Source organism: Saccopteryx leptura, chromosome 3 (genome assembly GCF_036850995.1).
Source record: "Saccopteryx leptura isolate mSacLep1 chromosome 3, mSacLep1_pri_phased_curated, whole genome shotgun sequence".
Lineage (NCBI taxonomy): Eukaryota > Metazoa > Chordata > Mammalia > Chiroptera > Emballonuridae > Saccopteryx > Saccopteryx leptura.
In genome coordinates this window covers 300,850,623-301,138,980 of record NC_089505.1, presented here as the reverse complement: position 1 = coordinate 301,138,980, position 288,358 = coordinate 300,850,623, and the positions used below count along the sequence as shown (strand labels likewise).

Below are 288,358 nucleotides of genomic sequence, written 5' to 3'. Positions count from 1 at the left end.
CCCTGGCAAACAACAGAAGCTAGGGGTGCTTGTTCAAACCTGAGCTCTCATTGATAACCTGTAGTTAGAGCTCCTGTCCGGGGAGGGGCAACAGGCCCGAACCTGGCTGCGGGAATGGTGACAGGGGAGCGATACGCTCCTGGGTCCTTCTGTGTCTCAGTTTCTCACTCTGAATGATGGCAATAACTAGCTTGTTCTTCATGATTCCATCACTTCAAATTGGCTACAATGTTATTTTTAAAACTGCCAAGACAAATGAGCAATGGTAAAAGTGGATGTGCTGAAAGATGGTGCTCCAAAGCAGAGCTAAGGCACGTTCTAGTTGTATAACAGCTATAACAACAGCTAGTTTTATTAAGGGCTCACTTTGCATCAGATAGCATGTTAACCATTTTGTGTATTCACTCTATTCTTTTTTTTTTAATATTTATTTATTTATTTTTTTTACAGAGACAAAGAGTAAGTCAGAGAGAGGGATAGACAGGGACAGACAGACAGGAACAGAGAGAGATGAGAAGCATCAATCATTAGTTTTTCATTGCGCTTTGCAACACCTTAGTTGTTCATTGATTGCTTTTTCATATGTGCCTTGACCGCAGGCCTTCAGCAGACCAAGTAACCCCTTGCTCGAGCCAGGGATCTTGGGTTCAAGCTGATGGGCTTTTGCTCAAACCAGATGAGCCTGCACTCAAGCTGGCGACCTCAGGGTCTCGAATCTGGGTCCTCTGCATCCCAGTCCGATGCTCTATCCACTGCGCCACTGCCTGGTCAGGCTCACTCTATTCTTAAAATAACCCTGTGAAGTTGTCTTCATTTTACAGAGGAGGAAACTGAGGCACAGAGAAGTTAAGCCAAAAAACTAAACAGCGAATAAGTGGAAGAGCATGGAATAGTACTCCCACAGATGAATACCACTGGTACCCTATTCATTATGACCTAGACTGTCTTCCTGTGGACATCTTTAATTTGGAGCCTAGCATAATGCTTTACATGTAATATGTGCTAAATAAATATTTGTTGAATTGGAGTAAACTAATAAAACTCAAACATAGTTGGGAAGTCTTCTCCCCCTCCTTCCAATTTTATCCTCCACTCCTCTATTAAATGTTCTATTTTTAATGTTGTTTCTCCAGTTGGGAGCTACAGACTCTTGAAGATTTATATACATAATTTAATTTTTTCCAATATGTGATTAAAATAATGAATAGAAAAAAAAACACAAAACTCCACCCTGGCATAGTTTCTGGAATATAGTAGGCTATCAACATTTTTGAAAGATTATGGGACTCTCTACCATGCTTTTGTTTCTTTGCCCTCCCTAAGACTGGCTCTGTCCCCTCGTAAATTAAGGTCTGAGTTCCTTATGTATAGGATGTATCATTTAAATGACAACCATCCATCTGTCTGACAACTGTTTCTGAATCCCCTAACGTTGTGCTCCAGATTCCAAATGGAAATATCTGGAGCTAACCATTCCCATCATCCTGATGTAGACATTCAGGTCATTTGGACACCTAGGCCCAATCACTGGAAACTTTTAAGTAAAATATTAAAGCCAGATCAAGTTCCCCATCCCTATTTCATTTTGATTTCTGACTCTCCTAGAAAGCAGAAACTCCTCCCAGGCATTCAGAAGCATGCATTGGTCATCTAGGGGTTGTCAATCATAGTGTCAGGAAAGAATTACAATGAGTTAGCATTTATTTAATATTTGCTAAATATTAGTCATTGTTCTCAGTATTCCTTTTACTTTCACAACATCTCTTAAGTAGGTAGTATTCCAATTTTCTATTACAGATAAGAGAATAAAGGCACAGAGGGGTTAAATTATCTGCCCAAGGTTACATAGCTAGTAAGTGGTAGGACTAGGATCTGACCAGGGCAGGCTGACTCTGGAACCCATGCTCTTAAGTTCAGTGTTATACTGAGACCAGGAAAAGATGAGATACTGTTTCCTGGAAGAGGTGATGTTTGAGATGGGATTATAAGAATAAGTAGACACGACCCAGGCAATACACTAGGGGAAAGGGAAGTTCAAAAAGACAAAACCATGTTGAGAGTTATGGAAACATGACAGCAAGAAGAGTCTTGTCTAATATCTTAGCTTTTTGGATTTCATATGATGTCAGTGAAGAAAAGTTAAAGTAGTTTAAGTAGAGGAATAACATGGACACCATCACCCTTATACATGGGCAAGAGGAATCCTTGACCTAGAGCCATACAGATCACAAATTTATACACAAATTTTATTAAAAGACATATAGCCCTCTGGTAAGGTGATCAGCTTATCCTGGTTTGCCTTGGACTTTCTCCGTTTTAGCACTGAAAATCCTGCCTCCTAGAAAAACCCAAGTCCCAGGCAAACCAGAAAGTTGAATCACCCTAACCTGTGTTATCTGTAATCTGGCTTTTAGGGCTGGGACCACATGATCCATAGCCCTGAACATCTACCCTTCTAACTAATCCCATTCAGGCTCCAGAGAAATGTTTCTCTACATAATTTCCCCACATATTCTCAAAAAAAAAATGCCATGCCTGATCATGGGTTGTACCCCTGTTGACATTGTAGACAGACACTCCTTTGAAGAATGGGCAGAATTTGAGCTACAGATATACTTAGAAAAGAAAAAAGGCAAATTCCCATCAACTTGCCAAATCCTTCTCTTCAGATATCATAAATACAATGGTCTCTTGAAACTATTTTATTGCTTTCTGGTTGAGCCAATCATCCATTCTGTTGCTTCATATTGTATTTCAGTTCAAAGGATAGATAGAGGTGCTCACACAATGGAGTGGAAGATGCAGTAATTACACATGGCCACTGAGTAATATTTTGTGTTTCAAATGATTTATAACTCTTAAAATTATGTTAGATAGGGCATACCGTAAAAAGATGCATAAGTGTGACACCAGGTCTTTAAATTATGTGTGGATTTAGATGCTTCTTTAAGAGAAGTCATAAAAGGTTATATGATTAGTGTTGCTTTATATAAAAAAATAAAATAGTTTATAATATTTGCTGCAATAATAATAATTTATCATGTATATAGCTTCACCTTAGAGTGTGACTATTGCCTGTAAAATTTGTTCCTCTCTGATTTAAGTATTTCTTTAAGAATTTTATTGATAGTTCCAGTTGCCATTGTCTCAGCAGAGAAAAGTTTCTCCAAATTCCCATTAATAAGAAGCTATTTAGGAGTTACTACAGTTCAAAAAGGACTTTTAATTTAGCATTGCTCTAAATAGAGACAAACTATTGAGAAAATATTGATAATAAAAGTGTAATTTGTGATTTTGCTAAAAGCAAGTCAAAGAACATAAAATTTATTGAAAAAATAAACATTGATTATTATATATTATATATACCTCTAGTTTATATATATACCTTATATATTATATATACTTCTAATTTACATACCTCTAATTATATATACCTCTAATTTATAACATATGCAATTATTATTGCCCTGACCTCAGAAAATAAAGACATGAGCAATAACAATTATTTAGTTATCTGATCATTTGTCAAACAGTTGCATAAAGCAGAGACAAACAGTTGCCTATCATTATTAACTACATAGACGTGCTACGGCAGCCCTCATCTGTACTCTTGTTCCAACCCCACCACCATTAGCATCAGGCCTGGCACAAGTGATTACTTACAATTTTGTGAAGACCATTCTGTCAGCAGTTTAAGTACTGAATTAGAGAAGATTAACAATAAAGACAGACCAATTCAGAAGAATTTATTTCAATTTGGAATTGGGGCTTGGGCTCAAGGTGACATTGAGATTTCTTTCTTGTATGCAGAAATATGTACACATATACGTGTTAGCAGAAGGCCTGGCCCATCTCTGCAGGTAGATATCTGACACTTCTGTTTTCACTAAGTCATTTGTTACAATGTGGGTGAGTTTGTTAATAAGGGAGGAAAAAGAATTGAAGGACTTCTTGTCAGATAGCCTCTATTTTGTCCTAGAATTAAGAGACAAGGGCCTGACCTGTGGTGGCGCAGTGGATAAAGCGTCAACCTGGAAATGCTGAGGTCGCCTGTTTGAAACCCTGGGCCTGCCTGGTCAAGGCACATATGGGAGTTGATGCTTCCAGCTCCTCCTCTCTTCTCTCTCTCTGTCTCTCCTCTTTCTCTCTCTCTGTCTCTCCCTCTCCTCTCTAAAATGAATATATATATATATATATATATATATATATATATATATATATATATATATATATATATACAAGGTTTTCTGCTGAGTGTGATTGTGGAAATGTTATCTAAAATAATTTTAATGAGAGTAAAGAAAGTTAAAAATGACTATTTTGAAACATGGAAGTTTTTATCTTTATGGAGGCCTGAGAAATTTCGGTAAGACAGCATTGGGTTTCCAGTGGAGACTACGGATCAGGAAATCTATCGTGGTCACAACTCAAATTGTTGTTTATATATATAAATATATTAAAAAAACTTTTGGCAGCTAAGCTGTAAGAGAGTGGCTGAATAAATTGATTAATCCAGGATTAGAATGTTTTCAGGAATTGGAGATTTTTTTCAAGTTTATATAAAAGGACTAATAAACAAGGCAATGAGATATTAGCAATCCTAGTGGTTTAAGTAATGAGGATTTAAGAGAGAAAGAAAGATCTAGAGAGAGACAGCTACAGAATGAGAGAGAGAGAGAAACAGAGAGACAGAGAGGGAGAAGGAGAGTGAAGAGAGAAAAATCATGAATTAATATCTCTAAGACATCAAAGTAAAAAATGTTAGTACAAAGATGTGAGGAAGCTGATGGAAGTGAAGTTGGTTAGAGAGTGGAACACTGAAGTTTATATTTTAGAATGTTGAGTGATTCTTAGTAATAACCACTTCTAACTTATGACCATGAGTCTGGTTGGCTGCAGTAAAATTGAGGTGCAGTTCATTTATATTAGGAAGGGCAACAGATTTCTATACAAGGTTATTGGGTAGGTCAACACAGACACTGAAGTCATCTAGAATGGCAGTGGGATTTGTGGGTGCAAAAAGACTGTGAGGCAGATGCAGTAAACAAACCATCTGACCACAGAGACATTGCATACCAGCATTGAGGTGGAAGGTGGAGCAGCATAATAGGATAAGCTTAAAAGAGAAATATTTATCTGAATGGGATGGAATGAATGCCTCTGGAGGCAAAGAAATAGAAGCCTGACACTTTCTAGCCTGTCAAGTGTAGAATTTTTGACAATAAGCAATCAACATTTAAAGATAGTACAGGGAAAGCAGAATTCTTTAGAGGGTCAAGTTTGAACCATAAGAAAAGACTGAAGGTTTTGACCAGTTGGAGGTTTTTTTAGCATGGAATTGAATTATATCTGGCTCAGGTATAATTGCATCCTATCAGGAAATTGTTGGGATATGGAAAAAGTATCAGTAATAATAAAAATTTATATTTTGTTTTCTGTCTATGATCCAGATACTTCCAAGCATCTTACCTGTGACATGATCTCATTTTAAATCATTAGAAGAACTCATGGGTTATACACTATTCTGCCTATTTATAGACAAGGAAACAGAGTCATCAAAGGGTTAAGCAACTTGTCCAAACTTATGCAAGTGAAAGGTAAAACCAATGTTTCAAGCCAGACAGTTTGACACCGTGAATACCCTTAGCCACTATGCTGTAATGATGAAAGTTGTAGATTAGGAGAGAGAAGACAGTAAATCTCAGACCTCAGTTATGGAAGTGGCAGGAAGGCGGGAAGTATTACATTCTGTCTGGTAGGTTATGACAATATCAGGACCAGAAGATTGGTTTGGTCATAACATTCCCCAAAAGATCTAAGTACCATAGAGGAGGTGCAGCAAAGGTACTTTGAAGCCTGCAGTCTACAGACTTTTCTCAAAGTTTCCCAGAAACTTTCAGGGAGCAAGTGTTACATGCCTCAGAATGGGGAAAATTAATTTGAATCCACGTCTGTAGGTGAAAGAATTAGTCATTTGAGAAATCTTTATCCTCTATTAAATAGAGGCTATAATTCCTTCTTCAAAGATGACCTTAAATAGACACCTTTGAAAGCATTCTAGAATAGTTGTGCATCTCACCAAATTGGCTGACTTACATTTCCCACTCTTCTTTTTCTTAAGTTGTTGCTGGTGATTTTTACATCTTGAGATGTGGCCCCAGGCAGGTTAAATCACATAAGCTCTGTAACTGTGAGCACCCTCACTTAGAAAATATAAATAAATAATGTAAATGGGAATCATAAGGGAAAATATCAAACCATGCATATGAAAACTATTGGAAAACTTAAAAGCACTAATGAATAAAAGTTACTCCCATGAATAAATAATAATAACTTTCATATTTGGAACCCTTATACTATATCCAGCATTTTTTTATTTAAAGTCATTATCTCATTAAAACCTCATAACAACCTTTAGACATACATATTATAGTATCTCTATTTTTCCACATGGAAAAAACTAAGCTTAACTGCCAGACATTAAATCATAGAGGTAGGATTCAAATCCAGTATGTCTGACCTCCAAGCAATGTTCTTAATATATAGTATTCTCTTAATATCAATGAAGAATACTTTTGGTAAACATCAGTGTCATATAACAGTGAGCAGAATTATTACAGCCTATTGATATAGTCAGGTTTCAAAATATAGTGCCTATCTTTCTGGTTTAAATATAAACCATTTAATGCAAAACTAAAAAAAATGTTGTTGAAGTTAGGACAATCATTGCTTCCTATGTTATCTTTTAAGCATATCTGTCTCAGCCCCAAATAACTAAGCCTTCATGCAGCAGACTTATATGAGTCACAAATTGTGTGATTATCGGCCCCAGGTGGCCTCAAACAGTTTTGATTTGTGCTATTGCCATGGCATACTCTATTACCTTTTACTCTCCTGGTTTGGACCATTAATTACATGAACATCCTAATTTAACATTTCTCACTAAACCCAGAGGGGCTAGATTTCATTATTGTTCCTGGCAGAGACAGACTGTACCTGCATTCAGGCACAGGGCAGTCTCAGTCAGTGGAATATTTATTTTCTACGTACAATGAAACATTTACCAAAAGCTTCATGTATTTTATTTTTTTGTTTTAATTTTTTATTAATTTTAATTTATTGTATTAACATAAATTCAAGGATCTCAATAAATATAAATTCCTCACCCCACCCTCTTGTCCCCCCTGTCCCCTTCCTTTGAGATTTGCTGTCCTGTTATCTCTATCTATGTGTTATGCATATATTATTTGCCTAATTCCTTCACCTTCTCTGATCCCATCTCCTTATCCCCCTTCCCTCTGACAGCTGTCCCTCTGCTCCCTGTGACTCCATCTTTTACTCCATCTTGTTCCTCAGTTCACTTTATTCATTAGACACCACATATAAGTGAGATCATATGATATTTGTCATTCTCTACCTGGCTTATTTCACTTAGCATAATAATCTCCAAGTCCATCCATGCCATAGCAAAAGGTAAGATTTTCTTCTTTTTCACAGCTACATAGCATTTCATTATGTATATGTACCACTGCTTTTAATCCACTCATCCACTGATGGACACTTGGACTGTTTCCAGAGCTTTACTATTGTAAACAAACAAGCTTCATGTATTTTAAAACTCCAGTAGGTACTTGGGTTAATTTTAATGAAGGGGGAAAAAAAAAAGCATGAATGATAAGAAATATCAATTCCCATCTTTATATTTTTATATGGATATGATTTAACTATAACATTTTTATTTATCATATTAAATGTCACTACAGTTAATGTTGAGTACATACGTAGTTAATATGGAATAAACTGTAATAACTTATCCTTAATGATACATTTTCTCTAATATTGTCCTTCTAAGCTTTTCATACTCAGGAAATTACATACTTTGACTTTATCTTTACACTAAAGTTTGAACTTTTCCTTGGCTCCGTTCCTTTGATGGTAGATATTGTAATTTCTTCTGCCTAAAGCAATACAGTTCTGATCTTGTAATACCTAAAGTTTCATCCTGCCATCTTAAAATACTATTGTCCTTTCTTCTTATTGTATTTTTCATATTTTTAAAATATGATATTGATAAAAGGTTTTTCAAAGTGTAACTCAGAATGATTAACAATAATGAGAAACATAAAAATTTGAATTTTGCTTGTTTTTGAAGGTTTCCCAGCTTAAAAGAATTACTAAATTAGAATAACGGTTTATGTCAAACACAGAGGAATTTAGATCAAGTATCTGTAACAGCTATTTTCTCCAAACAGGACACAACAGCCCACCAGTGAAGAGAAACTCTTTGAAGTAACTTGACACTGTTGAAATACAGATAAATTCATAAGAAAGGGTTAAAAAATATCTACCAACCTAATTCACACATTGGTGGATTTTGAAAGACAAAATACTTTCTTTGATACAAAGAGCTTTCCAGTAGAGGGCTCCACCAGACTGAAGGATTAGAGCCCACGGAATTGAGGAAGTTCCTCTTGTGAAGCCATTTTATGATTACACACAGCATAATAAAATAGTATTTTGAAACTCCACTCATAACATTTTCCACAACTCCCTACAGTAGATTGAGACTTTTTTAAAAAATGGTGATCTAGTACTGATTTTAGTGGGACCACTAATTTGATTTTAACACTTTCAGTACCTGTAAACTCATTGGTTTCTCTACACTCTTGTCTGATGATAAAAGCAATCTACTGTCTGAACTGCAGGACTCATATGGACAAAAGAAGCTGTTTCCTTGGAAACAAGTCTGTGAAAGCTCTTGTAACATCTCCTCCCTATGAGTTAATTTGGTTCAGATGGGGAAAGGTGATTACTTATGAGCCATGGACAGAGAAAGAAAGGGAGAAAGAGAGAAAGACAGAGAGAACAAGACAGGAAAAGAGAGTGAGAGAGGCTGAGTTTTTCCTATCATCACTGTTATTTTTTTTTTCAAAAATGTAGATATCCGCAGAAAGAATAAACATTAATGATGTTGTCACTATCTCAGATTATAACTGTGCAGCAATTCCTACCTATATGTAGAAGAAACAGAGTAGCTATGGGAAATAATGTCCTAATTGCACCAAAGTACTCAAAAGTGTGCTGCCTATTCTTCCCAGTTTCCCAATTTGCTGGAAGTTTTCCAATGCTCTGCTTCATTTAATGCTGATTATTATAAAGTGCAGATGTTTACCACTTGGGTAGAATTACTTATAAAAGATAATGACCTGTCATTGAAGAAAGATGGAATTTCTGACTCATTGATTTGAACATTTTTCCAGTTGTAGTGAAGTATTAATCCTGCTAAATCTATGCTCTTGCTTGACTCCTTGCCTTCTTTGTCCCTTCGAGCATGTTCTCATTAAGAAGTGTATTATGGTCAAGCCTAAGGATGCTTCCTCAGTTCTGGACACATGGTAGTACATCTTCAGTACAAATTTGTTGGTTGATTGGTTCATTGTTGGCATTATTGACAAAGGTTGAGTTTGGAGCTATAGAGTTGAATAAAGCAAAGTAATCCATATGTGAAAGAAACGTAGGACCTATACTTTTCTATTAACTTTCTAATGTACTAAGTTAGCCAGACAGCAGAGATCAAATCACAAATTAACTGTGATATCAAGTCTCCTAGAAAATTGGACACAACTATGACCTACATATTTACTCATTTATACTACTTATTGAGTGTTTACTTGTGCTACATATTGTTTTAACTGCTTGGATATGTCACTAAACAGATAACTGTCCAAGATTTTGTCTTAACAGATGGGAGATTACAACTGGAATTAGATTTGGGGTGCTATCATCTTACCTCAAGTGTTTGCATGTACTAAGAGTATCAATAACAAACCTAGACATGTCTTAACTTGGAGTGCCAAAGACTACTCTGGTTTGGCCTTCTCATAGCAGTCTTCTATCTCTGACCAGTCTGTCCTCACTATGACTACCAGAGTTATGGTGCTATTTTTGACTTAGTAAGGCATATGTGTAGAAACGTACTGCCGAATATTCCTGTGTCCTATGAACTGCCTGGTAGGAAAGTGGGGAGAAGAGAGTTAAATCAGGGTTGAGGCCAGATCCTATGAGTGGGATGTGATATCTTTATAGTATTAAGGGGAACATGAACTCCAGGCCAAAACTGCCATAATCAGCAATGGGAGAAGTGAGCTGTGGAATAGGAAATGCTAGACAGATGCTAACCATTCACAGGGGCAGCCAAAGTGGATTTAAAACATTCCCCAGTTCTTTTTTCCCCCACACAAATACACTACATTAAAGTGATTCTTATATGGTAGTAAGACCTGACACTGTATTTGCTATAGTTAGTTTCATGACCTTCCTCACAGGTGAATATACAGGTAAGCATTCCCTTTTATGGAAGCATCATAAGTCTATCAGAAATTTCCAGTGACCTGTCAAAATATAAGCTCCTTGTGAGTGAGAATTGTATTTATCTTATTTACTGTGATGTCCACAATGCCTTGAATTTCTTTTGTCTATATAAGGTAGGAGATAGAGATTTGTTAAGAAAATAAATAAATCTACAGCTGACATTTTTTAAAAAGATTTATTTACCACAAAGAAGCACTTTAAAATCTATGGAATTGTCTTACAAAGATACTTTCGTTTTAAAAAGTAGTATGTGGAAAGTAAATTAATTCAATTACTTAGGTTTATTATAATTTTTTTGGAAGACATAATAACAATTAACTATAACACTTATGCAAATTCTTTCTCAAAATAGAGGGATTATATGGCAGCTTTCTCAAATCTTTTTGAATGGCTGAGAATTATTTTTATATATTTTCTATGCCATACTTTACATCCCCATGACTATCTGTAACAACCAATTTGTACTTCTTAATCCCTTCACTTTTTTCACTCATCCTCCCCAACTCTCTCCCATCTGGCAACTGTCAAAATGTTCTCTGTATCTGTGAGTCTGGTTCTGTTCTGCTTGTTCATTCATTTTGGGGTGTTTTGGGTTTTTTTTGGTATTTTTTTAGATTCAATTGTTGAGGCTTATGTATTTATTGCCATTGTATTGTTCATAATTTTTATTTTTCTTCATCTTCTTAAAGAAGACCCTTTCATGTTTTATGTAATATGGATTGGGTTAAGATGAACTCTTTTTTTGTGTGTGTGTGTGTAGAAGCTCTTTATATGTCCTGCAATTCTAAATGATAGCTTTGGCCCTGGCCGGTTGGCTCAGCGGTAGAGCGTCGGCCTGGTGTGCAGAAGTCCCGGGTTCGATTCCCGGCCATGGCACACAGGAGAAGCGCCCATTTGCTTCTCCACCCCTCCCCCTCTCCTTCCTCTCTGTCTCTCTCTTCCCCTCCTGCAGCCGAGGCTCCATTGGAGCAAAGATGGCCCGGGCGCTGGGGATGGCTCCTTGGCCTCTGCCCCAGGTGCTAGAGTGGCTCTGGTCGCAACAGAGCGACGCCCCGGAGGGGCAGAGCATCGCCCCCTGGTGGGCGTGCCGGGTGGATCCCGGTCGGGCGCATGCGGGAGTCTGTCTGACTGTCTCTCCCGGTTTCTAGCTTCAGAAAAATACAAAAAAAATAAAAATAAAATAAAATAAATAAATAAATGATAGCTTTGCTGGTAATCTTATTTGGGCCTAAAACACTGGGTTTTGATTTTTTATTTGTATAAGAACTTATCTGCATCTATGTTTATACCAAGCACTTTCTTCTACTAATTCCTTGTTTTCTCTGGCTCTTTTATCTATTTTCATTTAGGTTAAAAATAGATCTTTTCCAAGGTTCTCCCTGGGCTCTGACTTTGGTCTTTTCACACATCTTTAACTATAACCTACATACAAATTCTATCCTAAAATTGGTCAACAGTTCCTCTGGCTTTGTCACCACAGTGTTTTATTGCTAACTTGCCTTGAAAGATCAAAAGACAAGACTTGCCTTTTTCATCTTTAATTATGCTTCCTCTTGAATTCATATTGTACTTCTCACATTACTTCACTCTTTTCCCAGTATTGCACAATTAAATCTTTACAGATGCTTTCCCACCAACAGTGTATGAGGGTTCCTTTTTCTCCACAGCCTCTCCAACATTTGCTATTACCTGTCTTGTTAATAATAGCTAATCTAACAGGTGTGAGGTGGTATCTCATTGCAGTTTTGATTTGCATTTCTCTAATAGCTAAAGAAAATGAGCATCTTTTCATATATCTGTTGGCCATTTGTATTTCTTCCTGGGAGAAGTGGTTACAGGGGGAGGGGGAAAGGGAGAGGGAAAGGGGGAGGGGGAGGGGCACAAAGAAAACTAGATAGAAGGTGACAGAGGACAATCTGACTTTGGGTGATGGGTATGCAACATAATTGAACGACAAGATAACCTGGACTTGTTATCTTTGAATATATGTATCCTGATTTATTGATGTCGCCCCATTAAAAAAAATAAAATTATTTAAAAAAAAATCTTTACAGATGCTTATTGCTTTCCTTAAGACTCCCAAACAGACAGTAGATAAAGAACAAAAGATCTGATCATTTCTTCTATTACTGTAATCTCTCCCATCTTTATTTCATTACTCTTACTTTTTTCATTACTTTTTTCCTGTCTTATTACATAGTCTTCTAATAGTATATTTTGTCTTTCCCTTTTAATTCGTCTTACACATTACTCTCAGTACAACTTCCTAGAGTACTACTCTGCTCCCCTTATGTATCTAATTCAATTAAGTACAATATAAATTCTAAATTTGATTTTCCAGACTATCTATATTGAGATTTCAGTGTGCTTTAATATTTTAACCTGTACATAATCTTCTGCACATTATACTAAAGAAAATTTAAATAACTGCTCTTTTCAAACACATCATGCCATTTCCCAAGTTTGTGCATCTCTTATGCTATTCTTTGCATTAGGAACATATTTTCATCTCCCTTCTACTTGAATCCATTGACCTGAAGCTTTCCTCTCTTTCCTGGCTCTCCTTATAGTAGTCCATATGATTATATGACATATTACTCTGAAACTTAGCAGCTTAAAATGACTAACATTTATTATTTCATGATTTTTCTGCACAGGGAGTCTGGGCATAATTTAGCTGGATGCCTATGTCTCGATAAAACTCACTAAGCTGCAATCAGGGAGTCAACCAGGGCTGCAGGTACCTCAGAGCTCAGCTGGGATGGAATTCTCTTCCAAACTCATCTGTGTGGTTGTAGGCAGGATTCGGCCCCCTATAGTCTACTGATGGAGGGTTTGAGGTTCTCACTGGCTTTTGATTGGAGGCTGCCTCCAGCTTTGGCACCACACTGGGAAGTGCCCAGCATGGCAGCTTACATCATCAGAGCAATGAGAGAGCAAGAGAAATCATATGAAATGGAAGCCAGTGCCATTTTTTAGCAAACACAGAAGTGACATACAATCATCTTTGTATTCTATCTATTAGTAGAGAGTCACTCAAGGGGACAAAATGACATAATGATATGAATATTATGAGGCAGAGATCACATAGATGTTTTCTACCAACCACATTCTTCATTGTCATTCCTTTCTTATTTCTCCAGAAAATAAAAACTTTTGTTCATCTCTGAATTCGTGTGTGTGTGTATGTGTATGTGTGTATGTGTGTGACAGAGACAGAGAGAGGGACAGATAGGACAGACAGACAGGAAAGGAGAGATGAGAAGCATCAATTCTTTGTTGCAACTCCTTAGTTGTTCATTGATTGCTTTCTCATATGTACCTTGACCAGGAGGCTACAGCAAAGCAAGTGACCCGTTGTTCAAGCTGGCAACCTTGGACTCAAGCCAGCAACCTCTGGTTTCAAGCCAGAAATCTTTGAGCTCAAACCAGCAACCATGGTGTCATGTCTATGATCCCGCACTAAAGCCAGTGACCCCATGCTCAAGCTGGTAAACCTGAGCTCAAGCTGGATAATTCCATGATCAAGCCATTGACCTCAGGGTTTTGAACCTGGGTCCTCTGCATCCCAGTCCGATGCTCTATCTACTGTGCCACTGCCCAGTCAGGCTATCTCTGCATTTTTTTTTTTTTTGGTATTTTTCTGAAGCAGGAAACGGGGAGAGACAGTCAGACAGACTCCCGCATGCGCCCGACCGGGATCCACCTGGCACACCCACCAGGGGGCGACGCTCTGCCCACCAGGGGGCGATGCTCTGTCCCTCTGGGGCATCGCTCTGTTGCGACCAGAGCCACTCTAGCGCCTGGGGCAGAGGCCAAGGAGCCATCCCCAGCGCCTGGGCCATCTTTGCTCCAATGGAGCCTCGCTGTGGGAGGGGAAGAGAGAGACAGAGAGGAAGGAGAGGGGGAGGGGCGGAGAAGCAGATGAGCGCTTCTCCTGTGTGCCCTGGCCGGGAATCGAACCCGGGACTTCTGCACGCCAGGCCGACGCTCTACCACTGAGCCAACCAGCCAGGGCCCATCTCTGAATTCTTATACTAGTTAATTGGCTTTCTTTTTGTGGACTCATCACTTTTCTTATTAGAGTACTTTTTATACACTACTCTTGGCTATAATTTATTGAATTCTCAATTTTACTTTACAGCACTTTACATATAGTATTTTTGGCTAAATATTGCTGAATGGTTTGTATCTCTGTCATAGTCTCTCCTAATAGTAAAGACAGTTTCTTAGACCCTTTCTGTTGAAACTCTGACCTCAAACATTGTGAGTAATCTAACCTGAAAAACCAACATAAACTTCCAGAATACCCAGTGGAAGAAAACATGTAAAATGATCCAACATTTATTTTCCCTTGCTGGACTCAAGGTATGCCATTGTGGTTTTTAACAGTGTAATTTTCTAAAATAAAATTCTACTACAACAAAATACTCATGAGATCAAGAAACAGTTCTATTCCATCAGCATTTGCATTACTTTCCATACAAGCACTTAGAAAATGTTGATTAGCACATGGCTTTGAGGTAAGTGCACTACAAGGCGTCTGCCATATGGATGAAAACTTATACTAAAGAAGATTGGTTTATAAGCTAACACCCACTCTTTCTTATTAAACCCTAGATCTCAATAATTTCATAAAACATAGTATAACAATTTTATAAGAAGATAGTCTAACAATAGACTGATATTAGCTTCTCAACTTTATAAAATGTAGGGAAAAGGAGGAATGATTATTTTTCACATATTAGTCAAACAACACTCTACATTATTTGTTTTTATGAATTCTACTATAAATTTTTTTAAAGATTTTATTTGTTCATTTTAGAGAGGTTAGAAAGAGAGACAAAGAAAGAAAGGGGGGAGGAGCAGGAAGCACCAACTCCCATCTATGCTTTGACCAGGCAAGCCCAGGGTTTTGAATTGGGGACCTCAGTGTTCCAGGTCATATAAATTTTTAATGTATTTTAAAATACTTAGCTTCTATTCCCTTTTCAGAAATGCTTTACTTGTTTCAAGAGATTCCAATGCTAGCCAATCACAAATGAAAGTCTATTATAAATAAGTGTCAAAGGACAGTGATTAAATTGTTCTTTGAACATAAATGCATTTTTTCCTTTATTAATTTTATTTAAAGTCATAAAAATAGCTTGAAATAGTTATGCATTCAATTGATGAATATATCATTTTTTCCCCGTAATTTTTACTGCTAGCGTCTATGAATAGCACCATTGTGCTTGATTTCAATTATTGATAATTTTTCCCCTAGGACACTGTTGACTTGTAAGTCAATGCAATTGTTCATGATGCTACAGAAAGGTTCAAGCAACAACTTTGTCCCCCCAGCCTTATACACAGTACTGTCATATATTAAATGCACCATCTGCTGCTGTTTAAATAATATAATGATTTAAAAGCTCCACAAAACATATACAAACTTCAGAAAGCATTATTTTATTTTTTTACTACAAACATAAGAGCTATAAATTTTGATTAAAAAAGAAAAAAGAAAAGAAAAGGAAACCACAAAGTTCTTGATTTCCCGCTGAGATTTAGTTAGAATCCAGATCTTCCTGAATTCAACTCCTTTTAATATTTTGCATCCGATCTTTAGTTGATCTGGTTTTCCAAAAGATATAAGTTTCGCTTTCATAATTCATTCTCAGTTTGGCCTGGAATAAGATAGCTTACCTCCACATTCCTGGCAAGCAACATTTCTTTGCTGGAAGAAAAGTTCACCTCTTAACTGAATGTTTGGCTAGAGATCAGGAAAAAATAAGATCTGATTTCTTTTACAGTTGACTTCCTTTTTCATGTGACCCTTATACAGAATTGGTTTTTTTCTTCACTATGTCAGCTGGAATATAATAAATTATGCCAGTTCCTGTTGATCTAGCACCCTTAGGAATTCTTAAGTATATTCCACAAATAATGTACCTTTCAGTTCATTGAAATCTAGCAGCTTGAGAATTCATTCATCTCAAACAAAGGATGTGAAATGTGTCTTCCCTACTTCCTGAGAGGCCCAGAGTACCAACTGCCTTTAAACTGGCATTTGATTTTCCAAGCTTCTAACTAGTGCCAATGTTCCTTCTTTATAATGTTGCTGATTTCTCAGTTTTAACCTCTTCCCTTTTTGCCTTCTGGGCCTGCAAACTTTTCTTGTCCAATTTTTAAACTACCGTTGCTTTGTTTACACTAGTTGACAATTCCCTACCAACTCTCCAACTCCTCTCCCAAGTCAGGAAGGAGAGGCACTGGCGAAGGAGGAAGGAGGTGTAGGCTGCGAATTCTACAGCATGCCGGTGTGATGAGAATGGTAGTAATGGCGCCAGTGTTTGCTATGCCAGTGTGGGTATGAGAAAATTGAGCTATCCATGTAACAGGAAAAGATGACATGATTTCAATCACATGAGAAAATAAAACCAATATACCAAGAAGAACGGTGCTTACTAAAATCTTCTGTGGTTGAAATGATATTAGCATGGTTGACAAAGTAGAACACAAGAGCTCATGTTCTATAGGAGATCTATTATTGCTTAGCTCAGATTATTTCTGTATCTCTACATTAGTACCTATAACTATATTTATAGCTGTGTCAATATCTATGTCTATATCTATCTACAGAGAGAGAACGCCACAGCTCCGCTACTAATAGTATGGTGTCTAACACACTGCCTTGAATATTGCAAGGTCTTAGATCCTTGTTTAGCTGGGTTTTTTTTTAATTTTTTTAAAAAAATTTTAGTGCTCATGAGAAAGAGAAAGAGAGAGCTAGACAGACAGGAAGGGAGAGAGATGAGAAGCATCAAATCATAGTTGTGGAACCTTAGTTGTTCGTTGATTGCTTTATCATATGTGCTGTGATATGGGGCTTCAGCTGAGCCAGTGAACCCTTGCTTAAGCCAGAGACCTTGGGCTCAAGCCAGTAACGATGGGGCCATGTCTATCATTCCATGCTCAAGCCGGCGACCCCATTCTCAAGCTGGTGAGCCTATGCTCAAGCTGGTAACCTCGGGGTTTTGAACCTGAGTCCTCAGCATCCCAGGCTAACACTCTATCCACTGTGCAACCCACTGATCAGGCTAGTTAGCTGGTTTGAAGTGAGCTTTTATTTAAGTCCAAAAAATATAAAACAGAAGAATGTCTTAAAGATTCAATAGAGCCTGACCTGTTGTGGTGCAGTGGGTAAAGCGTCGACCTGGAAATGCTGAGGTCCCCAGTTCGAAACCCTGAGCTTGCCTGGTCAAGGCACATATGGGAGTTGATGCTTCCAGCTCCACCCCTCTTCTCTCTCTCTGGTTGTCTCTCCTCTCTCTCTCTCTCTCTCTCTCTCTCTCTCTCTGTCTCTCCCTCTCCTCTCTAAAATGAATAAATAAAAAATAAAAAAATTAAAAAAAAAGATTCAATAGAAACAAAGGTCCATGAAATACTTTCAGTTGAATGTTCAAAATAAGAAAGAAAATAAAGAAATGTATCTAGTCAGGGTATAGTCAAGAAAACAGGGATTATACCAGCTATTCTAATGTAGAGAATCAGTATAGAAAGTTGGTTACATTAGTACTGGAGGACTACAGAGGCAAGACACACACAAGATGAAAATAACACAGAGGTAGTGATTTCCAGGGTCAGCCTTCATCCATAGGGCTAATGCAATCAAGGGGAGCAACTGGCCATTACACCCTGGAAGCTTGAAGCAGGGTTCCAGTGGGGTGAGACTCATGACCCCTAAAGGAAGCTGCTCTCCAGGAGATGCTGGTACCTCAGAAACTCTGGAAAGGAACCCGTGGAGCTAAACCCATATTCCTGAGGACCTGAGCACCATGTGGCCATGCTAGTGTCTCTGACCTAGCTATTTAGGGTGGAAAACAAATTAAAAGAGAGGAAATTGAAACTAATTACCTCTGGAATCAATGGCTGCTGCCCAGGAGGGCTGAAGAGCCATCCACAAGGTCCATGGGAAGGAACAGCAGCAGAAGGATGGAGCGTTTCTCTTGTCTTCCCTCAGCCTTCCTCTCTCGTTGTCAGGGCCTAATAGGAAACAGCTGGCAAATCACAGTGTCACTTGCTGAGTTCCAGCTCCAGGATCACAAAACAGAATGTCGAAGGCCATGAGACACACAAGCTTGATCACCAGCACAAAGGAATAGAGGGGAAACACGGAAAAGCAAGATAGGCTAAGTGACAGCAGCAAGCCCTCTGCTGTGTGTGGGGGTTGAAGAGGCTGAGGAAGGGTGCTTGGGAAGCCCAAGAGCTCAAGAAACTCCTGGCCCTTTGTAGAGCCTTGGCATCTGGTTCAGACTTCTTTCTCTGTGTCACGGACGCCACTCTCCTTGTCTAAGGCCTTTGGTGACTCCTTGCTGGCCATGGACTGAAGTTCAGCCGTCTTAACCCTGAGGCTTCTGTTTCCTTCCTTCTTCTCCTTTTCTTCTTCACCAGGGCCCTACTTCAGTTACCTGAAACCACTCACCTGTTACCCTGAAGGTGACATGTTGACATACCACACATGGTATTCTCCCTTTCCAGAGCACTCCTATTTATCATTCATGGCAGAATTAAAGTGTTCCCCCAGGTGAGCCCCATCTGGGGAGCCAGCACCTCTAATGAACGACCTGCCCAGCTCTTTCCTCTTCTGTCCTGTCATGCTTCTCTCTCCCTGCCTCATTCCGCATCTGCCACACGTGCCTCTTTGTTCCCGTCTCAGGTGTGGCACAGGCTTCTGCCCGCCTTGATCTTTCCCACATGCCCATGTGGCTCACCCCTCACTTCCTTTAAATCTTTGCTCAAATAAATGGCACCTTCCCGAAGAGGATTCTCTTCATCATCTAGTAGAGAGAATTGTAGACTCCAAACCTATGTATTTGCCCTCACTCTCTCTTTCCTGGATTTATTTCTCTTCATAGACCTGATCACTTTCTAATATACTATGTAACTAACTTGCTTATGCCCTAACATCTGCTTCACAAAGGCAAGTTTTGGGTCTGTTTTGTTTGCAGTGTGTCCACAGTTGCTGGACAGGGTCAGCCACATGCTGGGTCTGAGAACATACTGTGAATGAAGGCATCAGGGCTGCGCATGGGCACCGGAAATATTAGCTGCTAAAGGAAGGCCATGGGGAGTGGCAGCTAAAACAAAAGGCAGTGGGCCTGGCGGTCATGTGGTCGCTGGTGTCCACTCAGAGGCAGTCGTAGCATCATATAGGAACTGTATTTTAGGAGAATGTGGGTGTTACCGCAATAAATTTAAATCTTTTTTTGGGGGGGAGGGGGTCCAAGATAGTGTTTCTTGAATGTATAGAAAGAAAAAGTAAATAATTTTTTAAGAAGAAATTTTGAGACTCTTTTTTGAACTAACACAAAACAAGAATTTGATAGTTTCTGGAACACATTCTTGCAGGAAAAGGAGGCAATCGATCGTGGGCATAAGAAGCAAGTTAAGATTAAAAAAATAAATACACCTTCTCCTCTGGGGCTGGAGGAAAAGCAGAAGAGTGAAGTTAAAAGGTTTGTGTTGATGGAAGAAGGGAGTTGTGGAATGCCTATGCCTGAAGTGGGGAATTGTGGCGTCGGCCATCTGGTGAGATGGGAAGGGCCAAGGAAGAGTACCGCAGCGGGAGGACCCCGGAGACAGGCTCTCGCGTGCCTGGAGGAGCTGTCCTGCTCCCTGACACTGGGCTAGGGGGCGCTCAAAGGGTCGGTCCTTGACTCCCCCGCAGCCATGTTTCAACGGCCAGCATGGAATTCGAGGCAGGAGATCCACATCAGCCAGCCAGCACCGTTTCCATTTCTGAGTGGAAGAAATGGCAATGCTCTCATACACGTGGCCCTGGTAAGGCCAGTGTGCAGATGGGCGCTTTGCTGGAGGCCTTGGCAGGCCGGCGGAGGAGAGGAAGGAAGGAAAGTGTCATTGGCTTGGGTTTTGGAGGAAGACAGGATATGTGTTGGGAAAGATCTAGTTTTAACTTTACATAAAAGGTGGAATATTTGCAGCAAAGTTTACTATGTAAGAGCTGGCCCTTGGACTGGAGCCAGCTCACACCATCAGTGTGCACAGTGGTGAGGGACAGATGGCTGGCCAGCCACAGGAGCTAGACACAGGGCTCCTAAGGGAGCACAAGTCCAGCAGAGTGAGGATGACTTCTGGAGTGGTGACCAGGGTCGCAGTGATGAAAAAGGCAAGTTTGTTGTGAGTAGTCTTGAGAGAGTTTTGAAAAAAAATTACCCCCAAGAAATGCATTCAGATGGTATGTGTGTGTTCAGTGTACTGATTCTCAAGTTTATTCTTGTGTATTCTGAGCTCTTAGTGTTCCCTCCACTCACTCTTCAATAGGCCTTGCAGGCAAACTAGTGATTCTGTAAAACTCAAGGGACAATGCCAGGACATCAGCCTGTCACAATCACTTCTTTTTGAGAGTAAGAAATTCATTAATTAAAGTGTGCAATTTATGTTATAAGTCGATGGGTTGTTTTCAAACAAAGGGTTTAAATTATTTACAAACATTATTGAAGTGTTTGAGATCCTGAGATCTGGGTAGATACATAGCACAGAAGTAGATTAATGTCTTCGGGTTCTTTATCAAGTGTCCTTTCATTCCCATTTATATTTAATTCAGAGTATTTTGGGACACTAAATTCTGAGATCTCTGGCATTTTAAATGTGCTACTAATATATTTAATTTTCTCATATCATTTCAACTTTTTCAAAATGAAGTCTATGAAATAAAATGTAATTTGTTATTTTACAGACTATGATTACAATTTTCGAGAGGAATAAAATAAAAAAATATTTTTTTTAAATTATTTTTATTTATTTATTCATTTTAGAGAAGAGAGAGAGAGAGAGGAGGCGGGGGAGGAGCAGAAAGCATCAACTCCCATACGTGCCTTGACCAGGCAAGCCCAGGGTTTTGAACCCGTGACCTCAGCATTCCAGGTCAATGCTTGATCCACTGCGCCACCACAGGTCAGGCATAAAAAAATATTGATAGGAAATGGTACTAAATAAATAACACATTTTACAAAAACTAAATTTTTTAAATGGCTATACTCTCACCTGTGAATTATTCTGGGTTCAACCATTTCCAGAATAGTATTATCATTATTTTTATTTTAATTCTTATTAAGTGAGAGTCAGGGAGGCAGAGACAGACTCCTGCACGCGCCCTGATGGGTTTCTACCTGGTAAGCTCCCTACCCAGCGATACTCTGCCTGTCTGGGCCACTGCTTGATTGCTCAGCAATAGAGCCATTTTTTTTAGCATCTGAGGTGAGACCATGGAGCCATCCTCAGTGCCTGGGGCCAACTTTGCTTGAACCATTCAAACCAAGGATGTGGGACCAGAAGGGGGGGGTGAAGAAGCAGACATTCACTTCTGTGTGCCCTGATCAGGAATCAAACCCAGGACTTCCATATGTGGGGCAATGCTCTGCTGCTGAGCCAATCAGCCAAGGTCCAGAATAGTATTTTTATATTATTAAGCCATCATCTACGTTTTTCCATTAACAGAATTTTAGACATGGAAAAAATACTCTTCAAAAATGTACTCAATTTATAATCCAGCTTCACAATGCTTTTTAAATCACTTTCTTCATCAGTAAAGAACTCTAAATAGCAAATGTACATAGCCAGCAGAGATATGCAAGGTTTGGTGAAATATGCAAGATTTGGCTTGATTTGATTATGACTGTTGAACATGTCTAATTATTTATTTATCTGCTGTCTGACCTGTCATGTCACCTCATGTTACCTCGCTGTATTTTGAAATTTAGAAAGACATGCTATCAGGATATAATACTGGTCTGTAGAGTAAACACTGACTTGCTCATTAAGCTTCCCTATACTGTAACTATGAAGCATCAAGAAGGGCAACCATGCCTCCGAAGTTCTGATATTTAAAGACTCCCTCTTGCTTCTTGAGGTCAGATACTCTGTTCACTCACTGTGTTCTTTTTTTTTTTAAAGCATTTGATGTATTTTTTTTATTTTTATTTATTCATTTTAGAGAGGAGGGAAGGAGGGGGAGAGAGAGGGAGAGAGAGAGAGAGAAAGGGGAGAGAAGCAGGAAGCATCAACTCCCATATATGCCTTGATCAGACAAGTGCAGGGTTTTGAACCGGCAACCTCAGTGTTCCCAGGTCGACGCTTTATCCACTGCACCACCAGAGGTCAGGCACTCATTGTGTTCTTAAAGTTTAGTGAAGTAGCCAGCCAATATTGTGAACTCAATATATATTTGAATGAATGAATGAGTGAATGAATAAGTGAATGAATGAATGAATGAATAGATCTTATGTTACACTCAACATTTTAAAACCCATGCCTGTTGGATGGGTATTAATACTTTCTGTTGGATTTCAAAATATACTATTAGAATCAAAGTTAGTCCAATATCTGAAGTCTGTTGAAACAAAAGTCTGTGGAAATTTATTATTTTTTATTTTTTAATGTTCTATTACCTTGAACATCCATCCACAGGGAACTGTTTTTCTAGGCCCTGGCTATATGACCACAGGAGAATTGGATTAGTGCTGAAAAACTAATTGAATAATTCAGCCAATCTGTTTTGCTGAGGGCTGTTTATTATATCACAAGTGTCAGGACTAGTTCACCATGCTGAATGCAAGCACATAGATGAGTCATGTATCACTGTAGATTCTTGTGATTCTTAGTATTAGTACTCAGACCATCATATTTGATACTCATGAGCATCTTACACTATTCATCAAACATCTGAGAGCAACAGAAGTTACACTCATACTGAAGAGATCTTTCTAAAACACTTGAGCAGCTACAAAAGGAAAGAAAGAGCAGCTTCCGAGGTCAATGGAAGTGGTCTTTGTGGTGTATTTCTGACTTAGTTGTTCAAGTTCAATAGCTTTAAGTATATCCTAACACCTTTATAGAAGTTGTTGCCTTCTAGGAAAATTAGTTAAAATCTAAATGCAATGGATTTTTAGCCTGATCATAAAGCCAGAGAATCACAAAGATTCAGTTGTCATGTCTTAGTACAATCCACATAAACCCAGACTGGTTTGCTCATATCTGGAAGTTAAGCTCAGTATAGTGTTTTATTATAAGATCTAAGAACCTAGCATTAGCAACGTATTAATGAGTTTTTTATTTATTTTGTAATTGAATTCATTGGGAATGACATTAGTTTAAAAATATATGTTTCAAGTGTACAATTCTATAATACATCATCTTTACGTTGCACTGTATGTTTATCACCTCAAGTTGCCTTCTTCCACCATCTGTCCCCTCTTTACCCTCTTCTACCTCTCCCATATCCTTTCCCTCCTATAATCACCACACTGTTCTCGTGTGTCTATAAGTTTTTTTCTTTTGCTTAATCCCTCTACTTTTTTTACCCAGCCCCAAACCCCATTCCCCTCTAACAGCTATCAATCTGTTCTCTATATTTATGAATCTGTTTCTATATTTTTGGTTAGTTTATTTTGTTTACAGCTAGTGCTCGACTTACGACCACAATTGGTTCTGACAAACCGGTTGTAACACGATTCAGTCGTAAGTTGAGTAGGCTATATGTACAGTACTGTGAAATGATGTTATAAAAATCTTTAAGTCATATTTTATCATAATTTTTTTTCATTATTGTTATATATCATAGTTTTCTTTGTTCATTTTATGCCATTTGTATCATCTCTACACCATTTTGTTTCTTATTTTTACATTCGTCAGGTTTAAGTAAAACACTGCATTACCAGTACAACTGGTTTAATATTTACAAAACATACAAAATACAGGTGCATACAAAAATACAAAATACAGATGTAAAAAATACCATAGGAAACATTTTCCCAATTGCAAAACATATCAAAATATATAAACATGTACAAAACATTTTATTGGCCGCTGGTGCTTGGCTGCAGATCATTGATGTCGTCATCTGAGGCAGCAGTTGGGGTTACCGGAGTTGGTTTTTTCATAAACATGTGCTATCACATTCACTTTCTTTCCTCCTTTGTACTTGTTCATTGATTGCTTTCTCATATTTGCCTTGACCAGGGGGTTATAGCGGAATAAGTGGTCCCTTGTTCAAGCCAGTGACCTTGGGCTCAAACCAGCGACCATGGGGTCATGTCTATGATCCCATGCTCAAGCCAGCACCCCTGCACTCAAGCTGGTGAACCCATGCTCAAGTCAGATGAGCCCGCGCTCATTTTCGTGTCAAGATCAATCGCCTTTCTTTCCTTCTTGGCAGGCTGAGGCGTAGACAAAGACAATTTTCTCTTGGTAGACATCTTGGGAGGGGTTTGATGAAAAATATCCAAAACACAAATTGCTGTACCGAGTCTGGGATAACAGTTGAAATGGTACACACGGAGATGGTAGTGCTGCCGGAAGCTGGTCTGCACTGTCGTACACCCAGCTGGGCAATGCTTGCGCTGCCAGACAAGTCGTGGCTAGTGATTGTTGTCATAAAGTTGAATGGTTGTAAGTTGCATAGGTTGTAAGTTGATCAATATCTGTATTAGATTCTGCCTATAAGTAAGATCATATGGTACTTGTCTTTCTTTGACTGGCTTATGTCAGTTAACATAATAATCTCCAGGTCCATCCATGCTATCACAAAAGGTAAGAATTCCTTCTTTTTTATACTAAGTAGTATTCCATTGTGTAAATGTACCAAAGTTTTTTCCACTCGTCTACTGATGGGCACTTGGGCTGCTTTCCTATCTTAGCTGTTGTAAATAACATAGCATAGAACATAGGGGTGCATACGTTCTTTCAAATTAGTTTTTTTGGCTTCTTTGAATATATTACCAGAGGAGGAATTGCTGGGTCATAAGGCAATTTCATTTTTACTTTTTTGAGGTAATGCCATACTGCTTTCTTTCTACAGTAGCTGCACCAATATTCATTTCCATCAACAGTGCACTAGGGTTCTCTTATCTCCACATCCTAGCCAACACTTGTTTATAAATTTATTGATGATAGCCAGTATGATAGGTGTGAGGTGATATATCATAGTGGTTTGAATTTTCATTTCTCTGATGATTAGTGATGTTGAACATCTTTTCATGTGTCTCTTGGCCATTTGTATGTCCTCTTTGGAGAAGTGTCTATTTAAGTCCTTAGCCCATTTCTTTATTGGGTTGTTTGTGTTTCTGTTGTTGAGTTTCAAGTTTGTATATTAATCCCTTATGTATCGGCAAATATGATCTTCCATTTAGCGGGTTGTCTTTTCATTTTGTTGTTTTCTTTGCCGTGCAAAAAAGTTTTAGTTTGATGTGGTCCTATTTGTTTATTTTTTTTGTTTCCCCTGCCATTGGTGATATATCAGGAAAAAAAATTGCTATGAGAAATATCCAAGATTTTACTCCCTATATTTTCCTTTTTTTTTTTTTTTTTTTTTTTTTTTTTTTTGTATTTTTCTGAAGCTGGAAATGGGGAGAGACAGTCAGACAGACTCCCGCATGCGCCCGACCGGGATCCACCCAGCACGCCCACCAGGGGCGACGCTCTGCCCACCAGGGGGTGATACTCTGCCCCTCCGGGGCGTCGCTCTGCCCCGACCAGAGCCACTCTAGCGCCTGGGGCAGAGGCCAAGGAGCCATCCCCAGTGCCCGGGCCATCTTTGCTCCAATGGAGCCTCGCTGCGGGAGGGGAAGAGAGAGACAAAGAGGAAGGAGGGGGGGTGTGGAGAAGCAAATGGGCACTTCTCCTATGTGCCCTGGCTGGGAATCGAACCCGGGTCCCCCGCACGCCAGGCCGACGCTCTACCGCTGAGCCAACTAGCCAGGGCTACTCCCTATATTTTCTTCTAGGATTTTATATTTTCAAGTCTAACATTTAAGTCTTTAATCCATTTTGAGTTTATTCTTGTGTATGGGTATAAGTCTGTAGTCTAGTTTCATTTTTTTTGCATTTATCTGTCCAATTGTTTTAAAAACCATTTATTGAATAGACAGACTATCTTTACCCCCATTATATGGTTTGCCTCTTTTGTGAAATACTTGACTAAAGGTGTTGACTTATTTCTGAGCTCTCTATTCTATTCCATTGATCTATATGTCTGTTTTTATGCCAGTACTATGATGTTTTGGTTACTATGGCCTTGTAGTATAGTTTGATGTAAGGTAGCGTGATTTTTTCAACTTTGTTCTTCTTTCTCAAAATTGCTGGGGCTATTTGGGTTTTTCTGTGGTTCCATATAATTTTGGAGTATTTGTTCTAGTTTTGTGAAATACATGATTGGTATCTTGACAGAAATTGCATTGAATAGATTGCTTTCAAATGGACATTTTAATGATGTTAATACTTCCTATACATGTAAACTGTATATGCCTCCACTTATTTGTATCGTCTTCAATTTCTTTCTTCAATGTTTTATAATTTTCCAAGCAAGTCTTTTATAGCTTTGGTTAAACTTATTCCTAGATACTTTTTTCTTTTGAAAGTAATTGTTAGTGAGACTGTATTGTTAGTTTCCCTTTCTGATAGTTCATTATTGGTGTATAAAAATGCAATTGATATCTGATAATTTATTTCATATCCTACTACTTTACTGAATTCATTTATCAGTCCTAATAAATTTTTTGGTGGAATCTTTAGAGTTCTCTGTATGTAGTATCACATCATCTCTAAATAATGACAGTTTAACTTTTTTCTTTTCAATTTGGATGCCTTTTATTTCTTCTTCTTGTCTGATTGCTGTGGCTAGGACTTCCAGTACTACTAGATTGAGGAAGAGTGGTGATAGCAAACATTCCTATCTTGTTCCTCTTAGGGCAAATACTTATCATTTTTTTCCCATTGAGTGTGATGTTGGCTGAGGGTCTGTCATTTATGGTCTTTATTACATTGAGGTATGTTCCTTTGATGCCCACATTGCTGAGAGTTTTTTAACATGAATGGGTATTGGATTTTATCAAATGTTTTTTCTGCATCTATTGACATGATCATGTGATTTCCCGCCTTCATTTTGTTGATGTAGTTCAGGGGTAGTCAACCTTTTTATACCTACCTCCCACTTTTGTATCTCCATTAGTAGTAAAATTTCCTAACTGCCCACCGGTTCCACAGTAATGGTGATTTATAAAGTAGGGAAGTAAATTTACTTTATAAAATTCATAAAGCAGAGTTACAGCAAGTTAAAGCATATAATAATAATTACTTACTGAGTACTTTATGTCAGATTTTCACTAAGTTTGGAAGAATAAATCTTTATAAAACAACTTACTATAGTTAAATCTATCTTTTTATTTATACTTTGGTTGCTCTGCTACCGCTCACCATGAAAGCTGGAACACCCACTAGTGGGCGGTAGAGACCAGGTTGACTACCACTGATGTAGTATATCATGTATATTGATTTGTGGGTATTGTACCATGCTTGCATCCCTGGAATCAATCTCATTAGATCATGGTGTATGTATGACTTTTTTAATATATTGCTGCATCTGGTTTGCTAATATTTTGTTGGACATTTTAGCATCTATGTTCATCAGAGATATTGGCCTGTAATTTTCTTTCTTTGTAGTTTATCTGGTTTTGAAATTAGAATAATGCTGGTCTCATAAAAAGAGCTTGGGATTTTTTCCTCCTCTTGAAGTTTTGGAAATAGTTTAAGAAGGATAGGTGTTAATTCTTCTTCCAATGTTTGTTAAAATTCACTGTCAAAGCCGTCTAGTCCAGGGGTTTTGTTTTGGAGGGAATTTTTTATTACTGTTTTAATTTCACTAGTTATCGTCTGTCTAGTCATATTTTCTGCTTTTTCCTGATTCAGTTTTGAAAGATTGTATGTTTCTAGGAATTTACCCATTTTGTCCACATTGTCCATACTGTTTGCATATAGTTGTTGGTAATATATTCTTAATATTCTTTGTATTTCTTTGGAGTCAGTGGTTACTTCTTCTTATTCATTTCTGATTTTATTTAATTTAGGACCCAAGCAACAGATTAATTTAAAATAAATTTTCTAGTATTCCTAATAGGATTCTGGAACAGAAAAAGGCATTAGCAATAAACAAAAAAAATCTGAATTTGTTTTTTCCATAATACCTTATTGGTTGCATATGACCTTATTATATATGAGAGGAACTACACAAGGATGTGAATATCTGCAAAAGGAAATGTATTTCACAGAACTAGAACAAATACTCCAAAATTATATGGAACCACAGAAAAACCCAAATAGCCACCGCAATTTTGAGAAAGAACTAAGTTGAAGAAACCACACTACCTTACATCAAACTATACTACAAGGCCATAGTAACCAAGGAATAACTGCATAAGGAAGTAAGGGTCATTGAGGGACATTTTGGAAGTTGACTATCATATATAGTTTTTAAAAAAATGTATATTTTACAATTATTGAAAATAATGTTATAAATATACATTAGATCAAGCTGTTTATCTGTATTAATTTTTTAAAATTCTTTTTAGATTTTAAAATAATGTGTAACATATACATAGAGAAGCATACAGATCTTGATTTTTAGAAATGCATACATCTCTGTAGCTATCACCATATCAAGAAATAGGACATTAATAACATAACTAAGAGAAAGTTAAGGCTAGTGAAGGAATCCTTATAAGACCAGAGTCTCGGTTTGGGGAAATTATCACAGGGGATGTGGGGAAGAAAGAGTTTGCAGTTACTGGGCAAAGAGGATACACCTGAGAAAGCAAATGAAAATGAAAAATGAATCTAATACAGCATTCTTCCCAGGATGACAGAAGTTTAAATATCTTCTTATTTGTAGGTGGTGAGTACTATTTGTGATTAGACAGAAAAGGAACCAGAGGCTCTGAGGGTGTGAGTTCCTCCCAGTTACAATGGCTAATTAGTGTAAGAAGACCCTGACATACCAGCTACAGTAAAATTCCATTTTAAATGTTTTACTGCCCAAAGAAACCTTATTCCAAACAGCTTCATTCACCTTAGAGCCGCTACTATTTCTTTCAGAAGCGAAGTTAGTTTTTGCAGGGTTGTTTTTAACAAAAAAATGACTGTCAGAGTCTTTTCAAGAAAGCCATTAGGCCATCACATGCACAGAGCTATGCTTTTAGCACGGACCTTTATTTCACAAAACCATTTCTCCCGAACATGAAAGGACTTTTATACTAAGCTGCATTTCATCTTGATTATTTCGGACATTATATAAATATACATTTACACACAGGAAAGTAAGGAATGGCGTTTTATTTCAAAATTATCATGGCATAAAATGGAATAGATACATGAATAAGGAGAAAATGACATTCTAATACGCAAGGAGCAGCTGAAGCCGGGCACTTATTCAGTAGACTTGCCTTGGCAGTATAATGATGAAATTGTGCAGGCGCACAATGCAGCAAATTAAATAATGTATCAACTAAGTACTGTTAAATCACATTTAAATATACTACCTTTGATTGCTGGAGGAAAGTTCAAAGTGGACACCAAACGAATCAGGTGGTTTTGAACTTCGTTATATGGTCCTTAAATAAATTATGCTTTGCTAATGCATTTGCTTTTTTCCACTTTTTTTTTTTCTCAAGACAAAAGAAAGTTCTACTATAGATCTCCAGTATAAAATAAGGTTACCAAAATTTGCTCTTATCACAATAAGATATATAATCATCCTCCAGGTCTGAAATATGATCTCAGTAGCACTCATAATAAAGGTGGTATTGTTTTAGAGTGGAAAGGACATTAGATTTTGTTAGGAGAAGCGGAATATACAATACTCTTTGTCATTAAGTAATCATATAAGTTTGGGGATAGTTGTTAGCTTTGCCTGATTTCAGTTTACCAATTGAAAAAAAAGGAGAGAATTGCATATCCTGACACTAAGATTTCTGGTTCTGATATTAAGTAGCATGCAGAGGGAGCTTACTTCTATGCTAAGCAATTTATAAATCTTTTAATTTTTTGTTTTCAATAATCTATAAGGGAGTTATTACTGTCTCTTACAGGTGACAGTCCAGAAATTTGGGGAGGTCAAGCAGTGTTCTCACAGTCAGCTAGTTAGTCATAGAACCAGAATTTGCATCTATCTCTTGGTGTCTAAAACTTATTTTATTTCCCTTCTATCACAATACTTATTATCTTTAACTAGTATTATCTCCTTCCCATCTTTGAGCAGACACTTTGTTAATCACTGTAAAATGAAGGAGAAAAGAAATACACCAATTCTTCTTGACTTTTGTATGGGAACAACAACAAATTCCCCCAAAACACAACAGAAGGGAGTCACCCCAAAGGGCTCCGGATCGACGTGGCCACCGACACAGGTGTCATCTGTCTCAGTCTCAGAAGGGCCATGCTGTGAAGCGGCATAGACTTTCAGTCAGCAGTGTGCTCCCCACGCCCCTGGAACACTGGGCTCAGTACCCAGAGCAGGACGTGCCCACGGCTGTTTTCAGAGTCTCTACCATGCCCACAGATCATCATTTTCTGCTCGTAGTAATGGTGGGAGACAAGGGAACCCGAACTTGCAGTCTGGGCCTTTTTGGGAACTATGGAGATGACACGGGACCATCCCACCGAAGGCAAGAGTGAAGGTAGGGAAGATGGGCAAGCTTCCTCGCCCTTCGGATGCAACTGCTGCCGACAATTTTGAACCCATGACCTTGGGTGTCTCCTGAATTTTGTATCTAATTTAAAATTAGAGAAAATTTCTTTAAGTAGAATGCTCACAGAATAAATTTTGATTGAGTATTCCCTTTGGTTCATACGTACTTTCTTGGATACCTGCTGGGCCTCCCTGGGATCAAGCAGTTTTTGCTTTCAGGGTACTGGACACTCTCCATCCAGGTCACCTGTCATCCAGTGTTGTCCACCACTTCTAGACGAGAAGGAAACACTATACCAACAGAGGTCACGAGATCTGGCTTTTAAAAGGAATCCAAAGAAGCTAAATACTGTAGCCCTAAGTGAGGCCAGGGTGCTAAGCCCTTGTGGGTTGAACTTTGACGAGCGGGCTAGCAGGGGTTAGCGGTTGTAGCAGGAGGATTCCCTCCTCCCCCCACCTCCCATGCCTCATTCAGAGGGAGTGTGTCTGCACAGCCCACCCAGAAACGCCCTGCATGCCATGTAGCCCGTCATGAAACAGTGGCCAGTACAGTAATTTGTCACTTCTCATGCCTTCAAATTTTCCTATCTCCTGCTGTTGTGTTGGCACTCGCTCTTCTGGTTTGGGACCTCCCGCCTCCTCCCACGACAGCGTCAGCCTTGCGTCCTTGCCTTGGGTTGTGATCACTGGGGAACTTGGCGGGCTGAATGGTAAGATAATGGAGTCGTGTGTGAGGACTGAGCTGTGCGAACTGCTAACTAAAGGGGACAGCAGAGAGCACCCTGGCTCAGTTGGAAGCAAGAAATTGAAGGAGAGAAGGAAACCAGCTTTGTCACAGACATCGCAAGTAGGCTGGACACAACACCTTGTTCATTGTACCGTTCTTATTGTAAAGAGGAAGAAACAAAAACTTGAAGTGATCTGGTGACTTGCCCAAGCCACAGCTTTTATAGAAGAGTGTGGGAATTCAGAATGAGTTTTCTTCACCCCACAACTGTAGACTGTCTTCAATCAGTAAACAGAGGAGCTGAGGGAAGACATAGCTCGGCATGCTGACACCCTACAGTGTCCTTGCAAGAATTCACACCTAACTATATTAGAATCTCTTCCTGAGGAACAACCGAAGCCAAAATTAAACCAAGTAAAAATATGTAGCCATCTTATTCCTGACTTCTTTCTAAGGTTCATCAAATGAAATAATTTCATTTAGGATGCATTTTTGAAAACAGTGCTAACTCTCTTTTAAAAAATGTGACAAGTGTATGAAAAAAATATCACTGCAATAAAAAGAAAAGAAAAATTCGAAGTCCCATCATGCTGCCGGTGTATTGTTGGCAGGAAATTTTAAAATCCAAACCCCAGAACTGAATGTTCAAGCTCCGTGAGGGCAGTGCCTGTGGGCAGGGGTCAGCCTGGACAGGCCGAGGGGCAGTTGGTGCTGAGACTGTCAGCATGGTTAAAGGCATTGGTGGGAAGGCCAGGATTGGAGGGGAAGGGAAATGAGCCACAGGAAATGAAATGGCTGGATTATTCGAGTGTGCTGAGCACAAACCTTCGGCTCTGGAAAAATGCGCTCTGCATTCCAGGTAAATGGATTAGGTTAACTGGTTGCAGATGTCGGGAAGAATCACTGATTCACTAGGCAAACAATTCTGTTAGGTACCTACTATGTGAAAAGCATAAAAGAATGTGTGAGCCGCCTTCGCTCAGTCCTGCACTTGTCCTAGATTCCAAATCATTAGTCTTTAATATTTCCATACATTGGCAAAATCAGAATTCTCTCCAGTATCTGGGAGGTGATTGTGCAGTCTTTCTTTTAAAAATCTCTTATGTCCCCTTTCTCCCAGTATTTTGAACTAAATTTACTCTGGTATTTTTTTTGTAAAAAATCCCACCTGCTTAAAGTGTTTGGTTTAATTGTTTTCTACAGATAATTTTTCTGGTTTTACCTAGAGACTTGTAAGGTAAAGCACATCACAAGTACTAAGAGAAAATTACATTTTACTGCATTTTTTCCTGAAGTTGAAGATCACACAATCTGGAGAAAGTAAAACCATAGAATAAAGTATTATTCTTTGCTCTCAATTCATGACTACTGAAAGTTCATTATTACAGCTGAAATAGAATAAGTTTAAAATTGAAACAAGTAAGGATGTTTTGTAATTGACTTACTTGCTGCTTAAGTGAGTAAAGGAAAAGTCATCCCACAGAAGGCACTGATCTTTGGGAACTACAGTTTCATTTCAGTGTGCTGTGAGGATAATATAGTGTAGTAACTGCATAATTGCAATATATGTAAGGATGGGTTCTCACAAAGGCTCTTAGCTTGACCAGACTTTAGTCAGAACCCTGAACTCTCTCCCTGGCGCATCTGTGCACTTGCTATAAAATTCAGCTTTAGCAAGAACCCTGCTAAGGCATTTTAGCAGTAACTCCACCTCACTTTCTGATCATCCTTGGTATCTGATATCTGATGCTTTCTTTTAGTAATTTTCCATCCACTGACCCCCCACCACCCCACCTCCTTGGCTGTAAATTCTCATTTGCCAGTCAGTGAAGACTCAAGAGTTGAGCCCAATCTCACTCTCCCACTGCAAACCCCATTGCAGTGGTCCCTATACCTATCATGATAGCAGCCACCTTTTAAATAAAGTCTTCCTTACACTGCTTAGCTAGTGTCGTTAAACATTTTTTTTCTTAGACAATTCTCAACTTCACCTTTTAAATTAAACATATAATAATTGAATGCTAAGTATAACTCACATCAATAATGAAACTTGCAGAAAATTAATATAACAGCTTTTATGTAGTCTCCAAGTAATTGAGCTCTCTTCCTACTCTACCTACTTGCTAGCAGGAGGAGGGAAAAGCCATCTAATCCAAGTCCTTCTCTGATCACTAAAACAGTCCGAGAAGGAGTTCGCTGTCATGCAGGAAATGACCGCCTCTCAGTCCATTGATGTGTTCTGGAAGAAGCTTGAAGTATGGCCCCTCCTTAGGGACCCAAACAAGAAACCCGACAAAATCTCTACTCTCGCTGTATCCTTCGTCTAATCCAGCACACACAAGAGAAACAGGAACAGTACCTCTGTCCTCCCCCACTTCTCCTTCTTACCACCCCTAAGGCCGGAACTGCACACAGGATTTCTTATTTCTTCTGTCTTTTCTTCCTCTTTCTGTCCTCTCCTCTTTACTCCCTTGGAAGTAGTCCGGGTGTCATAGACCAAAATTCTGCTACCTAATGGTGTGCTAAATGGGTTGGGGGAGAAAAGGCACTTCAGAAATTCTCCGCTGGAAAATTTTATTTTGCGTATCAAAAGCTGAGTGGAAGCTCATTCTTTCTGCAGCAATAGAATCATCCTTCTTTTCCACTTACCTGTGCCAGGTGGATGGACAAACACTTCTGGCTTGCCAACATAAAGGTCATCTTCAAGGGAAGAGAGAAACAGAAAGTAATGTTTTTCTCTTTTCTTTCTTTTTTTAATTTTTAAATTTTATTTAGAAAATTAACTTTAACAGGGTGACATTGATCAATAAGAGTACATAGGTTTCAGGTAAACATTTCTATAGCATTTGAACTGTTGACTACCATATTTCTCATGTATAAGACGCACCTTAAGTTTGGGGCCTGCAATTTGAAAAAAAAAAGTATTATATAAAGTTATTGAACTCAAGTTTTATTCATCATAAAATTTATACAACACCTCATCACTGTCAAAACGTCCATCCATTAGCTTGTCCTCATCTGTGTCTGATGACGAATCTCTGTCTTCATATATTGCCTCATCCTCAGTTCCATCTATGGCATTTGAAAGGCCACACTTCTTAAATGACTTGACAATGATCTCAATCTTGATACTATCCACCCAGATAAAAACTTCTCCTATAGTTGGTTTCTTCACTCTTCCTGCTGGTGTCAAATTGTCCCCAGAAGACTTTATCCATTGTTTACATTCATCTTTCGTGGCAGATTTGAAGGGTTTCTTAATGCTGACATCAAGTGGTTGGAGCTGGGATGTCAAGCCTCCTGGTATGATAGCAAGTTTTGTTTTTTGCTCTGCAGCAATCTTCTTTGTGTTTTTTGTTATGTGTGCTCTGAAATGATCAAACACCAATAAGGCAGGTTTGTGAAAGAGCCCACCTGATCTTCTTCTCCAAACTTTCTCAAGCCTGATCTTCATCCCAGCCTGATCCATCCAGCCCTTGTCATGAACATGGGCAGTCACTCCTCAATGAATGTCTACTTTTGGCATTGTTTTGCATTTGAAAATTAGCACAGGAGGAAGCTTGATTCCATCAGCACAAAAAGCTAGAACAACTATATAATTTCATGTCCACTTGTCTTCACAGTACAGTTTTCACCCCCTTCTTATCAACAGTTCTCTTACTTGGGACATCAAATGGAAGGGGGACTTCATCCATATTTGCAATCTGTCCCAACTCAAACTGATCTGTCTTCTGACATTGAATGACACAACGATGAAATTCAAGGACCTTTTGCTCATAGCTTTCAGGCATCTTTTGGGCAAGTCTAGTGCATGTACACATGCTTAGTTCATTTTGTTTCATGAACATGAAACACCAATTGTGTCTTCCTTTGAAATCAGTAAATTCTTCTTTATCAACAATTCTTCTTGCCTCATGTTGAACCACTTTGTGGATGCAGGAATTCCAATTGCTCTTTGCTCTTCAATCCATATTTTCAATTCCCTCTCTATATCAGGCCATTTTGCTGACTTGCCTCTCCTGGTCTTCTTCTGCCGTGACATTTTTGGTAGGGTTTCTTCTTCCCATAGCCAGTCTTGGATTGATTTCTCAGCTGAAGGAGAAACACATGTTCAGCAGCACAATTTCCATTCACTTTTGGAAACTAGACCACTTTTAACTTGAATTCAGCACTGTATGAAAATCTTTTCTGAGCCATTTCTGGGCAGAACGTGGCAAAACATAACCAACCTACCATAATATACTGGTACCAAGTGTGAAACAATGAGTGCAAAAACAACAAGTGTGAAAAAGTGGAAAATGCAAGTAAAAAAAATCTATAACCACCATATAAGACACACACAGTTTTTAGACCCCATATTTTTTGAAAATGGGTGCGTCTTATACATGGGGAAATACAGTATGTTGTATACCATTACCCAAAGTCAAATCATTTTTCATCACCTTATATTTGTCCCTTTTAACACCTTTTTTCTTCCCCTCCCCCCTTTCTCATGTCCCTTTCCTCCTGATAACCACTTCATTTTTATCTATGTCCATGAGTCTTATTTTTATAATGTTTTTTCAAAATATTACCTCATGACAATAAAATGCATGGGAAGGTAATGCATTGCATTGACACTAGAGTCTATCCATGGCTTTCCTGCTTCTTTACTATTTACACAATAGTTGCACCTTTATGGCCAAATCATTTTTCTGGTTTTGATCTTTTATTGTTTATTTTTAACACACCATTCCTTTTTTGGTGTAATGTCATCATTTTTAGCAAAGTTTTCCATGCGTTCATGGATGCCGCTTTGGAAATACCGTTTTTCTTTTACCATTTACCTTTAGCTCAACCAGTCTGAGCCTAAGTATCCTGTTTCCCATTGTTGCACTTTGAATGACTTGTGCAAAATAAAAATAAAAATAAATATAGGACAGGGAGGTGTGCTATAGAGACATAGATCCTCTGACTTACCCAGTTGTACTTTCTTAGCATGGTGTCAAAAGCCCTTCACCATTTGGGGATATCTCACTTCTTCTCCTGGCTCCCCTGGCTTCCATTAACAGAGGCTTCTGCTTTTAAATGCACATTAGTGACTCATGCGACACAATTTTCCTGTCTCTGAAAGTGTATTCGAAGTTTTTGAAACACTTGGCTATCCCCTCTGTCAACCAGAAATTGTCCCAAGATCTAGCTTAAATTCGACATTCTCAAAAAGTAAGGTTTACCAAAGATTCAGCTGACCTTTCCCTTCAGCCTACCTACAGCATCTTACAGCCATCATTATAAGAGCACACACATGAATACATTAATACTTTGAACCAAAAACTGTATTTGGTACTTAACATGTATTAATACATTTAACCCTTACAACAATTTCAAAAGATCAAAACTAAAATTTTCCAGAGCATTTGGATGAGAAAACTGAGGCACATGAATTATATTAACTTCCCTCTAATTGTATAGCTAGTTCAACACTTCAGTAGGATTTTATTCCTAGGACATGTCTTCATTTTAGCAGATCTATGAACTCCAGGAAATTCCATGAAAAAATTTGGTTAGAGGTTTAAATGTGGATCTTTCTAGGGAGGACTTCTCTATCCTTACATCAGATTTTGAGAGTACTGTAGTCTGTGTTCCCCCCCCAAAAGATTACAAGTTATATGAAAGAATATCAAATATTGTCTTCTAGTTATCTAAAAGTGCACTTTTCTTGGAATTTTTTGCAGTATACATTAAGAAATTATATACACACACATATATAGTATTATGATATATATATACAGAGAGAGATATATATATATCATATATATATAGTATTTTTCTGAAGTGACAGCAGGGAGGCAGAAAGACTCCCGCATGCGCCTGACCAGGATCCACCCATCATGCTCACTAGGGCATCATTGCTCCATTGCAACCAGAGCCATTCTAGCGCCAAAGGTGGAGGCCACGGAACCATCCTCAGATCCCAGGCCAACTTGCTCCAATGGAGTTTTGGCTGCAGGAGGGGAAGAGAGAGATAGAGAGAAAGGAGAGGGGGGGGGGGAAAGATGGAGAAGCAGATGGGCACTTCTCTTGTGTGCCCTGGCCAAGAATCAAACTCAGGGCTTCCACATGCCAGGCCAACGCTATTCCACTGAGCCAACTGGCCAGCACCCTATAAATATTTTTTATTTATAGAACATCTGTTTTAACTGAGGAGAAGCATTAGAGTTGGTAATAAGATAGCAGACAAGTTAATTAACCAAGCAGGAATGAATGAAATCAAAGTTCATTCATAAATTGTTCCTAGTAAATTATAACAATAAATGGAGTCTAGAAATATATAGGCCTATAGTAGTATTTATCTCAATATAATATTAAAGTTATGCTTCTCAAAGGACATAGCACAACAAAAATATAAATTATTAGATCAAGGACAATATTTTTAGCCAGTACATTTACTGAAATCTGAGATCACCCCTTTACCTGTTAAGATTGAAAAGTTTTCTATAATTCCTATAGAATGCATATAATAAATATATGACTTTTGAATTATAAACTGTATTTAGATTTTTGATATAAAGTTATCTGAGCTCCTTTTTAAAAAATTTTAACACATATTTGGCCTGATGTTATTATGTTAGCAAATAAAATTTAGGCATTTGAGGTTATAAGAGCTTTAATGAAGACACTGGATTCTCTCCCCCCCCCCCCAAACACACACATTCCTATATAAATATCAATACACAAACATCTTTAATGTCCAATTAATTTTTTAAAAGAATTTTTAATAACATCTTCTTTAGAATTTATTTATTTACATACAAAGCAAAATGTGAACTCAAAAACTATACTTTAAACTAACGCACTTTAATTCTTTGCAAGTTGAGTAAACAGTTCATAAATATTTAAGCCTAGCATTCTATGTTGGCACAATTTTCTTCAATAGAGTAGACAAGAATAATATTCATTTATTTTAGAAATGGTTGTATCTGATAACTAGACTGGTCAAGAATATCAAGAAATATGAAATGAATCATTTAACACAACTGAGCCCAGGTGTGACATCTTTGGAGGACAAGATTATAGTCTTGAGATGGCAGTGAGAATGGTTTATTTTCACAATTCTTCATGATATTGCAGGGTTGTCATGAAAATAAATTGCCTGTAGTCCTCTGCCATTTTCTATTCTTGTCTCATCATGATAATAAGGCATCAGGATTTTAGCATTCAATATATTCTGAAATGCAATTTTATAAAAAGATGCGTTGGGTACTAAAACACTTGCTACCTATGTTTACTCATAGATTTTACTTACACTAATTTTTCTGAAGGTATTGGCTATTCTGTCTAGCAATATGTGAAAATTAAATCATAGTTCTGAAATATGGAAAGCCCATTGAAAATACGGGAGTAACCCCCAAACTCACTTTTATCTTTTAGAAGTAATCTTTTTATTCCAAATTTAGGAATGCCCCAGGATTTATCCTGTGACCACAGACAATTCATGAAGTAGATGGGAAGGGGCAGTATATTGTCACGTTTTCAAAGGAACATCGATGTTTTTGCTTTGTTAGGTCACTTGCTGTCTTACTATTATTTCCTAAAGTTCTCCCACATACTAAGCTCATGGTTAACAGGACCCAGTCCTGATAGGTAAGATAATTTTTTAGTCAGTTGAACCAGATGATATAAGTGCTGGAATTATCACCCTATTAAGAGAACACAATGGGAATAGAGCACTCTAATAAATTTTTTTACACAAGAATAAGGATTTGTTGTGTTTCAAGTTTTAAAAATGATCATAAAGATTTAAAAAATGGATTTTCCCTTTCACTATAAGATACAGTTATATATTTTGGGACTAGAGAAAAGTCAAAATGAGTTAAAGATCATGTAAAGGGTGATGATACAGTATGTAGATGGTGTTTTATTGAATTTTACACTTGAAACCTGTATCCCAATAAACTCATTTAAGAAATTAGGAAAATCATAAGGCCTTTGAAAGCTTTTTGGAAGCATAATAACTAAATAAATAAATAAATAAATAAATAAATAAATAAAAATGTCAAGATAAAACAATCTTATGAAGTTTGGCTATGAGCAAAATACCTTGTACTTTCTCTGTTATAAATCATTTTGGAATTTAAGTATTTAGCAATTCTGTTCTATGCTGTACGATTAGTTTCATGAGCACAGAACCCTATGTGTACTGCATGACTGGACCTTTAGTCTCTGGCACTCAACAAATGTTTAAAAAATTAATGAATATAGAAAACTGAGTGAAAGACTACAGAAATATTAATAGGGTCTAAAAATGATAATAATGCCAGTATTATTGTATTAAATGTTGAGGTAATTAAAGAAAAGTAAGAGAATATGTGATAAAAGTCTGAGTAGAAAATCTTGGTGTGCCATCTGGGACCCCTACATTATCTTCTCACTCCTAGCCCCTTACTTTTCCCTCTGTTTTAACTAAGAGGCTCTATTTTAATTCCAAGTTTCCTTTCTTTCTACTTTACCTTTGCACATATTCTCTTAAAAGTAGCAAACCGGGGCCTTGGCCTGTTGGCCCAGTGGTAGAGCACTGGCCTGGCGTGTGGATGTCCCGGGTTTGATTCCTCGCCAAGGCACACAGGAGAAGCATCCATTTGCTTCTCTACCCTTGCCCCTTCTCCTTCCTCTCTATCTCTCTCTTCCCCTCCTGCAACCAAGGCTCCATTGGAGCAAAGTTAGCCCGAGCTCTGAGGATGGCTCCATGGCCTCCACCTCAGGCACTAGAATGGCTCCAATTGGAATGGAGCAACACCCCAGATGGGCAGAGCTTGTCCCCTAGTGGGCTTGCTGCGTGAATCCTGGTCGGGTGCATGTAGGAGTCTGTCTCTCTGCCTCTCTACTTTTCACTTCAAAAAAATACCCCCCCAAAAAAGTATCAAACTGGCTTCCGCCTGTACAGACCATTATGCTTGAAATTGGCTGTGCTGAGAAAGGCAGGTATACTATCTCAGCTGAGGAGACAAGCATGCTGGGCTTTATTAGAAATGTCTGCAATGGGTGGAGTTTTTAGATGGGCAACCCTAACACAATGTATTTGCCAATGTCCTAAGGTCTTCTTTGTCTTCAGTCCCTTTACCCTTCTTTGTTCCTATTCAAATGCCAGCAAATCCTCAAGCTCAAGGTCACCTGCTACTTCTATAACAGCTTTCATAACCATTAGTCCTAAATGACCGTACTTTTATATAAAGTTCTAGGGTGTATATTTGCTTAATTTTGTTGTTGATGTTATCTGTGTTTACCTGAATGTCTTTTCTGAACAACTGTAAACTCTTTAAAAGCAAACACAGCATTTTTGTTTTTTCCCCTATATTACTTACAATACTACATATGAAAATTTCACTGTATTTTAATTGAAAAATAGATTTTTGTAATGCGTAGACTTAAAGCACCTTCCCCTATCAGTACAATGATTGTTACCTTTTGAACTTAATTATCACTAGAGAATTGTGTGTGTGTGTGTGTGTGTGTGTGTGTGTGACAGAGTCAGAGAGAGAGAGACAGAGAAAGGGACAGATAGGGACAGACAGGCAGGAAGGGAGAGAGATGAGAAGTATTAATTCTTCAATTTAGCACCTTAGTTGTTCATTGATTGCTTTCTCATATGTGCCTTGACCAGGGGGCTACAGCTGAGTGAGTGACCCCTTGCTTAAGCCAGTGACCTTGGGCTCAAGCCAGCAACATTGGGCTTCAAGCCAGAGACCTTGGGCTTCAAGCCATCAACCTTTGGGCTCAAGCCAGAGACCATGGTGTCATGTCTATGCTTTCACGCTCAAGTCCGCAACTTCAAGGTTTCGAACCTGGGTCCTCTGCCTTCCATTCCGATGCTCTACCCACTGTGCAACAGCCTGGTCAAGCATCAAAAGTGGTTTTTTTAAATGAGTATGTAAACGCATATAATTTTATGTATTATTACAGTTGTCTACTATAATTGTGCTGTATTTTATAAAATAGTTTCAAGCTGAAACTGATTTTAAAATTAACATTTTTCATAAAAATCTCATCTGCATTTTAATTCTTTTTAACATTTTTATTGACATCATGCTGAAGACTTTTTTCCAATTCTTATTTCGTAAATATGATATATTTAAATTCACTATAGAACAGAATTTCATTACTTGGAAACTCTGGTGTATTTAGAATAACCCTTCACATTGTGAAGATGAAATTGAGAAACACACAAAAATCAGTAGGCACACAGTATGCCAAGCAAAAATATGATGTAAACAGTTAATTTCGTTTGGGTTTCCTTCACTATGCAGACTTCACAGATGTTCTCCTTTTTTACTTCCAGGGGTCTTTTCCTTTTATGGGTTTCTTATTATTTGGTGTCCAGGCAGTTGAGCTTGTCTGATAAATTTCATGCCTAAAAGTAACATATATACAATTAAAGTATATGATTAAGTGCAACACTCTTTGGTACAAATTCCACAATTCATATAATTCCAAAATGAGAACATCTATGAACTCTGCATAGTGTCTGTTCTCTTTGCTTTTCAGTTTTGGGGGGTTCCTACTGAGATATCTTCAAACTCTGAGATTCTTCCTCAGCCCTGTTGAGCCTACCAGAAAGCTGACTGAGGCATTCTCCATTTCTGTTGTGTTTGGTCTCTAGCACTTCCTTTGGGTACTTCTGTAAGATTTTCATCTCTCTCCTTCCATAGCTCATCTCTTCTTGCCTGCTTTCTGCTTTATCTGTTAGAGCCCTTAGCATACACACCGTAATTGTTTTATATTCCTCCCTGATAATTTCTACATTCTTGTCACATTTAGTTCTGATGTTTGTTTTCTTTAATTTGTGTTTTCTGCCTTGTTTTTGCTTTTAGTATGTCTTACAATTTTTTCTTGATAGACACTCATGATGTTCTAGGTAAAAAAAAAAAAGAAAGAAAGTGATAAATTGGCTTTTAGTAATGTGGTGGTGAGATGTGGAAGGAGGGAAACAGTTTATAGTCCCATGATTCCATCTTAATCTTTCAGAGTCTATGTCTCTCTAGACTATAAACGTCACAGTGTGGCTCTGCTTTTTCTTCCCCTGTTAGCCAAAACAGGATGGCTAGCTAGAGTGGGCTGGAGTTGGGACTATCCCTTCCCCCATGTTAGTTAGGTTCTGCTAGTACCTCACCAGGTTAGGCTTAGGCTAACTAGCTTCCCTGGAGGGCAGGTATTGATGAGAATCAAGCCTCTGGCATATATCAGAATGATGCCTTTTCTTCTCCTCCTGCCTGAAACATGAGGGGAATTTCTCTGATAATTACTGTGAGAACCTGGCCGGGCTCCTGAATTTAAACTCACAAAAGTGTGGGGGATCCCATGGTGGGTCCCCTAGACATTTGTAGCTATCAGACTGTTGTCGCATTGAGCCTCCTGCAATTTGTCTGTTCCACTCTGAGTTTTCTTACCCCAGCACTGGTTCAAGCAGCAAACTCTCGGGAGAGTCCCTCCCCGGGTGAACTGTGACTCCCTGTGTTCCCTTGTCCGTCCTCCATTCTGGGGCAGCAGTTTCCACAGTGTCCTTCACTCTCTTATGGATCAGGAAGAGTAATTAACTTCTCAGTCTATTCAAGTTTAACTTATTTCTTGAATGGAGTAGTGACTTCTAAGCTCCTTACATACAGAACAGAAACCAGAAGTCTTCTAGCTACATTGTCTACTTTCTAGAGTTCCCTTTCCTTAGCTAGAGATGCCATTCAGAGGAGAGACTGACTGGAGATGAATGTAGTACTTAAGGGCTAAGTAGGGGTGCATTACACAGAACCTGCTTAATCAAAGCAATGCAGCATTTTGGTGTTGTAAATATTGAGTGAGAAGAAAGAATCTGTAAATAAGAGTGGTTATTTATAAATACCAAAGGTGTAAATATACTTATTTATACTAAAAGGAACATTAAATATTTGCCCAAAACATTTGAACTCAGAAATCCTGCAGCTGAAGGTGTCTTGGTTCTTCCACTGTTTAGTTATATAACATTCTTAACGGTACTTTAATTCTCATGCTCTACTTAAAGGGCCAGGTAGCCTACAACATCATGAGATGACCAAGTAAGGTAAAATGCATGAAATGATTTTGTAAATTATAAAAGGCATGGGATATTATATGACATTATTAAACAAAGTACCATATGGAAAACTACTTAAGGTGTCTTAAGTTTATTAATTGGTAAATACTCACCGGTGATGTTCTTGAAGTGTTTATTGTGGCAAGAAGCACAGCTATAAATTGTCCAATTTTGGGCCTTTAATTATCACAATAAAATTATCAATGGTTAAAACATTAGAGTCTGTAATTTTAGAACTGATTTTGTTTGGTAACTTTTGAAATTCTTTCTATCAATTAACTTGTCATGGTTCGATTTCTGAAACTACCAAGTTTGATATTTCTATCCAAACAAACCTACCATTAATATAGTCACAGATTTATGTTATGCATTAAGTTATGGAGATAAACTCAGGTTTCCAAAAAAATCTTCCTTAACTAAAACATAAATACTTTGGCTTTCCAACTTTTATAAACTGGGTCAAAATTCAATTTCAGGAGTAAGATGTTTCCTTAAATGAACTGTTGACAACTCTTTGAAACATTTCAATATTAAATTTGGCTTCCCTCACAACAAGACTTCTTCTGTACAGATTGTTAAAATCTAGTCACCACACAACCATAGATCCAGAATTTTCATTTTTATTCCAAAATGTCACTGGATAGGATTTTGTCCTTGCAACCTGCATACAATTTACAGTAGAACATTTGTAAAAGCAGAATGCTGAAATAGATCTGCTTTGATTCCTCGTTAAAGAGAAAGGAAGGGCAAGGAGCTTCGTCTTCTCTTTCACCTGGCAGGAGCTCAAAATAAGCCTTTCAATTACTTCTGGTGCACAAACAGTGTGGTTTCTCCATCAGAAAGTTATTAGTTATAAAAAGGACTTTATTCTGTAAGGTATTGGGTACATTCTTTTTTTTTTTAAATTACAGGTGCCAAACTCTAGGCCAAGGTGAGTTCAAATCATGCTCTCCTTCCCTCCCTCCCTCCCTCCCTCCCTCCCTCCCTCTCTCTCTTTTCCAATTATAAGAGTATTAACTAGTACAACAAAACCAATTTCTTCCCCAGAGGATTCTCCCAAGCTCACTGCACTGTGAAAAATTCACCATAAACTATTGCTTTGATTTTACCCTTTTAACATTGTGAAGCCTTCTTTAAACACCACACTGTGATACTAAAAGTGAGGTTGAGTTGTTATTTTTTTCTTATTCATATTTATCTTGAAGCTGATGAATAAATGAATGGATGCACATATGAATGAATAAGTGAACGAGCTTTTACATGAGCCAGAATTTTATTTCTCCTGGCCTGCCAGATGGAAGGACAATAAAGTAATACAGTAGCACCCAAATACAAATGTTATAGCCCTTCAGCACTAATGCTGAGAATTATGGAGAAATATCAGGAATTCATTGACTAAGCATGAGAGTTTTTACCACTAAGTCTTAATAATGAAATAGTAACAGTATATTTGAGATAGCAAATTAGCCCTGGCCAGTTAGCTCAGTGGTAGAGCATTAGCCCAGCATGTGGATGTCCCGGGTTTGCTTCCCAGTCAAGGCACACAGTTTCTTCAGCTATCTGCTTCTTCAACTTTTGCTTCTCTCATTTCTCTCTCTCTCTCTCTCTCTCTCCCACCCTCCTGCAGCCATGGCCCGATTGAAGTGAGTTGGCCCCAGACACTAAGGATGGCTCCATGGCCTCCACCTCAGGTGCTAAGAAGAGCTCAATTGCTGAGCAATGCTCCAGATGGGCAGAACATTGCCCCTTAGTGGACTTGCCAGGTGGATTCTGGTCAGGGTGTGTTGGTCAAATAAGTTTGTAAAATGTGATTATTTTTTTGTTTGCTCACTTATAGTTTGCATTGGGGGCTGGGAAGTGCCAGGTGTGTGAGCTGTGAAATTGCAAATTACCTTCCTGCTTGGGAAGGGCCATTGTCTTGCTAATGTTTGCTGGAGGAGAGGTTTTTACACCAGAAAGTATTGAAAAGAGAAGGAAGGAAGCCATGTTTTTGCAGAGTTGTGCAGAAAGTTTGAAGAAGGAGAAGGAGTGAGAAAAGCCAAGATGGAGGGAAAGAGAGACAAGCCAGTTTTGCAGGGAGAGAAGCCATTTTTGGAAAGTAAGAGCAAAGAGGATGCAAAATGCTGAAGGAGAAGCTGGGGAACCAGAGGTGAGGAGCTTTGGGACTGATGAGGCTTTTGATTCTAGGAGGAACCGGAGAAGATTCTCCTGGTTGTGGAACCGAATAATGTGTCAATAGCTTTGTGAGCTCTGGCTGAATGAAGAGAGAAGTGTTTTCCCTGCCTGTTTGCTCATCTGCCGATGCAAGACTTTAATAAAGGATTGACCCACCATTCTTTGGCTCCACTGTGTCTTTACTGTCTGCCTGAATCCAATGGGAACCTGCATGTGCATGGCAGCAATGGCGGCAGCCACTGGCCTTAAGGGTGCATGCGGGAGTCTGTCACCACCTCCCCTCCTTTCACTGAATTAAAAAAAAAGAGAGAAAGAAATAGCAAATGAATCTTTTTAAAACAATTTTTTTTACTATAGATTCTGGTTTTCCCTGTGTTGGGCAGATAAAATATATTATACTCACTTTGTTAAAGATGACGTTGCCCACGTGAGGCCATCGCCCAGGTGATATTAATGTGTGTTGAGAATCCTTGTAGCCTGGGGCTTGGTTTTGGGATTAAGCCTTTCCCACCCTTTTTGATGTAGGATGGTACAATCCTATCATGCCTCAGAAAGTGACTTTGTATTAGAGACTTCCTTATTTTGTATATTGGATTAAAGGTTGTGAAGCTACATTATAAAATAGGGGCAGAACGGGAGCTTGGGCGCTCTTGGTTCCTGAGATTAGCAAGAGAGAGCAAAGGAGAACAGAAGGAGGCCACGTGGAGTAGGCCAGGAGAAGCAGCCAAGATGGCAGAGTGCTGAGTGAGATGCCAGTTTGTGCAGTTTGATGCTGGAAAAGGAAGGAGATGGGGAACTGAGGAGAATAAGGCTGGTGAGCTAGAAACCTTTGATTCTAGGAAACTCGGATAAGTCAGTACCTTTGTGAGCACTGAATGTGAATGGGTTTTTGAGCCCAGTGTATGTTTTTACTTGCCCGCCAAGTGCAAGCTAGGATTAAAGACTATGGCCCATCAGCTTTTGGCTCCGTTGTTTCTTTGCCGACTGTTCAATTCCAATGCAAACCTGCATGGGCCGGGCTGCTTTGATGGTGTCCGTGGCTTCTGGCTTTACACTCTGTATCCATATTCATTTAATTGTGTGTGTGTGTGTGTGTGTGTGTGTGTGTGTGTGTGTGTGACAGAGAGAGAGAGGGACAGAGAGGGCAGACAGACAGGAAGGGAGAGAGACAAGGAGCATCAATTCTTTGTTAGGGCTCCTTATTTGCTCATAGATTGCTTTCTCACATGTGCCCTGACCTGGGAGCCACAGAAGACCCAGTAACCCCTTGCTCAAGCCAGCAACATTGGGCTCAAGCTGGTAAGCCTTGCTCAAACCAAATGACCCTGTCTCAAGCTGGCGATCTCAGGGTTTTGAGCCTGGGTCCTTCATGTCCCGGTCCAATGCTCTATCCACTGCGCCACTGCCTGGTCAGGCTCATTTAATTCTTAAATTCTTTTTTTCACAAAAGAAGTGAGCAGAGACTAAAGGTGCTTATTCCTTAACTTTGAGTTTAAAACTTTTTAAAATATACTCTCAAAAAGAAGTAAAAGTTTTGAGCATTAGGCTTTGTTGAAAGAGAAGATCTTTTATCAAAAGGAGAAAAGTAAAAGAAAGAAAAAGGGAAGGAAGGAAGAAAGGGAGGGAGGAAGGGAGGAAGGGAGGGAGGGAGGGAGGGAGGGTGAGAGGGAGGGAGGAAGGAAGTTCACAAACATTGAGCAAAGCTTGAGCATAAGGTTTTTATATAAAAGTCATAGAAGAAACATGGAATTATGTGAGGATAGTCTCTGCAATTCAAAGGAACAAGGACAGTTCAAGGGCTGGGTGGGAAGTTTTGGAGGAGAAGCCTTCAGGATGCATAAACAACTTTCTCTTCATTCAGTGCTCAACTCAACCCTGCAAGGGAAGATAGATGTTCTGATGAGAGGGGATAAAACACTGGAAGGTGATGGAGAGACTGAAAGCAAAGGTTTTTTTGAGCTTGACTCTGTTCAGAAAAAAATACATCAAAATGAAGGTTATTGTTAGAAAATAAAGATGTGCTAAATTAATGTACAATCTACAGTGTCTTCTCAGAATTGATTATGCTGAATACTAATACTTCACAGACTTGCAGTACCCTTATTTTAGTTATTTCTATGTTAGCAGAAAGCTACTACTTTTTAAGAAAATTGTGTCCAGAGTAAAATATGCTGATAAAACATAATCATTAACAAAATGCCTTAGACTTTCTTCTACAATATTTTGCCATTCTTCCCTGTAAGTGCACTGACAGATGAAAGCGAAGTGAAAATTTTAGCATTTGATTCATATAGGTTCATGAATAATTTAAAGGAATAAATCTCTTATTTTTTTGTAGTATTACAGTATTTTTTATGTCCTTTCCCCAATCCTGCATTTGAATTTGACTCTACTTTGCAAGTGGAAATGAAGCCCCCAAAATGGAGAAATGCATATTGTTTAGATCTCAAGTTCTTACCCTGTAAAGTTAAGAGTTTGGACAAAAGATAGGTAAGTATTTAAAATTTTAAAGTTCTTTGATTTAGGGATTCTTTAAAATACATCACATTAGTCTTCAAATTTTATACTAAATTCAAAAGAAGCAAATCACACACATTGATTTCATATCCATTATATCATCACACTTCAGTTACTTCAAAGCTCCATAAAGGTTATGTAAAGAATTGCTTAAATCTTTTAGTTTTGCAGGGGGAAAATAATTCCAAAAACCAAAATTCAAAATCAAGAAAGAGCCCATGTAGCCATCTGGTGGCTACTGAGGGAAATACACCTGAATCTGTCCAATATTATTTGAAGATTGGTATACTAGAGGAAATTAATTATTATACTAAGTTAATATTTGTATTATTTTAAATATTATCTAACACCTTTAATTTATTATGAGATTGATATTTGCTTTTATGTTTTTCTTGAAGGCATAAAGCATTTTCTATTTTAATGCTAGTAAATATGTCATTGTCCTTGACTATTCATTGTAAATAAAGCCATCATTAAATTTTCAAGGTACTGTAATAGTTTTTCTAAAATATTATCCCCACATAGACTATGCACATAAAGTTAGAGAATTATGGATAATATTTTTATAACTATCCATATATATTACTCATATTTATATATACAACCCTTCAACTAATATCTAATATTCATATATATGATATATATTTATATATATATCATATGTATACACACACACACACATATATACTATCAAGTGCCAGGTTTTGTAATTATATGAAAAGCGTAGCCCAAGTTTTGTAAATAACATTAAAAATATATGAGTAATAATATACAGGGTGGGGCAAAAGTAGGTTTACAGTGGTTCATATGGAAAATAATACAGTAATTAATAAATAATAATACAAGAATAAAGTCTGTGTTTCACATACAACTGTAAGCCTCTGATTGGCCCAGTCTGTGTGAGCATATGCTAACATTGTTAACTTCACTAAAGTATTAAAACCCCCGAGAAAGTTCATGTAGTCTTAAAAGATGCTAATTGCAGATAAAATCTGCATATATATTGCTTTCAAATACTAGATCTCATTTCATAATTTTACAAATAGTCCAAATATGTCTTTGAGAAAAAGTTTCTTTTCAACATAGCTGTTTTAAGCAGTGAAATAAAACCACACTTATAATTTAATATGATCATGATGAAATAAAAAATTACAGATATTCTTAGTGAAGTTTTATAAGCAGGGAAAAATAAATACATAAATATACTAGAGGAGTGTTTTTGCTATATGTTTATCTGGAAAAGAAAAGAAGGAGAGAAAGATAAATTAAAAGCTATGAAAAATAATCCATGTAGTATGTTTTTCCCAAAAGGCAACAATATTCTCAATGTATTCAAACTAAGAGTTGTTCAAAAAACAAGTACATCAGGTTAGCAGTGCATTCACATAACAAAAAATTTTATTGGTAACAAAATGTTTTGCTAGGCTTCTGTGGCATCATTGTTTATGAGATTTAATATAATGTTCACTTAAATATGGAGGTTTGTTTATACATATTACCCCAGTTAAAACCCTGCTTAGAATTGATTTTTATATATGTAATATTTTTTATCCTGTATGACTTCATTGCCAATTTTACGAGCAGTGAATTTTTCAGTCAATAAAGCTGATAGGAGCAATATACCAAGTTTGACTCAAGCGTGGATGCAAATTTAGAAGACAATTTGATAACCAAGAAAACATTAAAACACCCAACAACGCTTGTTTTTCATCTCCAACACTTCAATCTAGACCTGTGGATAAATTCTCATTAAAACTTGTGACATTGTGACATTTTACCCCATTTCCTCAATTCCTTACTTCTTTTTTATTTTATTTTATTTTATTTATTTATTTTTTTACAGAGATAGAGAGTGAGTCAGAGAGAGGGATAGACAGGGACAGACAGACAGGAATGAAGAGAGATGAGGAGCATCAATCATTAGTTTTTCATTGCGCGTTGGAACACTCAGTTGTTCATTGCTTTCTCATATGTGCCTTGACCGTGGGCCTTCAGCAGACCAAGTAACCCCTTACTGGAGCCAGCGACCTTGGGTTCAAGCTGGTAGACTTTTTGCTCAAACCAGATGAGCCCGCGCTCAAGCCGGCAACTTTGGGGTCTCGAACCTGGGTCCTCTGCATCCCAGTCCGACACTCTATCCACTGCACCACCGCCTGGTCAGGCATTTCCCTTACTTCTAAGTGCAAGTTTTGTCTTCCTCCTCAAGTCAAGAAAAGAAAATGGTATATCGTTTTTTAAAAATGATTTTTATATTTTTAGAGCAGTTTTAGGTTCATAGAAAACTTGAGAGGAAGGTACAAAGATTTCCTATATATCCTCTGTCCCCAAATGTGCACAGCCTCCCCCATTACCAACATCCCTCACCAGAGAGGAACATTGCTAAAACTGGTGAACCTACATTGACACATCCTAATCCCCCCAGAGTCCTTAGTTTACATCAGGGTTCATCTTGATGTTGTACATTCTGTGCATTCCAACAAATGTTTTGAGGACACATACCCATCACTGTAGTATCATACTGAGTATTTTCACTGCCCCAGAAATCCTCCATGCTCCACCTGCTCATCCCCTAGCTCCCCGCCCTCAACCCTGTAGCTACTGATCTTTTGCTGTCACCACAGTTTTGTCTTTTACAGAATAGTTAGGATCAAATAGTATGTAGCCTTTGCAGATTGGCTTCTTTCACTTAATCATTCATGGCTTGATAGTTTATTGCTTTTTAAAGCTGAATAGTATTGGGTTATCTGAATACGTTACAGTTTATTAATTAATTCACCTGCTGAAGGGTATCTTGGTTGCTTCCAAGTTTAAACAATAATGAATAAACATTTGTATGGATATTTTTTTTGTATGGATAGGTATTTGTGTGGATATAAGTTTTCAACTTCTTTGAGTAGATACCAAGATATGACTCCTGGATTATATGTCAAGAGTGTGGTTAGTTTTGTAAGAAATCACCAACTGTCTTCTGAATTGGCTTTAACATTTCGTATTCTCACCAGCAATGAATAAGTCCCTGGTGCTCCGCATTTATGCCGACATTTTGTGCTGTCATTGTCTTTATTTGGAGTATTCTACTAAGTGTGTACTGTAGTGGTATCTCGATGCTTTAATTGGCATTTCCCCAATGACATCTGATGTGGAGCATGTTTTCACGTGCTATGTGCCATCTGAAAACATTCCTTGGCAATGTGTTTCTTAAGACCTTTGGCCTATTTTTAAATTGGATTGTTTGTTTTTTTTACAATTGAGTTTTAAGAATTCTTTGTATATTTTTTATAATACTGTTTATCAGATATGTCTTTTGCAAAAAAATTCTCATATCTGTGGTTTATCTTCTTATTCTTTTGACAGTGTCTTTTACAATGCAGAAGTTTTTAATTTCAATGAAGTCCAGCTACTGTGGGTGTTTGGGAGGTTAAAATTCAAGTTTGCATTGAGAGGAGGCAGGGGAGAATTGCCAGGTAGAACAACCTGTCTTGTGTTTGAGTTTCCTTCAGATTCTATGTCATGTCTTCAGTCTACCTTTTTCTCTAAGACCTAGGTGATTCCTTCTATTCTTATTCTCCTTCTGTAGAAGGCTTCTTCTCTGTCCACTTCTATCTAAACTGGATGTAAGGTACCAGGGATGAGAGCCAACACCATCGCTCTCTGCTCATGTATGAGGGCTTATTCTGTTTGGAATTCAGTTCACTGAGCTTCCTTGTATCGGCTGTGCTTCGCTTGCTCCATGGAAAATTGCGATTTTTATTTTGTTTGTATTTTTCTTGTTGTTGCTATGGAAGCAGAGGTTTCTCACATTAGCTCAACATCCTAAGAGGAATGCCATTTATCTGTGTCCATATTAGATACAACATAATGTTGATTCAAGTAAGTGAGGTGCAATAAAGATTTAGAGAATGCAATTTATCAAAAGTTGAAAAAATAAATATGCTCAACTCAGTGGGAAATTAAAAATGTGCCTACATTTCTATTGCTGTACAGATAACTTCACCTTGGGATAAATATTGATCATGGGTTAGGGCAAGTTTTCCCTTCTTTTCCTTCTTCAAGTTTGTTGTGGTTTTTCTTCGCTTCTATGCTCTTTATCAAAACATCTATTCCTTCAATTTGATTAATGATATTAATTGTATCCTAAGAGGAATTGAAATAACCACATTAATTTATGCTGTAATACAATGACTAATAACATTTTAAAAGCCTTAATATTTTTTAAAAAGGACTTATTACCTGAAATTAGCTTCAAAATAATACATATTCAGGCAATTTGACAAAATCAAACACATTTCTTAAAGATTATGTGTATGGTTGAAATTTGAATATATTCTTCAGATAGTCTTTCTGCCTCCACATCTTTGCTTTGGCACTTAAATATGTAAGGAAGGAGTTCTTTCTTTTCTCTTTACCAATAAGAACTTACCTCTCTTTTTTTTATTTGACTTATTTATTTCTCTTAGCATTATGTTCTCAAGATCCAATTGATGCTGTCTCAAGTGACAATATTTCATCTTTTCTTATCACTAAGTAAAAAGGAAAATGTCAAGAACCATATGATATCACTCATATGTGGGATATGAAATGAAAGCAACAAATGAACAAACAAACAAACAAAGACTCATAGACACAGACAACAGGATAGTGGTTACCATAGGGAAAGGGGTAGGAGAAGGTAATAAAGAGTAAAGGGGATCAAATATATGGTGACAGTAGGAGATTTGACTTTGGATGGTAAATACACAATGCAATATACAGATGATCTATCATAGAATTGTATACTTGAAGCCTATATTCTTTTATTAACCAATGTCACCCCAATAATTTAACTTAACAAATATTTTAAAATCTCCCATTCAGTCTTGATTAAGATTTAGTACTCTATGATTCCTTTTTTATGATTCTGTCCATCACATATCTCTCATTTCCATGAATGTTTATTGACTTTAGTTACATAGTAGTGTTATGGATGTCATCTTGTTCTGTAACTCTTTCACTAATCTTGAATCCTATATTATAAAATTTTTCAATGCAAGTAAGATATCCAGCTCAAAATAGCTGAAGTACAGAAGGAAATGTACTGGCTTACAGACCCAAACCAGAGGAGCAGGGTGTGTTTATGTAACACAAGCTGGAGTCTCGGATTCGAACAGCATCAGTGTTCTCTCTTAATTTTTCTCTCCAGCTATCTTTCTTCACCCACCAACACCACCACCAGTCTAGACTTCTACTTTTTTATTTCTGACTCTAGTACCTCTGTGTCATGGTGAACTTGTCTGGGTTTATATCTTAACAGCTTATAATCCTAGAGAAAAGAATTATATCACTCAAATACAGTATATAAATTCAAGGAAGAACTCTGAGCATCTAAGTTTGAGTCACACATTCACCGCTTGGACACTATGACCAAAAGAATGTAAAGCTATCATTAGCCCAGCCTGAGATGTATTCTCCATTTTGGCAGGAGAATGACACAGCCCAGTGCAGAGAGTAGTTTGATTGACAAAACATCATAACCTATCAGAACCCCGAGGGCTCTATGGAGTAGACCCAAATGTTGTGTGTGCATGGAAGTGTGAAGTGAGAATGTTCTGGTATTACCAAAAAAGAGGAAGGCATGTAGGCAGATGAAAACAACAGACTCTCAGAAAGCAGGAACTATATAGCGTGTCCTTCAATGTCTTCCTTTTCCCCTATTTCTCCTCTGAACAGATAATGTGGTTTCAGAGGTCTTCTGATGGTAGCAAACAGCCATGGGCTACATTGGTTAGTTAAAACTAGAGAGTTTAAAAAAATATATTCACAAGAAATGTTGTGGGATTTGTTTGTTTGTTTATTTTTGCAATTATGTTTGGGTTGAATTAAAATTATGTTATTTTTCTATGTTTTTTAACATTGGTGAGATGAATACCAGTGTTAAAAAAAAATCAGTGAATGATATGCCCTGGCCGGTTGGCTCAGCGGTAGAGCGTCGGCCTGGCGTGCGGGGAACCCAGGTTCGATTCCCGGCCAGGGCACATAGGAGAAGCGCCCCCCATTTGCTTCTCCACCCCCTACTTCCTCTCTGTCTCTCTCTTCCCCTCCCACAGCCAAGGCTCCATTGGAGCAAAGATGGCCTGGGCGCTGGGGATGGCTCCTTGGCCTCTGCCCCAGGCGCTAGAGTGGCTCTGGTTGCGGCAGAGCGATGCCCCGAGGGGCAGAGCATCGCCCACTGGTGGGTAGAGCGTAGCCCCTGGTGGGCGTGCCGGGTGGATCCCGGTCGGGCGCATGCGGGAGTCTGTCTGACTGTCTCTCCCCGTTTCCAGCTTCAGAAAAATACAAAAAACAAACAAACAAACAAAACAGTGAATGATAGATAGGATGTTTAGAGGATGATGTAAAAATATTGAATTAGCCTGACCAGGTGGTGGTGGTGCAGTGGATAGAGCGTTGGACTGGGATGCAGAAGGACCCAGGTTCGAGACCCCGAGGTCGCCAGCTTGAGCGCGGGCTCATCTGGCTTGAGCAAAAAGCTCACCAGCTTGGACCCAAGGTCGCTGGCTCCAGCAAGGAGTTGCTCGGTCTGCTGAAGACCCAGGGTCAAGGCACATATGAGAAAGCAATCAATGAACAACTAAGAAGTCGCAACGAAAAACTAATGATTGATGCTTCTCATCTCTCTCCATTCCTGTCTGTCTGTCCCTGTCTATCTCTGCCTCTGTAAAAATAAATAATAAAAAAAAAATATTGAATTAAAATAGGAAGATTTATATCAAATAGCAACAGAGAAAAGGAGAATAATTGGTGTTATTGACTTCTCTTTTGTCTGTCTCCCCAAACCTTATGCATAATTCCAGGCATAAATCATTCCCCTCCCTTCATCCTGGTGACATGTGGATTCCCAGCCCTCACTAACCTCTCCATTGTGATCCTACTCTGCTCACTTGTTTTTGCACCCCCATCATGTCCAAATTGGAAAATTCCTTTGAAATCACAGAATAAATGGGATTTCATTTCCTTAATCATTTCTTATAACTATGTCTAGGCTATCTCAATTAAGTTCTACATATTTTCTACTGAAAGTGACCATGGCTCCTGCTTCTCTAATGTTTGTGGGCAGCGAAGAATCAGAATGGAAGGATTAAGAACTTCCAGCAGAACACGTGTTGGTACAGCTTGGAAGATAGTTCATGATGAAAGCCCAGTGTCTGCTACATGTGCATTTTTGAATTGACTGTTATAGAGTCAGGTCTTTAGGTCTGGAAATGAAGAGGATTAATGTCAGAGCCCTGAACCCTCAACAAACAGGTGAGTTTATGACACAAAGTGTATAATCAGGGAGAGGCGGGAATGAGGTGATGGGCTCACTTCCGCAGAGATGTCTTCAACACACTGAGTGGCCAGATAGCTCTCTTCTTACACCTCTCAGATCCTCTAAGAGATGAACTTAAATCCTTTGAAAAAAATGGCCAGATATATGTATAATCAGCCCTCCATATCAGCTGGGTCTGCTGCACCCATGGGTTCAACCAGCCACAGACTGAAATATTTGAAAAGAAAAAAAAATTCTTCATGCTGTTTGTAGAATCAATATAGAGCTGTAAAAAAAATTTTTTTTCTGCAGTAAAACATCTGATGTGGCCCTGGCCAGTTGGCTCAGCAGTATAACTTGGCCTTGTGTGTGGAAGTCCCAGGTTGGATTGCTGGTTCAGGCACACAGGAGAAGTGACCATCTGCTTCTCTACCCCTCCACCCCCCCTTCTCCTCCTGCAGCCATGGCTCTATTGGAGCAAGTTGGCCCTGGACACTGAGGATAGTGCCATGGCCTCTGCCGCAGGTGCTAAGAAGAGCTTGGTTGCTGAGCAATGGAGCAGTGCCCCAGACAGGCAGAGCACTACCCCCTAGTAGCCTTGCCAGGTGAATCCCAGACAGGATGCATGTGGGAGTCTGTCTTAGCCTCCCTGCCTCTCACTTGATGAAAGAAAGAAAGAAAGAAAGAAAGAAAGAAAGAAAGAAAGAAAGAAAGAAAGAAAGAAAGAAAGAAAAGAAACATCTCATGTGATGAATGCTACTGTGAATTCAATTAAGATCAGAACTGACTATTACTTTTTTTTTTTTTTTTTTTTTTTTACAGAGGCAGAGATAGACAGAGACAGACAGGAACGGAGAGAGATGAGAAGCATCAATCAATCGTCAGTTTCTCGTTGCGCGTTGCGACTTCTTAGTTGTTCATTGATTGCTTTCTCACATGTGCCTTGACCGTGAGCCTTCAGCAGACCGAGTAACCCCCTGCTGGAGCCAGCGACCTTGGGTCCAAGCTGGTGAGCTCTTTGCTCAAGCCAGATGAGCCCGCGCTCAAGCTGGCGACCTTGGGGTCTCGAACCTGGGTCCTTCCGCATCCCAGTCCGACGCTCTATCCACTGCGCCACCACCTGGTTAGGCTTACTTTTTATATTGATAATTCAAAATGCCGTATTTTCATAAGACTCAGGTCCATGGTAAAACAATGTAACCCCTAAATTGGAAACCTATGGACCAGAAATACACTTGAAATTAATTGTTATACAAATATAATTCATAATTGCATCTGTATTTGTTTTCTATTCTTCCCATATATCACGACAGACTCTGGCTTCAAGCCACACACATTTATTGAGTCTGGTAGACAGTCTCACTGAGATGAGGTCACGGTGAGCAGGGCTGCATTCCTTTCCTGAGACTCTGGGGGAGAATCCGTAGTCTTGCCTCTTCCAGCTCCCAGAGGCTGCCTCCATTCTTGGCCTGTGTCCCTTTTCCTCCATCAGCAGTGTAGCTTCTCTTTGATCCTGCTTCTGTCACCACATCTCTTTCTCTGACCATGGCTGGAATAAGTCATCCACTTTTAGGATTTACAAATTTTGATGGTGTCACTCAAGTAATCCAGGAATCCAGGATAATCTCTCCCCCCCTCCCCATTTTATGGTCCATAAATTAATCAAATCTACAAAGCCCCTTTTTCCATGCAAAGTAACATAGTCAGTTCCAGGTTAGGACATGAAAAATCTTCAGGACAGCAAAATTCTGCCTCTCACAGCAACCAAATAAACTATGATTGCCCACCACCCAAATAGAAACTTCCAGAAAGACTTGGAAGTTTAATAGTCTCACTGCTGCACATTTACCAATGATAATAAGTGTTATAAAATAAAATTAAAGGATTGGGAGAATGTATAACAGAAAAGACTTCCTTGAAGAAGTTTGAGTTGTTAACTGAAGAATGGGTAGAAGATAATGAAGCCAAGCCAAGATTGTTGAGCATGTGGGCTGAAGACCACGATGCTTTCAAGAAGGTAAAAAAAAGACCAATATAAAAGGGATGTATAATAAGCAAGAAGAAGAGTGATATAATCTAATACCATCAGAAGAAGTAGGGACCTGACTAGACAGGTTTTTAAGATTAACTTTTTTTTTAAACTTATTGATGTTTAGAGTGGATAAGAAAAAAGAAAGAGAAAGAGAAAGAGAAACATTGATTTGTTGTTCTAGTTATTTAAGCATTTGTTGGTTAATTCTTGTATGTGTCCAGACCAGGGATCAAACCTACAACCTTGGCATAATAGGGATGGCACTCTAACCAAGTGAGCTACCCAGCCAAGAATAGATTAACTTTTTAAATAAATCTTAAGTGCAATGACAAGTCATTTAAGCTTTCAAGCAAGAGACAAAGTGTTGTAATCAAATTTGGGTTTCTGTAAGATGATTCTGGCTTTAATGTGGAAAAGGAGTGGGGAGGGACAAAGTGGATACAAGGTGGTGTGGACTCATGGTCTACTTGTAAGAGATCTACAGTCACCCTGGTGGATCTCATGTCTTCTCACACAAATCTGTTTGCTCTCATGTAAATAAATAACCACCTAGTTCTAGAAGCCAAAACCTGGACGTCGTCCATGATCTTCCCCTCTCCTCACTTCCCAATAGCCAAATTCCATCAGTTTGGCCTCTAAATAGCCCTTGAATCTGTACCCTCTTTTCATCTCCACTGCCAGCACCCTAATAAAGACACTCATTTCTTGTCTGAAATCTTACAGTAGCCTTTAAACTGACCCATTGATAGATTTTTTTTTTATTTAAAAAATTTTTTTAAGATTTATTCATTTTAGAGAGGAGAGAGAGAGAAATAAGAGGGAGGAGCAGGAACCATCAACTTCCATATGTGCTTTGACCAGGCAAGCCCAGGGTTTCAAACCAGTGACTTCAGTGTTCCAGGTTGACACTTTATCCACTGCACCACCACCGGTTAGGCCTAATTATTATCTTCTCTATAAACTACACTGCAACCAGAGTAATTTGTCAAAAGCACCAATTTTATTAAAGTTTTTCTACTGTACCTTGCATTCCCACCTCCCTCATTTCACATCGATACACACACACATACACTCACACACACACACACACACACACGCACACACACATTTAGAACCCATAAATGTGCTGAACTGTATCTCATGATAGGCCTTTTTACATGCCTGCTTCTTAGTCTTTGTCTAAACGTTTTTGGGGTTTTTTTGTGCCTAGATAACTCTTATTCTCTCTGATGTCACAGATAGAGAGAGTATTTCCCCAGGGAAGCATTTTCTAATACTTTGGTCTTTCTTATATGCTCTCATTGAAGAGTAATGTGGGTACCTGGACCCAAATCCAGGTGAACCTGACTTTCAAGCCCATGCTTTCAATCAGTAAGATGCCCACTACTCTTTAGCTTTGGTTGCCTTCTCTGATGTTTCATAGTTCAAGGAAGGCTACACGACTGAATGTATAGTCTATTTTTAATTTTGTTTTCAGAGAGAATATGAACCTAAAGAGTGAATACCTGACCAACGTTGAATAGAATAGTTGTTCTGTAAAAGTAATATAATGCATAATAGTTTTTTGCTTATACCCCAAGTAGCCACTTAATAACTAAGGACTCATAGGATCCCCAAAGCTGTGCTTTAAGAGCACATATACCAAGTGTATTCATTTGCATGAGTACTGTCCAGAGCAGGGCAAATCACATAAAGCAGGGACATTGGAAGGGCTCTTACAGCCATTAGCCTTCATGGAAAAAGTTTGAGAACACAATAGGTAACTTTGCAAGTCATCTTAGCAAGTAAAAGAATAAGTAAAAAGGCCTTGGCCAGTGGGCTTAGTGGTAGAGCATCAGCCTGGCATGTGGAAGTCCTGGGTTCAATTCCTGGTCAGGGCACACAGGAGAAGTGACCATCTGCTTCTCTACCCCTCCCCCTTCTCTCTCTCTCTCTTCTCTTTCTGCAACCCATGGCTTGATTGGAACAAGTTGGCCCCAGGCGCTGAGGATAGTTCTATGGCCTCACCTCAGGTGCTAAAATAGCTTGGTTGTCAAGCAATGGAGCAGCAGCTCCAGATGAGCAGAGCATTGCTCTGTAGGGATTTGCTGGGTGGATCCCTATCAGGGCACATGTGGGAGTTTGTCTCTCTGCCTCCTTGCCTCTGAAAAAAAGAAAAGAATAAGTAAGAAATCTGCTCTTGGAGAAAAGAGGTGAGCTGTGCTAATGAGGTGGCAGAGAAGCTTCCGTTGTCACTGATTGTGCCACGTGTTAGATTAAAAGGACTCTTGTCTCCAAGGCTGTCACTCTATCACCCTTCACAATACTAAATTCACTCAATTTTTTTTTCACTTTAACTGCTAAAGATGTTATCAATTATGCTGAGGTCACTGAGAGGGTAATACTACTCTTAGTGATGCTAATGAAAAGGTACAGTGGTGACATGAGTTAATTGCATAGTTACCACACAATTACCACGTTTGGCTCTTTCGATATTAACAGAGACTAGAAGGGAGCTAGTGTTATGTGCACAAAATACGGCCCGATATGTCAGAACAGTGCTTGATAGGACGTGACGTTTTAATGAACAGGTTTATTCACCTAAATAAAGAGGATTCAGGGTAAGTATGCTTTTTCATATTTACTGGGCTAGGGCTGTTAAAAATGGACCTAATCACAATGTTCTTTCATCTTTTTTTAAATTTATATATTACATTTAACGGGCTGACATTGATCAGTAAGAGTACATTGGTTCCAGGTGAACATCTCCATGGCATTTGAACTGTTGATTGTGTTGTGCGCCCGTCACCCAAAGTCAGCTCATTTTCCATCACCACATATTGTTCCCCTTTATTTCCCTCCCCCGGCACCCTTGCCGGTAATGATTTCACTTTCATCTATGTCCATGAGTCTCAGTCTTATATCCTACCTGTGTGTGAAATTTTACAGTTCTTAACTTTTTCTGACTTAACTTGATTCACTTGGTAGAATGTTCTCAAGGTTTCATTCTTTTTTGAAAATGTATTTTTTGATTGTAGGAAGAGAGAGAAAGGAAGAAAGAGAGAGAGTGAAACATCTTGTGGTTGTTCCACTTATTTATGCATTCATTGCTGGATGCTTGTGTGTGCCCTGCAGGGATCGAGCCCACAATGTTGTTGTATCAAAACAATGCTCTAACCAACTGAGCTACTTAGCCAGGGTTTTCTTATAACTTTTTTCCTCTAAATCATTCAGGTTTCAAATACCAGGTTGCTAGAATATTTAAAAAATATATATGTCCAGCTATAAAAATAGCTCTTTTGTTCCTAAACACTAGCTTAAATTTGACTTTGTTTTCTACAAGTGAAGTAGCATATAACACATAAGAACTGCAAAAAGTAGAAATTAATTAAGCTACATGGACTCATATCCTATAACAGAAAGAAATTCATTAAGCAAATTTGTTGGATGAAAGTTTATCTCTTTTACTAGTACTTGATTAGTTCCTTACTTCCACTTAATTTTCAGGATTTTTGTATGTGTTTCATATTAATATTTTCAAAAGTCACTAGAAAAACAAAATCTTTTGTATTTTTTAAATCAACATCATAGTGGTATAATTGATATGTAATAGAATTAATTTATTTGAAGTGTAGAGTTTAACAAAAGTACACCAGTTTGGGGTTTGTTTGTTTTTTAATTTTTCTGAAGTGAGAAGCAGGGAGACAGAAAGACAGACTCCCACATGCACCTGACCAGGATCTATCTGGCAAGCCCACTAGGGAGTGATGCTCTACCCATCTGGGGCGTTGCTCTGTTGCAACTGGGGTCATTCTAGTCCCTGAGACGGAGGTCATGCAGCCATCCCTCAGCACCCGGGCCAACTTTGCTCCAATGGAGCCTTGCCTACAGGAGGGGAAGAGAGGGATAGAAAGGAGAGGGGAGGTGGAGAAGCAGATGGGTGCTTCTTCTGTGTGCCCTGGCCAGAAATCAAACCCAGGACTTACACACACCAGGCCAATGCTCTACTATTGAGCCAATCAGCCAGGGCCAAAAGTACACCAGTTTTAAAGCAAGGTTTCTTTGGTGGCTCTCTGAAGGATGGCTTCAGTTAAAACCAGAAATTGATTGCTTCTATAAAGTCACCCATAGCATCTCTAAACTCAGCTTCTGAGAAACTCAATTCTTAGAACATCCAGTAGAGCCCTACCTTACTGATTATCTACACAGATGTAAAGTGAGCATCAGGGAAAATCAGTCAAGTAATTTCATGCTAAGCAGTTTTTGGTCATACCCAAGTATAACCTATGCTTCTTTGCTGATAATGAGGCACAATAAGTAGAATGATAAGAATCAAAATCATGAATTCTTAGCATTATTTAATCAAAAAATATATATATTAATTATAAGTTACTTGTAGAGAGAAGAGACAATAAATAATAAACTGAATGGCACTTTTACAAATATTTGCTTCTTCCCCTTTCTTAACATTTTATAAGCTATTTAATATTGTATACTAACTCAATTCTTGCTTTAACAAACTAGAGTAGCTCTGTTCTCTAAATGCTAACCAATACAGTTGCTAATGCTTGCTTTTCTACTTGCATGGTCCCAAAGTATTCTGTTTTTCACTGAACATGCATTGACTGCTGACTCAGTACATTGTTTACTTTGTAGAGTACAGATGGGATTATTTCCCCTTCCCATTGATGGGAAAAGCAATTTTCTAATTATTTAGGATCTGGATAGAATACTTACTGTGTAGAAAAGTGACCTTCATTATGCTTGTCCTTAAACTGTTTTATGCTCATAGTTATACAGGCTGCAAAAGAATATTAGAGTTAATACTGGTAGATGTCAGGATTTGTTAGATCAGGTTCTCAAAGGGTGGTCAATGGACCAGCAGTGTTAGCATTAGCTGGGAACTTTCTAGAAATGCAGATTCTTGGGAACCACCCAGACCTACTGAAATCAGAAACTCAAAAGGTGAGCCCTCCCTCCACCCTCAAATCTGTTTTAACAAATCTTCCAGGTAATTCTGATGCACACTTGGCTGGAGAAACTCTGAGCTGAATTATGCTCAGATAATGAACTTCTTATGACTTAAAACACCCCAGGTTAATTTCTTGCCCATGCAAGATACTTTTTGTGTGTTACTTTGCTGCTGTTCAGAGATGTTCTCGTCAGAAGCCAGGCTGAAGGAACACGGCTGCCACCATTTGAGAGGGAAAATGTATCTGAAAGTGAAATGTCTTAGCCTGGAAATAAACATGTTGCTTCCAGAGATTATCTGTACTTCTACCAACCAGGTTGTGTCCTTCTCACCTGCCGGGACTCAGTGAGCTGGGTTTATCTTTTCTCTCGTAATTAAATATATTTAAATTTACTGACTCTACAAGTCTCCTAAATTTTCCTATTTCCTTTTCATGTAAAATCAGCCAAATCACTTTTATAATCATGCTTTTTTTCCCTTGTGTTATTTTTCAAATATAGTCAACAGCAAAAAAAAAAAAAAAAAAAAAAAGGTTTTTCTTTTCTTTGTTTGTTTCTAACATCAACTTTCTGAATGTGTTTTCTGACACTCAGGGGAACTAAATATATAATTTGTCTTCCAAGTTAATATAAACAATGGTTTACCAAATACTTCACTGAAGCATTTTATTGAGGAGTATGTTCCAGTCTGTCTGTGTCATGCCCTGGGGGGTGGTCTCCTGCCAAGAATTGTCTCTCGGATTGTTCCAGTCCTGTGGGGCCCCAAAACACAAGCCCCTCTGGCTACCAGCACCAGGCGCTTTTAGAGGGTGTCTCCTGTGCGGATGGCAGGTGCCCACTGGCTTCAGTGGGGCTGTGGGGGAGCTTGGGGCAGGGCTGCACCTGCCAGCTCTAGCAAGGGAGGTAAGGAGCATAAAGATGTGCCCACCAGCACTTCCTGCCCAGAGAGGGTTCCTGCAGGGCCCTGTTACAGCCTAAAAGACCCAGAAAAAGAAGGAAGGAAACAGAAAAGATCAGAGGGGAAATAAACAAAATAGAGACTAAAAAGACAATAGAAAAGATCAATGAAACTAAGGACTAGGCTTATTTTCTTCTTAAAGATAAACCAATTGACAAACCTTTAGCTAAAGTCACTAAGAAAAATGGGGGAAGAAACAAATAAATAAAATCAGAAATGAAAGAAGACAAGTTATAATTAATACCTAAGAATTTAAAAGATCATAAGAGACTATTATGAAGAATTATATGCCAACAAAATGGACAATCTAGAGAAATGGATATACTTCTGTAAACATATATCCTCCCAAGACTGAATCATGAAGAAATAGATGATCTGAATTCACCAGTTACTAGTAAGGAGATTGAATCAGTAATCAAAAACCTCTTGAAGAACAAAAGTCCAAGATCAAACATTTAAAAAAGATTTAAAATTTATCCTTCTCAAACTGTTCCAAAAAATTGAAGAGGAGAGAATGCTTCAAATTTATTTTAGGATGCCAGCATTACCCTTGTACTAACCAGACCAAGACACTACAGAAACAAAAAGTTACAGGCGAATATTTCTGACAAATATAATGGCAGAAATCCTTAACAACATATTAGCAAACCAAACTCAATAGTACATTAAAAGAATATACACCATGATCAAGTGGGATTTATTCCAGGGATGCAAGGATGGTTTAACACCCACAAATTCATCAACATGATATATCATATTAACATAATGAAAAATAAAAATCATATGATCATGTCAGTGGATGCAGAAAAGGCATTTGACAAGATACAACATCCATTTATGATAAAAATGCTCAATAAAATAAATCAGAAGGAAAGTACCTTCATATAATGGCCATGTATGACAAACCCATAGCTAACATCATACACAATGGTAAAAACAAAAACAAAAACAAAAAACAAAACTTGAACTTTTCCTCTTCTAAGATCAAGAACAAAACAAGCATGCCCACTCTTGCCACTTTTATTCTACATAGAATTGGCAGTCCTAGTGATAGCAATTATTAAGCAAACAGAAGTAAAAGGCATACATATTGAAAAGAAGTAAAACTATCTCTATTTGTGGACAACATGATTTTATACTTGAAAAATTCTAAAAGTTCCACTCAAAGAACTATTAGAAATATGTATGGCCAGGGGCCACCATCATGGCCATTCACATGCAGGTTCTCATTGAATTCGGGCAGACAATAGAGAAATGGCGGAATCAGAGGATGGTGGATCACTCTGTTTATTGGTGTTTCACCAAGACAGGCAAGCCAAGAAAAGCCAAGGGAAAAACAGAAAACATGCTTTTCTCATGGAGGGCAAGGGATCAGGGAGGCCTCTGCAATGCTGATAGCAGGAACCGAGAGAGAGTGAGAGCCCCCAGTCTGCTTCATTTTATAGTGTAGAAAATTAAAGCCTTTATGCCAAATACAAATAAGAAAGTCTCTGATACAAAGCTACTTATCTGAGGCATAAATGGGATTCCTCATAAGAGTGCACCACCTCATATCATGCAACAGTCAAGGGTGTGGGGAAACCCTTAGTTTTGAGAAGACCTTAGTATTAGAAGGGAGGGAAAGGCTTTGTCTTAAAACTAGGCCTTAGGCTATAATGACTTCGTCAGCTTACAGCCTGTTCCCCACACCCAAAGCGAGCAAACATATACATCATATTTACAAACTTATTTGACCAACAAAATAATAAATGAATACATTAAAGTTGCAAGACACAAAATCAATATACAAAAGTCTGTTGCATTTAAATGTACAAACAACAAACTAGCAGAAAAAAAAAATTTTTTAATCCACATTTACAATTGAACCAAAAAGAATCAAATACCTGGGAGTAAATTTAACCAAGGAGGTTAAATACCTGAACACTGAAAACTGTAAGACATTGTTGAAAGGAATTGAAGAAGATACAAATAAGTGGAAAGATAATATATGCTCTCGTGTTGCAAGAATTAATATTGCTAACCTGACCTGTGGTAGCACAGTGGATAAAATAATGTCGACCTGGAAATGCTGAGGTCACTGGTTCAAAACCCTGGGCTTAAAAAAAAAAAAAAAAAAAGAAAGAAACCCTGGGCTTGCCTGGTCAAGACACATATGGGAGTTGATGCTTCCAGCTCCTCCCCCTTCTCTCTCTCTGTCTCTCTCTCCTCTCTCTAAAAATGAATAAATTAAAAAAAATTTGAAAAGAATTAATATTGCTAAAATGTTTACACAACATAAAAAAATTTACAGATTTAACATAATTTCTACCAAGATTGCAATGGCATTTTTTCAGAGAAACAGAATAAAAAATCCTAAAATTTGTATGAAACTACAAAAGAACTGAAATAGCCTGAGCAATCTTGAGAGAGAAGAATAAAATTGGAGGGATCATGTGCCCTGATATCAAACTATATTATAAAGCTGTAGTGGTCAAAACAGTGTGATATTGGCATAAAAACCAACATATAGATCAAGGGAACAGAATAAAGAACCTAGAATTAAAACCATGCATGTATGGTCAAGTAATTTACAATTTTGTAGGCACAGATGGAATACACAACGGGGAGTGGACTGTCTTTTCAATAAATGGTATTGGGAAAACTGGACGGCCACATGTAAAATAATTACTATGTGAAATTAGATTACTATCTTACATAAATTAACTCAAAATAAATTAAAAACTTGAACATAAGACCTTCCATTCTAAAACACCTAGAAGAAAACATAGGTGGTAAGCTTCTTGACATTGATCTTGGCAATAAATGTTTGGCACTGACTCCAAAGACAAGAGCTAGAAAAGGAAAAATAAACAAGTGAGACTATATCAAACTAATGAGCTTCTGCACAGAAAAGAAACCATCAACAAAATAAAAGTGTCACCTGCTGAATAAGAGAAGATATTGCAGTGCTTCCCCTTCTTCACCTGTTTGGTTTAATTACCTGTGCTTTCTCCCTACCCCACCCTTTCCCAGCCGTTGCATTCACCAAAGATTCTCCTCTTAAATGCAAAGTTACTTCTTCATCCAGGAACACAACACCATGCTGAAAAATTCACTTCAGACCATGAAAGAAAAGCCACAGCTTATTTGTAAGAAAAGGGTCACTGGAGTGTTCAGTGTTGAGCACCTGTGTCAGGAACAGAGCAAAACCTCTCACTTCAGAAGTAGAACTGGGATGCAGGATGGATAAATATGAGCAGATCCTGCAGATGTGGGCAGGAAGGCTGTAACAAGCGCTTGGATCTGAATATCTACAGGTTAATAGCTGCAAACGGGAAGGAAGTGGTTGCTTTGCTGCCTTATCCCCAAGACTTGGAAAAACTGGCTATTTCCTGGAGTTAATTTCATGGTTGGAAACCTCCATTCACTCTCCCAGCAAACACATCTTGTCAGCTAGTTAAAAATCCTGAGGCTGGTTAGCTGCAGACTTACTCCTTGTGATATTGCTGGCGCCCTGGGAGAGGCACTTAACACCATGCCAGAACTTGAAGAGCTGACTTTGTCCTGGAATGGTAAAATGGGGGAAACTTGCTTCTGATCCTCTGGAAGTTTCCAGAAGCAAGCAAGATACAAACCTTGAGGTGATGGAATGTGCCTTCACATCCGAAGATGGGATGTTTGTGGGTCAGTTGCTACCTGTGCTCCAAAATCTTCAAATACTTGATCTTTCCATTAACAGAAACATAGGTGAGAGTCTACACAGTATATTGTTCAGAGACTAAAAAGAGTGTCACATTACCAGATGCCGCTTTTAGATACCTGTCAGACACAAGGAAACTAGACTTTTGCAGCAAGAAGTGGGTGGAGGTTTGGAAGACTCACCAGTTCAGCCAGCCCCACTGAAACACCAGGCAGTCCTGGACCTTAACTAGTGCTCAGTAACAGCAGACAAGGTGGGAGCACTGACCCAGGTCATACCTTTATTCAAGTCATCAAGAATTGGATTTATCCTCCAACAATAAGAAGGACAACTCTCCTGAAACTTACAAAGCAGTAACATCATTACTAATCAACAACTGTGCTCTATTTTGGAAAGTGAGACTTACTGGCCTCACTGAATCCGTTCACCACTCAGCTCTGAAAATAGCCTTTCTTAAGTGTGTTAGTGGCAACTGGAAGCTGCTTTTGAAAACACTAAAGCTTCCAATGTCCCTTCAAGTGCTGAGAGCAGCTGGGCTGCTGTTTCCCAGTGACGGAGGATATTGGTTCCCTGGCATTGGTAGTATAGACAGATCCCCTGGCCGAGCTGCAGAAGCTCAACCTGAGCTGCAGTGACAGCATTAATGATGAAGGATGGGTGTTGGTCAAATAAGTTTGTAAATATAATATATATGTGAATGGCCAGGAGCCACCATCATGGGCATTCACATGCAGGTTCTCATTAGATTCAGACAGACGGTAATGAAACAATGGAGCTGTAAAGCGAGTAGCCGTGGCCACCATCACAGCCATCTTGCCCATGCAGGTTCACATTAGATTCAGACAGACGGTAATGAAAAAATGGAGCCAGCAGGCAAGTAGAAACACACACTGGGCTCCAAAACCCACTCATTCAATGCTCACAAAGCTACTGACTTATCCAAGTTTCCTAGAGTCAAAAATTTCTAGCTTACCAGCCTTATTCACCTCTGTTCCCCATCTCTTTCTCTCTGCACAAACTCTGCACAAACTGGCTTCTTCTTCAACACTCCACCATCTTGGCTGCTTCTTCTGGCCTCCTCCACGTGGCCTCTCTCTGCTCTCCTCTCTGCTCTTTCCTCTAATGCTAATCTCAGGAACCAAGAGAGCAAGCTCCCGGTCTGCCCCACTTTATAGTGCAGAAATCAAAACCTTTAATCCAATATACAAAATAGGGAAGTCTCTGATACAAACTCCACCCCACATCAAAAAGGGTGGGAAAGGCTTAGTCCTAAAACCAAGCCCCAGGCTACAAGGATCCTGCCTGCCCACAGCCCACCTCAACACACATTAATATAATTACACCCATTCCAAGCATAAGGGCAACTAATATCATCACCTGGGAGATGGTCTTCCATGTAGGCAACACCATCTTTAACAAAGTGAGCATAATATATTTTATCTGCTCAACAATCCACCCCTATGCTCACTTTACTACCCACAATCTATACCACCAGCATCTCTGTGCAAGGAATTAGGCACATTACACAAATTACAACAACATGACAAATTATACAATTTCAACAATTACAAAGGTACATTTCACTAGTCTCTGAGCACTTTGCCAAAAGCACAAAATGTCCTCGGCCTTCTTTCTAGCCATGGGAAAAGCTTCCCAGGGCAGGGGTGTGCTTCCAGCAAAGCCACTCCCCACCCCCATCAGGGTATTTCACATTGTCCAAAATCCGTAAGTCCATCCAGCAAAGGAGCCGGTGCCCACTCCAGTCGTAGTTCAGAAAATTAGTCCATGCACATGGGGCCTTAGCCACCTCCCCATTCCTGCCATCCTGGCAGGTCTTACACTGTCCCAAAGAGGAGTATGTGACAATGGCAGTCAGCATTTCCTTCTCTGCTCCGGAGAGCATGATGGCATTCACCCCTATGTCCCAAAATCGCAGACCTACCAGGGGCATAGCAGGTACTCCTTCCAGCTGGGCTCTCATTTTCTGGAAACTACAGATTGCAACACCAGCCCGATTCTCCTCATCCTCCAAAGAGGAACTGGAAACACCAGCTCCCGCTGCCGGACTCAAGACCTGGGCCTCTGCTGCCTTCTGGTCTACAGGCCTTGCAGCTTCAGCTCCAGCTTCAGCCCCTGCCTCCTACTGCTGTTGGCTCTCCACAATGCCCAGGGCAATTGGCAACTCACGAACCTGTGATTCCTTCTCCAGTTCTCACACCAATTCCAGCCTTTTCTGCTGTTCTATTTGCAAATCATACTGAAGCTTTCAACCTTGGGCAGCTTCTCACACAGAACTCCTGGTTTCCTCTTGAGTAAAAAACACCCAGCCCACAGTCCCTAAAAGGACAGGCATGGGGAGCCAGAATACCCCACCCCTCAAGGGTGGTGGCCCCATACCTATCTATCGAATCCTGCCAACTACGCCAAATGTAAAGCCAGTAGCTGCGGCCACCATCACAGCTACCTGGCACATGCAGGTTCTCATTAGATTCGGACAAACGGTAATGAAACAATGGAGCCAAGGAACTGGTGGGCCATTAGCTTTAATCCTAGCTTGCACCCAGCGGGCAAGAAATACACACAGTGAGAAAACACTTCCCTTTCCATTCAGGGCTCCCAAAGCTACCGACTTATCTGAGTTTCCTAGAATGGAAGGTTTCTACCTCATCAACCTTATTCACCTCTGTTCCCCATCTCCTTCCCTCTGCACAAACTCTGCACTAACTGGCTTCTTCAGCATTCCTCCATCTTGGCTGCCTCTCTTCTCCTTCACATGGCCTTACTCTGCTCTCCTCCCTGCTCTCTCCTGTAATGCTAATCTCAGGAACCAAGAGAGAGAGCAAGCTCCAGGTCTGCCCCACTTTATAGTGCAGAAATCAAAACCTTTAATCCAATATACAAACAAGGAAGTCTCTGATACAAAGTCACTTATCTGAGGCATAATGGGATTCCTCATGAGAGTGCACTACCCCACATCAAAAAGGGTGAAAAAGGCTTAGTCTTAGAACTAAGCCTCAGGCCACAATGTCTCAGCCTGCTTACAGCTTGTCCCCCTGTTGGGCAGATAAAATGTATTATGCTCACTTTGTTAAAGATAACACAAGGAGGCCGTCGCCCAGGTGATATTAATGTGTGTTGGGGTGGGCTAAAGGCAGGCAGAATCCTTGTAGCCTGGGGCTTGGTTTTGGGATTAAGCCTTTCCTACCCTTTTTGATGTGGGGTGGTACAATCCAATCATGCCTCAGAAAGTTACTTTGTATTAGAGACTTCCCTATTTTGTATATTGGATTAAGGGTTTTGAATCTACACTATAAAATAGGGGTAGAACAGGAGCTTGCTCTCTTGTTTCCTGAGATCATCATTAGAGGAGAGAGCAGAAAGGAGAGCAGAAAGAGGCCATGTGGCCAGGAGAAGCAGCCAAGATGGCGGAGTGCTGAGTGAGATGCCAGTTTGTGTAGAGTTTGTATCTGGGATAAGGAAGGAGATGGGGAACTGAAGAGAATAAGGCTGGTGAGCTAGAAACCTTTGATTCTAGGAAACTTGGATAAGTCAGTAGCTTTGTGAGCACTGAATGTGACTGGGTTTTGGAGCCCAGTGTGTATTTTTACTTGCCCGCCGGGTGCAAGCTAGAATTAAAGACTATGGCCCATCAGCTTTTGGCTCCGCTGTTTCTTTGCCGACTGTCCGAATCCAATGCGAACCTGCATGGGCCAGGCTGCTCTGATGGTGGCCCTGACCCTGCCTCCTGGCTTTACACCCCCACACCCAATGCAAACTATAAGCAAGCAAACATATACATCATATTTACAAACTTATTTGACCAACACTGAGCAACGAGTTTCTATGTGGGCAGCACAAAGTGAGCATAACATATTTTATCTGTCAAACAGGAGCCAAGAACTGGTGGGCCATTACCTTTAATCCTAGCTTGCACCCTGTGGGCAAGTAAAAACACACACTGGGCTCTAAAACCCACTCATTCAGTGCTCACAAAGCTACTGACTTATCTGAGTTTTCTAGAATCAAAAGTTTCTAACCTCACCAGTCTCATTCACCTCTGTTCCCCATCTCCTCTCTGCACAAACTGGCTTCTTCTTCAACACTCAGCCATCTTGGCTGCTTCTCCTGGCCTCCTCCATGTGGCCTTACTCTGCTCTCCTCTCTAATACTAATCTCAGGAACTGAGAGTGAGCAAACTCCTGGTCTGCCCCTCATTATAGTGTAGAAACCAAAACTTTAATCCAATATACAAACAAGGAAGTCTCTGATAAAAAGTCACTTATCTGAGGCATAATGGGATTCCTCATGAGAGTGCCCCACCCTACATCAAAAAGGGTGGGAAAGGCTTAGTCCCAAAACCAAGCCCCAGGCTACAAGGATCCTGCCTGCCCACAGCCCGCCCCCAACACACATTAATATAATCACGCCCATTCCAAGCAAGAAGGGCAACTAATATCACCTGGGAGATGGGCTTCCACGTGGGCAGTGCCATCTTTAACAAAGTGAGCATAATATAATTTATCTGGCCAACAATATGTTTGCTCACTTATAGTTTGCATTGGGTGTGGGGGACAGGCTGTAAACTGGCAGGGTCATTATAGCCTAAGGTTTAGTCTTAAAACTAAGCCTTTACCACCCTTTTAATACTAAGATCTTTTCAAAACTAGGCTTTTCCCCACACCCTTGGGGTGGTGCGCTCTCATGAGGAATCCAATTATGCCTCAGATAAATGACTTTGTATCAGAAACTTCCTTGTTTGTATATTGGATTAAAGGTTTTGATTTCTGCATTATAAAATGGGGCAGAGGAGCCCATGCTGGAGGAGAGCAGAGAAAGGCCACGTGGAGGAGAGGAGAAGCAGCCAAGATGGGGGAGTGCAGAAGGAGAAGCCAGTTTGTGCAGAGAGAAGGAGATGGGGAACAGAGGTGAATAAGGCTGGTGAGGTAGAAACCTTTGATTCTAGGAAACTAGAATAAGTCAGTAGCTTTGGGAGCCCTGAATGGAAAGGAAAGTGTTTTCCCAGTGTGTGTATTTCTTGCCCGCTGGGTGCAAGCTAGGATTAAAGCTAATGGCCCACCAGTTCTTGGCTCCGTTGTTCCATTACTGTCTGTTCGAATCAAATGCGAACCTGCACAGTTCAGGCGGTTGTGACGGTGGCCGTGGTTACTGGCCATACAATGGGTCATCTTCATCATGTGTGGCTCCTCAAAGAGTTAACTGTGCTGGATCATGAGCTTTACAGAATTGTGGACATGGTGTAGACACTTGTTATATGCCATGACCAGACTTCCCAAGGTCACTGAGACAGGAGTGAAATGTGGATCCTTAGAGCTTCATAGGAGGGAAAAGTAGAATGCTCTGACCTGGACTACAGAAGCAGTGTTTACTTTGAACATGGTGGGTTTCCGTAAGCTGTGTTACCAAGCCCTAACTGTGAGATCAGTTGGCAATGGGGTAGGTCACATGAGGAACCAGGTCCAGGGACTTTGGCCAAAACCGCCCACATCCATGACGGTCAAAAGAAACAGCACAGGAGCATTTTGAGAAATCTGTCAGCCAATGAAATTTTGCCACGTCATATCAACCCACCACCACCTTACTGATGCTAAAATCACCCCATTCCATGGGAGAAACTGTGCGACTTCCCTGGCCCCTGTCTTGTGGACCAGTGAACCTGGCCCGGGATGCGCTCTAAATAAAGCTTTTGTTCATCCACACTTAGTGGCTACGTTTTTCTTTCTTCCAAGGCAGAAAATACCCTTACATTAACTAACCTATAAACCATTCTCCAAGGGAGAAATAGAACATGAATGAATCCCAGTGTAGTCAAAGGGATGTATGCTGCAAGATCTTTGTAAATATACATATATAATACACAGGTGACATTTTTGGATGAATTTTTATTTGTTTTGGACATATAATTAGTCCTTTTACTGTTCAGAAGGCCTGCCACAATATTTAAGTTCTGGTAATGCATCTGCTTTTTCCTTGGCATGGGATTTTCTGTCTCTTCTTTTCCGACATTCTAAATGTTCCAAATATAGGGTGTATGTAAGAGAGAGAGAGAGAGAGAGAGAGAGAGAGATACTTTCATATGAAGGCACTAGCTGTGTAATAGTTTCATGTTACCTTTAGTATATGTTATATATATTATATATATATGTATGTGTATATAACATATTTTCATCAGAAAGTACACCCTTTAGTGGTTTATTATTTTATGTTCTGGTGCCTTTTATCTCAGGTATAAACCATGAACGCTAATAATGGTCACTGACATATAAATCTTAGTAAAAATGTCAAAATTTCATAACCCACTATCAAACACACATCTTGTTAGAGTAAAATCTTTTATTGTTAAAATAAATTAACATAGTTTTGAAAATAGAGGTAGCAGAGAGGGAAGAGCTGACTGATTCTGTTGGCATAGGCTTGGGGGGAAAGCTACCAGGAAAGACTCATTAAGACATGTAAGTAAATCTTGTTTTTGGAAGCTACCTTGGTTGTTGCTGGGGAACACGGATTTGTAACCTGGGATTCATGAATGCCTTTAAGTTCGTAGGTGGCATTCTAGGTGTGCAAAGTCACTCTGACATTACATATACAGTTCTGTGTGTTGTGCAAATGCTTACTTCTTCTGTGAGCGAAAGACTGTGTCCTAGTCAGCTAGGGCTGCTATAACAAAATCCACAGACTGTGTGGCTTAAAGAACAGGATATTATTTTTTCACAGTTCTGGAGGTTAGATGTCTATGATCAAGGTCTTGACAAACTGTTTCTGGTGAGAGCTCCCTTCCTTGCCTGTTAGATAGCTGCCTTCTTGCTGTATCCTCACATGGCATTTTCTTAGTGAGTGCACATGGAGAGAGAGGAAAAAAAAATCCTTTTGTGCCTCTTCTCATAAGGACACTAATCCTATTGGATCAGAGATCCACCCTCATGACCTCTTTTACTCTTAGTTACATCCCTAGAGGTTCCATCTCCAAGTGTAGCCATGCGGGGGGTTAGGGATTCAACATATAAATTTGGAGGGGACACAGTCCATAACAGACCACAATTTCTATGAGATTGTCAAAGTGACCCAAATCCAAGAAAGTTTAACAATCATCATTGTGAAAGTTAATTAAGAACTGGAACCAGGGAGCTAGAAAGTTAAGGGAATGTATGGAGTGTACAAAGTTTTTTAAAAAGTGTTATTAAATAAGACACTGACAGGTTAAATGGGGTTAAAATATAAGAGGTGAGGGTGTCACTACTATTGCCAACCCAATACCTATTCTCTTGTACTTTCTTACTCTAGTAAATTGGAAAAACATGGCCATAAGTACTTCCAATCCCTGTAAGCATTGTAACTGTTCCATCCTCCCATCAGGAAGTATAATTTCTCTCTGCCCCCTCCCCTCCTTTGAATCTTGGCTTGGCCATGTGAATTTTGACTGTGATGGAACATTAACAAACATATAAACAAATACTTAAAAATTGTTAACGCATTGGGACTTGCCTTCTCTTACATCCGGGGATCCTGAAACCACCGTGAGAAGAACTTCTCATCTCCCGAAGGGTAAGAAGCCACATGGTGAGAGCCAGATGCCTAGCCATCTCAGCTGAGTTCCTAGATATGAACAGGTAACCCCAACAGATCATCCAGCCTCAGCCGACCCTTCTCAGAACTGCCTACCTGCAAGAAACCATGAGACATAATGATTGTTGTTCTACACTACAAAGTTCTGAGGCAGCTCGTTATATAGTGCAATCCAATTTATGAATACATACTTATTAACAAAATCCCAACTATATGTTGCTTGGCCATCTGGCTACCAAAGATACCTTCTTGGAGTGTGTAGATGGAAACGATATCTTGGTGATCCAGTTCTGGCCAACGAGGCATAAGCACGAGTAGTTGGTAGATGTTAGGAAGTGAAGCAGTCTGGGAGGCCGCTCCGATTGTTGGCACAATCCTTTGGCCCTTTGCTCTTCCTTCTCCCCCCTGCCTGGAATGCAGATAAAATGAAGGGAGCACACTGTAAACCAAGAGGACGGAGATCCCACACTGGGGATGGAGGGACAGGAAGAGAGAAAGAGTTTGAGCCCAGATTGCATTGTTTAGCTGCCATGCCAGCTGAGAACTACTTACCTGCAGATTTTTGTTTATGATAGAGAAAAATAAAGTGTTTACTTGAATCCATGGGACAAAGTGAACTGAGATACTAGCTCAGGCTAACAGAAATTGGGAACTGCTAATGGTGCCTGTGTTGCTGGCTTAGGCAACTGGGTGAATGATGGTGCCATTAATCCAGAAAGAAGGGGAAGTTTGGGAGGAAGGTAACCTAGGATACTTGGAAATGCCGAGTTTAAAGTGCACATGAAAAGAGACAATGTTTAGAAGGCGGCTGGCCCTCCAAAGCTCCTATAGTTTCATTACTTAGGAGAAAGTTCTGGGTTTGAATATGATTTAAGGAAGCAACAGCCTAAGTTGTGATAGGAAAAATTGTTAGAATGCCTGAAATCACCCAGGCAGACTGTTTGCAGGCATCCCCAAACTACAGCCCGCGGGCTGCATGCAGCCCCCTGAGGCCATTTATCCGGCCCCCCGCCACACTTCTGGAAGGGGCACCTCTTTTATTGGTGGTCAGTGAGAGGAGCACTGTATGTGGCGGCCCTCCAACAGTCTGAGGGACAGTGAACTGGCTCCCTGTGTAAAAAGTTTGGGGACCCCTGGAGGGAGGAGAAAAAAGTCTAAGAGAAAAATCTTAGTAAATATTTATTGTTCTAGAACAGGGGTAGTCAACCTTTTTATACCTACCGCCCACTTTTGTATCTCTTTAGTAGTAAAATTTCCTAACCGCCCACCAGTTCCACAGTAATGGTGATTTATAAAGTAGGGAAGTAACTTTACTTTATAAAATTTATAAAGCAGAGTTACAGCAAGTTAAAGCATATAATAATTATTTACCAAGTACTTTATGTCGGATTTTCGCTAAGTTTGGCAGAATAAATCTTTATAAAACAACTTACTATAGTTACATTTATCTTTTTATTTATACTTTGGTTGCTCCGCTACTGCCCACCATGAAAGCTGGAATGCCCACTAGTGGGTGGTAGGAACCAGGTTGACTACCACTCTTCTAGAAGGTTGCTGCAAAGGACTTCAGATGAAGTGATGTTGAAGATGGTTAGACATAGACTCTGGTGAACTTGATAAAATGACTGGACATATACTGGTTGGATTAGCAAGCAGGAGGCCACTGGCCTTTCCAAAGAGCAGAGTCTGCAGAGTGGAGTCAAGGAAAGCCTGGTTTCAGTGTGTGAGGGCGGAGCAGTGAATAGAAGGGGTTGCTAAAAAAAAATAGTATCACCCTGGCTAGTGATTTTTGGTTACAAAGGACATAAATGAATGAATTAATGAACAAACAAATAAATGGGTGAATAAATAAAAATAAGGTAATACTAAAAGAAGATGGAGTAGAGAGAGATAATTCTGTTTCTTTGAAAACAAATTTTTCTCTTTCTTTTTTAGTTTATTGGTAGGACTTGAACCTGCTCATAGCCTACAGCAAAGGGGCCATTGGAGAGGGAGAGTTTGAAGATACAAGAAAAAGAAATAATTGATAGAACAAGGCCAGGCCTAAGCAGGAAGGGTAGGATCAAGAACACAGGTGGAGGGATTAACCTTAAATGGGAGTTGAATCTCCTCTTCCTGTGAGAGCAGCAGTATTTCTTCCTGAGAGGGAGGTGCACTTAGATCTGCACGGATACACCAGGGAGATACAAAGGGCCTGGCTCTGTAGTCCAGAGCTTTTCTCTGACGTCTGATCTTGATTGCAGGTATGTGCGAGATCAGGAAGACGGGACGAGAGGCATCACTTGTGAGGAATAAACCATGGCAGGAATCCTGAACCAGCTGCTGTCAGCTTTTGAAAGCATTCACTGCTCTTAAATTCATATGTACATAATACAGTGCTACTTAATAATTAATATTTCAAGTGTTATGGATTCAAAACAAAACAAAACACATATTATCTTGGGTCAAAGACCGATCATTTCCCTATAGTTTCTAAAATTATCAAGATATTTCTAACAGGGAAAGCTGGTACTCATGTTATAGCAGTATGGAGAAAATTTGAATATGCTTAATTATGATGATTTCAGATTCTGGACTCTTACACCAGCTCATATTTTTAAAGTAGCTATCTTGAAAACAGGAGAATACTTTGCATAATTAGAGAAGAGAAAACTACATTCAGAATGTATATACGTTTTGTATAGGGACAGTTCAATTCAGGGATAAAAGTTTGAGAGTATGTTAGAGTGCTTTTCAAGGACTGACTTAGCATTGGTAACTCCATAACTTGAAATTAAAGTAAAAATGGGCATAGACTCTAGGACAAATCTCTGTTAAAGGTTTACATGATATCTGTCCAAAACTGCACTGAACAGATAAGGTCAATGAATGTCATTTACTTATGATCATATACTTTTCTTGGTACTTGATTTTTTACAGTGAGTGGTAATTACTGATTTTTATTCTTTTCATATGGATGTCTGATGTTTTCCAGACCAAATTCAAATATTAGAACAAATGTTTCTTGTGGATGTATCCCATATTTGTTTTAGCCCATGATGATGGCCTCTTTTTCCCTCTTTGCCCTTACTAGCTTCATAATTTTGATCGTCGGCTTCCTCACTTATAAAGTGGTATTTTTTTTATTAAAGATTTTATTTATTCATTATAGGGGGGGGGAGGAGCAGGAAGCATCAACTCCCATATGTGCCTTGACCAGGCAAGCCCAGGGTTTTGAACCAGCAACCTCAGCGTTTCCAGGTTGACGCTTTATCCACTGCGCCACCACAGGTCAGGCCTAAAGTGGTATTAATAATACAAATCTTTTAGGGATGTTGTAATTACTCAATATGTTAACTGATTAAAAGCCCATGAAACAGTGTCTGGTGCATTGTAATCACTTCCTCCCAAAAAGTCAGATATCATTAAAATATGGTCATGACCTTTTAATGACTGTTTCATTCAGCAAACCTTGTATATATGCTGACTATTTTATAATGTAAACCTCAAGGGAATACAGTTTATGTTGCCATAACCAAATAGATTTTAACCTACTTCTGTTTTGATAATTGATGAAGTCAGTTTTTGAAGGAATATTATATTTATAATATTTGTAACAAGGCATCAGAAACAAGTGTATAATCAACTCCATTTTTCTCTTTCTTTCTTTCTTTCCTTCTCCTTCTTTCCTTCCTTCCTTCCATTCTTTCTTTTGTTCTTTCTTTTATTCATTCTTTCTTCTCTCTCTTTCTCTCTGTCTTGCAAAGTGGATTAGCTTTTGTGGATACTTTAAGAGTCCAATAAAGAAGGGGATACTTAATAGCTTCCTTTTGAATTTTTAAAATATGAATATTGACTGGATCTAAAAAGGATAGTAATCCCTGAAAAAAACAAACACCATAAAATTTATGTGAAGAAGATACGCAGAAGATAAATGAGTATGATAATATACTGATTATCTCAGCAAAGCTCAATAACCTTAATTATTACTAAAAACAAAGGGAATTGGGGTGCAATTGAATGATTATGTTATGAAATTCCTGAAACGATTGTTTATTTTATTTCCTTTAGCTTTAAAGATAGTTTTTTTTTTTTCATCTCTTAGACTTGTCCTGATTTATAAATATGAAAACAGCTAGAGATGGAGTCTTTCCAGGATGTCCAAAACCAGCATTTTCTCTTACGACCACTAGATGGCAGGTGTAGGATTCTGAATACCTTTCGAAGCTACGCGTCAGCTGTTCTTATTTGCAGCACTAGATGAGAAAACCGATTTGGTTCAAAGTAAGAAATTTTGGAAATGAGTCTCTTTCTCTTTCTCACCCCTCAATCTCCTACACATAGCCTTAAAAGGAACTGGTAAAACTGGTAAAGAAGTATAGGGTTTCTAATAAGGCTTTTCGGTTCTGTCTACAATTACAGAATAAAACAACAGCCCTCTTGCGTATTTATTTTCCTTATTGAGAAATTGTAAAACTAAAATCTAGCAACAAATCTGTACTTATCTAGCCAAGTGTTTTTATATAAAACATTCAGTTTTTTCCCCCTGTGGGCCCACTAACTCTAACATGGTATGCTGTCCCTGTATAATCTCAATACTTTTATTTTCTCACAGTGGGAAGGTGCTGCAGTGTTATGTAAGGGGCAGTTAGAGATTACACTATAACCTAGAAATCGATTTCCTATTTTTTTCCCCTTTATGACAGGCAATAGTAGAGAAGTAGGAAAATTTAAAACAAAAGGAAATTTTTTTTTTTTGCTTCACAGTTTTGATTAGTATTTTTTTTTTTTCCTCCTGGTTTGAAATGACGTTGAAATAACCAAATTTTCTGGTTTGGACACGTGTGCCTCCCCCTTGAGGGGCCAAAGCCCTGGAAGTGTAAAGGGTCAATCTTTGTTACTGAGGGGTTCATTGCAGAGAAGGGCGTGTTCTGCAAAGACAAACAGGTCCCACTGATAGTTGCCAAGGGCACCGAATACATCTTTGCATTACACCTTGAACTAGCATGCTCGTATCGCCTCTTTTTTTATTGCATACACCATAAATGACTGTAAAAGTTTGCAAATCTTGCAGAGACCTTGGCAATCAATACTTCAGCAGGAAATCTACAAAGAGAGGGGGTTGGGGAAAAGAGAGCCAGCCCAGCAGCTTGCTTTTTTGGCACAGGAACCTCACGTTGACATTGAGAATTATTGAATGTTCGATTTTCACAGTCTCAGCCAGATGCATAACATATGCAAAGCAGTTTCAATTTAGACGCTCAATATGAAGTCTTGGCTTTACATTTATATTATGAGATTATGTAGTCTGGGGACATTCCTGTGGCCTTATTCATATGGGCTTACTCAGGGTGCTCCTGATCTGACTTGAGCATAAAATACTCATGTTTGCTGGTGTCAGTGTGTGGCTAAGCAGGGTGCCCCGTCCTGGAGGCCGTGTGCCTGCGGCTTCTCACAAGTGTTTAAGGGCCGGACTCCCTGGAGAGGCCAGGCAACGGTCTGGACTTTGCTTTTTGGGGGATGTCCCGGTGTGGGTGCTGGAGGGACACTAGTCAGTCCACCCTCCGTATTCAGTCTGTCTGTTCTACTGATTTTACCATGTAAAATTCGGTGTATTAAAGAGGGATGTCCCGTGACAAGTTCTATATATCAAATAGCGGACGGGGTACCGAGGATGGGGGCCAGACCTCGCCGGAGGCCCTGCGCGGGGTCGCACGGTCGGAGAAGGTGCAGCGACCCGGTGCCCCCTCTCCCAGGGCCGGAGCCTGCTCCATAGTCTGGCAGTCTGTGTCCCCGCTTTGGGGTGGGCTAAGGATCCAAAGGACTGCTACATCTGAAAGAGACGGGGGCGTCGCGGGAGAGAAAGGCCCCTGACCCGGGGTCTGGGTGGCTTCTGGCTGTTGTCGCCCCCGCCCCCGCCCTACCCTGCCTTTCCGCCAGCCCAGTCCCCGCGGCTGCAATCCCGGGCCTTCCTTTCTGAGGCTTAAAACATTCAGTGGCCTCCAGGGAGTTGCTGAAATTCTGGCGGAGGCTGCTTTACCCTCGGCTCTGCCCCCAGGGCCACACACAGGACCAGCGGTGGAGTTGAGGACGCACTTAGTGCGTCTCCAGACTCTTCATTCCACCTGCGTGGCCGAGGCCGCTTCCTGCCTGAGGTCATTTACAAGCGAGTGGCTCGGAAGGGGTCACTGGGCTTTACCCAAATACAGAAAGTACCGGCAGGTGGAGAACTGTATGAGTCTCTTCCCGTTCCCCCTGCATCTTCTCCTGCGTGTAAAGGTGCGTGAGGGTGGGCGGCAGTCCCCAGGAATTGTGCCGGGACCCAGCGGTGGCTGGACCCCCTGGGTGCGACCGCGACGCCGAGGGTCTCGGGCTTAACCGGGTCGGCAGAGGTGGCGCGTCGCAGCAGGAGGAGGGCACTGCCCGCTCGCGTCTTGGGACGGTTTTATGTACAGGGCGACCTGGGAATTAGGATCTTTGGGCGCTAGTATCTGGAAGACCTTTTCCCTCCCGGGGGAGTTTGGGGCGCTTCCCTACCCGAGAGCTCTGCCTGGAGCCCCTGCTTTTAATGAGTGGTATCAGAACCCCTGGTGGGAAAACCCAGAGCCCTCATCTAGACGATGTGGTGGCGCTAAGACGGAGAAAATACGGTGTCAAAAAAGATAAAGGCGCAGAAAAATCTAGGCTAAATAAGACATTTAACAGGAAAGTGAAGTAGAGCGTTTTTTGACGCCGAATTTTGTTTAGGTTAAAAGATCAGATGTGACAATAGGCTTATAATTTTTTCCTAAGCATTGACCATTGAAACAAAACTTCACACCTGAGAACCTTTTCCTAAAAAAAAAAAAAAAAAAAAAAAATTATCCTTATCTGTTTCTTTCTGGTAGTGCTCCGACCCCCACTCCACCCCCCCCCCCCCCAGGCATCAGCGACAACTCTCCATAGAGCACATTTTTCATTTTCAGCATCATAAACCCATGCCATGAAGAATCATCATAAACTAGTTTCAGGAAGAATATGTGATGTTCTAAAGCTTGGTCAATTGGCATTGCTTGATTCAGTAAGAACTGCCTAGCGGGGAGCCCAGCCATTTCCTCGTAATGTCGCTTATTTGTTTATTTATCCGGTCATCTGAAACCACTCCCTTTGGACTGAGGACGCGGGAGGATTGGCACTGTTCCATAAACTCTTAGAGAGTTTTCTAAATTAGACAAAGGCAGTGCTTCCCGCAGATAATAAGGAGGGATATACTTCTTTGAAAGTACTGCTGTCATTAATTAGTGAAGTCCTTATGGTGATAAAATTCTCTGGCAAAACTTCCACATATGGTGTCAAAATAATTTTGAACACAGAACATGTGATGATCATTTACTTGTAGATCAGCGAATCCACCACACATCGATATTGAGTTTGATTGCCAAACCCACAGACAGCGCGAATTCACACACTGAACCAAACTCTTGAACTAAAATATGGCTTCTCTGGTGGAAACGACAAATGTCCGGTGGCATTAAAGCTTCCGTGAATGGGGGACAGAGAATTTCTGTCTTCAGACTTTCAGCGTTTTGTGGAACTTAGACACTTAACATTTTGGCATACAATAAGACAGCCTTCACTATCCCCATCTCCGGAAATATTTTTAAAGAGACTGTCCACAGGTGATCTATACACAACACACCTGTGAAAGATTTGCATAATAAACATGACCCGTTAATTGTTACTTTCTCCCCTCAGCTTCCTCTGGACGGTTTCCAACGGGGACGGAGGCCGCTTTGAGTGACATGGTTTGCAGAGCACGTGGGCAACGGGGACTCAAAGACTGTGTTTTGTTCAAGAAAATCGATTTAAAGAAAATGGTATATGATTTCTCCCTTTTGTTTTGATTTCTAAAACAACCTACTACTTACTTTTTTTTTTTTTTTTTTTTTAAAGCCTTTCAGCAAGAGATTCAGAACGAGGAAACAAAGTTTAGTAAACTCAATCTAAAAGGAAAAGCGGGGGAAAAAAAATACCTAGCCCTTTGATGTCCTTGGCGTTGTCATTACAGTCTTAGAATAACCGCCAACCCCCTGGTCGGAAAAGAAAAACCTCACGGATTAAGTAACTATTTATCTCATGAGGATAATTACTTGTTTGACCTTAAGTCATTCATTCCTGAAACCACGAAGTTAAATTTTTGAGATGTTTTTAAGCGCCACAGCTTCTGGCTGTATTGCTTGGTTAACAAAAGCCTGAGCCTGGTGGCCAGCGCATCTCGAAGAGTCTGAGCATCATTTCTGGAAGGGGAAAGAGCTCGGGCAGGTGCCTCCGGTAGGGGAGGGAGGGAGGAAGCTTCTCGGCCGTGCATATTTAAAGAGGTGCTTAATGACCGCAGCCACAGGTGGCTGCGTTGGCCGGGGAAGTCCAACTCCTCGTCCTCTTCTTCCGGAACTCGGGCCGGGCCGGGTGGTCCCAAGCGTCAGGGCAGAGGTGAACCCCAGCGGCTCAGGTGCAGCTTAATGAAACCTTGACGGCCTCCCCTGCTGTGGCCGCAGAGCTGTCCCTAGGAACCTGTTTAATTCCCTCTCATAACACTTCCGGCTCTTTCCTAAATCTCATTGGCTCGGAATTTTTCGTGCTTTCTGGGGTCTGCAGGCTTCCCCGGGCCGGCACGCGCTGCCCCAGGGTTGACACCGAAACCGGGCGGGGGAGGGGACGGGGCCGGCGCTCCGGGGGCCGCTCTGGGCCTCGGATCGCGGGCGGCACCTGCCGGGGCTCTCCGCGTGCGGAAGCGGTAACTTCCGCCCCCAATGGTCGAGCCGCCGCGCGCCTCGTCCCGGCCGTGGACACTGGGCACGTGGCGCGTGGCACCTGTGGCCCGAGCGCCGCGCGGTGGCGGAGGCCTGGGCTGGGGCTTGCCTGCCCGCCCGCCGGCCGCCGGGCCCTGGGAACAGTTCTCACCAAGCCTCCTGGTTACTGTTTAACGTCCCCACCCACGTTTCAGTTTGTTCAGTAAATCGATCGGACTGTGAGAGTCAGGCCGCTGTCTTGTCGCCATCGAGCAAAGCTAATATCCTCCCAGCATATGGCCTCAGGTCTCCGCTAGAGATCGGGAGCCACAAACACACAAACAACAACAATCGCCGCGTCGCGCGCCCTCTCCTCCTCCCCCAGCCCCTCCCCGCCCCCGCTTCGGCGCCTGCGGCCAACTTCCCGGGCTGGGAGTAGCGCGGCCCCGGACGCGGCTGCGGGGTGGGTGGGGGACCTGTGGCGGGAGATGCGGCGGCCGCGGCGCCGCTGACTGCGACGCGGGAGCTCCCCGAGCCGCTCCGCGCAGGTGAGTTCAGCCCGCGCCCGGCTCTGGGCTGAGGCCGCGTCTCCTCCCTCCGCGAGCCCCCGAGCCCCTCGGGCGGCGGGAGGAGGGGCGCAGCCCGGGAGGGGCCGAGCCCGGGGCCCCCTAGGCCAGGCGGGTTGAAAGCAGATACCCCGAGGCCTCCCAGTGCCCACGGAGCGGGGAGAAGAAAAGGCTGGAGGCGTGGCAGCGGGGGGCACGCGCGGGGCGAGTGAAAGAAAAGTTGGATTCGTCTGGGAGAGAGAGAGCTTTAGTGTCTGTCACGGGGCCATGTGGCTGCGAGGTCTCTGGGGGCTTCAGTGGAGTTCTTGTGGCCTGGGGCAAGGCTAGGGAGTCTGGATTCCTGTGGACAGTGGACGTTTGTGGGGAGGGGCTTGGTCTTGGAGCACCACCCCGAGGCTTTGGCTCGGATCTCAGCTTCTGTCGGTTCTCTGGAGATATCTTGGGAGTGAGAACGGTATCTTCCAGAGCCCCTGCTGGGGAGATTATAGGAAAAACTATGTATGTGTGTATATGTATATATTTTACCTACATGTACATAAATACATATGTTTACCTACATATGCATAAATGTATATTTACCTACAGGTTTGGACTTGTGTATATATATTTAACTATTTAAACTGTTTAGCCTCCTTTGGGAAGAAATGTCCTTTGCAAGCTTGTTTAAACAATGTGCTCGTTAAGCAATCATCATTCCATGTCTAACGGGATAAGCTAGCACGTGATAAAACCTTTGCTTTGAGTGTCATAGGCGCTTCGTACCTAATGCCTTGTGCTTCTGAGGTTTGCTCAAAGCCATCAGAGGCCCCTCTCCCGCTGTCCCGCGTGCAGCCTCCAGCCAGCTTTCAGATGCGGGCGGGGACCGCAGCTTCTTGGAAGACCCTGCAAACTAAGCATCTCACTGATAGCAACAGCCCTGCTTTGGTTTTGTTATTTCTTCCCGATTTTCCATTCCTTTCATATGATCCTTAGCTCTCTGCACAAGCATTTCCTCATCAATAAAATGTTCTTCCCCTCCAGCTGTCACCATTTTTCAATAATAATCCCACTGACCCCACCTTTTCACCACACTTCTGTTTTCCTCTTCTGTGCACCGCCATCAGTCTTTATATTGTGTCTTTGAAGTCGGAGGCCATGTGTAGGGTTGGGCTTCTTGCTGGTAGCATTGATTGGGGTGGGGGGGGAGTAGAGGGGAGTGCCCCTTAGGAGTAACTACTCATTTTTTACTTTTCCAAATGGAGTGGAAATTGAGAGCCTTTGATTCTCTTCTCCCATTCCTCCTAACCTCCATTTCTAGGTCTACAAACACGAAATTTTCGCAACATGCTTTATGAAGGTAGTGGAACCCTTTTACTAAAGTGTGTCTGCTCACATCTCCTAAACATTTCATTCTGCAATTCTGATTATAAGATAGCACAAATAGACTTTGGGGGTTGCTAAGGTTTTTCTTAATGCCTGCGTATAAATAATACCTTTATGTTTGAGTTCCCCGTTTTTTGTTTGTTTGTTTTTTAATTCTTGTGGTTTCTATGAATTCTGGAAGTACTACTTGCTCATAAAACAACGTGAAAAGTTTAATAAAATATAAAAGTGAATCCATTCCCAGTTCCTCTCCATGTGTCACCACTATTGCTGGTTGGGTTTGTGTCACTTTATTTGTTTAACCACAGAAATTTTTCTTTTCTTTTACAAAAGTGAGCAATGCTTCATATCAGACTAGTGTTCTGAAATTTATTTGTCTTTAATAGTTTTCAAATATTTATCTCAATATATGAAGAATCTTTTTTTAGTGTATCTACTCAATGTAGCCAGCCTATCTTTCCAGAATACTCATTTGGATTTTCCAGTTTCTTACTATTACAAACAGTGATGCCCTGGATATGTGTGTCCATTATCTTTGCAAGGGATCTGCAGAATATTTATTCTGAGAGGATTGCTGGCTCCAAGGGAGATTCAATTTAAATTTGATAAATATTGAAACGAGCCTTACTCAGTACGCACCGCACCGTGTATTGGCCACGCTCTCGCCAACACTGGATAGTAATGATGTAAGATGTTGCCCATCTGATTGTTGAAGAATTGACTTCTTATTCTTGTAGTGTAATTATTAGGAATTATGTAAACCAATCCCGAACATCTGATTTGAACAATGAGAATTTTGCCTTAAAAATATAAAGTATAGGGAGAATGAACTGTATTTCAAAATGCCATCTTATTTTTGAGCTTCTAAAGGATACCACTGGATAGATCAGTTATGATCTATCCATTTACTGAATGGGTGGAGATACTGGTACCTGGTAGGTGAGAATCTATGTTGCAAACATGACTATGGTGTGCCTTCTGGTTGGTATTGTGATTTTGTGGTTCTTGACTTACATGTTTGCCACCTTCATAAAAAGAATTCAGTTCCCTGGAAGTGCAAGCATAATTTTAAGTGATATATCATACTTTGGGGTCATTAAGCAGTGTCTGCAAACAAAACAAATGAGTATACAATGATGCATTCTTGTAGAATCACTTCTTTTCCTCTCCCCATGGGAACTTGTACCTCTTGGTATTAATCACCTCATGTACAGACACAGAAATGCTTCGGGTATGGTTTACTCTTAAAGGTGAATAAACTATTTAGGAATATTTATAATATATATATGGTAATATTTATGAAATCCTTAATATGGACTACATAGTATTCTAAGACATTTATAACCATTGTTTTCTTTTAGATTCTTTAAACAACCCTGTGCAAGTCATACTGATATTCTCCCCATTTTCAGATGGAAAAATGAAGCAGAAATTTTAAAAAGTTGATTAAGGTCACACAGCTACAAGGGATAAAACTGGAGATGCAAATCCAGGCACTGTGTCTCTAGGCTCTGACAGTAACCAGGCTGCTCCCTATGGTCATTGGTTGCTCACTGCCCAGGGTGCCCAACTAAGGGGGAAGTAAAGACCTGAACCTTAACTGGAGGCCACTGGCCAAGCTATATCCCCTTGCTGTTGGCTGGGTATTGCCTGGGGAGGGCACTTTTCTAGGTCACAATATGTCTGTAAGAGCCAGCAGCACCTGGCTCCTGCTGTATCAGGAGCTACAGTTATACACATTCAGATGCTGTGTAAGCACCTTTGGAACTCAACACTGTCTTGCCCATTCATTATGGGTACACCTTAAAGAATAGAGCTGCCTTACTTACTGCCTGTCCTTCCTACCTTATATGTAATATGGGGTGGCCTAGTATGTTCTCCACATGGGAGACTTAGCTCAGAGCCTCTGATGTTGTATTGCTGTGAAAACGTTTGGTTTTATCAAGACGGTTTTCTGGAAAATGCATAAAGAGTTCATATTTGTGTGTGTGTGTGTGTGTGTGTGTGTGTCTTAACATTTGGGGAGACATGAAGGTCTTTGAGGATGACCAACTCATGGCATATAAGCCAGAGAGAAGGTTTTATTGTCACATAGGGAGGTTTGTGATCCTGCTAAGCTATGCACAAAAAGAAGGGCAGAGGATGAGGAATTTGGGCAAGTTAAGCTTTTGGCCCAATGTGCTCCTATTTGAAGTGTATGTGATTATAATAACTATCTCATAGACTTGTTATGACATTTAAATGTGTTAATACCGCCTGACCAGGCGGTTGCACAATGGATAGAGCATTGCACTAGAATGCAGAGGACCCAGGTTCAAAACTCCGAGGTCACCGGCTTGAGCATGGGCTCATCTGGCTTGAGTGTGGGCTCACCAGCTTAAACACAAGGTCGCTGGCTTGAAGCCCAAGGTCGCTGGCATGAGCAAGGGGTCACTTGCTCTGTTGTAGGCCCCCCACCCCCCATCAAGGCACATATGAGAAAGTAGTTAATGAACAATTAAGGTGCCACAACAAAGAATTGATACTTTTCATTTCTCTCCCTTCCTGTCTGTCTGTCTGTCCCTATCTGTCCCTCTCTGTCTTTCTCTCTCTGTATCTGTCAAAAAATAATAAATAAATAAATATGTGAATACCTGCAGACCTTTAGGACAATGCCTAGCATTTATTGAGTACCCAATATGTATTCTGTGTTGAGGTTGTAGTTGTGATACAATGAGATCAAACATCTAAAACAGTGCTTGATTTTCAGTAAGTTCTTACTGTGTCATCTGTTTTTTATTGACTCTATTTCTAGAGAAATTATATTTACACACACAAATTGTATATGACTTCAAGTATTTATGGATCCCTAGAAACCTGTCCAAACTCTCTAATAGGCCTTAAAGACACAAGGATGAATAAGATAGACACAGTCCCTGATTTCATGGAGCTTATAGCTAGGCAGTGTATCACCCTGGATCACCCTGCATATGGTCCAATGGTTAAACTTCGGGCTTTGCAATCATCAAACTTCTATACAAATCTCAGCGCTGCCCTCTGCCAGCTGTGTGTCCTAAGCAAGTTACTTAATATCTGTGCCTCACTTTAAAAAGTTGTAAAATAAGAATAATAGTCGTTACTTTCAAAGAATATGTGGATTAATTCTTGTATTATTTGAACCAAGCGTGTTATTGGTTGCATGTTTGGTACTCTCTCTATACTCTCTTTCAATATGGAAAAATCACACCTATTAATCAATGCTTAGCTATGATAGCAAAGCGTTGACATGAACAGCTAGGCATTGTGTCTCCAGCACTTAAAAGTATCAGCTGCTGACATCCTCTGGACCTGATAATTTAGTTATTTTTTAATATTTTGAATCTTTGAGTGTTGCTCTTCTATGCTTGCATACTGAGTTTGCTTTGCTTGTGCTCTTGACTTTGTTGGGTCATGGCCACAGGTTGCAAATAGTGGATATGTACAGTGCTGGTTTAGCAGGAATGAATTTACCTGCACTGTACTAGGTGCCTGGAATACAAATAGAAATAAGCAGTGGTCCCACCCTCAAACACAAATAATTTGCTTGGAAGAAAAACACATCACCTTCTACATCAGCAGGTGATAACTATTGCATTAGGACACTAGATAGACATACCCTGGACATGGGAGCAGGGAGGATAGTTTGAATAGCCTGAAGAGATCTCATGATGGAGTTAATGAGTTTCTGATTAAAACTTGCTGAGTAGAAAAAGACGAGAAAGGTGTTTGGGGCAGAGTATCACATGTGAACCGGGGGAATAACAAAGCTGAAGTGGGGAAGGAATGCTGGGCCAGTTTCTGACTATTGTGAACATGGATGACAAAGATTTTGCTTTTGTCATCGGGTCAATGGGGAGCCCTTAAATGTCTGTAAGTAGATTGGGTTATGGAAGCTCTCTGCCTTTTTCACTTCAGAGTAATTGGCAGCATTTTGGAGGATGGACTAAAGAGGCAGACAAGAAACATGGCAGCAGCAGGGAGCTCCCACAGTGGTGGCAGTGAAGATGTGCAGAGGATAGGAGAGAATATAGAGCTGCTCTGAGGGTCTTTAAACAGAACTGAAGAACTGGAGAGTGTGGAAGACGAGAGAAAGCGAGGGACTGAAGCTGACCTTAAGTCCATATTCTTTAGGATTGAACAAGAGCTTTGATTTGATCATGGTCATTGCAGATTTATAGTTTTCTTAACTATTATATTCCTACACGTTGTTTCATGTTTTAAAACTTAGTCTGTGTGGCAAAGCTAAACTTTATTTGGTCATTTAAGCGCGATTGTTAGGTACCTGGAAAAACCATTGTTTGTTTGCCTGTTTTGGGCTAAGTTTCAGTGAAGTAATTATTATTTCTAACCTGAATTTTTGCAACAACCAACTGCTTCCCCTTTCTTGTCTTCCTGGCTGCCAGTCAGTTCTCCAGACAGAAGTTAGAGTGATGGAGAGAAAGCCAAATTGATCATTTTCTTTTTTCCTCCATTTAAAACACTTTATGAACTTCTAAATGTCCTTAGCCTGCAGTCCAAGTGTCTTCCCATTGCTAGACCCCATGTAACTTCCACTCCAAGCTTCATCTCTCTCTACTTGAGATCCCTCACTGAAATCTTCAGCTGGAATAAATTTTTAGCCCCTCAAATGCACCGTGCTCTGTGCTTTCAAAAGCACTGTTTCTATCATTTGAAACACGTGGCTATCGTCCCCATCATTTCCCCCTTGTCATTCAGCTGACTTCCACTTACCTTGCAGGTAGGTCTCTGCTCAGATACCACATTCCAAGTCTTTTCTAATCTGACCCTGTGTAACAATTTAATGTAACTTGTTCTTTCCCTGCCCTACTTATAAACTTCATCGCAAGCTGGGGTTGTGTGTTTGATGATCATGTATATTCTCTCAGGCTTGACTGTTACACCTCTGAGGGTAGGAACTCTGTTATTCTGGACCACTTTTTAATTGGGTCTTTAATTCAAGCTTAATAAGGATGTATTTACTGAATGAATGAGTAATTGCAATGGAGAAGGAAAGTGAAATACCAATAGGATAAAAACTTGTGTTGAGAACCTCATTTTCAAGCACTACATTCTATAATGAGATTAAGCAATGTCTAGAAACAGTTCTTTCCTAAGGTTCTCGTGTCTGGTTGGGGAAATGAATGGAGGTATTATTAATCAGTGTGATCAGTGCCAATGTTGAGTACCGGAGAGAGACTATAGAAACCAAGCAAAAGCCCCACTAACTTTCCCTGGAGTAGGTTACACCGGAGATGACAAGTGAATTCTTTACTTTTAATTTAAGTTGGATATGATTTATTGATATTGAGATATAATTACATTGAGATAATTATATTAAGATATAATTTACATTGAGTAAAATCCATTCTTTTTAAGGGTACACTTCAGTGAGTTTGACAAATGCATGCCTTTGTGTAACCTGCTGCAATGAAGATGCGGGACATTTCTGCATCCCTGCCCCTCAAATTCCCTATGCCCTTTAGCAGTCACCCCCTCCTCCTCTCCCCAGGCAACTACGGATGGGACCTCTGTCCCCAGTGTTGCCTTGTCTAGAAAAATATATACATAGTATCATATGGAGTGTAGCCTTTTGTATCTTGCTATTTTCACTTTAGTATAAGAATTTTGAGACTTAGCCATCTTGTTGTATGTATCAGTAGCCTATATTCTTTATTAACAAAACAGATTTGGGAGGTACAAGCTGACCTACAATAAACTGCACATATTTAAAGTGCACAATTTAAGAAGCTTTGATGTACATATGTACTCATGAAACAGTCACCACAATAAAGGCGGTGAGATAGCCAGTGTTATAGCTTTCCTCATGCTCCTTTGTAAACCTTGCCTCTGGCTCCTGAGACAACTGCTGATCTCCTTTCTGTCCTCGTAAATTAGTTCATATTTTCTAGATTTTTATCCATGGGATCATACAGTATTCTATTGTGAATTATTTTGAGATCCATTTTTTTTGTTGTTCTTGTTGGATCAATCGATTCCGTTTTTCCCCCTGAATACCATGACATTGTATGGATGTGCCATGAATTATATATTAATTCATTGACCTGTTGATGAACATTTGGCTTGTTTCCAGTGTTTGGCTTTTATGAATAACGTTGCTATGAGCATTCTTTCACAAAGTCTTTGTGTGGACACATGTTTTTATGTATTTTCTCTAAATACCTAGCAGTATAATAGCTGGTAATAGAGAAGAATCTGTTAAACTGATTTTTATAATAATTGTGCCATTTGTGTTCCCCCCCAGTAGTGTTTGAGAGTTCTAGTTATTCACATCCTCCCCAACACATGGCATGACCAGTATTTTCATTTTAGACAGTATAAAAGATAGGAGTTCTCATTGTGGTTTTAATTTCCTTTTCCCTAATGACTAATAAGTCTGAGCATCTTTTCATTAGCTGGGTACTATGCATGTATTTTCATTGGTTCAAAGTTTTATTGAAAACTTTGATTGGAAGTTTTGTTCAAAACCTATGCATCTTCCTCCACCTTTTAAAAATTTAGTTGTTTGTCTTATTATTATTAAATTGTAAAAGTTCTATATATATTATAGATACAAGTCCTTTATCACATGTAGGTTTAAAAATACTCTTTCCACATATGAATTTATTCTGGTACAAGGGATAGAATTTGACCAAGAGAAGAAGAGAGTAATGGAAATATCAGTCATAAGTAGGAAGAGCATGTGCAAAGGAAAATAATTAAGTTGGCTTTGTGATATTATGAGGACCCAACATGTGGTAAAGTAGGAAAAGGTAGTGGACAGTGAGTTTACAAACTAGGAAAAAGCCTAAAAATAGACCTTTTTTTTTGCCATGGTATGGAATTTAAACTCTTTTTGGTGGGAACTAGCATTAATAAAATCAATACAGTAACAATATTGAAGCTAATAATTTGAGTTTATAGAATTCTCTTCTATGCACAATTTATAATGTTTCTCCCTACATTATTTTATATAAGCCCTGTGGCAACCATGGGTAGACACTCAGGTTGAGGATGTGTGCAGTCAATATGAAATATAGATTTTTGGGTTTTGGGCCAATGTCTTTTTGCCAGTGTGTGTGTATGTGTGTGTGTGTGTGTGTGTGTGTGTGTGTGTGTGTGTGTGTGTGTGTGAGTTTAATGTTTGAGGGAAGAGTATCAGCTGGGTTGGTCTGAATGGAGTCAGGAGAGCAGAGGACATTGTTCTGCTGAGCTCTGGTAGTTGGCACAACAGACCCTGGTAAAGCTTGGGAAGTGTAGCTGTCCTTTGAAGATGACAATTTGCAGTTAGCATAGAACATTTCATAAAAATTCCAAAATCTCAGAGTATTTTCCAAGATAATTTTTTTTAGTTGCCCTTTATTTGTAAACCGATTCTAGATGAATAAAGTAAAATTACATGTATTTGTTAATTAATTTGCTAAGGGAAAAATAGTTTGACCAAGTTCTTAATTTTTTAAATGTTAACTTTTTATGTTTCTTATGAGATGTTCAAAGATAACGGAAAGTTTTCAGACCTGATCCTTTGGTTCAATATATTGTTTTCTTTTCGTTTTTCTGTTCAGGGTCCTGACCTCTTTTCCCAGACCACTGCCATGGACCGCTTGTCCACTTCAGAAAGACGAACAAGATTTCTTTTTTTAATCATCTTACCTAGAAGTTTTCAAAATTCTACATTTTCCTCTTTTTTTGCAAATTTCATTTCTTTTTATTTATGGTAAAAAAAAATGAGGGGATAGTAATCCAGAGAAATTGAAATACTCATACTCTCAAGTGAGAGATTAATTCAAGTCAAAACACCCTCTTACCAAAAATGTGGAAATGAATTAATATTAATTACACTACTCACAAATAAAAAAATAGGGGATATTTTATTGCTCCATATTCATTTGGAAATATCCCCTAATTTTTGTGAGCAGTATATGTTTAATGTATCTGCACACATTTTTTGTGTATACCCTTTGTGTAATCATCTCAAATCACTTTAAGAACTGCTTGAGTATTGCGTAGTAGGTTGATGCAAACTTAGGATGGAATCTGCCATTTTCTCATAGATTTACCCGAATATCAAGGTGTCTTTGCAAAACCATTCTCAACAAGTTTGTATTACTTAATTTCTTTGAGGCAATAGAAAGAACACACAGGCTTTGGAGTCAAACAGACTTGTTTCAAACCTGTATGCAGGGCTTTAGACATGCTAACCAGCTGGCCTGGGCCTGCCTGGCTCATGGGCACAGTGTGTTGTGAGACTTCAGCAAGATGGCATTTGAAGTGTTCAGCACAGAAGCTGAAACAAGGCAGATGCTTTTAATACATACTGAGATTGCTTGCTGTCTTGACTCTTCCTTGTTAACATTCTTATGTACTTAGCCCTATTGCTATAGGTTTTATACACATATATACACACAAATGTATATAACACATACTATAAACATATATACACACACACTACTTCTATTACTAATCATTGACTGCTATGACTAGTTAAGTTATTGAACACTTTCTATGTGCTAGGCACTAAGCTCTTCACATAAATCATTTAATTCTTCTACTTTTTAAGGTGTAAGCTATTATCTCCTTAGCGCAAATGAAAAACTGAGGCACAGAGGTTAGATACCCAGTTGAGACTGCACAGTTAGTAGATGCAAGTGTCAGGTATGAGTCAAGGACATTCACCTTCAGACCGCACATGGTTTCCTCTTCTGTTGACTTTATTTATTTAACTCTTCTTCTTTTCCAAGTGAGAGGAAGGGGGATAGACAGACTGCCACATGTACCCCAACCAGAATCCACCTGGCAACCACCATCTGGGTCCGATGCTTTGCCCACCTGGGGCCTCACTCGAAATGGAGCTATTTTTAGTGCCTGAGGAAGAGGCTCCATGTGCAGGGAGGGCACAAGTCAGCACAATTTATCCACGGGGCCATCCTCAGTGCATGCAGTTAATGCGCTCCAACCAATCAAACCATGGCTGTGGAGGGGAAAGAGAGAGAGAGAGAGAAAAAGAGAGAGAGAGAGAGAGAGAGAAAGGGAAAGGATTGGAGAAGCAGATGGTCACCTCTCCTGTGTACCCTGACCAGGAATCGAACCTGGGACATCCACATGCTGGGCAGATGCCCGACCACTGAGCCAAAGGACCAGGGCTCATCTATTGACTTTAACACCTAAGCTGTTCTGCAGTTAATCTTATCTTACTTTTCACAGTATCTTTTAAACATAAATATGAAATAAAAAATTTTTATTTTTCTCATTTTTTTATGTGTTCCATTATTTATATGAAGCATGTGGATGATTTTACTGGACTCATTTGAACATATATTGAGATAATATGACTTCTGTAGAAACAATGTGGTTGATTGACTTCTGAGACAGGTTAGAATAGACTGTAAAACACTGAACTGGAGATTTTGATTGGAACTAATTTATTAAATATGCAATAAAAATTGTAATAGTCACCTGATGCATATGGTACCAATTTTAATAAATTTTACTACTTTTGCTAAATGAATTGAAACGTTTTGAATATTTAGTTAATTTTAAATGTATATATCTTACTATCTTCTCTTTAGGAGTCATGAATAAATATTAGTTGAAAAAGTTTCTTAATTAGTGATTAATAATGAAACTTCTTGGGGGGCAAGGCTTACAATTTAAAAGGCCTTCACTGTTTGAAAAGATGATGGTCCTTTCTTAGTTTTTAGTTCATCAACTTCTTTGTGGACAATGAATCCTGCTGACTGAAGTCATCCTCATTGGGGACACATTAAACAGCATATGTAGTGTGTATTCATAAGCCATTACCACCTGGCTTATAAATTTTAATGGTAATACTTTTCTTCTATTTATGCATGTATCTCTGAAAGTAAAAACTTTTCCAACTTGCAAACTAACCTTAACCACTTACTGTAATGAAGAGCAAACAGTATGTGGGTATAACATCTAGGTCTTTTATTTAAAGCCTAAAACAATTTTGAAAAATACTGTGGTTTTCTGTGTATATAAAATCACATATTTTTCCTATGAGTTCAAAACCTGACATTTATTTTGTGAAATTGAACTAACTTTCATATTGAAATAGGAGCTATGATGACAATGTTTCCTTTGTTAAAAAGAATTATAATTCAATTAGGCAAGAGGTTTTTTTTGTTGTTGTTTCTTTTTTTCAGACACAGAGAGAGAGTCAGAGAGAGGGATAGATATAGGGACAGACAGACAGGAATGGAGAGAGATGAGAAGCATCAATCATCAGTTTTTCGTCATGACACCTTAGTTGTTCATTGATTGCTTTCTCATATGTGCTTTGACCGTGGGCCTTTAGCAGACCGAGTAACCCCTTGCTCAAGCTGGTGACCTCAGAGTCTTGAACCTGGGTTCTCCGCATCCCTGTATGATGCTCTATCTGCTGCTAGGCAAGAGTTTTTAAGTAAATATTATATTGTAAAACAAGGGATTAAAAACTTAATGGAATCCCTAGAGTTTAGGAACTAGCAAACTAGGTGGAAAAATATATACAAAAATAATTATAATTCTCGTTGCTTTATGTTATAATATACAAATTACTTATTCCAGGATACTGAAACACATATTTATACACATACACACATATATATATATATATTCATGTATATATATATTTTACACACAAATAATATACATGTATAATATATGCTAGTATATATACTCATAATACACACTTGTATTTATTTATGTATTTATTTATTTGTGACAGAGACAAAGAGAGAGACAGAGAGAGGGACAGATAGAGACAGACAGACAGGAAGGGAGAGACATGAGAAGCATCAATTCTTCATTGTAGCTCCTTAGTTATTCATTGATTGCTTTCTTATATGTACCTTGACCAGGGGGCTACAGCAGAGTGAGTGACCCCTTGCTCAAGCCAGTGACCCTGGGCTCAAGCCAGTGACCTTGGGCTTCAAGCCAGCGACCTTTAGGCTTAAGCCAATGACCTGGTATCATGTCTGTGATCCCACATTCAAGCCAGCGACCTCGTGCTCAAGCTATGAGCCTGCGCTCAAGCCAGCAACCTTGGGATTTTGAGCCTCTGTGTCCCAGTCCGACACTCTATCTACTGAGCTACCACCTGGTCAGGCACATTTGTATTTAGATTGTAAATGTTAGATGCTTCACACCAAGTTTAATTGAACTAAATAAAAGAGCTAAAGCAGTCTTAATCATTTGCTATATTTTCCATTATCTATCTGATAAGTGTTTTTCTTATAGTTAAGTAGTATTCCTCAGTTTGTCAATTTGAAATGAAATAAAGAAAAAAGGGAGTAACTATCAAAATGAGTGAAATGAATTTTGAAAACAGAAGAAAATGGTAGCAAACTGGTAAATTAATTCAATCTAAAATACAATAGTATAAATCCATTTGTATAAAGATTTATACACCAAAGAGATTATGCACCTTCTCTTTTTGGTGTATCATATTGGGAAGGTATTGGGAAGATACACAGAACTTATCTCAAACAGACTTTGTTTTCTACTTGAAGGAAAAGAATGAATAATATATCTATGTTTATGTAGGTGTTTTGCAAGAGCAGCCATAACAAAATGCCACAGATTGCATATCTTAAACAACAGAAACGTGTCTTCTCACAGTTCTAGAGATTAGAAGTCCAAGGTCACGGTGTCTGCAGGGTTGGTTTTTTCTGAGGCCTCTCCTTGGCTCCTAAATGACTGTCTTCCCGTGTCTTCACGTGGTCCTCCCTTTGTGAGTATCTGTGTGCTGATCTTTTCATTTAAGGACACCAGTCATAAGAAACTGGGGCCCATCCACATGACCTCATTTTATCATAATTACTCTTTAAAGGCCCTGTCTTCAGCTACAGCCACATTCCAGGGTAGCGAAGGTTAGGACTGCAACAGAGGAGGTGTGCGGGTGAGGGAGCAGAGAGGGCCCAAGTCAGCTCCCAATGGCAGGGCAATCATAAAGTGAGCCAGCCTTAGTACAGTCTTCTACGTTCAAACCTCCCTCAGGATTCGTGCATATATTTGTTTTAGACCATGGACTCCAAATCCTGAGTCATTTATGTTGACCTCTAAAAACCTCCATCTCTCTTTACACTCACCGTTATCACTAACGGCTCAATCCATCCTTTTTCTTGACCAATCTCTTTTAGGCAAAAACTGATGTGGCTTGAAGGTGCCATCTGGTGTCACTGAATAATACACAGAAAGAAGGATCTTTCATGAATAATCTGGACATAGTCTGTTATTGTTTAAGAAGAATTATTTCTACTGTCTACCTATGTACATACTACTGTTCCCCCATGTTGACCTTTGAGTGAAGGCACAGTGTTTTGATGAGGTAGCCATGTAGGGAAGTTGTGAAGGTATGGACATTTGTGTCATTGAGACCATCGAAAGTGACAGTTAGGCTGTCTAACATACGAAGATACTGTGTTTACATTTTGCGGAGACATTTTAAATCTGTCTTTCAGGTTTTTACTGTTGACTTGGTTCAGGGCCTCATATAGACATATATGCATCACCTTAATTTATAAGCATTGAGTTTAAATAAGAACTGCTTGGCCCTGGCCAGTTTGCTCAGTCGGTTAGAGCATTGTCCGGACATGGACATGACAAGGTTGCAGGTTTGATCACACGGGAAGCAGGCAATGAATGAACAATGAAAGTGGAACAACAAATGATCTTCCCTTCTCCCTCTCCTCTCTCTTCATTTCTCTCTCCGTCTCTCTAAAAGTTAATCAATAAATAAAAAATTAAGCTCTGGCTGGAGAGCTCAGTTGGTTGGAGCACTGATCTGAGGGGCAGAGTTTGCAGGTTTGATCCCTGGTCAGGGCACAGACAGGAGCAGCTCAATGTTCCCGTCTCTTTCTCTCTCTCCCTGCCTTGCTCTACAAGAAAAGAAGGAAAGACAGGAAGAAAGAAAAGAAACACTGGATTCACACAGGAATGTATACAGTAATTTAGGGACCACTAAACTGTGTAGTTCTTGAATTAATGGGAGAGAGACATCTGGTAAACACCATTCATGCTGATAGCAAGAGTGCCACCACATCAGATCAGTCCCAGGGACGTGTCTTATCCCCTGGTGGAGAGAGAGAAACCAACGCACAGGGCCTTTCAGGTACAAAGGGCACTTTCTGCAGTTGAAGTTATGCATTAAACAGATTGTTCCCGAGACTCTCAGGGAGAATCCTAACCACTTAGCTTGCGGTAAAAGCTCCCCTGATTCACTCCGGCAAACACTTTAATTAAACTAACAACATGATTGCACATCTTGGGCCTTTGGATCGGTTCACTCACTCTAGTGTGTCTTTTAAAATTGTGAAAGATTTAGTAGCATTGTGTCTTTTGTCATCTTGCAATAAATATCTTAGGAACAGTGGTTCATTGATTGAGAGAAAATTATCAGTCTTGGTATGGCATGCTGTGTGTTAAGTATTTACGACAGTAGACTGGGCTCCTGAGTGACCCTTGACAAGTTCTTTAACTTTTTTGCGCTTTACTTTGCCCTCTTATCTAGGAGACTATGACCTACTTTCACAAAGTTCTTGAGAACTGTAATTTAGACAACATACATGACACCACCTACTGCCGTTTTCTGGTACCTGACAGTTGCTTAATAAATGAAAATAGCGTTTCTTTTCTTCTCCATGATTTTTAATTTCCTCTTATAATATTGGAAATAGATATTTTTAAAAAGCCTCATAATTTTTTGCTTAAACCCAAAGCCAGGAGTTGTCCTTCATTTCTGTCTCCTCCTTACACACCCTGTCTACTTTGTCAGTGAAGTGGAGGCTTGCCACTATTACCTCCACATGAGCCTTGCGTTTCACTCAGCCTCCCCTCTCTGGCCCCGTGTCAGCACACAAGCCCTGATAATTCCATACCTGACATCGGTCCCAATCTATTAACTGCTCCCTCAGTTTTCATATCACTTCCTTCAAGGATGAACTTCTAAAAGATAAATGAGAACATGTCATCCCCCTGCTTAAGTCCTCCCAATCAGTTTCCCATGGTACCAGAAATAAAGTCCAGACTCTGTTGTGGCCACTGAGGCATTTGGTGCTCTGGCCTCCCTCCCCCCACCCCATCTCTGGGCTCTTACCTCTTACAACGCACTCTCCTCACTCCCTCGATTTTCTAGCCACGTCGCAGTTTTCATAAATTTCCCCTCAAAAGCCAAGTAGTTTCTATCTGAAGGCCTTTCTCTTTTGCTTTGGATTCTCCTCCCTCACATAAACATCTTGAAATGTCACTTCCACAGAGAGGGTTTCAGGGAGCTTCCTCTGATTTGTGAATGAGCCTTCTTTCATGTGTAGTGTTGATTGAAGAGAATCCCATCCGCCCAGCTGGCTGGGAGGGCTCAGCACCAGACGCTCTGGTGGACATTGTAAATGGGATAGAACAGAAGGCCAGGAAAACAAGAGAAGAAAGGTAGTCAGGATATTAAAGTGGTAAAAAATGACATATTCCTTCTTCCATATATATCCTGAAAACAAATTTCTGGACATAATGTTTTGTTTGGATTAAGATATAACTTTCCCAGTCACTACTGCTATTTCAGGAGGATAAAGCACACTGTGCAGTAGGAATAGAAGGCAACCCCGCATTCCCTGTGCAGCTTTCTCCCAGCCACCTTGCAAGGGGGCAAACATGAGGGAAGGTAATTTTCATAATCATATATTTAACCCATTATATCCAAAATATAATCATTGCAGTGTATCATCAACATAAAAATTAGTTTGCATTGTTTTTCACAGTAAGCTTTTGAAATTGGGTGCATTTTTGCCGCTTGTAGCACGTCTCAGTTCCCACCCATCACAGTTCACATGCTCAGTAGCCACATGTGGCCAGTGGCTGCTTGTTGGTCAGATCTAAAGTGATTCAAATGACGCCTGACCAGGTGGTTGCACAGTGGATAGCGCGTCAGCCTGGGACACAGAGGACCCAGGTTCAAAATCCCGAGGTCACTGGCTTGAACTAGGGCTCATCCAGCTAGAGTACATTCTCACAGACATGACCCTATGATCCCATGATCGCTGGCCTGTGCACAATGTCACTGGCTTGGACAAGGGGTCACTGGCTTGCCTGGATCCCCCCAGTCAAGGCACATATGAGAAAGCAATCAATGAACAACTAAGGTGCCACAAAAAAGAATTGATGTTTCTCATCTTTCTTGCTCCTATGTCTCTCTCTCCTCTCTCTTACTCTCTCACTCCCTCTCTCTCTAAAAGAAAAATAAATAAATAAAGTGACTCATAGGAGAGTCTATACCTGGGGTAGTCAACCTTTTTATACCTACTGCCCACTTTGTATCTCTGTTAGTAGTAAAATTTTCTTACTGCCCACCAGTTCCACAGTAATGGTGATTTATAAAGTAGGGAAGTAACTTTACTTTATAAGATTTATAAAGCAGAGTTACAGCAAGTTAAAACATATAATACTTACTTACCAAGTATTTTATGTCGGATATTTGCTAAGTTTGTCAGAATAAATCTTTATAAAACAACTTACTATAGTTAAATCTATCTTTTTATTTATACTTTGGTTGCTCTGCTACCACCCACCATGAAAGCTGGAATGCCCACTAGTGGGCGGTAGGGACCAGGTTGACTACCGCTGGTCTATACCATTATTATGGTCTTTTTATTTAATTTTCCAACAACTGAACTTGGAATTCACTTTTTAATTTAGATATGTCAACTTTTTGTTTTCAAGGACTTTTAAATAAATTCATGGGAAAACATATTTTCTCACATCCGAGAAAGAGAAACCTGTTCCATCTTTCCTAATTAGGTTTAAAGTTAAATAAGGTTGACAAGGGTTAGTTTATACAGACAAAGTGGATGTAATTGCTAGACTTTCTGCTACATAGTTGCAAGATTTAGTTGTGAGGCAGTTCAGATGGCAGTGACATGCTACAAGTGACTTCCAGAGTTGAATGGGTAACAGACTCACCTGAGAGCTAGTACTCATGCAGGTTACTGGGCTGCACCCCAGAGACTGGGATTCAGTAGGTCAGGCTGGGGCTCATGTCAGGTGTGCTGCTGTTACTGGGACAGGTCGCCTGTCCGCCCTCGACACAGTGTACCTGTCCTGCCTTTCATTCCCTAGGAACCACTGTTTGAGTTTGTTTGTTTGTTTGTTTGTTTTTGGTGAGGGTGGGTGAAGGTGGAAGGAGGATATTACCTATGCATTGATCTTGGCATTGCACTCCCTTTGGAGGAAGGAGGAGCAAAACACCCTTAGAGGGGGAGGAAGAGAGAACCAAATAACACATTTCAGGACAGGAGATTGTTTAAAAAGTGCTACTGAGATCAGGGCCGATCCAGATACAATTACTTATGTTTGGTGTGTGGGGAGTGGGGTCTAGGTCCATGCTGGTCAAATAAGTTTGTAAATATGATGTATAGGTTTGCTCGCTTATATTTTGCATTGGGTGTGGGAGACAGGCTGTAAGCTGGCAAAGTCCTCATAGCCTAACGCTTAGTTTTAAGACTAAGCCTTTTCCACCCTTTTAATACTAAGATCTTTTCAACATTCTTCTAATACTAAGATTTTCTCAAAGCTAAGCTTTTCCCCACACCCTTGACTGTTGCATGATGGGGGGGTGGTGCACTCTTATGAGGAATCCAATTTATGCCTCAGGTAAGTGGCTTTGTATCAGAGACTTCCTTATTTGTATATTGGCTTAAAGGCTTTAATTTTCTACACTATAAAATAAAGCAGACTGGGGGCTCTCTCTCTGGGTTCCTGCCATCAGCATTGCAGAGGCCTCCCTGATCCCCTTTTTTTTTTCCTGCTTTTCCCTTTGCTTTCCTTGTGAGACACCAATAAACAGAATGGCCTACCATCCGCCGACTCCACAGTTTCTTTACCATCTGCCCGAATTCAATGAGAACCTGCATGTGAATGGCCACGATGGTGGCCCCTGGCCATACAGTCCAGATGGAGACTTTAGCTGAAGCAATAGTAGCTCTGTCCAATACTCAACCAAGTCTAATATTTCCCCGCTATGATGTATCCATTTTGTAGCCAAGATTAACTGGTTTTCACATTCTAAAATTAGCTTTGAGGCTCACCTGGTAATAAGTATGCTAGTTAGATCAAATGGTGGTCACACAGCCATGAATTCTGTTGAATTTCTGCAAAGCTTCAGTTGTGTGAATCAGGCCAATGTGAATACTGAGGTGAAATTAATGTTAAATTTCCAAGTGATTCAAAAATCATGACTAAACTAAGTATAGTTTTGATAAAGCCATGAGTTTGATTTTTTTTTTAAAAGGATAACTTCAGAAAAAAATATTAAGTGAAATTAATCTTTTTATTTTCTCTGCAGGTTTTAATTTTCCTGTAGCATTATCTAATATTGACTGAGCACTTACTATTATTGGCAGGCACATTGCTTTAAATGCTTTACATGCGTTAACTCATTCAGTCCTCCTGACAGCCCAGGGCCTCCGTTGTTTTTTATCTTATTTACAGGAACACGTTACATAGCCCGTGAGTAGTAGGAGGCTGTTCTAGAACTCTTAATATTTTATTCTCCTCTCTGGATTCAGTTGCCTTAAATTGTTCTTTTAGGGCAGGTTCTACTCTTCCTCCTTCTGCTTCTGTTCTACAGATGTGTACTCAACGACATATCCATTGGAGTTTTTTTGCCTAGAATTGTTCCATTTTGTGTAATTCAGAACTGTTGCTTCCCTCCAGGCCTCTCCTAAACCACTCAATGTACCTGAAAGTATAATCTCTTTTCCTTTTCCTTAGATCTGCCCTTTAGTAACATTTTACATTCATTAGTTCTTGAAACTCCGAATACATTTAATCTGTTCTTAATTATCAGAGCTGAATTATAACAGCATTGGAGAACTTTTCTGTTTTCTTTTTTGAAAGATTTTATTTATTGATTTTAGAGAGAGAGGAGAGAGAGAGAAGGTGGGGAGGGAGGGGGAAGAGAAACAGATGGTTGATTCTCATGTGTGCCCTGACCGGGGATCAAACCTGGGACATCTGAACGCTGGGCTGATGCTCTATTTACTGAGCCAACCAGCCAGGGCCCAGAGGAGTTTTCTTAAATAGAAATGAATTTGCCCCACTATTCACACCCACACGTTTCCTTTTCTGCACATCTTTGCCCAGCCCTATGTGTGTGCGTTTGTGGACATGCCTTTGTTATACTCACTGTGAGAATTTGGATTTAGATTTTTTTCATTGATGATTGAATTAAAACCTTTTTTTCTTTTTATTGAATTGTAGCTAATACTAACCATACACTCAAATTTTTACATATGTAAAATATAATCATTGCCACCTAAAATAGAGTGTTTCCTATTCCCTAAAAATACCATTGGGCTTCTACTTAGACATTGTTGCAGTAGCTTGTTCCTTTTCATTGGGCTGTGGTATGATATTGGATGAATGTATAACAATTTACTGAGTTACTGCTGATGGACAATTGAGTTGCTTCCAGTTTAGGGTTATTACAAAGCAAGCTGCCTTGAACATTTTTTAGTCTTGTTGATAGTCCCTGATTTGTGATGGGACATTCCCAGGAGTGCAATTACTGGGTCACAGAGAATACCAATGTTTAGGGAGTATTTTCTTTTTTAAGGTTTAACATCTATATTGTACAAGGATATTATACTCATCATAAAAAATGGGAGAGGACGAATGATTAGGAAAATGGTAAACTAGTTAAATCTACAAACTCTTTCATTTATGGCAAAACCTAAGAAGTTCCTCCTGCCTTAGATAATTCCCTTTCTTTCTGTATGATTTTATTGGAAATGAAACTGTATAACTATTAGTTCAGCTAAATATATTCCTAAACTGTTAGACTTTTTTAATAGTATCTTTTTTTTTTAATTGAGATATAGTTGACATTCAGCTATTATTACCATTTTGGCTATAAACACTTTTGCTTTTATTCTTCATGGATTTTGCTCATTTCATTTTGTCTGCCCAGAATCACATCTTTACCAGTCTGTGTTCTCCATTGCCCTTTGTGATAACTTCATGTTTCTTAAGTACTGAATACACACTCTTAACTGACAGGTAGGCGTTTATGTTAATGAACCCAGTGAAACTATACCCTGGCATTATGTTTAATGTAGAGTTCACATACCTAGTTCAGGTAAGCACAGTACACGTGAGTACCGCTTTCATCACCCCCCACCCCAAATCTTGCGCATGACTGTGTATCAGTGAGCATGATTTTGAAAACATACGTTTTATTTAAGTAAGGTTATGAGAAAATATGTTTTAAAGAACTTAATCTATTCTTGTAAATTATATCTCTGCTCATCTATGGCCAAATATTCTTTCTCTAAAGGATTCAGATGATTCTTTTATATCCTGTCTTATACAGCTGAACCAGGAAGTGAGCACAAAAAAATTCCTTCCACAGGCGTTCATGCATTAAGCAGCTTTTATTTGTTAGGGTGTGTCAGCAATAAATATGTTCTCTCCGGGACACCCAAATTATAGCCACGGTTTGAGGCTTAATAATATTGTTGAGATGCAGACCAGACAGTGTTTCCATGGTTGCAATTCTCCTTTATTGGAAGATAAAAGGGTGTAAAGTGAAAAGAGTAGATGGTAGATGGGAAGTGATCATGACTGGCTGAGTCCGTGCAGCTCCTTGGCACCGATCGAACCATGTTAATGTTTATTTCAGTGCCCGGGAGTGTTACGGTCACTTGTTAAAACTCCATCATGTAAAGACATTTCCATGCCTGGGGGTCATGATGGGTGGGAGAGAAATGTAATAATTTATTTTTAGAGCAAGATAAAAATCAGATTTAAGCATTTTAGATCAGTGTGCTCTTGATTTTACTTTTGAAAAAAAAAGTTTTAGAGTTAATACTTAAAGGGATTTACTATTACGTGAGAATTGACACAATAATAATGTGATTATTTTAGAACCCTTTAATCAACAATTTACAACACTCCTTGTGGTATTTTTTTTATTTTTTATTGATGCTCGTACTCTGGTTCTTAGTATCAGCAGGAAAGCTGCCTTCCTAGGACCAGCAGTGAGTGGGCTGTGGCCTTGAGCATCTAAGAATCAGGATATAAGACATTAAAAATATGTTAGTCTCTAGCATAGTCCCTGGCACATCATGGGTGCTTCAATAAGTATTTGAATAAATGAATATATTAATAAAATAGGTAAAATTTCTTTAATGTTTGAGTGAGATAATAGCATTATTTTGAGAAAAATGTAGAAAATAAATTTATATAGTACTCTTATACAGTGTGTCCGTAAAGTCATGGTGCACTTTTGACCGGTCACAGGAAAGCAACAAAAGACGATAGAAATGTGAAATCTGCACCAAATAAAAGGAAAACTCTCCCAGTTTCATTCCCATTTAGTGCAGTTCGATGTGGCTCACGCACAGATTTTTTAGGGCTCCTTAGGTAGCTATCCCGTATAGCCTCTATAGACTCGCCACTGACTGATGGCCTACCAGAACGGGGTTTCTCCACCAAACTGCCGGTTTCCTTCAACTGCTTATCCCACCGAGTAATGTTATTCCTATGTGGTGCCGCTTTGTTATAAACGTGCCGATATTCATGCTGCACTTTGTTCACAGATTCAAATTTAGTGAGCCACAGAACACACTGAACTTTCCTCTGTACCAAATCTCGACTAGCATGGCCATGGGCTGCTCCGCTGTATACACGGTGTTACATCATCATCTGCACATGTGCACATGCTGCCACATCATCCTACAGAAACTGGGAGAGTTTTCCTTTTATTTGGTGTAGATTTCACATTTCTATCATCTTTTGTTGCTTTCCTGTGACCGGTCAAAAGTGCACCATGACTTTACGGACACATTGTACATGCATTCGTACAGCATATAAAATAACTTACCCTGTACTAATTTTGGTGAACCCTGAAAGTTTGAGTAGCAGTTGAAGCCAGCTGTTCTTTTCTTCTACGTACTCTACGAGCTCTTGAGCAAGTGTGGTTCTTACACAGCAACACTGACAACAGAAATCAACAAACAATGCTATGTCATTTACAGTACAACAAATAAAACATTGCTTTATATTCAGACAGTCAAATACTATGCCGTAGCAGTAATGAATGAACTGGAGGGACCTCAACATGGTTGAATCTTAGAAACACAAAATAGTGTAAGAAGCAAATCATTAAGGCTATGTTAAGAATGATTCCTTTTATATAATTTCAAGAACTAGAAAACTTAAGCACTTTTACATAATACATGAATATTTTTTTTATTAGAACTAAAATAGTCATTTATTTTAAATATATCACAGTGTGATGAGAACTGTGTATTAGCAACTGGTTTTTTGTTTGTTTTTTCCAATCAATCACAGTTTACATTTAATATTATTCTGTATTAGTTTTAGGTTTATAGCATAGTGGTTAGACAGTTATATACTTTACAATTGATCGTGAATATTAATTTTATTAATTACATTCTGCAACAGGTGGTATGATATAATCAATGATAATGTACAATTATTTAAACACTATGTATATACTCATGTTTTCTCCAATATTTATTCACTTTTGGATTACAGTTACCAATCTAATTTTAAAATTATCACGTGGTCCTATCATAGGACCCCTTTGTGGTTTTTGTTATGTTGTGACTCACCACCTGAGTTTAACATCTGAGTTAACTAGTAAAACCCTGTTCAATGAGATGAGTTCACTGATGGTGAGCTTGGGAAGTGCAGCAAAGTCCAATTACTGTTACAGCTTCTAAAAGATTTCCTTCCATTTTTGTAACAAATAATTCATGAACTGGCTTGGGTCCACAAACCACGTGTTTATCTGTTCACCTGGAAACATATATCGCAATATTTTTAGCAGCACTGTTTATAAAAGCAAAAATTGGAAACACCCCAAAATGTCTATCAATAGTAGAATGGATAAATGTATTGTGGTGTGTTCACCTGATGATTTACTATAAAGCAGAGAAAATAAATAAATCACTATGTGGTACATCAACACATGTAAATCTCCTAAACACAATGTGTAGTAAAAAAAAAAGAAACTCAAGTCAAAGAATACGTTATGGTAATAATTTCATTTGAATAAAGACTCAAACAGAAACAACTATATAGTACTTTCTTGTTATCACTTCATAGATTGGTGGTAAAACTCAAAAGAAATGTAAGAAATTATTAGTACAGGGTAGTAGCTTACTCCCAGAGTGTGGGTTCAATCAAGGAAAGGTACCCAAGCCCTTCATTTCATTATTATTATTAAACTGAACAGATATTAAGTTTTATTAAGTATACATATATTTATAAATAGCTATATATAAATAAATCAGTGGTTTTATAATAAAATTACTAAAATTATAAATATGCAAGCCTTTAAAAAATAAAATTTTTCTGAGAGACCTATAAAAATATATAAATAGGAAGACCTTCCTGTATGGGAAGACCGAGAATAAAAAGCTTTCAGTCTATATGAATATATATATGTATGTGGTTCAATTCCAATAAGAAAAATGATAAAATAAAATTCAAAAATTAATATCCATTAATATTCTAAGGCCTATGAGGGACAGAAGGTTTTTATTTTATACTGACTTTCAATGTAGGGGTTTGATTATGACAATAAAAAATCCTTATTCTTAAGATATTTGGGAATTAAAGAAAATGCAATAATGTATGCACACTTATCGAGTTGGCCAGACCCACTGTAGAGCAAATGCTTGCACCTCAGAGATGGAAAATTATGGCTGAGGATGGGGCTGGCAGACCTCAGGCCCTCCTATTTAGTGACCTCACGATTTTAATCAAGTCACTTACTTAATTGTTTATCCAGTTTTCTAGTAACTAACATGAAAATAACAATAGTATTAAAAACTGTGTGGAATTATTGCAGAAACTATATGAGGAAACATATTAAAAGTCTAATGTTATATATACGTTAGTAGACAAAAAATATTTATCTTCACCTCAATCTCATGAAGAAGTCTGCAAAATTAGATATTTGGCTGGTTCACTTTTCAAGATGAGAGAGTATGGTGTAAGTTATGTGCTGTGACTTTTTTTCACCTATATTGTGAGGCATCCATTACTCTTTTCTGTAGTTGTGATAAATATATTATTATTGATTTTATATTTACCACATGACAAAACAAATTTTTTAAAAGCACCTCCCTTTCCACCCCTTCCAAAGTTAGAAACTGTAAGTATAAATAAATAAATAAGGGTGAAGGCCCTGGTTGGGTATTTCAGTTGGTTAGAACATTGTCGTGATTTGCAAAGGTTGTGGGTTCGATTCCTGGTCAGGGAACATAGAAAAATCAGCCAATGAATGCGTAAATAAGTAGAACAATGAACTGATATCTCTCTCTCAAATCAATAATAAAAAAACTAACAAGTACACAAAATAAATAAATAGATAGATAGATAAATAAATAAGGGTGATTTTTCACACTGAACATAATTGAATTTCTACAACTATCATAGTCAAAATGCTACGATACTGATTTAAGAAAAGAAGAATATTGTAATGGAACAATATAAAAGCTCTGAAACAGATCTAAGTGTTTATAAACTTATAGTGTATGATTATATGATATAAATTGAATATTTAGTTATGATATATGTTATAATACATTTATGGAAAAACTATTCAAAAAGTTCTGCTGGCTAGATGCCATTGGGAATGGAAATTATGAGTGAAACAAACAATAAAAGACAAAATAAGGACAAATATCTATCTGATCTTGGGATAAGGAAAACTTTATAAATATAAAGAAGTGTAAGAAGCTATAAGAGAAAGTAATAATAGATTTGACAGAAGATAAATATGGTGAAAACAACACAGAAACATAACATAAAAATTAAGCAATACCTATGGACATTGTTTTCCATAAGTACTACAGACCTCGGTTTAAATCTCTAACTTACAAAGAACTCCATAAATCACCGTATTTCCCCATGTATAAGACGCACAATTTTTGGGAAAAATTTGGAGTCTAAAAACTGGGTGCATCTTATACAATGGTTTTAGAATGAGATTGTTGTCAAGTCATTTATGAAGGGTGGCATTTCAAATGCCACAGGTAGAACTGAGGATGAGGCAATATATGAAGACAGTGATTCATCATCAGACACAGATGAGGACAAACTAACAGATGAGACTTTTGTGTGTGCGTGTGTGACAGAGACAGAGAGAACAGATAGGGATGGACTGGAAGGGAGAGAGGTGAGAAGCATCAATTCTTCATTGTGGCTCCTTAGTCTCCTTAGTTGTTCATTGATTGCTTTCTCATATGTGCCTTGACTGTGGGTGGGGGGGCCACAGCAGAGTGAGTGACTCTTTGCTCAAGCCAGCAACCTTGGGCTTCAAGCCAGTGACCTTTAGGTTCAAGCCAGTGACCATGGGGTCATGTCTATGATCCCACACTTAAGCTGATGAGCCATGCTCAAGCCAGATGAGCCCGTGCTTAAGTTGGCGACCTTGGGGTTTTGAACCTGGGTCCTTTGCATCCCAGTCCGATGCTCTATCCACTGCACCACTGCCTGGTCGGGCTGGATGGGAGTTTTGACAGTGATGAGGAGTTGTATGAATTTTATGATGAATAAAACTTGAGTTCAATAACTTTATGTAATACATTTTTTTTTTCAAATTTTGGGCCCCAAAATTAAGGTGCATCTTATACATGGGAGTGTCTTATACATGGGGGAATATAGTAAAAAAAAGTTTTCAAACTTTAATAAAAATGACATACTTCAATGGCATAACTTTATAAACACTCAGCTTTCCTGGTATATCAGTTAGGATAGAAAGTATACTTCTAAAACCAAATGATAAGATAGAAGTTCATTTCTTTTCCTCATAGCAACTTCAAAGTCCCTGGTATAGGTTGAATGGTATTTGTGTCATTTGGTAACTCAGGTAATTTCTATCTTATTGCTTTGCCATCTCCTAAGACAGCAATGGACACTTTTATTTTAAGGTCCAGATCGCAAATGTAGGATTTGTATGGTGTCTGTTGCAATAACTCAGTTCTGCAGTTTTAGGAAGAAAGTGGCCATAGACAACACATGAACAAATGGGTATGGTTATGTTGCAATAAAACTTTATTTACAAAAACAAGCAGCTTGGTAGTTTTATGACCCTGGCCCTGTGGCATTGCATTGCCTTGCCTCCTTGACTAAATCTCAAGCAGATTTGCATGTCAAGTTACTGGAAAGGGAGAGCAGAGGATTTCATGCTCTGTATCTTAAGGCCTAAACACTTAAGTAGTGAGTATCACATTAATTTTGATCACATTTCATTGGTGAAAACTTAGCCACGTGGCAACACCTAGCAGCAGGGTGGCTGGGAAATGTGGTCTCCAATTCTAAAAAGCCCAAGTGCAAATCTTGCTGTGGAGGGAGGAACATAACTTGAGAACTATGGTACCTGGTCTAGTTGTCTCTGTCAAACTGGCAATCAAATAAATTCAAAATTACTTTTTAATTTTATGATAAGTGACATAAATAATATCAAAGAACAAAAATAATATTCAATGTTGGCATTACATCATTATTTATTGTAACAAACTATAGAAATGATCCCTGAAAGTATAGTCTTACATCATTATTTATTGTAGCAGTAACATTTATAATAATAATCATTGCAATCTTAGTATATATCCACTCCTTTACCCCCAACACAGCCTCCCATCTGGTTAGCCCGAACAGCACTCAAAAGATGGCTACCTTTTTGCCACTGCTTTCCAAATGAGTGTCTGAGTTTTGAAACATTTAAAGACACAAGTAAGCAAATAGTGAGTAATTGAGCCACGATTCCACTCCAGACACTCCTTTTCCAATGCCTGTGCTCTTTCCCGGTGGGTCATGAAAACAGCCACTGTTGTGGACAGTACATTAACACTGTGGGTCAGCATCTTTAGAGGAATTTACATCTCTGACTTAATGAATCCACTTCTAAGACTTTTTTCTCTGATGTAGTCAATCACTACAGTTTGTTATCAAGCCATTAAAGGAATGTTTTCGAATGATAATGACATAGGACAATGCATAGGGCATAATATAGTGTCAAAAAAAGAGAAAAAGTTTGAAAAAACTGTAAATAGAGAATCTATTTTTAATCTATAGCAGATATTTATATACATGAATGTATAATATGTATATGTATGTATTTGTATATAATGTATATGTAAATATATAGATGTGTATTCAAGGGTGGGCAAAAGTGGTTTACAGTTCTTATGGAAAAAGACATGCAGGTTATGATTATTACAAATACTTTATTAATGCAAAAGAATGTCAAAATGTAACTGTAAACCTACTTTTGCTTACCACTGTATTAAACATAAGGAAATATTAAAAAGGATAATTTAGATGATAAAATTATAGGTTATCATTTTCTTTATACTTTCTATATTTTACAAATTTTTGGAAATAGCTATACATTTTTTACATTGAACTATCAAAGTTAATTAAAAATAACTTTCTAACTATCAATCATGTAATTTTTTAGTTCTAAGAATGATTAATATGGTTAATCAGACAAAAATGAACATTCATGGAAAAGCTGATTAGAACAAGTGAATTAAATTTAGATGAACTGCATTCTATATATAGGCATGTTCCTCACTTAAATGAGTGTATTTTCCCAGCATATATATGTCCTTCCACGGGGTTGCTTTTATACTTCTGCTTTGTTGGCTTTTGGTCCTACTGTTCAATTGGTAGGCCACGTCATTTTCTGTTTAGTTTTAATTTCTACCAGGAAATAGTGTATCTCTGAAGTCCTATTTGTTTTAGTGTCTAGCACAGCACTAATAAGATTGCAGCTGATTTCATGGCACTTCCAATTTTAGTGGAAGATTGAGGAGATCAGTGACGCAAAAAGCATTCCCAGTGGCTCTCCAAAGAGTATTTCAAAAGCTGTGAACTCTTTTTCTCTTTTTTTTAACTCTGGTAATGAATTTGGTTATTTTTTATCACACTTTTAAGTTTTGAGAAAGGTGGTAATACTACAAACAACTTAATGTTCAAACCAGGAAACTTTTGAGACCATTAGAATAGTAACAACACAAAGTGTCATCTTTGTGATATATTATCCCATTTTGAAGAAGGTGAGGACTGTAGGAATGACTTTTCTTGTTTCCATTTGGAACACAAATAAGTTTGTTGATGTCACAGACCCAACTTGAAATTCAAACATTTTACTGACTATTTAAAATTTTTATTTTCTTGCTAAAAATTATCCATTTCTTAGAATTCTGCATATTCTCTTTGGTTTACCAGAACTATAGAAGAGAAAAAGATTTTAGTTCTTTAAGAGGATGTCATATTTGAGAGAGAAAGACAAAGCTTCTTCAAGATGCAATTTCTAGGGTCAGTTTAGGTCACAGGCTAGTTCACTGACTTGCTCCTACAACTTCATCTCTTATCTAGAGTTTTATTGTGTGAACCTGGGCACGTAAATTATCAGAAGTCAAGCTCCTTTCTTGTTCCCGAAATTAATTATGTGGATGCAAAGTATCTATTGTAGGTGTCATCAGGTTCATGTCATCAGTTATATGAGTTTGAGCTCTTCAAGTTCATTTCCTCTAAAATTATATTCTGAAAACCAGAGTTTACTTTGAAAATGTTAAAGGAAAGTGGAATATGCTCATAGTTTCCTTATGTACATGCTTCGTTTTTGAGGAATAGCCTGTGCTTATATACTTTGATTAAATTCTTTCTGCTCATTATTGTTGTTTATTAATGAAGAAATTCATGACCTGTGAAGTTTTCTGAGCATATGACCTATTATTAGAAAAATAATTTAGAATTATAAGGGTTGTTACAGGAAGGAGAGAAAAAGGAACCCAGGACAGCCTATCTCTGCCAAAAAAATATTAGATTTATGATGGGAATTTATACAATAATGCTTTCTCACAGGCTGCGTAGAAAGTTACTCAATGACTGACAGTTGGAATAAAAAATAATAGAGATGGGGAAGGTCCAGGGTGACCATGTAACTTCATTCCCTACCTGATGGCCAGGTGGCATTGTTCCTGGCTTTTTGTTTCCATAGCATTTTCTACCTACTTATTGGACTTACATTATCTTGAAGGGTAGACCCATAGGATTACTTTCCACTTGACTGAGGAATTCTTGAAGGCACATTCGATTATCGTTGATGATAATTCTTGGTCACATTGCCTGTATTAGGCCTTCTTTGATAGATATGTTTAGAATGAACTAATGAGGAAATGATGATTATTAGTAAGTTAAATTTTAAGTGATTAAATGACTGTGCACCATCACCCAGCTGGGTAGTGATAATGCCAGACCACTTCAACTTGATCTCTCTATTTCCTTTACCAGGCTGTTCTAATATCTGCAACCAGCGTCCTTGCTCTAGGACTATACACTGTAGCTGTGTTGCCAGCTAGAAGCAGAATAGCACAGGAGCTAATAGCACAGGAGCTAATAACATTGATTTGGGCCTCGTGGAAGTAGGTCCTTGGTTGGCCTCAATCATGGGCAAGATATTTTGTATTTCAGTGTTGCATAGTTTATTTTGAAAAATGAGGAAACTAATGTATATCACAGAGGATCATACTGAGGATTAGGTGAGTGTAAAATGTTTCGTATACCCTGGCTTAGTAGCTCAGTTGGCTAGAGCATTGTCCCAATACACCAAGGTTGCAGGTTTGATTCCTGGTAAGAGTACATAAAAGAAACAACCAATGAAGGCATTAATGAGTAGAACAACAAACTGATGTTTCTCCTCTCCTTTCCTCTCTCTCTAAAATCAATCAATAAATTTTACAGAAATTTAAAAAATCTTTAGCACATTTTCTAGTATAGCCTAAGAACTCCAACTGCGCATCCTCTTATCCAAACACATTGGCCAACCTGAAGATTCTGTAACACACACAGGTTGTTACTGCTGCTGTGTCGTGCTCCCTGCAGAAGCTTTTCTCCCCAGTTATTTGCTTAGCTCTCTTCCTAAATGGGAAATTTTTAGAGAGGTTTTTTTCTAATCAGCTTATCAAAGTAGTCCTGATCATGCCATCATTTCCTCTTCTTTCATTTCTGTTCCTTGTACTGAGCAGTTGCTGATATTGTGATATATATATTTTAGCGTCTCTCTTGCTCACAAGAATGAGGCCCACCAAGGCAGGAACTTTGTCGTCTTTATTAGTTGCTTGATGCCCAGTGTTTAGAGGAGTACCTGATGTTTAAGGTAACATTAAACATCTATTTTTTAACCAAATTAAAGGAATTGTATAAGTAAATGCTGCTATTAAGAATCAAGTTATTTAGAAAACTCTTAATGTATATATATTACTATAAATATTAGCACTTTGGAGAGAATGACATAACAATGTTAATCATATATGAACAATGAGATGTAGGACTCGAGTCCCTTTTGTGCAAATAACACATTCCTAAAAATGAATTTTTCTATTCCATCAAACAAGTAACTTTCTTTCAAATTAGGTAGATCAACCTTCAAAGTTATAAAGCATTAATTTTTGGGGAGATTGACTTTCTAAGAAATGAATATGAGAGTTCTATACTTTTTTTGAGAACACCAAAGGTAATTTTAGAGAACATAAAATTTATGAACTTTTAAACCTAAGTATTATATTTCATAGAGCTCCTCCACCTGTCTCTATTTAGAGATATTTGATCTATTTCTTTTTAGGTCAGCATGCTTCTAAATGGGTAGGAAGTGATTAATACTTTTAAATTGTTTTCTAAAATGTTGGTATCTTTAGTTTGACACATTTTCAGCAGTGACAATCAATGTAGTGAGTAAAGTTCAGGTAATTTATGCTCCAGAGAACAATTAAATCAATTGCTACAACCTGGTGATTCCTGTTATGCATGAACATGGAGAACTATAATTTTCTGGATAATTCAGCTCAAAGTATAGCAAAATGAAATGTGCAAGTAATTAAAGAAAATGTTCTACTAACATTTATCTTGATAAATTATTTCAATTCTGTGTTTGATTTTGCAGACACATCTACAATGTCATTGAATTACTGAAATAATTGCAAAAGCTCATGGAAATGATCGTTTCCTCTATATTTTCCAGTAGGATATTTAAAATGTTTTAAAAAGATAGCAATAATGCTCTGTTAATGCAGTTCCTTCTAGAAGTTGCTTTTGCTGCTTTTAAAATATTAGCAGTTGCAGTGTTTGCAAATTTTCTGGATTAAGACTGATTTAATCTCATCTTCAAAAACTGGCTTGGCTTGAAAATAGAAGGGAGATTTGTGCCCACGATACATAGGGTATACACTTTGGGCCTATTCCTCTCCATACATCTAAGATAATCTTGCCAGGATGATTATTTAAATGAAAAAGCTGAAATTAAAACCTGGGTCTGTGACTCTAAAGGCATTATTTGAAAAATTGGAGGAGAGAGGTAATGTCTTAGAGAGGGAAACTTTCATGGAGCCTGAGATGTTGCATTGACTCTAGCAGACGGATCTCCTGCTTAGGGCAGTAGAGAACACCTCTGAAAGCATGTGGAAAGTCTGGGCTGGATGGGGGCGTGGCCACGGAAGGGTTGATGGCTGCTCAGGGCCTGTTCCATGAAGGGCTAAGATGAGCCCTTTCTGGAGGTGAGGTAGCAGGATCTAAGATCTGGGGGAGTGGGAGCCTGATTTACTGGGAGGAGTGGTTGGAAATGACAGCTATAGTTGAAATTCAGTTGGTGGTTGAAGCAAGTTGTGAGCTAAAGAGGAGCCTGGGATCACAGGCAGCCCAGCATTATCACCAGGCTGGGGTTAGGAGCCTCAAGATGGGGTGAATAATTAAGTGATAGAGTAGTGACCATGGTCAGTTAGAGTTGCTCATTAGATAATTGAAATTTCTATGAAAGTACAGACTTGCTATTACTGCTGCAGAAGTTAGTGCTCCTTCCTGAGGAATTTTCAAAATGGGTGCATGACAAATATGAACAAATATGGGTGCAGTATATAAACTGAAAGGCCAGTTATACTTAAAAAAACACATATACATGTATATACACATATATATATATACAAATGTGTGTGTATACATACATATATGTGTATATATTGCTAAGAGTGAAATGATGATCATTTCTTTTTTTTTTTTTTTTTAAATCTTTTTTTTTTTTGTATTTTTCTGAAGCTGGAAACGGGGAGAGACAGTCAGACAGACTCCCGCATGCGCCTGACCGGGATCCACCCAGCGCGCCCACCAGGGGCAATGCTCTGCCCACCAGGGGGCGATGCTCTGCCCCTCTGGGGCGTCGCTCTGTTGGGACCAGAGCCACTCTAGCGCCTGGGGCAGAGGCCAAGGAGCCATCCCCAGCGCCTGGGGCATCTTTGCTCCAATGGAGCCTTGGCTGCGGGAGGGGAAGAGAGAGACAGAGAGGAAGGAAGGGGGGGGGTGGAGAAGCAAATGGGCGCTTCTCCTGTGTGCCCTGGCCGGGAATCGAACCCGGGTCCCCCACACGCCAGGCCGACGCTCTACCGCTGAGCCAACCGGCCAGGGCCATGATCATTACTAATAGAGGAAAAATTATAGAATGATGCTAACTGTAAGGAAAACTGAAGAAGCTATGATGCTTTAAGACTAGCCTATGCACTGGGAGGTTGTTAGGATTAAATACATAAAGTAATAGTAGCAGCTTCTATGTATGTTAGATCCCTGAATTAATGTATATATAGGTAAACAAAATAGGGTAGAGGCCCAGTCTTGGATTAAGGAGGGAAGGAGAATGTAAGACCTGACTAAGGAGATGAGCAATGAAGAAAAGAATCAGGAGAAAAAGGACCCCTGCTTACCTTTTATGGGCTGATCATTATCTGCTTATGGAGGAGAAATTGTTGTCAAAATGAGGGAGACCCTGAGAACAAAGAGATACAGACTAATTTTCAAAGGCTTCCTTTTCCCAAAGGAAAAGTGGGAGTCAAAGAGTCATGACTTCTACTAAAAAAAGTAAAATCTGTTGTGACATGAACGTTTCAAAAAATATAAATACACCCCCCCCACACACACACGCACTCACGCACGCACATGCACACACACACACACATCTACTATTCTGTAAGTCCCTTGAAGGCAGGAATTGTGTCTTCATTTCTTTGGTTCCTGTTTGGTACATGCAGTGCATTTATTTAATTGAATTTCCACCCTCGTGGGAAGAAGCAATTACCCCCACTTACAGGTTGGCATTCAGGGGCAGAGTTCAGGTAGCTTCATAATAGGGTCAAAGTTCAGAACACCATTTTCATCTCACATATGCTTTTGAAATCAAAAGTGAAAGCTAAAGAGAGTAATGATAATCCTTCTTGCTCTATTTTATTTCTCTAATGACTTTCTGATATTTTTAACTACTATTTAATGAATATATTAATGAAAAAATGCTGATTATCTTAACGTGTATATTTTTAAAGAAAAAGTGGTTTTTATGTCAGGTAATAAAGGTTATGAACAAGCTATTGTAATTCAAAACACAACAATATAAAATATTTGTTCATTTTTGTTTTTCTTAATTTTTTCCTTATAATGATTACATTCATTTATATTCAGTCAACAAATCTATCTGTCTATCTATCTATCTATCTATCTACTTATCTATCTATCTATCTATTCATATACTTATCTATCTTTTATGCCTTTCTAGGCTGGGTAGAATTACATAAAGAGACTTAATTCATATTCCCTAATAGGAAAGAGTTTTGTAGTGGCTAAGTACATAATACCTATCAAATTGAATAGAATGAAGGCTAAATAATAATACCAAACATGTCTTATATCAGTATATGGCTATGTTCCTTGTCAGTATGATATTCATAAAGTATCATACTTTATGGAAAGAGAGATTACTGTGGCCTGTCAAGAATATGAAACCTAATTTATGTGCAGAATTTTAAACTTGTGCCAAATTTTTCTTATTATATGCAAAAGTATTCTAATTTATCTGTTCTAAACAAATAAACTATATAAAATATGATCAGGAAATCAATAATAGGAGGACAAAAAAGATGGTTTATTTGTTGCATGATGAGATTCTGGATAATACAGTATTTATTCTAGCCTTGATTTCATAATGTTGCTTGTGTAGTGGTGTTTACAAATGAACTGTGTACTTTGACTTTATATTAGTAAAGAAGTAAACTCAGCTACATCTCTGTGTAAAATTAAGAAACTAATTCATATACATGTTCATTCAGGAAATGTTTGTTCATTTATGCGTTTAATTATACACATGTTTATTTATACCTTTGTCTTAGTTCAGGCTGTTCTAACTCATTACCAGAGACTAGTTGGCTTACATACTTTATTTCTTACAGTTCTGGAGGCTGGAAGTCCAAGATCACAGTGCCTGCGTGGTGGGGTTTTGGTGAGAGTTCTTTTCTGAGTTGCAGACAGCTGACCTCTCATGTGTCCTCACAAGGTAGTTTTTCTGGCTCTTCTTATTAGGGCACTAATCCCATTTATGAGGGCTCCACCTTCATGACTTAATTACTTCCCAAAGGCCTTACCTCCATTTGAATTTGGTATGGGAGGAGAACAAAATGTTGTGTCTATGACACTTTCTATCCATTGGAGCAATCCAGACACTGAGGATGTGATGTCAGCATGGACAGGCACTTGTGTTCAAAATGTTAGTAGTCTAGAAAAGTCACCATTTCTGAACTACAAACTCATTTAGATGTGTGTGTATAGAATGATTTTTTGGTTTGATAATGTCTGAAATTCATCCTCAGATGCCATATAAGAAACACCCAAAGAAAAAGTTTACTTACACCAAGGCAAAATAATTGTGTACAAGTTGTGAGATCTTCTTTTGGTCTAAATCAGTGATTGTTCCCTAAAGGGTCATCCTCAAATGACATAGGTCCTGACTTGAAGGGATGTACGTATCAATGAAAAAACCATACGCCATGGAATAGGAAGAGTTTTGTGGTAAAGCATGCGTTCTTAGTCACAGTTTATATACTCTGTGGAGTGATCGTGGCTTTCAGTGAGCGTTCACTGAGTGGTGAGGCCTCCTGAGTGCTAAATTGCTCGTGCCTTGTTATGATCCTGTACACAGAAAGCTTAAATCGAAACATTGCATCTGAGGGAACTCAGAGCACTCCTGAAAATGATAGGTAACTAAATGGTTTAAGAGAGTTAATCTCATTCCCTAACAGGGCCAATTAATGAGATGGTACCTGAACAAATGGACGTGATTCTTAAATATAGTCTATTTACGTGGGGAGACTGTGGTGACAGAAAATGCTTATTTTCTTTAATTGAGTTTACCACTTAATTTATAAATGCAAGAAGTGTTAAAGGATGCTTGAAAAAAACAAACAAAACTTGAAAGCCAACATTAACCTCCCAAACCAGCTGAATGTGCTCAAACGACAATGAGAATAAAATTTCATTATACAGACTTCAAATGGGTTTAAAAACAAAACAAAACAAACACATAGCCTTTCCAACTAAAATGATGAATGCTGTTCTGATTCTAATTGACAAGTGTTATATATAAAAGAGTTCTTGCCTTCATTCTTATCAAAACTGTGGGGATTTCCAATGATGGGACAATATTATGTGGGTGGAAACATCTCAGAAGAATAGAGAACTTATCAGTATTTACTTAGGTTCTATTACATTCAGAGCCATAAAAGCAACTACACTCATAAATTTATAGCCAGTCAAGGATATTGCCTCTTCCCCAAAGAGGCTAGATATTAAAGGAGTGGAGTGAATGAGCTCAAATCATGAAGTGGTTTCAATATTGGAGCAGTTTTCCTCCTTCGTATTTCAACTTGAAGCCAGTATGTTATGAAGAAACCCTGGCTTGTGAACTTTGGGAGTTTTAAAGCAAAAAAAAAAAAAAAAAAAATCTTAATCATTTTTTCTTACACGTTTTATTTTATTTTTCTTCTAAAATTAGTAGTTAATAATATCTACCCTTTAAAGAACACTAACTGTAGACTAATGATCACCACCCCTTCCTGAATAGATGTTTTTATAATTTCAGATTTGCAGGTAAAGAAACCAGCGGTTCATAGAGGTTAGCATCCTTGCTCAAAATCACATAGCTGAGACAAGACTGCAGCCCAGATCTTTCTGATTCCAAAGCAGATTCTTCATTCGATTCCTATTTCTGCTGTAACAAATGATCACAATTTGATAATTTGTCTGGCTTGAAATAACACATAGTTGTCTTAAAGCTCTGGAGGTCGTAAGTCCCAAAGGGGTCCCACTGGACTAAATTGAAGGTATCAGCAGAGCCACAGTCCCCTGGAGACTTGGGAGAAAATTTGTTCCCTTGCCTTTTCCAGCATCTAGTGGCTTCCTCCATTCCTTGGTTCATGGCCCCTCTTTTCATCTTCCATTTTCTAAGCCAACAATCCCATCACTCCAACCTCTAGTTTTATCTTCACAGTTCCTTTTCTAATTCTCTGACACCCTGTTCCATCTTTTAAGGATCCTTATGATTTGGCCCACTCAGATTATCCATGATCATGTCCCTATTTAAGACCTTTAACTTCATCATATCTGCAAAGTCACTTTGCCACTAAAGGTAACCTATTCACAGCTGCGAAGAATTTAAGACATCTCTGGAAGACCATTATTTCTCCTACCACAGAAGCTGAAGAAGACATAGGTAAACATAGTGCAGTTGTGTATTTTAAAATTAATAATTTGATGTTATAAATTCATAGGCTGAAATTATAATCAGTGAGATTAATGAGCACTAAAATGATTATGGTAGCATACCATAATAGTATCATAGTAGCTTTGTTTCCAGAAAAGTTCTTGCTCCGTCATTTGCGAATATCAGGTCAATCTCTTGGTGTCATTTCTTTAGAGTTGATATGATGGGAAATTCTACCAAATTTTATTCCTCAGAACAAATGGAAACGTATTTAAATGCATTTGGTAGGTGTTCAACAAATATTTCTTCTCTCTCAACAGCAAAGAGAAGGCAGGCCTTTTTTATTTAACAAATGATATTCTGCCATTCCATATTCTCTTGCTTTATTCCCTGCTGTAGTCAATGCCTGCTTTGTTTTTTTTTTTTTTCCCTGCCATGTTAAATTTGACTATTTGAATTAATTATTAGCCTAATGATGGCTTTTTCTCATCCCATTTTAGGTATTTAGTTTTTTACATGCAGTTTTCTTTATTATTTATTGCTCCTATAAGGTACAACTAGTAGTTTTATGGGAATTGGATCCTGTGTCAGTCTGTTAAAAATCATATTTTCAAATAATTCACAATCTCATGTTATAGGAGAGTTATAATATAGAATGCCATCTCTGCCTCATTGTTTCCTTATTCTCATCACATTCTCAGGGGCAACCCTTCACTGTCAGTTTTTAATTCTTTTTCCTTGGAAATGCTTGTCAAGTTTAAAAGAATATCATTGACTCCTACATTGAAAGGTGAGAATCTATTCCAGCTCCTGCACCCCATCTTCCCCTGACCCTCCTTTCAGTATTTGGCATTCATATTTTTAATTTTGTTCTTCTATTGATTACTTTTTAGAATTCAAAATCATGTAGTTAAAAGTCCATTTATTTTTTTCAACAAACCTATACTCTTCACTTTCTAAGTCAAGCTATTAATGTTCCTACTTATTTCCTCAGCGTTTCCTCCCATGGCTCCCTTTTGGTAAGCTCAACTTACACTTCCTTGTTGTCAAGTTTATTTATATTTACAGTTTTTCTATAACCACCAAGTCTTCCTTTTATGAATATGTTGACCCTAAAAGTTGGAAACATGTAAAAATGATGTTGACACTTCACAAATATTGCCTAATGGTGAGTCACGTGGTGTGCTGTATTCTCGGACGTAGGTCTGCCTGAGGAAACCTCAGACATACTTGGGAAAAAATTTGCCATATTCAATTTGAATTTGCTTTTTTGTTGTTTGTATATATGTATTTTAACTTGGCTGCTTGAAATCATTTCAAATTTGCATTTGCTTTATATCATGGCCTTGACTTTTTCATACAGGTATATATATTTTTTAATCCTAAAATTTGAAATTGTGTTTCTTTTTGTTGCCTGCTCTAAAGCTGTTGTATCCTAGCCTTATCTTCTACCTCCCCCTCCCCCATCCCAGTGCCCACCAAGTCTGACATTGTCTCAGATTCCCCCCCATTCTGGAAACTTCCCTGTGGAGCTCTACTCATTTTTAAAAATCTCAGTATCCCCACAATTCAAAAGAATAGGAGTGTGGACCTTTCTTTACTCATTGTCTTGGGATCCCTATGGGACTGTTATATTTTTAAACTTATATCCTGTTTTAGTTTGGGGATATGTAAGGCCAGTAGTTGCAGCCATCATGGCCATTCACATACAGGTTCTCATTGAATTCGGGCAGATGGTAAAGAAACAGTGGAGCCAAAAAATGGTGGGCCATTTCTTTATTAAAGTCTCACACTGGCCGACGAGCAAACACACATGGCTTCCAAAGCCACTGACACATTCTCTGGTTCCACAACCAGGAGAATCTTCTTTGATTCCTCCTAGAATCAAAGGCCCCACCAGTCTCAGTGGAGCTCGCCAAGCCCCTCAGCTCTGGTTCCCCAGCCTCACACCTTCTCTCTCTCTGCCAGCAAGGCTTCTTCTTCAGCACTCTGCATTCTTTCTGCTCCTGCTTCTGTCTGCAAACATGGTTTCTTTCTGCCTCTTCACCTTCTCTTTTTTCAAAACTTTCTGGTGCAAAAACATCTCTTCCAGCAAATATTAGCAAAACAATGGCCCTTCCCAAGCAGAAAGGTAATTTGCAATTTCACAGTCCACATATACCTGGCACTGCCCAGCCCCCATTTTCTAACAATAAAAGTGAGCAAACTCAAAAAATACAAATTTTACAAACTCATTCGCCCAACAGGATATTTTCTAGTTTTTTCTTTGATGATTTCTTCTTTCCCATTTTTTTTTGCTTTCATTTTCTCATCCTTATCTCTATTACTTGGACTCCCTTGATTCATTTTATTTGTGTCTTATCTTTTATTTCATATTTTTATTCTGTTTTTTACTTTTGTGCTTTATATAATAAATATTTTTACTTATTGCTTACTGTAAAGCCAGAAGCCACGGCCACCAACAGAGCAGCCCAGCCCATGCAGGTTCGCATTGGATTCGGACAGTCGGTAAAGAAACAATGGAGCCAAGAACTGATGGGCCTTCATCTTTAATCCTAGCTTGCACCTGGCGGGCAAGTAAAAACACACACTGGGCTCCAAAACCTACTCACATTCAGTGCTCACAAAGCTACTGACTTATCCGAGTTTCCTAGAATCAAAGGTTTCTCACCAGACTTATTCACCTCTGTTCCCCATCTCCTTCCTTCTCCCTGCACAAACTCTGCCCAAACTGGCTTCTCTCTCAGCACTCTGCCATCTTGGCTGCTTCTCCTGGCCACATGGCCTCTTTCTCTGCTCTCTGCTGTGCTCTTTCTGCTCTCTCATGCTAATCTCAGGAACCAAGAGAGCAAGCTCCCGTTCTGCCCCCACTTTATAGTGTAGCTTCACAACCTTTAATCCAATATACAGAATAGGGAAGTCTCTAATACAGGGGTCCCCAAACTTTTTACACAGGGGGCCAGTTCACTGTCACTCAGACCATTGGAGGGCCGGACTATAAAAAGTACTATGAACAAATCCCTATGCACACTGCACATATCTTATTTTAAAGTAAAGAAACAAAACGGGAACAAATACAATATTTAAAATAAAGAACAAGTAAATTTAAATCAACAAACTGACCAGTATTTCAGTGGGGACTATGCTCCTCTCACTGACCACCAATGAAAGAGGTGCCCCTTCCGGAAGTGCGGTGGGGGCCGGATAAATGGCCTCAGGGGGCCGCATGCGGGCCGTAGTTTGGGGACCCCTGCTCTAATACAAAGTCACTTTCTGAGGCATGATAGGATTGTACCACCCCACATCAAAAAGAGTGGGAAAGGCTTAATCCCAAAACCAAGCCCCAGGCTACAAGGATTCTGCCTGCCCACAGCCTGCCCCCAACACACATTAATATCACCTGGGCAACGGCCTCCACGTGGACAGTGCCATCTTTAACAAAGTGAGCATAATACATTTTATCTACCCAACACTTATTTTTTAGGCTTCTGGTGCATTTGATGTTTTGGTTGTTATATATTTAACATCTTTCTATTTCTATAATTATTTTTACTTTATTTTTTTAAAAACTATAAAATATACTGCACATGCATAAAAACAAATAATATATTATCTCAAGATTGTCTTGGCTATTCTTATCCTTTTCAATACTGTATAAATGTTTAGAATGAGCTTATTTATATTTACTAAAAGTCATGCTTAGATTTTCTTTGGAAATATAACTGTATTGATGAATTGGCATAGAGAGAAAACCTGGATTTATGGAATTATGTAATTTATGAACATGATATATCCTTCTGTTTATTGATATCTTCAAATTGGGGGCATTCTGTGTGATAGCATTGTATATGTGTAGTTTAACAAGTAGATTATACTTTTATAAAAAACTTTTTTAAGGAAAACAGACACTTCTGTTTTCTTTACCCTGAGGTAAAGCAGAGGCTGTGTTAATCATCTATTGCGACAAAAAATGCTGCCATGCCTGACTGGGCAGTGGCGCAGTAGATAGAGCATCGGACTGGGATGCAGAAGACCCAGGTTCGAGACCCCAAGGTCGTCAGCTTGAGCGAGGGCTCTTCTGTTTTGAGCAAAATCTCACCAGCTTAAACCCAAGGTCGCTGGCTCGAGCAAGGGGTTACTTGGTCTGCTGAAGGCCCGCGGTCAAGGCACGTATGAGAAAGCAATCAATGAACAATTAAGGTGTTGCAATGCACAATGAAAAACTAATGATTGATGCTTCTCATCTCTCTCTGTTCCTGTCTGTCTGTCTGTCCCTGTCTATCCCTCTCTCTGACTCTCTCTGTCTCTGAAAAAAAAAATGCTGCATAACAAATTCCCATCCAGTGCTCAGTGGCTTACTGATGTTTTATTTATTTTTACCCTCCCACAGGTGTAATATGGCTGACCTGGGCCAGGCTCCACTGGACCAGGGATAGACCACAGGCCTCAGGTTGGATTTCAGGTCCGAGGTCCAGGCTGAAGGAACAGTAGACAGGGTAGCATATTTTTTTTTTTTTTTTTTTTTTTTTCTTCATTTTTCTGAAGCTGGAAACAGGGAGAGACAGTCAGACAGACTCCCGCATGCGCCCGACCGGGATCCACCCGGCACGCCCACCAGGGGCGGTGCTCTGCCCCCCAGGGGGCGATGCTCTGCCCATCCTGGGCGTCGCCATATTGCGACCAGAGCCACTCTAGCGCCTGAGGCAGAGGCCACAGAGCCATGCCCAGCGCCCGGGCCATCTTTGCTCCAATGGAGCCTTGGCTGCGGGAGGGGAAGAGAGAGACAGAGAGGAAAGCGCGGCGGAGGGGTGGAGAAGCAAATGGGCGCTTCTCCTGTGTGCCCTGGCCGGGAATCGAACCCGGGTCCTCCGCACGCTAGGCCGACGCTCTACCGCTGAGCCAACCGGCCAGGGCAGGGTAGCATATTTTTTAGTGGCTGATCACAAGTTCAGTGGAGAACAAAACAAGCCATGCACACAAAGTTTGTTACATCATGTCCAATAACATTCTATTAGTCAAAGCAATTCTGTGGTCCAACTCAGCATGAGTGGGACAGGGAAATATATTTTACCCACAGGGAGTCACTGTAAAATTGAATAGCATGGGGTGTGGATATATAATCCTAGAACAAGACACTGAATAAGTAGGACAACAATCCAGTTTAGATCCACAGGAAAGTATATAAATATGAGTGATTTTGATGTACATGAATTTTTGTTTGTATCTGTAGCCCTTGTCAGAAACTTCAAGTATTTTTTTTTAGAGTTTTGCTTACAAGACTAAGAAGGTTTCTTGTTTATTAGTTAGTGTCATATAAGTAGTCACAGTGGTGAAAATCACAGGTGAGAGAACCTCAGTCTTTGTCATGAATGTAAGACCTGTATCTCAAAATATTAAGTGAATATTCTCACTATGTACAATTGTTTAGGGGCCTCAACCACCAAAGTCCTGGCTCCCCACTGACGACAGGAGGAAGGAAACCCAGGTGTCTTTAGGGTGGTATCTAATGCCCTTCACAGGGTGGACTCACTGTTTTCTCTCCTGGGGAGCATCCAGCTTCCGTCTCCTCCCCCCATCCATCACTCAGACTAATGGAATGCTGACTTCACAACCCTGTGCTCTTCTAGACGATTCTCTCACCAACTAGGCTGTCATCCACTGTCTTCCCCATTCAGTGTTCCCTACTCACTTTCCACCACCAGTTTGGATGTGACTGCGCTTGGTCTGCCCACATGCAGGGTCTTCTGGGGTTTTCACTGCATTCCACCTAAATATCAATTAAAGCATTTTCTTCCTCAAGTCTTCACTTTTGATTATAAAATTATTTTTATAAATTTTTTCCTCATACATTAGTTGTGTATGTTAATAAATCCATGTACAATCAACAAATATGAGTCAATAAAAATATATTTTTTGAGGTATCAGTATTTTTTATTTTTAATATTATTTTTATTGGTTTTTATTGGGATGGCACTGGTTGATATAATTTTATAGATTTTAGGTGCCCAATTCTACAACACAAATCTGTACACTGTATTCTGTGTTCACCCTCCCACCCCACAAGTTGTGTTCATCCATCGCCGTCCATTTATCCCCTCTCTACCCTTGCTCACTCTCCTGACCCTGCCATCACCACACTGTTGTCCATGTCCATAAATTTTTTTGCTTTGTTTTGTTTTTGTCCTTTTTTGTTCTATCCCTTTACCTCCCTGATGAAAACTGGATGGCATATATAGTGTAAAAAAGAAAATAAAGTCTGTAGTAATCACTGTTTTGTGCTTAAGAGAATACAGTTCATATTTTGGCACTATTTTTGGGGATCATTTGTTTCATTTAACAATATGGCATAGGCATTTTTTCAATTGTATTTTATAAAAATTAATTTAGCTGTTTCTGTGTTTTCCTAGATTATTGATTCCTTTGGGAGCATCTGTTCTCTGTTGATACTCTGTTTCTAGTGAACAGTGCAATGTCTGGCAAATAGGGAGTATTTAATTAATAGTTTTGTGAATGTTAACTGAGATGGGAATATATTTCTAAGTCCAAATAATTCAGTAAACCAAGAAAAGTGTAACTAGAGTCAACAATAAATTCCAAAAGTGGCAGTATGTTATTTTTTTAAGGATTTATTTATTGATTTTAGAGAGAAGATAGAGAGACAGAGAGAGGGAGATGAGAGGGTAGAAGTGGAAAGCATCAACTCATAGTAGTTTTTTCTTGTATGTACCTTGACTAGGCAAGCAGGTGGTTTTAAACTGGCGACCTCAGCATTCCAAGTTGATGCTGTATCCATTGCACCACTGCAAATCAGACCAAAGTGGCAATATTTTACTAATGGCAGGGCATCTTGTTATTTTAAATAACATTTTTTGGAATTCTGGCATTGTGACAAGGCAATAGTTATGCTATAATTCTGTGTTAATCTTATTTTCAATAGTTTTGACCTCTGGAAGTTATTTGCCATAAGGAGTCTAGCCACATAAGGCTATAAATATTGATCAGGTCATGCCACAGCTTTTGTCCTGGTAAAAGATACAAGGGGTTAAATCATTCTAGTTCTTTGTCTTTTTTTTAATTTCTTCTTTTAAAGACATGTAACTTCTCTGTCTGCTCTCCTTATAGTCCTTGTCACAACTGCGTGGCTTTTAATCACTCATACCTTCCGTGAGTTACGGCTCTGCTAGAACTTTAATAATATTCTAGTTTGTTTGGATGATCTGCCTGATAAAGTCCTGACAGTCTTTCAGAATAATGGGAAGACAATCAAAATAAAAAATGCTCTAAGAGTTCAGGTAGTGGAACAAGCTGTTATTTTTCACAGGGCACAAGGATCCTGAAATACTGACTTTCATGCTTTTGATTGAGTTTGCGATGAAATCTAAGAAAAATTGAAAATCTGACTTATTCTACTGCCAGTCGGGACTGTATATCATGACCAGGAAGCAGGCATATGTAACCAGTGCTTGTATCATCTTCTTGAAAGTGTCAGCTTGTCCTTCTTTTGTATGAGTTTCTGTAGTCTGTCCAAGCAATTAATTCATTGCATAGCTTTATTATATTTGCAGTCATTACATGGAATTTTTAAAAAATATGAAATGTCATCCTCAGTGAACACTGTTTGAGCTAGTTTATAGAAATAACCTACATTGACAGAGTGTTTCAGATTTTTCAAGGTACTTTCCATTCAATGATCTCATTTGACTCACTAGTCCTCCTAAGTACGCAGTGGAATTGTTATAATTCTCCACCTGTCCCATCCTTTCTGCTTCCTTCTCTCTTATCTCCCCCTCCCCTATTTCTGTGAAAAAAACACAGAATGTGAATGCAGGCATTTAATTTCATCTCTGCCCCATTGAATTGCTTTGAAATTGGACAGGTCACTTGCATTTTTCTGAATCTTTGTTTTCTAATTGGCAAAATAAGAATAATGCTGTTGTGTACTCCTCAAAGTTGTTAGGATTAAGTCATATGAAATATGGGGAAAGTGAGAACAAACCAAATGTAAGGTTCTTGTTAGCTTCTCTTAAGGAAAGTGGGTAATGGGAAGAGAACGGATTTTGGCCTTAGTGTTTCTTACCTGGGCACTTAGATCAAGCTACCTAACCTTTCTGAACTTCATTTTCCTCCTGTGTCTACTATTTCATATCTTGTGAAGTTGTTGAATAGAAACAATAAGATACTATATATATTATACTTATCTTAACTCAGTGCCTGGAACATAGCAATGTATACTTTATCACAAGTATTTTCTGTTCTTCCATCTCTCTTCCTTCCCACCTTATTCTTCCTCCAACTCAACCTTGCATGGCAGAGCACATGATTGCAAAATCTTGAGATTTAATAATTAAAAAAATACTTTTGTAGCACCGAGGCACTATTTTTTGGACAAAATTATAAGCTCCGATGAGATAGGAGATGGGAATTCATCTCCCTCTCCCATCTTTTGAGAGTAAGACCTCTTACTGTCATGCTCTGGAACCTCCACTGAACCCTGAAACCTTGGTATGGGTAGAATTTGAAAAACCACTGAGGTAGCCCAACCCTCTCATTTTACAGTTGAGGAAACTGGATTCGGGAAAAGCTGAGTGGCAGGCCCGCATGCACAGCCAGGAAGTGCCGAGCTGAGGCGGAGCTCAGGTGCCCTTCCGCCTTTACCCAACTGTTCCCCTTGCTCAGTGAAGTTACAGAGTACAGATGTGTCTAATTGAGATTTCTCTCTTGAAAGATATTACAGTTTATCCATGGAGATGGGATTCTGATGAAAAGATACAGAAATGTAAAGCAGCATGACATAGTTCTGAGATGGTTGGACTGGGTAAATACTTAGAAAGAGAGGAACATAAAGGATTATTGTCTTTTGGGACAGACAATGTGGATTCCACGAGGGCAGAGATTTATAAATGTTCACGGTCATTTTATCCCTGGGATGTACCAAAATGGCTGACTTCTAACGGAGATTCTTACTTTTTTGAACGAATTAATGAATGGCTTAATGAAGTATATTATAATGAATCACATTTAGGAGAAGGGCAAAGATTTAGATAATCTAAATCTGTTAAACTATGATTACTCTTCCTTATTGGGTGATGAAATACATTTAGTGGATCATGACTTACATATAAAAAGTTACAGTGTCATGTCCTGGAAACTGTTTAGGTTTACAGGTGGTATCGACATAAAACACAAATGTATAATTACAGTTACATGTGTACTTGGTCACAATTTAAAATGTACTTCTCACTTGTAGGTCATGATTTTCAGACAAGGGAATACTAAAGTTGTGAACGCTTTGTGGAAGAGTAAGTGACTTCAGCAGTTTTGCTAAATAAGAGATGAAAAGAACAGAGAAATCAAGATAAACTTTCTCCAGAGGAAAAGGAATCCATTAGGTTCTTCAGCAATGGAAGAATCATTTGGAATCTGCCATCTCCATCTGCTCTATAAGAATTTAACCAAGCTACCCTTTAGAAAGATTAGAAAGACTGATCTGTCAGGAGTGGATAAACTGGACTGGAACTGGGGATCCAGATACAGAACTATGGGAAAGAGGCAGCACAGGGTCAGGAAATTGTGGCCTTGAATGGTGGCAACTGGTAAACCAAAAGGTCCTTTGCAGGACTGGGGCAGAATGACGGTAAAAAAAAAAAAAAGGTCAGCTGGGGATGAAATGGAGCCCAAATAGTACACAATTAGAACTTAGAACTGTTGTCTGAGGATAATGGAGTTAGGAGGAGGGTTTTGAAGTGACAAGGAAGAGGTGAGAATCTTTGTGGTCGGTTAGGGAGATTGAAAAGAAAAGGCCCCTGAACAGACATTAGAAATAAATCTAAAGAAGATGGCAAAATTCTAAAGAGATGACCTTGGAAAGGTAAATTTGTCTACTACACTAATGTCTCTTGGAAATTTATATAACTTTGAGCATTTCCCATATTTTGTGTAAGTTAGAAAGAAGGTGAATATTGAATAAAGATTTTTGATTTGTGCAAAATCCAGATGTCTTTAAAACTAGTTAAAATGAATTTGATAATGATAAAAGTTCAGAAAGCTAGATAGAAAGATAATTAAAAAGGGTTGAAATATGTTCACAAAAGTTGAGCCTTTCTTTTTTGGTTTGAGTTTATCTGCCTTTCAGAGGAGATTCAGAAGCCAAGAACTATAAATAATTACAATTTAAATAAAAATCTGTTGCATAAGTTATTTATTTTGAAAAGGAAACTGAATAATGCCCCTTTGTTTATTAAAAGAAAGCTATGAGGACATTATAAATGTCCCATGAACATGTGTATATGTGAGTTTGCATAATTAACAGAGAGAGAACATGAGCTATGTATGCTTGTGTGTGTGTATAATAAAATTGTCTCTAGGCATGGTCAGGTACAAAGGTCCATCATTTAAGCCTCAGAACTAAATGAACATGTGAGGTTATGATTATTTTATTGAGCTTTCTTTATGACCCACTAATGGCTCATGGGTCATTATATTGATGAATACTGGAAACCTACAGCTTCAGTAGGGTGTTTTTTAAAAAAATTATTCATGTATTATTTTTGTTTTAAAGTACCAAGAAGAAAATGCCCAGTTCCCAGTCTTATTTTTCTTCTACAATAAACCATAGAGTTACAATCTGTATTATATAGAAGTAACTAAATATATGTATTAAGTGTATATAACTGGCTATTTGTACATGACTCTCTAGTTTGCTTTCAATTTCAAATGCAAACTGTTGAATTTCTGAGTGTGAGCTTTTGTCTTACTATCAACTTCAATATCAGGCTTATGTTGCTTTGTACACTTGTTAGGTTGAACTTATTGGCAAAATGAGCTTGGTTATTTGGTTCAGCATTTGTGCGGAGATAATGTCATGAAGCACCATTTTGAAAATGTGTTTCTACTGTCATTTTATTCATGTCATATTGCATTGAGAATTTGAGGAGTAAGAACTCCTTTTCGGGTAACCTTCTGTGGGAACTTTCTGGCAACTTGTTCCCCACAAAAAGAGGGTTTGGATGAGCAGTGCTTTCCATTTTAGTCTTTCCCAAATGTGCCAGCCTGAGAAGGCCCTTTGCCTCCTCTGGGGCTGGGTAGAGCAATGAGTGATGTGAGCTCAGAAGACCCCTCCCTTTCCACAGAAGGATACATCATGGAAGAGAGTGAGTGCTCCTACCAAAGTATTATTACTTCTAATGTTCATGAGTAGCTTTAGTTAGAAAATTAAGCATAGCAGATTTACTTTATTTTTCATGTATAGTTTACATTCATTATTTTGTATTAGAATAAAAACTTTATTTAATGTAGTAGTTGATAATTTGGCTTACTTATCTATTTCAAAATAAAATAAAGCTTTTTACTCTTTAGCTTTGGAATTTATGAGAGCCCCTCAAACTACTTGTTTTAGCAACATCTTGTCAATTTTACTAGTAGCACCCATGCTGGGGTTTGTAGAGTGAAATAGTAACATTTGCCAATGTAGCTTCAAGTATTGTAAATATTTTCTTTCCATAGATTATCCTAAAATTGAAAAGGAAACGGTTTGTCTTGAGGAACACCCATGTTCCCTGAGATAAAAGCTACCATAACATTTGGAAAGGATTCTTAGGTTAATTTTTTTAAACCATGTACTTTTATTTATTAAAATATTTATTAAAATCACACTATGGAGAAAGAACACTATTATTTGTTGGGTTCTGTATATTTAGAATCAAATCTTTCAAATCTGCTTATATATATAGAAGTTGAAGAGCAGTTCATTTCTAGACCAAATTTGGAAACACGTATACAGGGAGCAAAATGCAATCAGTGCACATTCAAGCAGGAAAGAAACACCTATTTTCTGAGAATGCAAATATTCTAAATAGCATCTATGTCCAAGTGAAACGAAACCAAAATGGAGGCTTCATTATTCTACCAGATCTTGCGGTTCTTTGTATTACTGTTTACAACATTATAAAAATTATTAAAACAAGTTCTCATGATTCATGAGCTGATAAATACACATTTTGGAATTTAAATGATTCTGGGGACAGAAGGATGAAGGGAACTTGTGGCTAGAAAAGCTCTAAAATATTTTCACATCATCTAAAGTCCTAAAACTTGTTAGATGGATTCTGAAATCTAAGTCTTGTACAGTGGAATATTTTTTAACAAATATATTTCTTACAGTGATGATAGTAAAAGAAATTTTTTTAATTGATTTTTAGAGAGAGTGGAAAGGGGGAGAGAGAGAGAGAGACAGGAACATCAGTCTGCTTCTGTATGTGCCCTGACCAGGGATTGAACTGGCAACCTTTGCATGTTGGAACAACGCTAACCAACCAAACTATCCAGCCAGGGACAATGATAGTAAAATTTATAGCAAAGGAAGAGTTGGAAGTTGAGTCTGAGAATACAGGAGCTATGAGTGTACTCTATAGTGGCTTGGTAGACTCTTGAGTCCACAAAGACGATGTGGTGCCTTGAGAATGCACTTGTGTCAGATAAATGTAGGTCAGAATCCTGGTCTTGTCAGTATTATGTGTTTGTGTTCAAGTTACTGTACCTTTTTTGAGCCTCTGTTTTCTCATCTATGAGTGTGGGGACAATAGCCCATCCCCACATAGGCTCTGGTGTGGATTCAGTGAGGAAGGGGCGGAATGCCTGACACAGAGCTGGCCCTCAGTACCAGTGAGCACAGAATTCTTTCCATCAGATGGAACTCTAAATCCCTGAGATGGTTACGACATGTGATCACACCACAGGGATATAAGTGTAGACTCACCATGTTGTACACCTGAAATTGATAGAACTGAATATCATCTGTATTTGAATAAAAAGTTAACTTAAAAAAAAGGTAGCTAAGTCACTTAGATTTGTACCTCCTAGCTTTGCCCACAAATGAAGGCAAATGATTGTTTTAACTAAAGAAATAGAAAAGATTGTCCTCCAACAGTCAACAGATTCATGCACCTAATAGATGGGTTGTATTTGGTGCAAGTCAAACCTTTTATTTCTTGCATATTTTGCTAATGAGATTTTCAAGTACAGATTGGGTGGATTCAAGGGTGCTGTCCTTAGGAGAGGATCACGTTTTAGCTGTCCCTTCTGTGGAGGGGGTTCAGCAACCTCTGACACTTTTAGTCTCCTATTCTGGAGACGGACTTGTACAATAATCTGAGTAGTGTTTCAAGAGGTGTCAGAAATTCAGCAGTCTCCCCCCCCACACACCTCTGAGAAAACAAGGGGTTGGGGGACAACATTGTATAATGGTTTAAGTAATTTTTAAGTTGTTTTAAAATATGTACATTTCTGTTTACTTTATAATCAATTTGGAATCTCTGGATATTTTTCTACATGTGAATCCTTCATTTGTTTATAGTTTCAGACTAATAATAATAACTCACTTTATTGAATAATTTACAAATGTCAGTCACTAAACTAAGCAGTTTACATAGTCACTCCTCAGTGATATATATATGTATTATTCCATTTTAAAATATAAGAAAATTGCCTGATCAGGCATGCCGTGGATAGAGTGTCAATCTGGGATGCTGAGGACCTAGGTTTGAAACCCCGGGATCACCAGCTTGAGCAGGACTCATCCATCTTGAGTGCGGTCTCACCAGCTTGAGTGCAGAGTTGCTGGCTTTTTAGTGGGGGATCATGGACACTAGCCCATGGTCACTGGCTTCAGCCTACAGTTGCTATTTGGAAGCACAAGGTCGTTGGCTTGAGCAAGAGGTCACCAGTTCGGTTGGAGCCCCCTGGTCAAAGCACCTATGAGAAGCAATCAATGAAGCGATTCAGCTGTGAATTGATGCCCCTCATCTCTCTCTCTTCCTGTCTGTCCCTGTCCCTGTCCCTATCTCTGTCTCTCTCTCTCTTGACCCCCCCCCCCAAAAAAAAAGAAGAAGAAGGAAAACTAAGGCAAAAAGAATTTAGGCACACATCTCTGGAGTCATGTAACTAGTAAGTGATGGATCCAGGAGAACTTTGTAAGAATGTTTTAGAACTGTCCACTTAGTCAGGCACAGTAAATAATCAAAGATGAACCCAGCCTACAGAATAATACCAGGGCTACACCACTGAGGATCTGTCACATGTGTGCATATGTTTGTTTTGTATAAAGAAATATGATATATATGACTACTTATTTATTTAATGAACATTTCATTTATTAGAAACTGGTTAACGAGGGGGACCATTACAAATGTTCTGTATTTGTTTAACTACCATGGATGTGAATGAACATTTAATAGTAAGCTGAAAAAAATGACAATAACATTCTTTTCAATTTCTAAATTTTAGGTTTTTGGGTATTTAGCTAAGATTTATTTCTGGGAAAACCCTGTGCAATTTAAAAGCGATGTGATTCTTATTGACTATATTCTTGATTGCCTAATAAATAATATTTTGCTGATGTGATATATAAGGACATTTTTAGTTTATTAATCTAAGTAATAAAAACATTTATCAAGAATTAATTATAAAACAAAGCTTTAATGGGTTAAATGAAAAGTATTTAATATGTGCAGTGAAATTGATTCCACATTTTGGGAAAAGAATCTTCACTTCTTTCAGCAGGACACAACATCTTGATTGTATATGTGTGTGGTCATGACCGAATGTCGTATATTTAATGTTGAAAGTGTCAAATCCTGCAGTGTGACAGCACTTTGATTGGCAACTATAGGTCTTCCATCTGATTTTCAGTTTTACCTTAAAAATAATTTTTATCAGTGAAACCAAGGGTGAGTGATAAAGGTAACATTTAAAATAAAACAAAGTTCAGCCACCATTATCAATTTCTTTATATTGACATTTGACATCTGAATAATATTTTGCTTTATTTCTCCTGATTCTTGCCAGAAAATATAGGTGAAGTAATTTGTAGTGTTAATATGTATTACTGCAAGGAAGTAAAAGACTCGTTCTCCAAATTGAGTAATGACCTTGAGTACGTAACTTTATTTCTCTGAGTCTCACTGTCTCATCAGAGGATGGGATTAGGTCACTGGTTTTCAAACAGTGCTCCGCCAAGTCTTACAGACTGTGACTGCTTTACTCTCCCGACAGTTTAGACTTTGCATTTCGTCGGTAGGTAGCATGCTAGAAATTTGTTTGGAAAATACTTCCATAAGATAAAGATTACATCAGGACTAGGTTAGATCTGGAACTCCTACTTCCTTAACATTTAATATCCATTTCTTCTTTCTTAATTCTTCAGCTAGAACCAGACACAAATTACCACTGCCCCACACTCTGGAATTTTCATGAAACAATCATCTGCTCATTTTAACCAATTACAGTTTTCCTTGTTTTTTGAGGTCCAATTTCATGGCCATCTCTTTGATGAATTATAAACTTCTTAAGCCAGGAAAAAACTTTCCTTCCTTGGAATTACGGTACAAGAATGTTAGTATTGTTCACGAGGCACTTACCTGTCCTTCATTCTGCCATGTTTATAAGGTTACAGGTATGTAAAACCTTGCCACCTCTAATCCCTGCAGGGCCTAGTGAGATCGAGGATGATAGAAGGTAACAGTGGGGTCATAGGGCACCCCTCAGAGAGCACATTTCCATCAACAGGGCACACAGCCTTAATGGGGTTTTTGGAGACTGTCCACAGGGAGATTTACAACCAATATTACTAAATTCTATTTCAATTAAAGTTGTAACATCCAATTTCTTGTGTGTGAAATTCTTAACATTCAAAAATAAAAACCTGAATAATGCCAGAACAGCAAAAGAAATGTGTGGTGGTCACTTGTGCATACCCCTGGATTGCACACACATGTGTTTTCATCCCCTGACATGAACACAGTCTGCTTACCTTCACCTTTGTTCACCAAAATTTAGCAACTCTCATTGGAAATGCTCATTTTTTTACTGTACAATTGAACAAAATCATGATATTGATCTAAAAAAATGCAAAATTGACTGTCAGGAGCAATGTGACAGTGTTCTCAAGATGGTCACATCATAAGTGGGCCATCTTCACAGGTAGAATCTTTCATTCTTAACCTGTGTCTCTGCATGATGCTTTGCAGCATTACACAAATGTCTCCCAGACAAGTGGGAGAGTAAGGGACATTTCCATTTTTACCGTAGGTATATAAGAGGCAGGCAATTAGCCAGTTGCTAGAAGAAAACTAAGTCTCATCTGGAGATCTGGAAGGGTTATAATGTGATCTTGTGCTAATCTTGAAAGAGATCGTTTGTATTAGGGTCTGTTTCTTGTCTTTTTTTAAGTGCTATTCCTGAGCACCTTTAATTCCCACTGAATACCCTAGAATATGGATGTTTCTATATTTTTAAATATTGCTCTGCTAGTAATCATGTAATCCTTATTCCCATGTAAAACATGTTTAAATTTTAAACTATACAGACAATATTAGAAATACTCATATTGTAATTCTTTATATAACAGTCATAGTGTTTATAAGACTTACACTATCATTATTGTTTCCTAGTTGAGGTAATTCCCAATTAACTTTTCATATTTTAGCTAAAATTTTATTTATTTATTTATTTTTGATACACTTTTTTTTTGTTTATTTATTATTTTACAGAGTCAGAGAGAGGGACAGACAGGGACAGACAGACAGGAATGGAGAGATGAGAAGCATCAATTATTAGTTTTTTTGTTGTGACACCTTAGTTGTTCATTGATTGCCCTCTCATATGTGCCTTGACTGTGGGCCTTCAGCAGACTGAGCAACCCATTGCTTGAGCCAGTGACCCTGGGTCCAACCTGGTGAGCTTTGCTCAAACCAAACAAGCCCACACTCAAGCTGGAGACCTCGGGGTCTCAAACCTGGGTCCTTCCACATCCCAGTCTGATGCTCTACTCACTGTGCCACCACCTGGTCAGGGTTTAGCTAAAATTTTAATCTAATCCCTTATTCTGCTTATGAGTAAGTAACTGGGTATTCAGGAGTGATGATCAAACAGTTCTGAACTCAATGATGTGAACAGAATATGCACAAGCATCACAAAATAAAGTTTGAAATTATATGTTTACAATATAATTACAGTTTTTCACTTATGAGGAAATCAGTTGTTTCTCATGTTACATTTTACTAAAATAAAAAGTTGATTATGTTTCTAAAATGTGTTGATTTAAAATATTTATTCACTTATTTCAAAAAGATCAGATAAAAATTTCCCTAGTTTTATCTTAAGTCATCAAGAGAAATTCATTTTCCAACACCAACGGAATTGTGTAAGTGGTTTGGATGGCTCAGAACTCTTTGTACTACTCAGCACATTTTCTTTGTAACAGCCCCAGTCACAAAGTCAGCAGGTATGTTCTCTCCTTAGAAAAGACCAGCCACCTATTATGCCCAGGAAAGTTTCTGGCTCCCGCCCACAGGGACTCAGCAGGTCACTCTTTCTTTCCTCAGCCTTTGTTACACTGCCCCCTGCTTCTCACCAAGTAGCTCACAGTCTAAGTTGTTCAGTTTCTCATTTTACTTTCTCCCTGAAAAGTATATACAGTCTGTGCAATTTTTCGCTGAAGTTCAATATCATTGATCTAAAAGTGCTCTTTTTTAACGAAAGGTCTACTCTCTTTAAAACTAAGAAAAACGATATCATTTAAATAGAAAATAGATAATTTTTTAAAACTAGGTAGGTACCAGTTATTTTCCTTAAAAACTTAAACAGGCTAATCTTAAGATCTTAACAAGTATTATTACTTACAGTTGCTTAAAACGATGATCCCTGTGATAATATGCTTGGTCAGTAATAATTACCAGCATTGATGAATAACTAATCTCTTAGTACTGCTATTTTTAAATGTAGAATGTTAAATTTAATGGGATGACATTGATAAATAACAGTACATAGGTTTCAGGTAAATATTTCTATAGCTTTTGAACTGTTGATTGGGTGATTTGCCCATCACCCAACAATTGTTTATACAAATGATGCTTTTATATGAACTATTAAAGATTAAAAAATTAAGTAAAAAATAAAGATTCAAATTAATGAAGCCAAGTGAATGGCTACCTTTCAGAATGTAAATTTTTACTCTTCTAATGAAATGAAATGAAATTTTGAAAAATTAACAATATTTTTTTTCTTTGACCCAATATGACACTATGAGAAAGTAGTCTCAATTACTTTTGAATTTTTACCTCAGCATTTTTTTCAAATAGGAATTATTTGAAACATATCAAATAATTGTATAGGAGAATGGTTAAGTATATTATTGTTTATCTTTATTATGAGCATTAAGCAGCCATAACAATTGATGTTTTTTTAATAATGTGGAGAAATGCTCACAGGTCAATGGTAAGTGAAAAGAACAGGATACACAAATATATAATGCATGTGATCACAATTATATAAACATATCTCTGAGTCTGGAGTCTGAATATTCTGATGCACAAAGCTTTTTTTTTTTTTTTTTTTGGACACAGAAAGAGAATCAGAGAGGGACAGTTAAGGACAGACAGGAAGGGAGAGAGATGAGAAGCATTAACTCTTCATTGTGGCACCTTAGATGTTCACTGATTGCTTTCTCATATGTGCCTTGATGGGGTGGTGGGCTAGGGGGCTACAGCAGAGCGAATGACCCCTTGCTCAAGCCAGCAACCTTAGGCTTCAAATCAGCAACCTTTGAGCTCAAGCTAGCAACCATGGGGTCATGTCTATGATCCCATGCTCAAGCCAGCGACCCCACGCTCAAGCTGGTGAGCCCGTGTTCAAGCCAGATAAACCTGTGCTCAAGCTGTCGACCTCACAGTTTCAAACCTGGGTCCTTCACATCCCAGTCCAATGCTCTATCCACTGCTGGTGCACTATCCACTGTACCACTGTCTGGTCAGGCTGATGCACAAAGCTTTGTGCCCATCTCAGGGCCCTCTCTGGAATTCTGTTGGTCCACCTCCTTCCTTCAGACCAGGTACATCCCCTCCAGTTATGTGTCCTCATGACATTCTAATTTCCCTTCATAATACTTGTAATGATTACAATTCATCACCTCGTTGTGTCTTTAAATGTCTGTCTTCCTCAATAGAGTAGAAGCCTCATTGAGCAGTAACTGTGTCAACCTGGTTTGCTCAATGCCTGGCCCAGAGACTGGGACAGAGATTGAACTCAGTGAACACTTGTTGAAGTGAATGAATGAATGTAAGGCACAGTGCTGAGGACCTTTCATATAATCTCACTGAGACCTCACAAACAACTTATGAAGTAAAAACCATCTTTTGTGGATAAGGAACCTAAATCATAGAGAAAAATCATCCAAAGTTATATAGCAAATGGATAGAATCTGAACTGGGAAAAGAAACTTATTCTTTATGTATATTTTAGTTCTTTATGTCAACAGTACAGGGCCTTCCAATGTAAGGATAGATGTTCACACATAACTCAATGTCTCAGACACAATCTGCTGTGAGGTTGGAAAGATGATTGATGTTTTTAATAATAATAGAATTGTTATTTCTGGAAGGGACTAGAGCTAAGTTGAACCCATTTTATCATTTAAATGATCAAAGTCACAAAGCAATGGAGTAGGAGAGCCAGCTTTGTTAAACCATCCTCCATGGCTGGAGATGGAGTGCTTTTCTGCAATCCTTGTCTCTGAACCTTTCCATTGCTCTATCTAGTCTTACAATCAATTTAACTTCATAACCTTCTGATTTAATGAAATAAATTATGCCTAATTATGTAATGCTAAAATGATGCCTGAGTTTTTACAAGACACACTTTCTTTCGAAAGATATTGACCACATAGTTCCAAACAAAAAGAGAGTTAAGACTGCTTATTGCTGTTCCAAGAACCAATCACCATTTTATCTGATGACTTACACATGGGAAGTTGACCAATAAATCTATTTAGTCAGATCTCTCAATATTGTGAATGGTCCTCCTGGTAGCCAGGTAGTACAATCCTACTGTGGCCACTTCTCATTTTTCCTTGTTATTCTGAATGGAACTTGGCTGTGGCACTAGGATTCTTTTAAGTATAAGCCCTTCCAAAATCACACTGTTGTTATAGGTTGCTTTGTCTTCAGGCTCTCTACTGTTCCTTTTGGGCTACTGGCCTTCCAACATGCAGTTAGGGGATTCAAGTAAATCATTTAATCCATGCTGCATGTCACTTGGTAGTATACTTTTGGAAATTGTTTCCACAGAAGCACCAGTGGAAGCAGCCAGTCTGAGATATTGACACTATAGGAAAAACTGACAGCTTACTCCTTGTATTGATTCTACTGTTCTTTACAAATATAGACTCCGTTCCCCACCACAGCCTTGTAAGTGGTGACTGCTGAGGTTTCTAAATTGCTTTGTAAATTATTTATTGCTCGGACACCTTGTAAAGACCCCTTTTCTTCTGGTCTGATGTGCTTTTGATTTCAAAAGTCTCATATATATTGAAAGTCTCAATGTGTTTACTGACCACAGCCTTCTTAGGGAACTCCTTTTCTTCCTATTCTATTTTGCAGGTATGATCTGTTCTGCCCGTATTATGATTATGCCTTTTGCCATTCTTATTTCTGATATATTCAAACAAAATACCCTAAATGCTTATGTACATGTTCCAGGCTGAGCATAGGATAGGCTGGCAGTTTGGAGCCTGGCACAGTTAATTAGCACATTCTCAAGCTAGAAAGTTTCAAATATATGAAAGGCATTTATTTAATGATGGAGCAAACAGTTGCTATGAAATTTTTGTTTATCTGAGCAGATGTACTTAATTCAGTTGTACTGATGTAGTCTTTGTTCTGAAGAAAAATGCAAATGCTTTCTTTTCCGAATTATCTTTTAGATTTTCTTTTATTTTGTGAACCATAAGACTTTTTAATGTTTATAATTCAAATAATAAAAATGCATTTTGTGTTCAGTAAATAGAGCACTTTGAAATCATGACTGCCTACTTTTAGCTGATTGAATCTATACACACACATAAAAATATTTAACAGAAAGAGGTCAGTGGTTAACAATATGATTCTCTCCATCCCTATCTCCTGGATTTCTACACAAATGGCTCCTAACCAATGTATACTTTGTGAATTAGAGCTGGAGTTATTTTATTACCTGTGGTAAGGTAGAAATTCAAGAAGCAACTTGTCTCTTCCATTCCTTAAAATTCATTCATGTTTGAAGAGTATGGACTTTTCAGTTCTCTATTATTTATGAACTCTGTGACTTGAGGAAAGTAGGTAAATCATTCTAAATAACAATATTTTTCTACTATTAAAAGAAATAACAGTCCAGGTAGCTCATTTGGTTAGAGTGTCATCCCAATATGCCAAGGTTACGGGTTTGATCCCTGGTCAGGACACATACAGGAATCAACCAATGAATGCATTATTGAGTGGGACAACAAATCAGTATTTCTCTTTCTCTCTCTCTCCTCTAAAATCAGTTTTTAAAAAAAATTTTAAAAAGGAATAATATTAAAATAGTACAAATATCTATCTACCTAAGATATTGAAAGAATACTGGAAAAATAGAAGCACATATTAGCTATTTGTAAAGGTTATATTACTGATATATAATATTTGCAAAAAGATTGTTTCATCATTATATTTTTATATAATACCAACAGATACATGTTGAGAATGAAGAAACTAGACAGTTAATAATTGTCCATTAGAACCATAGGCTCATGTGGGCAATTATTTCTACTCATAGAAACTTGAAGAGCATGAAAACATTTCTAAGATCACTGTAACTCTTAATGAAATGAGAAATACAAATCCATTAGAAGACAAAGCTTTAGATCCATTATGATGATATAAAAGTAGAGGAAGACAGCTCTGTTCAGACAGACTGCGGGGGCACGTCCAAGCCCGTGCCAAGGGATGACATGGGACCAATGAGCAGCTGTGGACAACGAGGCCATTCTTGCTTTCAGCGTCATGCCCTTTTCGATACCGTCCTCTCCAGGCAAGGTTTGCTGCAGGACATGTGATTTTCTTGACCACTGCTTTGTCTCAACATACATCGTTATCACCTCATTTTACTTTTTTTCCTCCTACTGAAGGCGCTCATCTTTAAAATGAGTTTTCTATCCCTATCGTTATACTCTTCTTCCATCTTGGGATGCTTCTTTCTCAACATCACGCCCATGTTTCAAGGGCTAGCAAAAGTGCTACACCCCCTACAATCTCTCCCTGTTGGCCCCACTGAAGTGTTTTCCTGTCTAAATTCTTTCAACGTTGATTGTCTGAAACACTCTAACTCGCATCTGAGGTTAGATACCATTCTATCTGGCTAAATGATTGTTTTCTGTAAAACTCTGTCCAGCCAGAAACACGTAGGTCAGAGATGGTTCTTTTACTGTCCCTTTGTAGTGACCTAACAAAAGGTTAGAAGGAAAACTGGAAAGCTGGTTAAAACAGAGAGTGTTTTCTGATAAAATGCACATTGTAGCCCTGGATTGGAGTTGTAGAGAAACCCTCCATATTTGTGCAACATTTTATGTATATGTCCCACTCTGACCTAGTAAAAACCAACTTCTACCACTGTGCTTTGTAGACTGCATAAAGCTCTCACATAATCTACCTCATTTATTCCTTGAAACAATCTTATGAGTCTTGTTACTCACATCTTGTAGAGAAGAACTACAGCCCATGGGCGATTAGGTGCCTGGTCCCCAGTGCCCTGAAGCCTGTTAACTTTTCCTGTCAGTCCCAGCAGACCTCACCCAGTGACTCACCTCATCCTTCTAGGAAGCACATGAGAAAGCCCGAAGGATATTTTTAATGTGGATTTATAAGCAATGAGGCTGATCTCTCTTGAGAAGAATGGAGAGAAGAGCCACCCATCCTAAGTGGTGTTTGCCTGTTTCCATGGGAGGTGAAGAGGGGGACGGTTCTCTGAACAGGGCTGGTTTGACAGGAGAGCTGGTGACAGTCTGCAGACTCACTGTCTACCAGAGAAGCATGAGAGAGCAGATTGGAATGTCATTACATTTTATCTCTATATATGTGCACACTCATACACATTCATACAGATCAATCATAAAATATAAAAATATGTGTGAAAACATACATAACTATCTCTATATTGTTAAATGTTAAACTCATGCGTATAAAACATTTTAAGAGTTTATCTGAGCAAAAATCAATTTCAGTCATAAGCGCCAAAATAAGTCCACTGGCCCAGAGCTGGGGAAGGACAGACAGAGTTGGAGGAGCAAATGCAGGAACTTATTTGATTGGCTGTAGCGTAAAAGCCTTGTTGGCTCTTTGTGATTGGTTGCCGCAGAAAGTACACATCCTCAGTCCCGATGACCTGCGATTTAGAATAAACTGGGTCAGTAGGCTCCACGTCCTTGTGCCCGTTTCCCTTTAGATTTGTGTGGGTGAGAAGGCTTCAGTGACTAAGCACCAGAGCTGCATTGGCATTTGCCTCTATCCTTAAGCTGCCTGTAGTCCTTAGGTACAAAGAAGAGCTGTCTTCTAACAAAGTCAGTTCTCTATTGGCAGCAGGAAATGCGTTTGTGTTTGTGTGTTGTTAAAACATACTTAACTTCATTAGGCAGAGGATATCACATTTGCTTCCTTGTTGAAGGAAGTCCTAACTGCTGAACATAATAGAGACATTAAAACTCAGTAAACGATATATCTAATAAATAACTCAATGGAGAAAAAGATAATGTTGTTTCCTACAACTATTGAAGAGGAGCATGGCATTATATATTCAGGGCAGAAAATCTTTATTTCATCTTAATTCCTGTTATCAAATCTATTTTCCTCCTGGTTGCTCCCTGATTTTTCCTGGATATCCTCATTTTATTTACAGTACTGAAAGAATCTCTGTTTTCTTAGCTTTTGTTACCGTTGTTTGAGTTTATTCATAAAATTCTCTGGAAATTTTTGTCATTAAAAGAAGATTCTTAGGCTAGGCTAGGCCAAATAAATTTAGCAAAAATTGCATTTCCTACTATGCTGGTGTTTTTATTTTCAATTATAAAATTTTCAAAAAATATAAATACACTTTAAAATATACTTTATAATAGATATATTAGTAGATAGCTCACTGGAAATTAGAAAAGAAATTTAAAGTATTTATACTGTTGGGAAGACATTTGGGAACCACATAGAATCCTTAAATTCTACCATATAGCCCTGGCCAATTGGCTCAGCAGTAGAGCGTCGGCCTGGCGTGCAGGAGTCCTGGGTTCGATTCCCGGCCAGGGCACACAGGAGAGGCGCCCATCTGCTTCTCCACCCCTCCCCCTCTCCTTCCTCTCTGTCTCTCTCTTCCCCTCCCGCAGCGACACTCCATTGGAGCAAAGATGGCCCGGGCCCTGGGGATGGCTCTGTGACTTCTGCCTCAGGCGCTAGAATGGCTCTGGATGCAACAGAGGGACGCCCCAGAGGGGCAAAGCATCACCCCCTGGTGGGCATGCCAGGTGGATCCCGGTCGGGCACATGTGGGAGTCTGTCTGACTGCCTCCCCGTTTCCAGCTTCAGAAAAATGAAAAAAAAAAAATTCTACCATATAATCCCTCATATCAGAGTATTAATAACAAAAAAAAAAAAAAAAAAAAAAAGGCATGCTTACTGCAACACATGCACATATACTTGTTCCATGGACTCCCAACCTAACACCAAATACAAAAATGAAACCAAATGGCCTAAACAGAAGAGCCAAAATCTTAAAATTCTTAAAAGAAAATACAGCGTTATTTCATCATTACCTTAGATTAGGCAATGGAGTTTTAGATTGACACTAAACACAACCAATAAAATAATTTTGGGTTCACCAAAATTTAAAATATTTATATTTCAAAAAACACTATCAATAAAGCAAAAAGACAGCCCAAATAATGTATGCAAATCATATATCTGATAAAGGGTTAGTATACAGAATATAAAAAGAACTCTTACATTGCAATAACAATATGATATATAACCCAGTTACAAATGGGCCAACAAGGGATTTGAATAGCTATTTTGGCAAAGAAGACACATGAATGGGAAATGTAATTTAGAAAAACAATGAGACGACACTTCACAGAAATTATGACAATTTTGACAAGAATGTTGGAAAAATTGAAACTTCATACACACTGCTAAATGCAATGTAAAATGTTGCAGCTGCTTTGGGAAAGAGTTTGACAATTTCTCAAAAAGTTAAGCATAGAGTGACTATATGAGCCAACAATTCCACTCTCTGGTGTGTGCCCAAGAGAATTTAAAATATATGTTCATAGAAAATAATTTTATAGCAATCAATGCTCATAGCAGCATTGTTCATAACAAATAAAAGGTGGAAACAATCTAAATTTCCATCAATTGATGAATGGTAAACAAAATAAGGTCTATCCACCAGAGAGTATTATTCAGCCATAAAAAGAATGAAGTAGTGATACATGCTTCAACATGGATGAATCGTGAAAACATTAAGCCAATTGAAAGGGACAAGACACACACAACCACACACACACACTACACAGTTTCATCCGTATGAAGTGTCCAGAATGGGGCAATTCAACAGGAGAAACATAGATAGGTTATGTTTGTGGGCAGGTAATGACTATGAGCTTTTTAAGGGGTGATGATATGTTCTGGAATTAGATAGTGATACTGGCTGCCCAATCTTTTGAATATTATTAAAGCCACAGAATTATAAGTAAAATATATGTTTACTATTTATGTACATACTTATAAATGTTTATTTGTAATATATTTAAATTCCTCCCCCCTCCCAGGAAGAGTAATAGATTCTACCAGATTTTAAAACATAGAACAAAAGTAATTAAAAATAATTAGTTACTATTTGATATTTTCATCTATAAGATGAAAAAATTCAAACGTATTTCTAAACATACACACTTTTTTCTGCACATTGGGACTATACCAAATGATTGCTAAAAGGTAAATTATTCAATAAATGGGGGTAGACAATGGACCAGTATTCAATAAAAAAGTTATAATTGTACCCCTAGTTCATATATTATCCAAATTATTTCAGATAAAGTTTGAAATATAATAGTTATAAAAGTTGTAAGAAGCTTGACCTGTGGTGGCACAGTGGATAAAGCGTCGACCTGGAAATGCTGAGGTCGCCGGTTCGAAACCCTGGGCTTGCCTGGTCAAGGCACATATGGGAGTTGATGCTTCCAGCTCCTCCCTCCCTTCTCTCTCTCTGTCTCTCCTCTCTCTGTCTCTCCCTCTCCTCTCTAAAATGAATAAATAAAAAAATAAAATTAAAAAAAAAAGTTGTAAGAAAAGAATGAGAAATTGAGAGACTATTTTTTTCTTGAAACCTAATGAGAATACCGGTATGTGAACACAACAAATAACAAAATTTGACTATGTGCAATATAAAAAGATCTCATGATGAAAATGCTAATTTATAATATAATTTAGATAAATATTAATTTTAAAATATCAGTAACTCTTTTGAATCAAGAAAATAGCAACCAGCCTTATGGGCAAAAGGACATGATTAGGTAGTTCAAAAGAAAAAATAAAGTGAGAAATAGGATGCCTGGTCTCTAAAATTTTTTAAATGTAAGTATAAACAAGAATGTGATAATAGTTCTACTGTTCAGTTTAGCAAAAATAAAAGTGTTTTTAATATTTGATATTGATGAGGTTGTGGGAAAACAGGTTTTACTATTACCATATAGTATTGGTGTGTGTGTCAATTATTATAATCACTTTGATGTAATTTGACCTTATCTCTCAGAAAGGAAAAAAAATACATAGGCCATACCTACTCACTCTGAGATACTGTCTCTTGAAAGACTCACACACATGAACAGCAAAGAGGCTGGTCATGGGAGTGTTATCTGTAACAACGAACACCTGAACACAGCCTAACTGTCTATTGGGAGGTTGGTGGCCCAACATGTGATGTTATGGAAACACATCCTGGATATACTGTCACACAAATAAAGACATTTGTGGGACATAATGTATATTATGATATATTTATATTTAAAAGCACACACACACACAGACACATGTAGTTTTTACATGTATAGACTTTCTCTAGACAGATACACAATATCTCAGGTATAATGGCCGTGTGGTCAGAAGGGCAGTGTGGGATCTGGAGGGGGAAGACTCCTTTCTATACGGAAGACAGCATGGGTAAGGGATTCTCAGATACTGCAAGAAGTTTCCTGTGTAAACGAAAGCACTGGTGAAGAGCACAGAGTTTGACATTGAATAGTTCTGTATTGGTATTTGCTTCTGTCACTTCATTTTGGTCAATCACCACTCTCTAAGCCTTAGCTTATCTCTCTGTAAAACAAAGAAAAAAACAGCGGTCACTGACAGCTTTTGTGTTAAATAAGATGAAATATAAGGTAACTGACAGCCTGACAAAGAGTTATCATCTATTAAATGCTACATATTATTTTTATTAATAATAGTAATAGTAATGTACAGTTTTTGGCTTCCATTAAGAGCTGTTGTCAAGATATTCTTACAGTGGCTGCTGATCTTTTCTTTTTTAATTAAAATAAGTGTATTCAGTTACAGTTTATATTCAATATTATTTTGTGTGAGTTTCAAGTGTACAACATATGCTTTATAAAGTGTTAGATAATCATATGCTTTAAAAAGTGTTCCCCCTGGTACTTCTAGTACCTACCTAGCACCTTATGTAGTTATTACAATATTATTGACTATATTCCCTATGGTATACTTTATATCCCTGTGATTATTTTGTAACTACCAATCCCTTCACCTTTTACACCCAGTGCTCAACCATCACCACCACCCCTCCTTCAACCCACCCCCACCTGGCAACTATCAGTTCGTTCTCTGCAACTATGTGTCTGTTTTCTTGGTTCATTTATATTGAGTTCTTTAGATTCCACATGTGAATGAAATCATTTGGTACTTGTCTTTCTCAGACTGGCTTATTTCACTTAGCATAATATGCTCTAGGTCCATCCATGCTGTCACAAATGGTAAAATTTTGTTTTTTTTTTTTTTATGGCCGAGTAGTATTCCATTGTATATGCACAAGTAGCTTTGGCTGCTGGTCCTGAGCAAAGCTTCCTATCCTTGGTGCCAGGAGAAGCTGATGTGTTGGAATTATGGTGTGCAATGTGACTAATTTGTTTCTTATACTACTATACCACAGTTTGAGGATTGTTTGTTTTATGTTAGAACTGAATCAGTGTTGTGCCCATAAAAATTCTTATGCTCTTCTGAATTAAGAAATGATTTTTTTTTTTTGAATGGGACAGAAAGAGGTGGAGTTATAACCACAGTGCGGAGAATTGCTGACAATGCTGGGTGTGCCCAGGAAGGGAGCCCTGTATAGAAAAATCACACCATCACAAGCTATAATCCTAGACTAGGGATGGGAACTATAGTAGTTTAAAGTCAGTAAACATGCAGTTCCAGATGATCTCAAGACATAGGAATCATTGTGGACTATTTTCAGACTACACAAGCCTAAATTGCCTCCATAATCTTACAGGCCTATAAAATTCTGAACATGATCAGGAAAGAAAAAAGAAAATGTAACCTTACCCTTTCTTTATATTTATATTTAACTGTGATGATTTTGCTTTTAAAATACCAGGTGCAGTTCTGGTTATCAAGAAAAACATTTTTTTTTTCTTTTTTTCCAAGTGAGAGAAGGGGAGGCAGAGTGACAGATTCCTGCATGCGCCCCTACTAGGATCCACTCGGCAACCCCCATCTAGGGCTGATGCTCTGCCCTCCTGGGACCATGCTTACAACTGAGCTTTTTTCATCACCTGAAGTGGAGGCTTCATGGAGCCATCCTCAGCTCCTAGGTCCAATGCGCTCTAACCAATCTAGCCATGGCTGCAAGAGGGGAAGAGAGAGAGATTTAGAAAGAGAGAAAGAAAGGGGTGTGTGTGTGTAGAGAAGCAGAGGGTCACTTCTTCTGTTTTCCCTGACTGGAAATCAAATCCAGGACATCCACATGCTGGGCTGGAAAGACGTATTCTTAGAACTGGTATTACTAGGCCAACAGTTAAAAGCATTTTAATAGCTTTTGATACACACATATATATATATATGTATATACATACACACACACACACATTTGGGGGGAGGGCAGTTTGCATTGTTATCAGCTTTGTCCGAATAGATATTGGTTGTTTGCAGCATATAATGTTATTTATAAAATAAACTTATTTACTAGGCATAAATTTACATTTTTTAGATTAATGTACTTTGATTATTACCAAATTTGGACATTTCCCAAATGTTAGTTTTCCACTTATATTTATTTCCCTTTGTCTAAATCGTATATTTATAATTCCACTGATGATGGTTTATTAGGTTCTTGATGTTTTTATTCAAATTTAAATGGTCCCATTGCTCTGATGTAATCCTGGGATCTAATAAAGTAACTTATGAACCCTGGAAGCTTGTTGGAGACTATCAACCTCTATCATGTTGTGATTTTGAGTTATAACAGTTATTTGGTAGTTTATGAGTGAAAAGGAGGGTAGATATTTCATAATGCCACTCACTAGTGTAGGTGACTTTAGAAATTTCTACTAAAATCTGGGATATACTCAACTCTTAACACTGTGTCTATCACTGAGAAATTTTTTTTCACATGATTTTATCAGTAGTTTATTAGGATTTGAAGAGCAGGTCTCTGTTTTTCTGTGTTGACATTCTCTGAAAATAGGTTAGCTTGTGCATGCAGTTACTGGTTTTACCTGTTAAATTTGATGTGGTTACTGATTTCTAAACCTGATTCTTCTGCTAACTTGTTGGTGAACTTTTGACAAGTCACTGAACCTCTTTGTGTCCTCATTCGCAAATGGAGCATTAGCCTGAGCCATCTCTAAGCTTAGTGCTAACTTCGCCTTTCTTGTTCACACTATGTATTTCCTGCTGCCAGCTACCTTTGCGATTTCCAAATGAATTTGGGATTGTCCATGGTCAACCAGGAGTTGGCTTGTCTATCTCATTCTATAACTGCTTTTCCAGCCCAAGATGAATAATACTGAGATTTCAAAAGTTTGAAACTTGCAAACCACAGTGTTTTGAAATTGTATTTATTCACCAAAATATGGCCAAAGTTAAAGCAAAACATTCATGAACATTGTTTTACCTTGCAGTCTCTTTGAGTCACTTTTACTGTCTTGTCCCTCATAAACAAATGCAAATGTGCCTTATGCTAGAGGGAGTTCTGTTGCACGCTCTAGGATATATAAGTTGTAAAAACTAATGATAAAAGCCTTGCAAATATACATATTTGAAAATTCTTGCCACTTTTTCATGTAGTTTAAAAATCATCAGAGGAAGAATGGGATGAATCCATTTAACTCTCAGTTACATTTTAAATATTTTGTAGATACATGGGCTTTGAATAATTAACTCTGCTTACTACTCAATGATTTAAGTGGAATGACCCTTGACAGTCTGTTTGTAATAACTAACACAGTGCATTTTAATCATTTTTTTTTAATTAGGAAAAGATATCCTCAGAGTTTAACATTCTTGGAGGTAAAATTGCACCTTTAAAATTGGCTACTTTTAGTGATTTTTCTCTCCTAATGAAAATGAAAAATTTTGCATTTTAAGGACCAGAGTGTGCTTCTAAAAATGATTATGCAAATAATTTATGACTAGGCATATAGTATAGACAATTGTACCTATTTTTGCTACCAAAACATACCAATCATCGGGTCTATTAGAAACTTATAGCCAGCCTAAAAGTGAAATAACAATAGATCTAAAAATACAGGACTTAGTGATTTTTATAAGAATCTGAGTTTGAAAGTTCAGTCAAACTAATACTGAACTCATTCCATAAACATAAAAGTTCAATTTATAATATTGCAGGAATAAAATCTATCATAAAATTTACAAGCGGCTTTGGTAATTACTAAATACTAAATTTAGTAAGCAGGGAATTCTTATCTTCCATTTCAAAGTGACTATCTTGAACTCTTCCCTCATTCTGTCCTTTTCAATAATACTGTACTAAAGTGGATCTCTGATTAATATTTAAATGTACATGGAGAGAAACTGGTAACCTAATCAGAGACAATAATTAACAAGTCACCTCATTTTCATATCCCTTAATCCCTACAAGATAGCATGTATCTTGATTACTGGATTATTCTTTCCTTTTACCTCCTTCCTAATTAAAAACTTAGATTTCATGCCTGAATTGGCTTACTAAGAGACTGTCCTTTCCCTGTTGTATATCTGTGGCTACTTTGTCCTAAATTATTTGACCATCTCTTTACATGTGTGTTTATTTCTGGGCTTTCAGTTCTGTTTCATGAATCCATATGTCTGTTTTTATGCCAATACTATAGAGTTTTGATTACTATAACTTTATAAATAGTTTGAAATCAGAGAGCAAAATATCTCCAGCTTTGTTTCTTTCTCAAGATTGCTTTGGCTATTCAAGGTCTTTCATGGTTCCACAGAAATTTTAGAATGATTTCTTCTATTTCTATAAAAAATGCCATTGGAATTTTGATAGCGATTGCATTAAATCTGTATATTGCTTTGGATAGTATGACTCTTTTAACACTATTAAGTCTTCTGATCTGTGAACATAGGATATCTTTTTATTTGTGTGTTCAGTTTCTTTTATAAATGTCTTATAGTTTTCAATATACAGGTGTCTGTCTCTTTTTTTATCTCTCTTCCTACCTATATCTATATATATATCTGTATGCTCATATGTGTGTGTGTGTATATATATAAATATACATTTAATTCTAACACACATAACTGCAACCTCAAGAGAAGATGGGGTTGCCAGGTATAACAGCACAAGAACTGACAGCTAAACCAGCAAAGATCTCACAAAAAGAACTGAGAAGTAATCCAGTCGAGTAGATACACAAACAGAAAATTCAACAAGTATATTAAGAGCATATTTTTAATGATGTTAAAAAAATATAACCATTACCTTTTGGTTAAAAATTGTCTTTTTAATGTGTGTTGCATACCTATTTTAAAGTTATAGTCTACTCCATATCTTATGCTATTGTATATCTCCCTTGCTAATACTTAATTATTAAACTTAACTTTAAAGGCTATCAAAGCTATATTTGTTAGACTTCTGTGTAAAAGATTCTGCCCATGCATATCAATTATTATGCTACTATATTAGTTTATTAATTAAACAAACTTTTTATGTGCATATTACTGCCTCATTCAGGCACTACTCAGTTTATGTGATGTATAAGAGGTTATGTCAGCCCTGGCTGGATGGCTTGGTTGGGGAGAGCATTGTCCCAAAGCACAGAGGTTGCCTGTTTGATTCCCAGTCAGGGCACATACAGAAATAGATTGATGTGCCTGTCTCTCTCATTATCTCTCTCTTTTCCTCTCTCTCTAAATTAATAATTAAAAAAATTTAAAGAGGTTATGTCAGAATATATTTATACAAATACTTACTTTATAAAAACTTAAATAAATGAACATTTAAACATACACATGATTAAACAATTCTATATAATTTCCAAAGGGCTTAATCAAGCCTATCATAGTTTCTTATAATTTTCAGAATACTTACATACCTAATCACAATTGATTGTCATTTAAAATGTGTTGAATTTTGAATGAGGAAACATGACCTAGGTTTACTATGCTGTAGGTCAAAGTTTCTCCACCTCAGCATTTTGACATTTCACCTAGATAATTCTTTGCTGTTAATGGGTGCTCCGTCATTGTCAGATGTTTGCAGTGCTCCTGACCTCTACTCACTAGATACCACTGTCACCTCTCTCTCTTAATTGTCACAACCAAAAATGTCTCCTCTCCAGATATTTTCAAATCTTTCCCTGGGGGAAGAAGAAATCATGCCTCATTGAAATCCACTGCTAGATAATTTTCCTAATATGCCAACTAATTTTGCTGAAGTGATATTTCAAGAGTGGTATGTGATATAAGTTAATGTAATGCTGGAAATATGCCATGCCCATAGAATGGAAACACTTTGAATGGAGTTCAGTTACTTTTCTTTAAATAGATAGACAAAGTGAACAGAAGCATATCACAAAACAGATGTCATAAAAGAAAAAGCAAAGCTTTTGGAACCAGAAAGAACTGTTTTGAATCCCACCTCTCTGCAAATGACGCAAAGAAATTGTAACCTACTTGAATTTACAGGTTGGCCAATCTTCCCCCTCCTGCTTTGCCCAGGTGCTAATCCTGCCCTTTAGAATTAAGAAGTAGAGATGTTATCTTTTCTGTCATTATCTGCTAGGCACTCTAGCCTTTAGGTCCCATTGCTGAGATGGCTACTTCTTGAAGAAAAAAAATTTAAATAATTAATTTCACTTTTTTTCCCCCTCAATTATATAAACGAAACAGATTTTACTGATAGATATATAATAAACCAATTACTTCAATATTTTTGGATCTTCATGATGGACAACAAACAAAGATGTGAGGAGGCATCTATCTGTATGGTATGATGGATATGTGAGGGATATTTTATGTTCAATATACTGTTTAAGCATGCAGGTGAAACTACTGAACTATGGAACATTTCTTAGAATAAAGAGAGTCAATGTACTTCTTAAAAGCTCCCCAAAGCCCATAATACTGAAGAGAGTATTAGATTTAGTAAAAAGGTTTTCAAGACATTTCATTAACACATTAATTATAAATTACCAGAAAAATAACTCTGTATGTTTACTCTTCTTTAGTGTTCATAGAGATATTAATAATTGTCACTTCTCTAAGAATATTCTTAGTGTACTGATATGTGTTGTATAATGAAACATTTAATGGAAGACACTTTATATGGGCTACCTTGAATTCTTAAAAATAGTGATGTTTCCTTAAGATATAATCTTAGAACAGATTAATTGTTTAGACTTTTTATTGAAGTATAATATAGATAAAGGAAAGTACTTATATCTTATGTGTATGGTTTGATAAAATTTCACAACTATACACTCCTATGTATCCACTGATTTGAATTGGAACACAGAGATATGAGTACCTTTTTAAAATCAATGGTGGAGGCTCTGGCCAGATAACTTGGTTGGTTAGAGCATTGTCTGTGAAGTACAGAGGTTCCTGGTTCGATCCCTGGTGAGGGCACTTTCCTGCTCTCTCTTTTTCTCTCTCTAAGGTCAATAAAATAAAATATTTTTAAAAGCCTTAAAAATAGAAACAAACTGGCCCTGGCCGGTTGGCTCAGTGGTAGAGCGTCGGCCTGGCGTGCAGGAGTCCCAGGTTCGATTCCCGGCCAGGGCACACAGGAGAAGCGTCCATCTGCTTCTCCGCCCCTCCCCCTCTCCTTCCTCTCTGTCTCTCTCTTCCCCTCCCGCAGCCAAGGCTCCATTGGAGCAAAGATGGCCCAGGCACTGAGGATGGCTCTGTGGCCTCTGCCTCAGGTGCTAGAATGGCTCTGGATGCAAGAGAGCGACGACCCAGATGGGCAGAGCATCGCCCCCTGGTGGGCATGCGGGTGGATCCCGGTCGGGCGCATGTGGGAGTCTGTCTGACTGCCTCCCCATTTCCAGCTTCAGAAAAATGAAAAAGAAGAAAAAAAATAGAAACAAATAAACAAAAAAACCTGTGGTGGACACCTATTTCACATAGATGACTGTCTTTCAATATATTTATTAAATAAAAATTTATGGTGTACATATATGCATAGTACATACATCCATACATCATAAAAATTACACACACACGAAGAATAATTATACCAAGATAAAATTAGAGAAATCATAAAAGAAAGCTTTTTGGCTTGCTGTAGGTAAATGAGTTACACTTTATGTATAATCTGTGAAGATGAATGAACCACCTGACATTTACCTTAAGGTAACTAGTTCAGTGGACTCACTTAGGACATTTTATTAACCTCAAGTAACGAGACTGAAGTTTTTGATTACTACTTCTATTACTGTAGAAAAGTTTTATTGTCTGTGACAGAAAAACATTCTAGGAAGAAAAAGATTAATAAAAAATTAAATTAGGGAGGTCCTGGCCAGTTCACTCAGTGGTAGAGTGTCGGCCCAGCGTGTGGAAGTCCTGGGTTCGATTCCGGGCCAGGGCACACAGGAGAAGCACCCATCTGCTTCTTCCCCATCCCCCATCTCCTTTCTCTCTGTCTCTCTCTTCTCCTCCTGCAGCCCAGGCTCCATTGGAGCAAGGTTGGCCTAGGCACTGAGGATGGCTCCATGGCCTCCTTCAGCCTCAGGTACTAGAATGGCTCTGGTTGCAATGGAGCAATGCCGCAGATGGCAGAGCATTGCCCCCTGGTGAGTATGCTGGGTGGGTCTTGGTTGGGCGCATTCGGGAGTCTGTCTCCCTGCCTTTCTGCTTCTCACTTCAGAAAAATACCAAAAAAAAAAAAAAATTAAATTAGATATAAAATTATAGAAACACTTCATTATGGCATTTTTGGAAAAAAAATCAATATTGCTTTTTCAAAAAGAAATTTATCTAAAAGGAGGTGAAATATTTATCATTTCATTTGAGGGCATTATACACCTACCTTCACTAACTGGAGTGCAAATATTCAGTTTAAATCAAATAAATATATCACACTAATATGTTGTTTTCTTTGTGTATATAAAAAAGCTTTAAGGAGGGATATTGAACAGTTTTTGAGTGTATGACTATCTATATAGACTATTATTGTATTTTTGAAATGAAGCAATAGTCACTCTTATGTATTTATGCATGTATGTATGCATGCATGTAGCATGTATATATGCATTGACTCCCAGGTTCTAAGGTCTAATGTCAGGATACATTTGTTCACATGTTCGAGTCTGTACACTCAGCATGGCAAAACTGCTGCTTTTTTGTTAAACATTATACCTCTTCAGAGCACATTTGATGTAGATACTGGTTGCAACTGATAATTTCCTTCCCGGCATTTTGTATAATGCAGCAACTTTGGTATCGGCGTCCCACCACAATCTTAAATATTGTGACTGACTGCTGAGCTTGCAGTAGTGACAACGATCACGATAATACACATTGTAAAAGGAAACTCAGAATAGTGGCTGTAGAATCCTAACGTGTTCCTTATACCCAGGCTTCTATTCCCCTACCAGTATATCTACATGCCAGTTAATAATTTAGTGCTAATCAGCTCCTTATCTTCTGAAAAGGAGAGTCTGTTTAGAATCACAAGGCACTGACCCTGAAGGTAAATTTAATGATGCAGATTTCTCAGATCACCTCTTAGCTTTATTCCGAGTATTTTCTTGATAACATTTAGGTTTCAGCTGTGCAAGCCTCCTTTTGTCTATCTGAACAACAACCGATTTAGTTATAATACTGTTTCAAATCTTCCTTAGTTTTGCACTTTACATTTATTGGTATGACTAGTTTTAATAATAATCTGATGTTTTATTCACAAATAAACAAATATGAGGTTGAGGCAAATCTTAAAAATGATAAAGAATAGCGACATATATCTAAACTAATTCCATGATTTGATAAGGTGCTGTATATCTCTGTCCTATTTATTTAAATTTTACTATAAAAAGGCATTTTCTCGTAGTCATATGAGTTGCTTGCAGTGATCATATTAAAAATAGATCTAAAATAAGGATTTAAAATTGTTTCTTTAGGCTATTTTCATGAACTGAAAAACAATATGAATGAGCAATATGCTAAGAAATAATTTTAATTATTTAAATGGAATTATAAAAAGACACAAATCTATGGATGTTCAGTTTAATTTAAGAATATTCAACAATTTTGGGATAGGAATATGTTTTAAAAAATAATAGGTTTTTTAAATGTTGGAAATGACATTGGTTTAAATGACCTGATGAGTAATGTAGTTCTGCTGGTCACTGCATGGTCATCAGATAAAAGAAGGAAAATAAAAAGACAAGAAAAAACTGTTTTTGTCTATAAAAATGATATATAATCTGAGCTCTAAGAAAGGACCTATGAAGCTCTTTGAAATTAGAATCCAATTATTACAACCAGTTTTCCACATCTTTCTTTCCATGTCAGTAAGAGCTACTTACTTTGAAGATTAAATGCCTATTTTTGTTTATTTTAATTTTTTAATATACTCATTATACTTTAATAAACATAGAATGGTAAAGAGACAGGGTTTCTATTTCAAAAGAGAAATAATGATTAGTTAAGACAGTGACAGTAAGGAAAATTATTTTAATTGAGTTTTCTTTTTGAGAAATGAAAAAAAACTTTGCTTTGAATTAATGAACCATTTTATTGAGTAGAGTTCTCCACTTAATGGTTCCCTGTAATCACTGAAACATACACTGGGTTGACTTGCATTCTTGTTCTTTTATGTCTAACTTTCAGTGATTACATTTGTGTAACCATTTGTGTACTTGGAAAAATGATTACATTTGTGTACTTAGAAAAAAATGAAATATGGAAACAAGAGAAACTACTAACGTGTTTTTAAAATTATTTATTTCTTGGTAATGAAAAGTAATCTCAAAGGAATAAGTTTACAGAAAAAATTTCTTAACTATAACTAAAAAGTTGAATGCTTTTTAGTATTGATAGTAACATTTCAAATTATTTGATGACAATTCTTTTATGAAAATAACCTTGATTTTTATTAGCCTGTTTTCTATTTTAAATCATGCTATGAAGAAATGATGAAATCAAATATCAAGTATAGAACAATTTAACAGGCTTAATAGTCTTGCAGATAAGATAGAAGTGTTGGTGCTATTTTCCTGAATAGTCAATAATGAATTGAGTTGGTTTTTTAAAACACTATGTTGTTTTCTTCTTTTGTTACATTATACTAAAGAAATTCAAATACCGTATTTCACATGCCAGTTTAGAGAACCACCATTCTGAGAGAAACAGTTTTCAAGAACATTAGTTGTGATATTTAAAATCAACCTTTTATCTGCAAGGAATTTTTTTTTTTCTTTCTGCGGTCTGTGGCTTGATTAGGGCTAAGAAGGTCCAGTTTAGCTCACAAACCATGAGATCACACCAAAAACCAGTAGTATTTGCTCAGCTTACAGGATAGGGACCTCTGTTAAGTGACCTCTTAGGAGAGATTTTCAATAGATCATTGTTTATCATATATATTTATATTTTTGGACACAAATTAAGTTTATATATTTCATTTTAGAATATGTATGCTACTTAGTATCATCATCACTTGTCTTAAGAATTAACATGAATATTTGGTGCTTTTCACAATTAAACCTTTAGAAGTAAACTTAAAAGAACTCATAACTTTTTATTGAATGTAAGGTTTAGTAAACATAAGTCCCATTTACTTAAGGGTAATTGGTTCTATATCACCTATGCGTAAAATTAATATAGTTTTTTTTTTTCTTACTAGTTAAGCTTTTAATCTAATATGGTCTTACTGAATTTACTCATCAGTACTTGGTGAAGCATTAATGAAAATCTCTCTGGGTGTGATCCATCTGTTTCATCCCTGAAAATAACTGAACTTGAATGTGGAAATATGGAAACAAATACTTAACTTTTTAATATATCTAAGGTTTAGACAATTAAATTATATAATCTTATTTTGTCTGATTGCATCATAGACATGTTTCTAAACATGAAATTTACTAAATTATGAAAATTCCACAACTATTGTTGAATGGAAAACCCCCAAAATACTAAAGTGTGTGTTGCTTTGGTTATGATGCATAATTTGAAATTTAAAAGTAACCATGACTATAATTGTTTCTCTGTGATATTTTCTTTTTCTCCAACTTTCTTTTTTTCCCCTTTTTCATTCTCCTCATTGTCCTTCCCTACTCTTACTTAAGCAAATAAAAATATTCCAAGTTTAGCCTAATTAATTTTAGAAATAGAGAGGAGAGATTGGTCATAAGGAGGCATATAAACTAATTTATAAAAACATGTTATCTCTTGTTAAAATCAATAGAAGTGAAATTCTGACCATCTTTCTGACATAGCCAACTTCCTGGTTTATTGCAGGTTCTCAACTTCTTTTTTTAGAACTCTAATACAGTGTGTCCGTAAAGTCATGGTGCACTTTTGACCAGTCACAGGAAAGCAACAAAAGACAATAGAAATGTGAAATCTGCACCAAATAAAAGGAAAACTCTCCCAGTTTCATACCTATTCAGTGCAGTTCGATGTGGGCTCACGCACAGATGTTTAGGGCTCCTTAGGTAGCTATCTGTATAGCCTCTACAGACTCGTCACTGACTGATGGCCTACCAGAACGGGGTTTCTCCACCAAACTGCCGGTTTTCTTCAACTGCTTATCCCACCAAGTAATGTTATTCCTATGTGGTGGCGCTTTGTTATAAACGCGCCGATATTCACGTTGCATTTTGGTCACGGATTTGAATTTAGCAAGCCACAGAACACACTGAACTTTCCTCTGTACTGTCCACATCTCGACTGTTATACACGGTGTTACAGCATCATCTGCTCACGTGCTGCCACATCGTCCTACAGAAATTGGGAGGGTTTTCCTTTTATTTGGTGCAGATTTCACATTTCTGTCGTCTTTTGTTGCTTTCCTGTGACCTGTCAAAAGTGCACCATGACTTTATGGACACACCTGTAGTGTCCCAGGTGGCCAACTTCCTTAAGTAGTAGACACTTTTCTCTTTCTTAAGAGCATGAATTGTTCCATATTACATTTCTCTGATTACTAAAAAGGTTGAATACTTCCCTGTGATGTTGTTTAGCTCTTCATAAATCCTTTTTCTTTTTCTCTTGGTAAGAACACTTAACACATCTTCTCTTTTAACATACTTTTAAGTGTAGAACACATTATTGTTGACTGTTACAATGTTATACAGCAGATCTCCATAGCTTATTCATCTTGCTTAACTGAAATTTTAGACCCTTTGTTCAGTAACTCCTCATTTCTTTCTCCCCTTGGCTCCTGACAACCTCTCTGTTCTTCCTTTTGAATCTATGAGTTTGACTTTAGATTTCTCATATTACTGGACCAATTAATGCCATTTTGACCTTACTGTGACTGGCTTATTTTACTTAGCATTGTGGTTTTTTTTTTTTCTTTTTCTTTCCTTCATTTTTTTTTTTTTTGTGTGAGATGAGAGGAGATAGTAAGGCAGACTCCCACATGCTCCCTGATCAGGATCCACCCAGCAACCCCATGTGGGGCAAAATCTTGAGTACTGAGCTATTTTTAGTGCCTGCGGCTGAGGAGCTCCAATGGAGCTATCCTCAGCACTCAGGGCCACACTTGAACCAATTGAGCCACTGTCTGTGGGAGGGGAAGAGAGAGGGAAGGGGGAGAAGAAAGTTAGAAGCAGATAGATGATCACTTCTCCTGTGTGCCCTGATAGGGAATTGAACCCAGGATGTTCATACACTGGGCCAATCAGTGCTCTATCCACTGAGCCACCGACCAGGGCTGTTAGCATTATGTCTTTAAGGGGCATCTATGTTGTGGTAATTATCTGCAGTTCACTCCTTTTTAAGGCTGAACAGTATTACGTTGTAGAGCATATTTTCTTACCCATCCATCCATTGATGAACATTTGTATTGTTATCATCTTGGCAATTGTGAATAGGACCACAGTGTCCCCCAACCAACTTAGTGACTTCACATAGTTATCACAAGTTGTTTGTATTTGTTACTTACCATATTAATGCCATTTCTTTGTATTATTTTATTTCATAATTTAATTAAATGTTGCATAATGCAATGAAATGAGTGTGAAAAGAGATTTTTTTCCCTCAATAAAAACCAAGAGAAATACTTTGTGGATAAAACCAAGTTGATTAAAATATGTAAGATATTTTTGTAGAAAGCATAAAATTCTAGTAGGATTCTACATTCCGGTTGCTTTACTGATAGCTTTGATTTTGTTCTTCATCAATAAGACAGACAACCTGCCCACTTGAGGAGATATGGCTGCTAATTGTATCTGCCGTATCTTTGAGAAATTCTCAAGTTTTTAGTCTATAAAGTGAAGAAAATAGTTAACAATAACATGGATGGCAACATGTTTTATCTTGAAAGGCAGCTCGGTTCATTGCTGGTGGTGACATTTGGATCTGTGCTGAGATGCACCTTGAGCAGAATTCCCTAACCCCACGGTGATACCCCTGTGGGCACAGGGTGGAGAAGAACAATAAAACTTGACAGCATTGTTATCCTGAGCCTTACAGTAAACCCCGGTCCCCATCTGTGGTTTTGCTTTTCATGGTTTCAGTTACTTGCAGTCTGAAAAGTGTATAAAAAAAATTCAAGAAATAATTAAAAAACCTCATGTTTTAAACCATACAGTTTTGATCCTGCCCTCCTGCTCTGTCCCTGTGCCCAGCTTCTCCATTAGTTATGTAGTAGCTGTCTTGGTGGTCCGATTGACTATCATGGTATCACAGTGCTTGTGCCCAAGTAACCCTTATTTTACTTGATAATGGACCCAGTGCCATTCATAAAACGTTTACTACAGGATATTGTTCTCTTCTATTGATTATTATTATTGTTAGTCTCTTACAGTGCCTAATTAATAAATTAAACTTTATCATAGATGTGTATATATAGGAAAAAAACATAGTATTATATAGCTTTTAATACTAGCCACACTTTCAAGCATCCACTGGGGGGCTTGGAACGTATCAGCCACAGATAATGGGGGACTCATGTATCCACATTTTTCTTAGTGTTTTGCAGTCTTGTAAATGAATAGTTCTGTGCTTTATATTTTTCTTCTGTTGGAACCCTCCTATCGGTGACATCCCTCAGCACTAGTTAGTTACTATGTAGAGGAGATAGATTGTGAACAGTTCAACCCTTTGGTTCACACAGGAAACGTGTCTGTGTGAGTTTAACACAAACAAGAACCACTTCATGCAAATGGAAACTGGAGAATAGGCTTGCTGTCCATTAATCCAAAACGGAAGAATTCCAGTTAGCTTTCACTAAAGAAAACTGTTTCTGTAAAATGTATTCCCCTAATGTTATCACAATTAAGAGTCTACAGGATGTGAGGGCAAGAGGGCTATTCCAGGGATCACTGTTAGATTGAGTGAAAGGCTGCTAACGGTACCCTTTGACATTATCTTCATAATTCCTTACATGATTCTGAGAGTAAGAGGCCAGCCTAGCTTTCCCACATGAAAAATACAATGATTTCTTTAATACTTTATTCACAAGTTTTATGGTTTTAAGAAATTGAATAAAAGATATTACTTTGTAGTAATCTTTAACAAATGTGGAAAATGAAATACTTATTTTAGAGTGTAACTGTGGGTGGAATTTTTTCTTGGAAGATAAAATCAATAAACGTATTCTCAGAAGTAAAATATGTATAATCATCAAATACTATCTTCTAATGCTCTTGTCATCTGCACATAAAAGAAACCATGTGCTCAATGGAAGTTCAATATAAGAGGTGGACTATGGGATTGTGTGGATGCACACGTTAGAGATAACGTTATTTCAGGTTAGTTCATGTAGGAGGCATCAAAAGTCAAAAGAAATGGAACTTCATCCATGTTGTAATTATTTATTGAATGCTTACAATATACCGGCGACTATATTGCTTCTGCCTTTGGGAAGTTGACAAACATGCAAGGGACAGAGACTCAGAAGTTGATAGTTAAAGAGAATATGTCAAAGGTCTTATTAGGGTCATGCCCATACTGGAGTATGGCATAAATCCCTGTCATTTCAAGTAACAAACTTGTTTTATTCCAGCATGAAGAGAGTTAGCTTTATGGAAGGGGAAGAAATTCTGTGATTGTTAAAAACTTCTGTTAAGTGTTAAAGGTTAATTTATAGTCGTGGCTTATCAAACTTATAACAGTGAAGTTCCATCTTATAGAAGCTGTGGTGTGTGATTTCAACCCCTTTAAGGGGATAAATCATGTTACAATTATAGTTTATAACCTGAGAGAGTCTCTTTTCTATTTTTAAATTTTCTTAATGACATCATTTATTGTCTACTGGAAATCAATTTAGGAAATCATGTTAGTCCACTAAGCACTTCAGATAAGGTGATTCCATGAAACATTCCATGGTTATCACAGGGAATTGCTTTTGCATGCCATAAAAGAAGAAAGAAGCAGAATATGGCCTGCCAGAGGAGTTTACAGTTTTACAGCTCCTCCCACTGTGGCACAAAAGTCACTCAGTTACAGTTAACTTTGGGTTGTCACTCCCAGATTGAAAGCCGGGCAGCCCTCACACACCCTGGGCTTGTGGTGGCCCTGCATGTGTGTCTCTAAGTCAATGATGAGGGTATCGGAACCCATACTGGACATGGATATGGCAAATTACAGTGAAGTTTTGGACCCGACGTATACCACCTTGGAGTTTGAAACTATGCAGATTCTGTATAATTCAAATGGTGAGTTCTCATCAGCTTGTGAGCTTGTGAATACTTTTTAAAAAGTAAATAGAGTGGGGGAAGTAAAACTGAGCTTCCCAGGCATGTAAGTAGCTCCAGGATTTATTGCTGGAGAATTCAGGACTTGTTTGTGAAATCCGCAGATCTGAGCTCTTGTGCTTCACAGAATTTTAATTAATAAGGCTGGGCCCATTTCATTTGTGATAGAAAAAGCCTAGTTAGGTATAATAAAGTTAAATCTCAGAATTCTGTCATGGGCCAATTTAGGTAAAAAGAGTTATTTTAATTACTGTAAATCAGTCGTAAGTAACATTGGTAGATTGGGTGTAAACTTTATGTTCTATGAAATATTTAAAATGACATACTGGACAGAGTTTCCATAGAGCGCCGGAGCGGTTTCCTGGTTCCCCCTCCTTCACAGTTCCGGCTCTGAATTACTGCTGATGAGAAACTGAATTGAGAACTCTAATCAAGTTTTTGCATTGAACACAAATATGAAAGGGGAAATACAGGTTTATATTATAATTCCACTTGACAAGCTAATGTTTAGCCTCAAAAGCTCTCGGTATATATCTATTGTAACATTTTAACTTTAAAGAAGACATGAGGTTTTTAGGGTGCAGGTCTTTTTATAATATACTATAATTTACTATTGATTTTAAATTAATTTGTTAAGCAAAACTATTGTACAAGATCAGTTATAATAGTTATAATTGATAGAGTTCCAAACATCTAGTAATTATATAGTTTGAAAAAAAGTGTGTGTGTGTGTGTGTGTGTGTGTGTGTGTGTGTGTGTGTGTGTTTAGTTTAGGACTGAGAATGTATGTTGCATTATTAGTGGAACAATTTTTTTAAATCGTCACAAGATGAATTTTGAAATTTTAGCACAAAAAGAGTAGAAATGAACCTATAGTACAAATCTTAGAAGTAACTATTTTAATTCCTTATGTTTAGCTTCGATTAGAGATATTTAATAGAGTATATCTCAGTATAATCATGATTTCTTAAAAAGGCTATACATTGCTAAATAGGAGGGACAAACACCATAAATATTTACTAAAACAACTGACTTTTCAAAGTGTTGTATAACTTGTTGTTTTTCGCCTTAAAGTTGCTAATAACATACAAATATGCCCTGGTCAGATAGCTTGGTTGATTAGACAGTCGTCCTGATACTCCAAAGTTGTGGGTTTGATTACTGGTCAGGGCACATAAAAAAATCAACCAATAAATGCATGAATAAGGGAAACAATAAATCACTGTTTCTCTATCTTTCTAAAACAGTGGTAGTCAACCTGGTCCCTACCACCCACTAGTGTGTGTTCCAGCTTTCATGGTGGGCAGTAGCGGAGCAACCAAAGTATAAATAAAAAGATAGATTTAACTATAGTAAGTTGTTTTATAAAGATTGATTCTGCCAAACTTAGCAAAAATCTGGCATAAAGCACTTGGTAAGTAATTATTATTAGATGCTTTAACTTGCTGTAACTCTGCTTTATAAATTGTATAAAGTAAAGTTACTTCCCTACTTTATAAATCACCATTACTGTGGAACCAGTGGGAAGTTAGAAAATTTTACTACTAACAGAGATACAAAAGTGGGCAGTAGATATAAAAAGGTTGACTACTCCTGCTCTAATATATATATATAATATATATATATAATATTATATATATATATAATATATATATAATATTATATATATATAATATGAAAATAAAGTTAAAACAAGAGTTCAAATATAATATATATATAATATTATATATATATATATATAATATGAAAATAAAGTTAAAACAAGAGTTCAAATTTTTTGTATTTTCATATAAATTCCTGGAATGCAACCAATTCTAAATATTTCTGGTGGACATATTTCTATTTTGCTATGTTACCAAAAGAAAAATTCATACATTTAAATTCAATAATGTTACATAGTTAACCTTAAGCATACTCTTATTATGTTTTTTCTTACTTGCTAAAATTAAACATGATATTATCTGTCTACTCAGAAATATTAGTAAGTGGAATATATATGTCACAGAATGTACTTGGGACATTACAACTGTTAATTTTATCTTTTGTAATATTGGAGATATAACAAGTTATTATGTATATATTATACAATTTTACAAACAAAATTTAAAAAATATTACCTTATATATTTAATATCTTTTGAGTACATACAGATTTTAAAAGATGAAGTCAACAACATTAACATATTTATGAAACACTTATATAAAAATATCTGTGAAATTTTTAAGCTTCTCTTTTCAAAACTGTATATCAGATTCTACTTTCCTCCAGACACAGACTTCAGAGCTGGAAGACAGAGGGGTGGGTGAGACAGAGAATTCTCTGACATTGTGCAGCCTGTACTCTATGGACAGAGATGAAGAACACATGGGCAGACCAACACTGAATATAATTTCAGACAATGAAGCAGTTATTTATTTTAGTTCTAGGTTCTACTTGAAGGGCAGCTGGGAAGTGATACTTTGGGAAGTGTGTTCAGAGAATGTCTCATAGGAAATGAGAGATTTGAGTAGGAGCCAGATGGTCAGCTGGAAGCAAGTTTTGGTGCAGAACTTGCCTTCCAGGCAGAAGGAATAGCAAGCATAATGGTTCTGGGATAGAAACAAACTTCAGGGACGAAGAAGGCCACATTGCTGGGGGACAGTGAACAAGATGAAAAATAGTACTAGATAATGGATCAGAGAAATGTGAGGGGGGCTCTGTCCACAGAGCTTTGCAAGGCACTAATAAACAGTAGGGAACAAGGGTGGAAGGGGAGAAATTGATAGAAGGCTTTTGCAAAGATCCATGAGAAGAATTATGGTCAGTTGGATAAGAGCCACCATCGTGAAAGGGTGAAGAGTTGTGGATTCTCTGTGTATTTTAACTATGATCTTCAGCGTGGGGACTGGGTCTCAGAGATGCGGAAGAGAATGGGGTGAAGACTCACAGCTTCCTGGACCAGGGGACTGCCTAACACTAGGGACTGATACGGAAGGCTATAGGAAGAACACCTTCGGGGGGCGGGGGGAAATCAAAGAGTTCTCTTTTGATACATTCATTTGCAATTCCTCTTAGACTTCAAAGTGAAGTTGTTAAATAGGTATTTGGGGATTTCAGACTGATGCCCATGGGAGACGTCATGGTTAGCGGTAAAATTTGGGGGTTCTACTCCTATAATTATAGTCATGGGACTGGATGAGCTTCCCTTGAGAAAGCGTGTAGTTTGGGGACTGAGCCTTATAGTGTCCCAAAGTGTCATCATCAGAAATGCGAGAGGGGCAATCGGAATGGAAACTGGCAGGAGCAGCCAGTGGTTACAGGGAAGCAGTCATGGGACCAAGGCATGGAATGGAGTGTTTGAAGCCTGTGAATATTTAGTAGGACAATTTAAGTAGAAACCCTACTCCTCCCTTTTTTTTTTTTTAAACAGATAATTCTGCCCCAGAGACGACAAGTATGAATACCACAGACAACGGTGTTAACTGTCTATGTGCTATATGTGGGGACAGAGCGACAGGAAAGCACTATGGAGCATCCAGCTGTGACGGGTGCAAGGGTTTCTTCAGGCGCAGCATACGCAAGAGCCACGTGTATTCCTGCAGGTACTGGAATGCTCCTTTTTAGGAAAATTATCTGTAGAGTTGTTTCAAAATGACATACAAGAAGGGTATGCGATTTCTGTCACTCTGAGAACACAGTCTATAAGCTATATTAAGAAAGAGGGTGTGTGCGTATGTATGCAGGATGCATTCACAGAAGTGGTTCTTTTTCATGAAATATTCAGACTTATGAATGTATATTTAAAAACCCACATACTTGCCCTGATTGGCTGGCTCAGGGGTAGAGCGTTGGCCCAGCGTGTGGAAGTCCCATGTTTGATTCCCAGTCAGGGCACACAGGAGAAGCGACCATCTGTTTCTCCACCCCTCCTCTTCTCTTGCTCTCTCTCTCTCCCTCACCCCCTCCCGCAGCCATGGCTTGAATGGTTAGAGCAAAAGTTGGCCCCAGGTGCTGAGTATGGCTCCATCACTTTACCTCAGGTGCTAAAATAGCTCAGTTGCCAAGCAACGAAGCAGCAGCCCCAGATGGGCAGAGCATCGCCCCAGTAAAGGGCTTACTGGGTGGATGCTGGTCGGGGTGCATGTGGGGAGTCTGTCTTTCTGCTTCCCTGCTTCTCACTTAATTAAAAAAAGAAATCACATACTTATTCAACTCAGACCAATATGGTTGGAACCCAGTGGACAGACACCTCCTTTATCACGTTCTCTTTATCACCTCTCTCCCAGAGGTAACTATTGTCTGAAATTTTCTGTCTTTTCCTTGTATTTCTTTATTGTTTTACCACATGTTCACACACCAATACACATGTGTAAATCTGTATTTAAATTGTTTCACAATTTGTATCCTTTCCTGAATATTGATTTTTTTTAGTATCATTATATCTTGAGTCTTCTAAAACAAAATTATAAAAGTGTGGATGACTTTGGTAGCTTTTTGATGTTAACAAATAAAATTATATTTACAGTCCTAAAATTTTAAATGTTATTCTCATGCCACAATTATGCCAATGTTTTATCTAAAACTTATTCAACTGTACTGTATGTGTCCTACATTTCTAGTAGACTGGTTTTTCTTTCTTAATATCTAGTCAATGTCATAACACAATTTAGAGTTAGATTTTTCCACACTGAGTGTTCAGAATGACAGTTCTTGAATGTACATTACACCTGGGAGGAAGTTAGATTCTTTTCTAATAGGATGACGTTTGGTTTCTAGATGTGTGGAAAAGTTAATATATGTATAACTCCCCAAATATCTAACTAGTAGTCTGTAGTAGTTTTTTCTAGGAGAGTTTGGTAGGTCAAAAAATGTAAATCATTCACTTTAAAACCTTTCTGGTAAATAAAAAATATTTAGGTGCGTCTTGCTTTTATATGCATCAAAACTACAAAGTTCAAAAGTAGTCCAGGTAGATTTCAAAATTATCCACTAAAAGAAATGCAAAAATAACATGTAAGCAATACTGTTTTTGAGCAATGTGTTCTGTTAAAGGTGAAATACATATATATGAAAAATAACAATCCAAATTAAAAAATCCATCATAAACTTTTAAAAATCAAAGACTATCAGCCCAAGGGACTTTCAAGATTTCTACCCTTCTTGTATGAGAAAAGTACGGAAGGAGTCTTCCTGTAGCAACTTTTGGAAACTTAAAAAATATTTCATCACCATGTAGAGTTGACTCACACCTTCCCATCATGAGTATTGCTATCACCTTAGCCTTCTTTTTCTTTTTTTTTTTACATATACTACAGTTTTTCATTTGGAAAACAGTTATTTTTTATTTTATTTTATTGTATTTTTCTGAAGCTGGAAACGGGGAGGCAGTCAGACAGACTCCCGCATGCGCCCGACTGGGATCCACTTGGCACGCCCACCAGGGGACGATGCTCTGCCCATCCGGGGCGTCGCTCTGTCGCGACCAGAGCCACTCTAGCGCCTGGGGCAGAGGCCAAGGAGCCATCCCCAGCATCCGGGCCATCTTTTGCTCCAATGGAGCCTCAGCTGCGAGAGGGAAAGAGAGAGACAGAGAGGAAGGAGAGGGGGAGGGGTGGAGAAGCAGATGGGTGCCTCTCCTGTGTGCCCTGGCTGGGAATCAAACCCGGGACTTCCGCACGCCAGGCCAACTCTCTACCACTAAGCCATCCGGCCAGGGCCTGGAAAACAGTTATTATATTCATGTAAGTTTAGGATCATAATGGGGTTTTTTTAAGCTCACATTTTTCTGGTCTCAAATTTATCTGTTTCTTAGATTTGCTAATTTCATTTCCACTTTAATTGTTCCATCACAATGAAGTTGGACATTCCCTTTCAAAGCCCTTTAAATTACCATCTCAATACTTCTCACATTATGTTATTTATTTTGGTTATTGTATATCTGTATGTGTACCTAATAGGTTGTAGTTTCCTTGAATGGAGAAGATAGGTAATATTCCTCTACTTAATCTCTACACCAGGATCTTACAATGTAGGTTTATTCCATTTTCACATTAATTTAATGTTAATTGAATGTGTTCTCCTATTGTGTTTATTGGTAATCTGCTCCTCCACCATGCATTCCCAAATGAACAATGTTTTTTTCCTAACCCAGAAAATATGCCTTTCTTCCAGCTCAATTTATCAATAACAGGCTTTATATTCACTCACTTTTAAGTGGCCATTTATATTTTTGGAAGAAATAGCTGTTTATATAGGTCACAACATATATTCTTTTATTCTCACCTTTAATAATTAACTACAAATAATTAGAGGTATAGATATGGGTAACTTTAGGCCAGAATTTTGAAGAAATGTTATTGCTTGTTCTATGATTAATATTTGTCCCAAAGTACATTCACATAACAATCTTTTATGACAAGTCCTCTCTACCTTACAGTTATGAATTACCTGTGGAGGAGGGGTTGTTCAGACATCACCAAGTCCTATTGCGAGGGAATGGTGGGCCTGGGAATGGAGCACAGGTCCAGTTCCAGAGATGCTACTTTTCTCTTTAAGTGTACAATTCAGTTGTTTAGCTCCACAGAGTTGGAGCTATCACTACAATTAATTTAGACAGTTTTGGCACTCTGTAGAGAGACCTCATACTCTTTAGCAGTCACTGTCCTTCCCTGCCAAATTCCTCCCACCAACGTGAGGCAGATACTAGTCTAATTCCTGTGTCTACAGATTTGCCTCTTCTGGACATTTGATATAAGTGAAATTACACAATATGTGGCCTTTTGGGTTCTGACTTCTTTCATTTAGAATAGTGTTTGCAAGGTTCATATGTGTTGTAGCATGTATCAGTACTCTAGTCCTGGTAATTGTTATCTCTGATATCTGTTGTGTGGGAAACCACATTTTATGTACCTAGTCATCAGCTGATGGGCATTTGGGTTGTCCCCATCTTTTGGCAATCATGAATCAAACTGTTTTGGACACTTGTACATAAGTATTTGTGTAAACGTATGGTTTTATTTCTCTTGGGTAGATATCTAGGAGTGGAATTGCAGGATCATATGTTACTCTATGTTTAACTTTTTTAAAAAAACCACCAAACTTTCTTCCTGAGTAGCTGCAGTGTTTTATATTCCAACCAGCAAAGTGTGATGGTTCCCATTTTCCCACATTCTCATCAACACTTGCATTGCCTGTTTTGTTTTTTCTCAGACTAGACATTTTTTGGGGGGAGTGAGGTGGCACTTAATTGGGTAGAGATGATACTCAAAGCAGTTCTCTCTGCCTTGTGACATATAATTTGGTATTTAGAATAAACTTTAATGGAATGTGAGGCACATTTAAAATTAATCAAAGAATATTTACAATGAGAAAAGCATGAAGTTCTGATATAGTCTTCATTACACCAAAATTATTTAACAACAAGCAATTAAATTCATATGCCAAAGATTTTTATACTAGGTTTGGTTTTCTTTTCTTTCTTTTTTTTTTTTTTCTGAAGCTGGAAATGGGGAGGCAGTCAGACAGACTCCCGCATGCGCCCAACCGGGATCCACCTGGCACACCCATGAGGGGGCGATGCTCTGCCCATCCAGGGCATCGCTCTGTCGCAACCAGAGCCACTCTAGTGCCTGGGGCAGAGGCCAAGTAGCCATCTTCAGCGCCCGGGCCATCTTGTTGCTCCAATGGAGCCTCGGCTGTAGGAGGGGAAGAGAGAGACAGAGAGGAAGGAGAGGGGGAGGGCTGGAGAAGCAGATGGGCGCCTCTCCTATGTGACCTGGCCGGGAATCGAACCCGGGACTTCCGCACGCCAGGCCGACGCTCTACCACCGAGCCAACTGGCCAGGGCCTAGGTTTGGTTTTCATAACTCATAATAGAAATGGCCATGCACACATACCAAAAGTGAGATACTAGTCAGTTTTATTTTATTATAAAAACTGTATGAGAGGTGAGGCTTGTATTTCCCAGTATGTGCTGTTTGTGGATATAGGTTGAAAACAATAATAGTAAGAAGGTTACAAATGTTCACAATATCTGGAAAAAAGTCATAATTAATTCTTCTTATACAGTCTTTCTATTGGGCCAAATTTGGCCATACTTATTTAAAGTCTATTTGTCTGTTTATTTGCTTTTTTCATAAATAATTTGATGCGAAACTAATAACATTTATTTTTTATCTTATAGATTCAGTCGGCAATGCGTTGTTGACAAGGACAAAAGGAATCAATGTAGATACTGTCGATTAAGAAAGTGTTTTAGAGCAGGAATGAAAAAAGAAGGTAATGTATAACATAATAATGATATTTAACATTACTGATGAAAAACATTATACACGCATTCTTTTAATCATAATAACCTTTCCACATGAGTTCTGATTTTTCTTAATGAAGAATCTGTGGTTTCTTGAATTTAAGAATTTAGACAAGGACACCAACACCCAGTCTTTATCTAATGACTGTTCCCAGATACTCTGTTATACCTGGCAGCAAAATTGTTGTCTAGATAACATTACCATATCCAGTTCCAAAGATAAATGGCAAAATCTATTGATAGGTTAAAACTACAACTGTATTTTTAAACACATTTTTATTGTCAATAAGATCGAATATTTTTATTTTGTAAACTTTAACTGGGCCTTGGCTAGTTGGCTAAATGGTAGAGCATTGGTCTGGCATGTGGATGTCTCAGGTTCAAGTCCGTGTCAGAGCACACATGAGAAGTGGCCATCTGCTTCTTTTCTCCTCCCTCTGCCCCTTCTCTCTCTCTTTCTCTCCCACAGCCAGTGGCTCCATTGGTCCCCCCCCCCTGGGTGCTGAGGATAGCTCATTTGATTCCAGCATTAGCCTCAGATGAGGGGTGTGGGTAGATCCCGGTTGGGGCACTTGTGGGGGTCTGTCTCTCTATCTCCCCTCCACTAATGTGGAAAAGAAGGAATAAAACAACAACAACAAAAAAAAAACATTAATTGAACATTTGCCTTTGCATGCACTAATTTATTTATTTAACTTATATTTAGCACTGCTACTTTCCAAACCCTGTTCTGGGTGACGAGGTTTCAGTAGTTAATGTAATAGCATATTCCTCCCCCTCAGGGAGCTTATATTTTACTGAGGGACAGAGACATAGACTAGATACTCTATTTTAGTGTAAATTAATTTCATTTTGTACATATTAAATAATCTGATTATATTATCCTACAATCTAAATATGGTTAATGTAGAAAGGTTTTGAACACGTTTAAGTATTGACCAGGGAATAGTCACTATAAGATTTTATACTTATCAGTTTTTTCATGTGCTTATTATGCCTGTCATACACAGAGATATTTTTCACAACTATTTCAAAAACTATAAAGAAATTAAATTAAAATCACATCACGATTCTTTAGAAATGTCAGGTGTACCAAACCTATCTTGAATGTACCTATTATTTTTCTTGTCACTCGATTTTTTAAAGAGACAAAAGTTCTATTAGTTTCATTCAGGTTGCTAGTCTCAAAAAAAGTGAAGGTAAAAGAAAGTTCATAAAATTAAAAGAGAGATACTTCTTTATTTAAAAATGACTTATGTCTAATGGCTTATTTGGAAGTGTATGGGATTAATTATGTACTTTGCCAATCATTTTCACACCTCTCTACTTGCAAATCACCATCCTGTATTTCCTGTAAGAGTTTTACCCTTTGTTATTTGAATTATTTTCAAAAATAGGGAAATTATATCTTCTATTAGTCATAGAATAATACATTAGTTTTTTTCTAACTAAATTAGAAAGTAAATTTTGGGTTCTAGAGTAGTTATATTTTTCTTATTTACAGTAATAGCATTGTATCAAGCTTCGATTAAGGTGGAGAAGTATATAAACATGGTTTTATGTCAAAGATGATAGCAGTAGGAAGATTACAAATGTTCTCGGTATTTTTTAGCATTTTTTTTTCAAGATTGATCATGTAAGCTGAATTAGTAAAAGCATAGCTTACATTTCAATTTTTATCTTTATAATATATTTTATTAGCATAGGCTGAAAATCAATAACAATTTTTGAAAAAATAAAAGGAGAGGGAGAGAAAGCTACTAGTAAATATTATTATTATTTTTTTAAAGACTTTATTTATTCATTATAGAGAGGGGAGAGAGAGAGAAAGAGAGAGAAGGGGAGAGGAGCAAGTAGCATCAACTCCCATATGTGCCTTGACCAGGCAAGCCCAGGGTTTTTTTGAACTGGCAACCTCAGTGTTTCCAGGTTGACGCTTTATCCACTGCGCCACCACAGGTCAGGCGTAAATATTATTTTTAACTAGAATATTAATGATTCACACCAACTTAAAGACTATTCACATGTAAAGGCAAAAGTTTGGTATTTTCTCTTCCAAATTAATGAGTTGATAGTTAATACTACATTTGGGTAAATAGTAGATTTGGGCATAGGAATTAGAGAATTTTTTAAATAAAGGAATAACTGCACTAAAAAATTCTGACAGCTCATTGTTCTATCTTTCCAGCAGAACAGAGCATTAACTTAAATAATTTAGGGGCTACAGGACTTGTTTTTATTGTTTTTTGGTTAACAGAGATAATTTACCTCCTAAATTTTAAAATCCAACTTTGACTTACATTATTTTTTACATGACAAATACACAAGTTAATCCCCTTCTGACTCTTTCTTATATTTAAAAAAGGAATTTGGGAATGCACATTATTCTTTCTGCCCTTTCTGGGGGAAAAAAAGTTAATCTAGCTTTGTTTTAAGAGCCTTTTATTTAATAAGGGAGATTTCTTCACCTTTCCCAAATGCTGAATTTCCAACCTCTGCCCTCTCAGGATAGACTCCTACTTACTGCACCTTTTTTTTTTTTTTTACTAATGATTGCAAACTTTCCCCAAACATTGTTTCATGAGTGATCATAAGATTGCAATCTTAAAATCAGCATAACTGAAATAAATTTACTTTCTGTTTTTGCTGGCAGTTTAGAGGAATAAGAAAATGGAAGTTTCAAACTCTATCACTCATATCTTCCAACAGTGAATAAATACACTCTTATCTTTGACCCGGTCAACCTCATAGGAGATACTCTTCCTGCAGTTATCTTACAGTTTTAATAACTTTAAGAGACCGGAGAACCATCTTGCTGAAATACAGCGTGGCTGAACTGGCTGACCCAACACTTTCTAACGCTCATGCCATCATGAAGTCCCAAAAGGCAATATTTTATGAGCTCAACTGACAAGCTTGGTTCTTTCAGCTTTTAAAAGTCATACAGAATGAAAATAAAATATCTTCAGTCAGACCGCTCCCCAACTCCAGGTCTTTTTAGAAATGTCTCTTCTCACATTTTATACTTTATTTTGTGACCCGCCTGGAAGAGCACCGAGCAGGAAACACTGTGGTTTTTCTTCCCTAGCCGTGCAAAATGAGCGTGACAGAATCAGCACCCGAAGAAGCACTTTCGACGGCAGCAACATCCCCTCCATCAACACGCTGGCCCAAGCGGAACTTCGCTCTCGCCAGGTACCCCGGCTGCAGCCTGCGTCCCACCCCACGCAGTAGAGTCAAATTTGGCTGTTGAGGCATAATGCTAACCTCATCTAAGTTCTTTCAGATGTGCTCATTATCACACATATGCAAATTTAAAAGTTTTACTTTGAAACTATTAGGCAGACTGTAAAACTACACTTTGACTTTTCCTGGACAAGTTCCTGTTTATGAAATGGGACGATGAAATGAATTTCAAGGGTAATATTGGAGAAAAAAAAAAACATTTACTTATAAGGTTTATTTAAAATACTTAAGGCATAGCACAGTGCCCTAGGGGCGGGATCTTGTTTTAGTGATTGAATGTGTAAAATCAGTTATCACAGCTTTGGGGGAGTTGGGTTGAGACCTATCATCAGAACTTCCTTCCTTGCAAGTGACTTTTGGACTCAAGAGTTCATGCTGGCACCTGCTTTGGAATCAGGAATTTAAGGGAAGAGCCAGAATTAAATAAAAAAACACATGAGAAAATTTAAGTTTCTAGAATGAAAATATCAGTTCCAAAGTTTAAAAATATAGATTACTAGTTCTACACATAAATATGAATTACTTAAGAATAAAAAAAAACCCTTTGAAGACAGTTTATTTTAATAAACTGTTATTTAATAAAGCATTGCTCCTATTAGAAATGTGAGTAATATTTTTCTATTATAAAGCAAATGATGAAATAGCTAACTATTAATCCAGTCCCATAATGAGTCAGTGCAACTACATTCGTTTTTGATAACCCAAGGGTAATATCATTAGGTTAACCTCATCATTTCTTGACAATTACTTGATGGTCCTATCAAGTGTTTAGAGAATGGTTGGAAGGGGACGTGTGAGGAAGTACACCTACACTACAGAAAACATGTACACACGCTAATCCAAAAGTTTCAAAAAAGTTTGGAAGAATTTTTAGAAAGCGATTTCTTCAGCAGAACGGCATGTAAACACCACTCATTTTAATGTAGTTCAAAATTATATATAGCTTTAAAAATTATCATTCTAGGTTAACCTTTTGAATGTTTCTAAGTCAAAGGTTGGTTTCTTGATTTTATTTGGATGCATTTCCCCCCAGTTTGGTAAACTTTATGACTGGAAACATTTTCAACAAATACAAGATGAACTTTCTTAATGGAAAGTTCACTGTTTCATTTAAAAAAAAAATCACAGAACATATTTCATGTAAATACTGTTATTTCTTTGTATAGTCATTTTGAATTATGAAACTCCCCAAAAAGCTGAGTAACTAATTCTATAGATGTGGCCAGCAGAATAAGATAGTCTCCCACAGCTTGTGCTACAGGGGATGTTTTCAATTTAACTTGTTCTGAAAGGTATTTTATATCTCAATTTTAAAATATTTAGTATATTTCAAGATACTCTGACAATGATAGTGTCACTTGAATGGTGTTTACTTGTTACAGTCATCAAAAAAATAAGCGTATTGGTTACATATTATTTTAAATGACAAATTGCTGTAATGTTCTTGGTCATGCCAGATTTCAGCCTCAAGCCCTGGTGCAAGCACAGACATAAATATTAAGAAAATTGCAAGCATTGGCGATATCTGTGAATCCATGAAACAGCAGCTCTTGGTCTTGGTGGAATGGGCCAAATATATCCCTGCCTTCTGTGAGTTACCACTGGATGACCAGGTAAACATTAAAGAAATTCTAGATACTTTAAAAATTTTTTTTTGAACTTTGCCCAGTGTTTGTGTTCTCTTAATTGTAATAAATCTACTATATTTGACAAAGGTGAAATTATCTGATGAGAAAAAGATTGGTTTTTCTTATTCATTTTCCTCTTTGTTCTACCAAGAAGCACAATGGCTTAACTCCTATGTTAGGTCTTTTGTAACTGTTGATGGGATGAAGTTGAGCAAGACACAGAGTTCTTCCCTCTTAAAGTTTAAAAAGACAGATTGCAAGTGACTGCCATTGTGAGACCAAGGCTTAGCAGAGCTGATGTCTGGGAGGCAAGTGGTACACTCTTGTGTCTGGGTGTTTACTGCAGGTGCCTGTGAAACTTCTCAAAAATGCCATGCTACTCCTGGATAGAAACCATGCAGGTCATGTTGGCATCTTTGTGGGCACTTTGTGTAATGAATATATAAATTTTTGCCTTGTATATTGTTAGTGTTTGTCTAGCATTACTATATAAAAATTATAGGTCTGGCAAAAAGTGTTTAGAATCATGCTCTGACATCTACAGAGAAGTAGAGACAATTCAGATATAATGAACATATATTGCCATATTTTGTCATATATATATATGAAGACATTTTAATTCTTAATCTAGAATTGATTCTTAATTAGCTTATGAAGATTATATTATTAGTTTCAGATTCATTTTGAACTCTTCCATCTAAATAGCGTACACTCTCTTGTAGATGCAGATAATTTGAAAATTTCTCATTCCTGCACACTGAATAAACCATGATATGTGTTATACCTAGTGTATATCTTTACCTCCTCTGACAGTGTTGTTTACCATGGCTATACAAAAACAAAGAAACAATAAATGGGAAAGGTGCAATTGTTTAAAAAAAAAAAGCAAAGAAGGACAAAATATTTACAAAACAAGAGAAAAAGTGATCACAGGAAGTTTAGCTACATTACTAGAAGAGCATTTCACTTGGTGAGAAAACTATGTATATCCTGTGAAATCTGAAATCCTTCTCAAAATGTTCTGTAACTGCCTTCCTGTTATGAGTCATGGTTATTGACATATCATAAAGATAGCTCGGCTCAGAAGATTATTTCAGGGTGAATAATGCTAAATTGCTAAAACCTACTTGTCTCACCCCATGCCATATAAGTTGGTTATGTTATTTATCAGTTTTATATGTTTATTATCGCTCCTCTTTAAAAGTTGCTGACTTAAATATGGAGATAGTGATTTTTAAATTGGAAAAATGAATTCCAGGAACCTTCCAAAAACAGTTTTTGTTTACTAACTCAGACTTTAATATTAACAATATAACATTAACAGCCATGGGTTACTTTTGCCATTATAGACATATAATGACAAAGGCACTGGTGAGTGAGCAGTTGCATTATACATTGGATGATTTTCCTTAGTGCTCTCAGGAGCTCTGTGTCATAAGTTTTATAATCTCCACTTGACAGTTTTTAAAACTGAGCTCATAATCAGTTTAACTCAACAAATTCATCCAAAAATATTTATTAGGACTGCTGTTCAGTTTTAGGAAGTGTTAAGTCTTTGGCAGTAAAAATTTAGATGGCATCACTAGTTTCATAAAGTTTACATTCTATTTGGGAGAGACAGACAATAAAAAAAAACAGGTGATGAGTAAGTCAATTCTAGGTGGAGAGACATTCTATAAAATGAAGTGGGATGAATTGTTGAACAATGGCTGGGGCTGAAGTGGTAACAGATACTTTAAACTGAGGGTCAGAGAGGATTATTCTTAAGACCTGAATGACAAGGGGTTGATCATACCAAGATCGAGGAGAAGGCATTCTGGGTACAGGGACTGCACAGTCAGAGACCCTGCAGCAAACAGAAGTGATGGGCCTGGAGGAATGTCAGCCAGGGATGTTGCAGGGGAAACCAGAGTCATACCTGGGAGACAAAGCATTGGGCTGTTACCTGTGAGGCCGTGGGTGAACAGTTTGATGTTATTCTAAAAACAATCAGATGACAGAGAAGAGTTTTCAGCAGAGGGGTGATATTAAGTGATTATTATTTTATAAGTAGCATCTTGGAAGCTATGTCAAGAAAGACTTAGGATGGAGGAACCAGGAAGGAAGCATGAATACCTGTTAGGTCCGTGGAGTATACTGTGGGGGCCAGGGGACGAGTGCCAAAGGTTTGGGCTGGGGTGGTATAGGATTTGCCGGGCCATTAGGGAAGAATCTTACTTTTGTCGTAAACAAGCACATTGGATGATGATGAAGACGTTGGAAAAGAGAAGCATTACTTTGAAGTATATATAATATTAGATTTGACACACTTCCTATAATCTCTGCTGGCAATTTTCAGCAGGTAATTGAGTCCATGCTCGCAGCTCAGTTGACAGCTTAGGGAAGAGTTGTAGGTCCAGTCTTGAGCATATTAGAACCCACACTCTCCGTTCTCATTTTGCTAGGTCACAGGTCTTCACTTTGCTCTTGTTTATTCAGTTTATTATGTTTAAGAGTTTGTGTTCTGCACATATTTTCTCATTTGGTCCTCATGTCTACAGTCTGGAAGTTTAATCACTGTCTCTACTTGGTAGAAGAAAACAAATGAATCCCACACCTAAACGATTGGCTTACCCAAGGTCAAAGAGGTGGTAGGTGGCCAAGCCAGAATTTGAACTCTGCTTTGTTTGATTTAATTTCATGCCAAAACACTTAATTGTTCTGTTAGGCCTTTTTATTTGTTTGCTGACACTGTAATGACTTTTAAGTTTTAGAAATTTTGTAAAGTAAAACAATATGAAATTCTAAAATAGAAAAATATAAGGCTTAATGATGGCAATGACCTATAAATATTATAGTTTGTTAAAACAAACAAACAAACAAAAATGTTTCAGGCTTAAAGAACTCTAAGGTAATAAGGCTCAATGATACCATATTTTAATTATCATATTTTATAATAATTATTCAACTTGGGATTTTTCATTAAGGTGGCCCTTCTGAGAGCGCATGCAGGGGAGCATTTACTGCTGGGGGCTACAAAGAGATCCATGATGTACAAAGATATTCTGCTTCTGGGTGAGCTTTTTTTTTAGTCTAAGAAGACAATATGCATGCTTCATTCCTTCATAGGAGCTAGTCTGTATGTACCCAGCATTCATGGGCACTGACAGATGGTGCTCACACTTTACAAATTGGATTTAAGTGATCCTATCCTCGCTCAGGTCCAATTTTCCTGGCTTTGATTACAGGGAAATTCAGAGTGCATGGAGATATTCATGGTATATTAACATTTAAAAATAAGAGAAAGCTATTGCTCAATGAACAGAATCTTGATGTGTGTTTAAACTATCAGGGCAAAGAATTAGGGATTTGTGTGACTTATAGAGTCTCAATGTTGTTTTACACTCCTCTGTGTCTACTTAATGACTGTAATATATGATATTTAATACATTTTTAATGAATGCATATATCTCCCATGGTGTTATTGCCCATCATATGCTACAAAATTCTAAGTTAAAAAAAATCTGGTGACAGAGTCTGAAAAATTCTGATGGTTTAATCTCTGCACCAGAAGAGGCAGAAGTAGGATGACAGGTAGAGTAGAATCTGGGTGGGGAGGGTAGGACACAAGGGAAAAACTTTTTCTTCATGAAGTTCCTATCCCCGCACCCTACTGACTTATAATATTAGGTTTACTATTGAAAGAGTTAATGTAAGATCCTTCTATGTTTATCAGCTCCACCTCTCTTTAGCTTCTGTGAAATAACTAAAATGTTTATTTATGTGATAGCTGCTTTGTTCCCAAATATGAATAAATTGAAAGTAATATAATAATATTTATCATGCACTTACTATAAAACATGCATTGCTCTAAGTCCTTTTTTATATGTATATCAGTACTATCTCATTTAATCTTCACAATAACCCTAAGGGATAGATACTATTATTTTCAGCCCATTTTTCAGGAGGCAGAGAGAGTTTACCCAAGATCACAAAGTTAGTGAGTGATAGAGCCAGATTCTAAGCCACATAATGTGACTGCGGAGACAATGCTCTCCAATCTATGTATTAAATACTCTGTTGCATTTAAAGGACACTACAATACCATTCTCATAGATCTGGATACTTGCTTAGGATTGTTAAAATATGTCTCAAATGTAGTTACATCTGCATATACCTACACCACCGAAGGAGTAGTGTTTTTAATCCACTGTAAAGCCAGAAAGATTCTTTAGGTTTGTATTATGCTCATTAATAAGACACTAGTAGATAACTGACAAAGCGGAAAGCTAATTATTATACTTTTGTTTCTCCCTTGTCAATTATTAGCTTGTTTATTAGCCTGTACTTTAGTGTTATCACCAGTGACTGAAGGCTGTTAAAATACATGTGATCATATTATCAATGTTATTGATCCTTTAAATGTTCTTAAGTTTTTCTAACAACACTACTGAGAGAGGAAGTACTATTATTATTTCTGCAAGGGAAGGTCTTTTAAAACATTGGCTTGTAAAAATGTAATGCTATCTAATCTAACTATTTTGGGGGGAGGATGATGATGATCTTTCTCCCCCACCCCAAGGAAATAACTACATTATTCAGCGCAACAGCTGTGAAGTCGAGATCAGCCGTGTGGCCAACCGGGTTCTAGACGAACTGGTGCGACCGTTTCAGGAAATCCAGATTGATGACAATGAATATGCTTGTTTGAAGGCAATTGTATTTTTTGATCCAGGTTGGTTTCCAAAGACTCATTATAAAAAATAATTATACTGAAAATAAAAGCATTTTTGAACTGGAATATTTGCAGTCACGTGCTGTTAAAGAGCCCACCCTTAGGCTGCCCTCTTTATTCCTTTATTAGATGCCAAAGGGTTGAGTGACCCAGTGAAGATTAAAAACATGCGGTTCCAAGTGCAGCTGAGCCTGGAGGACTACATCAACGACCGGCAGTACGACTCCCGCGGGCGGTTCGGGGAGCTGCTGCTGCTGCTGCCCACCCTGCAGAGCATCACCTGGCAGATGATCGAGCAGATCCAGTTTGTTAAGCTTTTCGGAATGGTGAAAATTGACAACCTCCTCCAGGAAATGTTACTGGGTGGTGAGTCCACTTGAGAATCCCTAGTTGATCTGTTAGATTTCCACTATCCACTTTAGAGAGTAAGTTTGACACTTTTCTGTCCAAGACATAAGGAACTCAATTTTATTTTATTTCATTTTAATTTTTACATTTAGAAAGTCTGCATTACCTATTGAATGGGGACAAAACACGTGAACGTGTTGAAATTCTCATTATTGCAATAGATTTAGCTCCACATAGTCTCTCTACCCTCAATTTTCAAGTCCTTCGAATATGAAAAATAGAGATATATTTCTTATTTTTAATACTCCTTGAAGTACATTATATATTTTTTGTGCCTTTACTCCAAAAAGCTCAAGAAGATCAGAATTGCAACATAAGCTAAGATACATATTTATGGTAAATGTCTTGAAAAATGGACACTTTGCTCCTAGAATAATTAATTGACATGATACAGTGAGCAGAGGAAAATGAGATTTTGTTCCTGCAGTAAAAGTCAGGAATAAGTTAAGAAAGCATTTATTCTGTGTTCTGACCTAGATTAAATATGTCCTTATAAAATCACTTTATTTTATTTTTACTATTCTGGTGCTTAATGTGTTCCTAATGATATCTTCCTGAAATAAAAGTTGTTTATGCTATTAGGGTGATCCCGAATACTATAAACTTGAGGTAAGTGATTCTTGGAATTGCCTTAACAACAGGCAGCCAACCTAATGATTCCAGGAAACAGCACACAAGGTCCATTATTAATATACAACATAATACGATACAGCATTCATCTAGCCAATGTACACTGAAAGCTGACATTGTCCTTAATATGGCAGTGGTTCTATTAATTTATTTTTGAACTCCCAAAAAGCACTTTGCAAAAATAGCAATATTCAAGCTGTCAATCAGAACATTTGTTCCAAGGTAAGCTTGCCATTTCTGATTAGATATCGCTAATGCACCCATCTTTTTATCTTCTGTAGGTGCTTCCAATGACGTTAGCCATCTCCATCATCCAATGCACCCACATTTGTCTCAAGATCCATTAACTGGACAAACCATACTTTTAGGCCCCATGTCAACACTGGTTCATACAGACCAGATCTGTGAGTATCTGGACTCCTTTTTAACCACAATATGTCTTAAACTTAACAACCTAAGAAAAAGGGGGAGTTGGGGGAAAGAATCTATTAGTAACCAGGAACTGCAAGATTTGGGTACAATGTCCCTTCCAGGACTCAACTGTGGGAGACTGTGATAATCAGCATGTCACTTATTCTCCTTAGGTATGAGTTTATTCCCTAAAAATGGGGATATGAGCACCGAAATCTTTCTACGTCATAGGTTTGGGAGCCGAAAAGAATGTACAGGCAGACACATCTTTGCTGGTCTGCAGGTTCATAGGAATGACTGTGTAAGCTAGAACCATGCAAAGAAATCGAATAATCAGTGGGACAATGATGGCTACTTGTGACCTTTAAAAATGTTTGCCATGTAGTGTTATATGTCAATTATACCAGTGGTCCCCAACCCCTGGGCCGCAGACCGGTACCGGTCTGTGGGCCATTTGGTACCAGTCTGCAGAGAAAGAATAAATAACTTACATTATTTCTGTTTTATTTATAAGTCTGAACAATATTTTATTTTTAAAAAATGACCAGATTCCCTCTGTTACATTCGTCTAAGACTCAATCTTGACACTTGTCTCGGTCACGTGATACATTTATCCATCCCACCCTAAAGGCCGGTCCGTGAAAATATTTTCTGACATTAAACCGGTCCGTGGCCCAAAAACATTTGGGGACCACTGAATTATACCTCAGTTAAAACAAACAAAAATATTTGTCAAAATATTAAGAACATTCTTAACTATACATTATAGAAACACAGGGAAGTTTAAAAATAAGATAAATAAAAAAGAGATGTAGGGAAGTTGAAAATACAGTGATCCTAGTATTTGTTATGTGTCCTGCAATTGAAAACATTAGAAACATGGAGAACTAAAGTGTTTGATTTCCTTGTAAAAAAAAAATTAAGAATCATAGTTTGAGCAGTGTTTTCACTTCCTCTCCCTATAACTCGTTTCTACGTCATGATGGATCTTTTCTACGTTACTCTTTTAGAAGTTTGGATCAGCTTCCAACATTTGATCCTTTGCATTTCCTTTTTTCTCTCATGTTGTTTATTTGCTTTTTTAATTGCAGTTTACATACAGTACTATTTTGTACCTGTTTCAGTTGTGCAGCATAGCAGTTAGACAGTCATATACTTTACAAAGTGTCCTCCCATTTTTTCCAGTCCCCACCTGGCACCACATGTAGTTATTACACTATTGACTATTATTTCCTGTGATGTATCCTTTGCATTTTCAGTGTCCTGAAATGTCTCTGAGAATCCATTTAATATGGAGTGTTTTTGCCAGTTTCATTTCCTCTAGGGTATCTTTGTCTTTTACCACACAACCAAGTCTCCTCACTTATTCTGAGTGCTGGCAAGTGTTCCTTCACTAAGATCCTGGCTGCACATGGAGGGACTCAAACAGCAGTCGTGTCCACCTTCCCATGGCCAGCCATCTTCTGTAACTCCATTTAGGTCAGATTTGATTTTTGGTCCCAGGATCATCACGTTTTGGTTTCTTTGCCGCACTTTCATCTTTTTTAACCGATTCTCTTTCAATGATATATTTTTTCAAAATGTCACATGGATTTATCACTGGGAGACAAGGAGGCAACTCAAGTACACACTTTGTTGTCAATGTGTGAAGTGAATAAAATATATTACAATATGAATCAAATACAGATGGAATAAAAGATATGATGTGGTTGGTCATGGATCACAAGACATCTGTTATTGAGGCAATTACCTGAGACCAAAGTGCTAGCAGTGATGGTTGTGTGTGTGTGGGACTCACAGTTCATTGTGAGTTACTATGCTAACGGAAGCTTAAGCCATGCTTTGGCAGGACCGGTGCCATTAACCGTGATAACTGAGATCTGTGTGTCTCAGAATTGTGCCCAGTGAGGGCTGCCTGGGAAAATTCTTTGAAACTAAAATGATTATATAAATACTAGGGATTGTTAGTGGCTAAGTTAATCTCATATGATTGCAGATTTAACACAAATTCTATTTTTATAAGCTATCCTGGAGATAAAAAAAAAATCCCTATTTGACCAAATATTAAGAATTAATTGCTGCTGAATTTATACTGATTAATCCCAGCTTTATCTTTGATCTATCACCTCTGAACATGAAGCCAGCTACCTCAACGAGATGCCTTTAGTTATTACGATGTAATTATTACACATACCTGTATTACCTACTGAATTTACAATAGCCATTAATGACCAGGTACAAGGTTGTTTTGCCTAAACGTTCAATGTAAAGTAACAGTTTAGTGAGTACCGTGTGACTGCTATCTAATGGCAGGAGAAAAAGAGACCACAAAAAATGTGTGTTCTCATGTCTGCCCTTTAGTGATAAGCATTGGTAGACATATATGTATATTATGTCTGAAACACAAGGTTTTTTGAGTATATGACAGAAGCCAAAATGGAATTGTTCAAAAAAAATACAAATTTTGGAAATAGTGTGGCACATTTAACCTGCCAGATAAAGTGTACTTGAAAGATATTATTTTGGGACCATCCTTGCAAAGGAGATGTTGCCATTTTTATGTAATAGGTTGTCCAGAGCAGAGAGAGGCAAGCCCATTGTTACACCAAAATACCATGAAGTTGTGTCTCTCAAAGACCAGTTATTCATAAACTCAGAAAATCAAACACATTAACAACACATTAGGTATTATAGACATCAACCGACAAGAAAGTTTAACAGTTCTGCTGGCAGTTGAATCCTTTACTTTTTAAATGCTAGTTTTCAGGTAACTTAAAAGCATGTTTGTTAACCCTAATCTTTTTAGAATTCCATCATCACATTTTTTATTTTTTTCTCTTTCAACATAACATTTATAAGAATCTTGTAAAGGAAAGTGGTTTTTTGTTTCTGTTTTTATTTTTTTGCTTGTGCTCATTTAGTTTCTTTTTTATCTAGAACAAAATATTAAGCACATATGCACACAAAAATATAAGTTTGTGCATTTTTCTTGGTCTTTTAGAGTCGGCTTCTGCAATTTCAGATCTATCCTAAATATCCATAAATAATTTTTAAAGCAATTTGTTTATTCTTTTGTGAATTTAACTACCTGAAACTATTGTTTCTAAGTAATTGCTAATCCATACTTAATAATACCAAAGTTTATTATAGTAAAGAAAAACAAGTTACACTGACCAGGTGGTGGTACAGTGGATAGAGAGCATCAGACTAGGAAGCAGAGGACCCAGATTCAAAACCCTAGGTCACTTGCCTGAGCACGGGCCCACCAGCTTGAGCACAGGATCACTGGTTTGAGCGTGGGATCATAGACATGAGCCCATGGTCGCTGGCTTGAGCCCAACAGTTGCTGGTTGAAGTCCAAGGTTGCTGGCTTGAGCAAGGGGTCACTTGCTCTGCTATAGCCCCCCAGTCAATGCACATATGAGAAAGCAATCAATGAACAACTAAGGTTCTGCAACAAAGAATTGATGCTTCTCATCTCTCTCCCTTCCTGTCTTTGTGTCTCTGTCACTCTCTCTGATTCTCTCTCTGTTTCTGTCAAAAAAATAATAATAAAGGGACTGTACTCATTTTTGTATAGAATTTTTTTTTAGAATTAAAAAATACTTTTGGAGAAAAAAATTCTGTAAAATTTACAAAGCTTCAATCTAATCATCAAACATTTTCTATTCTATATGGTATAATAATAACTGTTGAGTACTAAAATACTTAAAGTTTTTAAAATTATAGGCTAGGTCCTAGATTCTTTTGTAATATGATAAAGTTTACAATAGGAGGAAATACTATTCTAGACAATGAAGTATTCAAATTGTAACTTTTTTCCCCAGTTACTAGGTTTGCTCTTTACATTGATGGGGAAGTGACTGAAAGCTCAATTATAATTGAAGTGACAAAGCCAGTATTTTCCAGATGCCTTTAAATACAACATAGATTTCAAAATACTTGAAAATTATCTTACCTTTAATTTTTATGTATGTCATCTAATATGTTTCAGTTAGTGGAATTCAAACCAAATATATTTTATTTAATGTGCATTAGTATTGCAAAATTTACAATACTTGTGATCTAAGATTTGAAAAAAACACTAGCATTTTGTTAATTCTTTTCATATTAATATTTTTTCATGCTGGGTGTGTGAGAGAATCAAATGCTCATAAATGCTGTTAAGAAAGACAGTAAACACCTTAAAAGGACTCTTAAGATTTTCAGGAGTGATCTAATCCAATATAAATTTATTTGGCAAGGTAAGTAAGATAGGGGTGCATCTCCAGGGGCATGTCAGTGAGCTGGGCATGGTTTTTGTTTTGTTTTGTAATATAAATCATTACTTTATATATGATCCTTTAAGGATACCTCCAAAGTAAAATAATGCATATTGGTGTCATGCAGGACATAGTGGGAGGATGGGTCAGGCTGACAGTCGCCATCACACACAATTCTCTGATTCTTTTTCAGCAACTCCTGAAACCCCACTCCCTTCCCCACCACAAGGCTCAGGACAAGAACAATACAAAATAGCTGCAAACCAAGCCTCGGTCATTTCCCACCAGCCGCTCTCCAAACAAAAGCAATTGTGAGGATGTGTTCACTTCTGAGCAGCACTGCATCAATGTGAAAAATTACTGGTCTTGAAATATCTCAGGATAGTGCTTTCGGCAAACCCTTAGCCAAGGCTTCTCCATGGTGCTGTTGTAAGATGGTAACCTATTTTCTTGTTTTCATGCTCATTTTGTTTATTGTTGCTGTTGTCTGAAACCTTCAGCGGCAACCACTGTATGTCTGAGTTTTGGTATGTTCATGTCATACGGTTTTTCCAGCTTCCTTAGCACACTGTTCGACAGCTGAATCTTGTGTACGACTTTCATTTGCTGCCTTAATGTTAATTTAAATCTGTAAATAATTGCTTCACTGTGATGTTATACAGAACGAACAGTTCTTTTTTGACTGAGAATGTTAGATCAGAAACCCCAGATTAATATACAACAAACCAAGTTTTTAATAAATGTTAAAATTGCAAATGAGAAAGAAGTAAAGCAGTCACTGTAGACTAGGACCTGGGTCTTTGAAGAATGATCATTTTGGGGTATTCCATGGCTAAGAAGCATCTTTCCAGCCCACAGCTACAAATGCCTATTTTAAGTTTAGAAAAAGGTAAATAGCCATTTCAAGGATGACTGGATATTCTTGCAAATCTGATTGTATGTGAACATGTATGTTCAGATAAAAGATGATAATTTAGGCAGATAATCCCTAAAGACTGGATATTCTTGCAAATCTGATTGTATGTGAACATGTATGTTCAGATAAAAGATGATAATTTAGGCAGATAATCCCTAAAGGCAGATAAATTTAGGTTCAACCAAGAAAGACATTTATTTCTCTCTCCTAAATTAATCTAAGTCATCATCCATTGACTATAACTTGGCATATGCCCACATTTAGTTTCCAGGGAGGCTGGGAGGGTAGGAAGAAAGCCTTGTGCCAACCAAAACCACAACACTGGGAGACTAACGTTGGGAGACACATTAGCCATCTATCTAACATGCAGGTGTTGCCTTATTTAGTCCTCACAACCAAGCTGTAAGAAGTATTATTATCTTTCTGTTATAAATAAAGAAACCTGTAGACTACAGGTTTTAAGTAATGTATAACCAAAGTTTATAGACCTAAAGAGTAGGAGTACCACATATAAGCCCAGGTCAGGCTGTATCATGAAAATAAATATATCTCTGGTGTGGGAGGAAACATAGGAGCTTCTTGCTGTTGTTTTTAGATATATGCAATTGACTGCTGTTCTAATACTATCCCTCATGTTAGCTATAATACATATTCACATGTACGCCATAAGTGTCAAATTGTGGCAGCTTGATAAGAAAGCACTTTTGTACTTTGAATGGAGCCTTACCCCAAGATAATCTTTTAAACAAATTAAAGAGAATAAAAGACATGCTAGATAGGTTATCATGAAAACAAAAACAAATTCACATCACTGATTATCAGATTTTCACAAATCCAGCAACCCAGGGATACGCTGAATGTCTAATTCTGTTTAGGCTAAGGATTCCAGGTCAGTGGAGCCCTAAACTCTCTGATATCATCTAAAGCTGGGGCTTATTTAAAATAATAACGGGGTGCTTTATGATTCCGTCACGTTTCTCTCCATCTCTCTCTCTGAGACACATAATTTATTATCTATGCAGGGAACAACTGTTTGAATAGTTATCAATGATGTAAAGAAGTATCTCAAGCCGTAAGAGACTGATTTACATGATGTTTTTCAAGATCTTTAAAAATTTCTAAGACGATGATTTTATAACCCCCACTTACCCTATAAATAAAAAGGTTCAGCAAATGTGTTAAAAAGTGAAATTAAACTCTTAGAGTAGACAATGATTACTCAGAAGCTATCATTCATTTAATAGAATCAATAAATTTTTTTTTTAATTTTTATTGATTGATTTTAGCAGGAGTGGAAGGGAGAGAGAGAGACAGGAACATCAATGTGTTCCTGTAGGTGCCCTGACCAGGGATCAAACCGGCAACCCCTGAACTTCGTTTGGGATGATGTTCTAACTAGTGGAGCCATCAGTCCAGGGAAGAATAGTAAATTCTTTCAAAAGTTGCTACTTTTGTGTAACTGTGAAATTTTGAGAGAGAGAGTCAGAGAAAAGGAAAGTTTCTTTAACTTACATTTTTTAAAAATTTACTTTGGTATCTCTATGTCATATTGGATTTTTTTTTTTTTTTGTATTTTTTTTTCTGAAGCTGGAAACTGGGAGAGACAGTCAGACAGACTCCCGCATGCGCCGGACCGGGATCCACCTGGCACACCCACCAGGGGCGATGCTCTGCCCACCAGGGGGCAATGCTCTGCCCCTCCCGTGCATCGCTCTGTTGCGACCAGAGCCACTCTAGCGCCTGGGGCAGAGGCCAAGGAGCCATCCCCAGTGCCCGGGCCATCTTTGCTCCAATGGAGCCTCGGCTGCGAGAGGGGAAGAGAGGGACAGAGAGGAAGGAGAGGGGGAGGGGTAGAGAAGCAGATGGGCGCTTCTCCTGTGTGCCCTGGCCAGGAATCAAGCCTGGGACTTCTGCACGCCAGGCCGACGCTCTATCATTGAGCCAACTGGCCAGGGCCTGTTTTTGGTTTTCATAAATACAAATATCATTTAGATTTCTGCTTACTTTTTTGTATTGTTCTCTTAGAAGGTATTGAAAAAAACTTCAAGACATAAAATGAATTCGTATTTGTAAGCCCTTTAACTTATCTGCATGTATTTACTAAACAGCTATATTTTAGAAATTATTTCTAACAATTTTGTTTTAAAAACTGTGGTCAGGGCATTTGTAATATATTTTTGTATACTTAACTGCCAAAAATACTGGATGAAAGGAACTGATATTTTCAAAATATTGATAAGGTTATTGCTTTTATACAGCATATGACATTTTTCATGTCATAAAAATGAATAATTTATTGTGAAATAATGATTTACTTTATAAATGTAAAATTATTTTTATAAATTTTATTGTTGAAAATCAAAAATTACTAGATTTTTAAAATGTTAAATTATAGTGAGATTAAAATATTTCTAAACTGTGATACCATGTTGTTTCACTGAACTTTCTAAATAAAAATTGAAAGAAAAAAGAAAACGGGGTGCTTCATTATTGTTCAGAAGTGGTTTTCTAATTGTGCAGATAATGCTAATATCTTTCATATTTATTTAGTTAAAGTCATATAGAATTTAATAATACTAGTGTTTAGAGGCCATAGCAAAATTAATTATCACAGTTTCAAATAATCGTAGAGTTGGACACTAATTGAAGAGCAAATCCTTACATTTGTACATTAATTATATAGTTTTACTTGCTTCATAGTTTTGTCACAGTAATGAAATTATATGACCCTGGCTGGCTTCAACATTGTATAGGTATACTTGGCATATTAAATTTTTATACTCAATGTTTTCATTTTTGGTACTCTGTTTATATTTAACGCTTCTTTGTAAATTTCTTAAATTATAAGGACCAGTAATTTAAAATTTTTTAATTTGTATAATGAATTAATTAATTAATTAAATTTAATTAATTGATTTTAGCTAGAGAGAAAGGGAGAGAGAGAGAGATAGGAATGTCAATCTATTCCTGTATGTGCCCTGACTGGGAATCCAACCCATAATCTTTGCATTGTCAAGGCAATACTTCGAAGCTAAGGTATCTTATTTATTTTTTAATTGAATTTACTGGGGTGCCACTAGTTTATAAAATTACGTAGGTTTTGGGTGTACTATTCTATAATACATCATCTGTACATTGCACATTGCATTCACCACCCCAAGTCAAGTTTCCTTCCATCTCCATTTATCCCCCTTTACCCTCTTCTATTTCCCCACCCCCTTTCTCTCCTGTCATCCCCACACTGTTGTCTGTGACTATGGGCTTTCTTTCTTTACTTAATCTCTTCATTTTTTTCACCCAGTATTTCTTCCCCATTCCCCTCTGACAGCTGTTGGTCTGTTCTCAGTGTCTATGAGTCTGTTTCTATTTTGTTAGATTTTGTTTATTAGAGTCCATATATGAGTAAAATCATGTGGTATTTGTCTTTCTCTGACTGGCTTATTTCACTTAGCATAATAATCTCCAGGTTCATCCATGTTGTCGCAAAAGGTAAGTGTTCTTTCTTTTTTTATAGCTGAGTAGTATTCCGTTGTGTAAACGTGCCATGGCTTCTTTATCCACTTGTCTCCTGATAGGCACCTGGGCTGTTTTCATATCTCAGCTATTGTAAATAATCCTGCAGCAAACACAAGGGTGCGTATATTCTTTTTAACTAGTGTTTCAGGTTTCTCTGGATATATTCCTAGAAGAGGAATTGCTGGGTCATAAGGTGCTTCCACTTTTAATTTTTTGAGGTAACTCCACACTGCTTTCCTTAGTGGCTATTCCAATCTGCATTCCCACCAACAATGCATGAGGGTTCCGTTTCTCCACACCCTTGCCAGTACTTGCTGTTTGTGACTTTATTGCACAGTGCAAACCTACAGTCCTCCCTCCTACCATTCCCCTTTTCTCCACACTCTGCCCTTCAGTAAAAACACAAATACTAAAGCTGGGCTGTATGGTATTTTCCTCCAAACTTTGCAATTGTATGTTTATTTCACATTTTTTTATCATTTTTTAATTTTTTAGTGTTAGACCTTAACCGTATATACTCAACCCCCACTACGTTCTCCCAATTTCATAAGTCAATATTTAGTTACTGTTTAAATCATTATAAAGAGCTTGGTGATTGAAGGCATAGAGCCCGTGAATGAAGGTCTGGATAATACCACTATGCAAACCACTGAGATGACAGAGGTTCAGCTGGAGGTGAGGACACTCTAGGTTAGATTCTAGAAAAATAAGATAATTTCATTATGGCCTCAAGTCCAGCTTCATTGGTGGGTCATATAGGCTGTTCCACTTACTTTCCTCTTTTAATTTTCTCCCAGAAAAGTGGATCACCAGAATCATGGAGGAACTATTACCTAAATTTATAGAAGATATGCATCTGAGAGGCCTAAGGCTCGTATTGTAGTCAATGCTCTAGACTGAAGGACTTCCACCAATTGCTGGAATATGTATGGCTGGCTAACAACCCTCAGCTGGCAGGTATCTCTGGGATTTGCCTTTATCTGAAAACCAGCTCATCCATTGCCATGTCCGTTTCTGGATGGAGCCAACAATCATCCAAGGATGGGTCGAGGCAGGAGCAGAGAGGCTTGGCCCTCTTCCTCGACTCGGGAACCCTGGAGAGCCATCCCACTTTCAGTGCTCGCTGTGACATTGGTGGAGGTCCTTGCTGAGTCTGCACCACAGTTTAACTTCTTTCTCTAACAAAGTTTGTCTCCACTCTCTATTTCGGGTGTGGATCCTTAGAGCATTCCCTAATAAGTGTACTCTGTGATGATCTCAGAGTCTGATTCCTATGGAGCCCGACCTGAAACCACATGCAAAATTTATTTTTATTTATATACTATCTTAGGCAATTGTAAATTGAAAAGTAACCAACTATATGGATTACAATATCAAAATAAAAGTTGTAAAAAAACAATGTCACCAGAAGTCAAATGTATAAAATAAGCTAATCAAAAATGTTTACACTGAAATACTGAAAATGTGAAACATTTCTGAGAGTTTAATTCATTTTCAGGTAAATTAAGACATCAGTGATGAATGGGTTAGGAGGAAGGAAGAGAAATTAATTGTGTTAATGGATTTGAATTATATACATATGGAAATAAAGAGTAATTTTTTTTAAAAAAGCTGGCCACATCTGATTTTTAGTTAGAAAATGTTATTGTAGTTAAGGATTTTGTAATGTAAGAGACCAGGTGACAAATTTCTAGCCTCCCTTTTTTTTTACAGGCTATTTCTTCTGGTAAGTGTTTTCTTTAATCTCCTAGTGTGCTCCTACTTGAGTTAACATATCCATTTTCACCCTTTCGTGAATACTTTTACAACCTTCTCAGGTAAAATTAAGGACTTCCTTATATCTCACTGTTGCTTGTACGTACTTCTTATAGAATTGAATACTTTTATTATTGCTTCTTGCCAATTAGATTGGACCCCAAGAGAGCAGTTATCATGTTGGGTACATTTTTGAATTCCCAAGATTCCACAGAATTCCTAGCCATTAATAAGAGATCAATAGTGACTTCTCAATTAGACTAGAGATTAGTCACATCTATAAATTATTTCATATTAGTAAAACTCAAGAAGGAAATGTGCTGAAGATTAAAGTAATAGGTTTACTTATTATTCAATAAAGTATTTTCAGATAATGGTGACTAGTATAACAAGACAACCCATTTATCATAATTTTAAAAATAAAAATAGTATGAAAAAGACAATAATTTTTAGTGAGGGAAACATCATTTAATCCCTGTCTATATTATTAACTTTTTCTCATCGACATTTTTTTTTTAATTTTTTTTTGTATTTTTCTGAAGCTGGAAACGGGGAGAGACAATCAGATAGACTCCCACATGTGCCCAACCGGGATCCACCCGGCACGCCCACCAGGGGGCGATGCTCTGTCCCTCTGGGGCATCGCTCTGTTGCCACCAGAGCCACTCTAGCGCCTGGGCAGAGGCCAAGGAGCCATCCCCAGCGAACGGGCCATCTTTGCTCCAATGGCGCCTCGGCTGCGGGAGGGGAAGAGAGAGACAGAGAGGAAGGAGAGGGGGAGGGGTGGAGAAGCAGATGGACGCTTCTCCTGTGTGCCCTGGCCAGGAATCGAACCCGGGACTTCTGCACGCCAGGCCGACACTCTACCACTGAGCCAACCGGCCAGGGCTCATCAACATTTTTAAGATAGATTTTTATCAGGTTATTTTTCTTATTTTAAAGTATAAACTTTGTTAAAGGATACTTTGCAGCACAAAATATATTTTATGTGGCAAAAGCAGCATCAAAATATAAAGGTTTTTTTTCTTATATTAGGTTTTTGTGTTCATTTAATGTGAATATCATTCACTGAAGTTATTCTCATATTTAACATTAGAGTTAGAGTCAGGTTTGTAAATACAATTACAATATTGGCTGTTTATTGTTTTTTTAAGCAATGGAATAACATGGATTTAATACAAGGATAATTTAGGAAGAAAAATAAAACCCACTCACCCTAAGATAATGACAGTAAAAACAAATACAATTATGTTTTATCATTGATTACTTTATTTGTAAGTCATCCATGCCCATGCACTGTGTAATCCTTTGATTTAAATATAATTGTAAAAATCTAATGAACAGTTATCTGGTGGATAAATAAGGCTGGGAGCACAAATGAAAACATGTAGTGGTGGTGTTTGTTTAGAGATACAGTGATCTCAGTCTAGAGCTGGACTGCTTTAGCTAAAGAAAAATGAGCTCTAATGGGATAACAAGACACTCTAAGAGCATAATTAAACTATTATGCTATAAAATTGCCATAGAATAGCCTCATCATCTCTTTTCCAATATACTGTACAGAAAAGATTTTTACAGTAAAAATATCTTGGTAATTCCAAAATAAAAATAAAGTTAAGGAGAATTTTATTATTTTAAAGGAAATCCTTTTTATCATTATTACTGATTTTAGAGAGAGAGAAAGGGAAAAGAGAGAGGGAGAGAGATAGGGACAGAAACATCAATCTGTTCCTATATATGCCCTGAGCAGGCAGGGATGGAACTCTCAACCTTTGTGTATCAGGATGGCGCTCTAACCAGCTGAGCCATCCAGCCAGGGTGAGGGGAATCTTAATACAAGCATATTTATAATAGTTGTACAATTACTTGAAAGTTCTTCCTGCCTGTCAATTTATCTGTTTTTAAACAAACAAACAAAACAAACAAAAACTAATTATAGTACTAAAATTTATTAAGAGTGAATTATAAAAGTTTGTAAAACTTGTTTATAATAGAATAGGGGGCTTATTAAACACTAAAAAAATAGCAACTATTACTAAAGGTACAATGGGGCCCAAGAGCACTGATAGAAAAATAAATTCATGATTTCTGATTATGATTATTGTGATGTTTAGTTCAACGTCATGATCTAATGCAGATATTAGAGACAGTTGTCTTGATATTTTAACACATATATATCCATTTTGTTAGTTTCTTAGAACATCTTTTAGAGAAATTTCTCTTTAAAATATTTTGAAAAATAATGAGAGTCTTTTGCAAGATATTTATAATAAATCATCTTAATGTTGTCAGCTGAATTTTAAGTGCTTAGATGAATAAATCTATATTTTTAACCAGTTAAATAGATTTTCAGCTTGTACTCCTCCTTTAAAAAGTGATCTATGTAGCCTGACCTGGTGGTGGCGCAGTGGATAGAAGTGGATAGAGTGTCGGACTGGGATGCGGAAGGACCCAAGTTCGAGACCCCGAGGTCGCCAGCTTGAGTGCGGGCTCATCTGGTTTGAGCGAGGCTCACCAGCTTGGACCCAAGGTCGCTGGCTCGAGCAAAGGGTTGCTCAGTCTGCTGAAGGCCCGCAGTCAAGGCACATGTGAGAAAGCAATCAATGAACAACTAAGGTGTTGCAACGCGCAATGAAAAACTAATGATTGATGCTTCTCATCTCTCTCCGTTCCTGTCTGTCTGTCCCTGTCTATCCCTCTCTCTGACTCACTCTCTGTCTCTGTAAAAAATAAATAAATAAATAGAATTAAAAAAAAAAGTGATCCATGTAATCTGATATTGACCATAACTTGAATATATACAGGATTTTTAAAATATCCTGCTTATTCTTTATTTGGCACTCTAAGATGACAATGCTATTTTCATGTTCCGGTAAGGCATTGCAATTAGAGAGCTCCATACACTGCCCAGGGACCTACTGACCAACATTTTATAAATATGACTAGAAACATTGTAATTATTGAACTATAAAATGACAAACAACTATCTGTATATTACGCACCAAAAAGCTCTTTGAATTTATAAATAATAGTTTTAAAAGGATATACAAAATCCACTCTAATGCATATTTTTACTGCTATCCAATAACTTCCTGACTGAAAAGGGAAAGGTAGATATGCAAAGAAATGGTTCATTTTCATCCGAGGATTGATGATGCACCTGAAACAGGTAGCTAGAATGACCCTGGGGGCACAGCTCAGTGCTTCAGGTCGTATGTGGCAATATTTAAGCTCCAGACAGTCCAAGTGACATAGCCTGTGCTCCTGCTTCTCCAAACCCCGTAAATAATTACACAGGTGGAATTGCAAGAGTGCTATAAATGAGAATCACTTCAAGTTCATTCCTAAAGGTGGAGTGTTTTCTGTAATTACAGAAAGCTCAAAGTGCTTGTCACACATGACTTTTGAGATCTGGCCAAGTATTTACAGCAATCTGCTCTGGAGCCACGATGGCCTCCTGACTCTGAGGTGGACTCAGATAAAATCAAACACACAGAATAACCTTTTCTGGAAACCATTAGAAAAACTGCAAAATGATTCTTCAACTTCTGTATTTTACCAGCTACAAAATCATGAACTTTTATTTGCAGTGATTATAATAAAAAGGAATATGTTTACTTGAATTTCCATTTTACTAAAGTTATAATTCATGCAAATAAAAATATTTTGGTTTGTTTAAAATATCTTTTGAAAGAGGTAGTCATTTAAAATTTTTCTTTTTGGCACAGAAAGATTCCATGGTAAACTATAAAACTGGACTAAGAAAGATGTTAAGGTAGAATGAGAAAAGGAGTTCTTTTGCAAGTTTGGATTTGTGTACCATAATTAAACATAAATGATCATGGCACACACATCTCGTTTTGCTCTTAAAGCTCTTTAATGGTTTTCCTTGCTCTTTGAGTAAAATTTAAATTTCATGCCATGCCCTGCCAGCCCTATATAATATGTACATTCTATATTTCCAACTTAATCATTTATATTAGACCCTCCTGACTTACTATGCTGGACTGGCACTATCATTATCATCACCATTATCATCGTGTTGGTTAGTGGAATTGAAGGATTTGACCATGCTGTTTTCTCTCGTCAGAATACTTTCCCCATGTTAACATGTTAACAGTTCTCTTTCAGGTCTTGTGCCAACTTTTCAGAGACTTTCTTTGACTTTGTTTTCTCTCATCACCATATGTGAATTCAAAAATGTATCTTAACTAACAGTCATTTTATTATTATTTTTGTTCATTTGCCTCTTCTTTCTCCTTCTGTTTAGAATTTAAGCTATCTGGGGCAAAAATATTATACCCAATTTATTCATTATTGTACTGCTAGTAGAGTTACATAGGATGTATTTTACATAAACACATATTTGTTGAGTTAACTGATTAAAATACAGATTCAACAGAGGTATCATACAAAGCCAGTACTTGCTTATTCCTGAGCAACACAAAAACTGTATCACAAAGAACTATAAATAAAATGATAATAGAGATAAAATATAATACTTAAAAATTCTACCTAACCTATAAGAAAGTAGAAATGAGAAAAACAGGAAGAAAGAACAACATATGGGATAAATACAAAAACAAGCAAAAGATAGTAAATCTGAACACAAACCTAGCAAGAAATGAATTAATGTAAATTAGACATTTATTAGAGTAACAGATACTCAGACTAGGTATAAAGCAAGTTCTAATTATATATATTCTAAATATATATAAAACCATAGATATACTAAAAATAAACAGAAGGTATTTGATAGTAAAATATTAGTAGCAATATTAACATAAGGGACATTTCGTAATATTAGAGAGACTCAATCAAGAACACATAACAGTAATAACCGTATTATCATCACAGCTAAGAGAGTATATAAAAAATTGATAACTAAAGGGGAACACAATCGGAGCTAAAGAAGTTTTACACTCATCTTCTAGTAATTGGTAGAGGCAAAAATTTATTAAGATTTAAGCAAAAGTCAGTAGGTATATAGAAGATTTAAACAGAATCATCATCTAATTTTACCTAATTAAGGCATAATTTATCTAATAACTATGGAATAAGCACTCTTTTTAAAAGAAGGTGAACCAGTCACAAAGATAAATCATATGTGGTACCATAAGCATATCTTGATAATTTTCAAATTTATGAAATCACAGAATATGATTTATGAATACAACAGAATTAAGTTAGAAATTAATACAATAAACATATCTTAAAAAATCACAGATGTTTAAAGTTAAGTGGCACATTTTAATAACACTTGTGTCAAGAAAAGTTATAAGAAAAATTAGAAAACATTTGAACTGAAATTTAATGAAAGCATAATGTGCCAAAACTTGTGAAAATCAGCTAATGCAGTGTTTAGAGGAAAATGTATTTGTTTATAATTTAAGTATTTGTTTTATAAAAGAAGAAATTGGGAATTCCTAAATAACCTGGAATAGTACTATAAATTAACACCAAAATTATTAAAAGAAAAATAATTATTAAAAGAGAAAAATCAATAAAATAAGATGGGACAAACAGAAAATGAAGACATATAAAAAAGTTCTTGTAAAAATTTATAAAATTAATAAACTTTAAATATATATCAAGAAGAAAAGAAAGGAAACCCAAATTAGCAACATAAAGGAAGAAAGAATAGACAGGTAAACTCTTCATACACCAAAGTATAGCAAAAAAAAATTATTAATAATTTTATGGAACTATATATCAAAACATAAAATTGATAAAATAATTTAAAATAACTGTAATTGACATAAGATGATCTATAAAATTTAAGTAATCATATATATACTTATCAAATAAATTGAAATTTTAATGTAAATATTCTTTCTAGGCTAACATTCTTCACTGTCAAATTCTATTAGACATTTAAAGTAGAATATGCCTGATATTATATAAACTTTTAAAAAATTAGCTGAAAAAGAAATACTTCTGAGCTTCCTTATGAGGCCAGAATAGTCCTGAGACCTAATCATTAAAAAGACAAAGTAGCCTGACCTGTGGTGGCGCAGTGGATAAAGTGTCGACCTGGAAACACTGAGGTCGCTGGTTCAAAGCCCTGGGCTTGCCTGGTCAAGGCACATATGGGAGTTGATGCTTCCTGCTCCTCCTTTCTGTCTGTCGGTCTGTCTGTCTCTTTCTCTCCTCTCCAAAATGAATAAATAAAAAAATATTAAAAAAAAGATAAAGTAAAAAAGATAACAGGTATATAGTCTTTCTGAACACAGACTCAAAAATTCTTAACAAAATATTGTCAAATAAAATTCAACTATATATATCATATGATGAAGAGCAATTTGTTCCATATATGTAAGGTTCTTTCAACATTCAATGAATTTAATTAAGCATACTAACAAATAGAGGTGGAATTCCTATAATAATCTCAATGATGCTGAGAAAAACTGATAAAATTTATTAGTAAAATTATCAAAAAATAAGAACAAGAGTGAAAATTGTTCAATCTAAAAAACTATGATAAAATATCAGTCACTCTTCTCTTAAAATGACGTGGTAGTAAAAAAAATTCCACTCTCCACTGTACTAAAAATTGTACTGGAAGTTAAAGCCATTAAAGTAAGATAAAGAAATAAGTGACATAAAGACTATAAAGAAAGAAAACAACTGTCATTATTTACAGACATGTAGATTATATATATACATATATATGTATATGTATGTGTGTGTATATATGTATGTTGTGTGTGTGTGTGTGTGTGTGTGTGTGTGTGTGTGTATATATATATATATATATACACAGGGAACATAAATAACTAAAATTAATAAATGAATTTAACAAAATACCAGCATACAATAAATATAAACAAAAATTTACTATTGTAACAGTTGAGAAATGAAATAAAATTATGATTTACAGCAGCACCAAAACTTAATTATACATAAATTAAACAAAAGACAAAATATTTTCTGAGTAAAAGTAGAGGGGAAAATACACCAAGTTGAAACCTGGAAGACCAAAAGAGCTGGAATTTTAATTCTCCCTATACTGCTTACAGATTCAACACAATACTAATCAAAAAATAAGGAAGAGGAGGAGAAGAAAAAGAATGAGAAAGAGGAGAAAGAGGAAAAGGAGGAAGAAGACAAGCAAAAAGTAAAGACAAAGATGTATATTACTCATGAAAATTACAACAAAAAGAAATTGGAAAGCAAGCAAATAATAAAAAGAAAGTAAAAAAAGGGAAGTCAATAAAAATTTGAGTATTGACAATTATAGCTGTCAAGAAATAGTTTCTGTTATCTTCAGTGAATAAAAAAGGAAAAGATTGTATCCTCTCTGATTTTTCTATGTAAGTGTATTTGTATTTATGTAATTCAGATCAGGAAAAGGACTCCTCAAAATGATACATTACGGTGAGACAATCAGGGCTACATTTATTATTTACTCAATTAAAGTAATCAGATTTGTGGGATATTAGTGAAAGAAAAATTAAATGTGATTAAAACTTAGGAAATGGGACTCAAACATATTCTACTGGAAACATATGCTAGAAGAAATATTCTAAAAATATATGTAATACATGCAGTGTGTTTAAAGTGGCAGTAAGTGCAATCATTTTAAAACATACTCACAAGTTGTCTAATATTTCTCACAGCGAAGGGATGTTGTTCTTGTGATTTTTGTGCTCTGTTGGTGGACCTGCAGAATGGTGTAGCCACTATGGAAGACATCTGGAGGGCTCAGAAACTAAAAATAGCTCTAGCAAATTCAACCTCTGGATATTTAGCTGAAGAAAATGAAAACACGGATTCAAAAGGATGGATCCATACCTATGTTTATTTCAGCATTATTTACAATAGCCAAGATATGGAAGCAACTTAGGTATCTATCAATAGATAAAGAAGATTATATGTATTCACCCACACACACACACACTTATCATGTAATGGAATATTACACAGCAATAATAGGAATAAAATCTTGCCATTTGCAACAAAAGGATAGCTCTAAAGAGTTTCATGCTAACTGAAATAAGTCAGAGAAAGACAAATATCCTATGGTTTCACTTATATGTGGAATCTGAAAAAGAAAACACAAAATAAATGAACAAACAAAACTAAAAACAAAACAGACTCATAGAAACAGAGACCAAAGATATAGCTGCCAAAGGAAGGGAGTAAGGGATGTATGAAAAAGGTGAAGGCAAACGTAGCCAACAATATTGTGATGTTTGGATGGTGACAAATCATTACTAGAGTTGGTGGGATGATCACATTGTAAGGTATAAAAATGTTGAAATCCTATCTTGTACACCAGAAACTAATATATCTAAATAAGGTTTTATACCAACTATACTTAAATAAATAAAAATTAGACACAAAATAATATTTTGAAGATTTTTCTATCAAAATAGTTATATTTTTAAAAAAGAAACTTTATTCTTAAAACTATTATAAAATATAATTCCTTAAGTTACTGTTTAGTAGAAGTTCTTTTTCAGATAATTTAGAGATTTCTTAATATTATCCTTTTGTTTTTCCATGACTATTTCTTAAATCTATTGTTCTCTCTCTTTTACTGAAGTCCAGTGTTCACTTTCATATCCACCTGTATTTTCATCCGTGAGTATGGTTCCGAGTCTCACATGGGAATCCTGACAGCCTACACTAGGTCCTGTTGACTTAGATCTTCAGTAGCTCCAGGAGATGTTGCCAACCTCCCAAAGGAGAACCTTCATGATACTCCAAGGTACATATATTTTAAATCACCTCCTTATTTGTGCTGGAGACTAAACCTTTCATAGCAATAGCTTGATGAAAGGAGTTACCAATGTTTGCTCTAATATTATCTTATGCTGAAAAATTCCTATTAGCATCAATTCCTAAGAGGAGATTTCCCTGTCTGGGGAGTGAAAAGAAGGAGCCAAGAACAGGAGGAAAGGGATTCTAGCTGGATGAGGCAAGTCCCAGAGGAGGAACTGGACATCTGGTTAGGTAAACCAATGAGAAAACCCAGATCGTCACAATGGCAATTCGACCTTGTAGTTGAGTTTCTTGAAAATATCTACACAAACAAATGAAAAGTATTTTTCCTTTATCATTCAGATGTTTTTCTTAGTTTAATTGATCTATAAACATAATCATCTTTAGGATAAATAGGCTATTTTAGAATAAAAATAGGAGCACTGATTTGTTTATGTGGAACCTTCCAACACTATGTCTTGGTAGTTGGTTGTGACTCGTTTGTCAGGTTGGACTTTGGACTTGGGAGCGTGCAATCAGAAACCTGTGGGTTATATAGTGTCCAATTAAGGATTTATTTATGACACATAATATTGGAGATATCTTTAGGCCACACATATGATTATATACATAGTTGTATATTTATATTATTTTATTTTTATAATTTTATAAATATATAACCACATATTATCATTTACCTACTAACTGCATAGGTGATGCTGTCAACTCTGAGGCAATGTGTCGCCACAAAAAAAGTAAAGTAAAAAAGGGAACTGAAGCCAGGTCTTGGAGAGTGTGGAGAAGAATTTAAGGAACAGCAGCTGTCTGCAAACAGAGACCTGGAATGATCACATCCAACTTTCTGAACAGTTTCTTCCAGATCTCCTGTTCTTGCAGCAGAGTTAATCTTTAAGCTTTGTACCAGGGCTCTGCACAGGCCTGTCCCCATGAGTCATGCCAGGGGAAGGTGATCGAGAACAGTGCAAAAATTGCTGCATGTTCATCACACCTTGCACATCACTGTGTGATGAAAACTTTTTTATTTTATTTTATTTATTTATTTTGTATTTTTCTGAAGTTGGAAACGGGGAGGCAGTCAGACAGACTCCCGCATGTGCCCGACCGGGATCCACTCGGCAGGCCCACCAGGGGGCGATGCTCCGCCCACCTGGGGCATTGCTCTGTCGCAACCAGAGCCATTCTAGCGCCTGAGGCAGAGGCCATGGAGCCATCCTCAGCACCCGTGCCAACTTTGCTCCAATGGAGCCTTGGCTGCGGGAGGGGAAGAGAGAGACAGAGAGGAAGGAGAGGGGGAGGGGTGGAGAAGCAGATGGGCACTTCTCCTGTGTGCCCTGGCCGGGAATCGAACCCAGGACTCCTGCATGTCAGGCCGACGCTCTACCACTGAGCCGACCAAAACTTTGATATGGAAAACTTTTTTATTTTTCCATATCAAAATACACTGTTACAGCTCCATGAGATTCATCATTCCTGTGGTAACCTACTGGCCCTATTATTGTCCTCCAAACAATTACTTCTGCAGCTTTTAGTTTTGCATTCTTCAAGGAAAAGCTGAGCATTGTTATGCCTGTCAGCTTGAAACTGCACTGTATATATGAGAAAAAGGTGCTCAACTTGAATAGTCATCAGGAAAATGGAATTAAAAACCATGGTACGATACCAGTGCACACTGGCCCATATAGCTAACTAAATAAAACAGACTGAAGATACCTGGTGTTTTTGAACATGTGGATCAAATTTTGAGGGCATTTTTGAGGAAATAGTATACACAGTTAATGAACTTGTAGACAATTTACTTGTAAAACTATTTTTTCAGTATATAGTTGTGTTAAATAAATATATACTTTATGACCCAACAATTTAATTTCTAGGTTGATATCTAATGGAAAACGGACATGTGTTTTTGAAACAAGCTCTTGAGGAATGGTTATAGCAGCATCAAGACCATTGTAATAGCTCCACCCCAGAGATTGCCCATCATGATATCTGTATGCAATGAAACAAACTAGGATATTCTGTAACAGTAAGTTGAACAAACCATGGGCAACATCACAGTTAACCACAAAAATATAATGCTGAACAGAACAACTCAGGCATAAAAGAGGATGGACTTCCATGTAAGTTTAAAAACAAAACTCATGAATGATTTTCAAAGACAAACTAGTGGTTACAGTTTTTGGAGAGGAGCATGCAGAAGGTGTTGGGCTAACATTGTATTTTATCTCTGTATATATTGATATATTAATATATTTCTTTTATGAAAATTAGTCTTTGTGTTTTATGGTTTGTGTTCCTTTCTGTATGTGGGTTATACTGACTTAAGTTTATAAAGAGCCCTGTCTGGTTGGCTCAGTGGTAGAGCGTCGGCCTGGCGTGCAGAAGTCCCGGGTTCGATTCCCAGCCAGGGCACACAGGAGAAGCGCCATCTGCTTCTCCACCCCTCCCCCCTCTCCTTCCTCTCTGTCTCTCTTCCCCTCCCGCAGCCAAGGCTCCATTGGAGCAAAGATGGCCCGGGCGCTGGGGATGGCTCCTTGGCTTCTGCCCAGGCGCTAGAGTGGCTCTGGTCGCAACAGAGCAACGCCCCGGAGGGGCAGAGCATCACCCCCCGGTGGGCAGAGCGTAGCCCCTGGTGGGCGTGCGGGGCGGATCCGGGTCAGGCGCATGCGGGAGTCTGTCTGACTGTCTCTCCCCGTTTCCAGCTTCAGAAAAATACAAAAAAAAAAAAAAAAAAGTTTATAAAGAAAGTCCTCACTTAACATTATTATTATTATTTTATTTATTTTTTTTTTACAGAGGCAAAGATAGACAGGGACAGACAGACAGGAACGGAGAGAGATGAGAAGCATCAATCATCAGTTTCTCGTTGCGCATTGCGACTTCTTAGTTGTTCATTGATTGCTTTCTCACATGTGCCTTGACCACGGGCCTTCAGCAGACCGAGTAACCCCCTTCTGGAGCCAGCGACCTTGGGTCTAAGCTGGTGAGCTCTTTGCTCAAGCCAGATGAGCCCGTGCTCAAGCTGGCGACCTTGGGGTCTTGAACCTGGGTCCTTCTGCATCCCAGTCCAACGCTCTATCCACTGCGCCACCACCTGGTCAGGCCTCACTTAACATTATTGATAGGTTCTGCAAATGTAAGCAAAATGAGGTATAACGAAACCAGTTTTCCTATTGGCTAATTGATAAAAATAAGAGTTAAGTTCCTAGGCATCTCATCAACACTCTAATGAAACAACATTATTCAAGGGCCTGATGTCACTCGTAAATGAATGTTGGGATTTCTGCATCTTGCCAGGAGGGAGTTGGTGAGAATGGAAAACCGGACAGAGTAAAGGAATTGCCTGCTTTCAGAGCAGAAAGCACAGGGTTGTGATTCCTTAGGGGGAAAGTGATGTGAGTCCTACAATCACCGCAGGTCTTTGCTTGGAATACTGTAGGCAGTAGCATCAGGTGAGCAGTTCACAGCGGAGCTAAGTGCCCTCACTGCGTGGGGGAGTTCAGGAGAGGCATCGGAATTCAGGGTGGCCCAGGTGGTGAAAATCTGCCCATTAGCCTCTCCTATCTTCCCATATAGCCTAGCATAAAAAAAGCACCTTGATTTGTTTCCTTTTTTTTGATTACCTCATCTACAATACATGTTCAATATTCAGCACTCAAATTACTCTAGTTCAACCAATATATAAAAATTATGTATAATAATGATCAATCATTTTGGCAAGCAATATATACAATATATAAAATAATTCCATATGGGAATGCAGAATCTACCTTGGACTAAAAAAAAAAAGAATGTGTTTTAGGGTATCTGAAACTGGCATTGAGTTTATTACAGTTTTTCTTTTTGGATCCAGGAAGCAGATAGACCAGACAAACAGTCTCTCCAGCTCCCACCCCCCTGCCTCGAGCAGGCCTTAGAGGGCAGTGGCTTTTTCTGTTAGTCTGAAGGGAGCAGTATCACCTGTAACATATGAATGAGCTGAGCTTCTGAGAGGCCTCATATTGACCTCAGTCATTCTGTTCAGTAATTCTTCAAAAGCACGCGAGGGGCTCACTGGTGAACACCCGTGCAATACTGATGTTTGTGCTGTGGAAAATTTTAGGAGGGGAATTCTATTTCCCTGAGCAAGTTTTAAAGCACTAAACTCTCTTTCAAATAATAAAAGAGATTAGAGACTAACTTAAAGAACAGATACAATTTTTCAATGTGGCGTTAATAGGGGCAAAGCAAAGAGACAGATTGCGTGGACAAGGAAACAAAATGGATAATGGATTTAATGGCTTAGGTTCTAATGGAAAAAAATAACATTCTCCATGAGATTGTCGTATTTTTAAAAAATGTGGCAACCATTAATAGTTCATACGTGGACAAAAAAAAAAAGCTTAGTTCATATGTGGACAAAAAAAAAAGCTTATATGATGGTATATAAATCATTAGAAAGTTTTCAGCAAAATCATGTAAAGAAACATTTCCTTTTCTCTTATTTTTATCTGCATTATTCATATTCTAAATTATTTCTTATGTGCTCAATATCATTTTTTGTAATGTTTGTTGCATTGGGTATTAACCTGCTGATTTCAACTGTTTAAACCAAACAGGATCAATAAGAAGAAACAAAGCTAATTGGCATGTTAGGATAATCATTTGTGGGGGTTCTGGGTAGGTGTATATGATGAAATTGTTAGGTTCAGTATGTGATCAGATGACTAATAAAGGGACATTTCAGTTCATAATTTTGTTAATTGTCCATGCCTATAATTAAGATACTCATGAAAAATCAATCAACTAAAAGCTCTGAAAAATCCCATGAAACCCATGGACTCATAATAATGTATATATGACCATACCCCCAAATTTTGTACATAGCTTAGGTGATAAATTTTTTTGATAATATATATAAAAACCCTGAATTGAAACTATAAAGTAATAATTAAGTAACTAGAGAGAAAGATAACAACAATGAACAATAATAGAGTTAAAATTTTATTTCCATCAAAATGCAAAAAGGAAGTACCATACTTTATGTATGCCCATTGATTCTAGCACAGAAAAAGGCACGAGGACTCAAAGGGACAGGTTTATATTTAGAAATGAATTCACTTTTGTCGGTGTATAAGTGGTAATTGTGACTACTTTATGAGAGAGAGGGGTGGGGTGAGGTGGGAAAGAGAGAACAGACCTTGACAAAGGAAAGCAAACATGTAATACTAAAATTTAAGTGCCTAATAAGGGAAGACAGACAATAGAAATTACAAATTAGAAAATTATTTTCAATTCTACCTCATAAAATATTTATTTGGGGTCTTGAGATATGTCTCAGCTCTTTAGAATTGTCCATGAGCTGGTGTCAATGGCTTCTTCACAGTGCAGCTGCGTCTTTGAAAGCAAGTTAGGTAAATTAATGAGCATATCAATGAAAACTATTAAGTGTGGAAACAATTCAAACACAAGAAATCAGATAGAGAAAGCATCTCCGGTATTTATTCAGTCTCAGCTTATAATGGGTGAACATTACTGTATCTAATTTTCTGTTGTGGTGGTTTATGTCTACTCACAGTCTTTAGATCTTATTAAACATCCCTTGGAGAACAGCATCATACTAAGCGCTAGCCAAAGATATGAGTATTTAGAAGTCAATTTTTAAGACTACTTTTTGGGAAACAAATAAAAGGCATTTTAAAATTACTAAGTCACTTAAGCCTCTTACACTCTAACATAGAATGTACTTCAGAGTTAGGTATACTGTTCATGGAACCTTGAAGATATAAAAGCTGTTTTTTTATATTAGCTTACAAAAGCTGTCTCCATAAATGTAACTCTCAGATGTTCCCCAAATTTGCTAAAAAAAAAAAACAAACAAAAAATAAAAGCCAACAAAAATTTCCTTTTATTAACTGCATTTCTATAAAGGAGTAAATGTACTAAGAACATTCAATGAGTTATTGAGAGCTTAAATAAACTTGTGGATGGAAATAAAATCAATAAGAAGCAATGTGAACTTCATTTGGATGTTAGAATAATTTTCTGTGCTATACTGTTGACCCGGTGTATATGATGAACATTTTTAGATTCAGTGTGTGATTAGTCGGCTAACCAAGGGATATTTTAGCACATAATATTTTTTAATTGTCTCTGCCTATCATGTAAGATAGTCACAAGACATCAACTAACTAAAAGGCTTTTATTTGTGACTCAATTGATCCCAGTCTTTGCTTTTCAAAAATATCTATAGATAATTTTTTTCTTGACACTGACACACTGTGCCCAGACATTTTTTGGTACGTGGCTAGAAAATATAGATGTAATTGCTTGTTTGCTGTGTTTTCTCATTGATTTAGATGGGAATGTTACTCAGATATAGTTGTTTTTTATTTTTAGCTTTATTGAGATATAATTTTCTCTCTCTCTCTCTCTCTCTCTCTCTCTCTCTCTGTAATATTTCCGTAATAGATATCTCATGTCTTCTTTATCCATTCACAGATCAATGGGAACATAGGTTGTTTCCTTGTCTTGGTTATTGTGAATAATGCTGCACTGGACATGGGGGTGCAGATATCTCTTTAAGATACTGATTTTGTTTCCTTTGAATATATATTCATTATCCCAGAAAGGGATTGGTGACCACACAGTACTTCTACTTTAATTTTTTGAGAAACCTTCATACTGCTTTCCATAGTGGCTGCACCATTCTATGTTAGCACTGATAACAAAGGTTCCCCTTTTTCCACACTTTTGCCAGCACTTGTTACCAGCTGTCTTTTTGATAAAAGTCATCCTAATGAGTGTGGATGTGATATTTCACTGTAGGTTTAATTTGCATTTCCCTGATACTTAGTCCTGTTGAGAACAATTTTTTAGTTTATTTTAATTTTTATTTAGATAATTCAATTTAACAGGGTGGCATTGGTCAACTAGAGTACATAGATTTTTCGGTCAATATCTCCACATCATTTGGACAGTCGATTCTGTTGTATACCCATCACCCGAAGTCAAATCATCCTCCCCCTTCCCCTTCACCCCCACCCCTATCCTCTTCCCCTCCCTCTGGTAACCACAGTACTCCTATTTATATCCATAAGTCTCAGTTTTGTGTCCCAAATATGTATGGAATCATACAGTTCTTAGCTTTTTCTGATTTACTTATTTCACTCAGTATAATGTTATCAAAGCTCATCTACGTTGTCGTAAATGATATTATGTCATTGTTTCTTATTACTGAGTAGTGTTCCATTGTATAAATATATATGTACCACATCTTCTTTATCCAGTCCTCTACTGAAGGGCACTATGGTTGTTTCCATGTCTTGGCTACTGTGAATAATGCTGCGATGAACATGGGGGTACATGTGTCTTTACATACTTTTTTTTTTTTTAGTTTTGGGGGTTTATAGTAGTAGAGAGATTGCTGGGTCATATGGTAGATCTACTCTTAATATTTTTAGCAACCACCATACTTTGTAGTGGTTGTACTATTTTACATTCTCACCAATGGTGAATAAGGTTTCCTTTTTCTCCACAGCCTCTCCAACACTTGTTATTGCCTGTCTTGTTGATAATAGCTAATTGTAAAGCCAGCAGCCACGGCCACCATACAGCTGCCTGGCCCATGCAGGTTTGCACTTGATTCGAACAGACGGTAATGAAACAATGGAGCCAAGAACTGGTGGGCCATCATTTTTATCCTAGCTTGCACCAGGTGGGCAAGAAATACACACAGTGGGAAAACACTTTCCTTTCCATTCAGTGCTCCCAAAGCCACTGACTTATTCTAGATTTCTAGTGTAAAGCCAGTTCCCATGGCCACCATCATAGCTGCTTGGCCCATGCAGGTTCGCATTAGATTCGGACAGACGGTAATGAAACAACGGAGACAAGAATTGGTGGGCCATTAGCTTTAATCCTAGCTTGCACCCGGCAGGCAAGTAAAAACACACACTGGGCTCCAAAACCCACTCATTCAGTGCTCACAAAGCTACTGACTTATCCGAGTTTCCTAGAATCAAAGGTTTCTAGCTCACCAGACTTATTCACCTCTGTTCCCCATCTCCTTCTCTCTGCACAAACTCTGCACAAACTGGCTTCTCCTTCAGCACTCCATCATCTTGGCTGCTTCTCTCCTCTCCTCCATGTGGCCTTTCTCTGCTCTCCTACAGCATGGGCTTCTCCTAGAACGTAATCACTCTTCCCCCAGAACAACATGATCTCTCTTCCTTTTAAAAAACTTTTGGTGCGAAAGCCCTCCCCCAACACATAGTATCATAATCACTCCCATCCCAAGCAAGAAGGGCAATTAATATTATCACCTGGGCAATGGGCTTCCACGTGGGCAGCACCATCTTTAGCAAAGTGAGCATAATATATTTTATCTGCCCAACACTAATCTAACAGGTGTGAGTTAGTATCTCATCATAGTTTTGATTTGCATTTCTCTAATAGCTAGTGAAGATGAGCATTTTTTTATATATCTGTTGGCCATTTGTATTTCTTCTTGGGAGATTGTCTGTTCATGTACTCCCCCCATTTTTTTTTTTTTGAATTGTTTGCTTGTTTGTTGCTGAGTTTTGTGAGTTCTTTATATGTTTTGGATATTAGCCCCTTATCTGAGCTTTTGTTTAAAAATATCATCTCCCATTTAGTTGGCTGTCTGTTTTGTTGTCAGTTTGTAAAGCCAGGAGCCGGGGCCAGGGCCACTATCACAGCAGCCGCCTGGCCCTTGCAGGTTCGCATTGGATTTGGACAGTCGGTAAAGAAACAACGGAGCCAATAACTGGTGGGCCATCATCTTTTAATTCTAGCTTGCACCCGGCGGGCAAGTAAAAACACACACTGGGCTCCAAAGCCCACTCACATTCAGTGCTCACAAAGCCACTGACTTATCCGAGTTTTCTAGAATCAAAGGTTTCTAGCTCACCAGACTTATTCACCTCTGTTCCCCATCTCCTTCCTTCTCCAGTGTCAAACAGCACAAACTGGCCTCTCACTCAATACTCTGCCATCTTGGCTGCTTCTCCTGGCCACATGGCCTCTTTTTGCTCTCCTTTCTGCTCTCTCATGCTAATCATCCCAGGAACCAAGAGCGCAAGCTCCCGCTCCGTCCCCATTTTATAGTGTAGAAATCCAAACTCTTAATCCAATATACAAAATAGGGAAGTCTCTAATACAAAGTCACTTCTCTGAGGCATGATTGGATTGTACCGCCCCACATCAAAAAGGATGGGAAAGGCTTAATCCCAAAACCAAGCCCCAGGCTACAACGATCCCGCCTGCCCACAGAGACACACATTAATATCACCTGGGTGACGGCCTCACGTGGGCAGCGCCATTTTTAACAAAGTGAGCATAATACATTTTATCTGCCCAACACAGTTTCTTTGGCTGTGCAGAAATTTCTTAGTTTGATGTAGTCCCATTCATTTATTTTTGCCTTTACTTCCCTTGCTTTTGGGTTCAAATTTATAAAATATTCTCTGCAGCCAAGGTCCATGAGTTTAGAACCTATATTTTCTTCTATGTAATTTATTGTTTGTTTCAGACTTTATAATTAGGTCTTTGATCTATTTTGAATTAATTTTTTGTGCAAGGGGAAAAACTGTAGTCAAGTTTCATTCTTTTGCATGTGGCTTTCCAATTTTCCCAGTACCATTTATTGAAGAAGATATCTTTTCTCAATTGTGTATTTTTGGCTCCTTTATTAACAATGATTTACTCATATTGTTGTAAAGTACCAAAAAGCTGCAAAATTAATATTGATATTTGTAAAGCCAGGAGCTACAGCCAGGGCCACTACTACAGCAGCCTTCTGGCCCATGCAGGTTCACATTGGATTCGGACAGTCGGCAAAGAAACAACGGAACCAAAAACTGGTGGGCCATAGTCTTTAATCCTAGCTTGCACTCGGCGGGCAAGTGTAAAGCCACCAGGCAGGGCCAGGGCCACCATCAAAGCAGCCCAGCCCATGCAGGTTCGCATTGGATTCGGACAGTCGGTAAAGAAACAGCGGAGCCAAAAACTGATGGGCCATAGTCTTTAATTCTAGCTTGCACCCGGCGGGCAAGTAAAAGTACACACTGGGCTCCAAAACCCACTCACATTCAGTGCTCACAAAGCTACTGACTTATCCAAGTTTCCTAGAATCAAAGGTTTCTAGCTCACCAGCCTTATTCACCTCTGTTCCCCATCTCCTTCCTTATCCCAGATACAAACTCTACACAAACTGGCATCTCACTCAGCACTCCGCCATCTTGGCTGCTTTTCCTGGCCTCCTCCACGTGGCCTTTCTCTGCTCTCCTCTGCTCTCTCATGCTAATCTCAGGAACCAAGAGTGCAAGCTCCCGCTCTGTCCCCATTTTATATTGTAGCTTCACAACCTCTAATCCAATATACAAAATAGGGAAGTCTCTAATACAAAGTCACTTCTCTGAGGCATGATTGGATTGTACCACCCCACATCAAAAAGGGTGGGAAAGGTTTAATCCCAAAACCAAGCCCCAGGCTACAACGATCCTGCCTGCCCCCCAACACACATTAATATCACCTGGGCAACGGCCTCCACGTGGGCAACGTTATCTTTAACAAAGTGAGCATAATACATTTTATCTGCCCAACAGCAAGTAAAAACACACACTGGGCCCCAAAACCCAATCACATTCAGTGCTCACAAAGCCACTGACTTATCCGAGTTTCCTAGAATCAAAGGTTTCTAGCTCACCAGCCTTATTCTCCTCAGTTCCCCATCTCCTTCCTTATTCCAGATACAAACTCTCCACAAACTGGCATCTCACTCAGCACTCCACCATCTTGGCTGCTTTTCCTGGCCTCCTCCACGAGGCCTCCTTCCGCTGCTGGCTCTACTCTCTCTGCTCTCTCATGCTAACCTCAGGAACCAAGAGCACAAGCTCCCGCTCCGTCCCCATTTTATAGTGTAGAAATCCAAACTCTTAATCCAATATACAAAATAGGGAAGTCTCTAATACAAAGTCACTTCTCTGAGGCATGATTGAATTGTACCACCCCACATCAAAAAAGGGTGGGAAAGGCTTAATCCCAAAACCAAGCCCCAGGCTACAAGGATTCTGCCTGCACAGAGACACACATTAATATCACCTGGGCAACGGCCTCCACGTGGGCAGCATCAACTTTAACAAAGTGAGCATAATACATTTTATCCGCCCAACAATATTCCAGGAGAAAAAGGTCAGCTTTTCCTGTCCTTTCTTTGGAAAATGGAGGAAAAAGAATATAGACGTCTCCTGATTTACAAGGACAACTAGGGTCATTTGGTTTTAAGTTCTCTGAAAAGAGTAAGTTTATCTGAGGAGCCTCCTTTTGCTTTCAATAAGAGGCAAAATTTACGTACCAGCCTACACTGATCTTAGCTCTCCCTCCCTTCCTGGAATCCTGAGATTAACGTGTACCTCTAGGCAAAGGAGGAGACATAGATACTAAAAGGATTTGTGAATGTCTTTGATTGTATTACCTTGAAAGTTTTAACATTCTTTGTAAATCCCCTAGACAAATGTTATAATCTTGTTAATGATTGTGTCATGCTGTCAAGCCCTCCCAACTTGTATGTAGTCAAGGTATATAACCAGCCTCTGAAATATATTTGATGCACACAGTTTGGGTCTACTGTCAGACCCGTGTCAGCCATATGCAGCTGGCATATTTAACAAATCTCCTCCTTCAATAAATCTCTTCAAAATTCATCTGAACTGGGTGTCTCTACATAAACCCGATGGAGTGAGGTACAGTACCTTTCAGAATCTGGGATACGGTAATTTATAACAATATATGTGTGATTTATTTCTGGGCTCTAGATTCTGTTTGTAAAACCAGTAGCCACAGGCACCATCATAGCCACCTGGCCCATGCAGGTTCATATCTGATGTGGTAATGAAACAACGGAGCCAAGAACTGATGGGCCATTAGCTTTAATCCTAGCTCGCACCTGGCGGGCGAGAAATACACACAGTGGGAAAACACTTCCCTTTCCATTCAGGGCTCCCAAAGCCACTGACTCATCCGAGTTTCCTAGAATCAAAGACTTCTACCTTACCAGCTTTATTCACCTCTGTTCCTCATCTCCTTCTCTCTGCATAAACTCTACACTAACTGGCTTCTCTTTCAGTACTCTGCTATTTTGGCTGCCTCTCCTCTCCTCCTCCATGTAGCCTTTCTCTGCTCTCCTACAGCATGGGCTCCTCTGAGAATGTAATCACTCTTCTCCCGGAAGAACATTATATCCCTTCCTTTTAAAACCTTTTGGTGTGAAAGCCCTCCCCCAACACATATTAACATAATCACGCCCATACCAAGCAATCACCTGGTTGACTTTCAAGTGGGCAGCGCTATCTTTAACAAAGTGAGCATAATATATTTTATCTGCCCAACATTGGGCTCAGTGGCTACGATGGTGGCCGTGGCTACTGGCTTTACACCACCCATTAGTTTGTCCTCATCTGTATCTGATGACATATCACTGTCTTCATATATTGTCTCATCCTCAATTCCATCTATAACATTTAAAATGACACAACCACTGTATAAGACTCACACAGTTTTAGACCCTAAATTTTTCATAAAAGGGTGCATCTTATACATGGGGAAATACAGTAATCTCTTTGACTGTTGCAACCAAAAAAAAGATACCTAGGAATAAACATAACAAATAATGTAAAGGACCTATATACTGAAAACAACAAAGCATTATTAAAGGAAATCTAAAATGACACAATGAAATGAAAAAATATCCCATGTTCTTGGATAGGAAGAATAAATATAGTTAACATGTCCAGGTTACTAAAAGCAATATACAAATTTGATGCAATTCCCATCAAAATTCCAATGTCATTTTTTTAAATAAATGGGACAAAAAATCATCAGGTTTGTATGGAACCATAAAAAACCCTGAATAACTAAAGTAATCCTGAGGAAAAAAAAACAAAGCTGGGGGCATTACAATACCTGACTTCAAATTATACTACAGAGCCACGATAATCAAAACAGCATGGTATTGGCAGAGAAATAGACACACAGACCAGTGGAACAGTGTTGGTCAAATAAGTTTGTAAACATGATATATAGGTTTGCTCGCTTATGTTTGCATTGGATGTGGGGGACAGGCTGTAAGCAGGCAGGGTTGTTATACCCTAAGGCTTAGTTTTAAAACTAAGCCTTTCCCACCCTAAGTGACTTTGTATCAGAGACTTCCTTGTTTATATATTGAGAGGTTTTGATTTCTACACTATAAAATGGGGCAGACCAGGAGCTTGCTCTCTCTCGATTCCTGAGATTAGCATTAGAGAAAAGAGCAGAGAAAGGCCATGTGGAGGAGAGGAGAAGCAGCCAAGATGGCGGAGTGTTGAAGGAAAAGCCAGTTTGTGCAGAGAGAAGGAGATGGGGAACAGAAGTGAATAAGGCTGGTGAGGTAGAAAACTTTGATTCTAGGAAACTCGGGTAAGTCAGAGGTTTTGGGAGCCCTGAATGGTGCAGGTTTGCATTAGATTCAGACAGACGGTAATGAAACAACAGAGCCAAGAACTGGTGGGCCATTAGCTTTAATCCTAGCTCGCACCAGGCGGGCGAGATACAAACAGTGGGAAAACACTTCCCTTTCCATGCAGGGCTCCTAAAGCTACTGACTCATCCGAGTTTCGTAGAATCAAAATTTTCTACCTCACCAGCCTTATTCACCTCTGTTCCCTATCTCCTTCTCTCTGCACAAACTCTGCACTAACTGGCTTCTCCCTCAGCACTCTGTCATCTTGGCTGCCTCTCCTCTCCTCCACATGGCCTTTTTCTGTCCTTCTCCAGCATGGGCTCTTCTGCCCCATTTTATAATGTAAAAATAAAAACCTTTAATCTAATATACAAACATGGAAGTCTCTAATACAAAGTGACTTATCTCAGGCATAATGAGATTCCTCATGAGGGTGCACCACCCCACCATGAAACAGTCAAGGGTGTGGGGAAAAGCTTAGTTTTAAGAATAAGCCTTAGGCCATGGGTCGGAACCTATGGCTTGCCAGCCAGATGTGGATCTTTTGATGGCTGCATTTGGCTCACAGACAAATCTTTAATAAAAAAATAATAAAAATATAAAACATTCTCATATATTACAATCCATTCATTTCCTACCACTCAAGTTCATGGTTACAGGTGGCTGGAGCCAATCACAGCTATCCTCCAGGAAAACACCAAATTTTTATTGGATAATGCATAATGTACATGGGTCATTGTGAGGTCAAGGAAGTAAACTTCCCTCCTTTTAATCAGTAGTCAACTAGCTAATTGCAGAAACCATTTTGACGAAGAGGATGGCTAAAAGAAAAAAAAGATGAGGAGTATCGTACTTTTCAGCAGGAAGGAACAGAGGAATTTGCCTTTGTGGAGAGAGCAAGTTCTGCAGTGTGTCTAATATGCAATGATAAAATTGCATCAATGAAACGGTCAAAAATAACATGGCACTTCAACACATGCCATACTCATTTGCATCAAAATATCCAGTGGGGACAGCAGGAAGAAAGCATGTCAAGAGCTACTGTGCAGATGCAAGCTAGTCAGCATCAACTCCATGTTTGGAACCAACAAGGTGACTGGAATTCGGCTAGCTTTGCTGGTGCTTTAGCAATTGTGAGAAACAGAAAGCCATTCACAGATGGGGAGTATGCTAAAACATTCATGCTTGATGTTGCCAGTGAACTTTTTGATGACTTTTCAGATAAAGACAAGATAATCAAACAAATAAAAGACATGCCTCCGTGGGCAAGAACTGTTCACGTCTGTACCATCATGATGGCATATCAAATTGAGGCAAAAAAGTGAAGGACATAAATGCAGCACCATTCTTTTCTCTCACTTTGAATGAGTCAACTGGCATAGCCATTTATCCTAGTTCAACGTGATTGCAAGGTATTCTGTCGGTGACAGACTATGTGAGGAAAGTCTGGCTGTTTTGCCTATGAAAGAGACAACAAGAGGGGAGGATATATTCAAGTCTTCCACTGAGTTTGGCTCAAGAAAAATATCTACCGATGGATAAACTTATTTTGGTGTGTACTGATGGTGTTCTGTGCATGGTGTGGAAAAACAGAAGATTTGTAGCACTTCTTCGTGAACATGAAAAGAGACCCATCCTAAGGTTTCACTGCATCCTACATCAGGAGGTGCTTTGTGCTCAGATGTGTGGCGAGCAGCTTGGTGAGGTGATGTTGCCGGTCATTCGGGTGGTCAACTTTATTGTTGCCTGAGCTTTAAATGATTGCCAGTTTCAATCACTGCTGGATGAAGTTGAGAATAATTATCCTAGTCTTCTTCTGCACAGCAATGTGCATTGGTTCTCAAGAGGAAAGGTGCTCAGCCGTTTCATGGCTTGTCTGAGCAAAATCTGGAATTTTCTTGAGATGAAAAACGTGGAGCATCCTGAGTTAGCTAACACTGAGTGGCTCCTGAAGTTCTACTATCTCGTGGACATGACTGAACATCTGAACCAGTTCAATGTGAAAATGCAAGGCATTGGAAATACAGTCTTATCCCTTCAACAAGCAGTGTTTGCATTTGAAAACAAGCTGGAACTTTTCATTGCTGACATTGAAACAGGTCATTTACTACACTTTGAAAAACTGGGAGAGTTTAAAGATGCATGCACAACAAGTGACCCTGCTCAACACCTTGATCTCCAGCAGCTAGCAGGCTTCACATCTAATGTCCTGCAGTCATTCAGAGCATGCTTTGGAGAATTTCATGAGCGCACTTGTCTTTTTAAGTTCATCACCCATCCACACGAGTGTGCAGTGGACAGCGCCGACCTGAGTTACATCCCTGGTATCTCCGTCAGATATGTTGAGCTACAAGCTGCTGACCTGAAGGCTTCAGACATGTGGGTGAATAAGTTCAAGTCACTAAATAAAGATTTGGAAAGACTTGCATGACAGCAAGCCGAGTTTGTGAGCAAACACAAGTGGGGAGAAATGAAAAAACTTCAACCCATGGACCATCTGATTGTCAAAACTTGGAATGCGCTTCCCATCATATACCACACACTGCAGTGTGTGAGTATTGCTGTACTGAAAATGTTTGGCTCTGCCATGCATGTGAGCAGTCTTTCTCACATCTAAAGAACGTTAAATCCAACCTATGATCACGTTTAATGGATGGAAGTCTCAACGCCTGCATGAAGCTTCACCTCCCCATGTATCAACCAGACTACAAAGCCATTAGCAAAACCATGCAGCACCAGAAATCGCGTTAATGGTAAGAAGTACTTTATTCATCATTGGGTTAGCAACAGCATAACAACATTATTAAAAAGAATTTACAGACTTACTATACTTTAAAAGTGTTGGTCTTACATAAAATGCACACATTTACTTGTATTTAGTGTTAAACTTATTGTATGGCTCTCACGGAATTACATTTTAAAATATGTGGAGTTCATGGCTCTCTCAGCCAAAAAGGTTCTCGACTCCTGCCTTAGGCTATATAGATCCTGCCTGCTTACAGCCTGTGTCCCACACCCAATGCAAACTATAAGTGAGCAAACATATGCATTATACTTGCAAACTTATTTGACCCAGAGATGGGAATTTTGACATTGATGAGGAGATGTATGAAGTTTATGATGAATAAAACTTGAATTCAATAACTTTATGTAATACTTTTTTTTTCCTCAAATTTCGGGCCCCAAAATTTAGGTGCATCCTATACATGGGGAAATATGGTATATTTCAGGTGCTCCTGGTTTTTTTTTCTCTGCATATAGTTGTTGAGATTGTTGACATTTGAGGGGAGAGATCAGGAGTATCTCTCATACCACCATTTCTCTGATGTCACTCTCAAGAATGTTTTTATGTACTTGTTGGACATTTGTATATCTTTTATGGAAAAAAATGTCATTCAGGTTTTTTGGCTATTTTTAAATTTGTGTATTTGTTTTATCATTATTTTTATTTGTTTGTTTTTTGCTATTAAGTTCTTAACATGTATTGGATATTAACCCCTTATTGGATTCATGATTTGCAAATCTTTTCTCCTATTCCATAGATTGCCTCTTCATTTTGTTGATTATGTCCTTTGCTGTACAGATTGTTTTTGTTTTGATGTAGTCTATTTGATTAATTTTTATTTTGTTGCCTGTGCTTTTGGTGTCAGATCCAATAAATCATTGTCAAAACCAATGTCATGAAGCTTCTTCTGTATTTTCTCCTAGGAGTTTTATGATTCAGGTTTACGTTTAAGTTTTAATCCATTTCAAGTTAATTTTTGTGAGTGATATAAGATAAAGATGCAGTTTTATTCTTTTTTTAAAATTTTTTTAAATTTATTCATTTTAGAGGGGAGAGAGAAAGGGAGAGAGAGAGACAGAGAGGGAAAGAGAGAGGAGAGAGAGACAGAGAGAGAAGGTGGGTAGGAGCTAGAAGCATCAACTCCCATATGTGCCTTGACCAGGCAAGCCCAGGGTTTCGAACCGGCAACCTCAGCATTTCCAGGTCAACGCTTTATCCACTGTGCCACCACAGGTCAGGCACAGTTTTATTCTTTTGTCAATTTTTGTGAGTGATATAAGATGAAGGTGCAGTTTTACTCTTTTATCTGTGTTTATCTAGTTTTTCCAACAACATATAATGAAATGACTATCTTTTCCCTATTGTGTTCTTAGTATCCTTGTCAAAAATAGTTGATTGTGTATGTATGGGTTTATACCGGGGCTCTGTACTTGGTTCTATTAGTCTATGTGTTTGTTATGTAGTACCATAGTGTTTTGGTTACTACAGCTTTGTAATATAGTTTGCATCTCTCTCAACTGTCCTGATTTTATTAACCAGTTTCAACAGTTTTTCTGGGGGAGTCTTTCGTGTTATCTATATATGAACTAATGTCATATAGAAACAGAGACAATTTTACTTTTCTTTTTACAATTTCAATAACTTTTATCTCTTTTTCTTGTCTAATTGATTGAATGAGGACTTCCAGTAAAATGTTGAATATAAGTGGTAACAGTGGGTATTTTTGTCTTTTTTCTGATCTTAGTTTGATGTTAGTCATGGGCTTGTTAAAAATTACCTTTATAACATTAAGAATATACTCCCCCTATCTCTAATTTATTGAGTTGTTTTTTTTCTACAGTGAGAAGCAGAGAGGCAGAGAGACAGATTCCTGCATGCACACTACCAGGATCCACCTGGCAAGCCCACCAGGGGGTGATGCTCTGTCCATGTGGGATGCTGCTCCATTGCAACGGGAGCCATTCTAGCACCTGAGGTGGAGGCCATAGAGCTATCCTCAGCGCTTGGGCCAACTTTGCTCCAGTGGAGCCTTGGCTGTGGAAGGGAAAGTGAGAGATAGAAAGAAGGAGGGGGGAAAGGTGAAGAAGCAGATGGGCGCTTTTCCTGTGTACCCTGGCCAGGAGTCAAACCTGGGACTTCTACACGCTAGGCCGATACCCTACCACTGAGTCAACTGGTCAGGGCCTATAGAGAGTTTTTAACATGAAAGGATGTTGAATTTTATCAAATGCATTTTCTGCATTTATTGGATGATTATATGATTTTTCTTTCATTTTATTAATTTTGTGTCTCACGTTTGTTAATTTGTATATGTTAAATAGTCCTTGATAAATTTATCCTACTTAATAAACCCCCTTTAATTATTGTATATGACTTTAATATGCTGTTGAATTCTGTTTGCTAGTATTTTGTTGAGGATTTTTGCATCTGTGTTCATCAGAGATATTGGCTTATAATTTTCTTTTCTTATGGTGTGCTGGTTTGGCTTTGGTATAAGGAAAATACTGTCTTCATAAAATGAGTTTACTATTATTCCCTCCTATTCAGCTTTTTGGAAGACTTTCGAAATGATTGACATTAAGTCTTCTTTAAATGTTCAGTAGAATTCAACAGGAAAACAATCAAGTCCTGCACTTTTTTGGGGGAAACCTCTCTTTGGCATTAAGCTCTGCTGCCTTTAGGTAGGGGTGACATAGGCCAAGTGAAACTGTTCATTTTTATCTTGTTAATCAGTCCAACCTTGAATTTATTTGCTCCAATAGTTCTCCTCAAACTTTTCTACTTGACTCTTGGACTTCCACAAAGGTACTCTTGCCTGTGGGTGATTGTCAAAATTGATGTTCTTTTAGAGGGGAAGTGGTAAGGAATTTCTATTTCACTTTCTATTTCAAATGTTTTGTTAGTCCCCAAATTATGCATGGATATATATAAACCCTTTGTCTAATCTAGAAAAAGTTAACCCTTGGAGAACTGGACCATCATCTCAAGCTTATGAGCTGATGACAAAAGCTTAGAATGCAGTAAACTAAATGTAAGTCATGTTCCTAGACAGAGCCTGGGCAGGACCACCCTGATCAGTGTGGAGGTGGAAGAAATCAGCCAACATTTCACTAGAGCCTCCGGTGACTTTCCTAGAGGCTGTATCAGGAACTAAGGCAATAATTTTGGTATCTAAACAGGTAAAAAGTTTTTCCCACTCAATATATGACCAACCATCTCAGCTAGCTGTTACAGTCTCAGCTACCTTTATCTAATCTATGTAGAAGAAACTGTGCTAATAGTTCAACAGACTGCCAGGACAAATACAGATTTGTTCAACTTCTTTTAGTGGGTCTTACAGCTTTTTGCTTTTCATTGCGCATGTTCAAAACGACTGCCAGGTAGCCATCTTGCTGATTTCTCTAGTGCTTTGGTTGTCAGTCCTCCCCTTGAGCATAGTTCCCACATGTTAGGAATTCACTGGTAACTGTCTGGCTGCCCCTGCTGCTGCCTAAACACCCCCCCCCATCCCCCAATGCAAAACAGTCCAATCTCATCCCAGCTCTTGTATTCTAAAGGATAAAAAGGTCCCCTGAACCACTTAGTTATTTCACTCCCAGACTCCTGCGACATCATACCAGCATGTGCCTCTGCAGAGAATTTCCAAATTTTTGCTTTTTGCTTTGCATTTTTCAAATCAGGTCAGCCTCTGCTTGTTTTCGGCTTAATAGTTTGCACAGCTTCAAGAATGCATTTTGTCTTTTCAAGTGAAATAAATGAGAACTGTTGCAGGAGACTCACGCAACTGAGCAGATTTCGGTCTCTACTGTAACCTACTTGGAGCGCAGAGCTTCCCAGACACTCGCCCTAATGCCCTGTTAGAATAAATAATGAAAGGAGAGTGGGAAGAATTATATCATCTTCCACATGGTCATTAGTAAAAGTGAAGTTTGTCTCAAAAGGTTAGGATATAAATAATTAGGAGTTACAGACACTGCCAAGCTATGGTGAAAAATAGTTTACTTTTTCAAACAGTCCTCCTGCTGCTGATCTAAAGAGAGAGAAAACTAGACAGGGGAGAGCACATTTTACAGAGCAAAGCTCTCTGAAACTAGTTCATAGTCTCTGAACCTGAGTTCCTGATATTTGGGGTAGTTGGGGTATTTGTTTTATGTGGCAAACACAATTAAATTACTTACTAAGGTCATGCCATCTTTCAATAATCTGACTGGTGAGGTCAGGACAAATGAGGGGAAACTGATAAAAAAAACTTAATTTTTTTATAAGTTTTAAAAACTACAGGACACTGTGGTATTGCTGTATTTTACTGTTGTCTTTTAAGAAAGACCAATTAAGGAAAGTTAATTTTACTCCCAAGCTTCTGAAATTAGGACATGTGCATTATTATATATGTTATATTTCAATGAGCTTGTGGCAGACAGAAAAAGTTTGAAATTTTACTATTACCCTGAAATATCAAGCAAATATTCCTCCTCTGCTCTGTCTTTTCCATTTATTTCCTGACAGAATAGTCAAAACTAGTCAAAGTGGTTCTGTAGAATTTTATCAAAGTGCTACTACAGTAATTAATTTATGCTAAATAATTACAATATAGCAAAAGCTTTTTTTTTTTTTTTTTTTTTACAGAGACAGAGAGAGTCAGAAAGAGGGATAGATAGGGATAGACAGACAGGAATGGAGAGAGATGAGAAGCATCAATCATCAGTTTTTCATTGCAACACCTTAGCTGTTCATTGATTGCTTTCTCATATGTGCCTTGACTGGGGGCCTTCAGCAGACCGAGTGACCCCTTGCTCCAGCCAGTGACCTTGGGTCCAAGCTGGTGAGCTTTGCTCAAGCCAGATGAACCCACGCTCAAGCTGGCAACCTCAGGGTCTCGAACCTGAACCTGGGTCTTCTGCATCCCAGTCTGATGCTCTATCTACTGGGCCACCACCTAGTCAGGCAGAAAAAGCTTTTTAAAAAATCAAAATAATAATACATACCTTAGCAAATAATATAAAAGCAATCTTCTTATTCAACTTGCATTTAAAATTACTCTATGTTTTATAATGTTTATTTGGATTGATTCATTTTAATTAGAATAGTCAGACTATCATTGACTATCAAACATGCCACATCATCCATGCACCTAAGTAAAAATGACAGGCAACATTAATATGGTAACCACACAGCACCTAGATTATTATTTTTTCTATCACTGCATTTATTGCTAGAGCCCACAGTATGAAGTCATGGATTTTTCGAGAGTTGATTCAAGACTTAAAGAAGGAAAGATAACAATAAAGGAATTGAACCATGATCTTTAAAAAGCAACTTTGGAGCCAGGAATTAATAGAAATGTTATGAGGAAATGAATTACATAGAAAGCAAAGATGACACTTCTTATGATCAATCTTTTTCTTTCTATTTTATTTTTTGCATATTTTTGTAGGTGTGCTTCTATATGTATATTCTTTTAGGCAAATATATTAAAATTTTGATGTTAGGCAGCTGCTGCCAGCCAGATGTGCACGTGAGGCAAAGATGGAGAAGAAACTTATGTCTCTCAAAATCCAACTTACCATTCTGAAAATATTTTCCTTTCTTCATTTATCACCAAACTTACCACAGAAGAAGAGCCTACTTGATTGTTAATTTGTTTTTACAGCATGCTGTCCATCTCAGAGAAAGCAAAGTGTCTGAAGATCTGTTTTATTTTGTCTTTCTCATTTTTGCCAAAAATTTCAAAATATACAGGGAGAGTCATGGAAAAGTCGTGATTGGTGAATGGTATCCTAATTGTCAACATACATCAGCATGGGTGAACCTAATTGGAGTTAACAAATCATTAACTGGCGTGAAAGCTGGTGGCACGAGCTCATGGCAAATCATGCAGCCTGGGGGTCAAGATAGTTGCGGCTTTTAGTTTTTTCAGTTACAGTTTACATTCGATACTGTTCTGGATCAGTTTCAGAGAACAGCAAAGTTGTTAGAAAATCGTGTCCTGTACAGAGTGGTCCGCTTGCTGCTTCTAGTACCTCCCTGGCACTATACATAATTATCTTGATACTATTGTCTAGATTAACTGTTCTCTAGTCTACATCTCTGACTTTTCTATAACTACTAAATTGTGCTGTTTAATTCCTTCACCTTTTGTGGCTTTGATGATGGAGATATGACTATGGGTGTGCTAATGACCTTCTTTGGTGTAGATTCCTCATGTCTGCAAAATGGGAAGATTATTCTATACATTTTCTAAAATGCGCTTCTAAAAATCTACCTGATTTGCTGTCTGTTTTTTTAAACCTAAGTCACTTTTACACAAACATTTATCCACATACATAAAAGCTTGGCTGGTTTTCTTTAATTTATATCTAGATTACTCATTATTTATAAATTTATAAATTACTTGAATGTCTAGGCCAATTAATAATTGGAAGTTTCATAAAATTTCCATTTTGAAGGAATATAAGAAACTATAAATAATGCCCTGAAATTAAAATATGTCAAGAATACATAATACAAAATTACTACTGTCATTCATTTTTTTAAAGAAAAAATGTATTCCAAAAAGTTTCTCTGTTTAGAAAACCACCTCATCTAATTAATATCATCTGTAAAAAACATGTTGCAATAGCCACATTGATTCAAAAAAAATATTTCAAAATGTCATGAAATTCAACCCCAGGCCTCTCTAATCTGGATTCATTGCACCAAGAGCTCTCCAACATTGATCATTCTGAGCCAAGTGACACTTGGGTTCAAATATGACATCCATTCATGTGAGAGGTGGAAATTAGTTAACTAACACGATTCTGGTTGACCATGTTTGTACCGCTATTCTGTAAATGAGCTTTTCTTCCTATCAGAAGAGCTGGACAATCTCAGAACCGCAGACTGCTTGAGTGAAAATTCAATAAGTAAGTTAAGAAAACCAAATGGTAACCAGGCCTTGGGGAAGCTATGGAATTGAAACACAACTTTTTTTGTTTGTTTGTTTTTTGACAGCTTGTAGTGTAGCTCTGGTGGTCTGTTGCAAAATCTGTCAAAAAGATGATAACTGGACCTAGCAGTTTAGTTTGATTTTTAAACCAAATAATCAGACAGCTTATCTGGCATTGCTGCCTTTGGCCATTTTGGGAGGAGGGGACTATGTAGCTGAGTTTTGAAAGAGCAAAAACATTAAAATCATCAAATTGTTTTTGTACAGTGGCAGAAGCACGCAGTCAGGGCTACCAGATAATGAAGGCGTCTTCACTGATGTCAACGGGACTCGACAGCAGACACATCGCCAAAGAAATGATCTTTAACAATTATGTTCTCTGAAGTGATGGCGAAATCAGCAATGTCCGTTTGTTTTGATGGTGATTTCAGTTTCACTTTCTTAACATCAATAAAACACTCACCCCCCCCACATTGATTTTTTGGATACTCAAGTCAAACTAAGGAAACTGACTCTAGAGTCTCATTGCCTTTGAGTGCCACCAGTTTGCTATTAAAAATCTACAAAGAAAAAGAGAAGGTGGGGAAAAATTTCAATAATAATACCATATTTAGGATTAAGTTGGACAGGATATGTATGCAGAAGTACAATTCATAGAGTCTTTACACTCCAAAGTTTGAAGAGACTTTAAAGATTATGTGATTCTAAAATCTGTTATTTCTGTATTCTGTAATAGTTGAATACACAATATATTAAATTAAGCCATTAAACAAACAGGATACAACTTGTTTTAATGATTACTTGGGATAAAAAACACAAACAACAGTAGGTAATATTTATGTCAAGCCTTCTATTTCGCACATTTCACTAAGAACTTAAGGTGCATTTTTTTTTATTTGACTCTAAAACACTAGAGAACATTAGGAATTATTAATATATCCATTTTACAGTCAGAGGATTGAGGCTTCCTGAGGCTTTACAATCCTTCCTGAGCACAGACTCAGTACACGGTGTTCACAGGGGATTCTGAGTGATGTCCTACTTGGGTTTACATAAAGTTGTGCTGGCGGGTGCTTAATTTCATTACCTAAATAAAGAATTTGTATAATTCCTACCTGATGTTACTTAAGAAATGGAAAATGGCTCATCCATTAGAAAACTCACTGCTGGCCTCATCTAAAATTTCTGTCAATTAAGATAATAATTCAGCCTGACCAGGCAGTGGCATAGTGGATTGAGCGTTGGACTGAGATACCGAGGGTCCAGGTTTGAAACCTTGAGGTCGCCAGCTTGAGCACGGGCTCCTCTGGTTTGAGCAAGGCTCACCAGCTTGAGCCCAAGGTCACTGGCTCAAGCAAGGGGTCACTCAGTTTGCTGTAGTCCCCCGGTCAAGTCACCTATGAGAAAGCAATCAATGAACAACTAAGGTGCTGCAACGAAGAATTGATGCTTCTCATCTCTCTCCCTTCCTGTCTTTCTGTCCCTATCTGTCCCTCTCTCTGACTCTCTCTGTCTCTGTCACAAAAAAATAAAAATAATAAAAATAAAATAATAATTCAAACAAATTGCCAAGATACTTCCCTGCATTTTACTGTGACAACTCATTAGACTGTGGTCATGATTCTGAAGGTTCATGGTATCCAAAGATAAGTGTCCAGGGAGTAGGCTGTGACAAAACTGAGCTGAATGGATTAGCCAGTAGATACAAACTAGGAAAGGAAGTCTGATATGGGCTTTGTGTAAGACAAAATAATGGTCAGGAGGATAGCTGAGAAAATAATGAAAGAGAGAGAGAGAGACCTCTGGTGATCTGATGAATGCAGGGTGGGGCAAAGGTGGGCTTACAGTTGTTCATATGAAAAATAATGCAATTAATTAATAATAATACAAGAATAAACTGTGTGTTTTGCATACTCACAACTGTAAGCCTACTTTTGCCCTGCCATGTATAACAAGCTTAACTTTCTCTCATCTTTTTAAGATTGGCACTATTTATAACTCTCTGCAGTCTCTACTATTTTTTAATGCCCATTTCCATATTGAGCAAGTAAAGAAAAGTTGTCATATCTATAATAATTATAAGATGCAAAAGTAATAATTGACTCAGAAGTCAGACAACTAGCATTAATTCTGAAAATATCAGAACTGGTTTAAGGGATAGACCAATATAGAAATTTCTCAGTGTTCTCATAAGGGGAATGAAGAACTTTGTGTTTTCTGGAACTCTCTTTGTAGAAATTTCTGTAAATCATTGGAAGATGGAATACTTTGGGTGAACTGTGGCCCCCCAAATCCTAGTGGTTCAGGCTAAGCTCCTTTCTCAGGAAATTCTAGTCTTCTCCTAAATGGAAAAATGCATATCTGAAGTTTGAAGGTTTCTGTAAGACAATATAATTTTGGCATCAGCAATTTTTTCTTTTCTCTTTCCTTCTTATAGATTCCAACATCTTCTTCTTCAAAAAAAAAAAATGGCTAACAGCCTGACCTGTGATAACACAGTGATAAAGTGTCAGCCTGGAATGCTGAGGTCGCAAGTTCAAAACGCTGCACTTGCCCAGTCAAGGCACATATGGGAGTTGATGCTTCCTGCTCCTCCCCCTTCTCTCTCTCTCTCTCTTTCCTCTCTAAAAAATGAATAAAGACTTAAAAAATGGCTAACAGTAGTTTGACAATATTTGTTTGCAGAGGAATCAGATGACACTCTTTTTGTGAGTGCCCATGTGTCTCAAGCAAGCCCTGATTACTGTACACCTGGAGGAGACTTGGCAAGATTTTGTCAATGCTTTAGATAATTAGTTATAATAAATTACACCAAGCAAAGAATGAAAGCCCAAACCAACAATAAGAAATCAGCAAGAAAGGTTAATGCAATCATTCTTCCCTCCATACACCACTGTGTCCTTCCCAATCTTCAGTATGGTGTAAGCATTCTTAAAATAAGCCAGAATTTTGACTCTGCAGGCTGAATCTGTAAAAATTTTGTCATCTTTTTTTTTTTGTTTTTTTTTTGTCATCTTTTTATAGTGTACTATATATCTGAAAGACTCCTGTTCAGTTATTGCCAGCTACTTATAATATGTTCTAGCTAAGAGGTCGGGAACCTTTTGGCCGAGAGAGCCATGAACACCACATATTTTAAAATGTAATTTTGTGAGAGCTATATAATATGTTTAACACTAAATACAAGTAAATATGTGCATTTTATGTAAGACCAACACTTTTAAAGTACAATAAGTCTCTGAATTCTTTTTAATAATGTTGTTATGCTGTTGCTAACCAATGATGAATAAACTACTTCTTACCATTAATGCCACTTCTGGTGCTGCATGGTTTTGCTGATGGCTTTGTAGTCTGGTTGATACGTGGCGAAGTTAAGCTTTATGTAGGTGTTGACACTTCCATCCATTAAACGTGATCGTGGGTTGGTCTTAACATTCTTTAGATGTGAGAAAGACTGCTCACATGCATAGCAGAGCCAAACATTTTCAGTACAGCAATACTCACACATTGCAGTGTGTGGTATGTGAAGGGAAGCACATTCCAAGTTTTGACAATCAACTGGTCTGTGGATGACATCAACTTGTGTTTGCTCGTCAACTCTGCTTGCTGTCATGCAAGTCTTTCCAAATCTTCATTCAGTGACTTGAACTTATTCACCCACATGTCTGAGGCCTTCAGGTCAGCAGCTTGTATCTCAACATCTCTGACGGAGATACCGGGGATGTATCTCAGGTCAGCTTTGTCCATTGCACACTTGTATAAATGGGTGATGAACTTAAAAAGACAAGTGTGCTCCCAATATTCTCCAAAGTGTGCTTTGAATGACTGCAGGATATTAGATGTGAAGCCTGCTAGCTGCTGGAGATCAAGGTGTTGAGCAGGGTCACTTGCTGTGCATGCATCTTTAAACTCTCCCAGTTTTTCAAAGTGTAGTAAACAACCTGTTTCAATGTCAGCGATGAAGAGTTCCAGCTTGTTTTCAAATGCAAACACTGCTTGTTGAAGGGATAAGACTGTATTTCCAATGCCTTGCATTTTCACATTGAACTGGCTCAGATGTTCAGTCATGTCCATGAGATAGCAGAACTTCAGGAGCCACTCAGTGTTAGCTAACTCAGGATGCTCGACGTTTTTCATCTCAAGAAAAGTCCAGATTTTGCTCAGATAAGCCATGAAACGGCTGAGCACCTTCCCTCTTGACAACCAATGCACATTGCTGTGCAGAAGCAGACCAGTATAATTATTCCCAACTTCATCCAGCAGTGTTTTAAACTGGCAATCATTTAAAGCTCAGGCAACAATAATGTTGACCACCCGAATGACCAGCAACATCACTTCACCAAGCTGCTCACCACACATCTGAGAACAAAGCGCCTCCTGATGTAGGATGCAGTGAAAACTCAGGATGGGTCTCTTCATGTTCATGCAGAAGTGCTACGAATCCTCTGTTCTTCCCCACCATGCACGGAGCACCATCAGTACACACCAAAATAAGTTTATCCATCGGTAGATTTTTTTTCTTTAGTGAACTCAGTGAAAGGCTTGAATAAATCCTCCCTTCTTGTTGTCTCTTTCATAGGCAAAACAGCAAGACTTTCCTCATGTAGTGTGTCACCGACAGCATACCTCACAATCACATTGAACTGGGATAAATGGCTTACGTCTGTTGACTCATCCAAAGCGAGAGAAAAGAATGGTGCTGCATTTATGTCCTTCACTTTGTGTTGCCTCAATTTGATTTGCCATCATGATGGTACAAACGTGAACAGTTCTTGCCGACAGAATAGAGGCATGTCTTTTGTTTGTTTGATTATCTTGTCTTTATCCAAAAAGTTGTCAAAAAGTTCATGGCAACATCAAGCATGAATGTTTTGGCATACTCTCCATCTGTGAATGGCTTTCTGTTTCTCACAATTGCTAAAGCACCAGCAAAGCTAGCCGAATTTCAGTCACCTTGTTGGTTCCAAACACGGAGTTGATGCTGACTAGCTTGCATCTGCACAGTAGCTCTTGACATGCTTTCTTCCTGCTGTTCCCCGCTGGTTATTTCAATGCAAATGTAGTATGGCGTGTGTCAAAGTTCCGCTTTATATTTGACTGTTTCATCGATGCAATTTTATCATTGCATATTAGACACACTGCAGAACTTACTCTCTCCACAAAGGCACATTCCTTTGTCCATTCCTGCTCAAAAGTACAATACTCCTCATCTTTTTTTTTTTAGCCATCTTCTTCGTCAAAAGGGTTTCTGCAATTAGCTAGCTGACTACTTGATTAAAAGGAGGGAAGTTTACTTCCTGACCTTACAATGACTCATGTACCCATTATATATTATCCAATAAAAATTTGGTGTTGTCCCAGAGGACAGCTGTGATTGGCTCCAGCCACCTGCAACCATGAACATGAGTGGTAGGAAATAAACGGACTGTAATACATGAGAATGTTTTATATTTTTAACAATATTTTTTTATTAAAGATTTGTCTGTGAGCCAGATGCAGCCATCAAGAGAGCCACACCTGGCTCGCAATCCATAGTTTTCTGATCCCTGTTCTAGATAATGGTGGTGGGAGGTGGTTTGTGCAGCCTGTGGGGAATTATATTTATTTTTATGTTATATAGTATAAAGAAGATTAGTTTAATTTATATAGTTATAGTGTTCAGTAGATAGAACCCAAGCCCCTAAATAATATTTGGCCTCTTTTTAACAGTCATAATAGCCACTGGGAGAAATGTTGGTGATAAAACACAGAACCGTGACATTTCCATGGTCTGAAAACAGGTTTTTCCAACTGACACCAGTAATCGAGGCTGTTTACAGCTTGCCACATGGCATAGAGGACAATGAAATGCTATCACAGTAGCAGCACCTACTGGAAGGCTTTCCCTCGAGTTCCCAGTCTCCTGCAATAGTCATACTGGAACTTGGCACCTCTCAGAGGTGTACATAATCAAATAGAATCAGAAACAGCTGGAGCTTTGAAAATACTGCTTATAATTAATGGTTCACTTTAGAAATTATCTTTAAATACTTGTAGACTTAGAAAATAATCCACTGAAAATTTCTTTTACTGTCATTGTTACCAGGGAAGGAGACAGAATCACACAGCAAAAGACGAGAAGCCACCATCACAACACGGGAAGACCTGGCCCAGAATCAGAACAGAAACACTCTCCAGAGCCACAGCTGGCCAAAGAGTCTCTCAATTTTCACAAGAATGGCTTAGCAGTTAAAACAGAGCACCGGATCAATCCCACAGCTCTCATGTACCTGTTTGTGTTGTGCACTCCAATGGCTTTCTACACTTCTGCTCAAGTTGACATATACTGAGAACATTGTGTGTTACAATTAACTTTTTCATTAAGGACATGAATTAAAAAAACAAACGCCTTTACAAAGAATTCAGCTCTTTAAAGCATTCATGTACAATAATTTAAAAAGACATTAAAAATGCTTTTCAATATAAATGTAAAGTCAAAAAAGAATTGAGTTGCAAATAACATATGTGGTAAGGTAGAAACCTAAATGTGCCAAAAAAATAGGAGGTATTATAGTACTGCTTATTTTGAAGTGATGTTAGGATTAATTTCTTTCACTATATTTTTTAGGTTTTAGATGTTAATGCATTATTGAAAACATTTTTTAAAGATTCAATTTCCTTGAAGAACCAATTTAGATATTAAGTTATTATGAGTGAATGGTACAATCAACTGTCCCCATTCCAGGGATGGGTGAGAAGCCAGGTCACCAGGACCATCTGCAGAATGGTGACAAATATGAAATCTATTTCATTTTGGGTGTACACCATCCTCAATTTAAAAACTACAAGAAGAACAACAAGTTTTGTTGTCCATAAATATAATGTATTTTTGTTCTCATTGTTACAAAAACGTTTGATGCTGATCGTGATTGCTCGCTCAATTATAGAATTCCTTTTAGCCTTTTCTCCTCTGCCCTGCTTCCTCTGTTCCCACTTTCCCTTCGCAAGGGCATGGAAATATGTATGTGCCAAAGAGATGATAATCTATATACTTAAGTCAAACATTGTGCTTATAAAAAACAAGAAGGTGTTATGTTGACTCAAGGGGAACTGCCACAAGTAAAAGGCATTAACTCTACATAACTAGATGATATAATTGGTTGGTTGATGAAAAAAAAAAAACTTCTTAAAATAGAATTGCTTATAAGACTATCTGAACTCTTATATAACATTAAGCTATTTCTAGTACTTTTTAGAAATTTACCTTACTCTATTCCAACCAAACTTCATTAAATTAATTGAAACAATTTTTAGAAGAAAAATATACTGATCACAGTAAGTCTTCAGTCTGTACATTTCTTCACCTCTTTCTTGTCTTGCACATGTGCACATGTGCGCACACACACACACAGTCACATGTACCTACAATGAAATTTCTTCCATCCACTTGTCCATATTTATACCCCATTCGGTGTAAACTCATCACTTAAAAAAATCCACATCTCTAAAATCCTATTCAGCTCAATCTTGTCCTTTTCTAAATCTACCTTTAACCAATTCCTTGCAACCATTTTTCCTTCTACCTTGGATTCCTTAGCAGATGCTTTCAAAGTCCATCTCTCTTGACTCCTCTGAAATGTTGTCATTGCTTCTCCAATGATACTTTGTTCTCTCTTAGTGCTGGTTTGCAGTTCTCTGACTCGATCCTTCCCCTCCGGTACTGCAGCCTTTGCTTCTTCAGCACACCGGACCCTCAGTGTCAGGAAGAGAGCATGCTCCACCCCCACGCCAACCCCCACGACTTGGGCTGCCCCACATCACAACTCAAGTCTGTTGACGTCTATGCCACCTGTTCCACATGTCCTCAGAGCCATTTCCTCTTCATCTCTGTACATTGTGCCAGTCACTGTGTACAATGTTATTTAAATGAGTTAATTTGAGAACGAGACTTGTTTCATTTCCTCTTTCCTCTTTCACTAACCATAATATCTATGTAGTGCTTCTGTTGTTAATGTTAATGTTTTTTCCCATGTTCCAAATCCTTATATTCTAGTGAATTTTTTCCCGGTGATTTTTTATGATATATTTATCTATGTTAGTGCCTCTATTATTAATGTTTATTTTACATTTTCCATAATCTCTACATTCCAGTGAGTGTTCTCAGCTACTTCAATCATCCATCAGCACATATATAACTGAAACCTTGTTATCATTCAGAAGGGATCCTCCCCAACATTTTTTACTTGGTACCTTCCCCACACAGTCATTCTATATAAACATTCTCATTCCTCTTTCAAGCATTGATTTCTTTGTTCCAATAAAAAAGTTCATTAATTTATAAGTCAATTCTCACCTTTATCATTTAGTTATTAATTCTTGCATTCCCTTTAAAAGTAATATGTAGGCTCTGGCCAGTGGCTCAGTAGGTAGAGTGTTGGCTCAGCATATAGATGTTCCAGGTTTGATTCCTAGTTAGGGCACAATGGAGAAGCGACCATCTGCTCCACCCCTCACTCCCCCTTCCTTTCCTTTTTCTTCCCCACAGCCAGTGGCTTGATTGGTTCGAGCATGGCCCTGGACACTGAAAATGGCTTGTTTGGTCCAAGTGCATTGGCCTCAAGCACTAAAAATAGCTTTTTACTTAAGCATTGGCTCAGACAGGGTTGTTGGGTAGATCCTGGTTGGGGCGCATGCGGCAGTCTGCCTCACTTATTTCCCATTCTCTCACCTAAAAAAAATAAAAGTAATATGCATTAATAGAGTAAAATTTATTCATTTTAATTACATTGCCTCTTGCTATCAACTTTTATTTTTACAATAGTTGCACTTCTCTTGTAGGGCAGTATGTATGCTTCAGGTTGGATATTTTCTATTGACTTGTTTCTAACTTGCTGACTTTTTGCTCTGTCATCTCTGTTCCTCTGTCAGATTCATACAGTGAATTTTGAAACGTTCTTTGTTATATTTTTCTTTTTTAAAATTTCTATTTGATTATTTTAATAGCTTTCTTGGGCTGCTGTAACTAATTCCCACAAACTGGGTAACTCAACAGCAGTTTATTCTTACTCAATTCTGGAGGCTGGAAGTCCGACAGGCGGAAGGTGTTGGCAGGACCACACTCCTTTGGAAGGCTCTGGGGGAGAAGCCTTCTTTGCCTTTTCTAGTGATCGCTGGCACTCCTTAGCATCCTTTACTTTGCCTCTGTCTGCCTTTGGCCTTCTTCCTTCTGTCTCTTTTGTGTCTGAGTCTTTTCTGACCAAGACACTAGTTATTGGAGCCAGCGCCTACCCTGATCCAGTATGGCCTCATCTTGACTAATTGCATCTGTGGAAGTCCTATTTCCAGATGAGGTCAAATTCACAGGTACTGGAGGTTAGGACGTCAATATATTGTACTTCATGGGGGACACAATTTAAACATTTTAAAGTAAGTTTCTTTGCTCTTTAAAAAAGATTTTATTTATTTTTAGAGAGATAAAGAGAGAGAGAAAGAGAGAGAGAATTGAGGAGGAGCAGGAAGCATCAACTCCCATATGTGCCTTGACCAGGCAGGCCTGGGGTTTCTAACCAGCAACCTCAGTTGTTCCAGGTAGACACTTTATCCAGTGCAGCACCACAGGTCAGGCTCAAACATTTTTATATTTTCTCTTGTTAGCTAAACATTTATTTTCTTTGATTACAGAGGTATTTTTCTTTACTTTGTTGGGCATAGCTCTAATAGCTGCCTTTAAATCCATGTCTCACATCAACATCTGTATCCTCTCACAGGTGTCAATGTTAATCACAGCTCTGAGTTCTTTGTTGAGTAATTTTGGATTGTATTCTGGGTACTTTAAATGCTGAGGTTGTGGAATCTCTGGATTTGGTTTGCTTTCTCCAAACAATGTGACACTTTTGATCCAACACCGAATTAAGGTGGTCAGGCCCAAATCCGACTCTTTCCCACCTGCTATAGGCAGCTGAGTTGGAGGGTTTCCTTACCTGGGCTGTTCACAAACTGTTTCTTGCATGTTGGGTCCAGTGTCCAGGACGACGACTGATTTTCTAGGTAAACCCGACCTTCCCTTTCCTGCATCTCTTTTGTGCAGACTTTTCCCTCACTTTCTGGCTTTTCTGGTTGTCCCAGCTGCATTATCCTCATCCAGAAAGATAGCCAGTTCTCTGGAGGACCTTGAGCAAACCCACACCACACCACACTGCACCGCAAGCTCAGCTGCCATGGGCCAAAGTCTCAGAGACAGAGCTCTCACCCCTGAGCGTTTATATGTTCGGTCTCCTGCTCTCATCCAAAGTAGGCTGCTTGTTTACCCTTCAAACACCTAAGGCAACTGTTTTAGGGTGTTCTGCCCAGAGTTTATAACAATAAATACCTGTGGGGGGTGGTCAGTCCTTTGAACACTTATTCTACCATGTCAAAAGTGAAACTTATAACAACTATTAGCTATATCTTTGTAGCCTTGAACTCAAAGTCCTGTTCATATCTCTTGGTCTTATCTTTCTTTAGTGCATTCTGGGTAAATGTATTAAATCTATCTTCTAATTAATTAATTATTTATTCTGGTTGTAAGTTATTCTTTTCTTCCACCCATTTTCTATTTATGTCAACTAATTGAGAATAAAAAAGAAATTGATGAAAAACAATAACTAAGGACATTAATAAAAATAATCATCCCTTAAAGAAGATGTGGCACATATACACTATGGAATACTACTCAGCCATAAGAAACGATGACATCAGATCATTTACAGCAAAATGGTGGGATCTTGATAACATTATAAGGAGTGAAATAAGTAAATCAGAAAAAAACAAGAACTACATGATTCCATACATTGGTGGAACATAAAAATGAGACTAAGAGACATGGACAAGAGTGTGGTGGTTACCAGGGGTGGGGGGAGGGAGGACAGGGGGAGAGTTAGGGGGAGGGGGAGGGGCACAGAGAACTAGATAGAGGGTGGCGAAGGACAATCTGACTTTGGGCGAGGGGTATGCAACATAATTTAATGACAAAATAACCTAGACATGTTTTCTTTGAATATATGTACCCTGATTTATTAATGTCATCCCATTACCATTAATAAAAATTTATTAAAAAAAAAAAATAATCATCCTTTTAAGGAGAGTAATAATGGATTCACCTACATTTGGTCTTATTTCATTCATTATATCCCATTTGGGAAATAAGCTTTTTTTTTTTCTTTTTTTCCTGAGAGAATTTCCTTTTACTTTTCCTGTACTCTAGCTTTAATTTCCTATATCAATATCCATGTCCAAAACAATACATGATAGCATAGTTTATCTTTGTAAATTGCTTTCAAAAATCACTATCATTCTACTAATTATATTGTCTTGCAAAATCTGCATTGGTTATAGTCACATTTGCCACAGATAGAACTCCATTTCCTGAATCCTTGACCGAACACAGTGTCAGCCAACGTCATCTGCATCTGCCTATATAAATCACTTCAGAAATTAGGGTCTGCATTTCTCACAGAACAGGATTTATTTTTGAATCCAGACAAAATAAATCATATAGGAGAGTCCTGAAGTTAGGATTTCAGCCTAATTTTTACAAAGTTCCTTCAATTAATATAGCTTAAAGCTCCAAATTTATCACCAAAATATTGTGAAGTTATATAGCCCTCAATAGTCTCATTTTTTTTTCTTCCTGCTGCCTCATCCAAATGTACTATTCACTGAGCTTTTCCCTACTGTTCTTTTCAGACTTTGTGTGCTTTTGTGGGTGGCTCAACTGCTCTTAGGGCTTTTGGGTCCCTGTACAGAACCCTGCAGAAGGTAAACAAGTGTTTTTGATATTTTGATGTCAAAGAGGATAAGTCTAGAGTCAATAACATACTATCACCATTGCAAATGCAACCCCATTTATTCATTCTGATACTGTTAATTAATTCATTACACATCCATTGAGTGCCTAATGAGTCAAAGATTTGATGGTGACAAATGCTCTGTTTTCTGCTCTTAATCAGACAGTCCCTTATGACGACAAATACTGATACATTAGAGGCAGGTGCTGTGGACCATGTGTGTCCACTGGAAGAGCATCTTCCCTGGCCAACGACCGGGAAATGTCTGGTGCAAACCTGTATCAGATGGGGACTGTCTGGGATTCTTGTTCATTTTACTGAAGTTACTGCTCCTATAGCTGCTCTAATTCTTTGCTTCCTTATGGGCTAGAAATTATATAAACTCTTTTATCTATATGCTTGAAATGGAGGAGGGTGATTGTTTTCTATATAAATTTTTAAACTTGTCCAAACCTTGTAAGTAATGTAAAAGGTGAAAACTGGAAATGTCACATGTCACAGTGGATTGGGGTAATGAGATGTCTGACAAAGAGCCACAGACACACACACACACACAGTCAGAAAGGCACTTCTTTGTTCATATTCATGTTTTCGATAATTTCATGTTTATAATATCACATAAGCAAAGAAAACTCAGTAGAATCGTGGGTCAACTCAAGGTAAGCCATTCTTCTATAAAAGCGTTGTTCAGAAATAACCTAATTAAGTCTTATAACCACATTTCTAAGGGCTACTGTTCTGTTATTATGTGTAAAATATAGGCACACTTCCCAGGAAGGTAAAAATGAGGAAAACTGGTATGATATCTACGGGAGAAGCTAACAATTTTCCAAAGTTATATATTTTGCATTATTATCTGAAGACTTATATGCCTTCATGACTTGGAACTGCTTTTTTTCCACCCACCCTAGCAGAGCTGCAGATTTCATTTGATCAGTTATGAGAAATATGAAGCCAGGGAATTTAATAATTGTTTCACTAGGTAAGGGATGAAGTAAATTCCATCGCCTTTTGTTTGATTACAATCTTCCCTGATGGTTTAATTAAAAACATCCATGTGAGGAAGAAGAAACACAAGAGAGAATCTAATTGTTTTATTTTATCAGATGTACAGGAAGAACAATGAACTCGAAAGGCTTCTAGTTGTAAAACTTAAATGTTTCATGTAAATCTAAAATGCAGACACAGGTCAGCTGTAGACAAATGTCAGTAGACTAGATTCAAAATGCACTGCCGGCAGAAAAGATGACATTTATCAGTCATCCATACATCAGTAACTAAAACAATTTTAGGGTTGTCTAGACAGGCAGCTATTATTTCTTAAATTTAAATCTTTAGCAGAAGGACCACAGCAGGCATCGTATCTATGTTTAGTTTCAAAAATGAGAAGAAGGCCTAGGAAAAGTTTTCAAAAACATTAATAAGGATATATAGAAAAGAGGTTCATTGCTGTTATTAAAAATTGGAAGCATATGTATGACTAAATTATCATTCTCAGTTATGGTGACACAGGCAAGAAAAATTATTCTAAATACTGATATGCATAATTCAATTTTTTTTATCTTCAAACAATTTGCCAATCACGATGTATTAAAAGGGGAATATTAACAAATATGTTTACAAGTTTTTATGTTTTTAAAAGAGTGTTGCTAAATTATAAATTGTTTTTAAGGCCAATTTTGAAAATGACAGAATTAGGTAGCAGGAAATTAAATGTGCTAACATGAAAATGTCATTGAAAACCTTTTCTAAATATGAGGCCAGTAAAAGAGTACAAGAAATAATAAAAACTAAACAAGATGTCTATAGTAGAGTTATTAATTAATGTCAACCTTCCAAGAGAATATAAAATTGGATGAAAAATTTTATTTAAATTGTACTTGAAACTATCAATTTAAATTTCATTTAGAAAAAAAAAAAATCTGATCTGTTATATAACAATATATCACAAAATTTCTAAATGGAATAATTGAGAAAATGTCATTTTTCAGAAGTCTGAGAAATTAAAAACAAAAGAGAAATATAAGGAAACAATAAAAGCACAAGCAAAATAAATCTCAGCAAAATTAAAATTTTATTTCAATTTTACCCTCCTTTTTTGAAATTTTATTTTTCTGCCATTTTTTTATTTTTCTTTTTACTTGCAACTAGAATTATTAGTGCTATAATTTTCTTATTATTGAATATGTTTTTGCTAGTATTAAAATACCTTTCTAGATATGTAGATATTTATCTATAAATTAAAACTTTTCATCCCTGTCTACCACTGAGATGCTATAAGTTCTACTATTTCCCATTGTTTAATTTAAAAAAGTGTTTTTTTCCTATTTATAAAACAAATTTATGATTTTTAGTCACTCTTAGTGTGAGTCTAACACAAAGCTATCAATGATCTTGGATTACTAGAAAGAATTTATTTTAATGTAATCTTTGTGTTGTGAAATCCTGGTATTTTAATGCCATATATTCTTTGCTTTCTAAAAGTGCATTTTACCCCACACCCCACACTCCAGGCCCACATCTTTGTGATGAACATTATTGTGCTAAATATATTACATGGTGCAGATCACCTCAGTCCACTGCTTCTAAATATTACAGCTGTAAATCAAAGCTTTTAAATATTTATAACATCCCCTTAAACACTTAAGGGAGAAAGCCAAAATAAAATTTGTCATTTGTTCTTAGAGTAAAAAAGCTTGTGTTGATTAAAAAGATATTACTGTTCTCTTTAAGAAATCAGATTACCTGAGTGTCTAGCTTTCCATCTTTAGCATCAAAATAATTGCCAACAGGCAAGTACTTAATACAATTCAAGGATCTCTTCATATCATTTATTACTTTTTTATCTAGAATTCTCTTTGGCTTTCAATGATAAACATCAAGCTTGCTATTTCATTTTGTTTTATTTTTCTTTGTTTATTTTATAGAGAAAAGAAGGGGAAGACAGAGAGAGAGAGAGAGAGAGAGAGAGAGAGAGAGAGAGAGAGAAACATTGATTTATTGTTCTACTTATCCATGCACCCACTGGTTGATTCTTGTATGTGTCCTGACCCAGGATTGAGCCAGCAACCCTGGCACATGGGGATGACACTCTAACCAACTGAACTACCCAGCCAGGGCCAAGTTTGCTATTTTCTTTAAACAAAAATTTAAGCCCTGGCTGGGTATCTCAGTGGTTACAGTGTCATCTTTAAGAGCTAAGATTGTGGGTTTGATCCCTGATCAGGACAAATACAAGAATCAAACAATGAATGAATAACTGAGTGAAAAAACAAATTGATTTTTTTTCTCTTTCTCTAGCTTTCTCTCTCTCTAAAAACAACCAATCAACAATTTGCAAAAATTTAAGAATAACTATCTATCCAAATATATATCAAATTAAATTCCCAATTCCATTCATTTTCTAATATCTAGAATGAAAACATTCTGGTCCCAAATATTAAACATAAGAGTAACCTAGAATACTTAGACTTCCTCAAGATATCATAAACCAATTAGGGGTTCATTTCCAAGACTTTTATGACAAGCCTGCTTTGCTGCTTTTTATTAGGTGGTGGGAATTTCTTATATTTTACTTCTTACACCTGCTTTGCTGTAAGTGTCCGCTAGGTGGAGATATAATTATATTTTTCTTAGGGTTAAGACTACTTGAACATGTATGATTCTTTATGAAAGGAATATTCATCTTCAAAATTTGAACATGCACCTTTTAATTGGTGTTTTATAAATACCCTGATTTCAATCTGTGTTTTTCCTACTGTTCTTTTTATCAGTGTACATTTCTTTTTTGCTCCTGTGTTTTGGAGTCTAAAATATAGATGATTGAATTGATTTCATGTCTATAATTTCCTTCTATAAATGCAAATATACAATTGAATGAGTATTCTCAATTCCAGAGCATAGTTAAACATAATCCTAGGCATTATGTAGAGATGCTTTGAGACTAAGCACAGGTTGTTGGCAGGGATTTAATTGAAGGGCTTAGAGAAAAAGAGGTAAAGAGATTTTCTTTCTTCTCTAAGCCAGGTAAGAAGGCTCCACTCAGCAATCTGCTGCCAGGGAACGGAGGGTATCAAAGCCAATGAAGTGCTTCACGGACCCTCATGATCCCTCTTCATAAAGATCTGCCTTTTCTCTCTCCGTTTTCCTCCTCTCTTCTTTCTTCTTCCTTTCTCTTTCTTTTTGCTCTTTCTTTGCCCAGATGGATAGACACAGATATATATATATATATATATATGTACATGACATACATTTGTGTTATATTTTTACATGATGCAATTTATATTGCAGTGACATATCCCATCAATTTACACAGTTAAGGGCCTTATTTTAAAAAGCAAGAAATAAGAGTAGTATCATCTGACTTTCATGTGGGTGCTTGTTTTAAGGGAAACTACTTGTTAATTACATATTACCAGAAATGTAAGCATTATATTTCCTCCTCTTGTTCTTTGCAAGAGATCGAAATGTTTTCTTGTTCATGTGCCTTCCTGGAAATCAGAGACTTTAGCTCTTCGGGCAGAAGGCAGAAGGAGAGGTTTTCCCTTACTTAAGAACAAACTAGATTTAAAACAAAGGACCTAGAACGACTGTCTTAAATCTAAGGGTGGCAAAATGCCAAATACTAGTTTAATGTGAGGTTCTGAGTTACCAAGCACAGTGGATAAAGCCTGGAAGACAGCGTGTCTCACTCTCTTCCCAAGAATCACAATGCTAAAGTTCAAGGATCTTTTTGACAAGACTATGTCCCACCTATTGACATAATCATGCAGAAGTGCAGTTGTAATGACAGCTCCTGGACCAAAGATGTGTTGAAAAACATACACACACACATACACACAAAAGTAAAAGAAACTGGATTGCTTTGCTCTGGTAAATTGTTTAAGCTCATTAACTACATTTGATCATAATGCATAAATGCACCAATGTCTCTACGGTTTAAGGAAACATTATTCTCCTGTCATCTCTGTGGTTGTCTGTGCCTGTGGCCCTTTAATTCTGCATTGCCATGCTCACAGTAAGTTTAGCCAGCCATTTTTAAAGGAGCCTGACATTTTAAAGATAAAATAACATTTTGTATATAAAAAGTAAGTAAATCATGCTCAGTGAAACACAACCTTTTCCAGTACGAGTCTTGGACCAATCTCTATTGTTACAATCAGTGATAAAATTGTCCTTAGATTCTAAAAGCTTTTAAAGCCTAAAGCATTTAAGTTGAGCTTATTTCTCAAAATCCTCAATTGCTTCCAGTTGGTAGCATTATCGCAAAGATAATGTTTAATGGGTTTTGACTTTTCATTTAATTCCTAATTGGAATAGAGTCAAACGTTACTTATTATGAAAATGTTGCATTCTATAACCACACAACATAAATCATCAAAAAGACAAAGAGTCAATCTTCACACCTGTATAAACAAATGAAAAAACAATAACAACATACTATTGCTGTTACAAAAGACAGGCACATGGACTTAATAAGCATTTCTTTACCATTTCCCCCACCTCTATTTTTGGGGCACTTTCTTTAAGACATGCAAGTAATGAAAGGTGAAAAAAAAAAAGAAAATAACTAAATAGTAAATATTTGTTTATACTTTTTATATTTGGGTTATATATTAATTCTCACTACTGTTCTTATACTGAGGCCATCACAGCTGTGATTGATTCTGGCCTCCAAGTTAAAAAAAAATCCCATGAATTTCAAGTAATTTCTCCCTAACTCTTTCTTCTGCTACACGCTGACCTCTCGTCTCACACAGACTCACTCTCCATTCTTTCACATTATATTTAAAAACACAGGGATAATGAAAAAGGTTCCAGACTACATTTTATTTTTGTGACTCCTTAGGATACCTGAGCCAGGAGTAATTCTTACTATTAAGTTACATTTTTGTTGTTGTTATTAGACACCTTTTATGAGCTAGGTACTTTATATACATGATCTCTGATTACAAACTGCACTGTGTGACCAGAAATGATGGCTGCAGTACTTACTAATCTGACTTTGGTCAAATTATTTTAAGTACTTCTCAATTAATCTTACCCATAAAATTAAAAGAATACATACCTAATTTTAATGTTAATTGAGTTAATGCATGCAAAAAGTCCTTAGAAAAGTGAGAATGAAAGTAAAATGTTACCTATTATTAGAAATATATTGAGTCTAGATATGTTTAAGCATTTTTTTTTATTGGCTTACTTTCTAATATTCATGTATAGTATATTGGCATTCTCCTTTTCTTCTTTAATGTGGCATTTCCTTTCTTTAAAACACAAAGATTTTATTGTTTGGTTTCCTAGGGGAATTGAGAGCTATGGCTTTCAATGTGAGTTTCTCAAAGTTTTGAACTTTACACAGAAAATAGAGCTTAGGTGATGGGGACCAGAGTGTGGCACGCCATTCTTTTTTTTTTTTTTTTTTTTTTTTTTTTTTGTATTTTTCTTAAGCTGGAAACGGGGAGAGACAGTCAGACAGACACCCGCATGCGCCCGACCGGGATCCACCCGGCACGCCCACCAGGGGCGAGGCTCTGCCCACCAGGGGGGATGCTCTGCCCCTCCCGGGCGTCGCTCTGCCATGACCAGAGCCACTCTAGCGCCTGGGTCAGAGGCCAAGCAGCCATCCCCAGCGCCCGGCCATCTTTGCTCCAATGGAGCCTTGGTTGCGGGAGGGGAAGAGAGAGACAGAGAGGAAGGAGGGAGGGGGGTGGAGAAGCAAATGGGCACTTCTCCTATGTGCCCTGGCCGGGAATCGAACCCGGGTCCCCCGCACGCCAGGCCGACGCTCTACCGCTGAGCCAACCGGCCAGGGCCTGGCATGCCATTCTTGATCACCACTGTGCAACAAGAATGAGAACTGGTTCTATTTCTAATTAAGAAAGAAATAAGAGTATTATTTGTATGAATTGACATTGAATTTACAATTATTTATCCTTACTTTGTTTTATTTGAACCCCACAATAACAGGGTAAAGTAGGCATCACTAGTTACAAATAAAAAAAAATAAGACAACGGAGGCTCAGAGACTTATATAACTTGCTAAGACTCACTTAGCAGGAAAGCGTGGAACTGTATCTGGGAAGCAGGTTTTCTATATCCAGAGCTCCCACTACTAAATAGATCATTAGGACTTTAATGGACCTTCAAATTTCCTAGTCTAAATTGTTATTTATTCAATGAGAAGATGGAGGACAGAGAGAAAGGAACCTGGACAATGTGACAGAGAGGGAGAGCTAGAACAAGCCCCCTTAGTGGTAATTTTTTATTTTTTGGTCTTTTTTTTCTGTATTACAGTATTAAACAGCTTCTTTTTAACTAGCAAAGGTGAGAATGTCTAAAATTTTAATAAAACAACCTTTCAATACTTATGACAAATTACACAACTAACACAATCCTGTGATGCAGAGACTAAAAAAATGGTGTTCACTGTTTGCCTGCCGTTGGGAAAATAGCTGTGTTAGGCTTGCTTGCTCATGTTTTGCCTGATGTGTGTGGGCACGTGGCAGCGCGGCTTGTGCATAGTCTATGTAAGGCTATGGGTTCCTGCCCTCAGGATGATTTGTGGATCGCCTGCCCACCACTGTGAAGGGTCGCTTTTGCTGTTCATTCACCTGCTGCTGTGAGAAGAGGTTTCCCCTGCCTGTTTGCTCATCTGCCATTGTGAGACTTTATTAAACGGTAATTGTCCAGCACTTTCTAGCTCCTCAATTTCTCTACCATCTGCCCGAGTCCAATGTGAACCTGCCTGGCCTCAGCTATTGGCATTATACCCTCAAAGAGGGTCAAAGCTTTATTACTTAAGACCTTAAATTTTGTTATTTGTACAGTGGGGTTAGCACGTGTGGTTATTAACTGGGCCTTATGATAGCAGTTCTTTCCATTGTGGGTCTCTCACAAAACTCTAGTTTGCTTTATATAGAGCCCAGGGTTTTTTTTAAACCCCATAGAATCTAAAAGAGAAACAGTACAGGGGATACAAAGCAGGCCAAACTTCCTCCTGCAGCAAGAAGCAGAAGAAACCCTTCTCCATGGACCTTGCGTTATTTTAAATGATGACATAGGGATTAATATCCATATACATGATGAGAGGAGAAACACATTTTCCTAATAGCATCTCCATTTGGATGTCAAATGGATGTGGATAACATTGAATTTAAAGGGATTACACTATATCTCAAAATTTTGGGGGGGGTGGGCGGGGTATGTGAAGCATCCTAAGACTTTATTCATGTAATTAAGGCTTTGGAGATAAAAGTGATGAGGTAGATATAAAGAGAAAGGTCCAGAAGGATGCATGTAGCCCTCTCAGACTGGATTAAATGTGATTATGTGCAGAATTTAGATTTATTTGCTTATTTATTTGTTCATTTTTATTCATTCATTTAATAATATATTTATGCAGCATTATTGATTCTACTAAGTATACAGGTCTGTGCTAAGAGCAACTGAGGAACAAACAGAAAAGGTACAATCTGTCTTCTAAGAAACTAGGCAGGAACTAAAGTATCAATACAAATGCATTTGAATCTTGAACAATGTAGGGGTTAGGGGTGCTAACCCCTGTACAGTTGCAAATCCTCTGCAACTATTGACTTTCCAAAACTTACCTACAGTTGGCCTTTGGAACCTATGGATTTAATTCCCTGAAGATCTCAAACATTATTTTCGTGTGGTTTTTTTTTTTTTTTTTTGTATTTTTCTGAAGCTGGAAATGGGGAGAGACAGTCAGACAGACTCCCACATGCGCCCGACCAGGATCCACCCGGCACGCCCACCAGGGGCGACGCTCTGCCCACCAGGGGGCGATGCTCTGCCCCTCCGGGGCGTCGCTCTGCCACGACCAGAGCCACTCTAGCGCCTGGGCCAGAGGCCAAGGAGCCATCCCCAGCGCCCGGGCCATCTTTGCTCCAATGGAGCCTTGGCTGTGGGAGGGGAAGAGAGAGACAGAGAGGAAGGAGGGGGGGGGTGGAGAAGCACATGGGTGCTTCTCCTATGTGCCCTGGCCGGGAATTGAACCCGGTCCCCCGCACGCCAGGCCGACGCTCTACCGCTGAGCCAACCGGCCAGGGCTCAAACATTATTTTCAATCCAGTTAAGAATCTGGGGCTGCAAATGCAAAAATATTGTTTTGATCCAGTGGTAGGTGGAATCTGCAGATGAAAAACCCAAGAGTAGGTATTGCCGACTGTGTTGGTTGAAAATTCTGATGTAAGTGGACTCACTCAGCTCGAACCCCTGTTGCTCAAGAGTGGCCTGCCTATGTTACCAAGATGAGAGCCGTAAGCGTCCTGAGAATTCACTGTAAATGAGATTCAGCACTGGCAATAAGAAACAGGAATGTGTCCTCGTGGAAGGCATATTAGGGGATGGTTCATGCAGGGGGTAGAGTTTAGTTAATTAGAGGGGAAATAGCTTGGGTTTGTGGAAGTGATGGCTGGGCATTGGCAGAAAGGGCACAGAGGACTGTCCGCAGGAAGGCGGGCACAATAGTGGGTGAGGAGGACGAGAGGCCTTGATTTTGACCAGAGCAAAGAGAAAAGGTTATACTTTTTAAATTGTTTTTTATTTTTATTTTTATTGAACTTATTGGGATGACATTGGTTAATAAAACTGTACAGCTCCCCCCACAGCTGTCAGTCTGTTCTCTGTATCTATGAGTCTGTTTCTTAGTTTAATTCTATTTAAGTGAGCAATTTATGTGTAGACATTTATCTCAAACACATACCTGCCATGGGGAAAACAGCTGTGTTAGGTTTGCGCACTGTTTTCCAGGCTGCAAGCACTTTGCACGATTAGTGCGATTAGTGCGTGAGCACGTGGCATGCCACGTGTGTGTCGTGTGTGTCTCAGTGAAGAGCTAGGCTGCTTTCCCTCAGCAGTGATTCTCCCGGATCGCTCCACCGCGAGGTGCGGCTCCCTGATTCCCTCAGTTGCCACCGTGAGGGGCGGTGTTCCTTATCCCTTGCACTCCACTGCGAAAGCAGGTTTCCCTTTGTTTATTCACTCGCCTGTCTCTGCAAGCCTCTGATAAACGGGAAAGGCCCAACGCCTTCAGGCTCCGCAGTTCCTCTACCATCTGCCAGAATTCAAAGTGAATCTGCCTGACCTCCACCACCAGCATTACACCTGCGGAGGTGAGCGACGACGAATGTAGAGGACTTCCACTGCTGGGTTACTGACGTGCCACGTGTTTCTGAGACCTGAGTACTGGCAAGTAGGTGAAACATTAGGGCACTCCCACACAAGGACTACTGGGCAACTGTTAAAACAGTCAGGCAAGTGGAAGAAACAACAGAAATAAACCTAGGCCTTGTCCTATGCACTTGTAGCTGCAGCCTGCACGGTATATTAATATCTACTGGAAAAAACCCAGCACATGGGGTTATGTGCATTGTGTTAACCAGTTGTGAAGAAAACAAGCAGGCTTTAAGCGTATTGGGTTAGAGATGTGAAGACCCCTCTGGGAGAACACCCAGTCAATCCAGAGATGGGCTCTGGGGAGAGGAGCCGTCTGCTGGGGAAGCTTGGGAGAAAGAGGTGTTTTCCACTGAGTCCCATTCAATACTTTTCATTTTTATAGATACTCAAGAATTTATAATATAGATAGCTTCAAGTTTATCTAGAGACAAATTGTGGAAAGTTAAGTTTTCGACAATATAGGGGAAGGAAAAAACCTAAAATCCAAACTAGTTGGAAGCTCTGGCGTTGATTTTTTTTTCTTTCTTTTTTAATAGTAAATGTCCTGAGTGTGCTCAAAGGCAGAAGTGAGGAGATGGATGGAGGGAGAGGAAATGAAATAGAAGGTAAGTGAAAATTATAGGATTTAGGGCAGAAGTGGAAAGGCTGGTCGCTGAGAAGACAAATGTCCTTTCTTTGAGGTGTCTAAACAGACCACTGAATCACACATTTTGGATGAAAACTGGCGGGGTCATTTCTGTGGTTTGTTTTTGTATGGATAGCAGTGACTGGGAAAATTTGTGGGCAGAGTGCCTTACCTGATAAGAGGTGAAGGCACAGTTGCTTTGAGGCACAGGGTGGATGGTTGGGGTCTGTTCCCTAGACACTGCTTCCCTAGACACTATGTTTTAGTAGCAGCACTGTGTGTGGCTAAGCAGGAGGTGGGAGATATGATCAAGGAGGGAAGGCTTGGTATGGAGACTTAGAAACAAGCACGTCAGCTATTCCTAAAGGCCACATGTTTTTCCCATCTCTCTGATACCTCACTGATAAATGGGTACAGGGATGTACCCTACCTAGCTAATTAGTTTGCTGTGTGAATAAATCAGGTAAGTGTATAGACAATATCTTGGAAAAGAGGTGTAAAATATTATTCAAAGACAAGGGAAAAAGAAAAATACAGATGGAAAATATTTTGATTAATTCTTTTAGTCTCTGATAATAGTTTTACTGATGGCAAAATTTGAAAATAAGCTGTGATTTATTCAGTCCATATAAGATAGTTTAATATTTACTATATTACTAAATTCACTGCACTTACACTAAAAATGGGCAGGTAAAATATAAAATTTAATAGGATTCATTTTGTTTTAATTTACATTAATCTCAACATAATATTTGATACATATTTGGTGAAGGAATGACCACTGATGACCACAGAAGAATTTGGAGAGTTGCTATGAATTTTACCCTCTCTTGTCTCAAATTTTAGGGACCAATCTAAATGTAACTGAAAAGATATATAAAAACTGTTAGAATAATAAAATCCCAGTACAGTGGCATACAGGGCACATTTAGTCATGGTTTTTGAAATTTGAGGGGCAGGGAATAAGAATCTTGGATTAAAGAACATGGAAGGCAATATTTTAAAACTTAGAATATTGAAGAAAATGTTTTAAAAGAGAACCACTGTTGAAGATACCACTGTCTCCATTCTATCACCTATCTATCTCTCTATCAATTTTCTGTCATCTGTATATGCATGTGTGTGCATGTGTGTATGACTTAGTAAATAAGAAAACTAACTAGAGCAATATAAGTTCCCTTAATAGGTTCAATATTAAACCATAAACAACTGATGAAGCAGAGAGTCACAACTAATGAAAATTAGTATCTCGGCTCTGATAAAATAAATTTCACAGTCATATTGGGAATAGCACATATTTTCAGGAAATAAATAAAATTTGAGATAAATAAGACAGGACCTGAATCATGACAAGCATTCTCCCTGTGATTTTTGATTAAATACCTCACCGTTACCCTAGGGAAATATTTCAAAAATGTTATCCAGTCAGTTAAACACCCTTCCTAATTCTTGTCATATCAATTGACCATCTCAGAATTATTACCGACTCCTTTATATTTTTGTTTATATCAACTTTAATTTGAATTAGAATTTTTGAAAGCAGTCTCTTCCTACACAACTATTTCTGTGAAACATTGAGTTTGCTATTATAGTTAGTTATGTTGCTTCTAATACAGATAAAGTAAATTTATAAATAGTAAACAATAGTCATTTGTTTTTCTCTTAAATTGTATTAAACACTATAATTTAAACCACATTTATTAACTCTTGCATAGGGAGAAGGAACAATTGCAAAAAAACCACATTACTTTGTTACTAATCTATTTAGATAAACAATAAACATTATATATGTAATATAAACATCATATATGTAACATTATATATGTAAACATTATATATGTAAAGTATGTATGTAAAGAAGTAGCACCAGAATTCTTATTAGAGAATACCTACAATGACTGTAGGATTCGTAGTGAAACTCAGAGGGTCTAGGCAAGTAATTTGGTTCTTTGCAATGAACTCGTCTCAAGGAAAGATGGACTGAGACATGACGGTATGCTTCAGGGAGGACTTAGGCTCAGTCACGGTGGAATCTGTGACAGGGCAGAATGTATTTCAACCGTACGGAGAACATGGTAGCCAGGTCACACTTTGACAGTGGGTCACCCTGTTCTGCGGAAGAACAGTGGCTATCCTCATTGTTGCAATGCAAACTGTTCCTCACTTCCCACCCTCTCCAGTTTTCAGTGTTGTTTCAACACTTACTATTCATTGGTGTGAGCGAGAACTTTGTATGCACAAAGGCTGGCCTAGAAGCATGGTCACGAGGCCAGTGTGACTCTGGGAATTCACATTCTTCCCTAAGAATTTTCGGACTCAGTGCAGAATTCAGGGTTGTGAACGATTTCAGACTCGTGTCAATCTTATTACAGTTAGTTCTTCTAGTACAAAAGTGTGGGTTCAGTTCTCAGTAAGTTCACTTTTGTTTTTGTTAGTTTTTATAGCGTTTCCAGAGAATCAGCCTGTGCGGTTTTTAGAAAAAGGCAATTGGAGTCAATGGGAACTCATAACATTGCAGGTAGAAGTCCTGGCATCAGGGCAGGTTGATCAAACTTTGCATTTGTGAAGAAGCTGCGGTGGTGACACCCCCACGAGCCTCCTCCCACACACACTGAGGAGTCTCCGCTGTGTTGGGGTGGATTCTCCTAGGAGCTGATTTTGAGACAAAGCTTCAAGTGCAAATAGTTTTATCTGGAATGTGCAGGAAACACCAAAGGCAAGTGAGTGAGTTTAATCTCTTAAGGGAACTTGGAGAAATGCTCTCTTTTTAGAATATCTCACTCAGTGAGCTGGGGTTTGTACTCAACTCCCAAGATCATTTCTTAAAGGGGTGGGGAGTTAATATCAATTTCCCGGGCATGTCCAGGCTGCTACATGTGGGCCAAGTGGCCAGATGAAAAGACCTCCCAGGCACACATGGCCCCAGGCAGCAGACTGGCATCTGCAAGTTGGCAGCAGTGCACTGGATGAGACAGGACCACAGGATGGGAGCAAAGGAACCTACAGCATCTGCCCCAGTAGCTAAATAGGCAAAGTTTTCTCCGTTGTTCTGCCGTGGGGGTAAGAACGAAAGGGATCAGACTTCCTTCCTGCTCCAGGCCACGTACTCTGACACAGTGCTGCCAAGTATTACCAGTGGTGGGACTCAAATAATTAACAACTGGTTCTCTGACCTAATGACCATTTTAAGTATAAAAAAAAAATATACCGAAAGGTAGTTTATCATTTCATGTATTTAATACGTAAATAAAAACAATAAAAGAGGTACACAAAACTAGATTATGTTAGGCCCTAACAGTATCTGTGGTAGAGCGTTGGCCTGGCGTGTGGAAGTCTCGGGTTCGATTCCCGGCCAGGGCACACAGGAGAGGCGCCCATTTGCTTCTCCACCCCTCCCCCTCTCCTTCCTCTTTCTCTCTTCCCTTCCCGCAGCCGAGGCTCCATTGGAGCAAAAGATGGCCCGGGCTCTGTGGATAGCTCCTTGGTCTCTGCCCCAGGCGCTAGAGTGGCTCTGGTCGCGAGGGAGGGACGCCCCAGATGGGCAGAGCGTCGCCCCTTGGTGGGCATGCCGGGTGGATCCCGGTCGGGTGCATGCAGGAGTCTGTCTGACTGCCTCCCTGTTTCCAACTTCAGAAAAATACAACCCCCCCCCCCAAAACAACAAAAAAAAAACTAGATTATGTTATAAAAAAAGTTTTAAAATATTAATAAAAAAATATTAGGCCTGATCTGTGGTGGTGCAGTGTATAAAGCATGAACCTGGAACGCTGAGGTTGCCAGTTCGAAATCCTGGGCTTACCTGATCAAGGCACATATGGGAGTTAATGCTTTCTGTTTTTCCCCCTTCTCTCTCTCTCCCTTTCTCTTTGTCTCCTCTCTAAAAAAATAAAGTCTTTAAAAAAATCATGTAACCTAAAAAAAAAAATTAAATAATACCTACAGGAAACAATAAAACTGTTATTTAAGGTATTTCCATATTCTTGATTGGCATTCTCACTTGAAATTTTTTTCACCTATGGATGGAATGAACATTACTACAGATGCTTAGAATACACTGTTGTGCAGATGAATATTAAAAAAGAGTAAGGAATGTAAATTTGTGATTTCCATATTGGGTGGCTGCCCAGGCACCCACCTTAGAGAGAACCCTGATTAAAAGTGCCATTTTAACAACTGGTTCGCAAAACTCAACAAAAAATTTGGTATCAGTTCTGCTGAACTGGTTTGAACCAGTTAAATCCCACCACTGACTATTACTATAATAGACTAATAATTAGCATGCATGTAGTTGCATGCTAAGTAATAGTCTAGTTATTTGGTTTGGTTTTTAGACTTTCTTTAATGATGATCATAATGGTTTGCTGGCATACACTAATGTCTGCCAACTGCAAACACTGCTCTAAGTTTTTAGGTAAGGTGACTTATTTAAACTTTGCATCACTTTAGCAAAGTTGTTTTACTATACTCAAAGTTTTAGGTAAGAAGACAAATAATTAGTATAGAAATTACTCTAGGTTTAACAGGGGTCCCCAAACTTTTTACACAGAGGGCCAGTTCACTGTCCCTCAGACCGTTGGAGGGCCACCACATACAGTGCTCCTCTCACTGACCACCAATGAAAGAGGTGGCCCTTCCGGAAGTGCGGTGGGGGGCTGGATAAATGGCCTCAGGGGACTGCATGTGGCCCGTGGGCCGTAGTTTGGGGATGCCTGCAGCAGCAAAATTTAAATATGAAGACCAATGATCAAGCCATTTTCTTTTTCACTTTTCAAAGGCCACTATCTTTTAAAAGATTGAGATGTATGTTTCTATGAGTGTTAAGAACAGAAAATCATTTGGTGATTCAAAGACATGATATGGAAAAAATATGGTGTAAACTGAGAAATAATAAAGCAATCGTCTTAGTCTGTTTAGACGTCTGTAACAACATATGATAGATTGTTTGGCTTAAACAAGAGATTTATTTTTTCACAGTTCTGGAATTTGGAAGTTCAAGATCAGGGTACCTGTAGAGATGGTTTTTGGTGAGATCTTTCTTCCTGGCTTTTGGATGGCCACCTTCTCATGGTGGGCTCACCTTGCCTTTTCTGGATGTTTTTGCTGGTAGAGAGCTCTGGTGTCTCTTTCTTTCCTTCTGAGGGCACTGATCACATCATGGGGGTTCCACTCTCAGGACTGCATTTAAACCTAATTAGCTCCCAAAGGTGTCACTTCCAAATATCGTAACTTTGGGAGTTAGGGATTCAACATATGAATTTTTTTTTCCAGAGACAGACAGAGAGTCAGAGAGAGGGATAGACAGGGACAGACAGACAGGAACGGAGAGATGAGAAGCATCAATCATTAGTTTTTTGTTGCACGTTGCGACACCTTAGTTGTTCATTGATTGCTTTCTCATATGTGCCTTGACCGCAGGCCTTCAGCAGACTGAGTAACCACTTGCTCGAGCCAGCAAACTTGGGTCCAAGCTGGTGAACTTTGCTCAAACCAGATGAGCCTGTGCTCAAGCTGGCGACCTCGGGGTCTTGAACCTGGGTCCTCTGTATCCCAGTCTAATGCTCTATCCACTGCACCACTGCCTGGTCAGGCTCAACATATGAATTTTGGAAAGACCCAAACATTCAGTCCAAAATGGCAATATAAGAAACAATTTCCTAAAATATATTTTGCAGAATGTTTGTAGATATCATATGGAAGAGGATAGATGATGAAAGTCAAATAAAATTAGGGAAATATGAAGCTAAGCATTGTTATTTTGGTTAACACGTAATTTAAAAATTTAATTTGCTTTTATGTGGGGCATTTTAGATTTTTTTAATATGCTAAATTATATTGGGACTAGCCATGAAGGCAAAGTATACACACACACACACACACACACATGTACAATATATATACATATTGTGTATATATATGTGTGTGTGTATATATTTATAATTATAAGGTTATAAATATTTTACATAAATATATATATATATACACACATATATTTTTTTCTTCTTTTTTCAAGTGAGAGGAGAGGGAATAGAGAGATAGACTCCTACCTGCACCCTGACTGAGATCCATGCAGCAACCCCCTTCTGGGGCCGATGCTTTGCCAACCTGGGGCCATGCTTATAACTGAGGTATTTTTAGTGCCTGAAGTGGAGGTTCCATGGAGCCATCCTCAGCACCCAGGGCGATACACTCAAAGCAATTGAACCATGGCTGAGGGAGAGGAAGAGAGAGAGAAAGAGAGAGAGAGGAGAGAGGGGGGAGAAGCATATGGTCACATCTTCTGTGTGCCCTGTCTGGGAATCAAACCCAGGACATCCACATGTGGGACTGACACGCTATCACTGAGCCAACCAGCCAGGGTCAAGGTATATATTTTACCCAAGATTATTTCATGTGGACTTTCTCTTCTGGTGGAACACATTCTGGGTAGAAAGAATGAGTTCTGAGATGTTTCATACCAGATAATCTTCGCCACAGGTAAATACTGTTCATGTTCATTTGTTGATACATCTGCCATTTGAAAGTTCCTAACTTCAGTAATGCTTGGTTAAGCATGAGGGGTATTTATGTTTTCTTTTTAGAAATTATGTTGGGTGAGCACGTTGCCAAAGATAATTATAAATGTCAGAGATGGGTTCTTATGAGGGTCTGTTTTGTGATCAAGGCCACAGATTGCCTCCTATTCTTTCCACACTTGCAATTATTCATAATTTCAGACTTCTCTGAGCCAGATCAACGACATTTCCCTTGAAAAATGGATAAGGAAGACAGTCTCACTCAGTCACAGCCCAGAAGGAATTCCTTGAGTTCAAGGACTCACATGACACTAGTTCCTTTTAATTTTATCCTTTATTTATCTTCTGATAAATCACCTTCTGCTCTCTTTTACTTTTTAATTCAAATGAATCAAGTCCTACAGTGACTCTTTCTCACTTTCTTCAAAATTCAACGACAGAGAGGTCTTCAGAATCACAATAAAATATTTGTAAGGACTTTCTTCTCTTTCCCCAGACTGAAGTGACACTGTGAAATCTCACATCATTTCCAGTCTGCCTCTCATAAAATGCTGGCAAAATTTATTCAATTCAAATTAAATAGATGTAGCACGGTGTAATCTTTCTCTATTAACTATGTCACTTTTTGCAATTGTTTCTTAATATCCTTCCCAGCTTCCATCTCAGATTAGCACTTCCTTGCTGCCCGAGTTTCACTAACCTACTGAATTATTCACTGGAGCATAACCTTCAGATATCAGGTTAGAAAGACCTTGATTATGGCAGGAAGTGAACTGTATAAGCCATTTTTCTTTAAGGGGGAAATTTCTCAGTACTACAAAATCTGAAATGAGATGAGTATTAAATGTGTGTGAAAATTAAGTTCATTATTGATAGGAAGTTTGCCAACTGTGACATGGCCACATTTTGTTTATTGTAATGTATCATCATACCATCCTCAGTGCTAAGAAGCAGCCTAAGACTGTGGGCATTGTCACAGTGCTTGTTTTACCCCAGGGGACACTGGCCTGGTTTCAGGATGAACAAACAAATTTGTTACATTTTAAATTGCATAAGGCTTTATAACAGCCTCTGAATGTTCAGATGTATTATTTTTTCAATTTATTTCCTCTTTATGTTCTATTCACTTTTCTTTCCTTCACCATGGCTTTCTTTTAGAGTCCAATAGCCCTACAGTTCATGGTGAAGTCAGCAGTCTACTGTGGGTCTCCCTGTAACAAATTCTATTAGCAGTAGTCCTTGTTTTATCTCAATTCCATGCTGAAAGGTCATTAGAATACCAACCGAGGAGACAACACTCTTGGAACACCTTTGCTGGTGTTGAAATTGGGAAACTCACCACTCAGTAATCAGCCACTTCATGACCAGTCCACTGGGTACCCAGTTGCTAATGTGCAACCCTGATATACAGCAGCGAGTTTCTAGTGGGAGAGAGGAAAACACACAGAGACCATCACTGGTCTACTTTTATCTGCCTTTATTACTTCAACCATGGGGAAAGATTATTTTTTTCTATAGTGTACTTGGCCTCAGACAGCATTCCAAGGACTTTCCAAATACTCTGATGGAGCATAAAAGTTTTAAATATCAGTTGACTTAATAATGTTAGGCTTCTCCTATCATTACCAGTGATATAAAAGTCATCACAACTTAAGAATGCCAATGGCGAGACACGATGCATTATTAAAATGAGTACTTTGATCAGATATTCTCCATACATTAGCTGTTCAGATGGTGGCAATAAACTAAGAAACATTTTTTACCATGAATCAATGTAAGTGGTATAGACACCATCAAGAATTTCCTTTGTTTGCTGCTTACCCTACTGCCTGACAAAAGTACCAATTGCAGTCTCTGCTAAAATTTTAATCTGGTTGAATGATTATTTGAAACGCTTTTTATAAGCACTTAGGGAAGTGTCAAATAAGCACGTGAAATGACAAGTTACTCAAAACAAACAGTGCATCACGGGAGAAAGACCAAGGAAATGTGATGGTAAAAAAAAAAAAAATTCAGAAAACACCTTTTCTTTAACCCTTTGAGTAGTGAGTTTGTTTCCTACTAGCTGACCCCCGGGAGTGAGTTTTATTTTCAAAAAATGAAATTAGTTCCAATTACAGTTTTATTAACTTAAAATCATGTTTGTTTGATAACCAATTTATGGAAACAAGAAGAACAAACATTTGCCTTTTTTAATGTTGCCTTACACATTTTTAAAATAATTTTTGTAAGATTGTACTCTGGATGGTCAGGAGGCACGAGGACGTACATGAATGTTTTGTACTACTCAAAGGGTTAAGAAACAAACAAACAAAAAATCTTACAAGAGCAAACATCACAATTTGCCATTTTATTCAGATGTAAGATTTAATTATGATATATTCATACCAATAAAAATATTTTCTACTGGAAAGAAAATGATCAGAATTTAGAAGTTTTATAAGGAGTTACACATAGTTTATTAGAGTAGAAATGTATATTTTTTCTTCTTTCTACTCCGTGAATTTGTATCTTACATTTACTTTAATTTTTGAGAAATATAGTAAAAATAGTGGAAAACATTTTTTTCTTTTATTGCATAGATGATATACCTTGCCAATTTGATATAATTAATTTTCTTGTATCTGACAGATCTATTTAGAAAATAATAGCATCAACACAGGAATGTGTGAAACCTCATGTGAATTGATAAGGTACAGTTTGATCACATAATAAAGAGTGAAGCAATAAGTCATTTTTCAAGAAAATTCCCAACAAATTCTCTTCTATTTGTTTAAAAAATGTGGCATAGATTTACATAACAAAGATTTTTTTCTATGATCATTTCCAGTAGGAGGAGACAATATATAATTGCTCTCTTGTTTATAATGGTTAAGCCCCTAAATACATGCAGAAAGAACAGGACACTGTCTAGCCACTCAGGGAATTCAGCTTAGAGAGGAGTTCTCACCTGCATCTAGTCAAAGAGGGTGCACTCAACCTAGCACAGGGATGGCACATAGGTAGGAATCACTCCTCTTCTTATGTTCATGTTACAAATATTTTTATTGGTTCCTTTTCTTGCTGAGCTCAGATGTGACTCCATAGTCTTTCTCTACAAAGTGCAAATGAGTATTTGAGTTGAAACTATTTTTCTGTCTCTGACTGAGTGGGAGGTCCTCATTCTGTGACATTTCTACCATGTCTGAGGTTATATATTCAGGACCGGAAACAAAGAGGGTGCAGGTGGGTGTGCCAGGAAGGATGCCTCCATGGATTGCCCTGAAGACAAAGAGTTGGAGCATACTAATTTATGTGAAAGTCAGGAAATATCCTAGTGTCAATCTGAATTCAGGAGAAGGTCTGGGAATAGTTGTCTCCCAGGTTTCCCACAGATGAAAATAGGACATGATTTGTTTAGTACTCCTGATGATAGTTATAATGAGCTCCAGAATCATTCTGTACATAATTTCATTGTAATTTTTTAATATAATCCCTGCTTCCAAGAGAGACCACATATTGACTGAGGGTATAGAACACGTCTATCTTGTTATTGCTTTATATGTAGCATATCACAAGGGGGCCTATGGTAGAGCATAAATCCTCAATAAATATTTAATGAATGATTAAATTAATCAGATGATGGAAGGTGCTTGATATAAGAAAATTCAGGTAAAGTTAAACAAAAATCTAAATATAAATGCAAGATAAGATGACTAGATATACCATATTCCTCAGGCTAACCCCCCAGGTATTATTTTAGGTTTGCAGAATTTCCACTGGTGATAGACATAAATTTTGAGGTCTTCAAAATCACTCAGTTCTTAACCAGGTCAATTCATACTGGAAAAACAGAGGAGAATAAAGACTGTCAGGGGATAGATGTATAACTGGAAAATGAAAGAGGAACATGGCAGAAACACTGGAAAGTTAATAATTAAGTAAATTGGGCACATGTTGGGATGCGCAAAACTTTGGAGAAGAGACTAAGTGTAAAAATACTCTAAGTGTTAGATGGACTTGAAGTTGCTGAATCCCTGGAACCAAGCCTCAGGTAAGGTAGTGACTCATCTTTTCCTTTATAATCTTTTATTTTCTTCCCTCCCTTTTTGATTTATATTCCTACTCTAATTTATCATAGCAACTCTATATTACACAGCAATCCAGTGTAAGCAACACTTGCTCTGTGGCCCCGAGACCGCCCATGACAAGTGAAACCGATCCATGTGCATTCTGTTGGTCTACTTCCACTCAGTGTAAGACACTTAATATTTATACTCAGGGGATTACCAAAACAGATGGAGTGAATAAGTTCTCTCCTCCCCAAACAATTCCTTCTTGTTAAGATCTTTCATGAGATTGCTAATTAAGACTGTGATACAGGTGTATTATTTAACGTCTTCCTCTACTTTGTCTGGATACAGTGTTTACAGTACAGTAGAAGAAGCCTGTTGTTGGCATTCTGGAAGTCATTTGTGGTTTTTCAAGAGCTGAACATCATTATTTCATGGAGCCATCTTTTGCCCCTGTCCCCGATGTCTCTTTTGTTACTGATAGAAACTATAAGTGGGCTACTTGGTGGGCAGTGGTTTGGGTTTGCCTATGAAAACAGGCCACAAAAATGGCAAATGGAACTTCTGCTGCTAGTCATTTTGAAGCAATTACTTCAACACACACAGAAAATTTGAGTGATGTCCCCAAGCCATATAACAAACTAGGTCAGATCACTCACGAAACAATCACTCATTTCTGTGGCCCCCTCATCACTTCCTTGACCAACCAAGTGAGTATTTCACTAGTGGGCTATTTATGTACAACCAATCAAGACTTGTGGCAGGGTAATAATTTATTTCAAATTCATGATTGTATTTCCAGTACGTATTAAAGAAAGTAGTTTGTCCTTGTTTTTCCTATGTGGAGCTATATGACGAGGCTTTTCTGAGTATGTGATTATTTGATAATTAAGTTATGGCTGCAGATAGAATAAGTAGCCACCCAAAGAGTATAATTTATAGATTTTTCAAAAGTGCTCTCTTACTGATTTTATTTTCAATGGCTTACCTTTGTACTAGAAATTTTCACTAATATCACTCTTTATGGGTCCCCTCAAGATAAAGCTTTTTAGCAAGTTAGCATTGTCTGCTTTGAGGGGGAGTAAGAGATTGATAAATTAAGACTGAATTACCAAATGCTGAAATAGATAGGACACTATCCTCATAATAGAATCCTTTAAATAGAATTTGCATAAAAATATTGCCAAATTTTATCTCACTCTAACTTCCCTTGCTGTGCTCTAGCATTTTTTATATCTTATTGCATACTTAGTAACTCTTCTTGGATGTGTAATTGGCATCATAAATTTCATCTGAAAGCAAGTTTCTCCCCCAGCCTCCTTTATCTTAGAAGAAGGTATTGCTATGCACCCAACTGCACAAGTCTTGGTCCTGAGTGCCTTTCTGGGTTCCTCATTTCTTCACCTTGCATGTCCAGTTTATTAGTGAATCTGGACAGTTCTGCATTAAAAAATAATATCTATTTCTTCACCATGCCAAGAATGAACTTGTGAAAATGTTGACATGATTAAGAAATTTTTTTACTTATGTTTCTCCAATACATTCTCACAGGGTTTAGAATAAAACTGTAAATCCTTCCCATGGAACCTACACTGAGTACCACTCTTTGGCCTCATGTAGTACTAGTCTTTCCAGGTTCCCTGTGCTTGGAGGCTTCCGTCACCTTGGACATCTTTCTTTTCCTTAATGTATTCATATCACTTACACTGAAGGACCTCTCTCTGGAATATCTGAACTAGTTCCTTCTCCATTCATGTCTGACAAGACAAAGAGGACTTCCTATTGGGTTGAATAGTTTCCCCAGTCTCTCCTCTCACACAATATTGGTACTGATATTGTCATTATCAAGGCTTATCAATCTCTGAATTACCTAAATTAGTTGTTATTGAAATTTTGTTTGGCCCCCCTTTTCTGAGAATGGGGATCTTATCTATCTTATTTTCTATTTCTGGGGCATATCTCAAACAATAATAAAAATACTATACAAACTCTATGCACATTGTTTGAAGGAATGGAGAACAGATATCAATAAAATCCTAGTCTCCTAATGTATGGCTTGTGTATTCTGTCCATTTAATTGGTATATTAGTATTAAATACCAATGTGTATTAGTTTACAATGTAGTTTAATGTATAAACTAGATTATACTATGGGATAATAATTATATAGTAACAGGATAAGACTTAAAATAAGATAAATATTTAATAATTATTCATGGGAAATCTGATGGCATTCAGTGGAGCTTTTCTTCCATCAGGTGACTCAGGGATCCAGGTTCACCACATATAGTGTCATGCTCTTCCCAGGGAGGAGGCACACTAGCTTTTAATGTTGAAGACAAGTGAACCAAGTTACCTCCAATAAATTAGTACTGGCTGGAATTAGTCTCATGGTACGATATAATGGCAAGCGAGGCCAGATTATTTAAGAGTGCACACAATATATTTGATAGGCATACTGTTAATGGCAACTTGGTCCACTTATAAGAATAAGATGTGGAGGGTATAGAGAAAAGAGGTCAAGTGATAACAATTAAAAGAACAGAGAGAGAGGGAAAAAAATCATGAAAATATACTGGCATTTCTCTCTGGGCTCCACACAAAGCCCGTAGTAATCTCTGCACTGGTGAATATATTTCCCATTTGGTGTGCAGCTGTAGCTAAGATTATTTCCTGTGCCTAGTATTATTTGAAAGTTTGCCTCTTAAACTCATGTTCTTCTTGATCCTTCTGCTCTAAAGTATCTTCCCACCCTTCGATGGCTCCACCCCAGGATGGCCTTTGTGTTCCACTTCACAGTTAATCATCTTAGATTAATACCAGGGACACTTTTGCCTAATGGAGTTTCAGCCAGAGACGGAGAGGGAGAGGGAGAAGAAAGCTTCTGCTAAGTGAATATGTCCACTCATTTTCTCCTGTGTTTTACATGCTCTCTGGTATAAAAGAAATCCCGGAAGTCAATGGATTAAATAGAAATGCGAAGTAAGGAAATATGTGATAAAAGAGAGGCAGATAAAAACCTACTTGAGCCCGATGGGCAGACCATGTGGTGAGCTGATATAATACTTTAATTCTGGCATCCCTGTGGCTAGCCCAGGTTGACAACATTTCAAAGATGACAATTATTTGGAATAAATCCAAGATTATACTTTAAATAAAAATGTTCATAAATCATAGCTCTTCTACTATGAATAGGACAAGCACATAAGCAATTACTTATAGGAGCAGCATTATCTTGCAATTCAAGCTGTTTCTTAAGTTGATTTGACTAAAAGCTTATTTTTTCCCCCAAAGTGAAAAATGAAAACATTCAACTTGTCCTTCTTTGTTCTGTATATGAAGTTCAATTAGATGAATCATTTATTCTCTTAAAAAGTTAAGTGAATGAAAAATGGCAATTCAAGGAAAAAGGGGGTAAGCCAATTTATCTAGAGTGAAGAGAGCCGGGTAATTGCTGCAACATGCTGGATGGGTGTGGGGGGGAAATCGGGACTCATCCCCCGCAGTGGGAATGTTATGTGCTGGTAGGAACTGTGGACTTGGACAAACATTCTCTCTGTCCATTGGCTCCTAAAACAACAAAGCCTATAAAAACTCATTTTCTGCCTATTTTGTTGTGCTTAAGCATGAGTACCTCTGACTTCTAGTCTTGGATCTGCCAACAGACCAGCTTTGTGTCCTTGGGTGAGTTTTTAAAATTTGTAAGTGTCAGTTTCATCATTTGTACCATGAAGATGTAACCTTATAGTATGAGTTTAAGTGAGATAATACATGTAGAGCTCTTAACACAATACTAGGAACAAATTTGCATGCCAGTATGAAGCTATGTGCTATTAGGGTACTATAAAAAGGATATATATACAGACAAATATGTCTCTCTCTCTCTTTCAGACATTTAGGCAATTAATTTATGAATGTTCACTTTGTCTATAAAAGGTTATAATCTTATCACTGTTTTTCTATCACAAACTATATAACACCAGGTACCATGTAAAATCTTTACTCCTTCAATTTTCTCTTATAGACAAATGTTTCTTTGCTACCTGTGTATCTCAATGATATGTGAATTGCTTTTCAAAAAAAAAATGGGGTGTGATACAAACCCATTTGGCATGGAAAATAGCTTCACCTATATGACAACAGAATAATCTTTTCTTGATACAAAGAGAAGGTGTAAATTATATATGAGTAAATGTTACATTCCCAAGTAGTGAATAAAATTTAGAGAGATGCAGAGAAGAAATTATAGAATACAAATCTATATTAGTTATAAATTAGATTTCTTTAACACATTGAAAAATACTAAAATGTAATAGGAATGGATTAATCCTGCAGACTACTTTGAATAAAATTACCTTTTAAAATGGAAAGTAAAGATGTTGATGTTTAATATAATTTCAGTAAATCTTCCATGGGGAAATTTGATGGAGGTGGTGGTGGAGATTTTAACTTGAAAAAATAATTCTAATATTAACTGAAAGAATTTATATTACAGCAGTGACTTTCATTATTTATTTATTTATTTTGGGGGGTGACAGTGAGAGAGAGAGAGAGACGGAAAGAGGGATAGATAGGGACAGACCGGAAGGGAGAGAGATGAGAAGCATCAATTCTTTGTTGCGACACCTTAGTTGTTCATTAATTGCTTTCTTATATGTATCTTGACTGGGAGGCTGCAGCAGACCGAGTGACCCCTTGCTGAAGCCAGTGACCTTGGGTTCAAGCTGGTGAGCTGTGCTCAAACCAGATGAGCCTGCACTCAAGCTGGAGACCTTGGGGTTTTGAACCTGGTGTCCTCTGCGTCCCAGTCTGATGCTCCATCCACCGAGCCACTGCCTGTTCAGGCTGACTTTCATTTTTTAATTGTAACCTACAGTATAAAGCAGTGGTAGTCAACCTGGTCCCTACCGCCCACTAGTGGGTGTTCCAGCTTTCATGGTGGGCGGTAGCAGAGCAACCAAAGTATAAATAAAAAGATAAATTTAACTATAGTAAGTTGTTTTATAAAGATTTATTCTGCCAAACTTAGCGAAAATCCAACATAAAGTACTTGGTAAGTAATTATTATTATATGCTTTAACTTGCTGTAACTCTGCTTTATAAATTTTATAAAGTAAAGTTACTTCCCTACTTTATAAATCATCATTACTGTGGAACCAGTGGGAGGTTAAAAAATTTTACTACTGGCCCTGGCCGGTTGGCTCAGCGGTAGAGTGTCGGCCTGGCATGCGGGGGACCCAGGTTTGATTCCCGGCCAGGGCACACAGGAGAAGCGCCCATTTGCTTGTCCACCCCCCCTCCTTCCTCTCTGTCTCTCTCTTCCCCTCCCACAGCCAAGGCTCCATTGAAGCAAAGATGGCCTGGGCGCTGGGAATGGCTCCTTGGCCTCTGCCCCAGGCGCTAGAGTGGCTCTGGTCGCGGCAGAGCGACGCCCCGGAGGGGCAGAGCATCGCCCCCTGGTGGGCAGAGCGTCGCCCCTGGTGGGCATGCCGGTTGGATCCCCATTGGGCGCATGCGGGAGTCTGTCTGACTGTCTCTCCCCATTTCCAGCTTCAGAAAAATACAAAAAAAAAAATTTTACTACTAACAGAGATACAAAAGTGGGTGGTAGGTATAAATGGTTGACTACCCCTGGTATAAAATATATTTAGAATTGTGACTCAATTCAAGTGCACACACACAAACAAGCGCACAAACAAAAGCAATAAAAATTTCACACAATAATAATTACCCCAAGTCCATGTAATAACAGTTAATATTTTCTTTAGGATTTATTACCTATTAAATTTTGGTGACTCCTAAAAAGCTAATTCTTAGGACCTTAACTGGATTATATATTGTTTTACAAAATATTCAAGTAAATTGTTCAAAATAAGAGTTATATGTAAGGTAAGGACCTTATATATTCACATGTAAAAGAACTAGAGCAATATGAGTGAAATAATAGAAAGTCTTGAATTATACCTACATTTACATAAGCAATTTCACATAAAAAAAGGATGCAATTCCTATCAGTGGTAAGATCATATATTGTACACACACAAAAAAAAATTGTTCATGTAAAACTAGAAGACCTAGATACAGTGCCTGACTCAGTAGCACAGTGAGCATCCCCAGGACAGAGACTGTGCTGTTGGAGGAATGGCTGATACCAGGTTGGGGGGTGGGGATGCAACAGGTGACACTGCAGCATAGTGACATTCCTCCAAGAATGAAAGCTGACAAAGGTTTTTGGGAAAATGGCACTTTGAGCTTCACAAAGGATAAACATTGAAATTGGTCTAAACTTGTTAAATATGTTTAAACCAAGTAAAAAATATATTAAAGAAACATAATGGGAATAATAGGAAATCAATTTGTGACCTTGGAAATTGGTTAAATCAGAGGATAGAAATAAACATTATCCTACCTTTCTCTATGAGGTTTATAAACCATTAGATAAAAAATTCGTAGGTAGCAGGAATTGCCTCTGGAATGATTTCTCAGGTTTTGCTATTCAAAAAGACCCACAAGACTCAACAAAACCTGCTTGTTTAAGGCCATTATCTGAAGTCCAATAGGAGAGGGTGGCACATCATAAAAGCAGGGGTGCAGGTAGGCATTGAGGATCCAGGAGATGTTCAGGCTCCCCATGGCTCTCACTCTCAGAGAGTCACACTTCACCTTTGACTTGATCTGTGCAATGAATTTTGGCTTCAGAAGAGATCAAGCCAGAAACTTTCAGAAGGCCTTCTATGCCCCTCTGGTCACATAATCACTAGGCTGTCTAACCAGTTATGCCAATTGAAGACTATCTCTAAACCAACTTGCTCTGGGGCTTGGACGTCACCAGCATCATCAATTTCACTACACTTACCTTGGCTAGGGGTAAAAGCCAGACATCCGGGCCTCCCTGGAGATAAAGAGAGAGCTTTCCAAAGCCAGCTGTACTTAAGGCTACCCTACAGTCCCTCCTTATGAAACTGTTCCACCTAAAAAGTGACAACAAATAGTACTGTTAGACTATCCCTATTTTGCTGTCCCTCATGAATGAATGGACCTAGGCATTTTTGCATGCAACTGCAGGCATCACAAAAAAGAGAGAAGAAAGACATTTTATCTCTCCTAATGAAAGAACATACCCTCAAAATACTCAGTCCTGAGACTGATGGAGTCTCTGAATACAATTTCCAAGTTTCAGGAAACACAAAGGAGAGAGGAATATGTTAAATTGCACCATGAGTGTGCATTCAGCAAATCTGGACTGACAAACCCAGGTCACATGTTTATAGGGTCCTTAAGATGCTGTCAGTTTGTGTGTTCTTTACCTGAAAAAATATTGTGTAGAAAAGAAAGGGATAGAGCAGAAGAATGTAAAGATTCTTTAAAACCATGAGAGATACCAAGTTCAAGTTTTGGCAGGACAATCTTAGAGTGGCTAGGGCTTTACACACTCCTAGGGGATGAAATCATAAATGCAAACAGAGTGGTGTCCCACAGGGAAGGAGTGTGAAGGGCGTTCCGTGGAGGAAGACCAAGTTCTATTTTTTTTTACCCTGGGTGGAGTCAAGACTGGTTTGCCTTATAATATTTCTCTAAGCAGTACTATTTTTGTGGGTGCAGTTTTCCAGATCTGTGGGGGTTTTTTTTTATAATAAAAAGTATTCGAAGTTTAGAAAGAGAGATGAGACCTTGAGGGCTAAGATAAGGAGTCTGAGTTTAATTTGATAATGTGCAATTATTATTTATTATCAGTATCTTTAGTATAATGAACAGATCTTTGGAGAAATACAGGCTTATGTCTGAATCCCAAAGGGTAATTTGAGAACAGCTAAGTGAATAGAGACAGCACATTTAGGGCCATCTGGCAATCACACTCACTATTCTTGAGAATTCTAGATCAGATTTAAAGAAATTGTTTCTTCAGACATCACAGACATTGTTTAATAACTACAACGTGTAAAGAAAGGAAGCTGGCTCAGGAAGAGAGAAGACCTCTTCATGCCAGGCATGCTGTGGTTCAATGCCAATGTACCTTTTGGCTTCTTGTGCTTGTATGTTATAACAGTAGGTAGTAGAGAATGTAATCCTTGCCCCAACAACTTTTTTATTATTATTTTTTGTATTTTTCTGAAGTGAGATGTAGGGAGGCAGAGAGGCTGACTCCCGCATGCACCCAACTGGGATCCACCCAGCATGCCCACTAGAGTCGATACTCTGCCCATCAGAGGCATTGCTCCATTACAACTGGAGCCATTCTAGCATCTGAGGCGGAGGCCATGGAGCCATTCTCAGCACCTAGGCCAACTTTGCTTTGATGGAGCCTTGGCTGAGGGAGGGAAAAAGAGTGATAGAGAGAAAGGAGAGGGGGGAAGGGTAGAGAAGCTGATAGTCGCTTCTCCTGTGTGCCCTGCCTGGGAATCGAACCCAGAACTTCCATAGGGCAAGCCGATGCTCTACCACTGAGCCAACTGGCCAAGACCCAACATCTCTGTTTTTATTTAAGGAATTACTGATCCATTTTTCTATATATTGCTTCTTGAACACAATAGATAATAACCTTGATTTCAAATGGGAGGTTTGATGCCCTTAAAATGATTGAATTAGTAGGCAAGCAAAATTACTCTAACCTTCAGTTTACTGAGTAAGAAAGTAACTGGGACCAGAAGACCAAAGTGTAACATTATAATTCAAGTTATCCTAGAACTTCCCTGTGATTTTAAATGGTGGGACTAAGAAGTGGATATAAGGAACACTGATGGGGAGAAGTAGCCATTGATATAGTGATAAAAATAAATTTTCATTAAACACAATGGAGGTATTTTTCATTTTTCTAGAAGACCAAGAACAATGCAGTCCGATGATGATAATATTTGTGCATTGTCAAGAAAGCAGGAAAGGAAGGAGGAACAGAGGTCTGTTGTGCAGGAAGAAGAGCCAGCAGGGCTAATCTTCCAATTCTGAGCGTGGGATGATGGCAAACTCTTCCATTTAGAATGACCTTGGGGGCTGGGGGTAGCAAAGGGTAAAGGGGGGAAAATATTTGGTAACTGGTGACAAAAGATAGTGTGATTTTAGGTGGTGGGCACACTATGCTATATGCAAATCATGTAGAATAGAAATGTGCACTTGAAGTTCATATAATCTTATTCATCAATGTCACCCCAATAAATTTAATTTTAAAAGATCTGAAAAAGTAAAATAAAATGACCTATTAGGCAATCTAACAAATCACATTTTTTGAAGGATAAGTTCTTCGTACATTTAAGTACTGTCACTCTATATTTTTGAGATAACAGAACACGTTTCTTTTTCTTGAAACATTGCCCAATTTTAAGGTAATAAGAGAAACAAAGCATAAATTACAAAGATCTGCTTTATTTCTATTAAATAGCAGGGGGAACCCACACCCACATGCACACACACACACACACACAAGCACATACACAGACACACAAGCACACACACAAACATGCATGCACACAAATAAGCACAATATTGTGTGAATGGTCAAACTGAAGTTACTTGAAGAATTGCATTTGCTAACATTTCAGGCTGGAGTAATACATGGACCCAGCTCTCATGAAAATAAAATAGAAAAAAACTAAACAACCTAGATATGCTTGTGATATGCTAAAAATGAATTTCAGGTACTCGAAGCACCACGTAAGACGAAACTATCAAAAAAACTGCCAGGTCTGAGATTCGGAAATGTCACTCACAGAGGCTGTTTCCAAACACGCTTTTATTCCTATGGCAGGTTTCACAGCGGAGCCGATAAGCGTGTGCTCGCTGTTTGCTTGTGGCCTTTCACAGAAGTGTTTCTTTAAAGCAAGAAAGTCAGCAGTGAAGAAAAGAAGGAGTTAATGGGTTAAAAACTGTGTTAATGTTTCCCCAGTAAAATTATAGCTTGTTGTTCAAATGAATGCTCTCTACTTCTCATATAGCTTTAAATTATGGACAAATGCTTGCAATTGTGAACTCCCCACATTGCGGCTGCCTGTTCCCAGGCTTCATCAGCCGAGGCTGTCCAATGGGATTACTGTAAGCCTTCACGGCAGTCTGCCAGCCACTGATGAGAAACTCATACCCCTGGACGTTAGATTGCTCTCTTTATTTCATCCTGTGACGGCTCTGATTGCTGTCATAGTGCTAGGTTAGAAATTTGCATCTTGTGGCTCAAATTTTGCTATCGAGAACACACACACACACACACACACACACACACACACACACACACACATCAGAGAATAGTGATTTCTTCTGTCAAAAAATGAACACAGGGCTACCATGATACAGATTTCTGCAAAACTTAGGTCAGGAAACGCCGTTGTGTGGTCCGAGTTGGCAAAGTCATTGTGGGTGTTTTGCTGTTATCACAGCCTCTGCTTAGAAACCAAAGGTTTTCATTTTATAAAACTAAGACTGACTAAGGAAAATAGGGGTGAGGCCTTAAAAATGTTAAAATTAAAAAAAAATTGTCTTGGTTTTTGTCCTTAAATTTAAAAACTGAATTAATTAAATCATGAGGCCAATAACCTAATTTTTAGCATTATTCTAGTTCTGATGACTAAAGCAATGACAGCATAATATGTGCTCTCGTGAGAGTTTCTTTCTGCTATATATCAAATAAATGTAAAAATATGAAAGATAAAAGACTTATGAACAATAAAGTGGTAAATATCATTAATTTTATATGTGCTTACCCCTTAAATCATTATGACAAAATGACCAAGGTGCAGTTATTAGAGTCATCAATGATTTTTATCATCCATGATTCTATAAATGTCCTTGCACTAATATTTTTCTGTTTTTTACTTGCTTATAAGTATACTTACTAAACCATTATTTAAAAAACAACTGACTTTTTTTTTTTTTTTTTAGTGTTATAGAAACCTGCATCATGGCTAGGATTCATAGATAATTTAATTTCTACTCTTTTATTGCTAGGGATTAATTACAGCCATAAGAAAAGAATAAAAAAGGAAAAGAAAATAAAAGAAAAAATGATATAGTTTTCTTATCTTCTGATCCTTCCTAGGCTGTCCACAGACATGCTAATTTTTCCTGTCATTAACTGTGAGCAAGCTGGAAGGATTCTGACATGTGAGTTGCACAGATTCTGTTAGGAGCCTTGATATTTATCTGCGCAAGCTTATCCGTCATCTTTAATCATGCGCAAGGCAGAATTACTTAATCATCTCACTTTATTGAAAAGAAAAAGAAAGATTTACAATAAAATGATGACATGCAAGGAAAAAATAAATTGAAAATGATTATGAAGAGAAGGTAATGCAGACTAAGGCTCCACTGGTTTTGTGATGCTCATTTAAAGCAATGATCTAGCAAAGCTAAGACATAAAAGCAAGGATGATGTTAGCTATTGGGGTATAACCATCTTATTTCTGCATTTCTAGCCTGAATTCTTAGTGAAGTGTGTGGGTGAAGCTATAACAAATAATTAAACAGTAGACCTAATTTCCCAGATTCTCAACTCAGATTGAATTATACCCCAATGACAATTTTATATAAAGCACCATGACCCCCAAATCTAAGTACAACACTGTGATGATCTTTATGTAAGATACTTATTGTAATTCCAATAGCATAAAATAAGCCAAACCCTGCAGACTCCAAGAATAATCAAGCTTTGTCTAAATAGGATAATAGAAATATTTTTCTCAAGCAAGCATGCTTTTGTTTTTAATATATATTAATATATATATTAACAGTATTCTTTTCTTTTATGAACAATAACACATGTTTTACATAAGCAATGTTCTTGCTGCTTTACATTACAAAGTTGGATTTGGAGAATTCAAAATAATTGTTTGGGACAGTTTCACTGTTCCTCAGCCCATCCTTTCCATTTTATGCTATTTGTTTCTGTTTTTCTAGTTAAAATATAAGTAAATATGCCAGAGATGAGAAATTTTTAAAAGTTTGTGAGGACATTAGTTGACAGTACTTTTCAAAGTCTTTTTAAAAATATTGTGTAATGCAAGAATTTTTGAAACAGTAGTCAGCCATCTTCCAAAATTTCCTCTTGCCCTCTAAATATATTGTCTTGTAAGGTTAACATATTTCTGAAAACAACCTGTGCTTCAATGGAATTGTGCTTAAGATAACAATTGCATCACATAAGAACAATTATATACAAAAGAATTTGGAAAAAAAAAACCTTGTATTGAAATTGAGGGGAAAAAGTTGATCCTAAGACCAAATGGTATCTATATTTATTCAGTTAACTTTGAATATATATTGTAGTTGTTTAACACCTACTATGTGCCAAGAAATGTGCTAACTCTTATGAACAAAATTTCTGGCATAGACTATACTTCATTATATTTTACCCATAGTGTAAATTATTTAAGAATCCAAAAAATAAAGATATATTTCCAGCACTCCTACATATCTAATTGGCTATATTTTTACTAAACTTGAATATCTTTTTAACATATACATAGCAATATAAACTCTCAGCGATATTATACCAATTCAATATTTCAGCATTTTTGACTTCATATAGTATTTATAAAGTTTATTTTGAATTTAAATGGCACAATTTGAGATAATTAAATATTATTGTTTTTCATAGAAATATATACAATCAACAAAATTAAAAGACATAATTGAAAGATTAAAATGATTTTTGTGTTTAAGTTATAAGGATTATACACAAACTACAGGAAGTCTAATTTTGAAAGTATAATCCATATAATTAGGTTTCAGAAACACAGGATTTATGATATTCCCTAAGGACCAAGAAGCATATATTAAAAATCAAACATTCTTTTGCTCATCTAAAATATCTTTAAACTCCAGACTCTATAAATATCACTTCACACCACAATCCATTTGGGGAGATAAAAAAATATTCTGCTTTTCTTTTATTTAATTCCATTAATGAGTTTGCTGCTGAAAATTTCAAGAACTTCCCTTTACATTTTTTGACAGTCTTATCATTTACAATGCCCTATCCAGTTATTTCCAACACATGATCAAGAATAAACATAAAATATTACAATATATCTAAATGAGCTCAATGCTTCAGCATTGATTAAGCAAATAAACATTTTATCTTTACACATAATAAATTTTATATTTAAAATTATATTCATATACATGTTATTGAAACTAGGTGATTGATATTAGTTATATAAATGCATATTTGCTGTGAATTTTGAACTCTGTTATTTCAAACTAGAAACAATGAAATAAAATGTCCAAACTATTACAATATACATATTGTTATGTAAATCCAAATGGGCATTATGAACAAGTTTTTGAAAAGACATTCACAATTTTTATCATAGTAATGAAACTTGATTTTCTTTTTTCAATGATCTATTTTAAATATATTTTTATATATTTTATCAGAGTTAAAGTCAAAGATCATTATTTGTGTTTGATAATGATGCAGAATTTCATTAAAAATACTGATCTCTGCCATATTTTACTGTAATGCTGATTTTCAAAGACAGAAAAGATATCAAACCTCAATTATTTCATTTTGATAGTGCTTGGTGACCCATTATATATTTAAATTTTCAAATGAATCTCTCTTTTTAAGTGTAGTTTTCCTGAAACCATTCATATATTTAAATTACTTGAATTTATCTCTTTCCTTAAAATGAAAATGAAAACATAGGATAACAGACAAACAGAAAAATAAGAATTATAGTATCATATACTAAGGGAATAGCAAATAGGGTTACTTTAACTTTATAGCAATAGGTGGCACTGTTACCTAAATACTCTTTGGTTTGAACTAGAGCACTGTGTAAACGGGTTATCTCTAGGTATAATTTCATGCATGCAAACAAATGAGAACACAGATGTCAACTTTCAAAATCTGGGGTATTTTGTTATCGTTATTACTGAGTATTATTTTTATTTTTACAGCCAGGAGCACGTCAAGTAGTAGCTATGCCAATTAAACTTTATGACAATAAACCTAGGTAGAGAGGTACATTTGTGAACACGTTCACTTTTAAATACAAATAAAATTAAACCACTTAATATTTGTCCGCAAAAATTGTACTTTTTAAATTTCTAAGTCTGTGCAATTTAGAATTAGAAATTTTCAGATGTTATAAAAACCAATGACTCAAAATGCAGAAGTTGGTGACTAAAATTTACTTTCTATTGCCGTGTTTCTTTTGGTGATGTTTTGTGTAGTGTATAAGTTAGAAGCCTATCATGGGATATGTGTTAAATATTGTGATTCTTGACAATGTGCAACCCATTAGACTAAGTGTACAGAAATGTAGTTCTCTAACCATGGCCAACACAGTCATTGTTAACATCTGAAAACAAAAAGGAAAGGAATAAAACAGGCTATAGATGTGTTCACAGTGTTTATATGGAGGTGAAACTAGCAATAAAGACTGAGCCTCTTACTGAAACACACAGTACCTCTTTAAAAGTATGTTGACCCCGGGGCAGGCAGATTGCCATAAGATCACTTCTTCCTCTGGGCAGACATGGCCCGTCCCAGGACAAGATTTGCAAAATCAGGCACAGGTTAGATTCAGCCCCCATGCCTCCTGCCACCTTGGTAATGTGGGGCAGTTCAAGCTACAGTCTGCCCCACGCCTTGCATATTAATTAACATTCTCCCAACTGATGGTTGAGGTACCTTCTCTCAGAATTCTCAGAAATGATGGCTTAATGTAGGATATGGGGTCTTTGTGATGATGCTGTCTTGTGCTTAGGCAATTGCTACTATTTTAAGAGAGAACTACAGCTCTGTGGCAGAGAGTGTGATGCCAGATGCAAGCCCCTTTCAAAAACGAAGAACCTACTTCCTCGCCCCCCTGAATGTTGCCTCAGATGGGCCTCCGAGACCAGCCCCCTAAGGAGAGTGCTCCTGCTGAACAGAAGCTTCAGGCCCCAGGCCACCTTCCCTTTCTGGGAAACCCACCCCTAATGAAAAACATGGAGCATCTTAGCCTCATCTTGAGACAACTCTTAAGGTGTATCCCAGCTCCAGAATTTCCCACAGATTTGGCTGAGACCTCCACGGAGGCTGTACCTCAGTCAGAATCTGCCTCTGTCCCCTGCTGCGTCCTCCCTTTCCCTTTCACAGGGGCCCATCCTTTGGGCCTTCACTGATCACCTTCCTACACCTCTGACTGCATTCAAGCTCACTTTCTGGGAAATTCTATCTGTGCCCTCTTCTAAGGCAGAATGTGCAAAGACCTGGAGGCCAGAGAGTTCTCTCCACTGCACTCTGCGTCCAGAAGCTAGGTCACAACCATGGCGAGACATTGCATTGAATGAGTTTTTGACCATAAAAATCACCTTAAAGAGTGAATAACTGAAGGGGAAAAAAATCAAAACTTTTACAGCAGCACTAACATCGCCTAGTATTAGATTGCAGGAGTACTCACTAAATGTGTGAGCTAAATGTTCAATGAAATGCCATTGAGCAGCATACTTTGTCCATGTCTATTGCATATCATTTATGTGTCAGGGACACAAAGTTAACTAAGACATGGTCTCCTTCCCAAGAAGCTTCTGGATCAGCAGATTTTCTAGTCTGTTCACAATCAGTATTTATGCTGTTATTTAGGGAGAATCGGATGTCAACTCTGTGGTATAAACAATTTTCCAAGCACAAAACCTTTTTCATATGATATAAACCAAGTTGCACTGAATAATTTGGATTTCTGGGTAAAAGTAAGATTTCTATTTAAAAAAAAAAAGAATTGTATTGCACTTATTTCTGCAGCAGGGTCAAATATATTTGAGTAGATGCCTTAGATATTTATTAAATTTTATTTTTTAAATAAGATGCACCAGAGAGTAATGCAACCATAAACCATTAATACTATTTTAGAGCTTCAGAGGACCTTTTTTATTTATATAATTCTGCAGTAGAAAGGTGACATGTGGACACAGCTGCCCTTCATCCCTGGCACCCTCCCCCCTGTGCCCAGACAGAAATGGAGTTGAACAATGAGTCTCAGCACAGGACTCCCAGAAGTTATCTTTATAGTAGAAGGATTTTCATTTAGAAAAATGAAAATCCTTTTCTGGAAAAAGAACATGACTGGTTATGATGTCTGGTCTTCCAGTTTAGTTCTTTCTTTACTACACCATTCCCTGGCCAAATGTTTATACTATTGGGCTATTACAGTACTGGATTACCAAAATTCCCTTCAATGAAAATGAGAGCCAGTTTATGGATGGATTTTTATTGTCCTGTGTGTCTAGATGTGTATTGTTTAAGCCAAATTGTTTGGCTTCAGAATCATTCTATTCCATATTGTATTGATTAATCATGTGGCATCTACAACAAAGTCAAGTTAATAGATTTATTAAGGTAGCTGTTGTCTCAATTTGTATAATAGTAAGCCAAATATCAAAAGCCAGTGGCCAATTTCAAGCTTTCACCAAATGTTGGCATTATTAATATTTCTAATGATTTGTTAAATTTAAGCAGCCGATCAAAGAAAATTCAAGTGTCACAGTTTTAAGACTGAGAGCTTCTTTTCTTTTTTTTATGATGAAAATATATTTGCCTTTTTGTATAGGGAAAATAATCTATAATAGTAAACACATGACCCCTAATTCACCTTGTCATATTTTGCAGTTGGCTATGCCTTATGGTAGGAAGACACAGAGCAGTAGCTACGTGAATACCTTGAGAGACAGACTTAGAAAATACTAATAGCTATACATCACCAATGTCTTTAAGTTCCAAGCACAAGCTTAAGTGTTTTAGGGATGCTTTTATATGCTATATGATTGTTTTTATTTAGGGTTTTTATTATGAGGTAACTGAGGACCAGAGGAGTCATGTGACTTACCAATGAACTCAGTATTGGGTGAGATGCAATTCAAACAGCCAGGCAGTCTAACTTCCCAACCGAGGTCTGTGTTACTATATTATATTAATAAATAGCTCTTCGTAATTTCTAGTAAATATTAATGATGGATACATAAACATTATTGACCTGAGACCTTTTTGCATTTTCTTTTAAAGAATAAAAATACCATCTAAATTTTTTTCAAATACAGCCAGCTTAAGATGTAGTGTCAAAGGCACCTACTGTACAATTCTGAGCTTAGGCTCCAGAGCTGTGCAGAACCACTGGAATGGCATGCAAAATGCTGCATAAGCTTACATGTAGGGAGTGGAGGTGTAGAATTCATAGCAATCTCAAAGAGCTCAGACTAAAAGTTTTGCAGTGAGCCTCTTAGTGTGTCATTTAACTTCAGTCACAAAGATGTGCTTGTATATATGCCCATACATAAATGTATATATCTGTAATAGCAAGGTCTATATAAATGCATAAAAAATTTTGTAAATATTTTGACCAGGTGGTGGTGCAGTGGATAGAGCATCGAGCTGGGACGCGAAGGACCTGGGTTGCCAGCTTGAATGCGGGTTTATCTGGTTTGGGAAAGGTTCACCAGCTTAAGTCGAAGGTCACTGGCTTAAGCAAGGGATCACTTGCTCTGCTGTAGCCCCCCTGGCCAAGGCACTTACGAGAAGGCAATCAATGAACAACTAAGGTGCCGCAACAAAGAATTGATGCTTTTCATCTCTCTCCCTTCCTGTCTGTCTGTCCGTATCTGCCCCTCTGTCTCTCTCTCTCTCTCTCTCTCTCTCTCTCTCTGTAACAACAAAAAAAATCATAAATATATATAAACCTAGTAAATGTTATTTTGCATGTTTTTAGCAGAGAATGCCAGTGTAGTGTATTTTGAGTAGCTCTTAGCCTTCCTTACATCCCAAATACTTTTATCAAAAGGAGGACAGGCTTACCTCAAAAGGTCATGTCAGTGTAAATAATTTCTCAAGAAATGTTTTTATTTAATTTTCTTTAAAGACTTTGTAGTTCAAGGAACTGGAAAATTGTGATACCTGTTGACTTGTGCAAACTCTGCTGAAGCAAAAACTGAGAGGCATTTGTTGTTTGTATGTGTGGTGTGCTTCGTACTTACTGTATCCATTTATAATAAGGACAACCTTTGAAAAATTTGGTTCTAAATGTCAAGAACCAAAAAGAACTCTATCATGTGTGTTATTAATATGTTTCACTATCTAAAAGAATATTCCATCATGTAGTGGGAATGTCACATTACCATAATTTTCTTATATCAAATGCATGCATTTAGCAGTACATTATGATAGTGTCTGCCTTGAAAGAATAGAATGTTTTGTCCTGAGCTTCATGATGTCCCGATGCTGAACTGTCCAGTCTACTTTAAAAATAGATCAATGTTTTAGAAGTAATTTTTGTGTCCTTTGCTAAGCATTTCAATACATTTAAGTAAACTGGCTTTGTGTCCACAGGGTACAAAGTAAAATAGAGTTTGGCTATTATCTTGTTAACAGAATCAATGTAGACATAATGTTAAGTGGACAAAGTTGTATCTCTTTGTTTTTACTACTTGTTAAATTGTGTATTTTGTCCAAATTGTCAAATAATTACCAGATCTTCATTGAAGATTTTGTTCTGTGGTAGAATAATCATTGTCTGCCTTTTTCATGTTTAGAAATCAAATTTAATTTATTATAGGGAGTATTTCTAATGAAATTTAAATACAGTTGAAAAAATATCTGCAAATCAAAGAAAGTAAACTCAGAAAATTTTTACTGAATTATTATAATATTTTAAATTTTAATTTAAAAGTTCATAAATGTTAAAGATAGAATATAAATTATAAGTGGAATATTTAAAATTGCCAACATTTGACAATTTGTGGTCATTATTTTTCACGTAATTTAAGTTAACATATCAGGGGTTATTAATACCATTGCCATCTCATAACAAATTTATGAAAAATGTAGCTTTTCTTTGGAAATCAATAGAATATATATCTATATTTTAATTACATAATTGACAACTATGCTTGCAATATTAGTTCATCTGCCTCAGATATGAAAGCGCATATTATCTATTTAAACTTGGTAAATAATCATGTTTGTATTAGAAGCCCCAAGTTTCACAGCTAGAATGTGTACTTATTACCCTAACTGTGCAATGTCAATGCTATGGTAAGTCACCTGATACTGTCTGATATCTGTGTTCCGGCCAAGACCAGGAGTTTGTCAGACTTCTCCGGTCAGCGGTTGAGAGGTCTTTTTGGCATGTTGCTTCCTCATCGTCAAATAACACATGTGAAGTCTTGCTTGGCCCATGTTGTGACACTAGCTGATTCATCTCTCTGACCTCCTCTCGATTTATTTTTCAACTTTTCATCTACCATTTTAAAAAGCACTCAGTGCTGCCCATACAGACTCTGCACCTTTAGACAATGCTTCTCTCTTGAATTTCCAGATTTCATTTCCGAACTTCATGCATGGGGATCACTGACTACCTTTGTTTAAAACTGAATTCACGCCTGACCTGTGGTGGTGCAGTGGATAAAGCGTCGACCTGGAAATGCTGAGGTTGCCGGTTCGAAACCCGGGCTTGCCTGGTCAAGGCACATATGGGAGTTGATGCTTCCAGCTCCTCCCCCCTTCTCTCTGTCTCTCCTCTCTGTCTCTCCCTCTCCTCTCTAAAATGAATAAATAAAAAAATAAAAATAAAAAAAAACTGAATTCACGTCTCTCCAAACTAAAATGACTCTCCAAAAAGGGCACTTGTTTTCATAATGCAAAACTCTCAGGACTTCTTCTTTCTAAGTTAATATGTTAAATTAGCATCTTCTGTTTCTTCAGAATGGCTCATCTTTCTCTCCCCACTGTGACTTTCATGATTCTGGAAGTTATCATTGTTTAGAAACCACTGCAATAGCCTCTTCCATGCATCTCCTTCTAGTTTTCTGCTCCCCAGGCCATTCTTTAGACCATCACTAGACAAATGAATGTATTACTACCCATTTCAAAGTATTCCCTAGTTCCTAACTGTCTACCATTTCGAGGTCAGCTGACTCGGCCTGTTATTGATGGTCCTAGATAATTAGAATTCCACATTCTTTCCCCTGTCTTCCAGCCTTGCCCATCCTTTTTTAAATTTCTTTTTAATTTTTATATATTTTTTAATTTCTATTTTATTGTGTTAACATGGTTTCCAATGGCCCACTCAATATAACACCCTCTACAACCACATTGTGTCCTCCATGCCTCATGCGAAGTCTCTTTCCACCTCCACCTTCTACCCCCCATCATCACCACCCCTTTCCTGTGGCTGTTGCTGTCCTGTTGTCTGTATATGTATGTTATGTATGTATAATTTTGGCTAATCCCTTCACCTTCTTTGATCCTGCCCCTTCTTCCCCCTTTCCTCTGATAGCTGTCCATCTGTTCCCGGTCACCCTGCCTCTGTTTCAATTTTGTTCCTCAGTTTATTGTATTCATTAGATTCTACATATAAGTGAGATCATATGGCATTTGTCTTTCACTTCCTGGCTTATTTCACTCAGCGTAATAATCTCCAGGTCCATGCAAAAGGTAAGATTTCCTTCCTTTTTTACAGCCGCATAGTAGTTATCCACTTGTCCTTTGACGGACACTTGGGCTGTTTCCAGGTCTTGGCTATTGTAAACAATGCTGCAAAGAACATGGGGGTGCATATCTTCTTTTGAGTTACTATTTTAGGATTCTTAGGTTGTATTCCTAGAAGTGGCATAGCTGGGTCATAAGGCAGTTCCATTTTTAATTTTTTGAGGAAATTTTATACTGTTTTCTACAGTGGCTGCATGAGTCTGCATTCCCATCAGCAGTGCAGGAGGGTTCCCTTTTCTCCACACCCTCGCCAGCACTTGTTTGTTGATTTGTTAATGAGAGCCATTCTGGCAGGTGTAAGGTGATATCTCATTGTGGTTTTAATTTGCCTTTATCTGATAATTAGTGACATTGTTTCATATGCCTATGAAAAAATATATGGCCATCTGTATGTCTCTTCAGGTCCTTTGCCCAATTTCCTTTTTTTTTTTTTTTTTTTTTTTTTGTATTTTTCCAAAGTGAGAAGTCGGGGGTGGGGAGAGTCAGACAGACAGACTTCCTCATGCGCCCAACTGGGATCCACCTGGCATGCCCATCAGGCACCAGAGAGTGATGCTTGGCCCCGCTGGGGCATTGCTCCACTGCAATCTGAGCCATTCTATTGCTTGAGGTGGAGGCCATGTAGCCATCCTCAGTGCCTGGGCCAACTTTACTCCAATGGAGCCTTGGCTGTGAGAGGGGAAGAGAGAGATAGAAAGAAAAGAGAGGGGGAAGGAAGGAAAAGCAGATGGGCGCTTCTCCTGTGTGCCTTGACAGGGAATCAAACCTGAGACTTCCACACGCTGGGCCAATGCTCTACCACTGAGCCAACCAGCCAGGGTTTAATGGATAGTTTATCTTCCTGGTGTTGAGTTTTATAAGTTCTTTATAAATTTTGGTTATTAACACTTTCTAAGACATATTGGGGAATATATTCTCCCATTGAGAGAGTTGCCGTTTTATTTTTTAATGATATCTTTTGCTGTGTAGAAGATTTTTAGTTTGATATAGTCCCATTTGTTTATTTTGTCAATTATTTCCCTTCCCCGAGAAGATATATTGGCAAAAATATTGCTTCAAGAAATGTCTGAGAGTCTACTGCCTATTTTTTCTTCTAGGATTTTTATGGTTTTATGACTTACATTTAGGTCTTTTATCCATTTTGAGTGTATTTTTGTGAGTAGTGTAATTTGGTGGTCTAATTTCATTTTTTTGCATGTACCTGTCCAATTTTCCCAACACCATTTATTAAAGAGACTGTTTTTACTCCATTTATAAACTTGCCTCCTTTGTCAAATATTAATTGGTCATAAAGGCATGGGTTTATTTCTGGGTTCTCTGTTCTGTTCCATTAATCTGTATACCTGTTGTTATGCCAGTACCAAGCTGTTTTGATTACAGTAGCCTTGTAGTATAACTTGATATCAGGAAGTGTGATACCTCCTGCTTTATTCTTCATTTTCCAGATTGCAGAGGTATTTGAGTTCCTTTTTGGTTCCATATCAATTTTTAGAATGTTAGTTCTAGATCTGTGAAGTATGCCATTGGTATTTTAATAGGAATTTTTTGAATCTATAGACTACTTTGGGTAGTATGGACATTTTAATGATGTTAATTCTTTCTTTCCACGACCATGGTATATGCTTCCAATTGTTTGTATCTTCCTCAATTTTTTATTTCAATGTCATAATTTTCTAGGTACAAGTCTTTTACCTCCTTGGTTAAGTTTGTTTCTAAGTACTTTATTTATTTATTTATTTGGTTGCAATAGTAAATGGGATTATTTCCTTAATTTCTCTTTCTGCCAGTTTATTGTATACAAATACCACTGTTTTCTGAATATTAATTTTATATTCTACCACTTTGCTGAATTCATTTATCAGGTCTAGCAGTTATTATTTTTTTGCAGAGACTTTAGGGTTTTCTATGTATAGTATTATGTGGTCAGCATATAATGACAGTTTTACTTCTTTTTTTCCAATTTGTATGCCTATTATTTCTTCTTGTTGTTTGATTGCTGTGGCTAGGACTTCCAGTAATATGTTGAATAAGAGTGATGAAAGGGGACATACCTGCCTTGTTTCTGATATTAAGGGATTGCTTTTAATTTTTTCCCATTGAGTATGATGTTGGCTGTGGGTTTGTCATAAATGGCCTTTATTATGTTGAATACAAGTATGTTCCCTGTATTTTCACTTTGCTCAGAGTTTTGTTCACAAATGGTACTGGAATTCATCAAATGCTGTTTCTGCATCTATTGATATGATTGTGTAATTTTTATCTTTCATTTTGTTTATGTGATTCATCACATTTATTGATTTGTGAATATTGTACCAGCCTTGCGTCCTTGGAATAAATTTCATTTGATTATGGTGTATGATCTTTTTAGTGTATTGATGGAAGCGGTTTGCTAATATACTCCTCACAAAAATTAGGGCATATTATGTCACTTCATATTCATTTTGAAATATTCCCTAATTTTTGTGAGCAGTAAATTTTGTTGAGAATTTTAGCATCTTTGTTCATCAAAAATACTGACCTATAGACACTTTTTTGTAGTGATTTTATCTGATTTTAGAATTAAGATAACTCATGTCTCATAAAATAAGCTTAGAAGTCCTTCTTCCTCTTGACTTTTTTGGAATAGCTTGAGAAAGATAGGTGTTAGTTCTTCTTTGAATGTTTGGTAAAATTTACTTGTGAAGTCATCTGGTTTAGGACTTTTGTTTGCTGTTTCAATTTCATTTATTGTAATTAGTGTGCTCAGGTTTTCTTATTTTTCCAGATTCAGTTTTGGAAGATTGTATGTTTCTAGGAATTTATCCATTTTACCCAGGTTGTCCAATTTTTGTCATATAGTTTTCATAGTATTTTCTTACATTCCTTTGTATTGCTGTGTATTGCTGTGATGTCAGTTGTTACTTCTCTTTCATTTCTAATTTATTTATTTTGATCCTCTCTCTCTCTTTTTTTTTTTTTTGACAGAGACAGAGAGAGTCAGAGAGAGGGGCTGATAGAGACAGACAGACAGGAAGGGAAAGAGATAAGAAACATCAGTTTTTTATTGTGGCATCTTAGTTGTTTATTGATTGCTTGTTCATTGATTGCTTTCTCATATGTGTCTTGACTGGGGGGCAACAGCAGAGCAAGTGTCTCCTTGCTCAAGCCAGTGATCTTGGGCTCAAGTCAGCAACCCTAGGCTTCAAGCCAACAACTTTTGGGCTCAAGCCAGTGACCATGGGCTCATGTCTATGATCCCACGCTCAAGCCAGTGACCCCACACTCAAACTGCTGAGCCCACCCTCAAGTCAGATGTGCCTGTGCTCAAGTTGGCAACCTTGGGGTTTCAAACCTGGGTCCTCCGTGTTCCAGTCTGATGTTCTATCCACTGTACCACTGCCTGGTCAGGCTCTCCTTATTTTTCTTGATGAGTCTGGTTAAAGGTTCATCAATCTTGTTTACCTTTTTGAAGAACCAGCTCTTGATCTTTTGTATTGTTTTCTTAGCTTCTATGTCATTTATTTCTGCTCTGATCTTTATTATTTCCTTCCTTCTACTTCCTTTGGGCTTTGTTTGTTGTTAACAATAGTATTTTCAATTTACTTGAAGACTTCCTATATATGTTATGGTGTCTGACATATCAATCTTGTATTTATAAATTCCATTAAATCTGCTATAGTGCTTAGTGCTTTCACACTTTAAATAGATTCAGTTAGGAACTATGGTACAGAGAAAGGCAAAAACCACATAGAAGACTTTATTGGGGAAATGCACCTAATCAGTGAGTCTACATCAATAGGTAGCCAAACGCACTTAATGGCAAATTTATACAGGGTTAGAGAGCACAGCTCTCACGTAGGGTTAGCCTACTGGATGAGGCATCAAAGCCTGAAGTCTGAGCTGAAACTTGGTGCTAGAGTGAGTTGTGGGAACAGATGAAATGCTGACAATTGTCATGCAGTGGTACTAGTAATGGTTATGATGTTGTGATGTTTTTTGGCTGCAGATTATGTTAATTAAGTGAATGTAAATTGAGGAATTCAAAGTAGAATGCCTTCCCTAAGACCTATGCAAACAGTACAAAGTACGGACAGTACAAAGAAACTGTTGTTCTGTAGATTCCAAGTAAGGACCCTTGTTAATTATAAATCTTGCTGCCTGAAATTATCTGGGGAGTATGTGTGCTCTAGAAAACAAAAAGGAATATGCTCTATCATTTCTGAATGATGTGAGTCAATGTTGGCTCTGGGCTGTAGGGATAGCTACTCCCAGGGCATTGTTTTGTTTAACACTGTATTCCCTGAAGTTATGCAATGCCATCGCTCTGACTGAGCCTGGTATACCCATACACATAGCTATTGACCCAGTGGAAACTTCAAATATCAGTTTACCATCTCATTTAAATAAAAATTGCTTATGAAAATGCTGTTTGTCTTTTCAGGGTTCCTGTGAAATGATTTTATTATTCGTCATAAATTCAAACTGTTGTAAATTAAAATTTATGCAAATATTTATTATTACAAACTTTGACCTAGGAATCCAAAATAGGGTCTAGTTTAGCCCAGACACTGTCACATCCTTGTAAATACATAGATGCTTTATCCACTACACCACTACAGGTCAGGCACATCGCTTATAAGTAGATTATTGAATTAAACTACAAGTGTAAACTGAAGAGACAATATGAACACTGTAATGGGTGTTAACAATACGAAAGCAGTATTTAAAAACCCTTGTCTGACCTTCAGTATATAATTGACACTTTATAGGCTGATTTTTTTGCCCTTTTCTGAGGCACTGTATTAGTATGTCCATGAATGCTGATTGAGTCATTGATGTCCTTTTATCTGACCAGTGGTGCGAACATTGTGCTGGCTTCATTACTTCCATCTCTACACCATTTTAAATTTTTCTTATTTTCTTTCTTTTTATTTTTTTTTACTTTTTTAATTGATTTTAATTTATTGTGTTTACATAGATTCTAGTCTTGCCCCGAATGTATCTCCCCTCCGCCGTATTCCCTTCAACATCTCCCTTGCCCTCCTCCCTTCTCTTCAGCTTTATCCCATCCTCTCATTCCCTTTCCCTCTGTTTTCTTTTCCTCTGATCCCTTTGATCTCTCCTCTGTCTCATTCCGTTCCTCAGTTCACATTCTTCATTGGATTTCTCAAATGAGTGAAGTCATATGATATTTTTCTTTTTCTGCCTGGCTTATTTCACTTAACATAATAGTTCCCATGTCCATCCATGTTGTCACAAAAGGTAATATTTCCTTCTTTTTCATGGCCCCATAGTATTCCATTGTATATATGTACCACTGCTTTTTAATCCACTTGTCCACTGACGGACACTTGGGCTGTTTCCAGATCTTCGCTATTGTGAACAATGCTGCCCTGAAAATGGGGGTATATTTCTCCTTTTGAAATAGTACTATGGTATTCTTGGGGTATATTCCTAAAACTGGGGTCACTGGGTCAAAAGGCAGTTTGATTTTTAATTTTTTGAGGAATCTCCATACTGTTTTCCACAGTGGTTGCACCAGTCTGCATTCCCACCAGCAGTGCAGGAGGGTTCCCTTTTCTCCACAACCTTGCCAGCACTTATTCTGTGTTGTTTTGTTGATGAGTGCCATTCTGACTGGTGTGAGGTGATATATCATTGTGGTTTTAATTTGCATTTCTCTAATGATTAGTGATGTTGAGCATTTTTTCATATGCCTATCGGCCATCTTTATGTCCTCTTTTTCAATCTCAGATGGTTAGTATTTAGTTTTCTTTTAATGCTAACTCATCCAACCCTAAAACCTAACATGAGGAGAATTTGAAAATCCTTAGTTCAAGAAGGCAATCATTTTGCAGGTATCTTTATGAAAGAAAACTGGGGGTGAGAGTGGGAAGAGTGTTGTGCAAATCAATAGAATGACTAAGACAGTATTGGTGTTTGAAGAGCTATCCTCTGTGTCATGGTACGCCCAAGCTCCTATTAATCATGGGATGATGTTGTCTTGAATTTCTCTCTCCCCTCCTAGAACCCTGAGAACCATCCTGATTGTTCCTGACTCTACTTAGTTCCCTGAGAGAGTACACTTGTTATACATCACCAAGTCTCCCTTACTTACTGAGTTTTGGTTGTTTTCAGCTAATGGGATGTGCCCATCCGAGGTAAAAAATTGGGAGACGAACTGGGGGAAGTGTATTATTCCTTCTCTGTACCCCCTGCTCTGGGCCATAGTAGTGGATGGTTCCTGTGACCCTTCATAGCCTTCAGGTGACAAGGCCCTCCAGTAGCCCCTCTTCAGGCCGCCATTGCTCTCTGAGATCCAGAAACTGTTTTCTCCCCTGCCTCTCCAGGGCTAGACCAGCCTCAGCAGCTCTCCTTTGTTGTTTGAAGCCCACTTACACCTCTGTTAATAGGTCCTCCTTTACGGTGTCTTCAGACATCTGAGTTGTAGCCTCTTTACTACAAGGAAACAGAAGTGAGCAATAGCTACAATGGCCATTTAAAACTTGAGGTATCTTTTTGATTCAGGTTTAAAGTCTAAATTCAAGTGTTTAAGTAAATTTTTGGATTTCAAATCTTGTGCATTTTTTTTTTCTGTATTTACTTCATGAAGTTAAAATAGAAATTAATTAAAACTCAAACTTCTCTTAAATCTGTTAAGGTACAAAATAAAAGAAAATGGCTTAGGTTTTTAAAACAAATTACATTTCTTGAATTTTACAGAGTTACATGTTTGAAATTATTTCTTTTGAGATAATGAAGTGCTTCTGGTAAAGAGTAGTTTATTGCCTTTTCCTTTAAATGTCAGTGAGGGTACTGAAAGACTTCTGTGTGATGGTACAGTGTTTAAATAAAATATAGGTTTGGGGTTCTGAGACTGCTAAGATGAGTGTGCTAAAAATATTAATGGACCAATCATGACATGCTGAAATGATGGTCATTAAATTGGTTAGCATTTGTTTATTTTGTAGACAAACAATATGACTTTTTCTCAGCCTGAATTGAAACAAATGGCTTTAGTGTTGTCAAGATTAGATGATTTAGTCAGAGTTTATATTTTAAACAAGTCAATTCATGATTTCCATTAAAGTTACAATAAATGTGACACTAATCCTCTGGAATGTGGTACCACAATGAACCAAGTTGTATTCTTTGTTTATTTTTAGTGATGACATCTCCAAATCAAATTTTGTCAGTTCATACAACTACCTTCAGTCTTAAAAGATGTCCATCTTAAAAGGGGGCCCTGGCTGGGTACGTCAGTGGATAGAGGGTCGTCCCATTGCACCAAGGTTATGGGTTCCTTCTCCTGTCTCTGCACAGAGGAGAAGTAATCAATGAGTGTACAGCTAACTGGAACAATGAGTTGATGCTTCTCTTTCTCTGCCTCTCTCTTCCTCTCCCCTCTTCTCCTCCTTTCCCCCCTCTTCTCCTCTCCTCCTCTCTCCTCTCCTCCTCTCTCCTCTCCTCTCTTCTCTTCCTCTTTTCTCTTCTCCTCTTCTCCCCATCTCTCCCCTTCTCTCCTCCTCTCCCCTTCTCTCGTCCTCTCAACTCTTCTCTTCTCCTTTCCCCCTCTTTCTCTCCTTCTTCCTATCCCACTCAAATAAATGAACACACTGAATTTTGTAGTATTTACCTAGCTATAAATTTCAGGCAGAATAATCTAGCCCATTATGTTGCAACACTTTTTTTGTTTTTAATTTGTATTAATTTTATTTTATTGTGTTAACATGAATTCTGGTGTCCCACTCAATATAACACACTAACCTCCCACCCCTGTGTCTCCCATTATACTCCTTTTGCCCACCTCCCCCTAACTCCCTCCCCATTTCCCTCTCGAATTTGCTGTCCTGTTATCTGCACCTATATATTATGTGTATGTATATATATAATTTCACTAATTCCTTTACCTTCTCTGATCCTATCCCCTCATCTCCCTTCCCTCTGAGAGTTGTCCCTCTGCTCCCTGTGACCTTGCCTCTGCCTCTATTCCATTCCTCAGTTCACTTTGTTCATTAGATTCCACATATAAATGAGATCATATGATATTTGTCTTTCTCTGCCTAGATTATTTCACTTAGCATAATGATCTCCAGGTCCATCACAAAAAGGAAGATTTCCTTCTTTTTCATGGCCACGTAGTATTCCACTGTGTGTATGTACTACAGATTTTTAGTCCACTGCCAGACACTTGGGCTGTTTTCAGATCTTGGCTATTGTAAACAATGCATCAATAAACATGGGAGTGCATATCTTCTTTTGAATCAGTGATTTGTTATTTTTAGGATATATTCCTAAAAGTGGGATAGATGGATCAAAAGGCAGTTTCATTTTTAATATTTCAGGAAACTCCATACTGTTTCCCAATGTGGCTGCACAAGTCTACATTTCCACCAGCAGTGCAGAAGGGTTCCCTTTTCTCCACACACTTGCCAGCACTTGTGTGTTGATTTGTTAATAAGTGCCATTCTGACAGGTGTGAAGTGGTATTCATTGTGGTTTTAATTTGTATTTCTCTGATGATTAGTGATGTTGAGCATTTTTTCATATGCCTATTGGCCATCTGTATGTCCTCTTTGGAGAAGTGTCTATTCAGTTCTTTCACCCATTTTTTAATTGGGTTGTTTACCTTTCTTGGGTTGAGTTTTAGAAGTTCTTT

At 37.9% G+C, this 288,358-nt stretch overlaps 1 protein-coding gene and 2 pseudogenes across 2 annotated transcripts; 2 read left to right on the top strand and 1 right to left on the bottom strand.

The window, feature by feature from the left end:
- Positions 1–60,230: 60,230 nt before the first annotated feature.
- LOC136398530 (leucine-rich repeat-containing protein 31-like) lies at positions 60,231–126,947 on the top strand (annotated as a pseudogene).
- HNF4G (hepatocyte nuclear factor 4 gamma) lies at positions 83,868–190,454 on the top strand. Of its 2 annotated transcripts, none has more exons than XM_066378858.1 (11): positions 83,868–84,167; positions 167,787–167,958; positions 172,539–172,633; positions 175,753–175,859; positions 177,368–177,523; positions 180,505–180,592; positions 182,100–182,252; positions 182,382–182,618; positions 183,572–183,694; positions 188,157–188,940; positions 189,024–190,454. In XM_066378858.1, exons 2-10 carry the CDS (start codon positions 167,813–167,815, stop codon positions 188,276–188,278), a joined length of 1,227 nt encoding a protein of 408 aa, XP_066234955.1. In that variant the 5' UTR covers positions 83,868–84,167; positions 167,787–167,812; the 3' UTR covers positions 188,279–188,940; positions 189,024–190,454. The 2 variants fall into 2 exon arrangements, with proteins under 2 accessions (XP_066234955.1, XP_066234954.1); XM_066378857.1 differs by lacking the exon at positions 83,868–84,167 and adding an exon at positions 164,137–164,338.
- Positions 111,065–111,138, bottom strand: LOC136401814 (small nucleolar RNA U3; annotated as a pseudogene).
- Positions 190,455–288,358: the final 97,904 nt, after the last annotated feature.

Coding starts and splice junctions, on each gene's coding strand:
- HNF4G (XM_066378857.1), top strand. CDS start 164,203: ATGTGTGTCTCTAAGTCAATGATGAGGGTATCGGAACCCATACTGGAC. Junction 167,959..172,538: donor AGCCACGTGTATTCCTGCAG/GTACTGGAATGC, acceptor TTTATCTTATAG/ATTCAGTCGGCAATGCGTTG. Junction 183,695..188,156: donor GGTTCATACAGACCAGATCT/GTGAGTATCTGG, acceptor ATTCTTTTTCAG/CAACTCCTGAAACCCCACTC.